Source organism: Podarcis vaucheri (assembly GCF_965113315.1).
Source record: "Podarcis vaucheri genome assembly, chromosome: 5".
NCBI lineage: Eukaryota > Metazoa > Chordata > Lepidosauria > Squamata > Lacertidae > Podarcis > Podarcis vaucheri.
The window spans coordinates 70604751-70848543 of NC_138763.1; the positions used below are offsets into that span (position 1 = coordinate 70604751).

At 42.6% G+C, this 243793-nt stretch overlaps 8 protein-coding genes across 20 annotated transcripts; 4 read left to right on the forward strand and 4 right to left on the reverse strand.

The window, feature by feature from the left end:
• Positions 1–117894: 117894 nt before the first annotated feature.
• On the reverse strand, positions 117895–135602 carry IPMK (inositol polyphosphate multikinase). Its single transcript, XM_082223515.1, has 6 exons — positions 135331–135602; positions 129906–129991; positions 125826–125922; positions 124858–125030; positions 121309–121390; positions 117895–119923 (listed from the first exon to the last, which is right to left on the reverse strand). The coding sequence occupies exons 1-6, from the start codon at positions 135536–135538 to the stop codon at positions 119304–119306; spliced, it is 1266 nt and encodes a 421-aa protein (XP_082079641.1). The 5' UTR covers positions 135539–135602; the 3' UTR covers positions 117895–119303.
• Positions 135603–140902: 5300 nt separating this feature from the next.
• CISD1 (CDGSH iron sulfur domain 1) lies at positions 140903–147924 on the reverse strand. The gene is made up of 3 exons (XM_082223712.1): positions 147776–147924; positions 143060–143265; positions 140903–141313 (listed from the first exon to the last, which is right to left on the reverse strand). The coding sequence occupies exons 1-3, from the start codon at positions 147804–147806 to the stop codon at positions 141224–141226; spliced, it is 327 nt and encodes a 108-aa protein (XP_082079838.1). The 5' UTR covers positions 147807–147924; the 3' UTR covers positions 140903–141223.
• A 2159-nt stretch (positions 147925–150083) lies between these two features.
• UBE2D1 (ubiquitin conjugating enzyme E2 D1) lies at positions 150084–175241 on the forward strand. 3 transcript variants are annotated; one of them, XM_082223709.1, is made up of 7 exons: positions 150084–150369; positions 166776–166839; positions 166931–166962; positions 168951–169028; positions 170049–170154; positions 170485–170578; positions 172419–175241. In XM_082223709.1, the coding sequence occupies exons 1-7, from the start codon at positions 150292–150294 to the stop codon at positions 172462–172464; spliced, it is 498 nt and encodes a 165-aa protein (XP_082079835.1). In that variant the 5' UTR covers positions 150084–150291; the 3' UTR covers positions 172465–175241. The 3 variants fall into 3 exon arrangements, with proteins under 3 accessions (XP_082079835.1, XP_082079837.1, XP_082079836.1); XM_082223710.1 differs by having other exon boundaries at positions 150094–150315; XM_082223711.1 differs by lacking the exon at positions 166776–166839 and having other exon boundaries at positions 150091–150315.
• A 2719-nt stretch (positions 175242–177960) lies between these two features.
• TFAM (transcription factor A, mitochondrial) lies at positions 177961–186952 on the forward strand. The gene is made up of 7 exons (XM_082225004.1): positions 177961–178148; positions 180532–180665; positions 182816–182886; positions 183057–183206; positions 184711–184806; positions 185411–185467; positions 186303–186952. Exons 1-7 carry the CDS (start codon positions 177976–177978, stop codon positions 186555–186557), a joined length of 936 nt encoding a protein of 311 aa, XP_082081130.1. The 5' UTR covers positions 177961–177975; the 3' UTR covers positions 186558–186952.
• Positions 186953–189054: 2102 nt separating this feature from the next.
• On the forward strand, positions 189055–195751 carry DNAJC9 (DnaJ heat shock protein family (Hsp40) member C9). The gene is made up of 5 exons (XM_082223527.1): positions 189055–189342; positions 192299–192439; positions 193509–193763; positions 194427–194513; positions 195237–195751. Exons 1-5 carry the CDS (start codon positions 189163–189165, stop codon positions 195354–195356), a joined length of 783 nt encoding a protein of 260 aa, XP_082079653.1. The 5' UTR covers positions 189055–189162; the 3' UTR covers positions 195357–195751.
• Positions 195752–196293: 542 nt separating this feature from the next.
• FAM149B1 (family with sequence similarity 149 member B1) lies at positions 196294–215833 on the reverse strand. 5 transcript variants are annotated; one of them, XM_082223517.1, is made up of 16 exons: positions 215665–215833; positions 213479–213574; positions 212390–212522; positions 210953–211095; positions 210368–210487; positions 208873–209043; positions 207286–207473; positions 206739–206872; positions 206176–206229; positions 204690–204802; positions 203760–203984; positions 201221–201338; positions 200606–200731; positions 199537–199618; positions 198541–198675; positions 196294–197301 (listed from the first exon to the last, which is right to left on the reverse strand). In XM_082223517.1, exons 1-16 carry the CDS (start codon positions 215712–215714, stop codon positions 197234–197236), a joined length of 1956 nt encoding a protein of 651 aa, XP_082079643.1. In that variant the 5' UTR covers positions 215715–215833; the 3' UTR covers positions 196294–197233. The 5 variants fall into 5 exon arrangements, with proteins under 5 accessions (XP_082079643.1, XP_082079642.1, XP_082079644.1 ...); XM_082223516.1 differs by having other exon boundaries at positions 196294–197304; XM_082223518.1 differs by lacking the exon at positions 206176–206229 and having other exon boundaries at positions 196294–197304.
• Positions 215834–215856: 23 nt separating this feature from the next.
• On the forward strand, positions 215857–227206 carry ECD (ecdysoneless cell cycle regulator). The gene is made up of 14 exons (XM_082223521.1): positions 215857–215939; positions 216938–217146; positions 217975–218092; positions 218420–218507; positions 219548–219726; positions 220462–220654; positions 221653–221781; positions 222068–222193; positions 222872–222957; positions 224104–224210; positions 224357–224540; positions 225894–225961; positions 226271–226488; positions 226701–227206. Exons 2-14 carry the CDS (start codon positions 216948–216950, stop codon positions 226923–226925), a joined length of 1920 nt encoding a protein of 639 aa, XP_082079647.1. The 5' UTR covers positions 215857–215939; positions 216938–216947; the 3' UTR covers positions 226926–227206.
• Positions 227207–227328: 122 nt separating this feature from the next.
• NUDT13 (nudix hydrolase 13) lies at positions 227329–242805 on the reverse strand. Of its 7 annotated transcripts, none has more exons than XR_014220037.1 (11): positions 242094–242179; positions 240526–240628; positions 239538–239677; positions 238120–238227; positions 236870–236976; positions 235038–235163; positions 233913–234024; positions 231794–231948; positions 230809–231033; positions 229057–229106; positions 227329–227714 (listed from the first exon to the last, which is right to left on the reverse strand). XR_014220037.1 is itself a non-coding variant. In XM_082223524.1 (10 exons), the coding sequence occupies exons 1-9, from the start codon at positions 242134–242136 to the stop codon at positions 230839–230841; spliced, it is 1089 nt and encodes a 362-aa protein (XP_082079650.1). In that variant the 5' UTR covers positions 242137–242179; the 3' UTR covers positions 227329–227714; positions 230809–230838. The 7 variants fall into 7 exon arrangements, 5 of the variants coding, with proteins under 5 accessions (XP_082079650.1, XP_082079649.1, XP_082079651.1 ...); XR_014220038.1 differs by having other exon boundaries at positions 229035–229106; XM_082223524.1 differs by lacking the exon at positions 229057–229106.
• Positions 242806–243793: the final 988 nt, after the last annotated feature.

Sequence of the window (243793 nt, forward strand, 5' to 3'; positions counted from 1 at the left end):
CGCTTCAGGTTACAGACTCCGCAAACCCAGAAATAGTACCTCGGGTTAAGAACTTTGCTTCAGGTTGAGAACAGAAATCACGCGGCAGCGGGAGCGGGAGGCCCCATTAGCTAAAGTGGTGCTTCAGGTTAAGAGCAGTTTCAGGTTAAGAACGGACCTTGGAAATGAATTAAGTTCTTAACCAAAGGTACCACTGTAACGACATTTTGCTTTTAAAGAAATCAGAATGAAACGGTTTTTTAAAGAAGGTAAATGGATGCACTTCTCTCAAAGACAAAATCAGTAAACACACCAATCTCAGGCAGTCAGCAGATGGGTAAATCTGTCCGTTTCAGTTTCTCATAATATATTTGTAAGGGGGGAAATGCTGTTACTCATGCTTCTGTTTGCATGGCTCCCAATTGGCGGTCACCCCAACCTCAGTGTGACAACAGAACAGGAGGCAGGTGAGCAAGCGAGAAAATGCCCCAGATGAACTGTAGAGAAACAGCCAGGGCAGACCAGGGCAGCTTCCCCACAACCATCCTTCTCTCACACCAATACCACCATTTCATCCTCAGCAGTTGGAAGCTGAGGAGGAGGAATGCAGCAACAAAGTAGGATGATTGCTGTGGATCTGTCCCTGCCTGTTCCTTTGAGGCTCACCGGGGCGGCAGTCTGGGGAAATTGGGCAAGCAGAATTTCTAAACTGTTTTTTAAAGAGCGAGATGAGCCATTTGCAGGTTCGTCGTTCTGTTTGGTGAAGAATGTTTCTTGTAGTTTTTAGCTGTATTTAGTGCCTAACCCTCACACTATATCTAATGCGACCAGATGCAAAGGAGGAAAGGGCTTTTATATATATCGTGGGAATTTCAGCAAGGGTCAGCAAAGTCACCCACCAATATTCCCTTCCATGTACCACCACTAAAGGGTATTGTCCTTGTTTGCACTTAGGCAGGTCACCTCCTTGTGTAGCCCAGGCTTTGGCAAACTGGTACCCTCCAAATGCATCTTCTGTCAAATCCAGCCACTATGGAGGGCACCAGGTTGGCAACAGCTGCTATAGCCAGTGGGAACAGTGCTGCATCTACATTTTAGCTGTAGGACAGAAGTTCTGCATCCACTTTTCAGAGCTTATTGATTCCCCCGACGCCTCCTCCATGTTTGCCAACACTTACAGCTGGCTGCTCTGCAATAAATGTATGTGGGAAAGCAATATGTAACTAACTTTGTTTGCAGATTAAAAGGCATCTTGTTTCAAGCCTGGATTTTAAAAAGAAAAACAAGCAGAAGGGATAATAACCTAGCCTAAATTATTTATGAATAAGAATTCCCCCTACTTTGCAGTTTTGGAGTTTATTTTGTAGACAAATTACCCATTTCTTTTATCACCCGGCAGGAGGAGGAAAAAACAAAACCGGGCCCTAAATGCCAGATACAGCTAAAAACTACAAGAAACATTTTTCACCAAAGAGAACGCTGAGCCAGCCTGCACATTGCTCGTCTTGCTCTTTAAAACGGTTTGCAAATCCTGCTTTCTGAATGTAAGTTCAAATCATTTTGGTTGTTTTTTTGTCCCGTTCTGTTTTTCCCCTCTAGTACTAAAAAGAAACTAAATATCCAAAGGAAAAACCTTCCTGGATATTATTTCCTTTATTTGTCACAACACAAAGAGATCTTGAGGGGCTCCTGTTGCCTTACTCAATAATTAATATCTCTGCCAGGCATAAGCAGTTGGGTTACAGGTCCCCCTGCTTATGAAAGCGGGAGGTGTTCATCCTTCAGCCTCCCTTGGCCTATAGTCTATTTAAAGCATGTAATGAGCTAACCTGTCAGAAAAGCAGCACAACAGTTTGCACGGGCCGTAGGAATATTCTTCTTATCAACTGAAGGGGAAAGGATTTGGAGAGGAAGATTTCTAACCTCGTCCGGTCCTGATGGATTTCACTGCTTAGTGCTGACAGACATATCAAAATGAGAAAGGGTTTGAATAAGAGAACAATTTTTATTCTTATTTTTATTATATTTAAATACCACCATAAGAATATAAGCAGAGCCTCTTGGACCAGGAGAAAACCCCACCAGGTCCTGCATTCTGTCCTCCTAGTGACCAGCCAGACATCCATAGGAAGCCCACAACCCAAACTTAAGCACAACAGCATTTCCCACACCTGAAGTTCCTAGCAACTGCTGTTCAGAGGAATACTGCCTCTAAAAGTTGAGGAGGGAAGGGGAAAGAGGAAAAATAAAATAAAATAAAATAATTTATTTATATGCCGCCCATCTGACTGGGTTGCCCCAGACACTCTGGGCAGCTTCCCACAAATTAAAACACAGTAACTCATCAGAATTCAAAACTTCCCTATACAGGGCTGCTTCCAGATGTTTTCTAAAGGTTGTATAGTTAATTATTTCCTTAACATTTGGTGGGAGAGCGTTCCACAGGGTGGGCGCCACTACCGAGAAGGCCCTCTGCCTGGTTCCCTGTAGCCTCACCTCGCAATGAGGAAACTGCCAGAAGGCCCTCAGAGCTGGATCTCAGTATCTGGGCTAAACAGTGGAGATAGTCATTGCTGACTAGAAGCCTGTAAAAGCCTTATTCTTCATATGTGTATCTAATCCTCTTTTAACCCCATCTGTTGTTGCCGCAGAGGATCTAGCCGCTTGGGCACCTGGAGTGGCGCACGTGAGCCACCCAGGGGGTCGGGGCAATCGGCACCCATTGGGGGCAATCAACGTGGCAATTGACGCCCAGGGGGCCGATCGACGCAGTGATCAGCGTCCAGGGGGTGTGATTGGTGCGGCAATCAGCAGCAAAGGGGGCAATTGGCGCCCAGGGGGGTGGCATGGCAATCTGCCAGGGGGGATTTTGTCACACACACCCTCCGGGATGACACCTGGGGTGGATCGCCCCTACCACCACCCCTTTCCTACGCCCCTGTGTTATTGGTGTCTGTCAATACAGTTTGTACTAGAGTGAATTACATAGTTTATGCGCTATTTATGCTCAAGGTGACTTATATTGTTACACACACACACACACCTACCTCCTTATTTTATCCTCACAATAACCCTGTTCAGCTGTGTGTGTGTGTGTGTGTGTGTGTGTGTGAGAGAGAGAGAGAGAGAGAGAGAGAGAGAGAGAGAGAACGAACCATTCCTGGAGAAGTTTTGTGAGAAAGGATGAGCATATACGTGGCACTTAAACATTAAGAAGGCAGGCATCTCACCTCAAACATTAGAAAAGGGGAAGACTGATGGCTGCGCCAGGTCTCAGTTCCCTGCTATGTACATCTGTCATACAAACTGCTAAACCAGAAGGATGCATCATGGGTAAAGAACCTGCAGTGACATCTCTTTTTATATTATATCCATCTTCACACTGGGAACTGAGAAATGATAACAGGTGTTCACGGGTGGACAGAGGTGAGGATTCAAAGCTAATGGCAGCCAACCCATTCTGGTTGAGAAATGTATTGTTTACTTACACTGAGGTTATTTTCCTGATTCTTTGCTCCTTCTATATACTGTTTATGAGAAGAAAATTGGTTTATATATAAATACAGAATTGGGTTTTTTAATGGACAGAAGGTTATAGCATCCTGTCCCCTAATCTGGTTTGGGATTTTGATCTGAACCTATTCAAATATTTATATTCTCATGTGTCGTTTTCTGTCATAGCTGCACATATTTCCAAGATAATCCCAGCTTTAGATTGGATCAGTATTTGATTATAATCAAGAAAGATAACCGAAGCATTAATAGTCTACCTCCCAGTGGGAAGGATGAAAGTTCTGGGGTGAAAACAGATTACCACACAGGTGAGTAGTCATCGCAAACAAGATTGCATACAGTGAGTACATACAACATAAGACAGAGCTCCTGCCTTTTTAATACTTGAGTAAAGGAGTACATTTTGACAGGTGTTACTTATGTTGGAGTAAGGATAGGAGTATCCACCAAAAATGTCCACCACTATTCATGGTGCAGGAGCTCTGCCTTCCATTGTATTTGGCAAGTTTGGATTTACAATGAAATGCAAGGGAAGTCCATGTCAGGAATCTGACGGTGGATGAAGAACATATAGCCATTGTTGCTAGTAGTCATCAGTAGCCTTATCCTCCATGAATTTGTCTGATCACGTTTTAAAGCCATCTGTGTTGGTGGCCCTCAACATGTTCTTTGGTAGCATCGATTCCATAGTTTAACTACAAGTTGTGTAAAAAAAAGCCCTGCTTTCATCTGTCTGTCCCAGTAAGAACAAACACGCCTTAGGGACATTTACATCACAGCAGGAGACCCAGTTTGTTAAATTAAACATTAGTTCAGTGTTTCCCAACCTTGGCGTTTCAGCTGTTTTTGGACTACAACTCCCATCATCCCTAGCTAGCAAGACCGGTGGTCAGAGATGCTGGGGATTGTAGTCTGAAAACATCTGGAGAACCAGGGTTGGGAAACACTGCATTAGTTGATAGTTGGTATTTTCAGATTCATATCCCTGAAAAATATTATGTCAGGGAATTTCACTTTTAAAAAGAGCTTCCTTTCCTGTTTCCATTGTGAATGAACATATATGGGGCAAGTCACCAGGAGAGCTGAAGAAAGCAGTTTTCAGACAGGAGGCAAATGTACAAATGATGCTGAATTAAAGTTGGCTGGTACAGGCTACTGTGGGGCTTTTTAGAGGGGAAAAAATGGGAAGGGAAAGGATCATCACTGCTTATAGAATCTCCCTACTCTACCCAAGCCATTTCTTGGGAGAGAGCTGCTTATCTGGAGACAAGGGTTAGACTTTCTGGTGGTGACTATTTTGATTGGCTAAGCAGGGAAGATGGGTGTAATCATCTAGGAAGCTTCTCAGTAAGTGGAAAATATATCTAATGACTGTGGGTGACAGGACAAGGAGTGGACGATAGCTTTGGAGGTTTTTCAGGGGCTCAGAATATTGGGAGAGCTATGTCCCACTTTACCCAACAGAGGAGCCTCCAGTGCTTGCCTGCTTGCAGACTGGGCACAAGACATGATAGAATGCAATATGATGATACAGAATGACTCAATTACAATTTTGGAACTGCCAACAGTTTGTGTATGTTTCATCTAGGGGCAGGACACAGTGCTGTTTACCAAAATAAAATATGAAATAAGGGCAAAGAAATGGGGAGAGCAAGGCAATGGAATCAGGGCTCGAGAAAGTATTATATTGGATACAATTTTCTCTCCAAGAAGCTTAGGACAGGGGTAGGCAACCTAAGGCCCATGGGCCACAAGCGGCCCACAGGGGTCGTTTAACCGGCCCCCGAGCCACCCCCAAACCAAGCCGCCCGCTCAGCGAGTTCCGGCATGCTGTGCCAAACCGGTGCAGCGCGGCGCGGGGACTCGCTTCCGCAGTGCCAGAAATCGCGTCTGTGCATGCTCAGATGCCGGAAATCGCTTCTGAACAGGTGCAGGTGCCAGAAATCACAGCTGTGTACACAATCCAGCCCATGGAGGGATCTCTGCTGGAGTGAACCAGCCCAGGTGAGGTAAACCTTGCCAACCCCTGACATAGGACTATATCCCATTTTATGTGAGGTAGGTTAGGCCAAGAGAAAATACCTTTCTGACACCATGCCATGAATCTCAAAGGTCTAACATGGATTTGAATCCACATCTCAGTGGCCCATGTCCAATGCACCTTCATAAGAGATGGAGCATTGCAGGTTGTTTTAAGGGGCCTTTAAGTGTAGCAAAAGGTACAGAATAGAATACTCCCCATCTATTTACAATTCCACCTTGAGTTTGGGAGAGGAAGCAAAAGCACAGCGTTGCTGAAAATAGGGCTTGGCATGCTTGATTGCGCTGCATGAAAACCAGGCATTACTTGAACCATTTTGGAATTTTTCAGTGTCTCAATTGTCAATCTCAACATACAATTTTCTGAAAGCTGTTTGACTGTGACAGTCAGTCCTGACCCTGCGCTCATGTGTGCGTGCCAAAAGAAAAGATGCCAATAGAAAGAAGCTGTCCTCAATTGAAAGCTGAATCATCTCCAAATGTGAAAATCCAACACGTTCCTCTTTTCCCATTTGATATTTTAATAGTTTGCACAATCCTGCCAGCACCCTTTAGAGCAGATGATGATACCATAATCAATCCTTCAAATGAATGAAAAGTATTCATTGCCCTGAAAAGGGAGCAATATTTCATCCCAGTGGCTCAAGGGGATAGCTAAATTCCACTGCATGACACAGATGCCATCTGTCTCTCAAACCATTTAGGACAGTGTTCTGTAGCTAAAGACAGTGCCTTCCCTCCCTAAAGAGTGCAAGAGTCTATCTACAAATGGGAAAGTGGCTGCCACCAAGTGGGCCAGTGCATATTCTGAGATTTGCTGCACTTTAGATAGGTGCTACCACATAGCCCCTCTTGCAAAGAGTCCTTCTGCCCTCTTTGGAGGGAAGAGCCTTCAGATGGTTTTGATGGCAACAGCTTCACTGGCTTGGTTTGACGTAAGGGTGGATAGATCTGTCAGTTCTGGTTTCTCTCAGTTCCTGTTTATCCCCCAATCTTAAATTCAGTCCTCTACCTTTCTGCATCAGTTTGCAAATTTTATATTAAAGCTCCTTATGAAAATTCATCAGGGTTTTAGTGAGATTCCCCTCCTGCCAATATACACATTCCCCTTCCCTCAAAGTTTCCAAGCCCTATTTTTATACAAATTTAAACCTGGGTTTCAGATATATATTAGTTGAACCCCAAAATATACTCTTTAAAATCTCAAAGGACTCTCCAATGCACGTGTGGTTAGATGTTTGAGACCACAGACTTGCTTAAGCAATGCACCACTCTCTCTCACTCTCTCTCTCCCCACCCCTCTCCTTCAATTGAATAACTCCAAATGCATAACTTAGAGTATCATCGAACCCGTGCATTTAATCAGAGCCCAGTTATTAATATGCAAGATGATAGAGATAGATACCGTATTTTTCGCTCTATAAGACGCATTTTCCCCTCCTAAAAAATAAGTGGAAATGTTTGTGCACCTTATGGGGCGAATGCAGGCTGCGAAGCTTTCGCTGAAGCCAGGAGAGCAAGAGGGATCGGTGCGCACCGATCCCTCTTGCTCTCCTGGCTTTGCTGGAGAGGCACTGCGCAGCTTTCCCTCACTGCTCAGCGAAGTGGGAGGAGAAATGGAAGGGGCTCCACATCTATCCAAATGGATAGATAGATGATAGATGAAAGAAAGATAGATGATAGGTAGATGAAAGGTAGATGATAGAATAATATAGTTCAACTCCTTTTTACAATGCTCACAGCAGATGGTATACATGTTCCAGTTCAACTTCTGCCTCTATGGGGAAAGTATCTGATAGGAGGCTGCCGGGGTCTTATTAAACACCAGCCATCTCTCTTTTCGTAAACTTGCATCTATATGATAAATGAAAAGAAGGAGAAGGCGAGAATGACTTGTAATTAATACTGTGTGCATAATGGGTTGTATAATGGGTTTTATAACTTGTTTACTCAGTGAGTGGGACTGTAATAGGCTTTGACCTTTTGAGTCCTATTAAAGTGGTATCCAAAGAAATGAGACATGGTAGAAACTATGCAGTGAAAGTACCATTAATGTTGGATGCTTTGCTAATTAAGAGCCATTTTCTATCTGACAATTAAGCAGGTACAAGTTTGTGGGGGAGGGAGAAAAGGCCTAAACCTCAATTTATGAACAAATCAACGAAAACATTCATACGTGTTTTTTCTCGTCACCATCTTGTTAAAGTGTATGAAATTTTGGGTGAGGTGTTTACCAGCACACCCTGGAGGAAGGTGCAAGAGACAGAGTAATGGGGGGGGGGAGTTGCATTTATTCAAATGCAACAGTAGAAGCCCCGCCAATTGAAAACCAAATTATGTAAGAATGGGGAGGTGGGTTTGAATTAATATATTATGAGGGAAGCATTTCTCTACTCCTCTGACGTGTAATCCCCCCTCCATGCTAAGTGAGCCTTGGGAATGTGAGCCCAACTTGCACACCCAGACCCCATTGTCCAGTGTTCACAAGGCCCTAAAGGACAGCCCCAAGAAATTACCCAAGCAGAAGGCTGTGGAAGGTGACTCAAGAGTGCCCTGAAACTCCATAATGCCTTAGAGTGCCTGTCAGTTGAGTGCTTATATTCCTTTACCAGCCCTCACTGAATGCCAAACAGGCCAAATAAGTACGTACATCAAGAGCAAATCAAAGAACTCTACAGTGAGGAGCAGGAAGGATGGTCCATGACTCCTCTGGCTTCATCATCACAATGCAAAATGGGAACCCAAACAATTTCCCAGTGATGAGAACTGTCGTGCTGCCCCTGAGCCCAACGCTATGCAGGTAGAATGCTGACCTGTCTTGCAGCCTAATCTACCGGTATATTTAGTTCCCACTGAGATCCATGACTCTTGCTTTCAAATAAGCATGCCCAGGATTACAACTTTTGTTGCCTGTTTAAATGCCACCTAATTCTCTCGTTTAAATGCATCATATAGTTATCAATGAAAGCTGTTTGCTCCAATGAACTGGACATAAATACAGGTTTTTTTTAAAAAAAAAGGAATAAAGATCAAGAAACCTTCATGAACCTTGAAGTGTGCAATACATATATTTTACTACCTGCAACAACTTGTATTCTCATAGTGTGCCAGGGATCATATATTTGGATTAGGACTCTGAAACCCCATTACTTCTCCTATCTCTGTTTTCGCAGACACAAAACTCCCTGTACACAGCAACATTTAATGTATCGGATGACAGATTTGGGGTTTTTTTTATACAAAAGTTAATTTTACCAATGCTTTGTTTTCCTAGGTGTCTTGTAAGATTGTATCGCACATAACAGATTATTTCAGAATGCATAAAACATAGACCGATACGCGCCCTTAAAACCACACATTGCCGTTTCTTCCAAGTTCATCAGATTTCAAGGTGAATAAAAGAATAATCACCATTAGAAAGGGGTTGGCATTTTATTAATGGCTTTTCAAGAAGAACACATTGGTTTCTCCAGTGCAGAACATCAGCAATTAAGTTTCTTAGCTGTTGCACCTTTAACTACTGATTTACGGACTCTTTGTTGAGCTCTTATCTTGCAAAAAGCAGAAGCTATCAGGCCAAAGAGAGTTGAATTGCCCAAGTTACAATGCTTAATATTCTATGTCAGGCAGCTGCTGAGGGCCTATGGGCTTTAGAGGAATTCATTTAGTGTTACTGGCATATTAATTGCAAAAGGAGACAGTTAACATTTTGGAGCTGCTTTGCCATAGGAATCTTCTTTTAAAAAAAAAAAGCAAAACCATTTGTTCTGCACTACATGAAAAAGTGGACTTTAAAAAAAAAAGTATTATAGCTTAATAGTAGCAATGCTTCTGAACACCAGACACTGTCTCCTCCCTGACTGTCCTCAATCAGTTTCTCTGTGATGTTGAATGCAGTGTTAATTTGTACAAACTATTCTGCTAGTTTGTGTTTCATCAGTTTCCCCTGTGCAAACCACATATTCCAAGACATGGGTAGGCAAACTAAGGCCCGGGGACCGGATCCGGCCCAATCGCCTTCTAAATCCAGCCCACAGACAATCCAGGAATCAGCGTGTTTTTACATGAGTAGAGTGTGTCCTTTTATTTCATTTTATGTACACTGTGCTATTTTTACTTGTTGTTAGCCACTATGAGGCCGGCTTTGGCCGGGGAGGGTGGGTTATAAATAAATTATTATTATTATTATTATTATTATTATTATTATTATTATTATTATTATTATTTAAAATGCATCTCTGGGTTATTTGTGGAGCACAGGAATGCATTCATTTCCCCCTCCCCCCCAAAAAAAAATATAGTCCGGCCCCCCACAAGGTCTGAGGGACAGTGGACTGGCCCCTTGCTGAAAAAGTTTGCTGACCCCTGTTCCAAGAGATAGTGATGACCACCAACATTCTACGCACCATAATTTAAGAAGGATGTTGACAAGCTGGAGGGTTTGCAGAGGTGGGTGACCAAGATGATCAAGGGTCTGGAAACCAAGCCTTATGAGGAGCGGTTGAAGGAGCTGAGTATATTTAGCCTGGTAAAGAAGAAATTGAAAAGAGATATGATAGCCATCTCCAAATATCTCAAGAGCCGTCACATGGAAGAGGGAGCACGCTTTTTTTTCCCTGCTCTGGAGGGCAGGACTCAAATCAATGGCTTCAAGTTACAAGAAAGGCGATTCTGTCTAAAGGTCAGGGGGAGCTTTCTGACAGTAAGAGCTATTTGACAGTGAAACGCTCTTCTTTGGGAGGTTGTGGACTATCCTTCTTTGGAGGTTTTTAAAGCAGATGGTTATCTGTCATGGATGCTTTAACTGAGATTCCTGCATTGCAGCAGGTTGAACTAGATGACTTTCGAGGTCCTCTTCCGACTGTACAGTCATACCTCGGGTTACAGACACTTCAGGTTGCATTTTTTCAGGTTATGGACGTGCTGAAACCCGGAAGTACCAGAACGGGTTACTTCACCGGGTTTCAGTACATGCACAGAAGTGCTAAATCGTGCTTTGCGCATGCACAGAAACGCTGAATCGCAACCCGCGCGTGTGCAGACACAACTCTGTGGGTTGCGAACATGCATCCCGCATGGATCACGTTCGCAACCCGAGCGTTCACTGTACAATTCTATGATTCTTTGAATTGCTTTAAAACAGAATTGGACTATGGCTATGTTCTATGTTCACTGCCAGAAGTAGCATGCTTTTGAAAACCAGTTGCCGAGAACAAGAATTGAACTGAGGTGGACTGAGGTGAGAACAGGATTCTGGACCAGGTGGCCTTTTGTCCTGATCGAACAAAGCTCCTCTTAACGTGCAAATATGCAAAATGATTAAGATGAAACTGGCATGGGAGAAAAACAACCCTACAGTGAGCTTCCCTGCTGAATATTGTCATTTCATTTGGCATCTTGGTGTCCTTTGGTTCTTTTCCATAGTGGCTGACCGTTTGCCCTATGAAGAAAAAAAAGATGAGCACTGCTTTTGCTGGTAGCAGATATCACGCTGGAAGATTAACAGGTGAATGAGCCCCTTACATTTATAAATAAGCAAGCTGAGGTTGCGGCTGATGCTATTAGATCCCATGACAGCACTACAGGGATAGAGGTGGGGGCTTTGATATGGGACATACGTATAATGTGTGAAGAATCTGATATCAGAAATGGCAACATTCAAAAAGCAACAGGTGAACATTTATCTCCCTGAACACACTGCTGTGGACCTGGAAGTTGCTATTCACTGTTAAAAGGAATTTTAAAAGGGAGGGTCCAAGGTGAAAAAGCTGAATTAGAACTAACAACAAAGTGTGGTTCTATTTGTTGGGCTGGAAAAGAGACAACAGTTTCCAGTCCCACTTCATTTCTTAATTTATTCAGCAGCAGTAAGATTGCTTATCAATACATTCTGCTGTTCTGGATTCAGTTCAGTTCAATTTATGTCTTGCTTCATACTGCCAGAGTCACAGTGAGTGGCTGCTTGTTTTGAATACTGTTGCAAACCACTACAATCTCTGAGCGGTGTGAGGGGCTCCAGATAGACTTTACCCAGGGTTCATGTCTCCTTTTGGAAATGAAGCATAACAGAGACTGTGGTGTCTTTATGATGTATGATTTATTTACCTGTGTATACAACCTGAACCTAAGGGACGCGGGTGGCGCTGTGGGGTAAACACCCTATTTCTCTAACCTTTGGTTTCACCTATAGAGCAAAAGGAGCCTCACCCCTTCACGGTCTCACACAGCTCCTTTGATCCTCTGCTGCCCTAATGGTGCATTACTCCAGGCTATCAACTCCCACAGGAGGCTAGTGTGACTGAAGTAGCTTTTAACACTTGCTGATTCCAGGATTTAAAAGCATCTAACACACAGCCTGGGACGCGGGTGGCGCTGTGGGTAAAACCTCAGTGCCTAGGACTTGCCTATCGTATGGTCAGCGGTTCGAATCCCCATGGTGGGGTGAGCTCCCGTCTTTTGGTCCCAGCTCCTGCCCACTTAGCAGTTCGAAAGTGCAAGTAGATAAATAGGTACCGCTTTGTAGCGGGAAGGTAAACGGCGTTTCCATGTGCTGCGCTGGTGCCGGCTCGCCAGAGCAGCTTCGTCATGCTGGCCACGTGACCCGGAAGTGTCTTCGGACAGCGCTGGCTCCCGGCCTCTTAAGTGAGATGAGTGCACAACCCTAGAGTCGGACACGACTGGCCCGTACGGGCAGGGGTACCTAACACACAGCCTAATATAAGCACACTTAATACACATGGGTCTGGCTATTTCCCAGTTTTAACACCTCAAGCCTTAATTAAATTCTAACAACCACATACTGGCCCAGGAATTTAGGGTGTCTAGCACCCACATGTTGCTCCATGCTGCTTATAATATACACATGTATGACAGTTTGTCATACATGTGCATGGGGCATAGACCCTGCATTGAATGGGAAAGCCAAATTCAACCATCTCCTTTTTAGTAGGCTCACCTAAGATACTGCATTTACATTTCAACCTTTTCGGTGAGGACAAACGACAATCTTCACAATAAACAAGGCTGCTATGGACTTCCGGAGGCGGCGCGAAGCAAGTAATGGCGGTCCTCTTTGCGCTGCGAAGAGGGGCTCCGCAGGAAAGGGTCGTTCGCTGCGGCAAAGCGACGACCCACTAAGAAAAACCACGAGCAGAGTGAGCTCGTGGCCGTGGGATCCGGCGGGCACCAAGAGCGACCCCCGAAACGAAGAAGGGACCCCGTAAGGGGTTCCGGAAGCGCGGAGGGGAAGCGGTGCTGTGGATTCATCGCTCTTTCTGCGGGAGTGAAGCCGCGCGGCTGTTACTGATGAGCGCCGACCTTTCTTCCTTCTACATTGGATTACAAATCAACTACTCGTGAGTAAGACTTACTCGAAATTGGATTACAAATTTATGAATTCGGCTGAAAGCGGGAGACGAGAAAAAGGAAGTCCGTCTCCCGACGATGCTTAGTGATCAAAGGCAAAGATCTGACAAGCTGGAAGCAGCACAGAGAGGTTTTAAAGTGAGAGACATCATACGTCCAGAGAAGTCGGAAATTGAAGGAGGCAAGTTACTCTTATTTTCTTGTTATTTTCTGTACCTTATTTGGGGACTTTCTCCTCTGCTAGACCTTTAAAAACTTTAAAGACTTTAAAACCCCCAGTCTCCGGACTTGCAGCGGGACAAAAGGCTACTTTGCGGATACATTTACAACCTGAAATGGATATTTAGAGGCATTACTGTTGGATACAATTAAACAACTGTACTTTGCACCTTTTAAGAAACTTGTGGCAACATTGTGAGAGCTCTGCCGGAGGGAAAAGGTCTTTTCCAAGGATTATTGTTAATTTACTTAACTGAAGGAACTTTAATGGCGACTGAAACTTTGTTTCTTCTTTCCTGAACTGTAACATCACTCCCTCTAGTGGAGTTTGGGATTTACAACTTTCTGGGAACCAACTTTGCTTTGTCTCTCTGCGGTTTGGTTGTTTACTCCAAGGCCTGTCTTTCTCATGAAACTTTTGACAGTTTGACCTTGAATCCTAAGACAGGTGTGGAATGAGTGACAGAGTGAAAACAAGAGCTGCGTCGAAGGCAGGGAAAGGTAAACTGACACAAACAACCCTGTTTTCTCAGGGACGTAGATCTTCGGTCCCTGCTGTTTTACAGACTGCACCCTCGCCAACAACTCTAGCTGAAGAAGCTGAACAATTAACAGGCGAGGATATGGCATCTGGAGGATCTAACACTTTGCTAGAGGAAATGCTACAACAATTCGCAATTTTGAATAAAAAAGTGGATGATCAAACTGCAAAAATTGATTTAGCCACATCCTCAATTACCAAACTTTCAGAACAGGTGGCTAAACACTCACAAGATATTGGTAATCTAAACGACGTAACATCTGAAAATCGAAAATTGGCGGAGGCTGCGATTGGGAAAGCAGAGGCTGCAGCCAAAGGAGTGGAGGAACTGAAAGGAGAGGTAAGGCCGCTCCACAAACATATTACGGACCAGCAGGCCTACCTGTCTTTGGTGGAATTGCGAAACAGGGAAAATAATTTGAGATTACGCTCTATCCCAGAGATTGAGAAAGAGGATTTGACTGGTTTCTTAACGGCAGAATTTTCCAAATTCTGGGGTATAAATCAAGATACAGACTTCAAAATAACGACTGCATTTAGATTGGGAAGAGTTGCCGGGAAGGACAGGTCTAGAGACTGTTTGATTATTTTAAGGACTAAACAGGAGAGAGACAAGCTACTTGATTTACACTTCAACAAAGCACTTGTGATCCAGGACAGAAGAGCACAAATTTACAAGGATATTCCTAAACAATTACTGGATCTAAGAGCTAACTATACGGATCTAGCTGGACTTTTGAGAGGTAACGGAATACCTTACAGGTGGGAGTTTCCACAAGGTCTTTCGTTTAAATACAAAGGAAAGAAGATAAAAATCAAAACGAAAGAGGATAGCCAGAAGTTTCTACACGATCACGGAGAAGACTTACAGAAAGGAGCGGCAGCTATTTGGCCACCACCAGAGTTAGGAAAAGAGTTACCACCCTCGGATTCGGACAAAAAAGAAGATACCCAGCAAGAGTAACAACAGATTGACACAAGATGTCTCTGCAGCTGTATAGTTGGAACATTAATGGCGCGAATTCCCCTGAAAAACGCAAAAGGATCTTCCATATTTTAAAGAAAGAGAATTTGGATATAATTTGTTTGCAAGAAACACATGTGACCAGGCTACACAGGAAGGTGTTAACAAATAAAAGATTAGGCCAAGAATTTATCTCATCAGACAGAGTAAAGAAGAGAGGCGTGGTGATTTACGCCAAAGAGAATCTTTCACCAAAATTTTTGTTTAAAGATGAACAAGGAAGAATCCTGGCTATTGAAATTTCGACCCAAGGAGAAAAAGTTTTGATATTGGGAATTTATGCACCAAATGAGGGGAAATCAGAATTTTATAAGAAGCTGCATGAGACATTATTGGACTATCTGGACTATTCTAACATCATTATGATGGGAGATATGAATGGGGTTGTCTCTACTTTGATGGATAAGTCACAGAATCAGAACTTGACTAAAGATGGAAGACTACCAAAAACTTTCTTTGAACTAACTGACAATATGGATTTAATCGATCTATGGAGGACGAGAAACCCCCTAGGTAAAGAAGGAACTTTCTTTTCTGAAGCCCACCTGTCATGGACAAGAATCGACCAAATTTGGACAACTAGAGGGCTGGCACCTAAGACTACAAAAATAGAAATCTGCCCAAAGACTTGCTCCGACCATAACGCTTTGAAAATGGAAATGAGATTTACTACTGCCGATTCCTTCAGATGGAAAATGAATGACAACCTGCTAAGAGATCAAGAGATTGTAAAGAAGGCCCAAAAAGCTTTAAAGGACTATTTTGAAATCAACTTAAATACCTCGGTGGAAAAAAGAACAATCTGGGACGCGAGTAAAGCTGTTATGAGAGGGTTTCTGATACAACAGAATACGATTAAGAAAAAACTCTGGAATGGTAAAAAAGACAAGATATTGGAGAAGATAAGAGACGGTGAGAAAAAATTAAGATTGAATCCAAAATCAAAAGAGACTCTAAGAGAAATTAAATTCCACCAGTCACAATATGCGCAACTGATCAATCAAGAAGTGGAATGGAGAATTAAACAGATGAAACAAAGATCATTTGAGTCGGCAAATAAATGTGGGAAACTGCTAGCCTGGCAGTTGAAAAAGAGACAAAAATTAAATTATGTTACCAATCTAGAAGTTGAAGGAAAGAACATCCAGAAACCCGGAGAAATTAGAAAGTGCTTCCAGAAATATTTCAAAAAACTATACACACAAGGATCCGAGGATGTAGCCGAGATAGAACAATTTTTGAAAGAAAATGGCCTTCCAGAACTATCTCAAGAGAAGAGATCAATCTTGAATTGCAAAATAACACAACAGGAAATTGAGGATGCCATTCAGAATATGCAGTTGGGCAAATCTCCAGGACCGGATGGACTCACCTCCAAGTATTATAGGACGTTAAAAGACTATTTGATACAACCACTAGAGGAGGTTTGCAACCAGATTATGGGGGGAGGGAAGGCACCGGATACGTGGAAAGAAGCATTCATCACACTGATACCTAAAGTGGAAACTGAAAAGACTCAACTTAAGAACTACCGCCCCATCTCACTCCTAAACGTGGATTACAAAATATTTGCGGATGTTTTGGCTAACAGATTTAAAAAAGTATTAAATGAAGTAATCCATAAGGACCAAGCAGGCTTTCTCCCAGGTAGACATTTGTTTGACAACACCAGGAATATTATTGATATTCTGGAACTTTTACAAACAAATATTAACACCAAAGCAGTGTTAATTTTTATTGATGCGGAGAAGGCCTTTGACAATATTTCTTGGAAATTTATGAAGAAAAACTTGGAAGGGATGGGAGTGGGAAGGGGGTTTGAGAATGGAATAGAGGCAATCTATTCTGAACAAAAAGCTAAGTTGATAGTGAACAATGTGGTGACAGAAGAACTTCATATTGAAAAAGGAACACGCCAGGGGTGCCCCCTATCCCCTTTATTGTTTATTTCGGTCCTGGAAGTTTTGCTGAACATGATAAGGGAGGATCGGCAGGTACAAGGAATATGGGTCGGAGCGAAACAATATAAACTGAAAGCATTTGCAGATGATCTGGTTTTAACACTACAGGAGCCAGAACCCAGTACAAAAAGAGTTTTGGATCTGATCCAGAAATTTGGTCGGGTGGCGGGTTTTAAGCTGAACAAGCAAAAAACTAAGGTGTTAGGGAAAAATCTGACGGCTATGGAAACAGAAGGGTTTCAGAAAGAGACAGAACTAAACATTGTTAAAAAAGTGAAATACCTGGGGGTGAACTTGTCTTCTAAGAATTTGAATTTATTTAAAGACAATTATGAGAAATGTTGGCTAGAAGTTAAAAAAGATTTAGAAATTTGGTCAAGACTGAAATTATCCTTGTTAGGCCGAATTGCAGCTATAAAGATGAACGTTTTGCCAAAGATGTTGTTTTTGTTTCAGGCCCTGCAGATTGTGGACAGAGTGGAATGTTTTGGAAAGTGGCAGAAGGATATTTCTAGGTTTGTCTGGCAGGGCAAAAAGCCCCGAATAAAGTTCAAAATATTAACTGATGCAAAAGAGAGAGGGGGGTTTGCCCTGCCGGACTTAAGGTTATATTATGAAGCGGCGGCCTTCTGCTGGATGAAAGATTGGATTTTACTAGAAAACACTGATGTCCTAGATCTGGAAGGCTTTAACAATTCGTTAGGTTGGCATGCGTATTTGTGGTATGACAAGGGTAAATCATATGGAATGTTTAAAAACCATATTGTCAGAAAAGCAATATATATGGTCTGGAAAAAATATAAAGACTTATTGGAGAGTAAAACTCCGAGGTGGATTTCACCAATAGAGGCCAAAGCTCGGAAAACAACCAATATGGAGGCATACTGGCCGAAATATTGGGAAATAATAGAAAATATTGGAGGTAATTGGAGACTGCAGAGCTTTGAAAAACTAAAGGATAAGGTGCAAAATTGGCTGCATTATGCCCAAATTAATGAGGTTTTTAAGTTAGACAAAAAAACAGGTTTCCAGGTGGAAAAATCGAAACTTGAGACAGAATTGCTTGAACCAAAGACCAAGTTATTATCGAGAATGTATAACTTGCTGCTTAAATGGAACACTCAGGATGAGACAGTTAAATCAGCAATGATAAAATGGGCCCAGGACATTGGTTATAATATTATGTCTGAAGACTGGGAAAGGTTATGGACCACCGGTATGAAATTTACTGCATGTAATGCTTTGAAAGAAAACATTATGAAGATGGTATACAGGTGGTACATGACCCCGGTCAAGCTAGCTAAGATTTACCATTTGTCCGATAACAAATGTTGGAAATGCAAGGAAGCTGAGGGGACATTCTTTCACCTCTGGTGGACTTGCCCAAGACTGAAGGCCTTCTGGGAAATGATCTACAATGAGTTAAAAAAGGTGTTTAAGTACACCTTTCCCAAGAAACCAGAGGCCTTCCTTCTGGGCATTGTCGGCCAGAAGGTGCTTAAAAAGGATAGAACCTTTTTTATGTACGCTACAACAGCAGCAAGAATTCTTATCGCCAAGCATTGGAAGACCCAAGATTTGCCCACACTGGAGGACTGGCACTCGCAATTGATGAACTACATGGAACTAGCCGAGATGACTGCAAGGATCCGGGACTTGGGAGAAGAAGCAATGGAGGAGGACTGGAAAAAATTTAAAGACTATTTGCAAAAGTATTATAAGTTATATGAAACATAAGATGTCGTATGATTGGGAACTTAGCTCCAGTAATGAAACTTGAATATTTAAGAAATTTGATAAGATTTATGAAAGAACCAAGATTTAAATGGGTAAAAACGATATTATGGTATATTTTTAGAGTATATGGTGACCAAGAGATTTAAATCTAAATTGCAATTGAAAATATAAAGAAATACACGAAATAAGGGTATAATTTGCTGATAAATTTATTGTTAAGAATGCATTGTGCGGGGGACGGGGGAAGTCCAATGGAAATTTGAAATAAGTCATTGAAGTGGTTGTGTTTCTTTTCTTTTTTATTTCCTTTCTTCTTGTCTTTTCTTTTTATTCTTTGATTGTTCTGTTATTTCTGTAAAAAATGTAATAAAAATTATTATATAAAAATAAAAACAAGGCTGCTATGGAGATGATAAATGCATCCATCTCCCTTGCCATGTAATCAAAGTCATTATCGGCCCAATTACAATGAAACCATTTTAATGGCAATCAAACAAAGGAGATAACGCTGCCCTCCTTCTGACTAAGGTACCTTTCCATGTAAACAGTCATTAAGATGCACCGTAGAGTTTTGCTTCACTTACACAAACATACACACATTTCTGGAGGATGAGAACTTGCTTGGCATTGTGATCACGTAAAATTAGAGAAACAATGCTTTGTGGGGGGGTGTTTGTTTCAGGAGATTTTTGACGTTACTCCACGCTCTCAAGTATTCTCCCACAGCTTTGTTATTCATTCTCTCTCACTTGGATGGTTCCAAACTGAAGATGAAACTGATTTTATAGATATATAGATATATAGCATCTTGAGACTTCTGTCCTTTTTATTTTTATTTGTACCATTAAAAAAACATATGTGCCTTCTTCCACTTGAGCTGTTTCATCAGTCTTCACCATTAGGTGCCTTCTCACTGTCACCTTTGCAAAGAAGATCATTTATTTGCCACAAAGTTGTGCTTATTCTCTGCCCTATTGTTTAGGTCAGTGATAAGGAACCTGCAGTATTCCAGATGTTATTTGACTCCAGCTCCCATCATCCCTGGCCATTGGCCATGCTGTCTGGGGCTGATGGGAGTTGAAGTCCAACAGCATCTGGGGCACCACAGGCTCCCCATTCTTGGCTGAGCTCAAACTGTTCATCAAACTAGATTTAGGTTTCTATCTCTTTTAATCTTTTAATTCATTTTAAATCCAGGAGGGTAAATTGGATCAAGACCACTGCATTCGTGAGGAAAAGAATGCCCTATTTATTTAACTGGGCAAATAAATGCTTGGAGGTTGGGAAAAATCACAGGAAGGAAAGGATTAAAAATCTTATCCCCTCCTAGCATCATGTTCCCAATCCAATGTGCCTTTCTCCTGCAGTGGCGGTGGTGGTGGTTGTTTACAATAAATTAAAAGAGAAGGGAGCTCTGGTCTGGTCGTGGATCAATCATCTAATTTGGCTCTCAATTGACTTTACTATGCAAGGCAGCATAGTATACTGGATAGTGAGTTGGACTCATACCAGGGGAACCACTCAGTTATGAAGTCTGCTTCATAACCTTAGGCCAGCCAACCTCTCTCAGCATAACCTACATCAGAGGAATTGGTGCAAGGATAAAATGGTAGCATATATTATTTATTATCACATTTATATCACACCTTTCCTTCAAGGAAATATCTTGGCATATCAGGTTCTCCCCCTCCATATTTTATAACCATAACAACTGTAGGAATAGATTTAGGAACTAGGAGAGGATCTATTATTTAGCTATTATCCTTCCTTGTTCACCTGAGGCAGTACTATCCCATGCAGCTTGGAAGGCTGATGTAACCTTTTAAAAACAATAATCCAGGATGCTTTAAGCCCAACTGGCTTTTCTCTGGTATTACCCTTTTTCTTCCCCTTCTTCACACACACACACAGTTTTGTGAAGACGTAAGAGTAGTATTTGCTTACATAATCTAGGTCTCGAAGCAGCAGTTACAGTAGCAAAATGAAGGCAGGTTTACAACTGCTATCTAAGTTACAAGAGTACAAAATCTAAGCTCAAAAATGGTGTCTGAGCTATAGAGCTCAGACATACATGTGTGATCAGCTTGGAAGCATGATGAAGAAAGGGACACATGTTGTGTTACAGCTTCCTGCCAAGGCAGACAAAGGGCATGATCTCACAGAGTTCTCTCTAGCCATTTTTACAGGAAAGCTCCATGAGCCTCAGCCCCTTCATGTGCCTAATCCGGCAAAACATGAATTGTTGGTTTGACTGCAGTAATGGCCCACAACAACCCTGTGAGGTAGCTTTGGCTGAGCATGTGACTGGCCCAAAGCCTTTCAGTGAGCTTCAGGATTTGAACCCTGGTCTCCCAGATCCTAGCTCAGCACTTGAAACACCATGCTGGTTGGAAAGGAGAGGGAACCTGCACATATTTCTCTTTCTCTTTCTCTCTTTCTCTAAGAAAGGCTGGATACAAATGTCAAAGTGGTTTTTTTAAATCATTTATATATAACTGGCCCCAAACCTGAGGGTTCATGAGGGTAACATTTCCAAAACAATGTATTCAACAAATCCAGAATAAAAGAAATCCCTGCTCTCATTTCAATCCTTCTCCCTTTTGGACCAGTCCCGCCAAAATGTTTCCACGAGATGCATGACATGTACTCAACACCAAGTAATCACTTTCTATATTAAGTAAAGTAGTAAAGTCACTGGTGCGGTTGGGTAATTTTAGACTTTGCACTTAATGGTCTTACAGGAGGGCTCTGCATCTATGTCCCCTCATGATCATTCTCCTGAATGGGGCTCTGGTATTCTGCCTCAAAATCCAGCCCCGGTGGCATCATTGAGTAAAATTACAGCTTTGACTAAAAACCTAGTTTATTCCAGTTAGACACTTAAATAGTTGCCATAAAATCTATGGAATGAGCCACATGGATGCCTTCCATCTTTCCAGGAACCCCATTACTGTTCCCCTTTCCATGACTGATTTTGAACCTTTATGGCTCTTCTGTTTACAATACCATCTATTTAGTGGTCCCTTGGCTGCAGTGACTACTGTTAAATATTTGCTTAGGCTTCTCTGGTGCTGTGTTAAAAGAATGGTAACCAGAGTGCATTTAAGTCTTTTGTGAGCAGGTTATAAATCACCTTCCCTCTCCAGGAGCAATATTACAAACTTTCTAGGCTTCCAGGATTTCGACCGCCCTCATTTCATTGTTCCTTGGTGCAGCTTTCCAATTCACTGGACAAGTAGCTTTGAATTAACAAACTCAAATTATAATTAAATAACAGAAATTCCACATTCTCTTATTTTAAGATTTCCCCAGAAGTGCTCTGCTTTATGCAATGGAGCAGAGATAGAGAAATTTCTCACATGCAGATAACTCCTGATGGCTCAACAGTGACAAATCTAACATCTTCTGAACTGACATAGATGAGATGCCTTGGAAAATATACACTAAGCACAGACAAATTTTCGTTCAGATTCGTTTCCTCGTCTGGTATAACCAAAATGCTTAACACCTGTTTAGTGCTTTCAAGTGTTAAAAACGCTTCTCACGGATTACAACTAGATCGGGGTGGGCAACCTTTTTTGTGAGGGCTTGAGGGCTACTTTACCATGATGGAAATCTGTCAGGGGCTGCATTCTAGTAGTGGACGGAACCAGACCCACACCCTAAACTGATGTCACTGCACAGTTGAACTGCAATGTTTTAAGAAAAGAAAAAACCCACAGTTGTAGATATCTACATTTTTTATAGTCATATGGAACCAAAAAACAGACTTGACACAGACCTCTATCTGAGGTCCCACCTATCTGCGGAACCACAAAGGCAAGCCTTATAATATTAATAGAAGTAATAATAATATTCATTCATTCATTCTCCGCCCATTATGCATGATGCAAAGTATTTAAAGTAAAGCCAAGGACCACTAGCTTTGTTTGGCCTACTTAGATCTATTTTGATCATTCAGGATCAAGTCACTGTAGTGACAGGATCTCAGTCTTGGAGCTGTCGGTGCTGTAAGTTGGATTGTGTCAAAGACCCGCAGATCTGTCACAGTGACTTTGGTGTTCTCCAGAGATGAGTGACCTGGAAAGGGGGCTAGTAGCCCAGACAAAGAGAAAACATTCACACGTAACAGCCAAGGTCATGGCTACTGAAGGGGTGGAACATATTTACCGCTTCAATGAGCTGAGTAAAATTGAGTAAAGGTTGACTGAGTGAACCGTTTCTAGAGATGTAAATTTGAGCAGACTTGATGCTTTGTTCCTATCAGAACTCCAAAGGTTCAAAATACTTTGTGGTGTTAAGCTGCCACTTGCTAGGGCCAAAGTTTACTTCAGCATTTCCCATCACTGTTCAAAATTCACGTGCACAGAGCAATACAAACCTTGAGTCTGTGCACCAATATTCACACCAACATTAGCCCAGCAATGTGAAAATAACCTTCAATCTCCTCCACAGTAGAAATTGTTTTAAGATTAAGTGCTTCATCGTGATTCAATATTTATTCCTCTCCACAGGGATACCATTTCAGATGGGGGGGGAGAGATGCAAAGAATCTGCAGACTCACTCTTAGACCTATCCAAAGTTACACTGTGAAAAGGCAATGTGTTTTAAAGAGCATTTGCTGTGATTATTATCTACTTATTTATACTTCATGATAGCCATAGCAATGTTATGAGCACAAGGCAGAAAAGCAAAGGGATTTGTGGCTTTGGCATGCCTTCTTAGAACACAGTTCCTTTAATTGTTAATCAGAATGGTCCATTAGTGTGTCGATCCAGTGAGATGACCAGAGATAGAAGTGTTTCAGAGATATAATCAGATCAAGTCTGGCACTTGCCCTCCCCTTAAATGTCATACCTGTTTGTCTAGAGATTAGTGTGTAGTGTTCACCTGAATTACAGTTGCTTTGCAAGAGATGACATTTAATATCTTTTGGGGGTAAGTTTGTGCTTTAAGCAGATGCATCAACACGACCAAATTCCATAGCTGTTTAAGAATGTAAGGATCATCTTGCTGGTCACAACACAGAATGGACCAGCCAACACTCTTGCCACTGGCTATAGCCTCCAGGAGGTTAGCCCTGAGGGAATGTGGTCGTCAACGGAACAAGTTTACCCACTTCTCTCACAGCATTCCTGGAAAAATTGCATCTGGTTTCTTGAGAGTTCTTTTCTGGCATGTCACATGAATGCATGTGCATTTATGCACTTCAGCATGTTGTCCCCTGGGGACTGGGAATTGTAGTTTCCAGCACCAGCTCATCAGCAGAATGTCATTAGGGAATGCACACACACACACACACACCACCCCAAAAAATGCCCAGAAAGAAGAGAAGCTTTCAGATCTGGATGGAGGGCAATCACCACACAACAAGCTTGCAAGAAACTTTGGAAACTCTTGATTTGAATACAGAAGATAAAAAGGTAAAGGGACCCCTGACCATTAGGTCCAGTCGTGGTGGACTCTGGGGTTGCGGCACTCATCTCGCTTTATTGGCCGAGGGAGCCGGCGTACAGCTTCCAGGTCATGTGGCCAGCATGACTAAGCTGCTTCTGGCGAACCAGAGCAGCGCACGGAAACACCGTTTACCTTCCCACCGGAGCGGTACCTATTTATCTACTTGCACTCTGATGTGCTTTCGAACTGCTAGGTTGGCAGGAGCAGGGACCGAGCAACGGGAGCTCACCCCATCATGGGGATTAGAACCGCCCACCTTCTGATCAGCAAGTCCTAGGCTCTGTGGTTTAACCCACAGCGCCACCCACGTCCCTCGTAATACAGAAGATACTCACCAGTAAAAAGGCTGATTGGCTGGAAGCTCCAGGTCTCATAGTGCATGGCAACCAATGATAACTTATTTGAGAGTAATATAAAAACATCAAAGAGCTTTGTAATCCTAGAAAGCTGATGGCTTCACCAGCAATACCAGGTGTTTCAACAAGAGCAAGGGTAATTCGTAGCTCACCAGTAGAGCATCTATTTTGAATGCAGTAGGCCCAAGGTTCAGTCCTCAGAATCCCCAGGTAGAATTGGGAAATAGCCCAGTTTGAAAGCCAGACAGTATAAATAGGACTGAGCTGGATGTAACAATGGCCCCAATCAGTATTAGGCAACTTTCTCAAAGGATTTTTGAGCAGAGGTGTGTACACTCACACACACGTACAAATTGGGCATACCTAGATTTTGTCAGTGGAATTCAGGCACCTGAATAAGTAGAATCTACAACTGCATAGATAAAACCCATGTGCATGTAAGCTTGCTAGGCATGACCCCACTTCTCCTCACAAAGGCAATTAGTTGAATGTGCGAAAGAATCTCTCATTTTACAGCAATCCACAAGAGTTTCAGTGAACCAGGGATTTAACATTAAAGAATAGTTGCTCACATGCTTAGGAAGCAGCTGGCTTTGGCTGCCTAGTTGGGCGAAAAGCAGACCATGCATGCACAGGATCTCGCAAAATCTAATTTTACACCCCAAGCCAGGAAACAACTACCGCAGCCAAGCATTACGAGTAGGACATGTTCATATTTGGAACTATGTAATTATGAACATTAGCACCATTACTATTTCTAGACGTGGAGGTTGTTTTTAGCTATTATAGCTAATAGCCATTGATGGAACTATCCTCCATGAAATTGTCTAATCCATTTTAAAGCCTTCTTAAGCTAGCATCCATCATTTTATGTTGTGGCAATGTGAATTGCATGAGTTAATTATGTGCTTTCCCTTTTGCTGTCTCCACCTTCCATCAATTTCATTTAGGAAACTGATCAAGGATCATCCGCAATTCATTAACAGAGACTAGCTGATCGGTGTTTTAAATGACCAGCATGATCTGACAGTGACGGGTCCTATTCATAGCATACTAGAGGAAAGAGGAAAGTCGATGTAAACATGCATTTTATCTTGAGATCTGCAATCTGTTTGATATACAGACACATATCCCTAAACGGACCTGTTCAATGCCTGCATCTTTTAAGAAATCTTCCACTTAATATCAGAGCTACAATCATGGCAGAGATATTCCTTCTACCTAGCTCTGAATGGGGAACATTTGGCCTTCCAGACTTTTCTATGTTATGGTTCCCCTCATCAGGCGTGCCAACTGTTGGTGCCCGGGGGCGTGGGTGCCATGCATGGCCCTGGCACCAAAATCCGTGGGTGCCTGGCCCCTTCATGGGGAATTTTGTGGGTGCTCGGGCATCCAGGGCCCCAGGGAGTTGGCACCTATTTCCCTGATCATTTGGCCATGCTGGCTGGGACTTATGAGAGTTGAAATCCAACCATATCTGGAGGTTACCCATTCCTGGCTTAGATCGAAACAAGACATGGTTTAGGTCCTCCATGACCACTCACATATTGAATTGTTCAGGTGATTTTAGTCTTAAGCACTTTCTTGGGGAGATGCCCTGGAAATATTTCACTGCTGGTACTTCATAACATGCTAGCATAAGCTCCTTAGTTCTAGAGATACTTTTATTTGTTTTAACAACAGATTCTCACCAAGTAAAAGAAGCTGGAATTCTCAGTCTGTATGTCTCTCAGGAGGACATCAGGAGTTATCTAATACCCTACCATAAATCACTACTTACCATGACAAGCACCCATTCCTGGATATATTACTGTGAGCATATATGTATATGGAATATTGATATTTGTTTACAGAACAATCCATTATGTCAGGATTGGTTCTCTGCATATTTCTGATTTATGGTCATGCAGATCACACTGTGTATTTCAGTGTCACCATAGAAATTAAATATCTGGCCTTAGTGCAATGCAGGGTGAAACAGTCTGCTTTTAAAAAAAATAAAATACTGACATACAGCCCTTTTGCAGTAACAGCGGTCGTTACTGGACAACAAATAAATCTTTCAGTGGATCCCAGCAGTAAATAAACAGCCACCAGATGAATCCATAGAATCAATCATTTTATGAATGTTTGATATCAAACAAAGAATCGAGACTGAGCACTGCTGTAACAAAAAACACAAAAAAGGGAGCTCAACAGCACCTTAAAGATTAACAAATTTATTATGGCACAAGCTTTCAGAGGTTAGAGTCCCACTTCATCAGAAGTAAACAGTGGAGTCAACTCTAAGGAAGGAAACTTTCCTCAAATTGATAATCAGGATGGTGGCATCTCTCCTTCCCACATTACAGTCCTTGAAAATAAGCCAAAGGATAATTAACATAAAAAACAGAGTTAACAGTTAGGAAAATTGATGCATGAGGGTGATTAAGCACACCACCAGATGTAGGGAACCTGTGGTCTTCCAGATGTTGTTGAACTCCATCATCCCTGACCATTGGCCATGTTGGCTGGGGCTAATGGAAGGCAGAGTCCAACAATATCTGAAGGTCCACAGATATCTGAAGATCTCCTACCCCAATACTACCCATTCAACATTATGATAATGTGCCCAGCTATTGCTGTAGAATTGTGCCAAATTAAACTGGGGGCAGAGAGTGAAATTAAATTGATTTTAAAAGAAAATAAACAATCTAGGCATTTGCAAACTTAATTTTTATTCCTAGCCGACTCTTTTAAAAATATGGCAGAAGCTTACCAAGCTTTAGGGCAATGAAATTATGAGCAATAGCAAAGAAAGTGCATAAGACGGAGATGATTTTCAAAAGTAGAATTACAAATCTAGTGCCTGAAGTGGAATACATTAAATAGCACTTCTTTGTATGTGGAATTATTATAGCTAACCAACTCTAGCTAACTTATAAACAGACTGCTCTGCTATTCATTAAAACCTAGATGAAAAGGCATGGACTAATTGATGGTTTCGCGGGTGGCGCTGTGGGGTAAACCACAGAGCCTAGGACTTGCCGATCAGAAGGTCAACGGTTCGAATCCCTGTGATAGGGTGAGCTCCCGTTGCTCGGTCCCTGCTCCTGCCAACCTAGCAGTTCGAAAACACGTCAAAGTGCAAGTAGATAAATAGGTACCGCTCTGGCGGGAAGGTAAACGGCGTTTCCGTGCGTTGCTCTGGTTCGCCAGAAGCGGCTTAGTCATGCTGGCCACATGACCCGGAAGCTGTATGCTGGCTCCCTCAGCCAATAAAGCGAGATGGGGGGGCGGACTATATTTGGGGGGGTGAACGAATTCCTATACCCCACAAATAACCCAGAGATGCATTTTAAATAAAAGCACACATTCTACTCATGTAAAAACATGCTGATTCCCAGACCGTCCACGGGCCGGATTTAGAAGGTGACTGGGCAGGATCCAGCCCCTGGGCCTTTGTTTGCCTACCCATGGGTTAGAATATATATGTGCCACTCAAGACATGCATAAAACTAAGCATTTGAAGGACTCTGTTTTATACTCGATCTCCATCTCTCCTACACCATTACATTATTGTCATCTTCTACTCAGCTGAATTATATGGTGATTAAAATTTACAGGCCTTTTATGCACAAACGACCATGTTTTCAAAGCCATTTGGAACATCTCTTTCTGTCTTTCCGGGGATTTATGACACACTCAGTGGTTTGTCTGAATCTGAGCAATGGAAACTCGGGGACAGAGTAGGGGAGGCAGCTTACGCTACTTGCTGGGGCAGCAGAGAGTTAGAGTTGTTCAGTGGAATCCCTGAATTCTCTCCAGCACAAGAAAGAGTTTCAAAGTTTTACAGCAGAACAGTCTTAAATACTAGCTACAATGAGATAAATGTCACAAAATAACAAAGTAACACAATGCAAACAAGCAATGAGTTCAGTCCTTTATGCAGTTCAGTAAACTTTCCTCTTTCTCGTCCCAGAGGGATATCATAAGCTCGTTCATCAATGCAGAGCTCCTGTTGCCACCAACCATCTCCAACAAGCACACAAACCGGCTTCTCAAGTTTCATCTTCCTGCTGTAAGAGCTCTGCAAGCTCATGTTTCCACTAATGAGTCATCAGATAGCTTAACTCATTGTTCTGGAAAAATATCAGCCTTCTCTGACGCTTTTGCCAGAGTGGAACCTTTTGCCTAATGTAAACTTCCCTCGAACAGCATTTTAAATATAATGCATTCGAAGAGACATTTTATGTACATTAAACTTATAACTTTAACATAGAGGTGGGTAGCTGGTAGGAGAGGAGAATCAGACTTTCTAATAGGCAATCATATAGGTCATCATCAGCACTTCTAATTTAAAGGGTGTTGTTGAAGCGCTGTATGCTTGCAGATAAGTCCTCAAGAAAACAAACGCCAGAGGTTGAGAATGCTACATTTTTCATGGTTCTGGCAGTGCTTAAAAAGTGATTCATTTGCCCACTCTTTCATTTTCATGTGTGACATAATAAAATATTTATTGTGCATAAAACTCTGCTCTTGTAAAGTTCTCAACACTGGGAATTACCCAAAACAAAGCATTTGGCTGTGTGTAAGTCTTGACCCTGCTAAAGTCCACTGACAAGCATGCAGCTGACTCAAAAGGTATTGGAAGAACTTCATCAAAGCTTCAAGAGAACCTTGGCTTCCTAAGGTACGTACAATGGGGCTGCCCTTCCATGGGACACTCAATATTTCATGGAAGACTGTTCCTTCTCTTGTATCTTTTTGCTGCTGCCAGGAGAAAGGTCATAGCTTAGTGGTAGAACCCCTATTTGCATGCAGAAGGTCCCAGGATAACTCCCTAGCATCTCCAGGTAGGGCTGGGAAGAAGCCCAGTTTAAAATCTGTGAAAGCCACTGCCCATCAGAGCAGGCGATATGGACTAATGGTTTGACTTGGTATAGGGCAGCTTCCTATGCTCAGGTTTTGGGAGAGCAAACAGACCTGCAGTGGTCCCACCTGTTCCTCACTGCCCGTCTGCTTGCCTTCTCTCTTTTGGCTCAATCTTCATAGCCTCCACCCCCAGGGGATAGCACAGAAGTTGCCAATCCTAACCGTGCGAACAGTTTCTCTTCTTTAAGCAATTATACAAAGACTCTGTTTGCAGAGGATGCCCCCTCTTTCTGGCATCCCTGCCAAAAGAGAACCTCTTTCTCTCTTTCTCTTTCTCTCTCTCTCTCTCTCTCTCTCTCTCTCTGTGTGTGTGTGTGTGTGTGTTGATATTGTTTGTTTCTGCCATGCAGTTAAAAACCAGGGTTTTCTGAAAAACCTATAAGCTGAGAAAAATGGATGGGGCATGGAAAATAAGTATCAGCCACCCACACTGGGGGAAGGAAGAGGAGAACATTTTGTACTCAGCTACAGACAGATGGCGCTGTGGGTTAAACCACAGAGCCTAGGGCTTGCCGATCAGAAGGTCGGTGGTTCGAATCCCCATGACGGGGTGAGCTCCCGTTGCTTGGTCCCTGCTCCTGCCAACCTAGCAGTTCGAAAGCACGTCAAAGTGCAAGTAGATAAATAGGTACCGCTCCAGTGGGAAGGTAAATGGCATTTCTGTGCACTGCTCTGGTTCGCCAGAAGCAGCTTAGTCATGCTGGCCACATGACCCAGAAGCTGTACGCTGGCTCCCTTGGCCAATAAAGTGAGATGAGCGCCGCAACCCCAGAGTTGGCCACAACTGGACCTAATGGTCAGGGGTCCCTTTACCTTTACCTTACAGACAGATAATCATGCTCTATGCTAGCGGTGCAACAGAAGGTAGGTCAGGATCTACTGATAGATCTAATGGTGAGATTTACAGTTGATCAGAGGGTTTATGCCTCCCTCTTTGTGGGAAAACAGCAAGAACAACATGCGTTTCCCAACCAACTTAGGCAGCTGAAACGAAGAAAGGTAGCCATTGCTCATGTTGTCTGGGACTGATGGAAGTCGTAGTCTACATTTTCCCCCTACCTGGTTAAGATGCACTGCGTATTCCAGACATCCTTGCAATCTGTTTGCCTTCCTACCACACATACATCCTGCCCATCGCAATAGCAGCATTTTTCTATTTTAGAAATAGAAGAGAGTGGACTGTAACTCTCCTCTCACTCACCCAGTTCAAAATGTGGTATCAGTCGGGTAAAAATTATGAATCAGGAGCTGATACCATGAACCGGTGTCATGGTATAACAAGGCTACTGGCTTATCATGAACACAAATCAGAACGCAAACAGAGACAAATAAAAATAAATAAACCAACTCACTGCAGTTGAGCCTTATCTGGTTTTGTGGGGCTACAAAATACTTTGACACCCTACAGAGTTAGCAGTTTGGAGGGGCCCTTCTTCCCTGGCTCAGGTTCAAAGATGCATTAGATTAACATAATGAATTTCATTATTAGCAGCCACTAAGATTGACAGATTATTTGTTGGCTTATTTAACTGCCAAAAAATGATTGCAGTTTGGAAAGCAAGTGATGGCCCCAAGGAGCTCACCCCTTATTATATATACCGTGGGAGGATAACGCAAAACATTGTTTAGTTTGTTCCATTACAATAATTAGGCAACACTATACAAATTAAATTGCTTGTACATTGCATTCCCTCATGTAAAAAGTCTGACAGAAGTTTGTTTGGCCGGGGGTGTGGAGCAGAGAGAGAAAAACAATAGCACACATATATAGGCATAAGAGAGTTATATTGCTTCTTCTTTGACTTTTCAAATCAGAGTGTTCAACTAGCGTAAATTAATTATATGAGGGTTCAGCTTTATGGACACACAGAGATGGAGAGATAGAAAGAATCCTGGTTAACTGTAGTTTGTTTAGGGTGCTGGGAGTTGTAGCTCTGAGTTATAGGCTACAGTTCCCAGGATACTTGGGAGTAGGGAGTGTGCCTTAAATGTATGGTGTGTACTCTTCACAAGTTATGAGCAGCTGGCTGGGATATGGATTTATTTTTATGGAATTAATTCTGGGGAAAGCCTTCTCTGTTTGCATTAAATTCCCCGATTCCTCCATGTACTGAGTCCCCACAACTCTGTCCCTAGTGGAAAAGGATCAGTCCATTTCTACTCATCCTCAGTTTTCCATTTGTTCATTCATGAGTCTCTTCCACACCATTTCCATATTTATCTTTTGACATCTGCACAAAAAACCTATATTTAAACACTACTGAGTGAGAAAAATACATTTAGAAATCATAGTTGGTGAGAAATTACATTAAAGTTTTCTTACACTTTTATTGACATTTTGGGTCTGGGAGCTTTTCTAGCTAAGAATTTCACTGGGCCGAAAGAGCAGTTTTAAAGTGTTTCTATAAATAAACAAGTATAGGTGTGGTTTGCCAATTTGGCACCTACAAATGTCCCATACGATAAACCCATACGACAAATGTCATATTAGGAGGACATTTCCTGCAACTTTTCCCTATCTACCAAAATGATAAACCAAATGTGATTTAAAAAAAAATTAATTGAATAATTCTTTCAGAGGTTTGTTTTTGTTTTTGTTTTGTTTTTGTTTTTTTGCCTTTTCTAAGAGAAAAGATTTTGGCCTCCTGGGTGCTTGGTAAGGAGGTGTCTCCTCTATTCATCTTGCGGGTGCTGCATGTGTCAACCTGTTTCCTTGCACCTTATGAAATCGAATCTGTGCTTATTACTCCAGGGACGGGATGCATCGATCTTGTCATGTTTCACTTCCAAACTAAGTGGATGGGTTTTAAGTTGTTGCTCAGGTTGTGGAAAGAGGTTTTGTCCAACTCGCAGCAATTAAAATTGGTAATTGCTCCAGACCTATCCTTCCCCACTTCATTTCACACTGTGCTGGCTGAAATGACCTACCGGCAAGTGTCCTCCAGTAAACACTAAGGACATCTACAGACCTTTCCAGATGATTAAAAGTGCAGGGTGTGAAACCATCCAGCCACAGCTAAAACACCTTCCATTCCTGTAGATTTCAATGACGGGCTTCACAGGATCCACCTGTTAGTACTAAATCAGCCCTGAGTGCTCACTGGAAGGACAGATCCTGAAGCTGAGACTCCAATACTTTGGCCACCTCATGAGAAGAGAAGACTCCCTAGAAAAGACCCTGATGTTGGGAAAGATGGAGGGCACAAGGAGAAGGGGATGACAGACGACGAGATGGTTGGATAGTGTTCTCGAAGCTACCAGCATGCATTTGACCAAACTGTGGGAAGCAGTGGAAGACAGGAGTGCCTGGCGTGCTCTGGTCCATGGGGTCACGAAGAGTCGGACATGTCTAAACGACTAAACAACAACAACAACAAATCGTACTGCTAGGCCTTCAAAATCTTGTTTACCAGAACATTTTTAATCTTGTTTTCCCCTATGTCAGTAACACTTCAACTAACAAGAAAACTTCAAGGAAGAAAAACATTTTTAAAAAACTCTAAAAATGCAGATGTCAAAAAAAGCAAAGCTTATCTTGAGCCAATTTAAAAGAAGCAGAAGGGACTTTTTGGGTATTAGAGCAACCCTAGAAATATCAGAAATATATCTCTTCACAGTTGCACTTTTGTGAGTCTTAATAAGCCCCTAGACCACTCCAGACCAACCAACCTTTTTACTCACTGCTAATCCTGGAGCGATCCCAGTTCTCCTATATTTGTTCTGCTCCCAACGGCTTCAATTAAAGGCCAATCATTTTTAGAGGCTTCCTTTGACTACGGCACAATCTAATATTTCCCCCACCACCACCAATCCAAGCAATATTTTTATCCTTTGTGCAACACGTTTCAGACTGTGAGGTTACCAGTTAATGGGCAGCCCAATTTTTTCCATGACTCAAGTTTCAGCTGCCAAAGCCCAAGAATTACAATGGGGTAAAAGTGCATTCAAGTTAGGCAGAGAATAACAGATGTGTCCCATTTGCCTTTAAAACTCCATTTACACCGGTTTTACAATTGCTCCCAGCTTTTGGAGAAGCGAATGATCCACTAGGAGCATAGAAACCACGCCTGGTGATTGGTCCATCTAGCTATGCCATCTGTCTATGCTGAGTGGCAGTGGCTCTCCAGTGACTCAGGCAGGGGTCTTCCCCAACCCCACTAGGAGATGTCAGGGATTGAACCTGGAGCCTTTTCCAAGCAAATAAGATGCTCTACTGCTGAGCCATTGCCCTTCCACCTCCACCTTTGTGAGCTATCGCTGAGCCCTCACCCAACCCAGGGCCATAGAATCATAGAGTTGTGTCCCACCTACTACTGCAGGATGTGGAGGGGTATGAAAAGGTGAGGTGTAGATTATTGTGTATGCTTCCTGCCAAGGATTCTGGGATTTGTAGTCCCAGTATCAGGTTGGAAATCAGACTGGGGTATACCAGAAGCTGGGACCCAGGACCAGCTAGTAGCCATAGAATCTGGGCTGGGAAGGACCTCAGAAGTCGCCTAGTCAGGAAACAGGATGAGATGTGACCATTCAGTTTCTGCTTAAAAGCCTCTAGCTGAGGACCCCTCCAAAGGAAAACCCTTTCTGAGACAGTCTGTTCCATTGTTGAACAGCTTAGGACCAAAGGGTAAATCAGAGGCACAGGACAAACCAGAAGGCAAAAACCAAGGAACAAGTCAAGGGGGAGGGGCAGAGAAGGACCATCAATGGTTAGAACACTCATGGTCAGGAAGGCCTTGTAGTTGGAGCAGGGCTCCTTCCTGCCCAGCAAGATCCAGTGACCACTTTGGTTGGTGGAGTCAGTCCAGGGGCAGAACATCACTTCACTTGGGAAAGCAGCTACCCAGCACCTCTTGGTTCACCACATAAGACAGCCACGTATGGACCAACCTGTTTCTGACAGTTTGTTGGCTTCCCGAGGGCAGGGCCAGATTTGGAGAATGGCAACTTGTGCCAGTCCATAGGAGGCGGAAGTGGGAGGAGACACAGGGTTCAGGAGATACCTTATCACGGCCTGCCTGCTCAAATAGCCACTTAAGAGTTGAAGCAAACAATGGTAACCATGTATATGCCATGACTGAAAAAACAGATATACAGGTGCCATGTTTGATTTCTGTTTCTACCCAAGGCTGCAACTATGGGAGAAACAAGATGGGGTGTGAATGCTGCAAAGCCCTCCATCCTAGGTTCATGTTGCATATATATGTAAATAAACCATATATCATAAACACGTGACAGTCTATGCTGTGCCTCATTCCCAAAGGAAACACAAACCCTGTTTAAGCAACTTGAACCACAAGAACATCGCATCATCCAGAGACTGGGGTGGATTACAGCAATACACCATCCACTAATACACCAATGTTTGATCATAGAACTTCCTGATTTACAGCTCATTTGATTATACAGCAATTATTTCCATATCTTCTCAGAGGTAAGTCATACTGAGATCAGCAGGATTTGCTCCTAGGTAAATATTATAGGATTTCAGCTTTAACTTCAATACTGGGGTGAGGAGCCAGTGCTTTTCCAGATGTTACTGGACTTCAGCTCCCACAATCCCTTGCTATTGGCTATGTTGACTGGGGCTGATGGGAGTTGGAGTCAGACAAAATCTTGAGGGCCACACGTTCCCTGCCTCTGTGGTAAACAGTACCAGTTGTCCAGTGGAACTTGACCCTACCATTTTCTTCTGTGTTTGAAGTTACATTTTTCAAAGTTTTTAAGATACATTATGTGTACCTCCAGGCAACATAAAACATAATATATTTACCACTCGTATAAGTTAAGGATGAATGAACAAAAAGTGTATTCCATTACTTGCTACCATTTACTTATCTTGCAATTACACGCTGAATCAACAGTGACAAAGATATTCTGCCAGCACCAGTTCTTAAAAACAAGTTCTAATATAGCTGGAGAGGGTTTCTCACAGAGGAGATTAAAACCATCTACAGACATAACAAGGTAAGTGGATTAATAAAGAAGCTATTTAAAAAGAAGAAAACTTCAGAAGGAAAAACATTAGGTGTACCACAAGCATAGGCCAATAGGCCATGTTTTTTGTGAAATTTCAGTCCTGTACCGGCATAGCCTGCCTGATGATGTGCGGTGATAAGGACGATTTTATGAGAACACTACAGGTGATGTTACATGATGGCATCTATTTCTTATACATGAAAAGAGCTACTTGGGAATAAAAGAGTACACATTACACAGCTGAGGCTGAATCCAGACAAGACAGCAGTGCTGTGGGTGGGTGGTTTCCATACCTAGGAATTAGGTATACATCCTGTTCTAGGAGGGGTTACACTCCCGCTATAAGGGATGCATGTGGCACTGTGATCTAAACCACTGAGCCTCTTGGGCTTGCCGATCAGAAGGTCAGCGGTTCAAATCCCTGTGACAGAGTGAGCTCCCATTGCTCTGTCCCAGCTCCTGCCAACCTAGCAGTTTGAAAGCATGCCAGTGCAAGTAGATAAATAAGTACCTCTGCAGCAGGAAAGTAAACTGTGTTTCCATGCGCTCTGCTTTCTGTCACAGTGTTCCATTGTACCAGAAGTGCTTTAGTCATGCTGGCCACATGACCCGGAAAGCTGTCTGTGGACAAATCCTTTTTCTTCTTTTTTCTTCTTTTTTACCTACACTCCCGCTGAAAGATCAAGTTTGTGATCCGGGAGTACTCCTGGATTCCAGCTTACTATTTTTTGTTGGGAGCCACCCAGAGTGGCTGAGGTAACCCAGTCAGATGTGCAGCATAACAACAAAAACAACAGAAGAAGAAGAAGAAGAAGAAGAAGAAGAAGAAGAAGAAGAAGAAGAAGAAGAAGAAGAAGAAGAAATAATAATAATAATTACTACTACTAGAAAAACTAGGTGAAATCCTGTCCCCTCTCACCAGGACCAGCTCTATCCACAAAACCCTGCAACCCTGCAACCACAAAGCAATTAGTTCAATACTAAAGGCCACACATGAGCACCTATTGGCATGTCTCACATCCAGACCAGTGTGCGTGTTACGAACGGGGGGGGGGGGGTTGTAATGAGATTAAAAGGGCATGGAAAGTTGCTTTTTAAAATGACATCTAGCCCTTAGGTATATGTGGATTTGTTTCAACACACATAGGCAATGCCTACTGAAATCTTAGGAACTATAGATGTAGTTGAATAAGATTTTCCAGCGTTGGATGCTTCAGTGTCATAGCAAAACAGCAAGAAAGAAAAAACACACCCCGCAACCTAGGTAATGGAGATTTGTACAATTTGCATTGTTCATACAGATCACAAAATCCAGTTTTTCTGCAGTGAATGATTTTCATTATTAAAAAAAGTTCACAGGGCAATCAGACAACACAGTGGCACAACTGAGGAGTTCTCAAGACCACTGGTGGCTGGTACCTATTGGGAATGGTAGGGCAAAGTGCAGAGAGGCCAACAGTAGGTGGCACCAGAGCCAGCCAGAGACATGAGAGCCAATGACAGGCAGAGCTAATTCTAGTTTTGCCCCCATCCAACTCCCTACTGAGTTCCATAATAGCTATACTGAGTCTCAGGAAGAAACTGACAGACAGCTGCTACCACCCAGCAGGTGGCAGGGGGCAGTCTGAAGATAGACAGAGGTTGGTGGGACTGTGCCCCATTCTCCCCAGTGGACCAGCTCCACTGCCCAAGACTCACAACCCACCAACCATCACAATATCTGGGCACCTCTCCATCTAGGTCACAGAGATGCCCATCTTAGGGTCATTCTGAATTAAATAAAAGGTGTGAATTTAAAAAACAATGCTGAAAAGCTGTTCTTATAATGGTCAGAAAATGAAAACTTTGTTGTCTTCTCATAAGTGGTATTTATTATCATTTCCAAAGCATTTGGATAATTGTAGACAATACTGCATCTCCATGCTGTGCATGACAGCCATATCTGATCCAGATATATACCGTATTTTTTGCTCTATAAGACTCACTTTTTCCCTCCTAAAAAGTAAGGGGAAATGTGTGTGCGTCTTATGGAGCGAATGCAGGCTGCGCAGCTATCAAAGAAGCCAGAACAGCAAGAGGGATTGCTGCTTTCACTGCGCAGCGATCCCTCTTGCTGTTCTGGCTTCTGAGATTCAGAATATTTTTCTTCTTGTTTTCCTCCTCCAAAAACTAGGTGCGTCTTGTGGTCTGGTGCGTCTTATAGAGCGAAAAATACGGTAACTAAAATGATCATTCTTGGATGCTTATCAAGTATCTCACTGGTGCCCAAAACTTTTAGTAGACTCACGATTATCCTCCAGTCTGTCGCAAACTGAAATTAACTATATATGCATCAACATGTGACATGGTCATTGAATTCATGCACATTGTTGCCCCCGGAATCTTTCACTGTGTCAAGTATTTAATTAATGGTGTGTGGGAGGAATCTTGAATCATCTAATTTTCAGTAAAGGTTGTATCCTTGCAGTCTGTCAGACTAGTTTTGTACAGCCATAGTTGCAAGGAGAAAATGCCCTTTATCACCTCCTCTTCACACTAGTAATTGAAACCTTTAGCTACACAAGTATCATGATACACATGGACTGAAGAACTGAGGTGAAAAAATTATGGCCTCATTTGTATGCTAATGACATTAAAATCAGTGGCCTGAATGAGATATTGTCCCTTAAAACCACTGTTGTTGCCGATGTTGTTCTATTCTTCGATAATTTAAAACACAGGTTTTAAAAATAAATCAGAATGATTAGGATGGTGTTTCAGGGGGAATTTAAGGGCAGAGAATGAAAGGATAGTTTAATGTAAAATGCACTAAGATATCAAGGTATCCAGGGATTTAAGAACATTATAATTATGAGCCAGTTATTAGGAATATTAAAAAGATAGCTACATATCTCTTAAATGATCTTGGCTGAGAGGAATATTTTCAATTAAAATTAGTATAATGCCTACAATGTATCCTCCCCCTTTTCTGTTTAACATCCCATTGAGATCAGTAGGACTTGCTGCTATGTAATGTATAAGATTTTAATCTAAAGCTACAGTAAAAAGCTGGCAAACTGTAGTTTTATGGCTAGGCAAAAAGTGGGGGTTGGCTGTACCAAATCTTTTAGTGGTCTATAAAATTGTGTGAATTGTGTGAGTTCAACTCTTCAGAATAATTTTTGACCTATATTAGAATAGCACGGAGCCACAACCCTGCCCATTCCGGGTTCCAGGGCTGTATTCAGATGTCATTTTCTTCCATCTTAATGTTTCCTTACGTGCTCATTTCATGTGAATTTTCATAAGACAAAAAAACAACAACCCCCTACTTCTTAGAATCTAGTGGAAGTTTAGTACTCATTTCTGCTAATTATTTCCAGGAAAGCATCCATTTGCAACCCCATTAGCTCAGAAAATCATGGGCGTTTTGCAATGGCAAAATTCAGGGTGGGATGCATGCATACAATTCTTTCCCACCATTTAAAATTAGCGTGACATGCTGCCATATTCAAAAAGCCACAGTTCCACAACACAAGGTAATCTCATGCAGTGGTACCTCTGGTTACGTACTTAATTTGTTTCTCTTTCATGTAATTTTATCCAACATATGGGGGAAAGCATGTTACTCCCCAGCCCCAGCTCCACAATGAACTACAGTGGTACCTCAGGTTAAGTACTTAATTCGTTCCAGAGGTCAACTATTCTTAACCTGAAGCACCACTTTAGCTAATGGGGCCTCCTGCTGCCGCTGTGCTGCCACTGCACGATTTCTGTTCTCATCCTGAAGCAAAGTTCTTAACCCGAGGTACTATTTCTGGGTTAGCGGAGTCTGTAACCTGAAGCGTATGTAACCCGAGGTACCACTGTATAGAAGTAAAGATGGGAGATTAGGCAGTGACAGGGAAGGGGGTGCAGGGGGTGCAGCCCACCCCGGGTGTCATCCCTGAAGGGGGTGACATCGCCGCCCCACCCCCCTGGGATGCTTGCCCCACTCCCGTGGGCAGCTAGCCCCACCCCGGGTGCACAGCACGTGCGCTGCCCCGAGCGCCGGAGCAGCTAGCGCAGCCTATGGTATTGGGACAGAAGCGCTAGCATTTTAACAAGTAAAACGAACACAATTACCCCCCACATCTGAATGCAGCCTAAATCTAGAAGGGACACAATCGGAAGCAGTGGGACAGGCCTGAACCATCATGGATTTAATGCTAGGGGGCAGGGCGAAATAAGCTACAGTGGCCTTAGATGTATTACTATGGATAATGGCCATGCATATGAAAGAACAGAAACAACTGACAAGCTACCAGCTAATCAATTAGGATTTTGAAAGCAGTGGCTAATAATTAAACTCAGCCCTGGAATTTCCCCTTTAGATACTATGATGCACCACAGTGCATTCAATACCGATCAATATTTGGAATCTTTGAATTATGGCTGAACTGAAGCAAAATGTGTATAGATTTGAAGACGACACTGTAACATTGTATGATAAACTTAATAAAGAGCAGGCACACATCTGGGCAAAAGTCCATGTTTTCATATTTGCAAATTACATATTGTATTAATGAGATGTTGCGTCAAATAATAATGGATTTGGAGAGGTATTGAATGAGGGAAATAAATAAATGAAAATCAAAAGAAAAGACCGTTGTTTCATGGTAATCTGATGAGAGACATGGGTTAATACAAGAAAGTAAGACTCACTAGAATAGTGGCATAGGATGGTTAGACAAAATCTAACCCCTTAGAAGTACAAGCTACAGAGAAATTTATGTTCCAACTCTAAATGAAGCACAATGTAGAGTTGTGATATTTAACTAGAGATAGAGAGAAATTCTACTCAGTTTGCATGTATAGGTGAACCTACCAAGATCCAGCACAAAGTGTTTTCTGGCGGTTCCCTCACTGCGAGAAGTGAGGCTACAGGGAACCAGGCAGAGGGCCTTCTCGGCAGCGGCACCCTCCCTATGGAACACCCTCCCATCAGATGTCAAGGAGATGAGTAACTATACAACCTTTAGGAGACATCTGAAGGCAGCCCTTCAGGGATAGGGACGTTTTCTTTTAGTTTAATGTTTTATTATGTTTTTATAAATGCTGGAGTGGCTGGGGCAACCCAACCAGGTGGGCGGGATACAAATAATAAAATTATTGTTACTATAATGATTACCTAATTTGCACTCTCTGAAACAATATGCAAACTGAAACACAGACATCCTTCAAAATTTGTAGTTCCCTGAAATAAAGGCTAAAAAGGTTTATAAAAATGGATATAATAGTTGTGATGGGATGATGAGCTGCTTGTGCGTAAAATCGTAGTCCCTCAGAGTTTGTGCAAACCCACAAACCTCTGTCTGTGACAGAGCTCCTCAAACATGTCTGCTCTAATCACTTGCAGATTCCGACAGTGGGGATTTTCGGAAACGTTTCCAGCATAAAAGCTCCTTAACGGAAACACGTCTTCTGGACTCATGCCGTGACAGCTTCCGGCGAGGAATGGGTCTCCCTATGGGAGCTTCAGACACCTCCACACTGTCCTCGCTGGACGTGTCCCTGAGCCCTCCCCTTTGCTCGCTTTCCCTCAGAGATCCCCCTCTTTCTCTGCTGGTTCCTGCTTTAGCTGCTGAGTCTCCCTCAGCATCCAGGAGACCTTCCACCAAAGACTCACCTCTCCCCCTGCTGGTCCCTGCTTCCGCTGCTGAGTCTCTCCCAACCTCCGTGATCCCTTTCCCCACCTGTTCCTCCGATGGCAGTTCCCTGACATCCACCTCCCCTCCAGGGCCCCCTTCACCCCCTCCCGTTCCCTCTCCTCTGGGCGGTGACGAGGTAAAACCCCAAAAAGAATCCCCTTCATCTTCAGACGTCTCGAACATCTCCCTCCATCGGTCGTCGTTTCGGCTCGCTGAGTACTCCTCCTCGGAATCTGTGAGCCCCTCCAACTCCTCTTCTTCGTCGGTGGTGGCAAAGTACTCCCTCCGGAACCTCGCCACAGGCTGAGGTTTACGTGGGAACCTCTGATGAAAAATTTCTATTAAAACCTCGTCATTGATATCCTCTGCCATGACCCAGGTGTTTTCCGACTCCGGCTCCCCTTCCCACATTACCAAATACTCTACTTGATCTCCCTTCCACCTGGAATCGAGGATCTCTGCTACATGGTAGCTGTGTTCCCTTTCCTCCATTGCTGGCCCCCTAGTGACCCTCCCTTCTCTGTCCCCGTTATACGGTGACAGCAACGACCTGTGGAAAACTGGGTGCAGCTTCATGTGGTTCGGTAACCGGAGTCTGAAAGCCACTGGGTTGACCTGTTGCGTGACTTCAAAGGGACCCAATCTTTTGGGTCTTAACTTCTTACAACCCCCTTTGAATGGTAACCCTTGGGTTGACAGCCACACCTGGTCCCCCACCCTAATGGTTTCACCTTCTCTTCTGTTTTTGTCTGCCTGCCTCTTATACTCCTCCTTGGCCCTATCTAAGTTGAGTTGGAGCTGGCGATGGATCGCTTCCATTTCTTCTACGAACTGTTCGGCAGCTGGAACGCTCCAGTTCTCCCCTTCCCCCCCTGGGAAAGCCCGGGGATGGCACCCGTAATTAGCCAAAAAGGGGCTCATCCCTGTGGACACGTTCTCCGCATTGTTGTAGGCAAATTCCGCCAACGCCAGCTTCTCCACCCAATCATTCTCTCTGTCATTGACATAACACCTCAAATATTGCTGGAGTATGCCATTGGCTCTTTCCGCCTGCCCGTTGGTTTCAGGATGCCGGGCAGTCGAAAAATTGACCTCTACATGCAGTAAGCTCATGAGCTTCCTCCAGAACCTGGAAGTAAATTGTTTCCCGCGGTCTGAAACCACCCTCAAGGGGGCGCCATGCAACCTAAACACATTTTCTACAAACAATTTAGCTGTTTCTTCTGCCGTGACAGCATGTGAGCAGGCTATAAAGTGGGCCATTTTGGTTAAAAGGTCTACCACAACCATGATGGCTGTTTTCCCTCTGGATTTTGGCAGATCAGTCATGAAATCTATTGCCACTGCTTCCCATGGTCTTTCAGGTGTGGGTAGCGGTTCTAATAACCCCGCCGGCGCCCGCCTCTCCCCTTTGGCTCGCTGGCATTGGTCACACCCTCTCACATACTCCCGCACATCTTCCCTGACCTTGGGCCACCAAAATTCCCTGGTAACCAGCCACATGGTTTTGTGTTGCCCAAAATGCCCCGCTGTGGGGCTATCGTGCAGCTGCTTGAGTACCTTTCCCCTCAATTCTCCTTCTGGTATATATAACGCTCCCTTGTAATACAACGCCCCGTTTCTCTCCTCAAAACCTCCGGGTTTATCTCCCTCCCTCCTGAGACCCCTGAGCTTGTCCTGGGCATATTCATCATTCACCGTTCCCTCTACCAGTTCTCTTTGCCCCACCAATGCCGCCCCACACACCCAGCGGTCCTCTGGAATAACATGTCTTTCTTCGGGTGCTCCCTCCCCCTCCAAATATTCAGGTTTGCGTGAGAGAGCGTCCGCCCTAACGTTCTCTAGGCCTGGCACGTAACAAATCTCAAAGTTAAATTTGGAGAACTCCTGGGCCCATCTCAACTGCCGTTGGTTGAGCACTCGTGCTGTTCTCCAATACTCTAGGTTCTTGTGGTCAGTGCACACTTGCACCTTATGTTGTGCGCCAATTAGCAGGTGCCTCCACTTCCGGAAAGCCTCATGAATGGCAAGTAATTCTCGGTCATACACCGTGTAATTCCTCTCAGATTTGTTCAGCTTTCGCGAAAAAAAGGCACACGGTCTCCATTCTGACCCCTCCTTCCCTGGCTGCAGAAGAAGCACCGCCCCTATGGCTCTGTCTGATGCGTCTGTTTCGACTCTCAGTTTTTTTTGTAAATCCACATGTAGAAGTTGTTCTTCAGAGGAGAAGGCCCTTTTCAGCTCCTCAAATGCTCGCTCCGCCTCCTCAGTCCAAGCGAATTTCTTCTTACTGCTGAGACAGTCTGTAATAGGCGCTGTCAGGTGAGCAAAGTTTCGGATGAACTTATGATAAAAGTTCCCAAACCCTAGAAACCTCTGCACATCCTTCTTTGTTTTGGGTGTTTTCCATTCCAGCACTGCCTGGACCTTCCCGGGATCCATAGTCAATCCCTTGTCTGACAGGCGGTACCCCAGGAACTCCACCTCCTTGGTATGAAACTGACACTTCTCCAGTTTCACCCACAGCCGGTTGGCTTTTTTTTTTTTTTATAAAATTTTTATTGGGTTTTCACATTTTATATAGACAAAGACAAAAACACAAAAAAACATAAAAACAAACAAACAGAAAAGTAAAACAACAAACATATATAGTTTCCAGAAAAAACTTATTTTCTAACCCTGGTCATTGACTTCCCCCCCACCCCCTCCCTTGCATCCCTATTCCCAAATTTGTATCAGCAAATTGGCATTTCCTTATCCATCTTAATATTAGTCCTTTATATATATATATATATATATAAAAAGCAAAATTAAATTTATTTTAAGTTGGACCTCAGTTCCCTTCCAACGATTTCCCATTTTGTCTTAAATAATAATCTTGTTAGCTAAATCCCATAGTCTTAAGTGTTGTTGAAACTAGATTCTTCCCTCCCTCCCTTCCCCGGTTTGTGTCCCTTCCGAAAACATGTCCAAAATAGCAATTATTAGCCCGGATTCCTTACGTCCGAGGCTCTCAAATCTCTTTCAGTCCCTCTCCGCCGGCCTAGTTGGCAATCCTTTATGTCGGTCTTCACGTCTCGAAAGAGTTCTTTCACAATCAGTCCAAAATCTCTTCCCATATTTGCAAGCAACTGCTGAGGAATTTCCACAAGGCATGAATTTTGAACATAATCAAAGTCAGAGTCTATGTGGAGGCCCCAATTATACTTCTTTATTTTAAATTCCTTGATTTCATAAATTCCCAGGGCCTCCACTTTCATCTTCTGGATCTTTCGTAGATTTGTAGTAGGTTCAGTCCAATAGTCTCCTTGTTTATATTCCACAGATGTCAGCTTCTGGACAATATTTTCCCATTTCAGTTCTTCTCTTTCTTGTTTTGTCTTCTCCTCTTCTTTGGTTATCATTTCCGGCTCAGCTGTGGATTCTTTCTCAGCCAGGTTCTCATTACATTGAACAGAACTACTTATTTCAGGATTCAAGGTCATCAATTGTTCACTCATAGCCGTAGTCTGTTCCTGTAAGATTCCAACCAAATAAAACATCCTTTCGATTTCTCCCAGTATCTTTCCATCCACAGCCATTGTAATTCCACAGATTTCCCCCTAGAGGGACTCTGGTTACTTAGTGTTCTTTTCTCCAACAATCCTCTGTCTTATTATTGATTCTTTGTTTCCAACAATTTTAGTTCAATTGTAACTCCTTTTAATCCAGAGGGGTCTTAAGTAGCAATTTTTCTACTATTAACAGTCCGTTTGACAGCTTTGACAGCTGTCAAACTCTGCTCTTCTTATACCAGCTCCAAAGTAGGACACTCCCGAGCCCGGGAGGGGGGGTTGCTTACAACAGAAATATACCCCTTCCAACACTCCTCTCTCCTGCTCAAAAAAAGATTCCTTTTCCAAATCTTGGAAGTTACTGTCTTTTTAAACTCACCCTTTACAGGGTAGGCACTCCAGCTTAGTTCTTTTATCGTTGCTCTGGATCGTCTGCAAGGGGGGGGTGCGGACTTCCTTTTAACACATCCCCCGATCGTCTCAAATTCAATAGGTGAAATTCTTAGAATCCAAATTCAATTAACTCACGGGTTCTTTTTCTCAGCCGAATTTCAAGGAAGGAAGTCAGCGCTCTCCGGTCATGGCTCGCGGCTTCGCTCAGCAGAGGTAGCGATGGACTCTCGGTGCCACGCCACCCCCCGTATCCCCTCCGCAGCCTTTAAAAAGGCTCTTTGCGAATCAGGGGGGGCGCTTAAGGCACCCACCGAGTCTTCAGTCCGCAGGCTTTCGTGCCTGCGGTTTTAAGGGTCCCCGTGTCGCCGGCACGGCAAAGACCCGTCCCCCGCTGAGCCGATTCCCTCCGGAGCTCGGAGGGAATCCGCCATTCCCAGATCGCGCCAACCCCGGAAGTCCTCCACAGCCGGTTGGCTTGCAGCCTGCTTAACACTTCTCTGATGTCTCTCACATGCTGCTCCTCATTCTCAGAATATACCAACACGTCATCTAGGAAGGCCACGCAATTCTTGTAAAGCAAAGACCCCAGTACGTGGTTCATAAAAGATTGGAAGCACGCCGAGCCTGCTTGTAGGCCGAAAGGCATCACTAAATATTCAAAAGCCCCCAAAGGGGTGAACATGGTGGTTTTCCATTCATCCCCCTTCCTTATGCGTATCAGGTTGTACGCCCCCCTGAGGTCCAGCTTTGTGAAGATCTTTCCCTTCCGCACCCTGTCCAGAATGTCGTCAATCCTGGGCATAGGGAAAGCAGCTGGCTCTAACACTGCGTTTAAAGCCCTGAAGTCACACACAAGTCTCGGCTTGTCCGTGTTTTTCTTATCCACAAAAAACACTGGGCTGCCTCCCACCGCTCTGGATTCCCTGATGAAACCTCGCTTCAGGTTCTTGTCCACAAACTCCCTTAACAACTGCATCTCTCTGTCTGACATGACGTACAGCTTGCCTACAGGGAGCTGTGCCCCAGGGAGTAAATTGATTTGACAGTCAAAGGGTCTGTGCGGGGGTAGTTGGTCGGCTTCCCTTTCGCTGAACACGTCACTGAGATCTGCGTATTGTCGTGGTACCTTCACCTGCTCCGTTACTTCCGTCCCTGCTAGGGTGGCTTGGGCCCCTGCTGAACCCTTCCCTCCCCTGCAGTGTTCTAAGCAATGTGCGGAACCAAAGGAAACCACTCTCTGATGCCAGCCTACCAGCGGATCATGTAACGCCAGCCAGCTCATCTCCAAAATAATAGGAGCCCCTCCCAAGGTGGCCACATTAAACGCTATCAGTTCGGTGTGCCTTGCCACCTTCATTATCATTGGGACGGTCTGCAAGCTGACTTCTCCTCCCAACAGCTCCCTGCCATCGATCGTGGTCACCTGCAGGGGGTTGCTTAGAGGGATTGTCTGTATCTGGTGTTCAGCTGCAAACTCTTTGCTCATAAAATTGCAGGAGCTGCCTGAGTCCAACAGAGCCTTTATCTTTAGAGGGTAGCCGTTTTGCAGCTCTAGTGACACTTCTATCACTAGAGCAGGTTTAGGAGGTTCTGGCGTGGGCACTTTCACTGCTCTTTGGCCTGGCTGCTGTGCCCCGACGGTGGCAGCCAGGCGTTGGCTTTTACTGGCTCCTGTATTTCCTCCACTCCTCCCTCCACAGCTCCCACCATCGCTTGCCATTCCTTCCTCTGGGGGCAGACTCTGGCAAAGTGACCTGGCTGTTGGCAGAGATAGCATTTCCGGGCGCCTTTTCCATCCTTCTTTCCCCCCTCACTGGGCTTTGAAATTGCGCGCGCGCTGTTCCAATTTCCATCGGCTCCGCCGGAGGGAAAGTTGGCTGTGGAATGTCTGGAATGCGGAACTCTTTCCACCGTTCCCCTTTCCCTTCCCGCCTCTCCAAGGCTCTCGCCTCCTGGCGCGCCCCTATGGTCAGCGCAGATTTGGTTAGCTGATCCATAGAAGCCACCCGGGGACTCCTGGAAAGTTCGTCTTTCACAGCCGAAGCAAGACCTTCTTCAAATAGCATTTGAATGGGTTCCGCCGATAAATCCCACTCCAATCTATGAACCAGCATGGTGAACTCAGTCCAATACTCACGGACAGATCGGCTCCCCTGTTTGCAAGCCATTAACTGTCTGCGGACCATGCCCTGCTCAATATCGCTGGAAAACATCAAATCCATCGCACGAAAGAACTTCATTGTGTCCTTTAGGACGTCATTATTCGTTGCCATCAGGGGTCTAACCCAGTCCCTTGCCCCCTTTTCAAGATGCCCAATCACGAAAGCCACTCGTGATTCCTCATCAGGGAATTCATCAAATTGCACATTGAGGGCATATTGCATCTCTGTCCTAAAGGCATGGTAGTCCTTGGGGTCCCCCCCAAACTTCTGCACCAACCCTGGTACCTTTCTGGTGAACTGGGTGGCTTTCCCCTTTTTGTCTGCATCCTGAGCCCTTCTCTCCTCAAGCCTCGCCGTCTGCAGCGCCAGTTGGATTTCCAATGCTCGGTACCTTTCTTCCAAGCTTGGACCTGCTCCAACTCCTGCTCCTCCGGTTCCGGCTGGGTCGCTCATGATGCCTTTTCCTGCACAGACAGCTTACAAAGACTGTCGGAATGCTGTGATGGGATGATGAGCTGCTTGTGCGTAAAATCGTAGTCCCTCAGAGTTTGTGCAAACCCACAAACCTCTGTCTGTGACAGAGCTCCTCAAACATGTCTGCTCTAATCACTTGCAGATTCCGACAGTGGGGATTTTCAGAAACGTTTCCAGCATAAAAGCTCCTTAACGGAAACACGTCTTCTGGACTCACGCCGTGACAGCTTCCGGCGAGGAATGGGTCTCCCTATGGGAGCTTCAGACACCTCCACACTGTCCTCGCTGGACGTGTCCCTGAGCCCTCCCCTTTGCTCGCTTTCCCTCAGAGATCCCCCTCTTTCTCTGCTGGTTCCTGCTTTAGCTGCTGAGTCTCCCTCAGCATCCAGGAGACCTTCCACCAAAGACTCACCTCTCCCCCTGCTGGTCCCTGCTTCCGCTGCTGAGTCTCTCCCAACCTCCATGATCCCTTTCCCCACCTGTTCCTCCGATGGCAGTTCCCTGACAATAGTGAAAATAGAATACAATATAGCATACAATATAAGGGAAATGTCTTTTGCAAAGATCGGTACAACCAACATTGCATACAAAATTGTGTATATTAGGAAAAATTAGCACTAAAATGCTGGTGGGTTTTCATGGGGACTTTAAAAAAAAATTCCCAACTGATGTAGATAAAAACGAGGAGAACTGAACTGAACAGTGGAGTGGGGAAATGAGAGATAGAAAGGAACTTAATTCATTCTGGAGGTCCGTTCTTAACCTGAAACTGTTCTTAACCTGAAGCACCACTTTAGCTAAGGGGGCCTCCTGCTGCCGCTGCGCCACTGGAGTACGATTTCTGTTCTCATCCTGAAGCAAAGTTCTTAACCTGAGGTACTATTTCTGGGTTAGTGGAGTCTGTAACCTGAAGCGTATGTAACCTGAAGAGTATGTTACCCAAGGTACCACTGTATTTACTATTTAAAAAACCTAAACAGAATTTGTAAGGTTAATAAGCACAGAGGATGTTGGAAATATGAAATAGAGGGATATAGATTTTATACATGTCTGCTGAGAATATCCTAGGGTTCTTATGCATTTGGGGATGATTATCAGAGTTATCGTGTTCTTAGTTATGTACTTGGATTATACCCTTTGGGTATTGGAGAAGAGGCACTATTTAAAGGATACTGGTAGTTTTAAAGGTAGGTAATTTTATTTTTATTTTATACTTAATATGCTTATAGCCACTAAAATGTTATTTGGGGAATCAGAAACAATCTCCCTTCCACAGGAGTAATAAAGATTGGTTAAAGCCTGGAAAGAAAGAAATCTGTAAGAGTAACATAGCAGACATGGAACAAGAGGATACACAAGGCCTCTTGTATATCAGGAGTTGGTTAAGTTGCCAGAAGCAGAGAGAGGGAATAAATGGGCAGTATACCGCAGAAATTGGAGTCTCCCAAGGGTTGGTATTGGGACCTCTGCTATTTAAATTGAGGTGGCCAAGCTGACTGCTGTTACTATATTGTTCAGGGACATTAAAACAAAAGGCAGAAATAAAGTTGATGAGAAAAATGTGAGGAATTAGACAAGAGACTAGCTTAGGAAAAAACTAAGGAATTTATATTAGTACCCAGTGTGCTATTAATTACTTGACAGGTGAAGATCAGAATAAAGGATCCAGAGGCTGTGTGGGTCCAAGAAGCTGCCCTGTGTAAAAGTATTGGCAGAGGAAGGTTACACAAGTGTGTTTTGTTAAGTTGGCTGAACTGCACAAGCAGCCAGAAGTATAACCAGAAAAGCTTAGGTGTACAGAAGCAGATTGTCCCCAGTAGCTGGACTGGGTTGGAGGTTTAGGGAGATTAGCCTGAGGTAAAAGCCACTTAGAGGCTGGTGTCAGCAACAGTGACTCTTCATTCTTCAGAAACTGGGAACAATCACCTTTAAGAGCCCAGTATATGTTCATTATGTCCACAGTATTCATTTAATACATTTCATTAACAATCTTAATTTAAAGTTCCTCTTGTCTCTATTGTTGGTGTCCATGTCACATTTAAGCCATACATGGACGTTTTGATAGCATTTTGAGTGAACTGGTAGTAACAGAAAACTAAGGAAGTACAGCAGATATTTGAATCTGTGAGGAAATGCGCTATCCCTAATGCTGTGCATCAGAACATAAAATATGGGCAAGAAAGCTTTTTGCCAAAATAATGCATAAATATTTCACATTTTGTTGGTGTGCACACTTTTCCCCAGCCTATAAGTACTCCCAAGTTTTTCTCCATTGCCACTATTCAACTATCAAATACATAGACTTCAAACAGATTGTCTCTTCCTAGGGAGACTCTTTTTAAGTATTCTCTCTTCTTCCATTCTGTCTGTGGAAGACACATAATGGAGTCACAGAGATCATATAAAGTACATTTTTTTGAGCCAACTCAATAACTTCAAGTCTGGTGTCAAGGCAGGCCATGCTGGGAGAATCAAAGAAAGCTTATTTAATGTATACCTGGAGCACTGAGTAAGATGCTGTATGCATACTGGATGGCAGTTCTGTCTATCTTAGACTCAAAGGAGAGGTGGATTATCTTTGGAAACCATGCAGTTGACCCAGGAGCTGCTGAGTGGCTTAGAAAGGCGGTTTAACTTCTTAAACCTTGTTCTGATTGTCTTGACCTGGAAAGCCATAACATGCTATAGGTCATGCAGAACCAAATAAGCAGGACCATGCAGAAGAATAAAGCTGAGTTTCTTGAACGAAAAATGTTCTTCGTGACTGTTGCCCGGTATCTGAGCAAGTCCTCTGAAAATGCATAACGAAAGTCTCTCTACCAATTAATATGCCAAATATTTCCATCAGTAGGGTGGAAATCCAGAGCAATTTTGCCTTTCAGTTGACTAAAGCAATTGGGTTAATAGTAGTAACAAAGACTAAGAATTAAGCAGCCCATGCTACACTAAGCACATCACTCGGTTTGGTTTGGTTTGGTTTCAATCTTATTTAATAGCTGACCTGAATGGCCTGATTTTCATCAGGACCACAGCACACAAGAAGAGGAAACTTACATTGAGTTGAAAGTCCTACAGAATCAGAACTAGCATGACAGGTGGAACAGTGTAGAATAAACTTCCCTAAAGTACCTTCTTCTGGTGTTCCCTTCATGGGAGACACCACTGCGGCTGTGTATAGTCTGCTGCTACAGAGGTACCCAATGTACTGCCCTCCACATGCTACTGAACTACAACTCCCATCATCCCTAACCATAGCCCAAAAGGTGGGGGCGGGCTGATGGGAGCTGACGTCCAACAGTCTACCGGAGAGTAATTACACTGCTCACATGAATAGCACATGTGCTGTAGCATTGTGCTGTTGAACTCTCTAAATTAAAGAGCAACCATTCTACACCAGCTGTACACCTCAGAGAGGCAGCAGTAAATAGATGTACTTCAGTTGAATTTTTTTTATTTATTAAAAGTCCTCCAGGTTATTGAAGCACAGATTTGTTTTCATCTAGGTGCAAACACGCTCCATTCTATTACAGGAGGAAAATAGGAAACATTAGCTCTAGCCCTGGTTTGCACTCAGCTAGTGATTAGTACACAGCATTGTGTGTGCCGCCGAGTAAATAACTGCTCCCTGCTCCCATCATTGATATGGCTCAACTCACCTGTTTAATGGAAACGGGAGCAGAGCTGTTTCATTAACAAACATGAGAGCTTTTCATCAGCCAGCCAGAAATAGCTGTGCTGTAAAAAAAGGGGGGGTCTTTGATAAGAACTGATGTACAGCTCTTTTAGCAACATATAAGAATGCACTTGCATAGAGCAGCCAGGTAAAAGTATGGATGGCGGAGAAATTATATTTAGAATGCACTTTCTGAAATAATTCATGAACCAAAGGACAGCCGCACTTCAAGATTCACACTTCTCCTAATTTTGCAATGCAGTTGACCTGCCTAGTAATCTCTACCAAAATGTATATGCAAGGGTGAAGTGTACATTAAAATGCACATATTAGTCAAAATAATATACCAAATTGCATATTACATTAATGTAGGGTGATTCCAGATATATCCCCATAGCATTTCCTGACCACCTCCTGGCTTCTCTGGCTATGGAAACCAATGCCAAATTTTTATTGTTGCTTTATTTGTATCGTTATATTTTATTACGTATTCTTGAGTTGTTGCTCAGTGTGCTGCCTTGGTATTTATTTGAAATGAAAGGTAGTATACAAATAGTTTTGAATACAGAAATAAAGGTTAGGGGGCCTGTTGGGGAGCTAGGATCTCTGGATCCATGCTGGAACCTTGAAGAATGCAAAATCTCCCCCTTATATCTCTACTCTTCTAGTGTGATTGCCTCACTGCATGGGACAGAAAAGACCAGGAGGCTCCAGTTTTGAAGCCCACCCTTTCCTGGCAAGATCCTGCATGGCTGTACCTATACCTAGCAACAGACTGTGTTCCCTGGTTTTTGCACACCAATTAAGGTTGAAGCACACACAACTCGTGTCAAACTTGTTGAACGCTAGGCTTGCCCTTAGATCTTTGAATACTGCAGTCTGCATACTAACCCAAGGGTGACATGCAAAAAAGTGATGCCAGTCTGGCACAGAGAGACGTTGCAAGTCATTTTGACACCATGTACAAAGACTGATGCAGAGAAGAGATGGAAAACAAACAAACCAAAAGCAAGCACCTGGAGAGGTAGGTGTGGCACAATCTGTTAAGGAAGTAGCCGCTATTAAGGGCACAAGGCAAGGCACTGTGTGACTCCTACCCAATTTGTGCATTGAGATCCCCCCCCCATTGGTGAGCCAGGATGCAAGATTTAAGGGATTAATTTATTTTCCTATGCCACTGAAAATTTGGTTTAAAATGTATAAATGTCAAGCTCTGTTCTTTATGCTAGCATTAGCCTTCGAAAGTTCACTTCTCTCCTACATTTTTTTTCTTGAGCTATAAACATATATAACCCAAGAGTACTTCTCTGGCTCTTCATTTTTCCCTTCTTCTTTCTCCCCCCCCCCTTTTTTTTTTGCTGGAATATAAATATTTTAAAGTTGTTTTTAATGTTATCCTCTAGACCACTTAAGCAAGAAGCATTTTGCATTATGCTTTAACTAAAGGCTCCATCAGGGCATTGTAGCGTTTGGCTGCTGTGATATCTCACATTTTTCACATAGAGGAATGTGGTGCCTTGTTATCAGCATCTCTGAAATTGAAGCGCAACCAGCTTCGTAGTGGATTTAATGCACACCAATTGCCAAGCAGTGATTTCTGTATTAATGCTTCAGTGTTATATCTATTATCTCCATCAGCTAATGATTCTCTGCTATTTATATATTTATTTCCTCTTTAAGCAGGCTTTCAGCAAAGCTGCAAAGGCCTTGCCTTCCGTCTAGTAATAGCAATAAGAGTCGCTTTCTCCTGCTACTCACATAATGTGTGATATTATGGCTTCATTATCAGTTGTGGGCTGAATATCACACATTTAGCAGTATAATTCCATTGTTCTGCTGCTGTACTTAATTATACTTCAAAATCCTGAGCCCTACCCTTAAAAAAGAAAGGAAGGAAAGGAAACTTTGTATTTCAGCTAAGTTAAATCGGCATGCATATCCCATATTTAAATCGTTGCTTTTCAAAGTCCTCAAAACTTACCAAGATAGGTAAGATCAGTGGGGATTCCTGGATTATTCTCAGCTGAAATTCACATGAAGGGGTATCTCTGAGCGCTGCTGCAGTGCTATACCCAAGATACATGTTGCTGGCATCCATCTGTCTTGAGAGACAATGGAAAAGTGTGTCATGGGGGTGAAATCAATCCACTGGAGAGTTACTGTGGCTGTAGAGACCAATACGGGAGAGACATGTTTTATTGCAGCTGGGGCAGATGAAGGCATCCAGTTTCACTGCTACAAGTGCACCATGACGTTTCTTCAACCTGCACTCCTCCCAATGTTCACAGGAATTGGCCTGTACTTATGGACCAGGAAGCATGACTTGAATGACCACAGATAGGCCTATTACATTCTGGCCTTTCAGATTCCCCTGAATGATATACAAAAGCTGAATTCTACAGCAAATTGCCATAACTGAATGGCATTGTCATCTCTCTACAGCAACGTCTTCCATTTTACGGCTCTGTGGCAGACTGCCAACTGTACCCCAATACATTGTGTCTCTCTGGATTCAATTAAGGGTAAAAGACCAGCTTTTTCCCTCTCGCACAGCTCCATATTTGCACTCTAAACAGTATGCAGAACAGAATGTTCTTACATTTAAATTTCTCTTCATGAAGGTATTTTTGTCACGCTGACAAACCTGTACCCCATGTATATCTGTTTCAGAAGAGAGGAGAGAGGTTTCCCTCCCCCCCCCCCAATAAGCAAAGCCCGAGGGCCAATGAAGTACATCTGTGTCAGCAAAACAGAGACAAAGCTTTTCCCTCTGCACAGCAAGGAGAGATTAAAACATTGGGTAGGGGTATTCTCAACTCCACATATTGGGTGCAGGGCTGAAACTGAGCTCCGGGTGGAATGCATCTGTTCACAGGAGACCAAAAACACACACACGGAAGCTAAAATGTGCTTGTAAATACATTAATTTTGAAACCTGACGAAAGCACATTTTAAAATTGCATTTCTCGCGTGCACACAAATCAGCAGCAGGAGAAAACAGCTCAACAGTTGTTTAAGTGCCACAAGTGAAATCTGCTTTTGTTGAGCTTCTAAGGTACATGTAAACCTGAGTCAGCAGAGGTGTGCTGCCGTTTTTGTGGACATAAGGCACCACTAAAACTTCTGTGTGTGCTTAATAGCCATGTATTATAATAGGACACATTTGGTAGGATGGGATGGGGTGGAAGTGATGTTAGCTGACGTACAACCGAAGATTTCCATGCCGTCAGCTTGCCAGAGACCATCTGCTGCTCAGAAAACATGCTGTTAAGATTTTAGTTCCTGGGGGAAAATGTAAGGGAAAAGAAAACAAAGATGTGGTGCCCTTTAAAGGGACTTCCTCTCCTCCACCTGTTCTGGGTGTTAAATTTCTGATAAATGTGGTGTGAAAGGGGCTCTGCCCCACAAAACTATCCCACCCAAACCAGAAGATGTTTAATACTCTGGTATTGTGTCCTTTCAGGCAAGTCACCCTTCGCTTTGCCTCCACGCTGTCCACAGACACGTCCCTCTCCTTTCTGTGACTGATAGCCTGGTGCCTCAGAGACAGCAAACCACGAGTCAGCTCCTCAGCTGTTTAATCAGCAGTTGAGGAGAGGTAAAATGGCAATGTTGTGGGTTGGCCACACTTCACAAATGATGTATCTAGCACCAGGTGAACTAAGCTTGTAGGGGAGGAACTGTTGGTAAAGTGAGTGCAACTGCCAGAAAACTTGCACTGAACAAGTAGGCAGCTTAAAGGCAAATTACTCGTGATTTACAAGGGCAGCAAATGAAAGTTGGTGGGAAACAGGGAACTTAGCAATGAGGGTCATGGGCACCTGATCGCTTTAAGAAGTTAAAAAAGAAATGTGTGTGTCACATACGCTGAAAACATAGGCAAAATATGTATGGCTTCCATGCCATCACATTGGTTACACAACAGCATCTCTCAAAGTCACCATCTAGCAAATTAAAAGGGCAAGTTAGCTCTCCTATGAGATTAGCAGGATTCCAACGAATTTTCCAATTATGCATGATTAACCCCCCCAAAAAAAAGGCAATTGAAGGATTTTTTTTCATAGGCAGCTTCTTACTTCCCTTGAATGTGAGAGGGTGAGATTTCTACCTGCTGTATCATGCTATATTGATATGCTGATCTTAAAACTGTTTTCTGTTTATGCTTAGAGGAATGAGATTTTGCCACGTAATGAGCAATGGCATTGCTCATTGCTAAATGTACCTAAGAAAATTAGAAAGAAGTGGTGCCATGAACACAAGGGATCTGGGGAAGAGGGCAGGACTGGAAAGATACCCCCCAGAGCATTACTGTGATTGCAAGAATATTCTTGTATACCTGGAAACACGTGTCAAGAATAGGATGGGGACACTCCACAGATGTTCAAGCCAGAATGGAGAATTGAAATGACCATGCTAAGAGGAAGGTTAGGGCACAGCGGGATGAGTATGGTAGTTGTGGTCTCCTAGGTACCTATTTATGAGGGGAAATCCATCTGAGTTGAAGTCCATCATCATGTGGAGAGCACCATGTTGGCTAACTATCCACTACTGCGATTCTCCAGTGTGTTCATCTCCAAAGCAGCATCTGTTCTCCACAAAGCAAGCAATATGCATTCACACGCACACTCTTAAATAGAGCTGCTTATATCCCGGCCTCCTGCAAAACTTAAGATTTCTATTTCCTTCACTGGTTACATTAAAACTTCCTAGCTGTATCTTTCCACTCCTCAACCAAACAGGTGGATATGTTGTAGCTACCAGCTACCATTCATCCATGTTCATTAGGGAAACACACTCCAGCCACTGGGCAAGAGTGGCTGAAAACATGGACCACGAATCCCTATTACCAAGCAATCCAATTATACAAAAGGCAGCTAGGTTTTTGCCTGAGACAACATAATGGTGTCTCTATTACACTGTTGCAGGTATTTTAATGTTGCACCCAACTGGCAGATGGCTCAACAAAGTCTCACTATAGGCATAATTCCAGAGTCTGATGGATGTGGGTGGGAAACACACGTTTCCTAACACTGCTGCAGAAGTGAAGGACATATCTGGTTTAATTTTCTGCTCACAAAAAGCCAAACATTTAAGGGTCCATACAGGGGCGGAGGAAGGGGGGCAGTGGGGGGCGGGCCATCCACTGAGGGGGGTGACAAAATGCCAGACGGTACTCACCGTGGGGCCTGCAGCATGCCCACAGGCTCCGCACTGCCCCAAACAGTCCGTCTGCTGCCTCCCCCTCAGCTGTAGGGCGGTTGAGTGGGAGGAGGCAGGCAGACTCCTCGGAGGCCCCGTGGAACATCCTGCCCCAGCTTGCCCCGCCCTGTGGGTGGCTGCCCCCACCCCTGGGTGCAGGGCACGCGCACCACCCCAGGTGCCCAATTGGCTTGCTCTACCTCTGGCTCCATAGCTGCACAGACTCACAACAAGTATGTTAAGTTAGGGAGTCACTGTTGTGTCTGTCAGGTTGCTATGCTTCAAAATGAACAGGAAAGTGTTCGGGAGGATGATCAGTAGTGGAGCATCTCAGAATATGCCAGGCTGAATCCCTGGCATCTCCAGGGACAGTTGGAAAATATTCCTTGCCCAAAACTATGAACAGCTGTAGACAGTACTGAGATAGATGGACCAATGCTATGAATCAGTACAAGACAGCTTCATGTGTTCCTATGTTGCTAAAAGCAATGGTGTCCTAACATGGAATCATCCTGCAGGCAGATCTCCCTTCCTGCTCAACAGGCTCCCAGATTAGCCTGGGTGGCTGCTGTTGTTCATATGGCAGACTATAAACCAAATTTATGTTGGAGGCTTTCCATGTGGACCATCCTGCAACGGGGATGCACTGTTTGCTGCATAGTGTGATAAAAGAAAGCACATGAAATAATGTGTCAATTTTTCCCCCTCCAAAACCCCTTTCTCTTGTGCGCAGGAGGCAGCTTGAGAAGCAGTGCAAATGGTCCCTTTCTAAATGTAGCCATTCAGTAACATGTAGGACACCATTCAGCTCATTTGCTCAGTTGTTTACAAGTTTCCGCTCACATTTAGCAAGCGCACATCCACCCTTAAACGCATGAGCCGTACACGTTGAGAACAACAGCTTCTCTCATGCTTCACGCTGCTCGTGTTTATAGGTACACTACTCAGCTGCAGTCTTAGTAGCACAATCACTGGAAGCCCAATTACTCATTACTTCCGTCGCATGCTTGAGCTGAGGAAGTGCTAAATGAGAACCCTGCTGTAGAAGAGTAAGCAACTCTCGACAAAGAGCTCTCCCTAAGAAACCCCAATTGACAATTACATGAATTATTATGGGCCAATAATGGACCATTGAGCAGGCAGCAGTAAATTAACGGTGGACACAATCCAGAGGAAAGACTCATTAATTTGTATTGATGGAATTCAAGCACTTCACTAGGGCTGCTTAACCAGACTGTTGCTATTTTGCAGGTGGGTTTCAATCGCATACTAGCAACGCTGCTCCCACACTTGAGCGGCGGCCAATTTGCCACATCCTGATTCCTCTGGGAAAGGAGACTCAGACAGGGTCTCTCCTGGTGATGGGCCATATGGAAACATGGGCTAATTATGGGAGTGGTAGGCTTACATTCACGGAATGTACTCATCTGACGTCCTAAGTTTTTCATGCTTCTTATCAATATACTTTCTGTTGAATTACCATCACTGTATAGATGTAACAATCTAGGTGCAACAGTAGCTTCTTCATCCATGCCAATCCTGCTCCTTGTGTGGAAGCACAGAAAAATAGCATGGAGATCACTTCTCTACCCCCCCCACTATAATATGTGGATTGTGAATACTCAGAATTAGCACACTGGTCACCTGTCATAACACATACTAAGTAGAATAATAGAAGCATAACCACCCCACTCGCCACTCCTCCCTCCCCCTTTTTCTTCTTCTGCTTCCTAATTGTTTAAACCAATTGATAAACCAAGAACTCATACATTGACCACTAATAATGAAACATATGGCATAGATATTTTTCCACATTTGTTATGCTATTTCTGTGAAATAAAATGACATGAGAAAACTTGGTATACTTATCTGTACAACATCATTCTTGTTTATAAAACCCAATAAAATAAAATAAAAAAACACATCAACACACAGCAAAGTCAGCATCAGGAAGGAACCTTAAGCCAGAGCTACACATTACACTCTACACATCTTGTAGAGTTGGAAGGGACCCTGAGAACCATCTAGTCCAAACCAAATGCAGGAATCTCAACTAAATCATGCATGACAGGTGGTACCGATACCTTGATGGCTACTTCTTCTCTGCAAGGTGACATCTGGAGCCAGCAATTTGCAGAGGGGAAATAGTGGGTGGGAAGATTGCTTAACTTTTCCTGGAATCTTTGCTCTGCCTTTGCAACCACCACCTCCAGCCGCCTTTCTCTCCCAGGCAGATTTCCAGTTATAGGTTGTGATCCTGGAGAAGGCATCTGGATTTGGAAGTAAGTTGAGATGGTGAAAGAGGTCAAAAGCTACTTCCCATGCCTCTCTCTTCTCTACTGAAAATTACTCCCTCCCACTGCTAATTCACAGAAAAAATATATTGCTGTTTGGAGTTTTTGTACAAATGTACTGCTTGCCTCTCCATTCTTAAGGAAATCAGCCCTGAGTGCTCACTGGAAGGACAGATTGTGAGGCTGAAGCTCCAATACTTTGTCCATCTCATGAGAAGAGAAGACTCCCTGGAAAAGACCCTGATGTTGGGAAAGATGGAGGGCACAAGGAGAAGGAGACGACAGAGGACGAGATGGTTGGATAGTGTTCTTGAAGCTACCGGCATGAGTTTGACTAAACTGCGGGAGGCAGTGGAAGACAGGAGTGCCTGGCGTGCTCTGGTCCATGGGATCACGAAGAGTCGGACACGACTAAACGACTAAACAACAACAACAACTGCTTGCCTTAGTCAGGGGATCTGCATGTCTTTTTTTAAAAAAACCTTCACTAATTCTTAATTACCTATGCTTTCTTCTCATCTTTCTCTCCAAGAAAGCCTGAAAGCACAACCCTTTATCTACTAAGAAGCATGGAGTTCAATGGGAATTTATTCCCAGGTAAACTTACATAGAATTGCAGCCAGATCTTTCTCCAGAAAGTACAGCACTAATGTTCAACAGTTTCAGGTTGTTAATCTCTCCATGTGAAAGATGGTAATGACAATTTCACACCTGGATTTTCTGGGTTTACTCTTTGGATTTCCAAGGTAGCCCACTGAGCTGGGACTGTGGCTCAGTGCTAAAACATGTGCTTTGCATGCAGAAGGTCCCAGGTTCAAAATCCCTGGCATCTCCTGGTAGGGCTGCAAATATCTCTTATTTGAAACCCTGGGGAGCTGCTGCCAGAGAGTGCATACAGTCCTGAGCTAGAAAGGCCAATGGTCCAAGTTGAAATAAGAGAGTTTCCCATGTACCTATGACTTGCCTGTGATCTGGCACATATTAAAGATGGGGCAACAAACGCCAGAGAAAAGCTGACATTTCAAACAAGTTATGAAACCAGGCTGGTGATTATACATTAAATTAGAAAATTGCATATCTACACAGCAGACGTAACTTCAAAGTTCTGGATGAAAATGGTTTCTTATTAGCATTTAAGGGCGGGGGGAATTATCCCGTATTATCACAGTCAGGGGCTGAAACCAAAGTCTTTTAATAAGCACCTAGTCACTGCAGGTCAGGCTCCTAACAGTGTCCTTAATTGGAATATAGTAAGCCTTACAGATGAAAAGACTAGAGATGGAGAGAGTAACATTTTTGCTCCTTCTGTCACATTAGCCAAAACACTGGAAAATGAAGAAATCTTCCTCTGAATTCCAGTATGGTTTTGTTTAGTTTCCAAACACACAAAGTAAAAGTATCTGAGGCGGGGATAGCCCTGCCTAAAGGTAAATAAAGGCTGGTCAGTCCATTGGGGACTGAATGTGCAAACTGTTAGCATTCATTACCTTTAGAAAAGCTAGCTTTCCCCTAGTATTCTCTAGCAAGGCTGGGACCAAAACATTTTGCCGCCTGAGGGGAAGCAGCAAATGATGCTCCTTCTCCCTACACTGAAAGTGCTTAAGGCCCAAGGATGATACAATTACAGTGCTGTGGGGAGACAATGCCACAAGCACCTCCCCCCCCATTGCATTGCAAAGAACGATTTAACCATTTGCTGCCCTTTCATAGCACTCAAAACCAGCCACCTGAGATAGCCTCTTCAATCTGCCTTAACAGTAGGACTGGCCCAAAGTCTTGGCACATTTCCCCATGTGAGCTTTGCCATTATGATTCTTTGTAAATGCACCTGCTACTCATCCAGTTTGGTGCATTATTGGAGCATTTGGGATCTCTCTCTGACTGCTCTGTACAATGAGGTAAGTGAATATCAGTTCAAAGGTGACCTTCTTTTACATGAGGTGGGATGACCATCAAGTATCATCACTCGATGATTCTTACCAGTTCTTGCAATTCTTACCACCCACATCTTCCCAAGCAGAAATTCTGACCAACCATGAGAAAGGGCCATAGCTCAGCAGTAGAGTTTGCATGCAGAAGGTCCCGGGTTCATTCCGTGGTATCTACAGGTAGGGCTGGGAGATACTCCTGTCTTAAGCCCTGTGAAGCCACTGTCAGTCAATGTAAAAGGTAAAGGGACCCCTGACCATTAGTCCAGTCGTGACCAACACTGGGGCTGCAGCGCTCATCTCATTTTATTGGCCGAGGGAGCCGGCGTACAGCTTCCGGGTCATGTGGCCAGCATGACTAAGCCGCTTCTGGCGAACCAGAGCAGCGCACAGAAACGCCATTTACCTTCCCGCCAGAGCGGTACCTATTTATCTACTTGTACTTTGACATGCTTTCGAACTGCTAGGTGGGCAGGAGCTGGGACCGAGCAACGGGAGCTCACCCCGTCGCGGGGATTCGAACCGCCAACCTTCTGATCGGCAAGCCCTAGGCTCTGTGGTTTAAAACCCACAGCGCCACCTGCGTCCCCGTCAGTCAATGTAAATTGTAGACAATACTGAGCAATATAGACCAATGGTTTGACTCACTATAAGGTAGCTTCCAATGTTCCTGTGTTCCCTCATCCACTCAAGTGCTACTTTCCCTCCCTGCTCACCCCACACTCCAACCCACAAAAGAAAGAAGATATGTGAAAAGCACGGGCTTGGCACGTTACCACATTGTCAGTATGCCTCTCGTGAAGTGTTATTGTTTCTTAATTGGGAGGCTTTGGACTGCATCCAATGAACTACCATTAAATTGTTTCCTGAGAACTTTCGTCATTTGCATGCTTCCTGAGAACATTATTCATAACGCACAGAAAAGTGCCAACCTGATTCTCAATTTTCTTCCCAGATGGCAGCTGCTCTTCTGATGGAGCTGGCGCTGCACATCACTGTGTTTATTTCTGTTGAACTGAAAAGCAGATCTCCTAAGCTCTTGTGATGCTTCAAAATATCATATCCGAATGATTGTCTAGTTATGCAGATTGTGTCCTAAGACTTTTCATTGTCAGATTCTTGGCATTAGCATGTAATAGAAAGGAATCATCTGTTCTGGGGGGGGGGGTGAGCAGATGACAGACTAACTGTAACGTCAATGCATATGGCCTGCTTTCTTCAAAAAAAGAACTACTCATAGCAGTTTCTTAGTCCTGGTAAGAAAATAATCCCATCTTGCATTGAATCGTCACACACAAAAATGACCTACAGATTAAAGAGGGGTCAACTAAAGCAGAGGTAGCCCTTCAAAGATTATGGACTACAAATCCCATCATCCCCAGCCAGCAAGGACAGTCAGGAATTATGGGAGTTGTAGTTCACAACATCTGAAGATCACCACACTGGTTTATTCTTTTAGCTCAGGGATAGCCAAACACATCTCTCTAGAAGCTATTCAAAAAAGAACATAAGAGAGGTCTTCCAATCACCAGTAATAGTCATACAGCGCTGTCTTTAGCATATGCGCCACCGGGGTGCAAAGATCCACCCAGCGCCTCCAAATTTAGTTTAGCCCTCAAATTAACACCACCACACTTAAACTTATAAGTATTGTTTAGGCACCTACTTAGGAGAAACATCAGTCATGTCAAAGGTGCCACTGACCCCGCTGCTGCAGAGCAGCTCAGTACAACACGTAACATAATATTTTGATGTAAGAGTTAATTTTGCATGCACGGCACCGTTGAGAACGACAAGCGCCACCACTGACACGGCGTGTCTTTGGTAAATGAGTGCACAAACTTGAAAGTCGTTTAGTGAAACAGTAGGTATACATTTCGGTAATACCTAGGTATATATATATTCTGTTTTTCTAGCTTGATCAAAATTATTTATTATTTCATAACAGGTAGATAGTTAAGAGCTTAGGCATCTTCAGCGGCAGGCACCAGGCACCCCCCAGAATTCACCGCCCGGGGGCCCTGCACCCCTTGCAGCCCTGGGTGAAAATGGCCCTGTAGTCATACTTAGTCCAGAGGTCTATTTCATTGTTTCTAACAACAGATATTCAATGAGTAGAAGTTCTACTGAGTAGAACCAATGCTGAGCAGGTGCTTCTGAGGCAGAATCGTGTTTACAATAGAAAATGAACGTAATTGTGCACCTTCCTCAAATAGATGACATTTCCCAAACCCTACCCAGTTTCCAGCCTTTGCCTTGTGCCTTCTTTCCCAGTAACAAAAGGTGTTCATTCCATATCTCATTCCTTTTCTATGTTAAGGGAAATCCTTTTGATTTCCAAACAGGCCTTTACATAAAATGGCCGCCTACCATGCAGACTCAGGTATCCCTGACACAAATGTATTCCAACATAAATTTTCGCAACAACACAAAAACTATGCTCTATTTGATTCTCTTTCGAAATTGCAGCATAATCAGCCAAGATTTTTTTTATCAGTTGACAGCCACAGATTTGCATAATAATAGCCTCCCCACATTAATAATTCTGGATCATAATAGAATCATTACCTGAGCCCTCAGATGGGCAGTTCTGAAATGCTCTGTCGCTGTAATCTCACACTGTTAAAGCATTGTAACCACGGTGTAATAGGATTCCCAAGCATTTGCATCCAAATTAGCCTCATAAAAAACCCGCCATTCATCAGGGCATTAACATCTCTGTAGACTTCCATGAAATACCGCTGCCCCTGGTAGCCAACACCAAAGCAATTTTCTAATTTTGTTGCTTCACAATGGAGTTCATTTTCTACCAAAAGTGTCTGCCATCATCTTACCCATAGCTCTGCATAAGGTGATGGGAAAGTAATGATGTCTCTGACTCAAGGGGACTAGCAACTTCAGATGAAGGAAATGTACAAGCTCACTTTGGCCCGAACCCTGCTTGTTGTAATTTCAACTTCAAAATCCAGCACGGCTTCTTTCTGTCATCTGTTTTGCCACACGCCCTACAATAACCAACCAATTTGTTTTAAAAGAACACATCTGTGTGATGTTTGGGTCAAAAGAGTGGATAAAAATAATTTTCAATTTTTAAAGAAGTTTATGTGTGGAATATAACCATATTTCCTAATGCCATGGTTCCAAGTGGATAAAAACACAAGATCCTGAATACTTTATGATGGCATCTGGAACAGCACCAAAAATGGCATATGGGGAATGTCTTAAGGGCTGCACTTTGATGGAGATCACCCAATTAGAGAATTTCACAAGTTGAAAGCACATGTCTGAAAAACTAGGCTGCTTTCCTTTCACAAAATTAAATTTGCTGCAAAATACAGGCTTAATCAAAGGGGACGCGGGTGGCGCTGTGGGTAAAAGCCTCAGCACCTAGGGCTTGCCGATCGTAAGGTCGGCGGTTCGAATCCCCGCGGCGGGGTGCGCTCCCGCTGCTCGGTCCCAGCGCCTGCCAACCTAGCAGTTCGAAAGCACCTCCGGGTGCAAGTAGATAAATAGGTACCGCTTACCAGCGGGAAGGTAAAAGGCGTTCCGTGTGCTGCGCTGGCTCGCCAGATGCAGCTTTGTCACGCTGGCCACGTGACCCGGAAGTGTCTCCGGACAGCGCTGGCCCCCGGCCTATAGATGTGAGATGGGCGCACAAACCCCAGAGTCTGTCAAGACTGGCCCGTTCGGGCAGGGGTACCTTTACCTTTACCTTTACAGGCTTAATCAGAGGCTAACAGACTCTAGACAAAATCCTCAAACTTCTGTGACTATCCATTCATATTCCAAGTGATGGAGGAAAAAGCTAGTACAGCATCAGCTCCAGATTCTGGAACACCCTCAGGCAAGATACCTTCCATCGACCCTCCTCCATCACCAAGACAAGTCCAGGGAGCTTCTGGCAGTGAGCTCCCTGGTGGAATATGGGCACTCAGCTGGTGCCTGGCCATGTCAAGCCTTTATGCCATCCCTGCAGGGATCCACAAGGAAGAGTCTGAGCCCAGCCATTTGGCTAAGATAACTACAAGGCATTGGTACCCACTCTTGCTTTCAAGGGCAGATCAAAGTGGAAAGGGTGGAAACAGGCCTGTAAGGTTCTTCAGTTACATGCTGAAGCATGTTTACTCAGAGCCAAGTCCCACTGAATTCAAGCAAGCAAGTGTGCAGAGGATTTCAGCCTAAGTGTCCTGGCTCCCACTCTTAGTACGCAGACTCTCAGCCCAGGGATTCTTGAAGGCTTCACTCCACAAGCCAGTACATGGTTTAAACACAGATCAAGATACGGGTTCTGCAGTTCAGAAGCAGAGCTCTACGGAACAAAAGTGCAAGCTAAGATGTTGTCTCAACACCTGACATGCCCCCTTCACTCTCCTTCTAAAGAGTAGGGGGGGCACATTTATTTGTACAGTTTTCGTCCCAAGTGATGGGAGTGGGCTAGCACGTGGGCATTCCTGAAAGTGGGCTGGGTCTGCCTGCACCAGCACATCCAACAGAGCTTCCTTGGAGATGGGCCCTCAGTCTGCTAGGTCAGCTCACTGTCCAGTTCAGGTTCACACACTTTCCCAGTTGCCAGGGCTACCTCACTCTGAGGAGGCAGGGCGATGGCCAGTTCACTTGGCTATCCCTCCTCTTTAGGATGTCCACAAGTGGGGCTTTAAGTCTTCCTGCTCCTTACCATCTGCTGAAAGAGCCTTCCAGCACTGCCCTTGCCCCCTTGATGCCACAAGACCCATGACACTAAGCCAAAGGATGCTGCATAAATTACACAAGGAAAGGGACTTGGGGAATAAAAAAAAAGGTTGCCAAAACAGACAATTGTTTGGTCAGTCATTTGTCACCCTCCAAAATCATCAAAAGGCAGAAAGGCATTGCACTGATGTTCTGTCACAATGTGAGCCGTTCATTGATTGAGATCAGGGCCTCCCAAGCTGAGTAAGGCTGAGGAGAAGTGCATGCTGTGGGTTAGAAAGAAGGCAGAGAGAACGCAAACTCCAACTGCAGAGAGTCACTGCAGTAAGGAGGAGGCTAAGATATCCGCAGTAGGATAGATTTATACATCGATTTGAACCAACCAGCCGAAGTTACAGCTACATTTACCTAATATAAAATCACAACCAACACTACAATCAATGCACATCTTTCTTCTGTCTGTATACTCGCGTGCTTTACTTGGGTGGGAAACTGACAAATGTAAAGAATGAGATCTATTTACTACATGTGATTTACTACAACAAAGACAGGCCAGCCAGGTTTGCAATATTTTCTTCTTTTTAAAAAAATAAATATATTCTAGAATCCCTGTGATCCACCAATGTGTCTTGAATTTACAAACGAAGATTATATATTCAGGACCTTTAAACAACTGCACGGCTAATTTGTTTTAAGTATTGCAGATCAAGACTCAATTGTTCCGACATTTGTCTCTCATAGAGGTCAGCTAGATGCATCTGGGAAGCCTATCAGCCATCAGCAGGCACCAGTATGCTCACACCTGTTCTATGATCCCAGAACATGGTCTGAAATGCATATAATGTGGTAAACAATGCTGAAGTTAATGTATGGCCGGTGCTGAGAATGGAAACACACCTGGGATTCCTATGTATGCGGCATGAGTTCCTTGACAGATGGGATATAAAGACAGCAAAATAAATGTTATGTGGGGAGGAATTTCATCCGCAAGCAGTGGTGCTGTTTTTTGTTTAGAGTGCCATTTAAATTTCATCTCCAGGCTTCCCGGCTTGTACAAAAACTAGTCTAGTTAAGGGCTAAGGAACCTGTGGACCTCCAGACATCATGGGACTCTAATTCCCATCTGTCTCAGCCAACATGGCCAATGGTCACAGATGATGGGAGTTGTAGAGGACGCCAGCCTTCCAGTCCTTGAACTAATGAACAGTGAGGGAGCGTTGCTTCTGTTCTCTACCTTACAAGGGATACATGGCGTCCCCATAAGCCCCGGCTTTGTCGTAGTCTCATTGCTGAGCAACAAGGTGCAGAGCACAGTGGAGAGGGAGGCCAGCCAACCTGAAGAGTCTCTGAGGTGTACTTCCCTGGAGGCAGAGTCATCATCCAAAGTCAGGTCCAGTCTTCTGGTTGGGTGAACAGTAATCCATGTGGTCAGATGGTCTAGGGGTCAGGGAATCCAATGATCATGGGGTCAAGGGTTAAGACGAGCAGGAAGCAGCAAGTTAGGGCCAGGAACTACAAGCGTTGTTACCAGCACTTGACTGCTGCTGGAAGCTCTGCTTAAGAAGACTGAAGCCAGGTGATTGTCATCAGCGCCTTCTCCTCTGTGTCCTTGTAGGCTGATCAGATGCACGTGGAGTCACTCCACCTGCTCCTCCTTCAGGCTGCTGTTCAGCAGGGAAAGCTGTCTCCTGACTCATGACAGGTTTTAAGATTTCAGAAGAGCGCCTATTATTTATTTGCTCCAGTATGCCTAGGAACAACTTGAATTCTTCAGTTTTCCACAGAATATTTTCCATTTCATGAGTTCATTTCTACACTAAATGGACATCAACAGCAAAATCAATATTAGGCAAGTTTGACAGTCTCAAGGTTTTTAGCTTTGTTTACCAAATACAAGTAAAGTGAACATGCCAAATTATATCGCTCTCTAGAACATCAGAAAAAAATCCTAGGCAAACTGAACATTTTCTGAAGCAAATTTTCCAATTCAAATAAAACAACCACCCCATATCACTGCTTCCTCCATGACCTTTACTAGAAACATATTTTTCTCTTCTCCTGACCTATTCTTATTTTTTGTTTAAAACAAGCCACTTGTTTAAAACAAGTGGAGAAGTTCTGCAACATTTGAATGTTAAATCTGCTATGTGATTTTTAGCTGGTCTAGTATTCTGTAACAATCCCTGGTTGGAATCTTTTTACGCCTCTAACAAATCAGCACAGCTGCTTGCATTTTTTAAATATAGCATTGTTCCAAAGTTTTTTTGACTGGAACATCTGCATTGATTTCAGAAGAGGCAGGTGAAAATGAGTGGGGATCTTGTTCTTGTTTTTTCCTAAGGTAGGGCAGGGGAAAGTTTTTAAAAATTCAGAGGCAGGGATTTACTATTAAAAGTGGGTAGCAGCACCTCTTTTTTTTAAAAAAAAAACTTCTCTCTTTTTCAGACATTCTCCTTGGCAGCCAGCCGAGACACCACATTTCCCCTCGACGCCGCACTTGGAATGATGCCATGCTATGATAGTTCTTTCAGGTGCATTGTGGGATAAGGGAGATAATGGAGCTTTGTTCCAAAAACACCGGCTGCTGCCTGGACAATGCTCTTGCCCTCACCTTTTACACTTAAGCCCCACACATGCACATGCCTGCAAAAGAATTAAATTTTCATCTGCCCCTCCCAAAGCATCTCATTGAAGAACACCCTCCAATTTTAGCAACCTGTGGATGAGGCTGCAAAAGTAGGAAGGCACAAAAAAGTGCACAAAATGTTTTTAAATCTTTGAATACAGGAATGCAGGCAGAAGCAACATGCCAGAGAATGGTTCCACTGCAGTCTATGACCTTTCATATCGCTCATCTCTTACTAGTCAACAACCTTCCTAATCTGTTTTGGGCTTTTTAACTGAGTATGGGACTGTGTTGCTATTGGTTTTTAAGACATCCCAGGCTTTTGATAAGTTTGCAACCAACTGTTTTCAGAAACATATCTAATGAGATCAGAGAGAATTATTCAGCCTTTATTTATTTTTTATATAGTTGAGCTGTAGCGAAAGGAAGTACATCAAATGTGTCATCTTCAAACTTATTGCTCTTTTCACTTTCTGGAAATAAAAGAAGACATAGATGATTCTTTCCTCAATGGTGGGTGGGTGGGTGGATATGTGTGTGTGTGTGTGTGTGTGTGTGAGAGAGAGAGAGAGAGAGAGAGAGAGAGAGAGAGAGAGAGAGAGAGAGAGAGAGAGACCCCTTAAACTAAAAATAATGTAAGCAGCAACAAAAACAAAAGAAATCACAGTGAAAAAAACAAGGGAATTCTGTTTGAGCAGACCAAGAGGCCATTTTAGTAGAGCGTCCAGCTTCCAACAGTGGACAAATATCAAAAGCAGGGCAGCAGGAAACAACGGAGCATGCCCTTTTTCATTGCCAGTATTATATAGACATTCGAACTAGGTTTATCCAACCCATCTTATATAAGTTTCCTGGGCATTCAGAACAACATAACATCTCCCTATTATTACAGGACAAAGCCCAGAAATCACATATTCAGTCACCAGATTTTGCACTGCCATGATAGATATTCAACGAAAAATGGTCTTTGCTACAATTCCATCCTAAACTGAAGGCCCATATTGTTAGATCCGCACTTCTGAAGCCCACGCCATATAGCTGTGTTAACCGATCTTTTAATTTTTCTTATAGATTTTTACTCAACCATTATCTATGCTTAATTAAGTATTTTATGTTTATGTTTAAACCTACATTTGGTTCTTGCTCCCATTAATTAATAATTATTCACTTAGATTCATACTGTTATGCTATTTATTTAGATGTTTTGCTTATGCTGGTCTATGACTGTAATAAAGACCTTGAACTTGATCACAAGCAGGTCACTGGGAACTACAGACAGGAAAGAAATTCATTTCCGTTCACATTTAAGGGTAAACTTGCCATACTCACACTTCCCCAACCAATGCGAGAACCAACACGCAGATATCCTTTGAAATTCGCACTTCTCTGAAGTTTGCAATGCAGTTCTCCAGCCAAGCAATGGGGAGGGAAACCATATACTAGGTTGGATTTAAATGCACATATTAATGAAGATAAGATAGAAAAATGAATGGGATTAGGGGGAATGGCTTCTCAAAGATTTGCATGTTAGAAAAAAGAAATTACACCAAAATGCTCGTGAATTTTCATGAAAACTAAAACACAAGGCTGACCTGGGAATGTGGAGAACTGAACTGAAGAACTGAGAAGTGAGAAAGTAAAATCAACCTATTCACCCAACCCTACCAGCTACTGGGTTTTACAAAAATATTAATCAGAAGTTAAAATGCATTTGTGCTAAACTTATAATATAAGGTAAAGCTATTTCCTTGGAATAGTGAGGACATAAGCACATAAATAAATGCAGCATGGTGTCTGAACCACACATCCAAAGCTCCCAGGCACCTGACATAGTTCAGCTCTCTGGATCTAGGCCAAAGCAAGGACTCAAATCTGATCTTCCCTTACCCATCCCCAATGTCACTCCAGCATCCATCTTTTTGAACACGTGCTGCAATAAGACCCAGCCTGCTGTACATCAGAAGCACAAAAAACACCTCCCAGTTGGGCTGTGGTGTTTACATGTTGTAAAGACACCTGCCAGCACAGCGTCCCTACGTCAGAAAGTTACCCACGTTCCTGTTTTTGTTTATCATTTCACTTCCAATTGGGCATACTCAAACCCAACCCAAATGGCAGCTCTGATGTCAGGTGTTAAGATGCTTTACTGCCTTTGCATCACCTGCATATTGCATGGCAATGACTCCTGAGCATGAAAGGCCATTGGTTCTTTCTTTATCTCCCCTGCTCCATCCACCTCCTAACGGTGGTGCTGAAGACTGAGCTGCAAAAGAAGCTGAACCGTGGATTCCCCAAAGTAAGTCAGTAGAACCACCAGGCGTCCCACTAGAGGAACCACCTTTGTTGGGGAATTACTGGTAACTGTTTGTCCCAGCGCCTGGCGATCGATCTGAAAGAAATATATTTATATATCAAAAGCCTCAGCAAGGTCTACTATGTTCATATGCTGAGAAGGAGAAAGAGTCTGCAATATTTTACTTCCCAAGCAGGGTCAAGGTCAGCTTCATTAAGTGGGCATTATCATTCGCAGCACACTTTCAGATTCTCCATTAATATCATGAGCTCATAAAGCGCAAGGTGTTTAGTCTTCCGCACAATATCATGCAAAATAACACAAATAGCGTATTACCTGGGTGATGAGCATAAACCTGAAATGGACCCCCGGCCTTTGAATGTTAAAACCAGAATGACAAGCCACCCTGGCAATCGGTGACGAATCGGCTCCTTGCAGTCTGAGAGTGCCACCTAGCGTTCATAAAGGAGTCCCATGGCTTTGACGTGACTTTCAGTTTCAGATCCCTCCGTAGATTCGTCACTCTTCTTTCCAAAGGGGAAATCGCAATGATACCTTACTGTGCACAGACCTCTGCTTGCTAGGGTAGGGTTTCCCAACCTTTTAATGGGACGCAGCTTTTGCTGGAGTAAAATCAGGGACACACATCTCTTTGCTTGAACACACACACAAAAGGATTTCGTTTGTTTGCTTCCAAACTTGTTTCAAGAGAGAAAGAAATAATCGTTCAGATTTGCGGCAATGAGAAGGCCTCCCTCTTGCATTTAGGCAAGCCACCTCACTCTCCGCCCAGTGAATCAGAGCTCGGGGGTGGAGCCATGCTTTCAGGGCAAGCACCATATTTATGTGAACAACCCCTGAACCTTTCAAACGTTTCAACAATTGCATCAGAGAATCCCAGCACATCCTTCTTCCTGCCCCTCTGGAAGTCATTACATAGTGGCAGAGTGCGCTGGGTGGTTCTATGGAGCAGATCAACTCCAAGGTTTGAATAGGAGTAGATAGCACCCAACTTTAGAGGCTTATTTTTTTTCCTTTCTTTCAAGGCAAATTTCAGCTCCTCTCAAGGCACTCTAGCATAGGGATAGGGAAGCGGTGACACTCCAGAGGTCACTGGACTACAACTCCCATCATCCCTGACCACTGGCCATGCTGCTAGGGTCTGATGGGAGTTGAAGTCCAACAGCATCTGGAGAGCCTTGAGCACTTTCAGCCCTCCCCTAAGAGTCATTCTGGTGCAGACCCTGGGAATCACTGCACTGTGGTTTAAGTGGCTCCCTTCTTAGCTTCCTTAAGTGAAAAAAGATGCAGAAGAGACAAGTGTCACAAATAAAATCAAAAATCCATGCTCCTACATCTTGGAGAAATTCACTGAGTTAATTATTTGGCATCTGAATACGTGCTTCCTCTAGTTTATCCATTAACCCTGCTGCCTATCCATTTCATTGCATTGCTTCTCAAATTGCTTCGCCCCCCCCCTTCCATTCCCATCTTTCAAGACCACTGTCAGGAACATCTGCAAAGGTCTCTAATTTTAACACTGCTAGCAAGCAGAGATGAAGTCTCCGACTGCAGAAAGCCGCCTTCGCTGCTTAAAACAGGCCCCGCAGCCCATTCTCAGAGGCAGATTGCTAGCGCAGAACACTGCCGTCTGTTTGATGGCAGCCATCCCTCTTTGGAAACCAGCACTTTTAAATTTTGCAGATCTGAAATGCCAGCAGTCACTGGCCCTGCTATCACGAGCCCTTTGTACAGTACTTATAATTTCTTGCTCTCAGCGGTCAGTCTAATCAGCAAAGCTGGCTGCTCTGCGGCGATCGTGGCTCCCAGATTTCTGCAAAGACACAATGTGCTGAAGAGATTGCCGTTGATCTGGTGCTAGCAATGCAATTAGCAAGAGTTCCATTAGTATGCTTTTATGGCAGGAAAACAGCATAAAAGTGAGGAAGCACCCCTGGCTTTAAGCACACCACTGTTTTTATTGTGACACCAGTAACACTGTGCCATCTGAACTGAGTTATAGGTGCTCCTTAAAAGGGCTTTCCATTAAACGCCTTCATCTCTGGGTGGAGAGGGGGAGGAGGTGGCAGGCAAAAGTGGTTCTTCGAGCAAAATGCCCAGGATCAAAACAGGCCTATCAGACTGCTAAGCAAACACACTCATTTGGATCACCAATGTTAATACAGTAGCCTGAATACACATACACGTACGCAGAAGAGAAAAGGGCACGACTGAGTCACTCTGATTCGCCCCAGTGAAAGTATCAACACGATTGCATTCCTTAAATAAGCCTGGAAGTTTGTAGTTTTGTCAAGATGCTGAGAATGATTTGTTGCTAGAGGTCCAGACCCTTTCGTAGCATTGCATGCTCCACAGTCTCTTAAGAGCCATGACCATAAAGCAGGATAGAAATGGGAAGAAATCTGTACGGCAGGCCTGTAGTTTCCTCCTTAGTCTCATTTCACATGGGGAGTGTGCGTACAAAGCTTGCCCTGGTCATTTCGAGCCAATAGTTTGCAGGTCAGCCACTGCCAGGTGAGTGCAACATCTTGCTGCAGCATGAGAAATCCTCTGCTCTCCTTCCCCCACCCCCACCCCCCACAGCAGTAGACAAAACCCTCCACTCCCAACAGCAAGAACCTGCACGGATCTCATACCACCAAAAAGGAAAGAGCAGCCAAACATCCCAAAAAGAAGTCAGAGGGAGCAAAAGCAGAACCTTCCATGCTAACACAAGCTGAGCTTTTTACTGTGAGCCACACATAGGCAGTCATTGAGTCGGGCCAATTGGAGAATGCAAAAAGACAGCAAGCCTATGATTTACTCAACTTTTAAACCACTCACTTGCTTGTCTCCAAAGTCCATATCATAAGATCTTCGACAGAGGCCCTTCTTCAGATGCCCCTGCCATCAGAACAGGTAGCTAGCAACAGGGGGGACAGCCTTCTCGGTGGTGGCACCCTAAAGGTAGAAATCTCTCCCGGGAGATGCTCACTTAGCACCTACTGTGATGTCACTTTGGCATCTAGAGAAGCTTCTCTTTTCTTCCCAGACTTTGACCTATTTTATCTTTGCTGATCGCTTTTATGCTCACTACCTCTCTGCCGCTCTTTTAACTTGGGTTTCCATGTCTTTGTTTCGTTGAATGCCACACTGAGAAATACTGAAGGACAAGGCACAAAGCCTTCAAAGACATAATAACAACCCTACTGATACAGTGGTACCTCAGGTTACAGACGCTTCAGGCTACAGATGCTTCAGGTTACAGACTCCGCTAACCCAGAAATAGTACCTCGGGTTAAGAACTTTGCTTCAGAATGAGAACAGAAATCGTGCAGCGGCAGCAGGAGGCCCCATTAGCTAAAGTGGTACCTCAGGTTAAGAACAGTTTCAGGTTAAGAACGGACCTCCAGAACGAATTAAGTTCTCAACCTGAGGTACCACTGTACTGGCTGCAATCCATCCTCTTGCATGTATTTCTTAGATTCATTTTCTCGCAGGCCTGTGGCTTCCCTCCACATACATGGACACCAAGTTTTGCCTACTTTAGTAATTTGCTCACATTTCATACCTGCTATTTGCTAAAGGAAAAACAAAGTGATTCCTACATCTCTGGACCACTCAGCACTTTGTGTATCAGCTGCTGCACCAAAAGCATACTGCTAGTGAACTCAAAAAATGGTGCATGGACTTCTATGTGCATATACCCTGAAAAAGGAGCTGAGGACCTTCTGGCTGGCTGAATTTACCACGCAAATTGCACTTTTTGCGTGTGCACACACCAGCCTTACAAACCGTGAATCCTAACACAGTCAGCAGAATATGCTGACTTTCTACGTTAAAGAAGAGAAAGTGCTGGAGTACCCAGAGGAGCAAAAATTGCCTGGGGTCCTAAAAATGTTATTTCAAAGGCATCGCTGCTGGTGCACCCATACAAATACCAATTGATTGCCCTTTAAAGAACATTTTATTATCATAAATCTGAGCATTTTGGGGAGGGGAGATTTTTTAGCAAGAATTTCCATCACTTGTAAGCACTATAGAATGTGACCTCGGGCTCTAAAAAACAGATGGCAAACAAAAATAGCAGCAACTGTTCTATTTGTTATTTAATCTTCTAGTTTTCTTTAGGAGGCTGTTGCAAAGTGGGAGCGTCTGGCGCTGGTAGCAACAGACAGGTAGCAAGAGCACATGGAAACGCCGTTTACCTTCCTGCCGCAGCGAGATGAGTGCCGCACCCCATAGTTTCCTTTGACTGGACTTAACCGCCCAGGGGTCCTTTACTTTACCCTACCTAGACAGGTAGCAGAGCATGGCAGGCCTCAAGGAGATGTTACCCTGCAACTGAACACATGCAGAGCCGGTTCGAGTGAAGAGTTGTTGTAGCAGAACATCTGCATATTAAACCAGCGCTATCATTTCACTGCTGTGTGCTGAGACTCCAACTGCCCAATCTATCCTATTTCCTCATCTCACTTACAGTACAGTAAAATTGCCAGCTGGCTGATTTAAAATTTTTATTCTTTTTTTGTGTTTCAGCTGTGTCTTCTTTTTCGTAAGGGGGGAAAAATCAGCCTTGATGTTAGTCACTTTTACATTCACTTACTTCTAAACGGAAGAACAAAAGGGTTGTGCTTAGTTTTATAGCCTCAGAAAGGTAAGAACCCAGAGTTAAGAGAATGGTAGCAATTGGCTGCAGTGAGCACCTGCTGCCTTTTCCACACTCAACCCAAAACACCAAAGGCGCCTTCTCCTATTACATTTGTGGTGTGCAAATTGACTTTTTTTCCCTGTGCCACTTTGGGGAGTATGAGAAGCTCAGATCTCTTGAGAGAAGTCTATTGCACACAGCTTGTCCCCATCCCAGTTTTTGATGCATGGCTTCCCTCTTATGTAGCCCATCCCACACCGAGACGGCTCATTTTATGCAAAGAGTGTGAAAAGGAGTCACACTGCAGCACTCCATCTGCCATACAACAGGAATGGGGAACCCGTGGCCCTCCAGATGTTGTCAGGGTCCAACCCCCAGCATCCCCTATGACCAGAAATGATGGGAGTTAAGAAATGACCAGAAATGTAGTTCAGCAACAACTGGAAGCATAGCACAGCTGGTACATGTCATGCTTTGCATGCAGAATGTCCCAAGTTAAGGCCCTGATATCTCCAGGTAAAAGGATCTCAATGACATGACGAGAAAGAAGCTTGTTCCCCAGACCCTTAAGAGCCTCTGCCCAGGGTTTCCCAAAATTGGGTTTCCAGCTGTTTTTCACTACACTTCTGATCATCCCTGACCACTGGTCCTGGTAGCTAGAAATGATGGGAGTTGTAGTCCAAAAACAGCTGGAGACCCAAGATTAGGAAACCCTGAAGTCTAATTCAGTACTTGGCTAGGACAAAAGAGACAAGACTAATTTCCCAGACATCTATCCATATACATTAGCCTATGCAAATGTTATGCAAATGTGTGCCACAGCCCTGTGCCCAGCAATGTCCCTGAATCACAGCATTTATTAATATGATGGCACATTACTGGTGTGGCATAGGGAAGTCTAGTGCGGGGATACCCAATATCGTGCTCCCCCAAGATGCTGTTGAACTACAGCTCCAATCAGCCCAAGCCAGCATGGTCAATGGTCAAGGAAGATTGGAGATGTGGTCCCTCAGCATCTGGCTATTCCTGCTCTTGGGGAGCCTTAGAACAGAAAGTCCTTACATGGAACAGCAAACTTCTTGCTCCTTACTGAAAATAGCTCACTTATGAAAGAAACTAATATTGCTACTGTTTGCTCCTTTCATGGACAAATTAAGTATCAGCAAGCAGTAGTTCTCAATGCACATTATCCGTTCCAGCCTGTACAAGATGCAACTTTCTCCTCTGTTCTTCACCAAGCCACTGAATTATTAAATTCATGAGGGCTAAAGCTAAGCCAGAGCTACTGATCGGTGAAATTGGGTGCAACTGGGTGTAAGCATGCAATGTAAAGAGCTACAGCAAATGGCAACATTGCTCAAAACTGGTAGGATTCTGCTGTGAAAACATTACCCATTGACACACGCTCAGATGCATCAAGCTCAAGGGTAGAGCCTATTTTGGGAACATTGTAAAATGTGTGCAAGACATTGAGCAAAGCGATGTATGAGAGGGTTAAAAAAAACCCCATTCAGAGAATCTCTGGCACTCATCTTTCTTTCTTTTTTTAATCACATTCTCAAAATTTCATAGAATCATAGAATTGTAAAGTTAGAAGGGACCCCAAGGGTCTTCTAGTCCCATGTAATTTATTGGGATTATTTTTGTTGGTTCTCAGACAACATTGTTAAATCATGTCTTTTTAAGCCCACCAACATTATGCACTGAAAAATGTGGGCTAAAGAAATGATTAAATATTACATTGTAACACCCTGTAAGCAAATCAACATGAACAGTCAATAAAGACCAGTCAATTCTAATTTCTGTGTCAGATTTGTGGAAGCAAATCAAAATGAATGCTCAGTAAACAGGTCATCTGGAGGAACCCTTCATGACATCAGAGCAAGCAAGCCACTGGTGGACCATGGCAAATTGCCATGACCAGGATATATATTGTAACAACCAGTGCTTTTTTTCTTTAAAAAAGTTTAGGGGTACTCTCATTTTGACTCAAGAAAACCACCATTTTATAGTTCAAATCGGGGAAAATAAAAAAGTACAAAGAACATGCATTACCTCACGGTGATGAAAAATAGTAATTTTCCTACTCATATTGAAATACTGCCCCTCAATGAGGCCAAACTTTCATTAGTAAAACACCACACATCCACATTCCACACTGCTTCACACATTAAATGCTCGCTTCCGTCTGAGACTCAGGAAACACCGTGACAGGAAATGAGGCCGTCATCAGGGATAGCAAGAAAACTGATCATTCACCGTGCTATTCAATGGAACTGATGATTCACCATGCTAAAGAAGAAACTATTTTTTTTAAAAAAAAAAAGTTTCTTCTCCCGTTAAACTCACAAAATGTTTAGGGCAGGGGTCAGCAACCCGCGGCTCCGGAGCCGCATATGGCTCTTTTACACCTTTGCCGCGGCTCCGGGGCGGATACTAGCGAAGGGAGGAGGCGCATTGTGCGCCCCGACACTCCCCACTGTGGCGGGTGCTGTACTGGCTGTAACGTCGCATGGGGGTGGTGCGTGCGTTAGTCACGCACCGTCCCGACGTCACCTTCCTGCCCGCTGTCAGATCGCGGCTCCGGAGATATATTTGTTTTAAATGTTGCAATGGTTTTGCGGCTCCCAGTTTTTTTTTCTTCGGAAACGGGTCCAAGTGGCTCTTTTTGTCTTAAAGGTTGCAGACCCCTGGTTTAGGGGTATGTATACCCTTGCATACCCCCAGAAAGAAGCACTGGTAACAACAAACATTACCCACCAAGAAACAGACGGGGGGGGCTATCATCTACAAGAGAGCAAAGACTTTTTAATAATGGTGATAACAACGACAAGAACAACATGAACAACCTGAAATATCAACCTTAGCCAAAATTCAATGTGGCTTTTTTCAGGGTGAGGGGGTAATAAAAAACAGAAAAGGGATTTTGTTGTTCTGACAAAAGAGATAACGACACACAAGTTAGATCTTCTGTTCTATAAAATAATAGTTTGTTCTGGCTTCTCTCTGTGGGATTCTGTAAGCCTTTTAAATAATGAAAAACTAACAGTAAAAAGGACCTCAAAAATAACATACTTCACAAAGAACTGTCTTAACAATTCCAACTGTCTAGAAATACACCAGCATTCATTTTCAGAGCTGCACCATTATTATTTTTGTTGTTGTTGTTGTTGTTGTATCACACTTAGTATTATTTACTGAGTAATCTTTTGTGTCCTGAGAACCTTTTTTTACAAACTGAAGGACATTCCCTTAAGTTGTTTCATCACAAGACTGGTCAAATTGAACAATGTTTTCAGCTTTGTAGGGGAGAGAGAGAGAGAGAGAGAGTTCTTTTTGTGTGTCTTGGGAGTGGCTGATCTTTTTTGACCAGACAGCTACATTCATCCTTAGTTGCCCCTCCGGGGGCCATGTGACAGTAGCGGGTGGACAAAAGTAAGTTTGGTCATCTACACAGTCATCAACACATACTCAGAGGTCACACATAGACCCCCTTCTCAGCTGGTCTGAGGAGGGGGCTTATTATCCCTTCTTTGTCCCTCAGATAGCTGAGAAAGGCCCATTTGCATTCCGTTCAGGGTGCTGAGGTAGCTGGAGAACTTGAAACCTCTCTGCCTGCTCTGGTGCTATGACCACCTCGATTATCTATTTCTTTTTGCCTCTGCTACCAAAATAGGTGAAGACAGAAAAATATTCTTGGAGGCCATCTCAGGTCCCCAGGTGGGAGGTTTCCCTGCCCTAGTCTAGGTGAAGGGCTCACTCCTGGATAGAATAACTGATCCTTACTATAAAAGGGTACTTACTCCAAGAAGATGCCTTGCAGATGGAAGAAGCTTCAGCTCACACCTTTTGCCATATAAAATACCTTTTGGCTGGCAAAGGCAATATAGCCTAAAAGAGACCACAGCCAGTATTGTACATGCATTTCAAATCAGGTGTAGAGTATTTATTCCACCTACACTCTCAGTCATTTTATCTGTATTGCCATTCCAGAAATGTCAAGTCCTAGAGGAAAAGCACCACAACCTCTTTGTCATTTAATAGTTCTGTAGAACAGTCGTCCCTCTACGAGACAGCAGCCAACATAATAATAACAACGAGTGAATGGCAAGGAGTTTTCTGCTTATTTTATGACATTTCTGGAGCAAACAATGAAGCAAGACCAAGACAAAATATTCATGGGGGAAATCTTATTAAAGTTGTGATGGGATAATTCCCTGCAACTCCTTTCACCATAAAAGCCAATTTAGCTTGAACAGCTAAATCAATGTTAGCCCATTAGCTGCCAAAATGGCAACACATTGGGTCAAGTTACACAGCGCATGGGCTGGGAAGTTGGGAGTCCAGGTGCATCTGGGGACCACAACTCCCATCAGCCCCAGCCAGCATGCCTGATTGTCACAGCTGCTGGGAGTTGTAGTCCAACAATATCTGGGGGTCTGCAGCTTTCCCACTCTTGTATTAGAGTTTCCAGACTCAGAGATTGACCTGGATCATGTGAACTTTGGAGAGCAAGCCTTGATGGCTCTTGCATGCCTCTATACCATGGCATACCCTCCAAGTGGCCCGATTTTCCAGGGACAATCCAGGAATTACAGAAGCCATCCTGGTTTCTGATTTGATCCCGTAATGTCCCAGTTTCCCTTTTTATCCCTCTCTCTCCACGTATTGGAGAGCAATTAAAAGCGGTGGGTGCAAAAATGGAGTCCTGTTTATAATGAAAATAGCAGGGAGAAGAGAATGCTACATGCTATCTGTTTATATACAGTGGTGCCCCGCAAGACGAATGCCTCGCAAGACGAAAAACTCGCTAGACGAAAGAGTTTTCCGTTTTTTGAGTCGTTCCGCAAGACGAATCTCCCTATGGGCTTGCTTCGCAAGGCGAAACGTCTTGCGAGTTCTTGCGAGTTTGTTTCCTTTTTCTTAAAGCCGTTAATAGCTGCTAAGCCGTTAATAGCCGCTAAGCCGCTAAGCTGCTAATAGGGTTGCTTCGCAAGACGAAAAAACCGCAAGACGAAGAGACTCGCGGAACGGATTAATTTTGTCTTGCGAGGCACCACTGTAAATGTAAGAGAGAAAGGAATCTCTGTTCTCTGACACTGTAGTCCTTAATATGTAGTCAAAGTGGCAACCCTGGTGCAAAAAAAGGGAGATGTCAGCATGCTTGTGGGAATCCCAAGGTTCATAGCAGAAGAACAAAAAAAACTAGTTAGGGGAGGAATGTAAGGGAGCATGCCCTGCCCTGCCCCCCAAATAGGGTCAATGAGAACTTTCCATGCTCAAATGGGTGCCGCATGTTGTCTGAGGGCAGGTCCACCCTCATCCAATAGACTTTCAAAGCAAATAACTTCCCCCAAGGGGATGCGGGTGGCACTGTGGGTTAAACCACAGAGCCTAGGACTTGCCGATCAGAAGGTCAGCAGTTCGAATCCCTGCGACGGGGTGAGCTCCCGTTGCTCGGTCCCTGCTCCTGCCAACCTAGCAGTTCAAAAGCACGTCAAAGTGCAAGTAGATAAATAGGTACCGCTCTGGCAGGAAGGTAAACGGCATTTCTGTGCGCTGCTCTGGTTCACCAGAAGCGGCTTAGTCATGCTGGCCACATGACCCGGAAGCTGTACGCCAGCTCCCTCGGCCAATAAAGCGAGATGAGTGCCACAACCCCAGAGTCGTTTGTGACTGGACCTAACAGCCAGGGGTCCCTTTACCTTTACTAACTTCCCCCAAAGAATCCTGGAACCTATAGTCTGTAAGGAGTACTGTGAATTGTAGCTCTGTGAAGGGGGAACTATAGTTCCCAGGATTCTTTGTGGGGAACCAAGTGTTTTAAAGATGCATTGGGTGTGCTTTAAATGTATGGTGTGGTTCTGTCCTTGACTGCCAAGGTAAATAAATAAATAGGAAGCTGAGGTTGGGAGAGGGAATGAAACAGAGCGGACTCCTGAAGAGCAACACTCCATGCTGCAACTTTCTGATTCAGGCTCTACTATTACCATGAAGGGGGACGCGGGTGGCGCTGTGGGTAAAAGCCTCAGCGCCTAGGGCTTGCCAATTGAAAGGTCGGCAGTTCGAATCCTCGCGGCGGGGTGCGCTCCCGTTGCTCGGTCCCAGCGCCTGCCAACCTAGCAGTTCGAAAGCACCCCCGGGTGCAAGTAGATAAATAGGGACCACTTACTGGCGGGAAGGTAAACGGCGTTTCCATGTGCTGCGCTGGCTCGCCAGATGCGGCTTTGTCACGCTGGCCACGTGACCCGAAAGTGTCTCTGGACAGCACTGGCCCCCGGCCTCTTGAGTGAGATGGGCGCACAACCCTAGAGTCGGACACGACTGGCCCGTATGGGCAGGGGTACCTTTACATTTATTACCATGAAAGAAGAGGGATTGTAAAGGGTTGGCACTAGGTGCATAATCCTATCTATATCCAGCACTTGGCTTGTGGATTAGAGTTGATGTTTTCAGGTGGATTTAACACAGTACCGAATTATCCTAACAACCGCAGATGTACTAGTAGCAGGCGCGAGGAAGCCAGGAGCAGCTTCCACCAAGGCCGTGTCAAAGGGGCACAGTGGCAGATGCAGGGGTCCTCAGCGCCAGCAGCGTCTCCTCCACCTTCTGTGAACCAGAGTCACTGGGGACAGCAATTAATCTTTCTGACCTGCAAAAGCAAGTGCTCTTCACTGCGGTAATCCAGCATCTGACAAGGCACCTCTGTCTCAGTGCTGCCGGCTTGCGAAATACAAATAATCATCTGTGTTTGAAGGAAACAAACAAAAGCACAAAGATTATGGAAATCAGATTCAAGTCGCTTGGAATCCAGCCATTCGGTGAAACTGGTCATGCTCCGTTGCACTCTTGCCACCATTACAGGGACTTCATAAAACACACATTAGAGTAGGTGCAGAGGATGACAGCTCTCTCTCTCTGTTTGTATGTGCTGGTTAAGAACAATTTGTGATACTTTAACAATGCATATATCATTGCTATGGAAATAATACCTTGGAACAAATACCTTGGCAATATATTTAGCGCCATGGTTCATCTGGACGGGAGTTAGCAAACCAGATACATTCAGAGGTTAAGATGACACTGCTGTGTCCAAAAAACAATGCCAGCAATCCTTCTCAAACTTGCATTAATTACTTGAAGAGGGGGAGAAAATGATGTCGAAGTTAAAACAAGGGTGATTTTAAACAAAGGCAAGAAAAGGCCTTGAATCTTCAGACAAGCTTTTCCTCCCCTTGCTTTGAGATACATGGCTTCCCTCCCCAACTATGTTATGCAGATTCCTGAAGCAGATGCTTCATGAGAAATTTAAGAAGCAAACTACAAGGCAGCCAAGTCTTCCCTTGGGGAATGCAGCACGTCGCTCTTCTGGGACAAGCTGTGTGAAGCTGACTCCTTTGGCATTTAAAGGTGCCATGAGCAGAGGGAAATGGTGCCTCCATCTGATTCACAGACTCCTTTCTTGTGCCTTTAAGTATAAATCCACAACTGTCTACTCCACTCAGGTTAACCTGGGTGTTAAATTAATACATCCAAAGGTATCTGTACTCACCATATATCACAAGAACAGGGGTTGAATTTTCTGCCTTAAAAAAGAAAAAACCTGAATGCATCTATGCAGGAGGGTCTGTCCATTTCCTCACAGCAGCAGTGCTGGGGGGGAAGTGGGTGTTTGGGAAAGGGTTATAATTCAGCAGCAGAGCACATACTCTGCATGTAAAATATCCCAGATTCAGCTCCTGGCACTTCCAGATAGGGGCCAGTAGTATCCAATTTTCTATGCAGGGGAAATGTTTTATACAGAGAGAGTTCACACTTAAATCAAAGCGATGGAACCAAAAATACCTCAATAAGAACTAAGCCTTGAGAGGTAAGGTTTCTATCTATTCTTTTTTTTAGCATTCTTCATATTTATTTATTTATATATATATATAAAACAACTTCAACAAAACAAATTACCAATCCAAATAATCAGTTACATTATTTTTTTCCCTTTTTATCCCCATTTCCCCATCCCTCCCTTTCCCTCCTTCCCTCCCAAGATTTCCCTCAGCTCCCTTCTCTGATTTGTTTGCACTTGTTATTCTCTGCATGTTAAAAATTGTACATATCATTACCTTATCTGTCATATATTCTATTAATAAATTTGTGTATGTTTATTCAAAACCTGCCAAGGAGTCCAAGCCATTTTGTTGTTTTTTTAGATAATTTGTAAAAAGTTCCCAATCTTCTTTGAAGTCACGATTGTCCTTCTCACGTAATTTGTATGTCAGTTTGGCCAGTTCCACATAACTCATCAGTTTTTCTTGCCACTGTTCTTTCGTTGGGATTTCCTCATTCTTCCATCCTTGTGCTAAGAAGACTCTTGCCGCTGTTGTAGCATATATAAATACGTTCTTTGTTTTTCAAGCACAGACCCCCCCCCAAGTTCACCACTTAGCCCCTTGACTGCAGTGCTTCTCGCATCAACGCAGTCTTTTGCCAGCATTGGCTCTTCTTAAGATATGCCACCAAGAATCTGGACTCCTGTACCCAAGACTAGTGGCAGATTCAAAGCATGCTCCACAATGCACGAGGTTTCCACAATCCTCTCTGGGGAAGGAAGGGGATCTCTTAGAACTAGAGAGCTAGTATCCATTTCCCATATCCCTACAGCTAGCACTTATCAGGTCAATGTTCAAGATGGAAAAATAGCTTCCCTGAACTCTTCCTTCTGTTGTCCCTCATCTGTTCACTAGATAGTTGCTTTCTGGAACATACCACTGTCACCTATAAACTGGGTCTATGTCCCTATACCCACCCTGAATCTAAAAATACACATATTGCTTCTATCAAGAAGTTATTACAATGGAACAATATTGGTTGATAGTTGGCCAATATAATGTTTAGCAAAAGTGGTCCAGCCTCGAGGTGTTTAAGACAATAATTCTGCACAGAATTCTGTATATATAGCGGGAGGTTGGGGGCTGATCACACTTGGATGCCTTCACTTGTAATATTCTGGCTCTGTTCTCTCTTGTTACATTCCAAGATAAGAATTCCTTTCAAATTAAAACTTCCGGCTTCAAAGACCTCAGTGGGGCTTTTAAAAAAAAACCCTCTATCTTTCATATTACCACATAAACTCAGTTATTTTACTGCAGGTAATTATAGCTTCTGTGTCTTACTCTAAAGCCTGTTTGAAAACCTTCTCTTTCTTGGCATATTAGCCTTGTGGAGTCCCTGCCCATTCTTCAGCCTTTGTGTGTATCCCTGTGTGACCACGGGCAATGGCTTTCAACAACTGCTTCATGCTTTCAATATATAGCCCAACAAAAAGAGAGGGGAAGAACCTCTCATTGTGGCCTCTTACATTCTAAATCTACAAGTGTAGCAATGCTAAAAAGGAGTCAACTATCTTTCCTACTGCCCCCATGGAAATGAGGAGGGGGATTTGGAAATTTTCATGGGGGGAAAGACAATGAAACAACACAACCAATGTTGTGTTGGCTTTTACTGTGCCAGCATTAACACAAACAATTGCTATCAGGCACACCACCCATTGTGATATTCACTGATTTCAACATCACCCTGAGTTTTTCCTAGTTTGTATCCTCTTCTTTGCAGAAGCACTGCTTCCTGGCTATATTACGTACTTTTCACCGATACACATGAGTTCGGTCTCTCCTTGTTTTGTCAAGCACTTTTGTATTTTTTTGCCTAGCAGGAATGTTAATCTACTGTTGCTACCTGAAAGTGCAACATTCATCTAAAGCTGAAAATCACAGAAGATAGAAGCAGGACTCAGATCTTGTAAACCCACCTCTGTCCCAGTGGGGAACCTGGGGGCAAGAAACCCGCACTCCAGTCCCCCATCCATAGAATAGGAGTTGGGGGGGACACACTACAGCTCAACCTCGACATTCTCCTCAGTGCTCAAGATGTCTCACTTTGCCTGAAGGTAAGATGTGTGAGCTAAGATGTGTGAGGCAGATGAAGGTGATGGACTATATGGAACTGGCGGAAATGACTGGCAGAATCCGAGACCAGGGAGAAGAGTCAGTGGAAGAAGATTGGAAGAAATTTAAAGACTATCTACAGAAATACTGAAAAATTAATGAATGTTAGAATGATGTCAGAATGAAGTTAAGTGGTTTTAGCAGTAATGTTATAAAGGTGTATGTAAAAATGGATTGTTAACAGGTGAAAATCCAAAGTTATAAAAGGATTAAGACAAAAACAAAGAGGGAAAGGAATTGCTGAATTAACTAACAGAACTGGAATACAAAAAATGGAGGTGTGAGGAGGTCAGGGAAGTAAGGAAATGAAATGTAAGGTATGGAAAGATTGATGTGTTTTTTAAGTGTTTTCTATCTTTTTCTGTATTTTGTATTTTTTTTTTCCTTTTGATTTTTTATATTTTTCCCCTCTTTTTATTTATGTAATCTTTTTTTTGAAACTTTAATAAATATCATTTAAAAAAAAAGATGTGTGAGGCAAATCACTAAAAGCCGTAAATTACAAAACATAGTAGTAGTCATTGTAGTAAAATAATAACAATAAAATACCACAAGAATGACTTGCCTAAATTCACACACACATCAGTTTCAGAGTTAGGGATAAAATAAGATGTGCCATTCCTCAGTCCTCTGTCTACAACGTGGCCTGGCTTCCATTTTGAAAACCCAATGTTTCGTGGAATTCAGTTCCCTTCACCCAATTAGTACTTATTTCCTTTTACAACGCTTCCTTTCACAACCATGCATCTTGCTGCTATTACCTCTCCCTCTCTCTGGTGTCAGCTATCCCGGGCTATGTGCTTCTGGTTTTTAAAATATAATGGCTTCTTTGCACAGTTTCAGTTTCCACCTTCTTCTCCTACCTGCTTTATCTTTGTGGCTATTATTCAAGGCCACAAAACATTAGGGAGACGCTGGCAGTGAATCGGAGTGCCTGAGTGTTCAGCGAAGAAGGAAAATTTGTGAGGAGAGACCACTTAGGTATTGACCTTAGGTGACCTTGAGAGGCAGGATTTAGCAGCTTTATATGTATCTGGGACAGCATTATATCAGAAAATCCCTGCAGGTGTCACTCACTCACTCCAGGGTCCTTACTGGTATATTACCTGCAGCTGTCAGAAAGAGGGTCTTGCATTTATGCTTAGCTTTGCACCATGAGTCCTTTGGCTTTATGGAGTTTGATTTATTCAGGGCAGACTGGCTCTACTGCTCCATCTTTACGAAAGCTTCAGGCTGAGGCCACAAAGGCTTCCAACTGTGATGTTGTCAATTTTGTTCCTCCAACAACAATAATAAGAGCTGGGAGGAGGTGAGATGGTATTTCTAAAATCTTGGATTTCCCCCAGATTTGGTTCAGAAGTTGTTTGGAGAAAAGAAGACAGATGAAGGAAAGTTTTGGGGGTTGTTTTGCTGGGTTGCTTTGTGTGTGTTTTTTAACATCCATCACCTTAACCAAGAATATCACATCCCTAAAGGCACAGAGCCTGCAAAGTTTCTCCTTCTTCAGTACTGACAAAAACTACAGAGATAAGTCCATTTTGTTTCAGGGTCAGATTCTGTATGAAAGTGTCTTTTTTAAAAGGTTGTGGGATTTCAGAAGAGTTCAACACAAAATTCTGCTCTGTGCACAAAGGAGAGTTGCTCTGTATATATTTACAGGCACACATATGCCTAAAATGGTTGGAGGATAAGACTATCACAGCTAAAACTACTCACAATGGCTATATTACCTCCAGTGCCAAGGGTAGATTGGGGAGGTGCAGGTTTCAAATGGGGAAGTACACTTGTGCAATGCTGTAAAGGTAAAGGGACCCCTGACCATTAGGTCCAGTCGTGACCGACTCTGGGGTTGCGGCGCTCATCTCCCTTTACTGGCCAAGGGAGCCGGCGTATAGCTTGCGGGTCATGTGGCCAGCATGACTAAGCCGCTTCTGGTGAACCAGAGCAGTGCACAGAAACACCATTTACCTTCCCGCCAGAGATTACCACCCCGTCGCGGGGATTCAAACTGCCGACCTTCTGATCGGTGAGTCCTAGGCTCTGTGGTTTAACTCACAGTGCCACCCGTGCCCCGCGCAATGCTGTATCACCATATATTTAAAGAATCCTGCAGTTTACCTCTCACAGAACTACAGTTCCCAGCACCCTTTACATACTGCAGTTCCTTGGATTCAGGGAGATGCTTTAAATGTGTTGTGTTGTGTAGCTGAGAGAGCTCATCCTGTCCCATGCACCCTGCACAAAAGTAATATTGTGCAAATTGAAAATGGTCCCCTTAAATCCCCCTGAATCCAAGACTTAGGGAAAGGCTGACTGCATGGTACTCGGTGTGGAAAGAAATGATTTTCAACAGATGCTCAAACACACAGTCTCCCTTTGATGACCTCAGAACCAGTTCATATTAACAGCCGGTCTACGGCACCACAATCTTCTACCCTAAGAGGCAGCATCACACAAGGGTGTTTCCTAGCAGCAAGAGCCTGGGAAATGCTATGGTCTCTCCCTGTATGTTTGCCAGTTCCGTAGGTCAAGCTATGTTCACTTGCAGGGGATAGTGAGGGTGGGAGATCACAAAAGTAAAGAGTTATAAAACCCGTTCTCCTCACTGGTTTTTCTTTGCTGCCTTCTGTGGCTGCATATTGTCAGATGAGAACATGTTGTCAGGGGAAACTATGCACGGCTAAGCACGAAGTGTCCCAGGGCCTGAACTCTATCGCTGGGGGATAGCCTTATATCAGTTTCTGGAAACCACAGAAGAGGAGAGAGAGCTCTTGGCTTGAACCCTGTTTGCAGGTTTTCCATGGGCCACTGTGAGAACAGGATAGTGAACTAAATTGGCCGCTGGCTTGATCCAGCAAGCTCTTTTTATGTTCTTATTTTCTTAAGGTCAGAAGCCTTCCCTGGCCAAATTTCCCCTATGAAATTTCCCCATTAATCCCCCCCCCGAAAATATTTGAATACGCCCTTTTCATTTTCATGGGGGCAATAGGAAAGATAGTTGACCCACGTTTAACATTGTTTAAAAGGTAAAGGGACCCCTGGCCAGTCATGGACGACTCTGGGGTTGTGGCCCTCATCTCGCTTTATTAGCCAAGGCTAAGCCACTTCTGGCAAACCAGAGCAGCGCACAAAAAAGCCGTTTACCTTCCCGCCGGAGTGGTACCTATTTATCTACTTGCACTTTTGTTTACACATTGTTTACACATGTAGATTTAGGTGGTAGGAGGCTACAATTAGAGGTTCTTCCCCTCTCTTTTTGTTAGGCTATGTATTGAAAGCATGGGACAATGACAAATAGATTGAAGGACTTAGTCTTGTTGAACCCCAGCTCAAACTATGCCTTGCTGTTTGTGGTTTTATTAAACTTGTGTCACAACATCCTGCTGCATATATTAACAAGCCGGCTGATTTCCTTACTGAAATTTATCATAGTAGTGGAAATGTTGGACAGATAAGTAAATTTTATATTTATTGTATCTTGTAACAGGATTGAATTATGTTGCTTAGCAGTTCAAATAAGGTTTTTTTTTTTACTCTTTTTGGCCAGGAATTTAAGATAAGGGAACAAAAACAATAAAATAATAATTGCCCATTGTCATTCATTAGGGGCACTGAAATAAATGTAGCCATCTTAATCCAATTTTTAAGAAAGCAAGATTAAAAAGATTTCCAAGGGATTAGTAGAGAGGGGAAATTATAGGATTGTTTCATTTTCTTTGTTGCGTTTCTTTGTGTTTTGTTTAGAGCACATTAAAGGGGGGAGAAAAACAGGGAATAAGGCAGACTTTTCTAAATACATTGCAGCTTGTACAACCAGATTCTGTGAAATCTGGTTCTATGAGTAAGAATCAATGAACAAATGAATGGCAGGACATTATCACTTGCTGGGTTGCTGTTTCAAGGACCACGCTACATGGCTTTGAGATGGGGCTGCTACCACTATGAAGCTATCTGCATGGATTTATTCCTGACTGGAGGAGGCTTTCAATTCGGAGCATCTGCTCTGTACCAGAAACTCTTGTGGGGCTTCAATAAGTCTTTAGCACCGTTGTCATCCACTTTCATGTCAAGTAACACTTTCCACTGGTGTTATTAACTGAAAGTGCTCAACCTCATTCTTTTGGGATAGAGACCCACAGTGCTCTGAGCTGTCATCTTCAGTGATATATTTTGGTAGCCAAAGTCTTAGGAGTACAGCTGATCTTAAGAGTACAGCTGATCCAGTACTCTTAAGGCATTAGAAGCAAACCTCAAAGACAAATGATGCGTTATTGAGAGTGGCCTTGGTAAAATGGCGGCAGAAGGGGAAACTGGAAGGGGATCGATAATTTCCTGTAACCAAATATATACAATGGTACCTCAGGTTACAGATGCTTCAGGTTACAGATGCTTCAGTTTACAGACTCTGCTAACACAGAAATAGTACCTGGGGTTAAGAACTTTGCTTCAGGATGAGAACAGAAATCGCGCGGCGGTGGCAGCAGGAGGCCCCATTAGCTAAAGTGGTGCCTCAGGTTAAGAACAGTTCCAGGTTAAGAACGGACCTCTGGAATGAATTAAGTTCTTAACCCAAGGTACCACTGTATCTCAAGACAATGCACAAAATATGATAAAGTTTTCAAAATATGGATTTATATATCTATATATAAATGGACACCCATGGCAGAGTTTCTTTTATTCTTAAATAACAACAACCCCATCTACTCCTGCTTGATACATTGCTGGAGAAGATTTTGTCAGTGCCACAGGTAGCTTGAGCCTTAATAATCAATTATTTCCTCCCATAGGAGCCAACTCCAGGGGGCTGTGGGTACTTGGGCACCCACAATAATATAATTGTGGGGGCTGGGCCCCCACAAAGTCAATGAGCAAAGCTAGCGAGCAGCATTGCCTCTGAGAGAGAGGCAGCCAGCCAGCCAGCCTCTGTGATGCTGCCTCCGAGAGAGGAGCAGTTCCAGAGGGGGATTGGAAGCAGAGGCAGAAAAGTGTGCCTTGCTGGCTGCAGAGATGAGGAAGAGGAGCCACCAGCATTGCCATGTGGATGTGGAACATCACCCGCACATGCGTGCACATAATGCGTGTGACATCACATGCACTTCATGCAGACGTGTGGCGTCGCACATTCATGTTATTGTGGTGGGCACCCACAATCCTGAGGGCAAGATGGCACCCCTGTTTCCTTCCTTTCATGGTATGCTGAAATCTGCTGTCCAAAGAGGCCATTTCACCTTGCTTAAACAGTAGGGCCGGCCCTATACTTCACTCACATGATCTTGCTCAAGGAGAAGACATGCTGGCTTTAAGGGCAATTTTAGGACTCCGATTCTCCATATGCTTTGTTAAGCCGCAGTTAGCTTGTAACTTCAGATGGGGTTGTGACCTCAGACCTAGATGGATGGATGCTACTTTTCTAGAGGTTAGGTTAAAAGTTCACCATTGTTCCACAGTGTTGCAGAAAGTCCCTATGAATAGTTCACAGGAAGCTGACAATGAAACAATTAAATAACATTGATTCATAGCCTCTATTAAAATTAAATTACCTGATGGCAAAAAAAATAAAAAATCTGCGTGGGCTCAAAGGCAGTTATCTTGTTTTAATAAGTAGGTCAAGGAAAGAAAGTTAAGGTGGAAAAGTTACAACAGGGAACAAGAGAAATGGTTTTAAAAATACATTAAAAGGCTTTAGGACTTCACAGCCACTGCGATATCTTTCTGATTAAAACGTGTTTTTTCATCTTACTCTTCCAGATTTTAGTTTAGTCAATATAATATGTCAAGAGCAATTATGCATCGTGCTAGCACACCACTTCAATGCAAATCTTGATGCAATGGATCACATTCAGCTAAAAGGCACATAAATAGGATAGATCAATTTCCAATTAGAGGAACTTACAAATGGTACAAGGCGGTAAAGGGATGGGGGGCCTGTGTCTTCTCAGAGATATCTCGTATCATGAGTCAATCACTCACTTCAGACCCAGGTCTCGCATTATTTTCTCTTGGGACCGACTCCAGTCCTGACTCCCATTCATACAGAGCTGAACAGAGTAGAAGGCAGTTTGATTGCTGCTCAAGATGGGTCACCAATTTTCAGTTTAGATGAACAGGTTTAGCAGTCTTTCACATTGTTTGGAAGGGTTAAACAGACAGGGCAGTAGAAGAACCACTCCACACCACAGGAAGCAAAACCTCTCGCACAAGATTTTCAACTCTCTTAAAAACAAAAAACAGCAGCAATTGCCTCTTTCTAACATGAGGCTGTGATCCTAAAGCCCAGCTCCCACTGACGGCTGTGGTGGATAATCTGATCTGCTTAAAAAAAGGCTCAAAACCAAGGTTAGGAGTAGATTAAAATTCCTCCCTGACTGCTCAACAGACGAATTTGCCGGTTTTATTTTGCCTGCATGAGAATGGCTAAGTTCTGTCAACCACGAGCCATCAATCCTACTAGAAGAACATGTTCATGTACTAAAATGGGTAAGTGAAGCAGTTGCTAAGGGGGTTGTGCTTGGCTTCATCTTAACATGAATCATTCCGGCACTTGAAGGAAATGTGAGATGTTTTTCTTTGGGAGAAAGCCTTCGATTGCTTGCCGGAGTGAAGAACACTCGCTTTTGAATTAATGAATCTTTTTTTCCCCAGTCACACAGAGAGCGTTCAATGGACTCATTATTTTCTTTTAAAACGGCTCTAATTTTGGGGCGAGTCATAATATGTGCCGTCCTTAGCAAGTGGGGTGGGGGTGAACAACGCTTAGCAAGCCGACTCTTAAGGACTGCTCCAGATGATTATGCAGAGCGAGATATTTCATACTTTACCCAAGGCTTGCTTATATGAGCAGCTCTCCCGAAATAGCCACTTCTTAAATCACCGCAGCCTCTGATTTGTGTATAACGCTCAAGGAATAATGTGAAAGACATGCAAGGTGAAAGGGAGTGGGGGGGAGCCCTCAGTCAGGTCTGCATAATGCAACCTGCATAGCAGCCAAGGAGGAATTCCAAAAGCCCCCCTGACCACTGACATCTGCAAAAACAGGCCAGTTGTCAAGCACGCGGTGGACTCAATTTCATGGCTGACAAGCTGCATTCAGTATGGTCTGTAGACCTGCCCAGGAAAACACAGAAGGCCTTGACTCTTGTTTCATTTCAGGCTACACCAGGGATGGGGGAAACCTTCTCAACTCAAGGGCGATCTTCCTTTGTGAGGAATCTATCAGAGGCCACATGCAAGCAGTGGATGGGGCCCAGGGCCGGCCCACTCAGGAGGCATTGTGATGCCATTGCCTCAGGCGTCAGGCTCTGGGCAGCTGGGAGGAGCTGCTGATCTTGACTCTGAGGAGTGAACTGCACTTGTTGACTGCCTTCTCTGCTGCTTCCTCAGGCCGAGGAGGAGAGGTGGCAGTGGCAGGAGGAGCTAGAGACGAGGAACAGGAGGCAGCAGGCAGGGCTATGGAGAAGGAGAAGACAGGGCAGCATTTTCATTTTTGCCTCAAGCAGCAAAACATCCTGGGCCAGCCCTAACAGGGCCAGAGGCCAAAGTGAGCAGAGCAAGGCCTGTCGCTCTGACCTTTGTAGACTCTGCTACTTGTTACCAGATGAAGAAAAGATCGTATGTTTTCAGACAACACCCCACACAGACAATGCTGCCATTCACTATCCAGGCAAGCAAGAGACATCATTACAGATCCAGGAGATGTTCAGCATAAGAGGAGAATGTGGGTCAGGGCCCATGAAGGGGGTGGCCTGAGGAGGAGGCCTGGGAGGAAAGTCCCATGGGCCAGATGTGGAGAGGCATGGGCTACATCATGCACCATTTTGTGGCTCTCACTGACATGATGCAACTGATGTAACATGACAATACCATGTACATAAACTTGCAGTGACACTGACAACACAGCAACCTAAGTGTGCCACAAGTTACGGAAGAATGGTGAAGTTGCAGAATTATCTTATCAGGGAAGGGGGGGCTCTCCATAATGAATAGCGATTGAACTTAAGAACCAACATGTGGTCATATAGGAAACAGTTTTAGGCCATTGAGGATAAATTATTATTATTATTATTATTATTATTATTATTATTATTATTTATACTCCGCCCATCTGCCTGGGTTTCCCCAACCACTCTGGGTGGCTTCCAACAAAATATTAAAATACAATAGTCTGTTAAACATTAAAAGCTTCCCTAAACAGGGCTGCCTTCAGATGTCTTCTAAAAGTCTGGTAGTTGGTTTTCTCTTTGGCATATGCTGGGAGGGCGTTCCATAGGGCAGATGCCACTACTGAGAAGGCCCTCTGCCTGGTTCCCTGTAACTTGGCTTCTCGCAGCAAGGGAACCCCCAGAAGGCCCTCGGTGCTGAACCGAGTGGGGCTGCACTTGAAAGACCTGCCCTAGCCATTGGCTCCCCATGGCTCCTGCCTCTTCGTCATCAACCTAGGGCTCTGAATTATGTCAGGAGCCTGGAGATACCCAGAAGGCTGCCTCTTTCAGACTTTCCTGGTCAAAACATGTGTGCTGGGGGTGGGCAGCAAGGGGGCAGGGGCAGCAAACATGGCTCCACAGTGCCTCTGTAATCTCATGAAGGGGTGAGCATCCGAATAGGCCACACCATACATTAAAAGTTCTCTTATGTCACTTTAACAGGCATGGTTTCCCCCTGAGAATTCTGGAAATTAACTTGCAACTCTGGCGGATCTCCTAGGAAATCTCAGAACCTGTAACAAACTAGTACAGCTCCCAGGATCCTCTGGGGGAAACCAATATGGTGGGATAAGTGGTAAAGTGGTGCTTTAAATGCACAGTGTGGATGTGACCCAAATAAGGACTAAAAACTTAGATCAGCAGTCACTGCACAGTGAACTTATAAAGGTCATATGGAGTTCTGGGGAGGGGTGGGCTAGGATGGTTTTTCTTCCATCCCAAAAGAAGCGGGTTGCATATCTCAAGGCTATAATGTGTGATGAGAGGAAATTAACATTTGTCTCAGGGGCAATTCCCCAACTTACCCTACCTTCCTTGAAGCTGTCATTTGCTACACTAAGAAACAATAGGCTCAGGAACTCCTGGCCAATAACCTCAACTTGAGCATTTGGAAGGAGGCAGAGATCCCGGAAACCCTCAAATTATGAGCTTGCATTTTTTTTTTCCAGAAGAAGGCTAGCCTCATGCAGAATAAGCTGATTGCCATTTGCCTGATCAAGAGACCACCTGTCATAAGCAATTCCATGCTATCTGGATTTGAGTTCCATTTACCGTATTCACCCTAATCCAGCACATTGGTAACCCCCACAAGCAATTATTCAGCAATGGAGACTGCAACCGTATTCACAGGAATACAGAAAAAATAGATTTGGCTGTTCATACACAAAGCTTCCTCCTAGTTTAATAGAACCTTACCAGCTTAAAATGCAGCCTTTCGAGTCAATGAAATTTGGAAGAAACATGGGAAATGGTGGCAGAATACTGCTGTCTGGCAAGAGAAGGATGTCATGATCAATGGTACTGGCTACCCCTGAGTGGTTGAGGAGAATCAGCAGGGTCACACATGTTCTTGTCACTCTGCCAGAGAAGGTTTTCAATCAGGACAGCTAAGTCTCTCTCCCTCCTGAGTCTAGCCAGAACTTTGATTGAAAGAGATCAAGATATATTCAATTTCATCCAGAAGCTAGATGTTGGTCCACTTGATCATCCTGGCTAGGAAGGAAAAGTTAGGCGAGTCCTATAATTACTCAAGTCATGAGGATCTAGAAAGGGCTACTTCAATAAGGGCCTGATTTTAGCATCTTCAAGCCTGCTAGAGTACAACTCTTTCTTAAATGGAACATTCATTATTCTCAACTGTTTCTGCATTCCGTCCTCCCCAGGATGCATCACTTAGCTTAAACTGCCAGCCATTTAAGAACAGCAGTACTACCACTATGAACCACTGTGTCCCATTGAAAGGGAAACTGTAAACATGTCAAATGTGCTTATGAGATTGAAACAGCTTCATCTCCAAGCCAAAACTAAAGCAGAACAAATATTTGCCCAAATGCAAAGTGAATATTTATGACAAGCTTCCCCACTGAGAAGTAATTAGAATCTTGATTCTATCACAAAGTTCGCATCAGCTTGCCTCAGCACTTCCCGCTTTGTGATGGGAAAGTTGCCTCGCCAAGCCGCGGAACGAACAGGGAAACATTCTCAAGACCGCTTAACAGCAAGACGTGACTACTGCAATGCACTTTATGCGGGGCTGCCCTTGTATCTGGTCTGGAAGATGCAGCTAGTGCACAACACAGCAGCCAGACTGTTCACAGGAGCAAGTTACTGGCAACACCAGTAACCACTCTGTGGAGAACTGCACTGGTTTCCAGTTTGCATACCAAGTCTTCCCTGAAGAGTGATCTGCTTCTCCCCCTAGTGGTCCTTATTACCTTATTCTGTAGGGAGTTCTGTGATTTCAGCAAAAGCTAAGAAGAAACACTACTCCTCTGTAAAGCTTCCAACCTGACTCACCCCCCTTTGCTCCCCAGGTTTGGCATCATTATAGTGAGAATGTAGTTTTTAGGCTGATCCCTCACTACAAAGCTTCATTCTAAATACCCAGAATATGATATTACCACTCCCTAAGCAAATCCCCATGGTTCTGTATTCTCTCTCGCTATGCTACTAGAGCCCCACTGGGGCTGGATCTCATGCAGAGCTTCAATTCAGCAGCTGCCACCTAAGTCTGCTTTCTTCTTGAAAATGGAGCATAGTTAAATTCCAGAATTTGCTCCCACAGGAGGCAGGGACAACCACCAACATGGAAGGCTTTAAAAGAGGATTAAGCAAATTCATAGAGGACAAGGACATCAATGGCTACTAGCCACAATGGCTATTTTCTCCACCATCAGAGGTCCTATGCCTCTGAATACCAGTTGCTAGAGATCACAGAAAATGAAAGACAGAGAGGAGAGCAAAATGGCCTTGTAAAACCTTTAATAGCTTATAACAAATTACATTTGCATAGCAAATTACATTGGGGCAGAGAGAGGATGCGTGCTGTAGGGTTGAAAACAACAAATCCCTGCATTATGCAGAGATGCCTTTTCAATTTCCCACTCTCTAGAAAAGGCATGGCCAAACCTGGCCCTTCAGCTGTTTGGGAACTATAATTCCCATCATCCCTGACCACTGGAACTGTTAGCTAGGGATGGTGGGAATTGTAGTCCCTAAACAGCTGGACGGCCAAGTTTGGCCACGCCTGCTCTAGAAACACCTGAACTACAGAGCAAGAAAACAGCTGACACACTTTAAAACACTATGTGAACCAAAATACAGCTGTCCTTCAAAATTCACACTTCTCCAATGCAGTTCTCCAGTCAAGAAATGTGTATGAGAAAGTCTATACTAGGGTAGGAAATTAAATGCAGACATAACTGAAAGTAACATACACAAAAAGCAAAAAAATGGGGGAATTGCTTTGCAAAAATTATGCATATTAGGAGACATTCCGTGGTTGTTTTAATTCACAAATCAATATAGAAATCTGGAGAATTAAACTTAAGAGTGGGAAAATGTGAAACTTAAACCAAAATTGGCAGATTTGCCCATCCCCACTTGCAAAACATCTCCTTCATTACTCAGAATCCAAACAAAAAATATTTTCGGTCCATTCCATGGTGTTTCAATAGCGTACTAAGCTGAGATCACCTGGGAAATATGGGAATCCTAAATGTCAGCAACAATTTATTTACCACTTCCTTCCCCCACATATGAATTCCTATGGTGTAATAAAGGGCATTTTATTGATTCATTTGATTGACAGCTGTTCCAGTTTAAACTCAATAAAGTGGGAAAGAAATGTGGGTCAAACATGATTTAGATATATTACTCCCCCCCCCTTAGAATACCTCCAGCTATTTTTAGATTTGTTGTACACAGCTGCCAAACTACATGTTTCTGCGGATGATCACTGATAACATCTTGTTTCATTGCATCAGGAAGACCAGATTACCGGTAATTTATCTCTCAGGTAATTATTGCTCACATGTTTGGTGTGGCAGAAGGGAGCTAGATTTGAGGGTTCTTAGTATCACCTAGACAGTGGGTATGATAACTATTAAGAGTAGATTTCATGCAGTTCATGCATAAAAAGTTCCTCCAATCAGCAACCAGAGCTCATGAACACCCAAAGGGTTGAGAAGAGAGCTGGAATATCCCATATGTTTGAGAAAATGGCAATCAATATTGAATGCAGTTTTGCTCCCTGGACCTCAGGTGGCATTTTTTCCAAGGGAAAGTTTTTTGGGAAGTATATTGTCCCCTCTGTCCCAAGCATCTTAGGTCTACAGATGTGTGTTGGTGATGTGGCGAGACAGGAGCAGCACTGAAACATATGATCAAACTTTCCCCCGTAGTGGCACTGTTCTGGGTAGAAGTCCATATGCATATTAACTTGGTCCTAGGCTATCTCTAAAATACTCAGATGTTCATGTTGTTTTCATTATATCTTGATGCCCTGGAATTTGATAGGGGGGGGGACACTGCATGCTTTATTGGTAGCCAAGAGACTGGTCTCACATTGCTGGAAAGATCTAACAGTTCACTGTATTGTTCACCAGTCAGAGAACCTTTATTCCCTTGCGGTATATGAAAGAGCAGCTTTTGCTCAGCTGTGTAAAGAGACTTAATACTCCAATATCTGGAAATCCTGCTCACAGCTGTTTGTGCCATGTGGACTTTTGCTGGATCCTACCTCCGACTCTTCCCGCCCCTTCTCTCCCAGTACCACTTTTTAAATTTACTTACAGATACATTTATATTTATAGGCTTTGACTGCAGGTGTCTGATTTTCCTAATGGTGCTGTGAATTGGCATTCTTTATCCAATATGTTTTCCCTCCTTTTTATTGTTTTATCTTTGTGTTGTTAGTGTGGTGGTGGGGGGGAACCCTAATAAACAATGAATAAAAAGTAAAGGACAAGCACACAAAATCCACTACCCATACAAAAAAAGCAAAAGAAAAACATTTGTGAAAGATAATATGCTTCTTATATATGAGTAGTAAGCATTACCAAAGGTACATGGAACAGAAGAAATAACTGAGACACTACTGACATCTGGTGTTGAAAAAGTCTGCACAGATATAATTAATCAAGATCTTTTTTAAAAATCAAAGAAAAAAACCACTGCATTTGCCAAAGGAGGAAGCTACAATAGTATATTTAAATAGTATAAATATACTGCTGTATTTATGGTAGTATATTAAATATAATATAAAATGGATGGCTTATTCCTACATTCTTCCCATTCTTTGGTTTTATACCACTGTCATGTCTTAAAATGTTTACTAGCAGTCCAATAAAAATAAATGCCCAAGTAAAGCTTTGAATTTGCTCAAACTTAACATTTAAACTGTAAAAAATATGTTTTATTGATTTCCACACAGACTTCAGATCTAATACTTTGGGGCTATTAGAAAAGCTCTCGAGATTCAGATCCAAATCCATTTACAGCAACCAAAAAAAGATTCTCAGGAATGTACTGCCCAGAACAGGACAGAGAACTTCAGCTGAAGTTCAGAATAGAGCAGAATAGACTGGTACTTCTCATGCCTTGGAAGCAAGAGTTGAATATAAGTTATAAGCAGCAAGCAGTTCTTTCCATTCCATAGCTGCATTGTTCTCTGAACTCCACTGCAAATGCCCAACTTAGGCCACCTTCACACCAGCAACAGATTTAGGGTGGTGTGGACGGTTCCGCCACACAAGGTGCTGAGCTGAGGGTGTGCAAAACTGAGAAGATCCATAATTGAGAAGATCCATTCAGGGGTGCCCAATTTTGACCTCGCACAGGGCACAATATTACAAAAGATTATCAAAGTCTGTTTCTGTTCACATCACACCAGAAGTACCCTCATGCCACTTGAAACTCTGGGAATTGTAGCTCTGTGAGGAGAATAATACCCTGCAGCACAGTTCCCAGAATTCTTGGTGGAAAGTCATGGCTATTTAAAATGGTATCATAGTGCTTTAAATGTAGAGTGTGAATGTAGCCTATGTCTTTTTGCCACCGAAAATGGGGGTTGGGTGAGGTACCACGTGAAAGCCTTTGAGGCACACTTCAATCAATTGAGCAGAAGAACCCACAGAATAAATTAGAATCTAAAGGGCATGAGCAGCAAGATACAACAGGAACTGCCGTTCATATTAAGGGGAGAAATCATACCCTACTGATAAGCTAGCACCTTCAAGTTATCTTTCAATGTTTCCCAGCAGAATGTAAACATCTATCTAATGTAGAGATGATAATATGCACAGATATCTGTTAACAAACCATGCCACCCACCAAATTCCTTGAAGCCATAGGCCATGCTGCTTGTTAGATTAGATAGCTGTGAATGTGTGAAGCTGATTGGTTATTGTTGGATATGTTGTCAAAATGCTAGCAGGGTAGCGTTCCTTTTCCCGTGTCACCAGATTGTCTGTGTAGATATACAACATAAGATCATCTACCGTCTCACACCCACCCACACAAATATACTTCCCTCTTTCTCAACATGCTAGCATCTTTTCAGAGTGCTTTCAAACACAGTTGGAGTCTGCTGTTCCACAATGAAATTAAACAGCTACAGACAAGGAGTCAAGCTCCGTAGTCTTCATGTTCATAGCAAGGTATGTGATCAGTGCTATTTTTCTAGAAAAAAAGGTGCAGGAACTCACCATGAACACTTCCCTCATTCTTTCAAATTGGCAATGGTGCCCACCTGAGAGGTGCCAGAACTGAGTCCCAGAGAGTTCTAGGTGGGGAAAAAGCCCTGTATGTGATTTTTTTTTAAAAAAAAAATGCCCAAATATGAGTAACAAAAAGACCAAAACTTCATTGTTGCTAATACAGTTGCCACAGCTTGGACAAAGTGCATTTTGTATTCTATACAGTGGTACCTCAGAATGCGAACGGGATCCGTTCCAGAGCCCCGTTCACATCCCGAATGGAACGCAAGACGTGGCGATGTGTCTGCGCATGCGCAGGTCACGTTTCGCCACTACCACACATGCACATGACATCATTGTGAGCACATGCACATGCGCGAGCGGCGAAACCCGGAAGTAATGCTCTCCGTTACTTCCAGGTTGCCACGGAGCACAACTCGAATGCGCTCAACCCGAAGCTCATTCCACTCAAGGTATGACTGTACATACGTTCATATTTTTGCATGCTTATGTTTCAATAATCACTTCCATTTTATTCTTACTTGGGTTCCTGTGACAGAGTCTGTGAGCAAGCCAACTCATTCATTCTTCTATTCAGAATCTGTGTCCAAAAGATCCAGATCTTCCCATGCTGAAATTTTACTTTTAGGCTTCATATACGCAACCATATTTTTCATGAAATGAGTTCCCCAGCACATAAACATGATTCCGGTGCCCCCCCCTGCTGCCGCCACCACCATTTTGTGCATGTCCTTTTCCATACATTTATCCAATAGCTCAATCCAATATACATTGCATAAAAGCATTTCTGCCCCTTCTCTAGCATATACAGGAGTGTGCAAATGTCACTTGAAATGTTGTAGGGATGGGGAACTTGGTTTATATATGTGCTTTTTAAAAAAACAAAAAAGGATTCAGAGAGCATTGAGAGAAGAGTTCCATGTTTCTTTTCGCAACTGAGGAGGTATGGTTTAATTGCGTGTGCACTCATAAGAGCAAGAATAGGAGTTACGCTCTGCTAGGTACTGCAAATTAATAAAATTGCAATGTTTAAGGGACCACTGATTCTTTCCAAAGGGAGGAGGCTAGGGAAAGAACCAAACGAAATGGAGGGCACACAACTTTTCTCCCATCAGAGAAGCAACTGTGACAGCAGAGACTCCTTTTGGAACAAAATAAGACCCTTTGCAATTTTTTCCGGTGCTATGTGCAAAAAAGTGTCACCGCATGCTTGCAAGGACTGCAATAATAATATTATTATAATAATTTATTATTTATACCCCGCCCATCTGGCTGAGTTTCCCCAGCCACTTTGGGCAGCTCCCAATTGAGTGTTATCAAGGATTGCAGGGGTTGGTGGGACCAAAACATGGCCATTCCCCCATGCAATTTTAGCAGCTTCATCAGGTCTAGTGGGCACAAGTGGTGACACTAGACCAGGCATAGGCAAATTCGGCCCTCCAGATGTTTTGGGACCACAAATCCCATGATCCCTAGCTAGCAGGACCAGTGGTCAGGGTTGACGGGAATTGTAGTCTCAAAACATCTGGAGGGCCGAGTTTGCCTATGCCTGCACTAGACAGTTGCTCCTGTTTGCAAACATGCTCATGATGACTCCTGGTTTGAAGGAACCGGGGGGGGGGGGACATACATTGCTCTCCATCTCTCTCACACACTGTTGCATATAGGCGTCACACAACATCATACTACATAAAGTCTTAGCAGGCCAAAGAAAATATCACACACACATCAACATATCTGATTTGACCGGGACATCCTGGAATTACAGAAGCTATCCCAACTTCTGACTGGATGTACCGTTTTCAGCGCCGAGCTCTCGTGCAAGTCAATTCACTCACACGAGAGCTCGGCCCCAAAAGATGTGTGTGCTGACATGTGAAAGAAAACACCCAAGCCAAAGCCTGGGGGGAGGGGGAGCTGGCAAGGGTGACAACAGTGAAGAGGAGGAGGAACTGGAGGTGCCAGTGCGATGCTCACTGAGGGAACTGCTGCCAGTAATGGAGACAGGGGGCTGGGGCAGGGAAGCACCAGCTGGCTTGCATGGGTCCACGACACTGAAAGACACGCATCCCAGTTTTAATCAGTGGGTTGTTAGAGGGTATGATATCACACACACAAGCCTGGCAACGTGAACAACCAAGGAGGTAGCTATGCAGCTGTCTGCCAACGCAGTTACAGATAGAGATCTAAGAACTGTAAAATCCCTTCAGCAATGCAGCTAACCTGCTATCCTTCAGCACCACAAATATGGATGGGCCTGTGTGGAACAGGACAGGCAGAGGACAAGGAGATAAAAGAGACCTGGAATTCCTTTATGGGTTGCATGGGCAGAGTGGTGGATGGCCCTTTCTTTAAATAATCTATCTGCTGCTTAGCAACTGAGCGAAGTGTTACTTGGCCACTGGGTTTATTTATTTGTTAAGTTACTGGGTCTCATTCAAGCAGATGCAAAGCCACTGGGAAATGGGGAAAGCAAAATGTAACATTTTCCCCCAAGGCTTCTTATTAAATTGAACAACTACAACCACAAGAAGGAAAAGAAAAGGAAAAGGAAACCCGCATGCAATGCAGATTCACAATGTGTTTTTGTATATCACATCTATTACAGAAAGCTTCCAGGAAATTCAAGTAGCCTCTCTCGTGTATGACCCAAGATTCATTCAGTTTGTATGCAAGGCAAATGCAGCTTGGAGGGCTGGTTTTATTAGCAGGTTGGGGGGGGATGGGGATCACAGGAAATGAAAGAGTTAAGAAGCCAGCCTCCTCATAGAAGTCTTCCACTACAGATGCAATGAAAAGAGACCCAAGCAGTTCACCATTCCTGATATAGATGGCCTTTATCTGTAATCTTACACCTGTAATAATGCAATTTGGGCATGGATTGTAGGCAGGTGGGTGGGGAATGTCAGTATACATTATAAATTATTAGCAATAAAAACAGTCTTGTTTTTAAATCAATTCCGTTCTAGAACGACCTCACCTGAAACAGTCCCAAAGCATGCACTAAAAAAAAGTCCACATTTTAGCATTTTCACCCAGGTTTTGCATCAGCAAGAACAGCAATGTATGCGGAGGCATAGCTCGGGAGTTGAACTGCATTTTGTAGAGAAGAGCTTCTCCTCTGGAAGCAGGGTGGGGTGGAAGAGGGAAGGGAATCTAATAACCTATTTCATATTATTCTTTGTTCAAGGCATTACCTCCTTAAAAGCTTATTTCAGCTGCAGGCAAAAGAAAGCAGAGCTGCATTAGGGTGCCGCGTCTTACTTAAAGACCTTAATAGGCTTCACTTTCAGCTGAATCTCTATTCCTGGGGCTAAGTAGAAAACCTTAATACAAAACAATAAGCCAAGCAGTAAATACCTCTGTCAAGATTTTCCCCACGCTGATGAATAGCTCACAGGGAGCCATGATGACCAGCATTTTTATCATGGCCTTCCCTGAGGAGAAATCCTTTCGTGGCTCTTGTTGTCCTGAATATTTGTGTCTGAAAGTAGTGCGGCTACATCTGAGCATGAGGGCCTGACCAAGACAAAGGACAAGATGGTGGCCGTTTGATGTATGGGGGGGAGGGGGGCTTTTCTGGGACATTTTGCCAATCCAAAGAAAGTCTGCCCAGACGCCATTTGAAAGCCCGTTTCCTGGCTGTGTATATGGCAGCCCTTACATACGGGAGTGGCAGCTACATCTTACTTCAAGACTTGTGAGAGGAAAACATCCTCTGCCATACTTCAGGGTGGCAGGTATGAGGCCCAACAGACATTGTAAACTATAGCAGCAGAAAAGTCCCACCCTCCTTTGCCACTGTCCTGATCCAGCTTAGCCCCCATAAAGGATTAAAAATCAAATATATATATTATGTATGTACTTATAAGCATTTCTAAGCTGCTTAATATTTTTGTTTAAAAATCCCTCAGCAGCCTATTAAAAACATAAGACAACGGCATTATAAAAACAAGAACAGATTCAGAAATAGCAAAGTCCAATCTTATGGGCCAGGAAAAGCCCGGGCAAAAAGCTAATGTTCTCACAAGATGTCTGAAGAAACTAATAAATGACACTTCTTTTATGGCAGGGGAAATAGCAGAAAATGTAATATTCTGTAGGGTGAAGTGTAGTTGGGGGGTGGGCAAGATTCCTCATACATAGATTAAAGGCCTAAATCAAAACCAACAATCTTATCATCGACAGTCCAAAGTCCAGGGGGGGGGGGTTATATCAAGGAAATGAAAAACAAATAACTCAAAAACCGGGGGGTGAATTTTCAACTCATCTGATACTTGAATTCTTGCACAGAAAAGCTAACTGCAACCGTGCCACAATCTTGTCTTCTGTTTTCAAGATATAGGAAGCTTCCCAAAATAGACCACCTTCTCATGGAGATTCATGTCTTCGCAACTGCACCAGCCTCCTCAACAAAAATGGCTGTGCTCTGTGGAAAAGCTGCTTCTGACGCAAGCCCCTCTCCTTCTGTGTTGCGACTTCTCTTTCATACCTTAAGCCCCATTGTTACCGAACACGTGTGAGAAGCCCATGCACACCAACTCGGACACTTCATTTTCCACACAGAGAGTGGTCAGTTGCATGTCAAAGAATATTAGTAGCTGTTCAGTCTGTTACCAGGCCAAATTCAAAGTGTTGCTATTGGTATATAAAGCCTTTAAAAGCTTGGGACCAGTTTACTTGAGGGATCATCTTAGCCCATATATGCTCATTCGACCGCTTCTTTCTCGCAAGGAATTCATCCTTCGGTGTGGCAGCACTCAAACGTTGGAACTCCCTGCCCATTGAGATTCAGCAGATGCCTTCCCTCAGGGCCAGCAGCTGCCTCAGGCAGCAGAATCCAAGGGTCACCACCACCAGAGAAGTGAGGAGGAGAAGCAGCAGGTTCCAGGTTCCAGCGAGAGCCCAGCAAAATCTTCCCAAAAACCCGGAAGCTGCAACTGTGCAACCCCAGTAAGCAAGGCTTCAGTGGGGGTGACAACCGGTGGATGACAGCATCTTCCCATTTCTCCTCAGGCATTGAGGCCACTCCTACCTTCATTGCATTGATTTCAATAGCCACTAAAAAGCTTGAACACTCATTTTAATATGCAATTTTATTTTAATGTCTGATTTTATCACAAATTTTAAGGTATATTATATTTTAGGTAAACAGCTTAGAGGTTTTGCTGATGAAGTGATACACAGCGTAATTTTTGTCAAATAAATAAATGTGATGTAGGAATGGGGGGGTGGCCTTTGGGCAGCTGGTTGGAGTGTTTAAGCTGTGCCTTCACCTGTGCTTCACATGTATATTTGCAGATAAAATACAGCCGTACCTTGGATTTCTAACAGCTTAGTTCTCAAACGTTTTGGCTCCTGAACGCAGCAAACCCAGAAGTGAGTGTTCCGGTTTGTGAACTATTTTTGGAAGCCAAACGTCCAGTGGGGCTTCTACGGCTTCCGATTGGCTGCAGGAGCTTCCTGCAGCCAATCAGAAGCTGCACTTTGGTTTCTGAACGTTTCGGAAATTTGAATGGACTTCCGGAAAGGATTCTGTTCGACTTCCAAGGTACAACTGTACAGTAGTACCTTGGGTTACATACGCTTCAGGTTACATACGCTTCAGGTTACAGACTCCACTAACCCAGAAATAGTGCTTCAGGTTAAGAACTTTGCTTCAGGATGAGAACAGAAATCGTGCTCCGGCGGTGCGGCGGCAGCAGGAGGCCCCATTAGCTAAAGTGATGCTTCAGGTTAAGAACAGTTTCAGGTTAACTACGGACCTCCGGAACAAATTAAGTACTTAACCCGAGGTACGACTGTGCTACAAAACACCAAGCAGCCTCCTTCCAAATTAATCAAAGGCCAGATTAGCACAACAACACTGCTGAAACAACTTGCCACTTTAAGACGTGGCATGCGCCTCAGCGCCTAGGGCTTGCCGATCGAAAGGTCGGCGGTTCGAATCCCCGCGGCGGGGTGCGCTCCCGTTGCTCGGTCCCAGCGCCTGCCCACCTAGCAGTTCGAAAGCACCCCCGGGGGCAAGTAGATAAATAGGTACCGCTTACCAGCGGGAAGGTAAACGGCGTTCCGTGTGCGGCTCTGGCTCGCCAGAGCAGCGTTGTCACGCTGGCCACGTGACCCGGAAGTGTCTTCGGACAGCGCTGGCCCCCGGCCAATAGATGTGAGATGGGCGCACAAACCCCAGAGTCTGTCAAGACTGGCCCGTTCGGGCAGGGGTACCTTTACCTTTACCTATGAGCAACATTAGCACAATTCATTGCATCCACTTAAAAACAGTTTGAGAACAGGAATACTTTTATAATGGAAGAAAATGTGTAGTCACATTGGCTTGCCACCCCTTTAAAACACGGGATTTTTCAATCCTGGCGATTTCAGACCTTCTAAGGATTGGAAACCCTTCGTGTAAAGCGGGGAAAGGTTCAGGACAACACTGGAATAGGGATGACATCATGTGGACACTCTTGGATTAATGGGGAGAAAGGCTAGTGCAAATCCAGATTTGCTCCAGCTGTGGACAAGCACTTAAAAGGTACAAGATTCAGCACAAGCATGTTGCTTTGGGACCCCTTTTTAAATGTTGCATTGGCCAGGGCATATTCAATTGCTTGTGTTTCGCTATGTGTTGGAATTAATTAACTTCCTGTTCTTTGTTCATTCGACATGTTATTTTGTTATGTTTAAATTCCACATATAATCTGTTAAAATAATAATCTCCTTTCCTGCCTCTGTCTTTACCCTCCCTTTCAACCTCTGGCCGACCACCTGCCTGCTTCCTAGAACCAGTAGGAAGATGGCCTCAATAAAAGATTACAAAGCTCTTTCAGAATCAAAAGGGCCGTTTATAAGAGGTCATTGATGAGCCCAGGAGAGTAGCAATATGGTAATAAGAATATGAAACTATCAGGGAAGAAATGGAAGAAATGTCAACTTCAGGAGAGCAATCCCACAGCATTAAAAAACCAATGAAGGTTTTGGCCATTAACTTCAACAGAAAGCAAATTACATGTAAGAACATAAGGAGTCCATTCTTTTGCTGTTGAAAAAGCAATAGAGCAAAGGAAGAAGATTTTGATCACCTGGTTAAGAACAGACAGTTCTTTCACTGCCTTCCTCTGCCACTCTGGTCAAGCTGACCTGGACTTCATTGTGCCTCTTAACTGAGCTCTGGGAAACTGTTTGTGCAGAACTCCCCTGAGTGAGTCATGAGTGATAGATTCAGTAGTCCTGTCTTCTGTTCCTTACCTAACAAGGAACCTTTGTGTTTCATTTAAGGCTAGAGGCAGCTGCCGCTGGATTTTCTATTTTCAACAATGTGGAACCAGCCACTATGCGTTTCTTTGTCCCACAGCAAACCTAGGCAGGTTTCAGGTTGCACCTTGAAACTAGATAAGCCTAAGCTTGACATACCTTACAATTAAAAGCACATCAAAAATGTAGTTTTTTTTGGGGGGGGAGCTATGTTTTTAAGGGTGCTAGGAGCCATAGCTCTGTGAGGGGTTGGCTACAGTTCCCATGATTCTTTGAAGGAGCCCACACTGTACTTTTACCAAAATTAGAAAGCTGCCTAGCAGCATGATATTTTGGCACCTACAGAAGAAATTTTGGTTTAATAAGGCTTTCTGGAATATCAATCATATAGCTGCTGAAACTGAGGCTGCTAAAGAGGCCAGATACCATCTTGGCTGTGTGTCCTGGAAGAGTTGCTCCCTGCCTTGCAGGCCTTTTTGACCTGGCTTGGGAGGGTAGGGGGCTGGACAACAGCTACAAAACCTTAAAGTGCTGAACAGGCTTTTGGGTTGAAGTATTGTTTTTCTGGGGAGGTGGGTGTTGTCGTTGATGTCTTGTATCTTTATTTTAGATTTTGTTGTGACTTGCGTGGAAATTGTTGAGTTTGGTTTTGTATTTTTTAAAATGTTTTATTTAATGTTTGACTGTTTTTGTTTTTTTTTTTTTTGTTATGTTGTAGTTATGGAAGACAGGAGTGCCTGGCGTGCTCTGGTCCATGGGGTCACGAAGAGTCGGACACGACTAAACAACTAAACAACAACAACAAAAAGCCGCCTTGAGTATGGTGTAAGCTATGGAAAGGCGGCCTACAAATAAAATTACATATGTAAGTTTTTAAAGATTGCAGGAATGTAGAATTTAGTTTGTAGAAATTGTTTTATGTGTTTTATAATGTATTCATTTAATTTATATCATAAAGCAGTTTCTAAACTTGTTAAATATATCTGTCTAGAAGGGGCTCTGTGGAATTCCATTGCACCAGCTGTCTAACAGACAACACTTATTTCCACAAGTAATGTCTGTTTGTCTATGGTTGTTTTTATGGAAGTATTTCACATCAAGTCTTACCTCTGTTTACTCCAGTGCACTATCAACTGCTAAACAGATGAGTATACAATGGTCAGCCATTGTTTACCAGGCTATTAAATGTAACTTTGAGACTCTGTAAGGGACATGTGCCACTATTTTTGTCCTCACAGGGGCACAATTTCTCTAAACACCAATTAATAATTCACTTGTATGCCAATTATCCCAACTCCTCATTATGCAGGAGCTCAATTATTCTTTGCTTTTGCAGCAACCCTATTAAAACTATATTATTGTAGGTGAGGTCTGAGTCATATTTATAAGGTCAGAGAATGCACAGCAGTAAACTTAACGCAAGACAGTTTTAATGTGCTGCCTTATATTTAGAGGGATGCAGAATAACTCTTGTTCTTAGGAAGCAGCTCAGCCGTTACTCCGGATCATCATACTGGACGAAACTGAAACTCAAGTAGACAACACATTTATGTAGCACAAAAAAACTTTCCAGAATTAACTGCATCATTAATAAAGATACGTATAACATTTCCACTAGCTGTAATAGTCTCTAGGTAGCAAATTTTGAACACAGCACCATCTGGTGGTTGTTTGCCAATCTTACACTGCACACTCCCTTATTTGATAGAAACTTTTAACAGCAACTACAAGGGTATTTTTATGATTGACAAAGAGCGCATGCTGCTCTCTCTGCTAGGATGTACAGGAGCAGGAAGCTTGATCTCAAACAGAAAGTACCACATGGGACAATTACTTCTCCTAGTAGAAATACTGTATCTGTGTCCATGTAATAGCATTGGCACAGGGAGGAATGGTCTAGGTCCAGCGTTTTTCAACCTTTTTTGGGCAAAGGCACACTTGTTTCATGAAAAAAATCACGAGGCACACCACCATTAGAAAATGTTAAAAAATTTCACTCTGTGCCTATATTGAATATATATAAAGTAATTATCTTGAATAGGAATCAAATAAACAAAGAAGCATGGTTTAACATTCAAGCACGGTTTAATATTTTTTTCTTTAATGGCAAACAAAAACGTTGCGGACCGTTCTCTGCTCAGCAGGGATCGATCTGCTGATCCCCACTGAGCCGGCGGATGACAGCTCCGTCTCCGCACTGTGTGTGGAGAGGGAGATGTCAGAGCCCTGCTGCTCTCTTGGGGAATCGGATGAGAGCGGACTGCCTGTCCGCTCTCATCCGATCCCATCCGATCTGATCCCCACCCAGGATGGAGGGAAAATAGGGTGGACACAGTCCAGCGCCTGCCTAGTGGGCGAAAATTTGACTTTTTTTAAAAAAAATAAAATCTTTTGAATTTTTCAATTTTCCCCACGGCACACCAGGCAACATCTCGTGGCACACTAGTGGTTGAAAAACACTGATAGTCAAGGTAGGCCATGCCCCTTGACCTTTTTGAATAGCTTGTGGGCAAGTATGTATTAACAAGGAACTGGAAGACATGTGCTTGCTCCCAGAACTGGGACATGTGCTTGCTCCCGGACTGTGGCAAAGGTGTGGGGGTCGGTGGGAATGCCATCTCCGTGGAACCTAGGTAAAGGTAAAGGGACCCCTGACCATTAGGTCCAGTCTTGGCCGACTCTGGGGTTGCGGCGCTCATCTCGCTTTATTGGCCGAGGGAGCCGGCATACAGCTTCCGGGTCATGTGGCCAGCATGACTAAGCCGCTTCTGGCGAACCAGAGCAGTGCACAGAAACGCCATTTACCTTCTCGCCGGAGCGGTACCTATTTGCACTTTGGCATGCTCTTGAACTGCTAGGTTGGCAGGAGCAGGGACCGAGCAACAGGAGCTCACCCCGTCGCGGGGATTCGAACTGCTGACCTTCTGATCGGCAAGTCCTAGGCTCTGTGGTTTAACCCACAGTGCCACCCGCGTCCCATTTTCTTAATCACCACACAACAGCAGTGTTAGCAAGAACATGGCAACCTGCCTGTTCCATGGCATCATTTACCACACACTGAAAAGATATGTGGTTAATGTGCAGTTCTGCTCACTCTGCTTAATGCAAACAAGTCAGACCCCAAAATGGACACAAGAATGAGAGAGACTGCAAGTAGAGCCCACTTGGTAGGCAGGTTGCATGTACTAGCCCTAAATCAGATGAAAACGCTGTGGGTTTTAGCACCCTCATGGCAGCAGGTGGAATTTATTGCACTGTGACCGTGACTGCAATTTCACAATGGACTACAAATACCATCAAAACAGAACAGGCTGAAGGAGATCACCAATGTCATCTTGATTCTCCGAAAGGGAGGCAAAACCCAAACATCTTTATTGTAGAAGTAAATAATAAATCAGTTCTGAAAACAATGCATGCATGCGGCAATAAGGGTAATAGGGGACTCAAAAGAAAACCTTGCATCTGCTGTATTTCCCACAGTGAGATTATCTGTAAATTCCTTTCTAGCAGATAGAAAAGATTTAAACAAGTATGTAAAGCAGTTTTAGCAGTGTTTTCTCCCAGGTGGCTAGATTATGCCAAACTTCCACCAGAGTATAACAATAAAACAATGAACAGGGTAGTGATACAAATGTCTACTGGAGTTGACACAACGTAATATTATCTTGTGTCGAAAACAACCACCAGAGCAGAAATCTTTTCTGTGTTAACATTTTCCCTTCACCTTTGTAATCTATTTTTTAGAGAAGCACCACCATTCCCACTTCTGAGAAGTCATCCTTGAACTTCATTCTTTCCCCTTTCTTCAAGATTATTTTTTGGGGGATGGGGTGGGGGGGTTGTAAGTACTTTGTAAACTGTTTTTTTCTATTGAGATCCAAAGTTATGGCAATTAAGATACATTAGTGGCACTCCACAGCTCCTGTGTTTCCCACTGGCAAAAAAATTAGAGGTTTAAACATTCATTCCCTCTGAAATAGTACATGCTGTGCTGTCCTGCGGGCTACTGCATCTGAAATGTATAGAAATCAAACTTCCACTAAGAATCAGAAGAGCTGTAGTAAGGGAAACAGCAGGGGACTTTCCAACAATTCTTACATTTCTAACTTATCTGAACAGGTTGCATTTGAGCTGGTGTGTGTGTGTGTGTTTTATTTCCCTTTTGTGTAAATCACCCTGGGATGGATGGATAGATAGATAGATAGATAGATAGATAGATAGATAGATAGATAGATAGATTGTTACTGAAGGTCAATGGGAAAATATCTTAAACTTTCATCAAAAAAATCATTCAGATTTTAAGAGGGTAAAATAGGAACAGGTTTCTTACAATAAATGTGTAGATCTGTTCTGCCTCCATGCTGCCCTGGTGAGAAAAAACACGAGGAAAGCAGCAAAACGTGCTGTTAGAAGCTCACACACATTGCACAGGAATATGCAATTTTCCATTTGCCACACCTTTCAGCTGCCACTCATAACTTAGTAAAAACGTATTCTTAAACTGCTTCTCCCTGTACAATATTCCAGAAATCCAGTCCTCCTTCAGCTCCTTGGCAAGCACTACTACTTTTGCTCTTGTCATCTTCCACCTCAACTACTATGGCCCCCTCTTCCCTGCCTTTCTGTTGTAGCAACTTAACTCTTCCATTCACAGCTAGGGTAGGATTACGATCTGAAGGCAAATGACACAGCCAGCTTGCTAAAGTTAAGTGGGTCTGGTCAGTGCTTGGGAGAAGAAGAGTTTGGATTTGATTTCCTGCTTTATCACTACCCGAAGGAGTCTCAAAGCGGCTAACATTCTCCTTTCCCTTCCTCCCCAACAAACACTCTGTGAGGTGAGTGGGGCTGAGAGACTTCAGAGAAGTGTGACTGGCCCAAGGTCACCCAGCAGCTGCATGTGGAGGAGCGGAGACACGAAGCCGGTTCCCCAGATTACGAGTCCACCACAGAGCCAGTGTGGTGTAGTGGTGTAGTGGTTAAGAGCGGTAGTCACGTAATCTGGGGAACCGGGTTCGCGTCTCCGCTCCTCCACATGCAGCTGCTGGGTGACCTTGGGCCAGTCACACTTCTTTGAAGTCTCTCAGCCCCACTCACCTCACAGAGTGTTTGTTGGGGGGGAGGAAGGGAAAGGAGAATGTTAGCCGCTTTGAGACTCCTGAAGGGGAGTGAAAGGCGGGATATCAAATCCAAACTCTTCTTCTTCTTCTTCTTAACCACTACACCACACTGGCTTCCTGGGAAACCTTTGCCCACTTTTATATAACCTTCAAGTTATATAAAAGAAAGAGATGTATATGTAATAAATGAAAACCAAAACTGCCTCAAAAATCACCTCTCACAATTCTTTCCAGGCATACTGCTTACTTCCTTAAGGGTGACCATTCACTGACAGAAGGAATCTGTCAATAAAACTGAGAAGCAGGTGTTTTTTGGCAATTCCCCCTCCACAGTGCAGTACCCTTCACCCCCGTATATCTGTTCCAAAGAGTTGGGAGTCCTTCCAGAGAAGATTTTAGGGGGTGCTGGGCACTTCAGGGAGGAGGATGAATTCCCTCCTTCCCAGTCTTGCAGACACATTCCTTCCATAATAGGAAATTGCTACTGGATACCACCTTTGGCTCTCTCTTCCTACAAAGGTGAAACCCAAGCACGTCTAGTTGCCTTTGCACATATTCTTCCTGTTACTCTTATTGATGCATTTATTTACAGGCTGCTTTTCAGAACTAATTAAAACACCTCAAAGGAAACATTAGAAGAAAAGACAGTGTTAAAAATCAAACAAAGCACTATGAATACAAATACACACCAGGATTAAAAGCCAGCGAAACACAGCAAGCACGCAGTAGAAACATAATAATGTCAATTGTAAATTCCCTTACATAATGATAATAAAAATTCAAGTGCCCTCAGAGGGGCTCGCCAGACTTCCCTGGAGAAAGAATTCCACAACTATAGTATCACTACAGAAAATCTCCTCCTGTTCCTAGTGCCCATCAGTCAGATCTTTGCTAATGCTGGAACAGAGAACCAATCTACTTCTACATACCTCTGTCTCTAACACACAGTTTTAGACAGTAAGCTCCTCAGGCCAAAAGCTTTTTTTGTTTAACAATACTGCCTAAGTGTGATGTACATTAATAAGTGTGAAGTGCATTAATATTTGTAACTTAGTAACAAAATTATGAGGGGCTTGGTAGTACACACCTTCATCAGTATTATTATTATTATTATTATTATTATTATTATTATTATTATTATTATTTATACCCCACCCATCTGGCTGGGCTTCCCCAGCCACTCTGGGCGGCTTCCAAAAAAATATTAAAATACTGTAATACATCAAACATTAAAAGCTTCCCTAAACAGGGCTGCCTTCAGATGTCTTCTAAAAGTCTGGTATCTTGGAGGAACTAAACAGCTAAGAGAGGAAGAACTCACCTGGCAACAGAAACTACAAAAGTGGGAGAATGTTTTCTCACAATTGAAGCAATACATTGCTTAAGAAGTCAAGGACAATGCATTCAAGGTTAACTTAAAAGACAATTTAATAGTCAGCCTAATATACAGCTATTAGAATCACCTAAATATCACATAAATTACAAAAGAATTGGTATATAGCATAATAGATTTTTTTTTTTACTATAAAACACATACCTCTGCAGTCCAACAACAATCCTCCCAAAATATCAGTTACAGTCAAACACCAAAAAAGGACATTGCACAACACAATTTCAACTTTTTGAGCCAGAGAAAATGAGGCCAGATTACATTCATTCATTCATGTACATTTAAACTGTAAAATCCCCCCTCCCACCCCCACCAGTTAATCCAGCTCCAGGTGCAATTTCACATGCTTCCATATATTTTCCAGTACAGTTCTCAGAATATTAAAGTGCTTATGTGCACTCTGGTATCATTCATATGCAGATGTGCAATATTAATCATATTTGGACTTTTAGTTCAAAATCAGTTCAGCCAGTTCAGATATTTTTTTCCAGTGCCAACATTTATACGTTTCAAAAGCATATTTAGACAATGATTTAGACAATGTGTGTAAATGTTCGTTTGTTCCCAAAACCACTGTTGCTTTCTCTTTCCTGTTGCTGGATTTCACGTAAAGATTAATCTCCAACAAACTCTAAATGTACAGGCGTCACTTCTCTAAATGGCAAACAAAAATTAATTTTCTATACCTACATACAAAACTACTCAGAGTTGCTATCTAGGGAAGATTAGTAGAAATATTCATAGTATGAAAGGTGTGTTTTTTTTAAGTGTGCATTAACTTCAGCTAACAAAACCACAATGAACAATTACAAATGTGCAGTATTTAGCTCCTGGATATATAATGTAATAATATTTCACAGCTGAATGAGTTCATCACTCTAGGCTCCAATTCAATGGTTTACCAGCATGAACAGTACATAGAAAACAGGCAAAACAAAACTGAATGTAAGGCTTTTGGATGGATACGATCTGCAAAAAGCTACACGTTGAGTGAATAAATTATTTACTGCTGCCTTCTTCAGCATCTCCAACCTAAACTCTTATTCAAATTCCTTTCCACACAATATGCTACAGAAGGCTCTCTTCAAAAAGATTCACATATGGCCAGATTCAAGCACCCTAAGGACTGGTTCACAACCACACAAATGAGGTCGCCTCTTTTCAGGAATTGAAATCCAATGCTTCTTTTGAGTACCGGCAAGGCACATGGATGCATATGATTGTGTATTAAGCCCCCGGGGTTTTGTCGTTGTTGAGTAAAGGCAGTATGTCCACAGAAAGCAAAGTTTTGAGGTAGGGCCACTTGAGAAGGGATATGGGGTGGGTGAGCCAAAGCCACAGTTCCCACCCCTTCAGAATGCCCCGTTCCCAAGTCCTGTTACTATAGATGCCTCCTCAACCTTTCTGGCTTATTTGGTAACATGCGAGCCAGACAACATAACAGGGGGGGGGGGGCTTAAGTAATTCATTATGTGATTCACTCATAGGTTTTTAAGCATGGCTCACAATTTACTATTATTGTGGAACTGAGCATAAAGCGTGGCAGTTTTCCGAATGAATTTGTTTTGGATCAAAAGCAGCTAACTATTGAAACCATACTCTCCAACATTAGTGGGACATAATCAATACAGTCATTCAACTCTCCCTTAAAGCATTCCATTACATCACAATAGATGCTACGTGAGGTCATTTAAAAGGTACCAAACCTGAAGCAGAAGGCACTCAACAGGGACGGTTATTGCAAATAGTGTAAACTATATAAAAAAAATTTAAAATAGCTAATATGAACAGGTCGAAAGGAGTGTTTTGTATCAGTTGCAGTCCTTTAAAAGGGCCATAGTATAAAGGAATTTAGAAGGGTTTCGGCTCATGGGCTATAGTGGTTGTGCCCTTTTCTCTCTCTCTAGATTAGTATTTAATACTGAAATATGTTTCCCTCAAAATCCGTGCAGTATTTTGCACCCTTAGTCACATTCCTAAGTGACCCTTATTCAGTTCTGCTATGACAGACTATGGCCATGGTGCAATGCACGCTTATTAAGAAATGCCCCAAAACGCAGAGGGACTTATTTCCAGGTAAGCATGCATAGGACCTACTTGTAACCTGCCAAATTGTTCATTCAATCCACAATTTAAGTGAAAATAGTCTCTTCCTAAAATTTAAGCATCTCATATGGAATGGTATGGAATGTATGGGATACGCAAAAATAGTTCTCCTGTACAATAGAACAAAAATAATTTCAGTTTGAAAATACAGCCTCCATGTGAAAACACAATTATACACAATTTCATAGTTCTGTAAAACTAGTTAGTTAAAATATTTTAACATTTCATAATACCATTATTTTAAATTTCATTTGAATATATGCACCAGGAACCACTAATATCCAAAAATACCAAGAATGAAAATGTTTTGCTATTAAAAAATTATATAATTTAAATTCTTATCAGGTAAGATTGTACATAATTTCCCACAAAATACATTTAAAAGGAGTATTTTCACAAACACATCAGAAGCGATACTAAGTGTCCTTGTGACAAGAGCCAATTTTTCAAAATCAATGTCATTTACAGAGGCTGTAGCTGTGGAGTCATCTTCATTAGTGTTTACATCAGTCATTCTTCCTTCGAAAGAGACACATTTAAATACTCCTTTCGCTACACAAGGGCTCCAATTTCAAGCCCTGTAGGTGCTCTGATATATACACAAAGTTCTCATAATACACAGGTTTTCATATCCACTTGAATTAGAGGTGGGCGTATCTATTTTTTTGCACATAAAATCAACTTGCCTCCTTCATTAGGTGAATAGGGAAGGCTATGCGTGCACCAGGCATTCCTGTGTACATCCAAGTTCCAACATACACAATAAGCTACAGAATCAGGAAATCTATGAAATAAGAACTTTCACAATTACGTACCCAAGCTTATGCTATTAAAGCATCACTCTACAAGGCTTCCTATGAATAAGAAATGGAAATAATGAAATTAGTCCATAAACAATGGTGAGAGTATACTAACATAAAGGAAAGCATACTATCCTATTCTGAGTTTTTATTCTCTTTTCTCTTTCCTCCCGTGAAAGTCACATAAGTTCTGAATTTACCATTTCTGCAGTCTACATTTGAATGGGCTAGTTTTAGCTGTACCCAGTTTTTAATTTAAAGTACTCTTAACTTCCAACTGAATAATTGCAACTATAAAAACTGAAAATTAGATAGGAGTGCTTTCTGTAAGGTGATCCTACAATGTTCTAGTTACATTAAATAGTGTAAGCAGCACAGCAATCAACAATTATAATACTAATATTACAGAGCATACAGATTACTGCCCTACAGATGTGAAATGGTACAGGACAAGAAAGAATAAATACCTGCCTACATTAGACATACCCATGTGTGTATGAGAGTGTATTCTGTGTTGAACAGAAAACAGACACAGATAACATAAGATACTATAGAATAAGCTAATTGTGACAAAGGTAGCTCAATAGGACAGAATAGTGTAACTTTTTCCAGAATATGCTTTAAATTACTTCACAGAACACTGAATTCTTCTAATCACTCTTAAAGATGGTAGTATCACCTTTGACATTGGTTTTTATTAAGGCTCACTTTATAACCTATGTGAAAACTGTTTATCAATGTAGAATTTTTTTGATAGGAAATAAAAAGTCCATGTATATTTACCACATGTTGCTTCCAATTAAAATCAGTATTCTAGTGAACCTTAGAAAGTGAAAACACAAAACTCTGATAAATTCTTATGTCCAATTACCCTACAAAACACCATACAGTGAAGAAGTATTAGCAGAACACTGAAATTAATCCTAAAATTGTAGCTTTCCTTCTAAAAAGTTCAGGGGGAGGGTGATCAAATGCAGGAGAGACTGTCTGTTTGCATAATTCCCTTACAGCATTGCTGTAAGGTGCTTCCAAGTGGGGCCTGCTCAGTGACAGGAGCCTCTGGTTCTTGGTGGTTTTGAAGTCAAGCAAAGTGTTCTTAACGGCACAACTAGAAAATGGACATTTGGTTAAAAAGCATTTTCCAGCAATGTGAATTTTAGGAGGTGGTAGAGGATATTTTTTCCTATGCAAATTAAGTAAACTTAATTTACACAGCATAATTTGTGCTAGATTTTTTTTTCTGATGGCTTATAAAAAGTGATCTAATTTACCTGTGTTTCATAAACAAAGCTAAAAATGTCAAAACTGCCAAGCTTGCCTTATACTGCATTTGCAGCTGGCATCTAGTTATTAATAAACTTACAAAAAGGAAAAAAATTCCATGGGAAAAAATTAAGCACTGAAAGATTTTCCAGAAAATTTTCTGATTTGTACAATTTTACATCTTGTATTACTGGATTTGACTGCAACCATTTCCATGCTAGACAGATTCTGAAACATGCCCATGAGAATTGCTGTGGGGTGTCGTGCAATGTCACCTAGGGAGAAATTCATTGTAGAGCTAAGCCAATCATTGATTAGCACAAGTACTTAAGCTTGCCAGACAAAACATTCACACTCTACCTCCTACTGCTTTGGGGGTCTCCTAACAAAAGCCATTGGAGCTAACGAAAGTCCTTGCACAGGCTTCCACTACCAGGACACATTAGTTGAACAAGGTCCATACTCTCCTTTCTGCCTTTTTTATGTTTATGGAGATGCACATGCTGCCAGAAGGAAGCTCTCTTGTATCAGCCCAACGTTTGCACGATAAGGCCCACTTCAAATGTAACGCTAAGAGAGCAAGCAGACACAAGCCTCAGACTCACAAATTCTCCCCCTCCTGTTCGAGCACAAGAAAGCATTTATAGCTACTGTTTATGGTTTGTTCCAAAATGCAGTTTCCCATTATATTGTAATACAAGTAAACTGTGGCTTATTGAAACTACAACATTAAGCCGCAGTGCAATTCTGGTTCGACTGAACTAACTCAGCTTTAAAAAAAAAAAATTAAAAATCCTGTATTTGGAATTAACAGAAACTGTGGTTTGTTCCAAAATGTGAGTGTAAGCTTTAAACATCCTCTACTTGAGTCTCTGGCTTCCATCTGCTTGTATTTATCAATGTGTAGCATTATGTCTGATAAAGCAGTCCTTATTCTCACCATAGGCAATTTAATCATTTTGAAGACCCTGGCTTATAATGGCCATTTTTCAACATGGACTTATTTCTAGTGCTCATACATTCCTTGGATGAGAGGATTTCAAGAGAATGCAACTTAAGAGACTGGAGAGCTCTTTAAATACTCTCTCCAACTGCAACCTCTTAAAACTATCTTAACCACTGGTTGTGCAATTTTAGAAAATTGCCCACACAATGAATGGCCATAGTACTACCTTATTTTTATAACTGACTTTAGACATTGTAGACTCACTAGTATATATTATTTTGCTGTTTTTCTGCAATGTCCAAAGCAACTCCTAGTTGAATATCTGAATATAAAGCTTATAAACAAAATAGGGCACAAAATCTGACACAAATGTTTCAAAACAGCATTTAACATCTTTACATGGCAGACAACTCCTATTTCATTAGTTCTGAAAAACTTTTCAATAGCACTCATAATAAATTACACTGTTCGAGTATACTTTTAAGTTTAGCCATGAAAAGATGAACATACCTACCCAGTTTTAAGAACGAAGCAGTATGATCACCTCACACTAAAATGCTGGTTCAATTAGAATATAGATTTTTAAGTATTTATCCCTCAGAAATGCTCCAGTTCTAAAGATGTAGTAAACACCTAAGGATAATATTCTAATATTCTCCTAATAACCCGTTATTTAGAGATATGGCTCAGTGTTCTGGCTGCATGGACGGACTCTGATTAAGCTAAAAATATTTAAGGGCATGAGAAAGCTCTACCATTTTATCTGACACAAATCATCCCCCAATTTTAGCTAAGCTTCACAAGTTAAATGCAAGTTCCTACGATTACCAGTTAAATCTCATTAGCTTCTCTCTTACTAAACTGTAAGAAACTACAGAATAATTTTCCTGAGTAAGATTATAAAATACTTGATCATCCTACCAAAAGTACAAAGACAAGTAAAATGTAGAACAATACAAACCAACATATAACAGAATCACAAGTGCAGAAATGTTGTTGCTTTTCATTATAATTGGCCCCCAGTAGAAATCATAGCAAAAAGTTTAAGTATCTAAAATATTTTGAAGGACGGTAATTAAATTCTTCAGACCATGAATATAGCCCTCATCGTGTGTGTTGCTGGGGAACACATGCGCAAAATCTATCATCCTGACTTCAACCTCCATGCTTTCTGGCAGCGTAGTAGGCATGTGGCAGAAAACTTTTTCCAGCTGAGGTATAACATTTCCATTCAGATGTTCTTGTGAAAGGCAAGCACTGCTCTTCCATATGTTGTCTTGTTCCACAGTTTCAACTTGAAGGGAAATTTGACTCTGGTGCCTTTTGTGAAGTGCATACATTTTAGAGAAGCCTTTGCCTACAGAGGTCTCTACCTTGCCATTCTCTGTAGAACTGATGACCCGAATGTTGTTATTATATTCCAATGTACCACCACTTGGCACTTGACCCTTGGACACTCTTCCCTTCTCGACCAGACTGCCATCATTTAACCAGGTAGTTGTCATCGGATACAAGCCATCATAGACAAATAGTAAAGAACTTGCATAAAAGTTAAGCTGCTTCTGCTTCTCAAACCACTGCAGTATTTCTTTGATCTTTTGAATACTGGCAGCTACAGCATCTTTTCTCAGGCAGAATCCATTATGGAAAAACTGAGCCACACCTGCAAGAAAAAAACCAGTAAAATTAATAGCCACTGACTGGAAAGTTCAAACTGCAGTATAGCAATGGTGCCTAGCTTCCAAAAAGCAAAATTGACAACAAATTCTCAGCTATTCATATAACAGAATTCAGGTTTAAGTTGCTATTCAGAGTCAGCTGATAATATGCCCCCAAAAATTCAGACAAGTGTCCCAATTCAGATTTCCCGTCATCAAAATATTAATTGCAATGTTAAAGGTTTCAGAGCAAGTGTGTCCGATTTATTCTGGTGTTCTCTGGTTCAAGACTCACTTCTTACATGCACTTAAGCAAGCCCTCATCTTTCAGTTTTATCCACCCAATGCACTATGGGAATACTATAGCATGATCACATCTTCCACACATTTTACTTGTTCAAATTCAATTGTACACGCTCAGCTCAGGCAGCAGTTGCCTTCTGGATAACAGTTACAGCAGACAAGGAGGGAAGACTAAGACAGAAGGGAGGTGAGAGGCAGACAGAGGAAGAAGAAACCCGCCTCTCTCAGCTGCATGGTGAGCAGGGAAGTGAGGATGAAAAAAATCCCAGCTGCAGAGGGAAGAGAGAGGCCAACCTAGAGACATACAGGCAGAAGCAAAAGGCTGGAACAGCGTTGCAGCTTCTGCCTGCCTCTTTCCCTGTCTGCCTTTCTCCTCCCTTCTGCAGCTGAAGGAACCAGGTTTCTTCCTCCTCCATCTGTTTCTACTGCTTCCCCACTCGTCTTGCTGCCAAGGCAAGATTTCTTCTTCCCCTGGCAGTGGGGTTGCAGGGAGCTCCTCTGTGAGATCCCCGCCCCCCTTCCAGCAGGCAGCTTTTGACTATGCACAATTCTGCATGCGTGTGCTGCTTCTGGAACAGAACCCTTAAGTGAGTTGTGATTGCACTGTACAACTGACCTAGTTTCCAGGATTATTGTGAGAGTTTATGGGAATCGCTTTAAACCCTCAAAGCATACTATCAATGCTCAGAATTTATAACTAAAGAGCTGGGACTGCACTATAAAATATTCATGGGGAGCAATCCTATAGCAGGATCTCAAGTTAGGATGAGCAGGTTAGGATCCAGTGCATCTCCATGTGAGTCAGGAGGTTCCTGGCATAAGCAGGCTGTGCTGTCTTAACTCCCTCATCCGAAACTAAGTCAGAGATACACGTATTTCCCCCATCTGAACTCTCCCACCTTTAACCCCAAAGTCAGAATGATCCCACTTTCTTCCCTTCCCTGGCAATCCTGCATGCTAGAGGGTTTTATAATATTGTCCTCAATTTTCTTAACTATGAGACAAGCTACATGTAGTTTATAAGCACACAGTCTCGTAATAAAGGCCTAATAGTAGTACTACAACCTGGTCTAAATCCAAACATTACCATCTTTTACTGTCTCTTTCGTTAAGCCTCTTCCATAGTGCTGGTTTTGCGTCTCATAGCTGTCAGAATGGGCGCGATAAACCTTAAAACACACAAAATAATAATGTAATTTTGCCATCTGATTTCTGAAAAAATGCCTTTGTCCTAGGACTAGTTCCAATGTACTCTTCAGCATACAAAAGAAGGGTTTTTCCCCCCAAAATGCATTATCCACACATCTCTGAAACTATTTCACGAGCTGGATCTATCTAGCAATCCAAACTCAGCAAGTTCACATTGAAAACATGATAAACTTTGTATATTCAGATATAGCTTTTTCAATGGAATAATACATCAGTGAGATGTTGTGTTATATACCTCTCTATACTTTACAGTCCAATAACAAGAAACCAGTGCAAATAAAGTTATGGGTGTTCAGAATGTCTACTCTGATGCCCCAGAATCAACTGTCCTATGTAGTCTTCGGATATAGGCCAGTGACAGAGGATAGCTTAGTATTCTACAGGGGATCTAAACTCAGACATATAAGTTTATGATCAAGCATCATTGCAAAACAAGTCTGTCTGGAAAACAATAAACATGCTGCATAAAAATAGAAATCAAATGAATATAAAAATATGTGTGCATATAACCACTAACAGCAGCACGTTTAGAAACAACAAAAAAATATTATCTAGAATAAGATCACTAAACCAACATTTAAATTATATGTGTTACATGGGACAGCAAATGAACTGATACTTATTTTTCATTCTCAGTAACTACACAAACAGAAGCAGTTGACAGTGCATCCAACAAGGTCCACCAGAAACCCAGCCAAATGGGCAGGGTATAAATAATAAAATTATTATTATTATTATACAGGCTTCAGACCATGGTGTTCCAATTAAAATCTCAGAGATGCATACAGACATAGGAAATACAGAATATATATATATATTTGCAATCTATGTCTCTATCCAAATCTGCCCATTTTCATTATATTAAAGGAACAGATTTTTTGCTGACATATTTTATTCCAAACCAGAATGTACATAGGACATTTATTCTGCTACACCAGATCTGAAAGTTAAGCACAAATATAGGGCTGTGTCAGGGAGCTGCCATCGGAGCTAGAGGCGGAGGAAAGGCTCCAGAGGGATGCCGGAGAGGGTCCCATTAGGGAGAGGGGCAGCCCATTTGCTGGGGAAGGAAATCAGAGTAACACCAGTGGAGAAGGGGGCAGATGGGGGAATCGGAGAGGAGGCTCCAAGACTCCTCGCCGGAGACCAGCAGAGAGAGTACGGGTCCTCCGCTGCCCACACCCTCCCTGCGCAGAAGGCTTCCGCGCAGGGAGACTAGGCGGAGACTAGGCGTCAAAGAATTTTTGTGCTGGAAGAAGTTCAAGAAACGCCCACTGACGGATTCTGCCAGCGACTGAGACAATCACGATGCTAGAGGCTGTTCAGTCAGAAAGGGTTCAACCAGGTAACCTAGCCAGAAGTGGCGGCAACTTACGCAAGAGCAACCCCTAAACCCATTACAAGCTGCTTTAACAGGGAGTCTGGGAATGGTTGGAATCCAACTGACTGAGGTCAGCAAGATTATGATAAAGGAATAATACACTTCTCCCACCAAATGTTAATGAACATGTGTTTGGCACTATAAGAAAGCAACTGGACAGCAAAATAATACTAAAGAACTTGAACATCACATACAGTACAGAACATTAATAGCTCCCTAAACATCTATGAACACAGACCAAAAATGCCTGTCAAATTCAAGTGCCAAACAACATCATCCACCTTCAGTAATACACTGATAAAATATGAGGTCTCTATGGGGACCAAACAGAAAACATGTTGTTTCTTTTCTTCTACTTGGCTAGGGAAATTACAATTATTATCTATTGCCTGAAGGCTAATTTTTAAGGTTTTGAATGCACTTCAGCGTCAGAATTCAGTTTATACAGTTAAAAGCCAAATCTTTCACATTAAAAGTCAATTAATGCTTCACTAACACAATAACACAATGCTATGCAAGACTGTTGCAGTTTATCACCATGCTGCACCAAAGGCCTGAAGGGATAGCCAAGCTATCAACACAACATGTTAGCTCTCTGGAGGACTGCTGTGAACAGCTTAAATTTCTGAATGCAACCCATATGAAGTTATGAATATGAAGTTAACAAATCTAGCTATTTGCTGGTGTTATTGAGTAGAACAATGAAATGGAACGTAAGTATGGGGTGCAAGAGGCGGAACTACTGAGAATATAATATGATAAAGGAGGAAGGGTAGAGCTATATGAGAAAACCAGGGAGATAAAAAGAAATATATTATCAAAGTCCACATCTTGACAAAGTACAATCTTTTTTATAAAAAAAGAAAAGAAAATCTTGAAGATGCTGTTCAGATTATTGTACTCAAAAGAGAAATCAGTAATAGGTCTTCCTTTGGATCGCCAACCCTACCCACTTCTTTTCTCATTATTATTATTAATGAGAAGTTAATGCAGATTGTCTCAATTCAGTCACCTACATCTCCCTGCAATAAGGGAAGCAGGGAATACGGCATGACAGAAAACATTCAAACCCAAAGCATGCTGACTCCTAACATCTTTCCGTGGGGAAAATATCATCTATATACACAAAGTATCAAATGTGGTGACAGCGATAATAATACAACAAAACAACACCATCACAAACTGGCTTATAAGTATAAAACCAAATTTACTAAAATAGCTAGAATAGAGATAGACTTATAACCATTCAAACAACAAACATACTAAGGTCCCATGCGCATGACCAAGCCTGGAGATACTGTAAACATGGAGTGGATAAATGTACAACTCTATCTTAACAAGTTACATGTAGAGTAAACGTTATACAGACTGGATAAATGAACCGTTCAAAAAGTAGCGTAAGCCCAATCACAGAACGGCAACCCCGTGCCACCACAACGGCAAGGGTAGCACACTGGAGAATATGAAAAAGTTTTTCAAAGCTGTTTTTCGAAGATTGAACTGGATGAGATGTTCTTCAATGGGTCTTGAGTTGGAAACACAAAGCTGTGTACATGGATCAATCATGGGAAGGAAAATCAAAGTCACCACCCTGGTGAGAATAACGCAAGTAGCCAAAAGGAGCTTGGGGTCGCATAACTAGTTAGCCTGCCAGAGTCTCGTTCGTTATCTGGATGTTACCCTTGCCGTTGTGGTGGCACGGGGGTTGCCATTCCATGATTGGACTTATGTTACTCGTTGAACGGTTCATTTATCCAGTCTGTATAACATTTACTGTACATGTAACTTGTTAAGATAAGAGTTGTACATTTATCCACTCCATGTTTACAGTATCTCCAGGCTTTGTCTTGCACATGGCACTTTAGTATGTTTGTTGTTTGAATGGTTATAAGTCTATCTCTATTCTAGCAAATTTGGTTTTATACTTATAAGCCAGTTTGTGGTGGTGTTGTTTTGTTGAAAATATCATCTAAACATAATTTTAGTTGCCCCCATGTTGTCAAGAGCATAAAAATATTTAAAATCCAATGAAGAACTGCATCTTACCCTCATGCCTAGCACCAAGAACCCAATCTCTTCCATTAATGGGTACTTGCTGACTTGTTGCTTAATCTTCTCAGCGGAAGCATATGGATCATAGCTTTTCTGGCCTATTTTTACATCCATTATACATGGCTTTTTAAATCTGTGTGTCACATCTTCCAGTTTCAGGTACAAATCTGTTAACAATTCAGAATAAACCAGATCAATGTCATAATCTAACCAACCCAATCATTAGAGGTCAGTGGAAAGGACACAAGTACAGGAGTGGCTCAAAGATGACGTCCTCCTGGTTGTGGTATATTACAACAAGCATTATATTAACCATCTAATTCCCAACAATGATTCTTTTTAGTCTGTGGTTTTATTTCATTGTGTATACTTTTCTATCCCTTCTCACTATCAGACAGTGTTGTATAAGTTAATATAATAGTATAAATTTTTATAAATTATTTTTATTATGAAATCTGCTGTCCAGGTCAGCTTCAGCCTCCTGTGTAAGAATGTAAGTAATTACAGCAACCATCCTTTCAATGAAGCAAATTGTAACTAACATTCTGAGAAAGTATAAAATGTTAAAAGATAATAATAAGCCCTTTAGCATGCTTTAAATTGCCAACATTTATTCTTGGTGGTGGTCATTTTATTATCTTCCTGCAAGACTACTGTACCCTACTAGTGGTACCCCTGTTGCTGTTAGAAGTAGAAGGTGTATTTTGACATACAAATTCTGCAATAGACCTAAATATGCTAAACTGGATCTTACTGAAGAATCAATTGAGTTTGCAGAAAACAGCCCTTATTTACATGACATTTTTCCATCTACAAAGCATAGCAATATATTGTTTCATGATGTTCCACATGATAGTGATTTATCACGCTGTGCTCGGGTACTTAGTTTCTGGCATTTTCAGAACCATCTCCCAAGCAGTTGCCAAAAACTTAGTGCTTATTGCACTTTCTAACAGCATTACCATTGGGTGCAGTAGGTGATGACCAGGTTCCATAATATTTTGGCAAATATTTTTGGAGTTCTAGAAACACAGAGTCTTCACAGTCAGCAGCATACACCTGAAATAAAAGAAATATGGTTGAACTGCAACAAACCACTCAATTCCCTCTTGTGGCAGACTACATTTGGATATTTAGAACTTATGGGGGGAATTCAACATCATGCTAAGGTATTCTTCAGCACAAACATTTAGCCTTGCCAGATGGAACAATTCATTCTCATACCCCTGCACGCTGTCCCAGCGCTTCTTCCAACCATCAGCACCCAACCACTTTCAGGGGTACACAACCTAAAGACCTTGCCCAGGGCTTCCACTAACAGGACTTGTTAGCTGAATCTTACCCTCTGTATGTTTAAAACCTCACACTCAATGAGAAATATCCATTTAGAAAGGAAACAAAGTGTCTCTCAGAATAAATGCTGTAAATTGTGCCAGAACGTTTGACTACTGTTAAGTCTTTTATAAAAAAAATAAGTACCGTATTTTTCGCCCCATAGGACGCACCGGCCCATAGGACGCATCAAGTTTTTTGGGGGGGAAATAAAGGGGGGGAATTATTTTTTCCCCCCCAGGCACTTGTGGGGCCGGCAGCAGGGAGAAGAGCTCTTCTCCCCGCCGCCCACTTTCAGATCAGGTCCGGGGACAGCGGGGAGACGCACTGCGCCTCCCAGCTGTCCCCAGAGCTTGTGGGGCAGGCAGCGGGGAGAAGCGCTCTTCTCCCCGCCGCCCGCCTTCAGATCAGGTCCGGGGAGAGCGGGAAGACGCACTGCGCCTCCCCACTGTCCCCAGAGCTTGTAGGGCTGGCGGCAGGGTCTCCCCGCCGCCAGCCTCCAAACCACTTCGGGAGACAGCGGGATGGCGGCGTTCTGCCTCCCGCTGTCCCCCGACCTTGTGGGGCTGGCGCTGGGGCTCTCCAGGCTTCAGCGAAAGCCTGCATTCGCCCCATAGGACGCACACACATTTCCCCTTCATTTTTGGAGGGGAAAAAGTGTGTCCTATAGGGCGAAAAATACAGTATTTTGCTATCAAAAAACCCCCACCCCAAATTGAAATTCAGAGTTTGACAGCACTAAAGCACACCAATGTGTGCTTAGGGATCCTATGCAGCATGAGTCAATCAAAACATTCTTAGCTGTACTAGTGGCAGGATGGGGCACAGGGAGACAATCTGGTCTCCCTTTCACCTTCAGTTATGGCAAAATCAAATATGAGGAGGATAATCTTTCAGTGATGAATTAATCAATTGAATTCTCCCACCCCACCCCAAATTCCTAAACTAAATGGCCTTTAAAAGATTATATTGGATTGGTACAACTCTAGAAAGCATCCAGTAAATACAGAAACTCTTAACATAGCCTACCAACTGTGGGTTTACGCTTCCAAGTAGGGGAGGAGGAGGAGGGGAAGGTGAAGTGGAGTGGACTGCAAAACTTGTGTACTGTAACATTAGCAGCTTTATCATTGACTGAATGATTAAAGTGCAATTAAAACAATTAAAGTGCATTGTTTTACTGCCATAAGATACCTGATTTTTGTTAGAGGGATGCAATTATTTATTTTGTTCATGACTTGTCATTCAATTGCAGCAAAGCCACATCATCAATGAAGAACAGAAAGAATATTAAAATATGCAACTCAACAACTAATTCCTAATGTGACACCAATGCAATTTTAAATTTTTTTATTCAATATTAAATTTTGACCCTTAGTTGGCAATAACAACTGCAGAGGCAAAATGCTGAGCAAGTACTTTTCAGAGACAGAAAGACAGTCAGTCCTGTTATTCTAGTTACACTTAAAAAGGAAATGAACAAGACCATTTACAAATTACTGTTGTCCATTATATATACTTATAAAGGAAAAAATGCCTGCAAACTCTTGTCTGCCTGAACTATTGGATTTTCTGTCACCAAGAGAAACCAGGTGACAGGTCACAGGCTGCCTTGCCTGTCTCCTATGTAGGTCAGGAAAAAGCTGAAGCTTGCTAACAGGTTAATTTTAGGACTCTAAATTTTTGTTAACACACTACAAACTCTGGTGAATTTATTCCTTTTCCAAATCCCCCACCCCCTAAAAACCAAGTCAATATAGACATCCAGCTATAGGAATAGTAAAATAATCAAATTACTTATACTGAAGAAGTTATAAGGTCTGATTAGCAGGAAAAAAATACTTTGTTATAGGAGACATTTCCTAAATGAGGATCACACTGTTTTTGGCTTTAATAGTGAATGGAGTCATTTGCAACCAAATGTTTCAGCACAAACTGTTCCAAGAGCTCATATATTAATGAACTATTTACATTTTCTCTCCACGTGCACACTAATGTTACTTTAGGCAACTCTGGTAGAAAGTACATAATCCACTCTGACTCAGCCAAACATATGTTGTAATTTCATTCCCCAAGAATGGTTTCAACATTTATTTGCAATATTAGTTTGTTCTACTGACAACCAAAAGTTAACTTCAAAGATGTGCCACCTATGCCATGAGATCCAGTAACTAGCTACATAACCCCGGGTTCCTGTACAAAGTGATTTCAAGGAAACAGGGTAGCAGGAGCATTCTAGTACCCCCTTAACCAAACTGGCTTTTACTCCAATATCACACCTTATTTGGTGCAATGTACCACTCCCTCTTCAATGCATAAACCAGTCTTCGTTCCTCCAGAGGCTCCATGCCTAAATAGGCCCCTAGATCAGTGTTTCCCAACCTTTTTTGGGCAAAGGCACACTTGTTTCATGAAAAAAATCTCGAGGCACACCACGTTACAGCCCCGTGACATCAGCGCGCAGCGTCACGCCGGGAGGGACGCACGAAGGAGGGGGGGAGGTTGAGCGGAGGCAGCGGCGAGCCCCGTTCCTCCCCATCCGCCCCTTTCCGTGCAAGGAGCGTGAACAGGTGTGAGAAGGGGGTCAAACCTGCGGGCCGGCGCCGGGGAACCTCCAAGCTTTGGGGGTGGGGGGGGAGGAGGCAGCAAAGCGAGGCAGGAAGGAGAGCGCGGCTTGGCTGGGTGAGCTTTGGCAGGGGCAGGGAATGAGAGCCGCGAGGCGGGCGCTGCGGACGGAGGCGCTGCCCGCCGAGCTCGCAGGCAGCCAGACGGCGAGAGCCCCGCGCTGGGCGGCCTCTCCTCGCCGCCACCGCTCCGCATCTCGCTGCCCGCCTCGCCCGCCTCCCTCCGGGGACGGCGCCCCAATCAAAAATTTGACTTTAAAAAAAAAAATCTTTCGCATTTTTTAATTTTCCCCACGGCACACCAGGCAACATCAGTGGTTTTCACCAGTGGTTGAAAAACACTGCCCTAGATAATCAAATAAGCAGTTGCCAATGGGGCCACATCACAGCTAGCATGAAGCTCACTTATGGAATACAGTCATACCTTGGGTTGTGAACACTGCAGATTGCATGTTTTCGGGTTACGGACCGCGCCGAACCTGGAAGTACCGGAACGGGTTACTTCCAGGTTTTGGCGCTCACGAATGCGCAGAAGCACTAAATCACACTTTGCGTATAAGCACCGAATCGCATCACGCGCGTGTGAAGACACAGCACTGCGGGTTGCAAACGTGCCTCCCGCATGGGTTACGTTGCAAACGTGACCCACGTGGGAGGCACATTCGCAACCCGAGGTATGACTGTATAGAAAAACAAGGGGAAAGTTATGGATAGATGCCCAACAACTAGACAGGCACATGATGAAACTACCAGTGTGTCTGCTGTGTACACAAGATGACCTCTGAGACTGTCAATAAAGGGATGCACACCAACATTACTGACAATGGAAGACATCAAACACTAGTCATACTCAAGACCCACTGGTGTCAAAAGCTCCACAGTATGTCATCTTCCTCCCATATCTATAATCAGTCTCTGGCACTGATCAAGACTACCATACTGAGTTTGCCATTTAGAGTATGTGCTAAGTTGGGACAGTAAGGTTATGCACACATGTTCCCAGTGATAATTAAACAGAGGGGTGCTTCAATTCAACCAAAAAAAAAAGCATAACTTCAGTTAGAGGATGAATCAGAAAACAATTACCTTGTTATAGAATTCTAGTTCTCTGGGCCCTCGAGGTGGTGGCTGCAATTGTTTGAGGACTGTGCCATCAGGATGCTGCAGGATGCCTGGGAAACAACAAATACATTTGTTCACATCTTAACTTCAGCATGCTTTTGAGTCCAACTATGGTAACATAATCTAGTATATATACTAAATGTTCAAAAAAACCCAAAAGTTCTTGTTAGGGGGAAAAGTAAGAGTTCGTGTTAGGAAGCAGCTTTCTTTAAATGAAATCAATAAAACAGAGAAAATACACCTTACCTTTAGAGTCTGGTACTTACCCTGAAGACCAGGCAAATCTTTCACACATTGGCCTGGTTTGCATGTAATGCTAAGCCATGATTTGTTTAACAAATCAGTAGTTAGCCATAAATTATCCTACATATTTGTCAAACTATGGTTTGTTTCTCCAAAGTTTGGTCTGTTTCCCATCTGCTATAGCCTCATGCATTTGTACCCTGGTGAGCATCTGGAGTGGAGTAGCCAAGCAAACTATGGCTAAGGAAAGTGCTGAGCTCACATGTAATGCCAAGCCACAGCTAAAACGAAGACAGGCAATAAGCAACAAGCCATGGCTTCAAATCATGGATGACTGGCAATAAGGAAACAATAGATAAGCTGCTGGGAAGGGTTCACACGTACTGCTGAGCCATGGCCTAGCTACACAAGAACCAGGACAAATGCAAAGCAAGAGTTTTGTTATTTTGCAGCTAACTTCTCTGCTATTTTTCAATCACCAAAACACTGTTAGTTCTGAACAGTTTCATCTCACTGAAGTTTCTTCACAGCAGTGGTAACTTAAAATTTAATCCTTAAACATTCATTTGCAACTACTGGAATAAGCCCTTTGGAGCCAAATGAAACTTCAGTATCATGTCGTGTTTTTTTTATTTCTAATGATGTTATTCAAGACATTCAAGACAGGCAATATTAATACAACCACAACGTCACAAATTAAAATTGAGACTCATTCTAGGCTGCAGTATTACCATTAGGTCAACAGACTACAATAAATGTTATCTCCACTAGTTGAAAAATAACCAAGGTTTCTATTTAGTAATGGTTATAGTTATAAAAATCAGCCTTTGGACTTTATTATTAGTAAAAGTAAAAGTAAAACTTTAGCTTCTAGGTAAAATTGAACATGTTATTTTCAGCAATAAATCTTTGTTGTTATCACGGTCACATTATGCAACCCTGAGTGAAGCCACAATCAAAACCACTTTGTCAGATAATCCAAATGTGAGTGTTTACCCCTTCCCAACCTCTATTATAAATTCCCTTTATTAAGAATTTTAAGTAGTCAGAGCACATGTCAGAACAGCTTTTTCTAGTATAGTGAAAAGAGCAACTCTCATAGGAGTCTCTCCACTTTTTGAAATTCTGTGTGTGCTAGCAACTAGGGAAAGGAAATTTAAGGTAAGAACCTGGGACAGTGATAAGAGAAGTAAGATCTTCTCAGTGATGACCCCAATACTTCATAATTATTTGCTCATGAAAGACTACTGCAGCCCAAGTTTGTTTATTTTTCGAAAGCAAAGTTTTACTACAACAAATTTTTAACTGGGAAACTTAAAAGGGTATTTTAATGTGCTCCACTGTTTCAACAGTTTAATAGTGGAATATATAGGCTGTCATGTTTACTTTTTTGTATTTGTGATTCTATGATTTTATGTATGGAAACCATACATAAAGCCCTGCTGGATCTGATCAAAGGACTCCAGTTGAGCATTATGCTTCCCACATTGGCTACCAGATGCCTATGGGAAGCCCATGAGCAGGACATAACTGCAGTAGCACTATCTTCCAACTCTACAATTTTATGATTCTATGATTCAATCCTAGCTGGCATTCAGAAGCATACATACTAGCTCTGATACTGGAGGAAATATAGCCAGCACAACAAAAAGCCATTGGTATTCTTATATCCCAAGAAAACCTATGGAATAAGTAAAGTATAAATATAATATAGACTGATATAGCAGATCTCACCTTATGAATATGTGAAGTGTTTAAAAAGTATATTTCATTCACAGAACTCTAATATACATGACACTCCACAGTAACAATACAAAATCAAGGAGTTTATAATCTAGATTTCAGCAGTGAGGAGGAGTTGGGAGAACAGAAAAATACATGGGATGGAATAAAATGCAGTTACGCTAACATAAGGAGGGCTGTAAGCACTCTGCACTTAAAAAATAAACCCTGAAAATCTGCACCAAGGTAACCCCAGATCTGCATCACACACGCAAAAATATCTTGTGATCTGTGTGAGTTATGCAAATGTAGGAAAGTTGCTTATTTTCTTGTTTTAAATATCATTCAGTCACCACTTTAGGTTCTGAGATTCCAGAAGGCATTAACCATGCATTTTCATACCTATATTTGTAGTCCACAAGGGCTAGAAACACTTTTTAAAAAAAATCTGGAAGCTAAATTCTGCAACCACTACCACGTACATGCCAGAGCCCTGAACTTCAACTTCTTATAATCCATGCAAATTTGTTATTCCTGAAGTTGACTGCAACAGGGATAGCAGCTCTCAATCATGGTTTCCACCACCCCCCTCCCTAAAGAAGAGACACACATTATGACCTTAGAAGGATGTTGGCTTAAGCAGAAGTCAGTGAGGAAGGTTAATCATGAAAACTGCAGCTAAACAATCTATGTTCTCACTTTAAAATACTCTCCTTTCAGGAACAAACCAGTTTTCTTGTGAAATCCTTGCTTTCAGTTGTTCCATTTGAACCTTTGCTTTTGTAACTATCTGCATTTCATGGGTAAACAATGTTATAAAAATGAATAATTACATCTTATAAAAATATAAAGATGCATATGCAAGAATATGATGGGGATGAATATTTACATGTTGAGCTTGAACATGTGTAAGACCCAGTTTCAAATTCCTGCTCAACTTCGAAATTTATTGCACAGCCTTGGGCAAATCACCCTCTATCAGTTTAACCTGAATCATGACATTGTTTTGGTGCTAACACACATTGCTATGAGCTTCCTGGAAGAAAGGATAGGGTGCAAATACAAGAAATGTCGATTTTCACCACTTTTTGAACTCCATATGAGTACTCTACAAGTGTGAATGAGTTAAGAGAAACCATCTAGTGCGGTTACTGAAGAAAAGGGGGCATACATCAATCAGGTGATCTACAACTTGCTAGAGGGCCTTCTCAGCAACAGCACCCAGGTTAGTTATTCAATCATTTCTATATCACATATTTTATGAAAAGTTCTCTAAGTGGATTACAACCCATCTTAAAACATCAAATTCCAAAATCTCAATATTACAACTGAAAATTTAACTACAAAAATACGATAAAGACATTAAAGCAGCATAATTAAGAGGAAAACAAAATATGTTCCTAATTTTAAAAAATGCAAGTAAAAATCAAATACAATAACAATTCCACACAGAAAGTATTTTAGCCAAATTAAAATGAGATAGAAACTGTATCCACACTTCCACCTCCACAGTAACATGTCCCAGACACAACCTTAGCACTCCTCTACATAGGAACCTCACTCTCAAATACAGTGGTACTTCGGGTTAAGTACTTAATTCGTTCCAGAGGTCCGTTCTTAACCTGAAACTGTTCTTAACCTGAAGCACCACTTTAGCTAATGGGGCCTCCTGTTGCCGCTGCGCCGCCGCTGCGCGATTTCTGTTCTTATCCTGAAGCTATTTCTGGGTTAGTGGAGTCTGTAACCTGAAACGTATGTAACCTGAAGCGTATGTAACCCGAGGTACCACTGTATTCCCACTAACTATACTCATAACACAGCTAATCTCCACCCAACTATTTTTTGCCAACCAGAACTCTGGTTTGCAAAACATCCCCAGAAGCATTAAGCACAGGTTACAGCCAGCTCATTCACTCATCTCCATCTCAGTCAATATATTATCAAATAAACAAAAACATAATCCGTTCTCCTTCCTCTCTCCCACCTGGGCAGGATCTTTGGGTGGTATCAAGCAACTTTACAAATACCTGCCAAAGAAGGGGAAGAAGAGGCATGGGAGGAGAAGCAACCAGTATGCTGAAAAACCTAACCATGGTTAAGTGAAGGCACTTTTCCACTTCATCTTAGTGCAGATGTATTTGTCTAATACTGGCTGATCATGTCTGATTTGTTTAATACAAAGACTAGAAGAACCTAGCTAGGAAAGAAAAATAGACCAACCAGAATCTGTCTCTTGTAACGGCATCTTATATATACACATGTAAAGCCCCTCTAGTTGCCATATAAATCACTTTAAAAGGCACAATCTCTTTAAGTTCCTCATTGTATTCATGTCCATTTGCCACAAAACACAATGTGAATACAAGGATAAACACATTTTCTGCAGTGATGAAATTTCTCCCTAATGAATGCCAAACCTTCTGTTTACTCAAAACAGGAGTACATCAGTGTGTTTATTCTTCATGCAGTTTGTTTCCTGCAGAAATCCGAAACAAGATTTCACAATTAAAGTAACTGTTTTGGGGATTTCTGGAGCAGAATCACAGGCATTATTTTTCAAACCTACCAATTCAATTTCCTTTTTTCTTTGGGGTGGGGTGGTGAAGAGAGAATCAGGTCATTTCCCCAGCTTCAAAACTTCCTATTCATAAACATTAAATGTTCATTAATCCATTTCAGAGCATCATTTTCAGCTGTCATATACAGTAACACACCCTGTCCTTCCTACACATATTGCTCAAGATGGCTTACAATTAACATGCCTATTTTTAATTAATACTATTGTTGCATAGAGCCACAGCCAGCAGTCTTTCTCAGCTGGGTTCAGGGGCTGGATTGAGGGAGCCTGGGAAGACCACTCAGCCATAAAATAAAAAGTCCCTAGAAGACCTCAAAGCGGTCTCTCGCCGGATGGGGGGGGGGGACGACGACGACAAAATTAAGCAACCCCACGCATGCAAGGGACGTCTTGCATATTACTCACACGGCTCAGAGAGAGGGCTGTCAGAAAGAGAGACATAAGCAACCCCAGCGTATCACCCACAACATTAAGGACGCACCGATGTCGTAAGTAAAAACAAAACTCGCCCTGGTATTATTATTTAACACTAGAGCACTGGATCCCACACACCAAAAACACGCACGCGCGTGCATACACACACACACACACTTGGAAACGTTGAGGGGAATAACACCCAAGGCAGAAAAAAACCGGACTTTGGTTGCTTTGTATCCAGATCCAAACCCGCTCTAATTCCTGAGCGCGGACCCAAGGGACTTGGCTTGGGGGGTACCTGAGCAGCCCCACTTCCCACTCCCTGCCGAAGGGGTGCCGGGGGGGGGTCCCGGCTTCCTGCCTCCCCTTAGGACCCGCCCCCCCCACGCACCCAGCCCCCCACCCACCCACCCCAGGCCTGCCACTTACCGCCCTTATCCTTGCCGTACATGTGCCCAGCCACCTGGTGAGACAGGGGCACGCAGCCGTTGAGCAGCCGGGCGCTCCTCCCTCCTCCTCCTCCTCCTCCTTCCTCTTCGCCCTCCGCCGACGACGACGACGCCGCGGAGCCCTTGGCGCCCCGAAGAAGCCGCTCGGGCTCCCTGCTCGCCGCACAGCGCGGGGGCTCGGTGGCCATTTCCTCGGAGGCTCCCGCCGCCGCCACGTCCTCCTCCCCGCCTTCAAGGGCCTCCTCCGCCGTTGCCTCCGCTGCCGCCGCCCGCCGTTCGCAGCCCAGGCCAGGCCCGCGGCTCCATGGCGTGCGCCCCCGCCCGCAGTGCTTCCACTCCCTCAGGCGAGCGGAGCGGAGGCTTCCCTCGGCCGCCTCAACCGCTCGGGTCGACTGACTAAGCGGCACTGAGGAGAGAGAGCTAGAGAGAGAGAGAGAGATACTGGGCGTTACTGGGCCTGCGCGGCTCGCAGCGAGCCTGCGCAGTAGCGGCAACTGAAGCCGCTCGTCCCTGGCTTGGGTGGGGGGCGGCTTCTGAATGGTTTCCCCTACGCGGCTATTCGGAACGCGAGGAAGAGGCAGCGCTGCTGTTATCAAGGGCACAGCGCTACCTGACAGCCGCGCCCTTCTGTGCGGTGGTAAACCTTCCCTCTAAGCTCAGGGGTCCGGGGCCGACCCAAGGTGCCCCCTTCTCCGCCAGGGAAGATCTACTACATCAGGAGCAATCGGGGTGCCAACTTGGATAAAATATTGGTACAGTATTGAATAATTGGATATTGAATTGAATTGGTATTCGATTAAATATTGAATAAAATATTGCCACAGGTAAGCTCTGCCCCACATCTGATGCAGTGCACACACCGCACCTGAATGGCAATGCCCATCAACTTTGGGGGTGCCAGGCCCTCTACAATATTTTATTGGGGGCAAAGGGACTTTGACTCTTGGAAGTTGGTTCCTATGGGAACAATGCAGAGATAAAGATCTCAACCGGGATCTACTGATTAGAAGACCTTCCAAGCGCCCTTGTTTTCCAGGCACAGTCCTGGATTTACAAAAGCCACCTCAGTTTCTGATTTGATCCCGGAATGTCCCGCTTTTCCTTAAGACGTCCATATTTTCATCGGAGAAATGTTGGAGGGCATGCATCCCATGAGTGGGCCAGCCCTACTGTTGTCTAGGGAGTGGTGAGAGGGAGAAAGCACTCTGCATGTGCTCTGCGGAAGAGAGGTCCCAGTACATATTATTTTTACGGGACTGAGCTCTAGTAATAAACCACAAGTTCTGCTACAAACTAAACTCTGCCTCCAGTGGACTCCAATTCCGCTCTCATCAGCCCAAGCCTAGCATTGTCAATCGTTAGATATAATGGAAATTGAAGTTCAGCAACATCGAGGATCAAAGGTTCCGCACCCCTGGTCTGACAAAGCTCAGTTTGAGGCAGGACTGGCCCCCTACTCCAAATTTTAAATAAGGCTCAAAGTGAAGGCCATGAGTGAAGTCTCACTTTGAGCAAAGTTGCTCTCCTCACACTGGTAGCCTTTTTTTAGCCTTTAGACTTCTGCTAGACAGCTAGAGGATACATTTCTGGTAAGCACACTTACTAAGCTGTAAATTCCCCATTGGACTTAATTTGAGTAAATATGTTTAGTAACACAGAGCATCCAAGTCACAGTCCTGAATTCACCATTTCCTACTTGACCCATTAAGCACCTTGATATTGCAAGAGAGCAGGGATTCTGCAGGTGGGATGGCAAGATGGAGGAAAGGTTCACACAACAGACCAAAGGACACTCTGGGAGAATAGTTAAGAGTGTTGAACTAGGACTAGGAGTGATTAAAATCCCCACTCAGCTTTGAAACTCACTAGATAACCTTGGGCCAATCACTTCATCTCCATCTAATCTCCTTCACAGAGTTGTTGATCTGATAAAGGGGAGGGGGAACTGTGTGTTTCACTTAGGTCCTTGGAGGAACAGGGACAGAAATATGGCAAGTAAAATCAGTTTGAATGACATGTGAAACTATGCCACAAGTATGCATTTAAGATATGGCAATTGAAGTATGGGTAGTTGCTTCTACCAGCTTTTGCTCCATAAGTGTAATATATCTCCATTTCCTAATAAAGAGTTCAGTTCTCAAGTCTGACACTATAAAATTCAGAGACTTTGTAGCTAGGAAACTGAACAGGACACCCCGAGCAGAAGACAGGAAGAGAAAAGGGCATTATCTCCTCTCAGTTTAAGAAGGAACCACTCCCCCAAAAAAACCTTGTCTGTCAACTGGAACAGATTAAAATCTTCATATTTTCCTAATCAACAATTTCCTGTTTTGTGGGAGGCTTGGCCCAGCAGGATCTTTATAGGGTTAATGTCAATAACTTTGTTGCTCCAGTTGCAATGACTACCGATTAGTTTATTTGCATAAGTCAACATGCTACATATTGTTTAAAACCATAAATGGCTTGGGACCAAAATACATAAAGAACCTGTCCTATCAAGGAGGTGTATTTGACAGGAATACTGCCCTTCCCTTTAACAGCACCCAAGCTGTGGAACTCCCTGCCTGGACTCCACCTTACCATCTTTTCACCACTGAGAGCAATCTTAAAACACAAGAAGCTGGTATAAATTGAACCAACATAAACTAAGTCAGCCATTCAGGACCAGGCTGAACTGCTCTAACCTGGAAGAGGGAAAACGAGCCTTTAAATTAAGTTACACTACTCTTTTCATTGCCTTAATTTACTCCAGGTTCCTAGGTCACATAACCAACATGCATGTGATAAGGATTCAGCCTAGGTTTCACTCCCTTCTGTCCTGCCCCCGCCACACTCGTTTTTCAGATTTTACATGGGCTTAAGATCCAATAGAATGGACGCGGGTGGTGCTGTGGGTTAAACCACAGAGCCTAGGGCTTGCCGATCAGAAGGTTGGCGGTTTGAATCCCCGCGACGGGGTGAGCACCCTGCTCCTGCCAAATTGCAGTTTGAAAGCACGTCAAAGTGCAAGTAGATAAATAGGTACCGCTCCAGCGGGAAGGTAAACAGCGTTTCCGTGCGCTGCTCTGGTTCGCCAGAAGCGGCTTAGTCATGCTGGCCACATGACCCGTAAGCTGTACGCCGGCTTCCTTGGCCAGTAAAGCGAGATGAGCGCCGCAACTCCAGAGTCGGTCACGACTGGACCTAATGGTCAGGGGTCCCTTTACCTTTATCTTTTAAGATCCAATGGGGTCTGCTGAGCCAGGATGGAGGAAATATGCTAGCCTATGTCTGGCTGAGCCAGGTTAAGGGAGTTAAGCTGATCAGCAGGATCCTAACTCCACTCATCCTGGTAGATCTAGCCTTAGAATTGTGCCCCAAGCCTTGTTTAGGCAATTGTTTTGTTAGGTAAACCAATTTTTACTTTTTGCTCTTTTCTTGATTCTCTCTCAACTTTTTTATTTGATTGAATTTGTATAATAACAGTTTCAATATATTTTTAAAATTTTCTGTAAGCGCCCCAGGATGCTACATAACAATAAGACAGGAGACAAATGCTTCTGCATGTAAAATATCTGAAATACAGTAGAAGCTGCAGCATTCCTAACAGACAACAAGGACTATCACAAACATAAGTTGCTACAATGCTGAAACCCTGGCTGCTGCCAAATAGTAATGACTGCCTGCAGCCATTTATTCACAAGGTTTGCAGTACTAGAAGTGATTTAATTATTCAGCTTCATAAATTTAACTCAAGGTTGTTAAAGGAGTCACACACTGGCAAGAAAAGGCTACATGTAATATCTGCCCAATAGCAGTGAACAAATTGTGCTGTAGACTCAGCAGTCTCATACTGACGCACACTATCTGTGGTACTCAGAGTTCTCAGTGTTTAATGCCTTCCTCTTATGCACTCTAATTTTTTTTTTTTAATGCCTTTACATAGAGGGACCCACAACTAAATAAAGGGTTAGAGTCAGGGCAAAACAAGAGCTCAATCCCAGAAAAAATTTTTTTTTACTAAACAGAATACTTTTTGTTAATGGTCTGCTTTATGTTGGGAGTGAAGCTTTCTTGCTGTTGAAACCTAATAGTCACAGGTAGGACTGAGAGCAATAGTTCAGAGTCCAAGGAATCTGGCTGGAGCCCTAGAGCAACTGTTAGGGAAATGTGAAGTGGGTGTTTCCCATTAGGCTGGCTAGCCACCTTCTTAATGCGGATAACTTTAAAAACTGCATACCAAATAATGCCACCTTGTGCAAATAGAATTCTCTCGCCTGGAATGGTCTGCAACTTTTCTAGACTTAAATGTAAAAATCCTGCAAGCGACCTTGTTTTACTAAACCTGCTTTTTGTAATACAGCATTACATCATCGTCATTCTTGTGTAGTACATTTAATTGACCTCTGCCTAGGGGTACAGTTATCAGTTAATTCGTTTTTATTAAATTTCTATATTGCCCTTTATCAGAGGATCACAGGGCGGTTTGCAATATAAGAACACAAAAATGCATACCATAGCAACAACCAAAAACAATTCCCCTGCCCCCCCCCCACATTTCAAAGGCCATAGATTGTTTAATTAGCCAAAGACCTGGCTAAAGAGGAATGTTTTTCATATATAATGAAAATGCCACATTAGCCTCCCTAGGGATAGCATTCCACAAGTGGGGAGCCACTACAGATAAAACCCATTCTCTTGTTGCCACCCTCCAGACATCTTATGTAGGGTCTCAGATGATGATTGTGGGGTCAGTTCATATGGGGAGAGGCCGTTCTTGGGGTATTGCGTCCCTGGGCCATTTAAGGCTTTATAGGTCAAAACCAGCATTTTGAATTGGGCCCAGAAATTGGCAGTCAGTGCAGTCGGGCCAGGATTGGCGTTATATGCTCTCTAAGTGGAGGCTTCTGCAGTGTGGCAGAGGAAATATATTTTGTTGGCAAAGAGGCCAAAAATCAAGTGTGCCGGGGCAGAATGAAAAGCCACTTCATTTCCCCAACACACCCCTGAAAGGGGGCAAAATCTATGCCAGCCCTGGAGCCAGTGTAATTTCCCTTCCTGCTGAAAAACAAACTGGGGGGCACAGGAAAAGCACCTCCTTCACCTTCTGCTGTAAAAGCAAGCAGAAGGGCTTTGAAATGGTAGTTCTTCTGCCATGCAATTTCCCACCACTACCACTGTAGGATTACTCTGCATTATGGATCCAATGTTATACCCACCCTACTGGGAAGTAAGATGCAATTAATCAATGAACTTCTGAGTATATGTGTATAGGATTATGCTTTAAGATGATATAATTTTGCATGGAAAAAAATGCTCTATTATTTATGTCTTACGCAGAAGCATTCATAAGTAATTATACCAACTATCAGCAGGTCAAAAATACTTCCTTAAAATAAATTCAGTCATATTTTTTTTTAATGCTTTCATTACATTTTGAAGCCTTATTCCTAGCGCACCATGTTTGAAGTAGGTGGAGAAATATACCACTTGGTAAAAAAACAACAACTAAAAAGAGTCGTTTCATTGTTATATTGCTTGTGGATATGAACAATAAAGACAGATTACAACAATTTATTTGAAAATAATTTAATGTATTATCTTCCCATACGTAGTTCGGAGTACATTCTAAAGGTCTTTTTTTAAATACACTTAATGAGAATGTACATTTTACAAGACAAAACAAAAGCAAGGTCACAAGTATTCATTCCTAACATACATTGTAGTGTTTAAGCAAGGCAAACACCATGAATTACATCAGTTGCAGCATACTGTATACCACACATCTAAAAATCTTCAGTGAAATGACTTAAGACCTCATTTTTACACCAATTACAAGTGAGCAGAAAACACTGCAATATGGTTGTTTGTGCAGTGTCCAGATCATTCATCATTTATGCATCTTTTCTCTTGATGATCAGAGGTCCCACATTGTCTCCCGTTTCATCATTATGGTTTGTATGAGACCCATCGCATAATGGAAACTAGGGAGGGAAAAAATACCTTAAATTTACTTTTATATATATATAGCAAATAGCAATTCACAAACAACAAGGAAACCTAAGAGTGGCCTGATTTATACCAAGTCATGGTTTGTTTAGCCTAAGTGTTGTTGACTTGAAATCTGAATGCAGCCCAGTGGATAGCTATAATTTATTTTCTGGCAAGAAAATCTGAATGTAATGCTATGATTTGTAGTTGGCTTACGAATCACTGTTTTTGAAGACTATGGTTGGCATTATGTCTCAACCCAATGGCCTTGCTTAACCATGGTTTGTTTGACTATTCCTTCCCAGGTACCTGCCAAACTACAGGGCCACAAGATCAGCACAGGTGGAAAACAAGTTGCACTTTGGAGAACCAAGTCACAGTGTATTTTCCTAACTGTGAAACCAACACATGGTTGGCTAAGCAAACTATGATTAATCAAACCATGGTCGAGAGTTAAATGCTGTTTACAGCCAATGCTGAAGAAATTTGGGTACGCTACCATCTAATAATTTAGTAGGCCATCAGAAGATATCACAGTTCCTGTGCTGATATGACAGAAGACTTGTCCGTACTAAACTTAGACCTAGATTCAACTAATCCACTGCACTAGCAGAAGCCAGCAATGGGGCTGCTACCCTCTCCTCTCCTCCTCCCAAATCTATTCTGGAGAGTCAGGAGAATCCCAAAAACAGCACGGGGGGGGGGGGGGAGCAGGGTCATTCTGCCTGGCTTGCAATAATAGTTGCATTCACAGGCCCGTCAAAAAAGTGCAATTTTCAATTCCTGCCATTATAAATAAAATACATTTGTCTGAGGACTAGTATCAGCATTTGGCCTTGAAAACAAGGACAGGATGAAAGTATTTCAACATATTTGATCAACTGCTTTATTATCCAACCACTGTTACAATTTACACTAGAATAATTCCTTTTTTGCTTCGAACATTGAACAACCTATTCTCCTCTTGCAATATTTCTTTTCCCACTATAACCTACCCCTCTCAGTTGTCTTTTAAAATATGAATGCTTAAACATCAATATTCAGTGGTGTTTACTCTTATGTTACATGCTCTCAGGAGGAAACCTTCCTCCTATGGAAAATTGCTTTGATTCTAGAAATAGCCGATTACTGGACTTTCAGTTATTCCTTCTGATTCTTCGTGATGAACTAAAAGTACCGTATTTTTCGCTCTATAAGATGCACCAGACCATAAGACACACCTGGTTTTTGGAAGAGGAAAACAAGGGGGAAAAAATATTCTGAATCCCAGAAGCCAGGACAGCAAGCGGGATTGTTGCGCAGCGATCCTGCTTGCCGTCCTGGCTTATGGGATAGCCGCGCGCAGCCTCTTCCGGGCAGGGGTAGCCTTCATCCCCCTGCCCAGGAGAGGCTGCACGTGGCTAAAGGCTTCCCCGAGAGCCGTGCTCCCTTTAAAGAGCGTGCGGAGTGTGCCCTGCTTGGGGGCTTTTCCCTGAGGGAGAAGGGCAGCCCTTCTCTCTCCTCGTGGAAAAACCCTGAAGAGCCTCAAGACATGCTCCACGCGGCTCTTTAAAGGGAGCACTGAGCAGAGCCTCCCGCCTGCATTCGCTCCATAAGACGCACACATATTTCCCCTTACTTTCTGGGAAGGGAAAAGTGCCTCTTATAGAGCAAAAAATATGGTAAGTACTTTGGCTGTGGAGGGTTCAGCTAATTTGTAATTTAAAAGTTACAAGATATTTGCCGTTTTCTTCTCTTACCTTCTTTGACCTCCAACATCGGCAGTACACAGCTTTCTCCCCCAAATCTTCCATATCAAATGCATGGACTACCTTTGGGTTATCTTTCTGGATATGGAGATTTACCATCCCATTACAGCATCTGTCCTTGCTGATAAATTTTTTGTAAGCAAGATAGCCAATGGCTGCCGCTCCAGCAGCAAACGTAACGGCTGCAATCCATTCAACTGAAACAGAAATATGGAGAAATGGTTAAAGAGCACTCACTAAGGCCTTTTGTGCAAACTGGTGCTGAGAAGTTACCGTCTGACAGAATTTTCATTTTCTCCTCATACACACTTCATAGCATTTAGTAGGGCTTAATCTGCGTTCCCAAACTGCCAGAATATAAACTGAAAGCACTCTTTCCCATGCATGTCTACTCACTAAACACGGAAAGATTTTGCTTCCAAAGTGTGCACAGGATTAGCGCCTTAGGGTTACATCTAATGTTAGACCTATTCTGAATACAGACATTGAAATTAATGGACATAATTAACATAGGTCCATTGATTTCAGTGGGTCTACCTCCAAGTATATCCTAGTTGGATTCAACCCCTAAAATGCTATTCTATTCCAAGTGGTGAGTTTGATCAAGTTCAAAAATACGATTGTAGTTTTAGTTTTTGTTCTGACACTCATGGAAAGGAACCACTTCATTTCTTTTGTGTAGACCCAGTAGAAGGGGTAAATAAAATTTAGAATATTAGAATACTAGAAATCATGTTTCCCTTCTCAAGGAAATGATTAACCCTCAAGACTTCTTCCCCCTCCCTATGCAACTTAGAGCACAACCATTTCCAAGTAAGTACTATTTTCAAAAGGTCAAAAATGTAGCTAACACATGACTTTAAGGAATGGCAAAATGAGAAACAAGTAAGTTAGATCAAAAGAGTTACATAGAACTACATACTGAGACAAGAGATAACCTGGAAAGGGTTCTCATAGGAAGAGAAGGAATTCGAATATTATCTGGCAGGTAAAAATAAGGTCATCAGTACATGTATTTATTATTAATCTAGTACTCTTGAGGAAAGAGAAGTCAACCTATTCATCAATCACAATCATTGACACAATAGAGGTTACTAGCTTCCAGGCTAACCAGAGGTGATTAACTTTGCAAACAAACAAGCATTTCCCAATTAAAAATTCTAAAACTCCCACTGACCGCATTAGGATTTACGTGTTTGGATTAGCAACCCTGAAGATGCAATCTTGTGCAATAATACTTTATACCTTGTCCACACTATTATTTCAACAGAAGGCATTCTGTTGAATCAGGAGTTCCACTAAAGCAGGAGTAGGAAAAATTTTTAGCCCAGCAGGCCAGATTGTTATCTTCCCCTATCTGTCAATCAGTTGATGTCACAATGAGGTCCATTGACCTTTTTTGCTCAGAGGTGGTCTTCAGAACCCTTTCTCGAAACACTATTTTGTGCAGGGCTTTGAAAGGGGCTTCTGACAATCAGCCAATTATTGGATCTTCAGAAGTTCCTTTCAAAGTGCTGGTCAGCAGTGCAAATAAACACACTTTCAGCTAAACCAGGTTTTTACCTGCCCTGACCTCATGCACAGCATCAGGTACAGAGAAAGTTGCTACAGCTTGGCCAAAACAGTCTCATAGGCCAAATGAGGGTGCCTGGTAGTCCTAATGAGGCCTGACAGCTGGAAGTTCTCCACCCGGCACTAAAGCAAGGGTTGCAGTCAACACAACCAAAATATTTACCCTAGAAGCTTTAGCAGAGCTTCCAGGCAGACCAAAAAATATACCAGAGGGTAGGAAGCTTGAGCTCCACCAACTTGTCCCTATCACCTATATGCAAGTCCATAACACTTTTATCAGGACCAGCTTAAGAACAAAAAACAGCAGTGGGCTGCTTTTGCAGAATCACAGAATTTTTCTCTAGCTCAGTATTAAAGAGGGGAGATGGGAAGAGATAAAGTTGTTAGCGAAGACATGGTAGAAAGTTGTGTTTACAATGTGTGATCGCAGTATGAAGGCAGTGTTTTAAGAAGACTGATTACAGTTAGAACCAAAATGTTTTGAGAACATCCAGTTATTTTTCTGCAGAAAATGTTCCATTCCAGAAGCTCATTAATAATAAAGAATAGATGCCACTAGCCAAACTTGGAAGTTTCGGAGTTTTTAGCTTTGTCTGCTAAAGTAAAATAAGCATGTTGAATTAGGTTATTCTCTAGATCTTGGATATCAGAAAATTTACTAAAACAAATGGGAGATTTTCTCATTTGCAAATTACCCTAATTTACAGAAGAATTTTCCCTATAAAAATTGTCTGGAAAAATCGTATCACACAACCAGAGATATTTTATGCTGAGCAGAGAATAAGACAAAGCTCTGCAAAAGGCTTCCTGGACAACCATCTTGGAAACTGCAACATATTGGAGGGCATGGCAGAAACTCCATCTGCACCAAAAGTATTTTATTTACTCCCTCTTCTTTATCTCTGCCTGCCTAGAGTTTTGTGAAACTGTAAAGTTCTTACCGTCAATATCTAACAAGCCTCATAAAACTGTTGTACCATACTCTCAATTTAACCAACTATAGTGGAGCAACACAGCTACCGCTGAATCTTTTTGTAGATAGGCGAAAGTCCTTGGTGCCGAGTTTTATTTCCAAGTTCAGTAAGACAAACAGCTCACAAACTCCATACCCACACGTCAATACAACAAAAGCTATACAGTATATAACTACACACTCATGAAATCCAACCAGCTCATGTCAGACAGAACACAGGAAAGCATGGACCAACACATCACAAAAAGAAGCTTGCAACTTTCAGATGCCCTGCACTTGTTGAAAGTTAGGGGGTCTAACTACATACCTGCAAGGCTGCACCTGTGTCATAGGCACATATAAACCATAGTAGGGAACAGATCACGCAGACCAAGATAAATATGGCAAGAGTATTCTGATTCCAACTATTTAACTTAACTAACATAAGTGGAGGATGGAGTGTTGCCACCAAGAGCACTGTAGGGCGCAAGGAAAATGGGTAATCAGGAACTATGGTGAATGTACAGAATATCATATACAAAAGGATTGAGCTATATAACATATGTGATGTCAGGATCCCGACAGGCACCTGCCTAAAATGCTGGACAGAGACACCTACAAAAAATTACAACTCTGGGCGTGCATCAGGTGTCCTTAGAGATGTGAATGCCCAGAAACTAAGGCCTGAAATTGAGAGACTTGACATGGAGTAGGGAATAACACAAATACTGAAAACAGCTCTTACAGCAATAGTGCTTTATTTAGTGTGGTTGTACAGCACCTGACTGCTTTATCCTGTTTTTCATCACAAGATGACAGTTCTGCTCTACAGATCCTGGAACTTGAAAGATTGTTACTTATCCAGGGTCAAAGAACACTTAGGCCCCTTTAGATTCTGAACAAGCTTCCTCAAACTCAGCCCTCCATATGTTTTTTGAGACTACAATTCCCATCATCCCTGACCACTGGCCCTGCTAACTAGGGATCATGGGAGTTGTAGGCCAAAAACATCTGGAGGGCAGAGTTTGAGGAATCCTGCTTCAGAATCTTTTCAAAGCTGGGCAATAGTTCTTCAAAATATGAATTAGCAATCCACACCCTTAGTTGATGTTCGTTTGCTAAACCTTACAAGTAAAAACAGGGGAGAATCCCAGCCAATCTCTGATTATGTGCCAAGTGCCCTCTGCTCACTATTGACCAAAAAGGCCAGCCCTCAAATCAAAGTGCGACTTTTAGGCAAACGAAGCCCTGAAGCCTCTCCCCTTAGGAGCAGGAGCCTGAATGCAACCTTTCTCAAACCCACATCTAGTTACATTTCCCCCAGCAGGAGCACTAAACTACCCCACTAATCCCCAAAGGTATTCGTTAAAGACGCTGGTTTCCGCGCAAGAGCTTCAAGGGCGTCCACCACGAGCAATTCAGAGGCCGAGCTTCACCACGCCCCCTTCCCAAAAGAGCCAAATTCCGGCTAGGAACGCGGTGCCTCAGCTTAAAGACCCGAGACAACAATTCCAGCAGCAGAAATGCTTGGCATTTGTAGCGCAGTCACGAGTTCCTTTGTTCTCGGCGCAGAAGCGAGCGGGAGAGGCAGAGGTCAGGCAGGGAAGCCCGACTGTCGGAAGTGCGCGGCGCCCGAGGGCTCCCGCGGAGCAAACAGGTGCGGGGAGAAAGGCGAGCGCTTGGCCAACGCCCGCTATGATGACTCAAGGAGGGAAGGAGGAAGAAGCAGCCTCGGGGCATCGCTGCTGCTCTTGCTGCGCAGCGCAACGCTCCAAGCGGCGACCGGAGCCCTGGAGGGGAAAGAACTGCTGAAGGTCACTGCAAAAAAAAAAAAAGCCCAGGGGAGCTGCAGAGGTCGCAGGTGCAAAACTGCTCGCCCCCTATTACAGTCAGGCTGGGTCCACTCTATTAAAAAAAGACTATGCCCCGCCCGCCTCGTTGCAGGCGCCGCATTCCCGGAGCCTTTCTCTTTCCCCGGCCGTGAAGATGCGCCTGTTTTGAGGGGGAAAGAGAACTGCACGGCACACAGGGCCCCGCTCTAAGGTAACAGGTCTCTCTCTCTCGGTTGGCAACGCGGGTCAAAAGGAGGAAAGAACTGCTCGGGAACCACGGAGAAACCCCACATAACCCGCCCCCCCCTTGCAAGGGCGTCGCTGCAACCCCGCGACCTTGCAGGCTCTTACCCCGCACGGAAGAATTCGACCCGAGCCCCATGACTGCAGCCCCGGACGCACGCCGCGCGGCCACCCTCGGAGGCTCCGGCGAAGGGCGCGCGAGGCGGAGCGAGGGAAGTGACACCCGGCGGCGACGCGCCTGCGCGCCGGGGCTTTTAACATGGCGCCGGCCGGGGGCGGCCTCTCTGCTTCAAGGGGCGGGGCAAGCGCTGCAAAAGCACCCAGCGCGGCTCTAGCGGGAAGGGTGGCCGCGGTGGGTGGAGGGAGGTCAGGGGTGAGTGAGATCGCCGGCGGCTGGAGACTTAGAGACCTCGGGGGTCGTCGGGAGGATTAAAGGAAAAGGGGGGGGGAGGAGGAAGAAGAACAGTCAATGCCACCCTGAGCATAAATGCTGCAAATGCGAGAAGCAGCTGAATAAACGAGCCGGGAAAGATTTGGGGGACAGGTGCCAAAGGGGACAGGGTAGCTCAGCGGAGGGCTAAGAGGGCGCTGCCCCACCAACCGAAGCGCCTGCCTTCCTGCTTGCAAACAGTCCATGGGATGGCGGTGCCTGCCAGCTCCTCCTCCTCCTGCTTAGCCTCGGTGTTGCTCTTGCAGAGTTGGTCCCAGGTCCACCTACACCCTACCAGTCTTGAGGGGCACCTGCTGCCACTGATCCTCGAAACCTTTAAGAAGTTGAGAGGAGAGATGATCCCAACAGGCGTAGGTTGTTCTCCTGAAAGGCAAACTTGTTGGAATTTCCTTTCAGGTGGGGCTCTCCTGGAGATGCCTGAGAACTTCCGCAAGCAAAACAGATGGGCTACCACTTTGAGCTACAGCCCCTTCCCTTAATTTTTCCTCTTTTTCACCTTTTTCATCAAGAAGGTCCTCTGCTGCTGACAGGTTTCCATGCTTTACTTACAACAGGGATGGGGGCCTTTGATGCACCATATGTTTTATTTTATTGATTTAGATTTCTTACCCACAATTTACCATAAGGTATATAAAAGTGTAAAAAAGAGAAGAAAATCAGTTCCAGATCCCTGACTTGCCTGTGCCTTTAAGATGCAACATCAGAAACACTTGCCTGGGAGTAAGCCTTATTGAATTCAGTGCTGCTTCCACATACACATGCATAGAATATTGGGCTGCAACCCTAAAAAATACATAGTTGTTAGTATACCCAGCTTATATGGAAAAGTAGATCTACTATTATGTAACTGGTGAGGATGGGCTGAACAACCCCAACTTTCACACACGTGCAGCAAAAAGAAAAATAAAGAAAATCAGTAGAATAGCCTATGCAGTCTTCCAATACCAGTTGTGTAGCGTGCCGGATAGTGGTATCTACGGTTTCACTGTTGTGGTGAACTAATGGCAATTTGCATATATTCAGAATGAAATCTCATATTTATTATTTTGTCTTCACAGCATGTTCCAAGTAGCCCTGCTACGTCTTTCTTGTAAAAGATTCTGCTTTACAGATACATGGCACACGGAAATTCCATAGCAGACTTCCTCAGCCTTGTGTCTTCCAGATTTTTGGATTACTACTCCCATCATCCCTCACCAACAAGCTATGCTGGCTGGTGCTAATGAGTTATCAAGTCCAAAACGTCTGGATAGTACCAGGATGGGAAAGGCTGCTTAATGGAGATGTTGATTGTCTGTCTGCCATGCAATACTGTTGATTATTAGGCAGCTATTTAAAGGTACAGAAAGTCTAGCAGGAAAAATAAGTAAATATTGCTTTCAGAGATTCAAGGGTGCAATTTCAGAACACCATAGGTGCATTTCCACTCACTGTACTGCTTGCTTCAAGACAACTGAGTTACTTACACAGCGTCAAACAAACTATATTCTAAGCCAACATCAACTTTTAAATAAAAGTATCACACAGCTCTCTTTGTCTCTGAGGCCTCTATCTTTTTAGACCAAAAGAATTGTGCCTTGCTCTTTTCCAGTTGCTGGTTTCTCTCATGAAGCACAACAAAATTCAGGCCCCATCTAATGGCTTCCACCGTGTTTCCCTGCTGACCTACCTCTTCTCGGAATATATGCAATAATTACTTATGGAGCTTCAAATCATATTTTGCGGAGGAGGGATGCCTATGGTGCCATGTAGCAGCAAGTCAGCCCTAATGCTCTTAGCCTTTAATGTCATCCTCGCCCCCATCCCCAACCCAGTATTTTGCCGCGTGGGGGCTGCTCCCGACCAATTCCGGGTCCTGCCGTCATCACCCACCTCCCCGGAGCAGACCCGCGGGGTCGCAGCAGCCGCCGGGGCGCCACTGGAACTACACGCCCCAGAATGCAGCGCGGGGGCGTCAGGAGGCGGTGGGCGGGGCGTGGAAGTCTATTAGTAGAAGCGGAAACAAAAGACCCTTCGATTGGGAGCGGAGAAGCACCTCGGCCTCGGCCTTAACACGCCCCGTGAGAGCCCGGCCCCCTCCTGGAGCAGCCAACGCCGTCGCCGCCTCCTCCTCCTCTCTCTTCCCCCCTCTCGCAGCTTCCCCAGACCGGCCCGCCCGCATCCCCGGCTCCCCATGGCGCTGAAACGGATACAGAAGGTGAGAGCACCCGAGTGGGCCGGGCTGGGCTGCTCGCTGTCCGTTGGGAACTGGGTGAGCTTCGAGCCGCCCGGGCCTCGGGGGGTTAGTAATAGACAGGCGAGGAGCGCGCTTTGGGGCTGAGGGGATGCGCAGGTCTCGCGAGGGGCCGGAGGAGTGATGGCTGAGGGGGGGGATGTGGGCCTATGTGGAGGGGCTTAAGGGCGGGGGGGGGGGCCTCGGTTGAGACCACCCTCCGCCTCCCTTTTTTATATATAGAAGATGGCATGTATATTTTCACGGACACCTTCAGGGAAGCCGTAAGGGCCCCGTCTTGTTTCTGCAATGGTTTAGCAAGCGCTTTGGGGGCTTCGTTAAGCTGACAGTCCCCCCCCCCCAAATAGGCAAGCCTTATATATTCGCGTTTGTACCAATACAATGGTATAGCAGCTTTTTTTTCCTGGACTGTACCACTTTGGATGGGAGGGGTACAGCGTGTGCTTATTTTATTACCCACCCTCCGCACACAACACGCACGCATCACATCAGAACAGGAAGACAAGGGTTATCGTATCTAGTTAGGCCATCCAGGATTGCTCTTTGCATTTGCGTTTATGCTATAGTCATAATCAGCCGCCTTGTGCCACCAGTTAGTGGAAAGGTGAGATATAAATTCAACAAATAATAATAAATCCCCAGGAGAGCATTTGCACATTCAGAGGCTCCTGACCCACCAGCAATCTGAAGTAATGTAGCCCAGGAACAAGAAGTAAGGTCTTAGTGAATTGTCTTATTCCAGTCTGCCAAGTGTGGAAACGGGTGCAAAAGAATGCTTGGGGAAATGCATACTGAGATGTCATTATGTTGCTCCACAGGCATGGGATAGATTTTTGTGTGTGTGGCTGGGATAGTGTGAGAAGTTCATTCTGCAGCTTCTCCCCACACCATGGTCAGCATTTGGGAAATTGGGCCAATGCTGGCAAGGGGAGTTCAGTGTGAGTTCTTCCAGCCATGTTCTGGACTTCTTCCATTACAAAGCAGGAATAAGTATTAATGCAGTAGTTAGTATGCAGCTAGAACAGTATGATATTTAAACCTAACTAGTTCACATTCAAGCCAATTGTCCTGGAAGGTTTGGAGGACTCACACCAGTGAGGAAACTAGATAAGAACTCATTTGTCTCCAAAACAAGAAGCTCCAGATTTCCCCCAACCATAACTAAGTTCAGTGCCACCTAGTGAGTAGACCATATAATGACACAATCCACACATTAATTAAAAATGTGTTAAGTGGGTGGGCTCCTGCTCTACCATTTAGCTTGTAGGTTTGTTGAAACGCTAATCCTTAGTAGCAGTTGGGTGTGTACATGGATACCGTGCTGGCAATACTTTCTGGTTGATGTAATGAGGGCAGAGAGAGACTTGTGGCTTGGGAGAACAGGGTGTAACTTTGTGTATTCCCCTAAATGGATGGGGACAGATGACAGTTCCCATCATCCTGACCATTGGCCATACTGGCTGGGACTGATGAGAGTTGGGAGTCTAACATAATCCGGAGGGCCACAGGTTGCTCCATCTCTGCCCCCAAATATTAGGGGTCTAGAACCTGCCTCACTGAAAGAGCATTCTGTGGTCCATTTGCTTTGAAATGTCCCTGTGTTCTACCCGTGGGCTGATTTCCCATTGCTGCTATTGCCATTTATGGAGGGAGGATTTCTTGTTTCTAACTTGTTTTCCACATGAATGATATGCTTCAGTACTTGCTAATAGTCTAAAAAAAGAAAGGGATATTCAAATGTTGTCCTCGTCAAGTGAATGTTAATAGTGAAAAGCTAGGGAAGGTGAAGGACTGAGAAATTGAAGGTTTGCCAAAAAGGAGGCAAGCTCTATAGATGTTACAGCTATCAGCAATTGGTGTCACTTAACACAGTTTCTTTGTGAATGTAGATAAGGGGGAACTACTTAACACCATTTCTGAAATTATGTTCAACCTGCAAGAAGAATTGACATCTCTGACTCATTGTCTACCCAAGGTGATGTCTCATTGCAACAGACGCAGTCAGTTGACTTTTGGGAGATTCTCTTTGACAGGAGATCTAGGACAGGAAAAAGTACTTTGTCATACATTGCATAGCTAATTTATGGAATTCACTGCCATAAGATGTGCTGATGACCACCAACTTAGATAGCTGTCAAAAGAGATTAGAGACAAACGTATGGCTATCAATGGCACCTAGTTGTGAAGGCTATATGCTGTTTCTAGGATCAGATGTAATAGGCCTCTGGGTAAGAGTTTCTGGGGAACAACAGTGCGAGAGGCCTTTTGCCCTGTTTGTGGGCATCCTACAGGCTTCTAGCTGGCCACTGTGGGAAACAGGATAGGGCTTGGCTTGATCCAGCAGGGCTGTTCTTACAACTCTTCAGCTTTACTTTGTTGTTCTGGGAGCAGCTTACTGCTTAGGGCATTTTACAAATGTGCCAAGGCTGCAATCCTAACTACATTTACGTGGAAGTAAGCCCCACTGAAATCAGGACTCGCTTCAAAGGCACTTTGGGTATAGGAAATATTCCCTTGCAGATGTTCTTAATGCATAGAGCAGGAGTTCCCAAACTGTGGTCTGCAGACGAGCTTCATTCAGGTGGTCTGCAGCATGTCTGTAAAAATACAATTTAAACTTGCACAACAATATCTAGCACAATGCACTACAATTGCTATGATAGGCAGGAAAAAAATTAAGTGGTCCACCAAGACCTTTAACAATTTTCAAGTAGTCCATGGGAGAAAAGTTTTGAACCACTAGCATAGAGTGAAATAGGTATTTTTAAGTCAGTTGCACATTTTAACAAGGGATGAGCAGAACTACCTGGTTCTGCTCAACCACAACTTAAGAGCAAATTTTGGATGCTGGTATGCTTTCTGCAGTTCACCTATATTGAGGGGTGCTGTGTCTACTAGTCTCATTACCTTTCAGACTCTCCCTTAAGAGATTAGCCAAGGTAAATACCAACCAACACTGGATTGAGGGGCATCCATCATGTGTGTCTAGCACAGATGGAGCAGCTCTTATTCCAAGGCATCTGATCAACAAAGGAATAGTATTTTCACCCTATGCTGGATTTGAAATGTTCGTGACGAGGGAGGCAAACACTACCCTTTGCTTCCCTGTATTCTGGAATGAGCCTGGATAGTTTTAGTCAGTATCATAAGATTATTCATGATTGGTCTGTAGTATTCTCTTCTGTTGTATTCTCAGCACTTTTCCTATCTTGGTCAGCTGAACTTTAGGACCTGAGACAGAAGTCTTTGTCATTGTAAAATACTTTCTCTTGTTACACTTCTGATAGATTTGTATTTGACCAATAACTGATGACACTTGATCAGTCAGACTTCAATCCTACTACCCGGTCAGTGACAAGAAGCAAACTATATGTGGCTGGAACTCTCCATTATAATTTCAGTGATAGGCTATGGCTGTCATTTTTTACACAACCTCAGGGTAAGTCTAATTGCGACTTACTTCTGAGTACTATGCATAGGACTGTGCTGCAAGACTATCTTAGCTACCCAAACCTTTAATTAAAAGCAATATTTTTTTACTATAATATAAAGGGTTTTGTAAAATAGTATGCTGCATTTTGATATTTGACATGTTTTATTGTAATGCTGGTTGTAAATAGCCCTGAGGCCTTTTCATAGTGGAAAAGTAGAGTAGGAATCTTACAAGCATGTATTTAAATGGATTTGTATTAAAAGTTGCATCTTTTAAGCTGCTTCGCTGTTGGCCCTATGCCTTTTACGCTATTAAGCTAGATTACAGGGTTTGGTTAATGTATTGGTTCTTAAACTGTGGTCTGGGAAGTGTGAGTAGTTCCTTGTGCTTCTTTAGATGTCCTTGAAAATACCAGAATAGAGTAAGATTTTGGAAGCTTTCTTTGAAATGGCCTCTCTGCTGAAGAGGCAACTCTTTTAAATTAATATATATTTAAAGTTCAATTTCCGTTTTGAATATGCATCACCCACATTCTTTGGTAAGCATCTATTCCTGCTCATCCTCCTGTCCCTCTGTTTTTCTAGTTGTATTCTTCTTTGGGGTGGGTGCCTATCAGTTTTTGCCTACGTTGCTCTCTAAGGCACCGTGTGTGCTAATAGCATAGTCAAAATAATAATGAATACAGTTGTAGCTTAAGAGAAGGTTGCTTTTTGAGTACCTGAAGAGGAAGCTTCAGCAAAACTACCATTGTGTGTCTTGCTTGCCCCCCAATTGCATGCAGAACTTCACTGCATTGTGTGACCAGAAAAATAGTAGTTAAGTTTCACTTTGAAAGCTTTTCAGTTATCTCCCCATGACATAGCTAGAAGGTAAGAAAATGTGATGGTCTGTGAAGAACAAGCATATTCTGAATGGTGTTCTTCAGTACAGTACAATAAAGGAACCACCGGCTAGCTTCTTTAGTGCTGAAATAAACAAGATGGATAATATAAAAATCTTGCACAGTCTGCAGCTTGAATGACAAATGGCGGGGCAAATCATTTCTGTTCACTCTGTTGCTTATAAGACCATGGCAGCTACTGCCGTGTCAGCAATGTTAAATAAATAAGTGTCCTGCTAAAGCAGGGAGGGAGATGACTGGAATAGATAGTGGATGACATCATTAGGACCAAAAATGGGCCCCTTTCTGCCTCTCATCAGCCAGCATCCCCAGTGGTGAGGGAGCTGCTGCAGCACTTCTCCTTTATTCACCATGGTGTAAGGTGAGAAGTCCCATGTTGCAGATCTTCTTTTTCGAGGTCTGGCCCACTTTCAGAAGGACTGACTATGGCATGGGCAGGTTGTTGCAGGGTAAGCTTCTCACCTGTGGACCAGGACCAGACATTTACCTAAGCAGTAGAGGGGAAGGCTCAGTGATTCACTGGCTCCAGGTAACAGAAGAACCTACTTTGAAAACACTGTTGCTAAGCGTCATCTTGACTTCCATTCTTTTCTCACCCCCCAAAGCCCTCCTAAACAGGCAGGGCAAGTGACTGCAAGCCAGACTCCCAAGTGATAAAATACTAATGAGGAATGCAGTAAATCTGGCTGTAAAAGAGCAGTGATTTAGACAAAGGTTGTAAAATGGGGGGGGGGGAGAGAGAGAGAGAGACATTTGGAGAGCTATTGTCGATGCAGCTGCCCTTCAGGGTTACGGAATTTTACACTTTCCGGGACAGAATCTTACAAGGCAACACAAGGATCCCTACTAATTGTAGATGACGTTATGCAGTAAGTCTGACATGCTGCTATCATAAATGGCAAATGCGGCTTGTGTTCAGCCTCCAATGCTTAACTATGGTTATGTTCTAGAGCTGGAAGTAATATAATAATTAGCGCACTTCACCCTCCACCCAGCTGTCAGCTGGTGCTTGAGAAGCTTTGCAAAACAAAATACACTCGGTACCCTCTGCGCCCACATAAACTAATAACAAATTAAAACACACTTTTACAAGGGATGGGAAGGGGAGCTATACCAAAGAGTAATTTGACAGTGAATCCCTAAAAGCATGTGGGGAATGATTTATATCTGAAGGTACGTTCCACGTTAAGGTGCCTGTCAACTTAAAATGAAGTGGTAGGATTTCTGAAAGTGGGATGTGTCTCAGCACAGCCATAAGGATAAGGGTTCAGGAGGGGTTGGAATATCTGCTTGATAACCAACAAAGCAGGCTTATGTTCTCTATCTGCTGCCTTAAAGGCAGCCATCATAAGGAATTTGCGGTAAGTTTAATAGAAATACATTTGTCATTACCAGTGCTTTCTATCTTCCATGAAGCCTTTCCCTATCTGATGAGGGATGCCAATGTGAAAGGTATAGAGCCTCTTCTGCACTGCAGAGGATACCAGAACCATGTTTTAGGGTGCACTGTCAGAAAGGCATTGGCCAAGCTAGTTGGCCTCACCATCAAATTGTACATGCAGAAAGTTCCTTTTTAACAAGAGGCTTAAGAGAAACTGAGCACCGTGGTTATCAAAGTATGGGCCACATTTGCAAGGGCAGCATACGATAAGCAAACATGTAAGTTGTGTGAAGTATATAGCCAAACAAAATGACTTTGAATGATTGCATCAAGTCAGAATAATACTTGGGTTTCTAAATAAAGCACATGGCTTTTAAAAACAAGGTGGTTGGAAAAAATGTATAGATTCATGTTAAGTCTGGATTGAAGCACAGAATCTAATAGTTCCAAATTCCATCTTGTGAAATTACGGGAACCAAGTTAAATAATGACTTACACCAGTGTTGGCTGTAAATATTTTTAAGAAGGGAAGAGATGTAGCAGGGAGATGTAGCCAGTTGAGATGTCACGGACAGTGTATTGGATTTGGACTGAGGAGAGCCAGGTTCAAATCTTTGCTCAGCTGTTCACTAAGCAGCCTTAGGCAAGCCACTGTGTCTTGGTCTAACAAGGTGGTGGTGAGGGTAAAATTAGACAACTATTTATATACTCTCCTGGGTTCCTTGGAGGAACAGTGACATACAATTTTAAAGTATAACTGTGGCTCCTCGAAGGTCTCACTGTTAAAGAGATGTCCATTCACAATTTGTTTTTACGTTCTATGGGGAAACATTTGTAGAATTCTGGTGTAACAGAACTGCCAAATAAACAGCTCCTAGTCATGGAGACTAAACTGAAAAACATAATGCTAAAATACTAAAGGATCTCATAATCAGAGGGTAAGAAAGGACAACTCAAAAAGTTCAAATATCGAGAAGTTTTTCAAGCCATGGTAAAAAAATATATGCTGGAAGTGAACAATTTTGAGTAATATGTAAAACAGCTGAACATGACTAACAAGTGCGGTTTGGCATCTGCTTCATTTAAAAAAAACACAATGCATATTATGGTTATTCACCAAACCTCTGCAGATTAGCAGCTACCCTCTGGCACTTGTCACTGAAAATGTCTATGCAACTCTGCTCAACATGTTCCATCTCAGAGTTATAAAAACAATTAATCTAGGAGGAGTTCTGTATTTTAAAAATAGCTGGGGGCATTATAGAGTACATGGAGCTCAAGTCCCTGCTGAGATTAATATTTCTACTAATGTACACGTCTTAACGTGAAGTGCCTGCTGAGAGGTAAAGCTGCAAAGTTATGCTGAACGTTAATCTTTCATATTGTGTTTTGTGTGAGATTGCATTATAGTAAGTTTTTATGTTTAATGAGTATTGTCAGAATACTTTCAAAAATTGTATTATAGGTTTCTATCTCAGATAGCCCTATATGAGGTCCTTTTCCAGAAATAGGTTTTCTGTCATAAAAGCACAGCTTTAATACTAATTTGATCCACCTAGTGATATATGGTGTATTCAGGAAAGTCATTATTTAGAAGAGTGAGCTAATATGTGAGAGAAGGTGTGCTGATAATTTGAAAGGACCCTGTGCAACTGGCAGCTGGTGACTGACTTGATGAGGAAATGAAGTAGACTTGTCAGCAAATGAATGCATTAGATAGAGCAGGGCATTGTAATCAGCATGATGGCCTACAGAGGTTGGACTCCCAACTCCCATCAGCCTCTGCAAGCATGGCCACGAGTCAGGAATGATGGGACTTGTTGTGACTATAAATTGGAAGCTCCTGCGTGGAACCAATGCAGACCGAAAGCAGCACAGCTTGCGTTTGGCACCAAATTTAAACAATGCCCAATGGAAGTCAAGCTTACAAAGGAACAATCAAGAGCGCACTTTTAAACTCTCAGTTGGTGCTTTCCAGCTGTGGCTTTTACTTTGCCCATGCCAGATGCCATATGACATCCAGATTGGGAGGCCTAGCAAGGCTAATGCCCTCTAACTTAACGTGCTTCTGGCAGTTGTATTCTAGACTGGTTTCTCCTTCCTGTGTAACATAGGTAAAGAGTGTATGAAACCCGGTTCTTGGATTTAGACCAGCTAGCTTAATTGATTTTAGAATGCAGATCTTCATGGAAGCCTACTGCTTGCCCAGTTAAATAAACTATTACTGATGTCGCTATTGCAGAGTCTTGAGGGCCAAAGATGATTTGATGTTAAATACATGAATACATTGAACAAGTATGTGTTTTCCTATGACAACATCCCTAGGGGCCCCAATCACAATCAGAACCGCAAGGATTACTGGTTTAACTACACGCATACTGTGATTTGATTGAAAAATCTCTTGCCTGCCCAAGATCCTGTTAGCCATGGAAGTAATGCTTTCCACTGCCACCAATGGTAGCTTTCCTCCTAAAGTTAATAGCAGCTTAAGAGGCATGTCAGAGGGGAGCATTGAACCCTGTCTCTGCATGCCCCAGTCCTGCTCCCCCCCTGCTTGCGGCTGTTGTTAAAATATAAGCTACACATTAAATACACCAAAATACACTGGAAAAGTGTGTGAAAAGGGTACATCCCATGGATTCCATGCATCATTCTTACACATGGATGAATTGTTCATGCCGATTAATAACAACATTAAGCTTTTCTATAACATCCCTCAAGTAGTCAAAGCACTTTGCTTTGACTAATATTTTCCATAGGTCTGTATCTGGTCAGAGAGGAAGGTGTAGTTTGTTCACGAGTGTCCAGTGGCTGGGAATTTGATGTGTTGAATCTACATTGGAGGTTTGGGGGAGTGGCAAGGAAAATAGTTTAAAAGGAAGGAACTATAACATTATTGAAGCAGAATCTGTCTTAACAATTTGCAGCCCGGCAGTACCATATATGTTCTCAGTCCCATCTCCCTACCTCGGGTACACTGGAAGTATTTTTGTGGTGTAAATTGAAAAAGTGCTGTTGTGTTTTCTCAACTGTACTGAAGTGCCAAGTTGTTCAGTAAACCTTTGGGAACTTTGGAGAGGTTATTAGGGTGCTAATTTTAAACTCTGCAGGCTCTATTTGTGGTTGGCAACTCAGTGAATCATTCACACAGCTCATCTGCAGAACCACTGTCTAGGACTCGGTGGGCAGTACACATCCACATTTCTATTACAAATTCTCTTGTTGAAAATGCTACAGCAGAGAAGATGCTTTGGCCATAAGGAGTTATTTCCTTTCTGCTGGAAAGAAGAAAGGAATTAATTTGCTCATAGCTCAAATTTTACTCAGAAATACTTCTTTAAAAATTTCATTCTAGCTATTCTTATCAGGATTATGGGGGAATATTTGAATCCCTGAAATATTTCTGGAAAGTATATTTGCAAATAATTATTCATGCTGGAAGTCACTTATTATAGTGAAATTCATTTGATTCTTAGGTGTGAAATAGTCCTGATTTTCTTTCTTAGGACCCACCACTGGGTATGTCATTTGTAACACAAAATCCCATCCTTATGACACAAAACCAGCACAAAACTTTGGCATAGGTTTTGAGGTTTGCAGATAACACAGATGATGACATAAGAAGACCCCAGCTGGATACGGCCAAAGGCCCATCTAGTCTATTATCCTTTTCTCATGGTTGCCAGTCAGATGCCTATGGGAAGCCCCTAAGCAGCACCTAAGTGCAGGATCACTCTCCCTGCTTGTGATTCCCAACAACTGGCATTCAGAGGCATTCTGTACAACATGGAGATTGATAGCCTCATCCTCCATGAATTTGTCTAATTCTCTTTTAAAGCCATCCAAGGTGATGTCCATTACTTCAGCTTGTAGGAGCAAAATAGCCATTACTTGTTTTGAGGGCACTGCAGAGAAGGCTCCTTGCTTGTGTCAGACAGACCGACTCCAGTGTCAGATAAGAGGATTCTGAGCAGGACTTATAGCTAACCCAGGCACAAGTAGCAGCACTAACATGGTGACAAAACAAACACCACTGCTGTCATTTTTATCAAAAGTGTGTGCATGGGGAGATAGAAACTGAAGCCCTTGGTGATGAGAATTCAGCTAAAAGTGTTACACCATTTCCTCCAAAGAAAGCATCCAGTTTGGATTCAAATGTGGGTCAAGAAGACAGCTGTAGTATGGACAAGGGAGCAAAGAAGTGATAGGTATAGACCTAGACCAATTTTTTAATACTGTTTTTCATATTGTGAGTGGTTAGAAGCAGGCAAGGACCAGAACACACTCATATTTTTGCAAGAATGATCCTACTCATGATAAGTCATCTAAATCAGCTGCTGTGTCATCCTTTTAAAAAAACAGACTCTCAAGCATTATGAAACTAGACAAACTCATCCTCCGTCTGTGAAAGCATAAGAAGATCCCACCAGTGCTCTCCTATGAAAGTATATAACAAAATTACCTGGTGATTCGTTAAGCAGAGAACATCTTTTCAATGTGGCTTATTTCTTCGATGTGAACCACTCAATGGCTTTGAAGGCATAATTGAAACAGGAGTCATGATAAAGAAAAATAAACAAGTACCACTTTGCAGCGTTAGGCCACAATTTCCCAGTGAATCCCCTGGTGACCATTTTGCAAGAACACCTGAAACCTTGGAAAAACTGAATATCCAGTTTAGAAAACCCATTGGTTAGTTGGCATAAACAGATCGTACGACCAATAGAATGGAATGTAGAGTTTGTCTTGTTAAGTTCCAGGATACTGTATCAGTGCTGATCTCAGTTCATTGGTTTGATTATGAGGTTGAATCCAAAGTTAGTTGTGCTTAGGTGCCAAGGCAGGTTTCAACAAATTAAACAACTTACAGTCACAAAAATAGGGTGGGTTCCAACAATATACATCTGAGGAGTCAAAGGCCAGGGGAAAGAGGTGTGTCTTCAGCATTTGCAGAAAGCTTTATACTGGAGTTGTCAGATGCACCTCAGTGGAGAGGGAGGCATATGATCTAGTCCTAGACAATGCTTCTGAGGGGGCTTGAACTACGAAGAGGCCTTCTTCTGCTAATCTTAACACCAGAGAGTGTCTTAAGGGAAGGACATGGTCTTTCCTCCATTTGGGGCCTAAATTTAGGGCTTTAAACAATAATGTGAGCATCTTGAATTTGGCCCAAAACAAACTGGCAGCCAACACAGCTGTTTTAAAACGGGGCTTATGTGATACCTAAATCTGGCTGCTGCATTTTGGGCCAATTGAAGTTTCTGAATGTTCTTCAAGGACGGCCACATAGAGAGTGCATTACAGTAGTTCAGCCTGGAAGATACCTGAGCATGGAGTACAGCAAGCAAGTCATTCCTCTCCGAAAGGAGCCGTGGCTGGCGATCTGGTTGGAGTTCAAAAAAAGCACTCCTAGCCATCAAGACTACCTGAGCATCCATTGGCAGTGTTGAATTCAGAAGTATTTGCGATGCTGCACTCCAGGGGAGGAGTGCAGGCCTGGCCAGAATAGGCTGTCTCCCCACCTCCCGGACGTGAGAACTTGGGACACACAACACTTCGGTCTTCTCAGGATTCCACTTCAGTTTATTGTCCCATATACAGCTTATCAACCACCTCTCCCGCTTCAGATGGAACACAGAGACAGAGCTGAGCGTCACCTGCATATTGTTGGCACTTCATTCAAAATCTGATGACAACTCCCAGCAACTTTGCCTAGATGTAGCATGGGTGACACAAGACAGCTCTCATCATACAAAACCGTCTTCCGTGGCTACAATCTGGAAAGGTTCCTGGGGCAACTTTGCAGGGTGCTTAATAATAATAATAATAATAAATTTTATTTATACCCCGCCCTCCCCAGCCAAAGCCGGGCTCAGGGCGGCTAACAACAATCAAGGGACAAGGTGGCTCAGATTTTTGGATAGTTTTGAGTGCCACAGTTAGAGCACGTCTAATCAAGGCATCCAGAGCCTTGTCTCTTCCATTTGTACTGGATCAGCTTGGATTATTGCAGCCTGAGGATCTGAGCAAGCTGCTTGAAGAAGTGCAGCTAACCGCCTGCCCCCTTGAGCCTTGCCTGCCTTGGCTTCTTAAAGCTAACCATGGGTCTTAGGGAGTGATGAATGATTCCCTGGAAAAGGGGGAAGTACCATCTGGCCTTAAGGAGGGAACATGACAACCCCCCCCCCCCCGAGGAAAAGACAAATACAGAACATAAAACCTATAAAACGATTAAAAGAGGGTGAACCCTTGCCCTCAACATATCCTAAAGATGCAATCCAAAGAGGGGGGAAAGTGCTTTGGTATCACCCCTTCAGGGCAGCCTGCACCAGCACCAGTGCAAGGTGTGATGGTTTGGTGGTGCCCTGAGCAGCTGCAGGCACTCAGGCAGGTGGTAGAAGGCCTCAACAAGGCCTTATCCTCCCAGAACAATAGCCTCTTGCCTCTTGGAACCAGCTGCTTCTGTAGGGAGCCTGCTGGCAGACTCTGTGCCTCTTCCTAACTCTGCTAGCTGCCTCCTTTCCACTTACATCTCTAAGCTTATGAAACATCACAGGAGCTATTTCCTTGAATAGGCATTTTGATTCTCAAAATCCATTACTTTCCCTCATGACAAATTGTTCATGCCCATCGGCTATTCAAAAATAAATGGTTAATTTCGATGTACAAATCAGTCCTCGGCTGAAAGGCGCTTCTGAGTGTATATTAACTGTTAAGCTCAATGCAGAAAAAAATTATGAGCTTATTCAGGTTTCAATTAGAATTGGCCAGTTGCCTTTGTATATAGTCTTGTTTTCAAGTTCGTGTACCATTATGAATGAGCACTACTTTTCTATAATTCTAAAAAGGAGCAATTTCTCCTAGCAGTGTATTAGTAAAAATTTACATCTTCGCTGTTTAGCATTATATTTTCCCACAATCTGTGTGGTATCCTACTCAGAGGAGGACCATTGAAATCAATGGTTTATGCACAACTAAAGTCTACGAGCCTACTTTAAGTAAAACTTAGTAGGATACCACCTTTTGTCTGTTAGGCTAAAAAATAGTTTTGTTGTTACTTGGGGCAAGCTTTATGTACCTGCGCTTCTGAAAAGGGTCACAACAAAAATGTTTAACAAGCCCTTTTTCCAAATTTACTGTTTGTAATGTTAAATAGAAAATGATACGATCCATCAGTTTTTATTTATCGTCTCTGTACTCACCTTGATGCAAACTAGTTTCCTCTTTGCTATGTCCCAATATGGCAGCAGCTGGGGATTATTTTTTTAATTAACAGAACCCATTTAAATAGCTGTACTGCCAGTAGTTAAAGCCTTTCTTGCCTGAAAGGCAGTGCTAAATTTGGAACCAAAAGTCATGACTAGAGTTTAGAAGATGAGCATAATTTGTAACAAACAGCATCAAGACTGAGTTTCAGGCAGTTCTATAATTACAAAAGATAACAGCGCTGTCATCGCCAGCAACATTAGTGAATAGTTATTTAAACTATTTTAAAGGTTTCCCAACCCCCTAATTCTCCCTTCCTCCCCTTCTAGTCAGCTTCAGTTCAAAAGGCAGTACATTTGCTATCACAAGGCACATTCAGCAATTACAGTGAACGAAAGTTAAGTATTTCTGTTGATTTAAACTAGAGACTATCATTGGAATAAAAGAAAATAAAGTACTCAAGCTTTGGCTATATCATACCCAGTTTGTAAAAGCTTCCCTATTTGGTCACCTGGGAATGATGCTTAATTACCATAGGTGAGCAGGACATGTATAAGCCTGACAAAATTTGCCCTTCTCTCAAACTTATTTAAATTATTTTGAAGAATCCTGTTTTTCCAAATGGCAGCCAGAAAAACATCAGTTTGCCCTTCTCCAAACAATCTTGGGAAAACTATTGGCTCTGTTATCTGAATATAGTAGCCGGCGTGCTACTCTCACCATAGGCGCCGACTCCATGGGGCTTGAGGGGGCTCGAGCCCCCTCAAAATTTTTTTTGGGGGGGCTCAGCCCCCCCAATAATCTCGGGCGCCCTTCAGCAGAGCGCCGCCGTCGTCCCCCGCCTCCTCCCCACCTGCTCCCTCGCCAGCCAGCCAGCCAGCCGTGCGCCCTAGCCGGAGAGCCCCGGCCGTCCCCCGCGAGAACAGGGGAATCCCCGGGGGCGGGGGCTCCTGCCTCTAGCCCCAGGTTTCCCGCATATCAGCTGTTCCGGAGCTGATTGATAGGCAGCAGCACGCTCTCCCCTATACGCTCACGAGGGGGCGGTGCCACTTTATTTGCATATTCATGAGCTTATTTGCATATTCATGAGCTTACTTACATTTCACGAGCTTTCCCGGGCCCCCCCAATATTTTTTATAAGTCCGCGTCCCTGACTCTCACATAATAATTTCCTTGACCTTCAGAAAAGAGCTCTCACCTATCTACTTGCAACTAATTTTATTCAGAGAAACGAGTTGCATGCCAGTCCAGTGAGGTCATTCAAGTATACACTTGTCCGAATAAACCAATGGCAAAATCTTTTGGAAGTGCAGTTCCCTTTTTAATCTAAGTGGCTCAGGTTTCACTGAGAGGGGAGAACAAGTTATATGTGCAAAGCCAGATATTACCAGTTCGAGAGAGGATCCACAAGTGTCAGATTTCCAAGCACCATGAGTCATGAACATTGAAGCCAGCAAGCTCTTAAACAAAGCAGCAGTACTCGAGGCAGAGGAAGACATCTTTACAGTTTCCAGCTTCAGATGAAACCAAACATCCCTAAAATTGTTCACTTCTCTAAAAACTTACTGTACTTGGTTGAAGCCCAGAAACATCTCAATTATTCAGGGGTGGCAAGATTCTTTTTACCTGCTGGTGCTCAATACCTGTGCAAGCAATGCTACAAAAAGCTCCCACTCCTATGAGGTTCTCTGCTCCAAATCCTGCATGTTCCACATTATACCATTAGTTATTCAGCAGAGTCCCATGTGAGTCCTACATATGCCAGTGAGGCCAATGCAAACAGTTCCAGGATACTGACTTACCACTCCCATCCATGCCTTCTATATGCTCTGCTCAAATGAATATTCCCAGAATATGTGAATAATCCCGAACTGTGATTTTTCCCTCAAGCATAGCTGGAAATCTATTTTGTACCAATAAGGATGAACCCCTGGATGGCATGGTGTTATGTTTGCTCACCTTCCTGCTGCTCATCAACCGCTGGTTGGTGAACCACATATCCAAACCAACTATATTTTGCATGCCACCAGTAACTCATTAAACTTACGTTTGCAGTGGGTGAGCAAAATGTCCAGAGCAGTATTCTGGAGAATTGAAGTCAGCTGCAACATCCCTATGAATGGCACCTTCAAAAATGATGTGCAGAGAATTCAGCTAATTGAAAATTGCCCATCTAAGTGATCAGCAAGTAACATTGAGAACTTAAAATCCTAAAGTGATGAGGCTAAATGTACTCAAGAAACTGCCTCTTCCCTATATTCCACTGAGAACACAAAAACCTGATTGGTGCTCTTTTGAATATCTATGAGGGCAGACATTTGCCAATGGCCCTAACTAGGTTAGGGTGAGGAATCTTTCAATCCAAACACTGAATTCCTTGTGGAAGCAAAAGTCAGCAGAGCAGTTAATTTGACTCTTGTAGCAAAAGCTGGAGGTTTCTGCAGATGCACACACATGCAAGCAAGCAAGCAAGCAAACACACACACACACACACACACACACACACACACCAAACTTCTTTATCTAGGCTAGCAAGATGCAGTTAAAGGACATACTCCAACCAGGGAAAAGTACCTGTGGGTGCAATGGAGGGCCAGAGAGAGATGTGGCCTGAGGAGTGGGTGTGTGCTCAGATAGAAGTGCCTGGAGGTTTGCATTTGGCCTCTGGGCCTCAGGTTCCCCATGTTTGTGCTAGACCAGGGCTCATCAGTGTGGTGCCCTCCAGATGTTGCTAGACAACAACTGCCATTATCATTGATCATGGTGCCTGGTGCTGATGGTAGTTAGAAGGGCACCCACATTAGACCTCAACAGACATGGTTAGTGAGGAGAGAGCTGAACCACAGTGTTTCAAGCTTCATTTGGTAAATCGTAATTAAGCAGAAGTTTGAAAGGGGAAATTCATATTGTGGAAAAGAAATGGAGGTTATTGTTTGGGCTTTGGAATGGAATGATACATTACACACAGAGAAGGAACCCCCAGAACAGCACATGAAGGAGAGGAGTGATCATTCTGTCTCGCATTTGGCACCATTTATTGCAAGCCATTCTGGGAATCTTTTTGGCTGAATAGCAGAATAAAAATGCTTTAATAATGATGCATTGTACGTTCCTGTTTGCAAGTCACAGACTAGATCAAGCTACAATATTGTGGTCAACTTGAGTTTCAAGTCCACTTACCAATGTCCTACATCAGATTTTTCCCATTTGAGAACTAAAATATTGTGGAATGCATACTTTCTTGTTGAATAACATGTTAATGGAAATGAAGTGTAAATTATATGCAGTAAAGTATGGTGATCAGCTGCCTAATTTAATTGTAGAGCTTAATGCTGAATTGGTTGTCATTGTATTTGGAAAACTCTTGTCTTCATTGAATTTTTTCTTTCCTTTTTGTTGTAAATTGTGGGAGCACTTGATCAAACCTAAAGAGGATCCACATTTGGATAATTAATCTTGGGTTTGTTTAAGTAACATTGCAAATGTTTTCATGTTTCCTGTAGGAGCTAAGTGATCTGCAACGTGACCCACCTGCACACTGTTCAGCAGGACCTGTTGGAGATGACTGTAAGATCTTTATAGTTGATGGCAAGATACTTTTGCCTATTTTGTTATGCTTAAACACTTAATAAGGTGAATAATATTTTGTGTTTTTCAGTGTTCCATTGGCAAGCAACAATTATGGGACCTGTAAGTATGCAATTTATACATAACTTATCTTCTGATTCCTCTTCTGTAATAAGCTTTAATGGATTTTTGTATTCTAGACAATAGATGTCAATGTTTTCTAGATCGCAGAATCATATGTGAGGAGGAAATAGTCTCTGATTATTTGTGGACCAGAGATGTACTTTATACACAACGAGAGAGACACTATCACACTTTATACACGTTGGCCAACATAGGGAATTAAAAAATAAACTCCAGAGCTGGGCTGGAGATTAAGCCATCCAAGAACTCTGAGCCAATGTACTGTTTGCTTTTAAAGCCCGAGTCATGTGAAATAACAAGTGAGCTAACAAAGATGGGTTCAAGGACCACTCGTGTTTTTATTTGTGATCAATCTACTACTAGGTTTATATCCAGCTGTGGCAGAGTCATCCCTATTTCACATTCCTGTACTATGAAGTCATACATTGTTTTATGTAAATGTACTACTTTCCCAGTCCAGCAGCTGCCTTCAGACAAGTGTTATTTTAGTAAAGCATAAGGCATGCAGAAAGTATGCATAAAAATGAATTTATAAAATCAGACTGATGAAAGGTTATTTTAGTTATGGAATACATATAACCACATATTATAGATTTTATTTCTATTGCTGAGCAAGAAACAGCTCTGTTATTTCTCAACACTGAAAAGCTTTTGATAAAATTGAAAGGTCTTTCCTATTTCAAACTTTTGAAATATCTATGACATGAGTGCAAGTTATATACAGAAATCTGAAAGCAAAAGTCTATATAAATGAGACTGCTTCAAAAATACTCAGTTTTTCACACAGAGCTAGAAATGATTATCCTCTAGCCCCACTCGTATTTGTATTGACAACAGAGCCATTTGCAATCAAAATGCATATAAGACAATTAGGGGGGTAAAAATTAATGAGCAGGGTACAGAATAGAGTTGGTACATAATCACATAGTATCATAACATTGGTTATATTTTAATAGCAAGGCTTATAATTATGGCTTATAGAAATAATTAATTTGCCCTTTCTATATTCCTTTGTAGCAAGAAGTACAGTATATTTCTAATCATTATAACCTTTCTCTTTCAAGTTTCAGCTTTGTTACAGTTCATTTTGATTAAGCTTGCATTTTATTGTATTATCTTCAACAAAAATAGTGTTGATATCATGATAGGTCAAATATGAACAAATAGAGCCATATCTGGATAGGAATTACATAGGCATGTTTTCAAAACCTAATTTGCTAATTAATATATACTTTCTGGTATATGCCTTCATAATAAAATGGGCTGTTATTCCTATTTGCTTTTAAAAACCTCAAGTTAAAAAGATGCATATAGTCAGAAATTTGTGTGTGGTCTAAGGTGTGCAGAGAAGGAAGTGGCCTAAAAAGAACATACTGAGGAGTTGTTTTTTTAAGTGATACACTTGTTTCTCTATGGTTAAAAGTGATATGGCCATTGAGTTCGTCACTCACACACACACACACACACACACACACACACACACACATTCTTCAGTAATTTGAGCTGCATCCCCCTGATCAAAAGGAAGTGGGGAAAGATACTTTAAATCTGCCCCTCAAAGGTGCATCACATTGTGGTATTCTCCAGTTTCTATGTGTTCAATGCTCTGCCTTTTGAACTTCTTTAACTTGTTTTTCTCAGGTAGGGGGGATTTCTGCAGACTATACTTTGAAACCTCTTCTGGGTTACGTTTCTATACACACTAGATCTGAGCCTGCAAACACTTTCTTAAAAAAAAAAATAATAATTAGCAGAATTTGCAAAAAAATCCATGATGACCTAATACTACATTTTAGGTTTTGCATCATGCCCTGCATGGTGTGGGTTCCTGTAGCATAGAATGTGGCGGCCACAGATTATGTCTGTTGATGAAGAGGAGGACTAAGGCTTTGAACTTGGGCAAAGTGTACTAGGGAGACACTGGTGAAGAATGAAAGCATTACCCTGTTAATTTGCTTGCTTTCCAGCCTGATAGTGCATATCAAGGGGGAGTCTTTTTTCTCACAGTACATTTTCCAACAGACTACCCATTCAAACCACCAAAGGTAATCTTTTAAATGTGACATGTGCTTTTCAGAATTAAGTGTAATGTGCAAATATAAATGAAAATTAAATGTAGCATGAGCTTTTTAGAATAGGGCTTGACTTCTGTTTTGATGTATTCGTTGTTTTGAGGCTAAATACATTGGAAGGATCAGTATAGAATAGCATAGATAACTTATTGAAGCAAGAGAGAATTAAAGAGGGCCTAGCCGAGAGCCTTGTGAACCTCTTAAAATGAGTTATTTATTCCAGGAACTCTTTCCACACACAGCTTATTGACAATGGAAGGTAAAAGGTAAAATAACCATGATGTAGGAAATTCTGTGAAGTGTACAAAGCACACACTTGGTTTTTGAGGAATACCGATCTAGCCTATTGTTCTGTTAAAACACATTTCTAACCATGACCGTGATTTTACTATTTTATTTTACTTTGGATGTAAATCACTTTGGGGCTTTTTTAGTTGGAAGTGATGTATAAATTTAATAAACCTATTGGTCTCTGCGCAGAGCTTCTCTGACATTATTGACCTTGGTACGTTTCCAACAAACCCCATTTTCCTCAAACACATTTTTTAAAACTATTGGCCTGTAACACCTTTAATAAGCAAATTGCTTTAATGCATCTTTGCGCTATCCCATTGCTAATCTTAATTTTTGATAGTCTTAACTTTGCTAGAATCGCATATATAAAGTTAAAATAGGAATTACTGCTTAAATCTGCTTAAGTGGTCGTATGTTTTCTGTGGCGCTTGCATTTAGGTGCTGCTAGATGAATTGGATCGTCATGTTCTACATAGCCCATAAGGCACTTTTTATATCATCTTACCCAGGGAACAGCTATAACTAATACTCCTTGTGCATTCGTAACAGATTGTGTAACAGAACGTATCACTACTTGTTATCAAGCCAAGGTATTCGGCTTTTAGAGATGTCAGATGGAGAAGTAGAATAAAGAGTAAGAAAAGGACAGTGTGTGTGATTAGAACTCTGTAAAAATATGTAACCATTCTTCTGTTGCAGATTGCATTCACAACAAAAATATACCATCCAAACATAAATAGTAATGGGAGTATTTGTCTTGATATCCTGAGGTCACAGTGGTCACCTGCTCTGACTGTATCTAAAGGTAACTATTTGGAGAAATACTATGCCCAATTTAACGCCACCATCCTGGTTTCTGATAATGATTTATAGCTGAAAATGCATCTAGTTTAAAGGAAGGCATTATCTAGACAGAGGTGTTTGATCTTCAAAGTTTTCCACAGGATCTTATACCCAGATGCGTTGGCTGTGTGACCGTGTACATCATCTACTAATTTGGAAGACATATCATTCAATAAAGTTTGAAAATCTGCATTACTATAAAGGATAAAAACTTTGCATCTACCTCTTGTCCTTTACTATCACATTCATGTCATAAACACTCTTTAACTGATCTTTTTTCTTTTTAATATAGTTCTTTTGTCCATATGCTCTTTACTTTGTGATCCTAATCCAGATGACCCTTTAGTACCAGATATTGCACAAATCTACAAGTCAGACAAGGAAAAGTAAGTATGGATATATTTTTTAAAAATCTGAATCAGCTGGTTTTTATATTCTTAGCCTCTCACCTCACTTACGATTTGACGACTGTGATAGAGTGATACGCAACAGAGGAGCTGCATTGATTTCAGCGGGTGTACTCTTGAATTGGACTCACGTTGGATATCACCCATAAGGTTTTTTTTAACATAAAAATTGATTTTTTAAAAAGCTTACAAACAATTGTACTACTTCGGAATGTTTACAGCGTTCCATTTTGACATCTTGCATACTTGGGCCACTAAGGACAGAAGTGGAAAATTTTAAATTTGCATTCCTCAGTTTGAAGTAGCAGTTATCGTTTGTAGAATTATTTAACTTGTATACCATGTCAGCCTTGTTCCTTCCTTTTTTCTGATGTATTACTTATCCTAAAGTTCACTGATCTGCCAGCTTGGCTTTAATGTGTGAGCCAATTTCTAGATAACAAACTGCTTTGCAAAGTTCTGGACACCCATCTTTGTGTCCCTACAAATGTTTGGAAGAGAACCTCGTTGAACTTTTCGGGGTGTCATCAAACTGACCTTGTGTTCAGTCATATCATCTTTAGTCTGTGGTTCAGCATACTTCCCTTGCTTTGAGCTAGACTTTAAGCTAATTTAGACTAGCTAAGAGGTTCACTGTCTTTACCTGTGTGGCATCCTAGTTTGTGAGCAGATTGAGATGGTTGTTATTGTAGGTGCTTGTTCGACTGGCTGTAAGTATCATACTCAGCCTAATGAAGGTAACTAGGCTAATTCGTTTACACGTTTGATTCAGGATGATGGCAACAATCCTGCCACGTGTTAGATAATATTTGTTGTAATTCAGTTTGTAAACTTCTGTCTCTTAAATTGTAAGATTGAGAAAGGGGGAAAGATGTTGAGGTGTAGCAATATGAAGGCATTGTAAAGGTTACAGATTGCTACTCCAAAGTCTGTACTTCGGAATTATCCCTTGTTGTAATCTCTGTGCACCCCTGTCTGTATCTTGCATAGGGATGCTGCCCATTATCAGGTTACTGTCCATCAGTTACAATTCATGTCTTGTAGTCAACTAAATCCAACTCAGAGTAGACCCAATGAAATTAATAAATCTAAATTAGTCATACCCATTAAATTCCACTATCAATGGATAACATCCCACATCACCATGTTCAGCCCGTGACTTTATCTGTACACAGCTTTTCAGCTGAGCTAGCAAACTCTCTATTCGGCTTGTATCCTAAGCTCTGACGAACCAGGAAGGATGCAAATGTACACACTGATTGTGTGCAGACAGCCATGATATTATACAATGGAAGCAATAGGTGTGCATCATGGGGTTCTCTTGCCTTGGAAAATCATTAATTATTAGCTGCATTTCCAAATCACCCTTCCTTCCAAAGGCTTCAGAATGATATAATAATAATATTATTATATTATATTAAGACTTCAGAATGAAATAATAATAATATTAAAACACAAAATAGAAAATAATAAATAAGACATAACAGTAACCAACACACTTTGAAATACTGTATCTATAAAATGCAGAACCATTAAAATGCACCAAAGCCATCTGCTACTCTTAGGTTTAACATTAAGACTTTGCATCCTCCATGGACTGTTTTGCTTTCTGCTCAGCACCTGCTCTTTTCCCCAAGTGTGAGCATGTGTGCTTGCTACTTATCACTGCTCAAGTTGCCCAAGTGTGTTTTGAATCTATACTTTGTTTTCTAAGCAAACATATAACCGAATAAGATTGTTAAATAACCCCTTGAATAAATTTGTTGGCAACACTGTGAATCCTAAGCTTGTGTGTTTTCACTTTTATTTTCTTTTACAGATACAACAGACATGCAAGAGAATGGACACAGAAATATGCAATGTAAACTTTGAAGACTTTTTCATATATACCAGAGTACTGTAAATTCTAGGGTTTTTTCAAAATTAGAAGTAAATGGAGCACAGTTTACTGTTTCAGTGTACCATGAAGCCCTTTTTGATTTTCACCCATTATAAGTGTGTTTCTGGAACAAGGAAATAACTACGAAAATTAACCTGAAGACTGTGATGAGAGTATTTATCCTTTTTGTATGCTTTGCAAAAGACATTTATTATGTTTTTTAAAGATACGTGGACATCTCTGTCTCCAGCCTACAAGATCCATAATGCAGTTGTAGAGCAACCAAATTATTTTTGCTGAAAAACTAGGTGTTACATGAGAGATATTCTGTGTGTCTTTGAGATGTCAGTCCTGTAAGTCTGTGTTTGAATTTCATTCTTTGTTAGTTCATTGTATAATTTGTATTTTTTTACTGTATAGACTATATTTTATTTACCATGCAAGTCAACTCGCTTTAGACTTTCTGCACAGTATTGAAAAAAAAATACAACTGCGATTAAATGAGTGAACTATTCCTCCCCAGAGGAATGCTCTATAAACTGATAAACTTCTTAAAACAAACTTTGCACTCTAATTCTCAGTATACTGATTATGGAGAAACACTTGGTTTTGATTCTGTTGCATACTTAATTTTATTGCAATGTGAACTAATTGCACTACTCTGTAGAAAGAAATGTAACTAATTTTGTTCTATTCACAGCTGACTTTTTTATCCCATAAGGGCAGTATAATCTCTGACCTTTTAACAAAATTGACTTGAAGCTTTTCCATATAAATAAAATGTGTTTTTTACTACTTGTCTTGGCTGTTCTTTAACTCTTGCACATCCTTTACATGTGCTTGCTCTGAAAAGATCAAGTTATTGTTAAATGTGTGAATTGCTATTGGGAGGAATTGGCCTGTGTGTTTGAAATTGCTGTGAACTGATATTATGGTAGCTGTTGCATAACTTTACATGCAAATTCATTGTGTTGTGTATATGATCTAAGTTCTTGGATCTTGTACCCACTACAAAAACTTCTCTCTGATCTCCAAATCTTGCTTAAATTGATAACAACTAATGTTGAAATGTCACTGATGCTTCTTCTCTCCCTCACGTGTATAACAATATATTGATGTTATACTTCCACACACTAAGCTGATGCCTCTAAACCATTATATGTATACTTCACCTTGCATGTAAGGAGAAAAACAGCCTTAGGGACTTTACAAATAAGAGTGCTTTAATTTTTAAAAAAGTATGTTGCTTCTGAGGTAGTAAATGCTTATTGAATGCATTTATTTTGTGGCTGTAGCAATTCTAACTAAACACAACTTACTTGACTAGGAGGTTTTGCCACCATTTGACCCCTTTCAGAGAAGGGAATAGAGTCCTAGTGTTTGGCTACACCAAGGAACAATTAAACAAAAAGCTCACAACTGGAATAGGTAGAAATGTGACAAGCATCCCAGTGACTATTCTTTGTATTACTGGACTTAAATAAAATAAAAAAAACCTGTGCAGCATTTTAATCTTGAAACTCTTGGATAGTTCTGACAGCCTAGGAAATAAGTCTCTACTTATCGGAATGGTCCTCTAGGCTTCAGTTGTTTACCTCAATCTGTACAATCGTAAGATGGAAGCTTTCTGAAATAAGCACTGAAAAAAATTCATTGCATTCTGTAAGTGACTTTGCTTGCTGTGAAAAAAGCAATTTCTACAAATAGCCAATAAGTGTTTCAATTTAGTATATGATTGCTTCAATGTACTTGAAAAAGGGGATGCCATAGCTTGAAAAGCAAAACTATTCACCACATTTTGACATGGATACTAAAAAATTACCCCTTGGTAAAATATTCTGATGGAGTGATTTCCCAAACTTTTTTGCCCCTATCTGTCTTAGATGTTTATGATAGGCTTGTCCCGGATTAAATAATTTATAGTCCTTTAATCCCTTACAATAAACTCTTGTGTAATTTGGTAGTTTGATTTGCATGCCTGTTAAGTGAAAGAACATTTAATCTTCTGCTTTGCTAAAATTATATGGAGGCTGGTTTGAAACTGTTTAGATGTTACTATGCTTTGAAGTATGCATCATACAAAAAGGAATTTACTTACCATAATGCAAAGTCTTCAGGCTGAGCAAAAGGTGCAGATCAGCAAGCCTCTTATTCTTGCTTCATAAGAGTTATTTGTGAACAAATGTGTTGAGCCCACACTTGTCTCTCTTTTCAGTGACATTTAAAACTGAAGTTCAGAGACTTATTTTACATACTGTCAGGCCAATCGTAGCGCCTTTAAGAAGACAAGAACTCCATTCTCTTGGCTTTCTTTAAACCACAGCTTCTGAGGGTGTTAAGCATTCCCTCTTAAGTATTTTTGTATTTCCTGGTAAATGTTCTTTTGCTGTTTAAATGATCCATTGTGAAGGTTCCTTCCCCATCCCGCTCCTTGTATTAAACATTTGCTCAGTCCTGGTGCTTCCATTATGGTGGCATAAATGTTGTCTGTGCTTCAGTCCCCTCCACCAAATACCAGTTTATACTGTACAATGCCTTAGCGAGGGCACTAACTGAGCCATCTCATTCTCTGTATATTCCTCACTTGGCACTATTGGCATGACTAAAGCAAAGGATCTCTGTATCACTGAAATTCTTGAAGTGTAATCTTTAGTCATTCTAGTTGTTAAATAAGGCGTACTTTCTAGCTACTTCTGATGTGGTATTTTTTCTGCCTAAAGATGTCAGCTGAGGCTTGAATGAAAATAAAGATTTGATTTGAAATCTGAGTGTGTCGAGTTTTATTCATAACTTCACCCTTTTGAGTGGGAAAAGGAGTGGTAGCACTTTAAACTTGCAAGTGACAGTTGTCTGGTGGAGGGTAGGCGTGGTTTTGCTATCCAAGCTATTAGAGGAGGCTCCGAGTTCTTTTGGAGCCATGTACTAGAGTGCTGGCAAAACAAAACATTACTGAAAGTGCCAGGTTCTTATTATGTAAGATGTGACTCAATAGCTGTGTTGAACTCTCTTGTATTCCCATGGTTCTTTCCTTAAGGGTATAGCTTGTTCTCACAGACGCAAACCAGGACATAGCTGTCAACATTGCCCTTTTAAAAAGGGAAATTCCCTTATTCTGAATAGGATTCTTCGCAAGAAAAGGGAAAAGTTGACAGCTATGAACCAGGAGCGTGTCACCTGAGGCAGTAACAGCTTAATATATTGGATGCAGTTATCTTAAAGTAATGAAGACTTCCTGTTACATGCTTGTGGAATTGGGATTAAAGCCTTTCCTACTATATAAGAACACTACTAGTTTAATGTGAAAGTGCATGTGTAGGCAGCATTAATAATGCTGTTATGCAAATCTATGGTGCAGCCATATTTGGAGTACTGTGCCCAGTTCTGGTCGCCTCAGCTCAAAAAGGATATTGTAGAGTTGGAAAAAATTAGAAAAGGGCAAGCAAAGTGATCAAGGGGTAGAGCGATTCCACTGCAAAGAAAGGTTGCAACATTTGGGACATTTTAGTGTAAAGGAGAGCAAGTGGCGACATGATAGAAGCTTATAAAATTATGCACGGCATGGAGAATTTTTTCTCTCCCTCAGAACACTTGAACTCATGGACATCCAGTGAAGGGAAATGCTGGAAGATTTAGGACAGATTTTTAAAAAAGTAGTTATTCGCACACTGCATAGTCAAACAATGGTACTTGCTCCCTCAGAAGGAGGCAGTGATGGCCACCAACTTGCAGGGCTTTAGAAGCTGGTTAGGCCAATTCAATCAATACCAGTCACGGGAAACCACTGGAGGGGAGAGTGGCCCTTGTGCTCATGTTCTGCTTGCCAGTTTCCCAGAGACGTCTGGCTGGTCACTGTGAGAACAGCTTGCTGGACTAAATTGTCCACTGGCCTGATCCAGCAGGCCCTTCTTACATTCTTATGCAAATAGCTTTGAACCACCATGATCTTTTCTAAAAACCACCTGAGACCTCTGGGTACAGGGTGGAATATAAATTCAATTAATAATGTTGTTGTTTAGTTGTGTCCGACTCTTTGTGACCCCATGGACCAGAGGACGCCAGGCACTCCTGTCTTCCACTGCCTCCCGCAGTTTGGTCAAACTCATGTTAGCAGCTTCAAGAACACTGTCCAACCATCTCGTCCCCTGTCGTCCCCTTCTCCTTGTGCCCTCCATCTTTCCCTACACCAGGGTCTTTTCCAGGGAGTCTTCTCTTCTCATGAGGTGGCCAAAGTATTGGAGTCTCAGCTTCAAAATCTGTCCTTCCAGGGCTGATTTCCTTAAGAATGGATAGGTTTGATCTTCTTGTAGTCCATGGGACTCTCAAGAGTCTCCTCCAGCACCATAATTCAAAAGCATCAATTCTTCGGCGATCAGCCTTCTTTATGGTCCAGCTCTCACTTCCATACATCACTACTGGGAAAACCATAGCTTTAACTATATGGACCTTTGTTGGCACAGTGATGTCTCTGCTTTTTAAGATGCTGTCTAGGTTTGTCACTGCTTTTCTCCCAAGAAGCAGGCGTCTTTTAATTTCGTGACTGCTGTCACCATCTGCAGTGATCATGGAGCCCAAGAAAGTAAAATCTCTCACTGCCTCCATTTCTTCTCCTTCTATTTGCCAGGAGGTGATGGGTCAATTAATAATAATAATTAATAATTTGCAAAAGCAAACTTCCTGGGACATCATCCATTTGTCCGGCTTTGCTTTGTACTGGCTGCTCAGGGTCTCCTACCTTAAGAGAATAGCCAGGCTATTATATTACTGCAGATAAGCAGGATTTCCCTCCTTTTTTGCTCTCCCTGCCGCGAATCCATATTGATCCAATATTGCCTTTATTTCTCCCCTCCTCCTATTAGCAGCGAGGGATAAGAAGCGCTTCGAACCTCTCATCCGACTCCACCAACCAAACCCTCCTCACTTCGCAACTTGGGAAAGGCGCGCAACTAAACCCGCCTTTTCCTCACAGCCGGAGAAGGGCGCGCTGGCTCCGCCCACCGACCGCGCTCCAATCAAAAACTACCTTCCCACCCGGATTTCCCGCCCTCCCCTCCGCTCCTCAAAACATTCCTCCCCGCCGACGGGAAGGACACGCACGCGCAGAAAAGCATCCGAGCCCGCGTCTGCCGCTTCCCCAAGAGAAGCGGCGTAATGAGAGAATTAAAGCACCCGCGGTTCCCCAACTGAGCGGAACAAAGGTTCCAAGACCTGACTAACCAGTTGCGTCGCAGATATCTCTGCTCCCTCACGCCAACATAATGCCTGCCCCCCACTAAATCTTGGCTATGCCCAAGCACACCATACCTATGTGTATATATTTATACCCCTCTCGTCCCCGCATATGGCGGCGCGCCGATAGAGAACCGGAAGTGAGACCTTGTATACGGTCGTTGTGTCGCACCCCCTCCTGCTCGACGTTCGCGAGCGCACGCACTGGCAGGTGCCTGTCATTCTCCCCCCAGTCCCCGCCCCTCCCGCCTCCCGGCTGCGACTGCGCGGAATGCAGATAAGCAGAGCGTCGGGTCGTTTCCTCGGCTGCCCACAATGCCCCGCGCCAGTGGCGCGCGATGATTCTGAGGCTCGAGGGCTGAGCGGAGTCGGCGCTACTATGGCGGCGGCGCTGCTGTCCCGCGTGTGGTCGTCGTCTGTCTCTGGGCCGCGTTATTTCCTCAGGTAACAATTTCCTCAGGCGGCCTCCTCTCCTGGCATCTCCCCCCTCACTTTTCTCGAGGAAAGGAAAAGCCGTTTTCGGTCCTCCCCGGTGCCCGCTGACCAGTGAGGCAAAGGGAGCCCAGAATTGCTCGGTGTCCTTCGCTGCTGCTGCTACTGCTCCTCCTCATGCCGTTGCCAGAACTCGAGGTTCGAGCTCGGGGTGTCTGGAGAGTGAAGTCTCCCTGTGGATGTTTCCAGGGGAAGGAGTTGAAATAGGGAAGCGAAGCTGTTTTCCAGTTTTCTTCAAGGTGGAGTTAGGATACTTAAAAATAAAATATGATATTCAATGAATCATAGAACTGTAGAGATGGAAGGGGTCCAAAGGGTCATCTAGTCCAGCCCCCTGCAATGCTGCTGCCCCGTATAGGGGGGGGGGGACACCGAATCTGCATCCTTGGCGTTATCATCACCCTGGTTTGCTGTTGTGGTTTTATTCGGCAACTCTGTATTACTTTGTATCTGCTACCTGGTTATCTTTTGGGGTGCCTACATGCTCTTGTGCAATAAAAGAATTACTTTTAAAAAGTCTGAACCACCCTTTGTTTCTCTCTGTTGTGTTCTTACCAGGCTTGGTACCTTTCTTGGAAACACTGGTGAAAGTTGGCAGGCAGGGAGATAGTAACTTTGCACTTGACGTGCATATGAATGAAATATTCAAAAATCATTCCATGTTCTCTGACCTGATGCACACAATCGTGGGCATTTCCAGGGGGGGGCAGCTGCTCTCTCCCCCCCAATCAAGTAAATAAAAATAACCAATTGTGTCACAGATAACTCAGTTCTGCTCCCCCCCAACATTATGCATGCCCCCAACATAAATCTTGGCTAATGCCTAGGCACACCATCCATATATTTATCTATTTATATAATCTATATCCCGTGTCTTCAGTATAATTGCATCCTCCTTGGGAAGAACCCACACAACCAGCACATAAATTTGTTTTCAGCCTTTAGTGTCAGAGTCTCAAGAGGCTTGATGACTCTTACCTATTAGAAAATTGACTTGAATTTCTGAGTGCTATGGAGCAGAAATGTATTTCATTTTCCCTGCTCAGAATATGAGCCAGAATTGGCTACTGCCCACCTTGTGGTGATATCTTTTGATTAGAAAGGATTTTTGTTTGAGACTTGGTTCTTGACTGGAGGGGAATCAAAGTGAAACCCATATTTTCCTCAGCATTTCAGCTGGAATTTCTCACCTATTTTTTTCTAGCTTAATTCTCCACCAATATGCTTCAGCTGAGTAAGTTGGTTCTAACTTTTATTAAGAAAAAGAAGCCTTCAACAACACAAAGTAATGCTGTGGTTTTTATTAAGGGAGCATGGTAATAGGGTTTTATATTTAGTTAATACAGTGGTACCTCAAGTTAAGAACTTAATTCGTTCCGGAGGTCCGTTCTTAACCTGAAACTGTTCTTAACCTGAAGCACCACTTTAGCTAATGGGGCCTCCCGCTGCTGCTGCTGCCGCGCCGCTAGAGCACGATTTCTGTTCTCATCCTGAAGCAAAGTTCTTAACCCGAGGTACTATTTCTGGGTTAGCGGAGTCTGTAACCTGAAGCATCTGTAACCCGAGGTACCACTGTACCTTTTTATCTGGTCCAGACTGTACATTTCTCTTGTTCACCTTCAAAGCTGTTGGTCTGCTGAAATTAATGGCATCCAAACAAAAATAAATAATTTTATTTTATAAGATTTATACACTGCTTTAAAAACTCACACCTCAAAGCGGTTTACATCATCATTAGCTAACTCTGTAGTTGCATAGGACTTGTAGGGGGATAATTAAGTGTGTGTGATTGCATCTGATCTCTAAACTGAGCCTGATCCTATGACAATTTGTTACAGAGGATAGAGGTGAAAGCAGAGCTCACATTAGCTGGTCTGCTGTACAAACCAAAATCATAGAGGTAACTTTGTGGCAGGTTTTTCTGTTTGTGTCCACTTGACCCATTTGGGCTTGGTCATACAATTCTTAGGTGAGTCTAGGAAAAGTTCAAGTTCTAAATGTGCCCTTGGAAGTCTGCTAAATGTGGGATTGGGTAGAAGATAGATAGATTGATTGCATTTACATCCCATCTTTTTCTCCCAATGAATTCAAAGTGACATAGTTCTCCTCAACCTTATTTAATCACAACAACCCAAGTGGACATTTGAACCCTGCTCTCCCATGTCCAACACTCTAACCACTATACCACATCAGGCTGTTATTTTTTATATTTGTTAATGTAGCTGCATTATTCATTTCCACTAGATTTCAGGCTATTCTTTTTTCCTTGGAGTAATGTCTGATTATATCTGAAGCTTCTGTTCTATTAATAGGTATCAATTTTGCTTTTTTAAAGGTGCAGTGTGACTTGTTCAGTAGAGAAATGGTTTTCAAAACAAAGTAGTTCAGATAACCGTCCAAAGCAGCCACTGACAGCATACATTCGCTTTTATAAAGAACAGCAACCCTTTTATAAGAAACAAAATCCAGGTAAGGAACTCACTAAGAATGAGACTTCACTGTAATAAAAGTTTTTGTTGTTTTGTAAAATGTGTTAAAAGACTGACTGGCCTTTTATTTTTTTTGCCAGGATTCTCCTAACTTGCTTGAATCGTTGGTTTTCTGTGCGCAGCAAATTACCGTATTTTTCACCCTATAGGGCACACTTTTCCCCCTCCAAAAATGAAAGGGAAATGTGTGTGCGTCCTATGGGGCGAATGCAGGCTTCAGGAAGCTATCCGCAAGCCTTGCAAGCCCGGCGGGAGGTCCCGCGGGCTCACAAGGCTTGCGAGCAGCAGCCTGCAGCCCACAAGCTCGGGGGATAGCGGGGAGGCGCAGTGCCGCCACCCCGCTATTCCCCGATCTGGTCTGGAGGCTGGCGGGGGGGAGCAAGCTTACTTCTCCCCCCCCCCCACCAGCCCCTCAAGCTCGGGGGATAGTGGGGAGGCGGAGCGCCACCACTCCGCTATTCCCCGACCTGATCTGAAGGCTGGCGGGGGGGGGGAGAAGCAACCTTACTTCTCTCCCCCCCCCCCGGCCAGCCCCACAAACTCGGGGGATAGTGGGGAGGCGGAGCGCCGCCACCCTGCTATTCCCGGACCTGATCTGGAGGCTGGCGGGGGGAGAAGCAAGCTTGCTTCTCCCCATCGCCAGCCCCATAAGCTCGGGGGACAGCGGGGCAAGCCGCTGCCCCACGGAGAGGCTGTACCTGAAGGCAGAAGAGGGAGACGGAGCGCTCCATCTCCCTCTTCTAGCTTGGGGATGGCTGCGCAAAGCCTCTGCAGGGCAGCGGAGTGCGCTGCCCCACAGAGGCTAGGGAGGCTTTCCCTGAAGGCAGAAGAGGGAGACGGAGCGCTCTGTCTCCCTCTTCTAGCTTGGGGATGGCTGCGCAAACCTGGGAGGGAAATAAAAAAAAATTCCTTGATTTCCCCCCCCCCCCAAACATTATGTGCATCCTATGGGCTGGTGCGTCCTATAGGGCGAAAAATACGGTAATCCCCAGAGCCTCTTTTTTCATTACATTTATAGCCATTGTGTACACTTGTATTTAGATAATCTGTGAGCCCACATTCTGCAAAAACCGATAGGTTGTACCATATTTAGAATGGAAGGAAAGAGCCAAGTGGATGTGGTATGTTCCTAAATTTGGCTAGGTAATCATAAGTATACCACAAAATCAGTATGCATATCACTTTGCTGAGTAATATACTCAAAAACAATTCTGAAATTTTACTTTACCCTGTGAATCAGCAGAGAAGAGGAGAGAATGAATGCAAGCAAATAAATAACACGCCTCACTTATTTAGGCTTCATTTCACTTTCGAGTAAAACAGCCCAGAAATGGCAGGTTTTGAGGAATTGTTTGAAGGAATAGAGTGGTGTCACTGTGCAGCAGTTCGGGGAATAAGCAATATAATGGACATATATATTTAGGGAACCAGACTTGCACCCAGAAGTATGGAGAACTTGCACGAGTTGATTAGCTGCTGATATTATGAGACTTCGTGTTGCATGTAGACACATTGAGAGTGGAAGTATGGCCTGTTCTAGGTGTGATTCCACTCCTTCTAAAGGACCAGGTTAGTAGTTTAGGGGTGCTGCTGGATATCCAGGTAGCCTTGCTGTGGCTAAGAGTGCTTTTGCCCAGCTTCAGCTGAAGTGAGACTTTTTTGGTCACAGCCCAGTTATTAAGGTATCTACTGGTGGGATTTCATCAGCCCCTGGCTTTGGTAGGTGGCCAAGATGATGTTATTTTGCCAAGATTTTGATAGTATTTGATTGATTAATCCTTTTTGAGACTGTCTTCTAAAGTATTGTTTTCACTATTTTTATTGCTCTGTTTCTGTTGTATTAACATGTATGTTCATAATTGTAAACCACACTTCTGAGAACTCTAAGGCATTATATAAATATTTTTATAAATTCTGTGTTTTGACTTCTGAGTAACAATGGTGTTTAGTGCAATGCACACCAAATTTTAGCTTTGTTTCAAATAGTTTGGCTATACGTCTGTCAAACCCAACTTGTATATCAGTGATGAAGTTAATTTGAGTTTGTTTATTTCTTAAATTTGTTTTTGAAATTTGACACTAAATTTGACAGGATCTTCATCCTTGTAGCTTTTTTTTTTTACTCTGCAGACGTAAGTGTTGTGGACATCACAAAAAAGATCGCACACGCTTGGAGGGAGCTGCCAGCATCTGACAAACAAGTAAGCATGGATTTTGGTGTTCATGTGAACAGAATGTTATTCTATTTTACTAATAAAATTGCTTCCTTGGTTTGAAGAGACCTCCTTAATGCCTAGGGTTCTGTGTTATTTGAAACAGATATATACGCTTTTCACAAGTTTTAGTAAAATTGTGTTTGCTCATATTCTAGCCATATGAAGCAGCCGCCAAGACTGACAGACAGATCTACAAAGAACAAATGATCAAATACAAAGCACAACTAACTCCTGCCCAGGAGGCAGCTTTGAAAGAGGAAAAGAGAAGGAGAGTGGAAAAAAGAAGAGCAGCAAGAAAAAAGAGGGTTAGTACTAAATAATCTTTATAATTTTATTATCCACCCTTCACCAGTAGGTCCCAGGGCAGGTTACATTTTAAAATTCAGAAATAAAAACAGTTAAAACAAATCAGTCACAGGAACAGGTTAGGTCATGAAATAGGATGATCTCATTGTCCAAGTACCTGAAGAACGTTTGCCACCTTTTACTAAGGTTTCAGTACAAAACACATGATGCTTTCACACCAGTTACACATGAAGGTGATGTGTCTTCTGATGCTACTCACAACTTTTTTCCTTTTGTTTACTTACAACTGGTGCCTAATATTTTATGATTGCTGCTTACGAATAGTATAAAAGGAAAAGCTTTAAATTATTCTATTTTTTTATTCCAGAATTTATAAACCAACTCTACATTCAGGAAGTACACAAGTGGTGTACAGAAACAGAGTTTCAAACAATACAAATAATAAAATGGTATTAAAGCATAAAAACTAACATTGGAATAAGAGCTAAGTGTTTGAACTTGCTTCAATTCTAAGAACAGATTATTTTTTTTACTGTACATCTATTAATTTAAACTTTGATTTGATTGTGACTTTGGGGGGATCTGTGTAAAATCATGCAGATTCTATAACATCTATTTTAATTCTGCTGGGTCTGAATTTTGCCCAAAGCTGCTGGAAAAGCAAAATGAAAACAAAAAGCACCTTTGCACCTGTGCTTTTTCTGTCTGGAGCAGGGAAGTGGGTAGAAAAGCAACCAGAGCAGGTGGTACCCACAGCATTCCAAATGTGCTCAAGAGACTCAAAAAGCTTTGGGGGCCCCTGATTTAGGGCTTTAAAGGTTAAAACTACCTGTTTGAATTGGGCATGGAAACACACAGCCACCAGTGCTGTTGGCACAGAATTGGTGCTGTGTGCTCCAATCATAGAATAAGAGCTGGAAAGGGACCCAAGGGCCATCTAGTCCAACCCCCTGCAATTCAGGAATCTCAGCTAAAACATCCCTGACAGATCTCCGTGTCATCATGTCAGCAGCGTGGCTGGCCTTTCCCTTTCCCTACTGTGGTCTTACAGGACTCAACATAAAGCACTGCAACACTTTACACAGAAATGGCAATGGTTTTCTAACTTAAGCCAGTTTTAATAGGAATCTTTGGATTTTAACAATATATTCTTTTTAATGTGACTTGAAGAACTCTGATTTCAATTCTATCTGTCTTGGAAATTGTATGTCTGGTACGGCTGGGATTCAGAAGTGTCTGGTGTTCTCGCATGCATGGGGCTTTTCAGCCTCCCCTTCCTTGTGGTGCCCTCTTATACCCCTCCTTCAAAAAGCTTCCACCTGAAAGGTCAGAGGGTCCTTCAGAGCAGCACTTCATAGGGTACAAGTCTAAGTCTTGGTCTGCTGAATGTCCAAGTCTGCCATTCCCTAAATCCTAGACATAAAGGGGTGTGTGGGTGTTTTCTATGGCTGAACTTAATAACACCTGAGACAACTGCTCACTGATATCCTTTTGTCATTTTAGCAACTAACAATGCTTGGAAAACCTAAAAGACCTCGGAGTGCCTTCAACATTTATATGTCTGAACACTTTCAAGAAGCTAAAGGAATCTCAATTCAGGTAAACCAAGGGAGGTTGTTCATTTTAACAGCTACAAGGATGAAGATTCTGTCTTTCGTATTGAGAATGAAAATTATAACTGAGTTAATGGCTATTTCCCATTATTACCATAATCTGTTGAAGGTCCAGTTGGAGTTTTACGGTATTTTGAGTGCCTCACGGGTTTTCATAGCAGTGTCCCTGACCAAGATTTCCACACAATAGCTGCTGAACAGCTTGTCAAAGATCTGGCATTATCAGGCTACATATACTGAAATTCCAAGCTAGCTTGATAGTTGCAGCTAATGGATATGAAAACTTTAAATGTTGCCTATGAGTAAGGGCCCAATTCATTGGGACAATGGGAGATCCATGGCCAGCTCTCCTGCAGGTATTTAAAAAATAAAACAAGTGCAGCTGTAAGGGGGGGGTTAAATCTTTCTCAATTGACTTAAATTGTTTAATAATATATTTTGATTGGTTTATTCTGAGTAAGACTGACTTTATGTAGCACCCATATTTTGCATATCTTGCATTATAAATATATGGCAGGTGGGTGGGTGTAGGGAGATTTCTGCTACAGAACTTCAGCAAATATCATTGTATGTTTTTGTTTCTCTTGTAGGCAAAGATGAAAAATTTATTTGATGAATGGCAAAAAATGAGCAGTTCCCAAAAGAAGGTATTGTCATAAAAGTGACTTTGAATTCCAATAAATTGACATTTAAATTTAGGAATTTGAATCTGTCATGCTTAAATGTGCAGCCAAGTGTTCTAGTAGTGACAGTCAAGGTGCAGTACAGGTGTGAAATAATTCAATACATGCCATTCACCTATAGTAAGAACTGGCCGTGGAGACCAACCACTTGCATCCAGATAACAGTTCATTTTAAAATTAAAAGCAAAGTTTTCAAACTCCTGGCTCAATAATGTTAGCCAGTACATTGAAGGACGACACCATTGTTTCCTGTTAAGTCTGAATCAAGTCAGTGTGTGTGTGTGTGTGTGTGTGTGTGTGTGTGTGTAGCTGTAGATATGTTTAGAAATCTTAATACTTACGTATGGCTGAATCACTGTTTCAAATTCTGATTCAAATTGTAAAATTTGAAATACAAATCAGAATGTCAGTTACCTGTTTGGCACTTTGTGCCACCAAAAGTTTAAATGCCTCGGGTTGTGTTCCTGAAGGAACTGTATGAGTAATCATGCTTTCAGGGATTGATCCTGGCATCACTTTAAGCCATACGTGAAACTGTGTCTTAAAATGCATGTGCTTGTCATAAGGAAGATTATGCATCATAGCAAAAACAAGGGGTCATAATAACCAGCTTGTGGCGTTTTGCTGCATGAAACAAACATGTGTAAATACTTTTCACATGAAATATTAGTCCTTAGATGTTTCAGAGATGTCTCTAGTAGTGGAAAGTAAATATCCTGACATTTCTGTAGTATATCACCTTTTAACACAAACAACTTTTCAGTATGTTAATTCCATTTCTTTGTGCATTATTTTCCAGACATATCAGCAACTTGCTGAGGATGATAAGATCCGTTATGAAAATGAAATGAAATCATGGGAGGAGCAAATGGCAGAAATTGGACGCGAAGATCTTATACGTTTTAAAAACAGAAGGAAACTATCAAAAAGAAAGAAAACTGAAAAAAAAGTTGCTTCAAAAAAGAGGGCTACAGTATTAAAGAAGCCTTCGGGAAGCAAAGTTGCCTCAGCTGCAGCGAAAAAGAAAGTAAAGGCAAGGCAGTCTGAGGAGTAAGTTGGAAAATACTTGGATTTCATCATTTGTGATTGCAAGTGGAAAGAGACTGAAGTGAAGTCTATTCATTAAAGGAAAGACTCCCAAATCAGAGGTTAGACTTATTTTGGAAATTGTCAAGTAAGTAGAGTAAATCAAGATTGAGAGAATTTAAGCAGTGATTAATCACGAGAGAAGAGGTGCTTTTTCCATAAATGTGTAAATAAGCATTCTCTTATAAATTTTCTTTTTGCAGATCCCGTGATCTGTATAAATTCATAATGTCTAGTTGCTAATTAGAAATAGAAATTTAATGTAGGCTGCAAGTTTATTTTGTGTGTAAATGCATGTAATCACTGGAGAAAGCATGTATATTTGCTGATTTCAGCCTTGTAATTAAAGAACTACTGAACGTACAGATTTTCAATAGTGTTTTTCAATTTTTATACGTACCGACAATGCATACTTTTATTTATATTGCTTAGAAAAAAAATAAAACTAGCAAGTTTCATATAAAACACTTTTTCCTCTCATTTTATTCAAATCTGAACAAGGTCATTTCTGTCTAAGAATGTTTTCAAAATGCATTTTATTGTATCAAATAAACCCTTATTTTAAACATAAACAAGTTTAAAAACCCAACTGGCATATTGATCCAAACACTTGCACCGGCATTCTTGCTGCAGTCTTGCAGGCATATCCAACTCCCAAGAGACACCAATCTACTCCCAGTATAAAAAAAACTAGCAGCAATCTACCCATGTCATTGGAGGGAGGAGCATGCTTGGGGTGGGGTGCATTGCCCAGAGTTGTTGAGCTTTTTTTGGGAGGATTTATTAGCTTTCCCCCCATAGCTTTTTGTACACAATAAGGATCCTGTGATCTACCAGGATCAGCTGGCAGCTGGGGATCTACCGGTAGATCACAATCTACTGGTTGGACATCCCTGTGCTATAGTATCAGGGGGAAAAGGAAGCTGCATTTATCCTGTTATTATCTACTCTGATGGCAGTGATTCTCCTGCAGTTCAGACAGGAGTTTTTTTTCCAGCACTAGCTGGAGACACCAGGAACCATTGGATCAATGGAGATTCATTAATAGAATAAGAGAATTGTAGAGTTTGGGAAAGGACCCAAAGGGGCATCTTGTCCAGCCCCCTGCAATGCAAGAATCTGAGCAAAAGAATGTTTAACAGATGGTCATCCATCGTTTGTTTAAGTACCTACAATTAAGGAGAGCCCACCACCTTCTGAAGTAGTCTATATTCCATTGTCAAAAGTTCTTCCTGATGTTTAGTTAGAATCTTTATTGTGCTTATTGTTATTTGAATCCGTTCATTAGAGGTTCTCTGCCAAAAACATCATAAAAATCAGGTAACGAGGAAATTAGAAGAATGTCAGCAACATATTTAAAAGCAAAAAAATGGAAAAAATATATGGGGGAACTAAACACCTCCGCAAACAAGATACATTTTCAGTACTTACACTCTTCAACCTAACCTCAAGTGGAGGAGCATTTCAGAACTGACAAGTCAGATTTAAATATTAAATCCTGAAGGAAAAAAGCCTGCTTTAAATCACGAAAAATAAATATTTATGGGTGACATCCAGTGAGTCCATAGCCTGTACAGACCCACTGAAATACAGACTTAAATAAATCCAGCCCGTTTGAGTAAAGTGTATCTACTCAGAATATGACTTAGACGGGTATCACCCTCCATTATTGAAATAAAGTATACCAGCAATTTACGCACATTTAACTTGTGTGCGTTCAGCTATACGCACTTGACAAAAAAATTAAAAGGGGGCTGCCGTCTGGGGGGAGAGACTTTGACTGTCCCACCTGCCCTTGAACCCAGTGTGTTTGGACTACACCCGATTTTAGCTTTAGACGTGGTTTCCGGAACGTAATCCCGCTGAAGTTGTGGGCTTAGTGTACTTCTCTAGAAAAAAACACGACAACTCATTGATTTAACCACAATCGCACCGAGTGAGATCTATTGTAATGCCATCTGCCAATAGGTTTACCCGCTGGATTTGGCCGCCGCCCAATGGCTCGCCTGGGCGACCCACGACGCCCGCGCGCCACAGCTGCCTTTGAAGCGGTAGACTCTACAAGTAGAGATAGGAAAAAATGAAGAGTCACACATCTATGAGAAAAAATAATAAATTCCTTGGCTACGTCCCTGTGTGGGAGAATCCCGGCCAAGCATCTCTCTTCATTTCGCTTCCTGCTTGGCAGGGGGTTGGACTCGATGGCCCTTGTGGTCTATTCCAACTCTAGGATTCATTTTCTTACAGGGACTGCAGCCTATGTGTCACTCTTTACCTTTTTGTATATCTAGGGTTAGTCCCTCCACTTTCCTCCTCCTCTCTGCCCCCACCTTCTCTTTAATTCTTGGCCTTTCAAGTTCGCGACATCTCGCGGGACGGCCGTAAAGCAGCGCGGGGAGGCAAGAGTGGGCGTGGCGGGCGGGAAAGCGGACGGGCGGGCGCGGCTGAGAAACAGGAGCCCGCGCAGCAGCAGCAGCAGCAGCGGGTTGTGTCGGCGGCGGTTCCCCTGGCCGAGAGCGGGAGAGAGCGTGCGCAGGCGCGGTGGTGGTCTCTCCGCGCGCTTGGGCTCGGGGATGGGGCTGCTGGAGCTTTGCCGCGGGGCCTTCGGCGCCGCCGACCTGTACCAGGTGCTGGGCGTGAGGCGCGAGGCTTCGGCCGACGAGATCCGCCGAGGCTACCACAAGGTCTCGCTGCGGGTGCACCCGGACCGCGCCGACCCGGACAGCAAGGAGGCGGCCACCCGGCATTTCCAGGTGAGGGGAGGCGCCGGGAAACCTGCCTCGGACTCGCCGGCTGGAGGTTCTGCGAGTTGGTTAGCCGCGGGACCCGGGTTCAAATCCTGCTCTGACTCGCTTGGCACCAAACTCGACTTAAATCATAATACAATACAGTAATAATTTATTATTTATACCCCACCCCTCTGGCTGGGTTTCCCCAGCCACTCTGGGCGGCTCCCAACAGAATATTAAAAACACCATCAAACATTAGAAACTTCCCTAAACTTCAGGTGCCTTCTCAAAGTCAGGTAGTGACTTGGGCCACTTGCACCCTCCGTCTCATTTTGCAAAATTGTGTGCCGCCCTGGGTTCCTAGGGTGGAAATGCGACCAAAGTGGGATCCGCCAAATAACAAGAATATTTATATATATATATATAATAATGATGGTGATGATGATTTTATTATTTGTACCGCACAGATCTGATTGGGTCGCTCCAGCCACTCTAGCATCTTCCAGTACAGTGGTACCTCGGCTTACAGACGCTTCAGGTTACAGACTCCGCTAACCCAGAAATAGTACCTCAGGTTCAGAACTTTGCTTCAGGATGAGAACAGAAATTGCACAGCAGCGGGAGGCCCCATTAGCTGAAGTGGTACCTCAGGTTAAGAACAGTTTCAGGTTAAGAACAGACCTCCAGAACGAATTAAATACGTAACCAGAGATACCACTGTATATAATTTCATCCATAGATCTCAGGCCAGTTCACAGCTTAAGATAAAAAACAAAAAAAGTGTTAAAAAAACCCCCGAGAACAAAGCACATCTCTGTGAGGGTCCTCTTGTTCTAGGCAGGCCTGCAATAGGAGCCCTGCCCTTCCTTAGCCCCAATAGTCCACCTGCCTGTCTCCTTGTTTGCAACCAGTCCAGGGGCTGGTCCTGCCTGTCCACTTCCTCCTCAGCAGGGACGAACGAGAAAGAGTTGCCTCTGCCTGCCCCCACCTACTGTTGGTGTCCCTGCCTTCCACCCTATCAGCCTCAAAGGGCATCTATTAACAGGTCGTTTAATTTACAAGCGTATATCTACATACTTAATAAGTTCCCCTCCCCAACTTGTGTGTCTTTATTCGGGGTGGGTCCCTGTTCTGCTTCCAGTCTTAGGGACCACTCCACCTTGGCGTTTATAGGGGGAGAGTAGAATCTGCCACATCCCGTTGCAGTGCTCCAGTTCAGGCCTGGTGGGAAATGCATGAGCCAAGAGGACCATTTCTCCCATTTTTCCAGCCCATGCCCTGCTCTGTGGCCTAGCACAAGATGGGCAAGGATTGGGCACACTGCTAATTCTGAACCTGAGTATTTTATAGCTATATAACAGGGGTGGGGTGGTTAATGGTTATGCATGGTAGAAAAGGAGGTTTACCCAGTGGTATTCTAGAAAAAGAGGAGCCGGAACTCACCACAAACGCCTCCATTTTTCTAGCAATTGTGCAAATCCTGAGAGGTGCTGGAACACCCTGTGTTTGCCTTTTCTTTGAAAATCTGGATGTATGGCAACTCATGTCGGAAGGTTAGATTTTGGCAAATTCCCTTAAAAACACCTCAAAAACTTACTTATTTTCTTGAGATTTTGCAGAAGAAGCTCAACAACTTTTGTGTCCGGATTTTAACTTTTTGAAATATGGCAGGCTTACTTCAACCTAAATCCCACTTACTACAGTGGTACCTCGGGTTAAGTACTTAATTCGTTCTGGAGGTCCGTTCTTAACCTGAAACTGTTCTTAACCTGAAGCACCACTTTAGCTAATGGGGCCTCCTGCTCTCGCTGCGCCACCATCGCACGATTTCTATTCTCATCCTGAAGCAAAGTTCTTAACCTGAGGTACTATTTCTGGGTTAGTGGAGTCTGTAACCTGAAGCGTATGTAACATGAAGCATATGTAACCTGAGGTACTACTGTATAAGCTGTTAGTACTTGAGAACAGTTTCCTCTTGTGTCCTACCCGTTTTGGTTCTCTCCAATATTTGGTGTTATTTTGGGGTTTTATAATTATACACTTCTGTTTGCCTACGGAGTTCCTCAAGTATGTTGAAACCACTGCAATTTTGGGGTAGTTCCATTTTGTTTGTAAACTTATTGGCACACAACTACTTGGAAATTCCACTGTTAGAGGGAATGCTTGTAGGAGTGCAAATATCCAGAGATGTAGTGATCAGGTGGGATTGCTATGAGGAATTATAAAAGATATAGACTAAGCCATCTGTGTCAGCAATGAAAGCATTGCGTTGACTGGGTTTAAACTATTTTGATATGATTTTTGATCAATCTACACCTCTGCATCTCTGGCCCTTTTGACCCTACTGCCCATTTCTCTCTTCTCACGTCACGTACACAGCGTACACAGCAGTTGCTTCTCCAGGCAGGCATCCTGGGCCATAAAGATTGTGGGCAAGCTTATTTGAAGTAGCTCTCTAATGTATATTAATCTTAGGATGTTAATCTTAGGGCCAGGAAACAGATCTCACATGAAGGCGATACTGATTGCTATCCTCCTGGCCATCCTTCTTATCATATGTATTGCTTGTTTATTACCTCCGGGGTTGCCAGATGCTCTTCTTTGTAGTTCTCAACTTATTTACCCCAGAAATATTTGTGCTTAATTAGTTTTAGTGGTGTAACTTTTTCCCCACGTGGGGTTTGATGAAATGCTCAGAGGAAATATGATTGGTTCTTACGAGCACTGTGTAAAAGATGCTTTTGCTAATAAAATGGCCTGGCGAGGGGTGTGGTGGACGCACTTTCTCCGAGAGCCTTGCTGGTCAAAGCCTCGTGTCTTATTTTAATCAGGGTCCAGTCCTTCCTTTACTTTGCAAACGCAACAAATGCTAGCATAGTAACATAACCTGAATAAGAAAGAAGCCAATTGTGAGGCAAGTGGGATGGCATGGGTTGTGTCTTACTGGAGTAGTGAGGTGGTTGGTCTTGTCTCCTCTTAGATCCTAGGCAAGGTGTATGCAGTACTGAGTGACCAGGAGCTGCGGGCTCTGTATGACCAGCAGGGGATTGTGGATGAGGAGTCAACTGTGCTGACTCAGGAGCGCAACTGGGAAGAATACTGGAGGCTGCTGTTCAAAAAAGTAGGTAGTCTTCTTCAATGTGATGGTGGTCCTTATCTCACAACTGGAATGATAAAATCTGTAAAGAAAGTGCTATTTCTTTTGTCTGTAGGGCAAATGTAACTTCTGTGGGACCTTTGCCCTCATCCCCTTTATTTTATTTTCATCTGCAGGATGGGTTGTGATTTGTGATGCCAGATTTTTCTCTGGCTGCAAAAATCAATTTTTGCAAACCTGAACCTTATGTGATTTTTTTTGTGTGATATCAAAATACGATGTTCTGTTTTCACAGCTCAAGAAGTTCAGTGCCCTTTCATTATTTCTTTGATCCCTGGAGAAATTTGCTTAATGCTGTTGTAGTAAATGGAGTGCAGCTAAAAAAAATAAATGGAGATGGCATTGCAAGGAATGATAGCTCTGAAATGCTTTAGTGCTGAAATACCATCCTTTCAAGTTTGTACACCGTGGGTTGTATCCAACAGTGAAATACTGAAGGGTGGACCTATTCAAATCAATACACTTGAGTTAGTCAAGCCCACTGATTTCCCTGGGTCTAAGTATGACTTATGGATCCTTAATCCCCCACCCCGTTTGCAGGCCAACTTTGACCGGTGGGCAGGACCCTTTGGGTGTCAATGACAAGTGGCTGACATCTGCCAAAGTTCAAAGGAGCTCATAGTAACCAGATGGATGGTTTGAAGATGTTCTTTCAGCGCCAGGCTGATGATTGGTGCTGGAAGCCTGCCTTCAAATGGGCTTCCAGTACCCACTGATCAGCAATTACAGGGAGCTCCCTTGAAGACCAATTGGAGAAAACAGATTGGATTCAAGCTATTTTCTCCAAATGAAGCATGTTTCCTCTGCAGATGAATACAACCTGTGTGTGTCCCAATCAGCTTCATCTTGCTTTGCCTGGCTTTGGATACACTTCCTTCCATTAAAAAGGCCCTGTACAGATGAACTCAAATTACAGAAAAGTAAAATTTTAAAGTAACAATGAATTTGGGATGGGAAAATGTGTGTGTGTAACTTGAGTGTGGGAAAAAGGATTGTTTGAATTCAACTTTCTTTGTTGTTGTTTTAAAATTAGATAACTGTAAAAGATATTGAAGACTTTGAGAAGAAGTACAAAGATTCTGCAGAAGAGCTGGTGGACATTAAAGCAGCATATGAGGATTTTAAAGGCGATATGGACAAAATTATGGAGTCTGTACTGTGTGTTGATTATACAGATGAACCGAGAATAAGAGAGATTATCCAACATGCCATTGATTCTGGAGAACTTCCATCTTACAAAGCCTTTACAAAAGAGTCTAAGCAAAAGATGAATTCAAGAAAAAGGAAGGTAGGTTTGCAAGAGGCAAAAGACTCTGTGACAAAATGTGTAAATCTTACCATCAACTACAGTTACGAATGTTTCACCACCCGTAAACATATTTCCTATTTCACATAATGTACATTTTCAAATGTAACATCCTTTCAGGGGTTGAACCAGTGCTTGAGTTGCAGAGAGAACACAGCCTGTTTTCTTCATCTACTGGTTTCTGGAAGGGGAACCCCCCCCCCAATTCAACCCAGTTCTTTGAGAGGAGAGAAAGCCTGTATTTCTTTATCTTGATGCACTGAGTGAACACACCAAATTCAGAACATCCTTATGGAACAGAATCCAATTGGTTTTTGATCTTTCCTTTATAGTTGCTAGGTATTAAATGAGTATCATCTAGGATTTTATGATATACTCCCATTTATTTACTATTTATGATGTGGTAATCCTTGAATGTAAAACACTAGAATCTACCTACAATGCAGCAAAACATTTGCTGTCCTTTCTTCTCTCTGGGACTCATAAGCAAGTTTTCCTAACATTGTTCAAGCCATCCTGCAAATCTGTTGAAAATGGCCAGGTAGAAATGCTTACAATATAATATTAACAAATAAATTGCTTGCTGCTGCAATAGGTTAAGAAAGAAATTTAGCATTCGCTTCAACAACTGTGTCAATGTTTCAGGCTCGACAAGAAGCTAAAGAGGCAGAAAAATCCAGAGAAGAACTGGGTCTTGGTGAAGGAGAAGACGACCTAAAAGCACTAATTCAAGTAAGAGTGGAGAAAGCTACAAATCATTCTAACAAGTTAGATAGCATTACCTTTTGTTAGGGTAGAGGCAGCCTTTAACTTTAAATGATTAAATCCTCCAGCATTGCAGAGCTAATTTTAATGTTCAGGATAGCGAAAAGCAGTGAGGTCCCCTTGGGATTCTTTTTTACAGAGACTAGTGTTATTTAATTTATTCCAAAATGATCAGGAGTTGCAGGTGAGCAATGAGACCGCCAGATTTACACATGACACTAAATTGTTCATGATAATGGTATCCAAAGGCGACAAAATTGCAAGTGAGATTTAGTGTGTATAATAAGTTGTAAAGTGATGCATGTTGGGACAAAATAATAACAACTGTAATTTCACATACATGCTGATGAGGTTTGAATAGGGCTGTGACTAAGGGCTTGAATATTTAAGGGAATTTGCACATGAAGGAGAGGCAATGTATGATCTGATTTCTTCATCATAGTTAACTGCCAGCCAACAGTTGTTCTTAGAGTTGCATTTTTAAATAGTTCATCTTGAACAATATTATTCATACTTCACAACAATCTGATCTCTTTCAAATATTCTGCAGATACACTATTTTAAAATATTTATATACATTTTCTTATGTATACTACCTTATTAGTAACTTGATTAAATGCCAAATCTCTAGTCAAAACATGAGAAATACTTGTAAGCTCATTTAACCATCTTGTTTTTGTCATTTAACAGAGCAAAAATGAGAGTCGAAAAAAGGGAATGGATGATTTTCTGGCTCAGATGGAAGCAAAGTATGGCACCAAATCCAAAAAAGGAGGAAAGAAAACAGCACCCAAGAAAGGAATGAAATGACTTTATTAATTTTCTGCTTTCATTTCATTTCTTCCGTTAATATTAATCTTGCTTTGAGACAGCCAAGGAAAGCAAGATGCTTTCATCAATTCATTGAAACTCACATTGGGTAGAAGACATTCTGAAGAAGCAAGCGGCAGAACTAAAGCTGCTAGTAAATGCTTCAAGATGCCACAGAGGAGTCAAGGTGGCGTTTCGGACTGCAGCAGTACAGCAAGATTGCTGTGAACAAAAAAGAAACTGGTAAAATGAAAAAACGTCAATCTTAAAAAAAAACTTCCCATCTGAATTAATGTAAAATGGTATTGTATGTTGCAGGAATATGTTTGGGCAAGTACTGTCAGTTTGATTTTATAAAGGCATTTATTAAACTTAATAAAGTATGTTTTTGAAAAGTGTGTGAAAAGTCAGAACTTGCCCATGATGGGCTCTAGCTAAAATGCATCAGTTGAAGAAGGAAGGTAGGAGGCAGACAGGGGGAAATGGTAAACTTAGGTGTTTGTTGGGCTCTGTAGTATGCTATCTAAAACCTTGCTTCACTGTTGCTGGTGTGTGTGGTCTGGGAGTCCATCCAACAGTAGAAGCAAATTAGCAAGCTGGTCCTGCCTTCTAACTGTGCAGGAGGGGCAGCCTGAATGATGGAGAATATCTCCCAGACTTTAAAAAACAAGAGGACAATATTGATGCAGTGAGTGAAAAAACAGTGCTAAGGGTATGAAAGGTCTTGCTAATGATGTGCCACTTATGCCTATAACTATGAACATACATACAAACTTTTCAGGGCCAGAAGCTATAGTGATAGAATTGGAATAATGCTGGGAAGATCCAAGTTAAAATCCCTGCTGTGCCATGAAGCTTGCTTGGGTCAGTTACTCTTGACTGCACCATTCTCAAAGCCAAGATCTACCCATTGGGATTTAATAACAATTCAAATGCATTTTAGAAAATATTTTTTTATTTGTATATAAAAGTTATTCCATATTACAATTTAATAAGAATCTGTTCCCACCGGTTTTTTACAACTTTCACATGGTATCTAGAATATAATGCAAAGCTATCTTTAATTTACATAACTTCATACAATTGTCGTCTGGCACTTACTTTGTCTAGTAAGACCTAGAACTATTTTTTATGTTACATTAAAATTACAGCAGACATTAAATGCAACATTCAATGTAGGCAATGCTTTTTCTAAATATTTCCATCTTAACAAAGTGTTCTCTCCCCAGTGAGAGAACATTAAAACTGAACCTTCCTGCTGTACATTATGTGTGTTCCAAACATCTTGCTTCATTTTAAACAAGGGAAAGTAAGTACTGAAAGTATAGATGGTAGTACACAAAACTGTTGCACCCCCAAATTTTAATCTTGGCCACCTTTCGGACATCATCACCTGCAGCTTTTTCTAAGTATGCAAACAACTGGCACTCAGAACATTTTATACATTTAAGACAAAATACTGGAAGTGTGCCCAAGCACACTTATTTAATTTTACTAAATATATTGCCATCAAGTGCCAATAACTGGCAAGTCAATTGGTGTTACAACATTATCACTCCTAGAGGAATCCAATTCTTTAGGCAGACATTCTTTGTAATAGATTGTATTAACAATAATACTAGAGGTTAGCAGATTTCCTGAACACATGCTTTCAGCACCCAACAGAATACCATAGCTGATTTACAGGAACAAAAATAAGAGAGAACCTTAAGTCTTTGGCATTTGTTTTAAGTCAGTACAAAAATAAGACGTTTTGTAAAGAAAGTTTTAAGTCTTCTTCTGTAAACAGGTTTGATATTGCTACAGTTGAATACTGATTGTAAAAGCTTCTACAGTCATTCCCTCATCTTGGAAATAGATGGTTTATTGCCACAACATTATAGTCCCTGTCTGCTTCTCGATCCACCTCGGCTGTGAGTTCTCACAGAGCCGTGTAACTGAAGACCTACTGAGCAAAAATCAGATAAAAGCTGTGAAAGCAATGGTACTAAAAGCAAACTTCATGCATGCAGTAATGGGCTGTATCCAGCACTGCAGCTTTGCTAGTGCAGGGGACTTCATGTGCAGAACGGAACTTCCTCTTCTGTCACCTCCAGCTCCCCATGCACGCTCAAAATCAGTTCCAGAGGGTTGGGAGGCCCTCCAGAGGAGATTTGGGGGAGGCATGCTGGGGAAGGAGAGGAAACCTAAGTCCCACTGTACAAGTGGCACCCTGCTGGCACATCACTGGATACAACCCAAAATTATGCCCACAAGTGATCATGCCACAATAAACCTGTTGATGATTCGGAACACCACATGCTCTTGTGGTGTGATCCCCTCGTGCCAGTGTACATCATAATGCATATGGGGCCCTCGATGACACGTACGTTTCCCAACAAATTTTGACTGGGATGCATTCTAAGAGGTCCCAGGCATGTGAAAGGACTGTACCATTTGAGTTTGCTCTCAGGCCCACTTTATACAAAGGTATAGTTGCTTTTCAGGAGTTCTCATGTGACTTCCTTTACAACACTGATGAGAGGGAACAGTGACAGTAATTACATCCTTCAGCAGTACAGAGAGCCTGGCACAGGAAATAGCCACATCATCAAAGTCACCAGGAGAACAGCCACCCCCCTGCTCCTGCAATGGAAGTACTAGACCTCAATTGGAAAAGGAAATTAACAATGCTCTGCCCTAAATTTGGTTCATACTGCTGGATTAAAAGACAGAGCAAGACTTCTGTGTCTTTAAAACAGCAAGCACAGCTCTTTCACACGAGGTGTGATGGAAGAAGCTTCATCTTCCCATACAAGTATTTGAAAAGACATGGCAGCCCTATATCAATTTCAGTCTCAGTTCAAAGCTACCGCTATCAAACTAAAAGGCGCTGTCTATTAATATACATTTGGAATGTGGAATTCACATTTGTAGGGCTGAAGAAGTGTGAACTTGGAAGACTTCCGTGGCTGTCATGTATGAGGGCGTGTGCCATGGGTACTCGGTTAGACTGAAAGAATAAACATAGCTGGAACCCCGGTTTGTATACTCGACAGCAGAAACGACAGGAATATAACCTAAATGCACTATTCCAGGTTCAAAATTACACGTTTGACAAAATGGCCAACAACTTCAAAGAGAATGCTAAGTCTTTTATGATTTGCAACCAAATCAAGGGCATCGGTTGCCTCTTACTTCTTACCCAGAGGAGGCTGGTCTTCTTTGTCCTCCTCGTCCTCATTCAGAAAATTACCAAGAGCCTGGTGGTGGAAGGAATTAATATAGGAAGAGCTGGATATCCCTAGACTGACTCCCATCACTCCAACATTTATAGCATCTGTAACGTAATACGAGATTTCAATCTTAAACTGTGGCATATTATTAATACAGTTAGCGTACATGTCAGGGGCTCAGGAACAGAGGCACAGGGGAAAGAGGAGATGGAGAGTGAAGGGGAAGGATCTGAGGGCAGCGTAGGGGAGTATGGCAGTGACCCGAGAGATTCCATGAGCTTCTCCAGCGAATCAGAAGATTCCCAGAAGGAGGCGCCAATGGTCAGGGCAAGGGGGGCCAGCGGGGACTCCCAAAGCAGCAGCTGGAGATCAGGACCAGCTTCCCCACCAGAGCGTAGTGGAGGGGAGGAGTCCCAAGTGTCAGGGCCAGCGTCTCCTCCAGCAGGGAGAGAAGATGAGTCGAGACTAACCACACCTCCAGCGGAGAGTGGGGGAAGCAGTGACAGGAGCAGTGTAACGGTCAGAAGGAAGGTTGCCGGCTGGGCGCGCGCGCCAAGTTCAAATGTACAGGCGCGCGGGACAGCAGAAAGCCCAGATCGGGAACCAGGTCCTAAAGCCCGCCGGAGGCAGGGGGAAGACTCAGGGGACTCAGCGTCAGAAGAGTCTAGGAAGGGCGAGACCCCAGCTGACAGGCGGACCCAGAGGAGGAAAGAGCAGAGGAAGAGGTGGAGCAAGGCTAGGGTCTTAAACTGGTGTCTGGGGGGAGGAGACTCAGACGGAGCTTCAGCGGTCTAGAGTCTAAGACGTAGAGCTGCGCGCTGCGGCTGTGAAAGCAGAACTGAACTTCAATAAAGACTTTTGTATATAACAACGAACCAGCGTTGGTCCTTTGTGAGCTGGGACCTAGGGCAGCTCTGACAGTACCAAAGCCATTTTAAGCAATACACGCTCCACTTTGCACATACCTGTGCCAGCAGATCCTTTACTATTTCGTGGTTGATTAGCATAATCAATAACAGTGCAAGAGCGACGATACTGCGAGTCTGGCTAAAAGTGCACACAAAAAACAGTTAAAGAATCAGAGTTGGAAAGGATCCTGAGGATCAATTAGTCCAACCCCCTACAATGTAGGAATCCTGCCCCCAGCCAGTCCAGGGTGGACTTCAACCACCACCAACCAGACGCACTGACCCATTGCGCCACTAGAGGTACCATGTTTTGGATCAGGCTATTGCAAAATCAAAGTCCTCAAAGCACACAATCCTTCCCCATGTCTGGTTCTACTGTAGCTCTGCTTCTTCCCTACCCCAAAGCCGAGCAGCACTCCAGGGCATTATGGGGAACAGGCTGTACTCTTTCCACATCCCCATCTACTCTTCCTTCTCTGCACTATAAAGTTTCTCGAGATCTCAAGTAACTTAAGCGTGGAGAGAGAGGGTGTAATGTCCTGGTATGTTGCTGCTTCCACATACTGAGAGGCAGAGAGTAATCATTGTGTAAAGCTACTATTATGAATCTGAAAGCCACTTTGAAGGCTCTCATATCTATTCTCAGGGGAAAGTCAGACACACACACACACACACACACACACACACACACTTGTTTCTCTTTTCCTTCTCCCCCATAGTTCTGAAACTAAGCCAAGGTACAGGGAACTGAAGCAATCCCATTTTCTACCTCTGTCGACCTACCCATGTTTCCATTCCTTGCTTCCTCTTGTTTCCCTCTGCCTATTTTACATGGGAAGCCCGTTGTAGGTCTTTGTCACGTTACATGTACGCCGATGGTGTTATATAAATTAATTAATATTTGTGTGGGAGCCACACAACCTGGGACAATTAGAAGGGACCTGTGCAGATCCTCATTCATTTGCTTTAAATATACCATTGAGTGCTGAAGGATTTTGTACCCACGCTTAAAATAACAGGGAAACCTGCAAGCATAGGCTCATGGATTTTGATACTGGCCACAGATAATGGCAAAATGAATATCTATACTCTTTCCACGTTTGAATGTAATTTGAACACACCTTACCCAAAATGCATGTGATGTGTTGGGCCTGGAGAAACTATCAGGTAATAAAAATCTTTCATGCACTGGTTGATGGTTAATTTCATCTGCTATTGCACTGCGAGCCCGGCTAGCATTCCCCCGAGATTTCTGCAAGGTGAAGAGAAAAAAGCCATGGGTTTTAGATACAAATTTACACTAAAAGAATGCAAAAGCTGGCAAATACTGGTATCACACCCTCTGCATTAAGGCAGTAACAGACAGTGGTGCAGTTGATTAATCTGATGAATAACAGAGAGAGATGAACCTTTTCACTCTCCTGGTAAACACACTGCATGAAGCATTCTGCTTCAAGGTTGATAGTCTCAAGAAGTAAAAACAGATCACTCACAACCCAGAAATTAGATATAGTAACTACTTAAGAATTAATATTTGCTTTGAGGGTGGGTGTGGGTTTTAGTTTTAAAATGCACAACAATTATTTTTATAATATTCTCTTGTAAATCATAAACATTCATTCAAACAAAACAAAACAAAAACTGATTCTTACTATCTTACAGTAAGGACCACAAGGCGAGGCTTGAAGAATCCCCTATCATTATAAGACCAGAATTGTTTCAACAGAAGAGGTGGACTTACCATTTGCTTTTGAGATCCCAAATGATCTGCTATATCTACAGTACTAATTGGAGGAAGGAGGTTATTTCTGCTCAGTGGCATTGGGGAAGGTGATGACAGTTGCTCATTTGCAGTGGACCTGGAAAAGACCAATGACAATTACTAAAAACGACATTTGCACTGGAAATTACAAGACTGATGTGAATTCAAGGTAAATAACAAAAAGAAGTGTCCATGCAAGTTGATGAAAAATACTGGGTTTCAGTGTGGGGAGTCGATGAGATTGTGGCTTAAATGGTGAGCTCCATGTGGGAGAAACTCCAGCAGAGATGAGAAATGGAGGAATCGGCATGCATTTTGTAGACATTTCTCTCCATCACCAGTGAGGAATACAAAGTGATTGCAGGTGTTTCAAGCTTCAACACTTTTCCTAGTTTAAGGCTAAAGGAGGAAAATAACTGTCTTCCACAGGTAACCTGGCACCCTTCAAAGCTGATTTATTTAAATTATTTCACTGCAATTAACAGCAACACAACTTGAGGACTGCTTTCAGTCTATGAAATGCCTTCCTTATTGAGTCCTTTCAAAACACTGCTTTTCTTTTACCTCTAAAAATCAATGGCCAACGTGACCTAACTGACGGATTTGCCTCAAGCTTAACATGTATCTGCAATGATAGCTTAATAAGTCTTATCAAAGGCCTAGACTTCAGGAATGGATTGAGGCAAAATACTCGCTTGCCATCCATTATTCAATCACGAGAGAAGGGAGTGATATGTGTGAGCTGAAATACAAGAAACATACCAATGGAACAAGGCAAGCTGTTACTAGCATCTGAAGCAGATATCGCCACACAGTGAAGCTAAGTGTCTAACATAATATGCATCTTGATATATGACTGAAATGGATGAGACAAGTTGTGTTAAACTCAACTCAAGTAAGACAGATGCTTGAGGGCAAAGGGAAGCTTTTTGCAGATTCTGCATCAACCTCTTTAGTTGTCAGCACCTGTCCATTGATTGTGTAGGTGGTGCACACTTTGGGACCAATCCATCTTGTGTCCAAGTTTCAACTGTGGTCACATTTATTTCTTCTAGGTCTATACCTTGGTTACCTTGAGGGATGAATACTGCAGGGCTCTCTACCTGGGGCTGTAGAATGGAAAATACAGAGTAGCTGCAACTGGTCCAAGCTCAAGTAGCCAATCTCTTTCAGCACCGCTATACTGCCTCTCAATTTTATACTGGACTCAAAGGAAATCCTTGTTCTGCCCTTACCTTGGCCCTCTCACTGCTCAGCAAGCACCCCTCCGTGGCAGAGCTTCTGTAATATTTGATCATTATATTTATGAGCCACTCTGTAACAATGTTCTTTGAGCAATGAACAAATAAAACAGCTTCACAAAATCAGAGAACACGACGAAACAAAGACTAAAAGCCAACAGCCAAGGGAGCATGATGCAACTCTAAACTTATCTGCTACCATAAAAGGGGGCGAGGGGAAATATCCCGAAGAGACAAAACTCTAAACTTCCAAGGAAACAACAAGAACAGAAGGACTGCGGAGAGAGAATCAAATATGTGTTTACAAAGAACTAAAACTACTGCACAGATTCTGTTCTTAATGGTATAATCGTGCTAGTCCTCATTCAGCATTAATGGCATAGTGTGGCTATCCACATGCAATGCATGCAGGATAAACTCACTCTGGAGGTGGAAGTGCTGTTCCTGGGCTCCTTTGGGAGGAAGGGTAGGCTATATAAATTTAATAAATAAAGGTCCCTCTGCGGCTTTTGAAAAATGTAACATGCCCCAGAGGAACAGAGCCTCCACAAACCTTTGTGTTTTTAAAGAATACATTTTAAAGGCTTATGTAAAGTAGAGGATCTGCTCAATACAGTTACCCTTCTTGTCCTTATTTTAAAGGGTTTCATAAACAGTCCTGCTCTTGAGCAGTACAATGGTGAAATGCTTTACCTCGAAAATAGCAGATCATAAAATAGCACAGATTTGAAGAACTGGATGGGAAGGGGAATTGTGTTGCCCAGCACTAAAGATATAATGGGCACTATCTTTCCGATGGCTATAATAAGCAGCCACATTTTATGTAGTACAGTGGAACCTTGGTTCCCGAACGGCTTAGTTGTCGAATAAATCGGCTCCTGAACTCCGCAAACCCAGAAGTAAATGTTCTTGTTTTTGAATGTTTTGCAGAAGCTGAATATCCAACAGGAGGCTTCCAATTGAGTGCAGGAAGCTCCTGCAGACAATCGGAAGCCGCGCCTTGGTTTTTGAATGATGTCAGGAGTCGAACGGACTCCAGGAACAGATTAAGTTCAAGAACCAAGGTACCACTGTACTCTATTGCTGGAGAAAGTCTGCATTTTCCTTGCAACAGTCTATCATGACTTGGGTGATAGGGAAATGGTATTCCCTGCAAAAGAGGTATAAGCTGGAGAGGCAGATGCTTTGATTCTCTACATCATCAAATAATAAAAAGGTAAAGGTAAAGGACCCCTGACAGTTAAGACCAGTCACGAATGAAGTAAGTATCAACCTACAGCCGTGTTCCCCTGATGACATCCTCCATGGGTCTCGGTGTCCCTGAGCGAGAATGGCTCGTGTTGATGGGGTGCAGAGTACGTGGCGGAGGGTTGCGCCTTCTAGCAGACTGTGCAGAATAGGACAGAGAAGATGTACTGAGCTCAAGTGGGCGATTTGGCCGAGCTCTGGTTGACAGGATAGAAGTGGAGCCTGGCCTCATAAGCAATCTGTCATCCAAGTCTCTGGCACCAAGTGGGGGAAAGCACAGGAGCAAAATGAAATATTCATAAACTGATTTCGCACCATCCACATCCATTAACGAGGCACAATACCACTACAAAGGCAGCTACCGCACAGCTATTCTGCTCTATAAAGCCCATGTGTATCCCGGTAAGATGGTCTGAAGGCACATGAGGTCAAAGCTAAGCAGGTTCAGTTCATGCCTGGGTGTGTGAACCACAAGTCCACCACCTTTGGCTCCATGACAGAAGAAAGGCACAGTATAAAATGAGTTTTTAAAAATGTGGAAGGACAACAGATTCCATCCTAGCATTACAACCCTTTGCATTTGCATTTCAGTGAAAAGGGGATGCTAGTCAACACCTATTGTGGTGCAGGAGCCACTAGACTGAGTAAATCCACTAGCATATTAAGTATGAATTTTACATCTTCTGCATGTTGAGAGGTGTAATTGATTTCTATGTGGGGGTTTTGATAGTAACCTGAGCTAGCTTGATATTTAGCCTAGCTCAGTTTTAGACAAGCCAAAATGGACTAGAGAAGCATTCAATGGTTCCTCCACAGCTGTGGATGCATAGAGCAGGAGGAAGGTGTTTAAAAGTCAATATAAACTTAGCAAAACTTGAATCCCAACACAACTGCTTCCTTATATCTCTAACTCGCAGTGCAGCTTTCATACAGAACAAACAAAAGATGGCTACTCTTACAATATTTTATCCATCAGAGGCAAGTTCCTTTGCTGTAAGGGGATCCCATGAATAACCATCAAACCATTCAAATTACGCTGTGGACCACCGCTCGTTCCTTGTGAGAGATTTGCCTGCAGGTTACAAGAAATTAAATTTGCCCTCAGCATTAAATGAAAGATACGCATTTGTTAATTTCCAATCTCGGCTCTTACTGAAAAAAGGATTGGAAAAGAGTAAATGTCAATGGACTCAAGAAAAGCAGTGCATACCCTCAATTTGTTCATAACTAACACGTAACAAGGCATGAATGGTCTTATAAGCAGTTCTTATATCTTTTTAAATTACGCACTGTTTATTATATAACATGGCTTCGTAACCAAGGTAATTAAATTATTTAAGCTTAGCATAAATTAATCTGGACAAAATACTTTCAGCAGAGAAAAAATGTTTAGGTCACACGCATAAACAAACATATGACAACACGGTTAGATTTCTACTTTGTGCATATGCTACCTACCCAGTCCTCGTACATCTGCATGACTGCATGATAGATTGATTTCAGTGGCCCTTGTTACCAGCTACATGTGTACAACTGCTGAAATTCTCATTGTTGACAAAGCATGCATTATCTTGAGGTAAATCTTAGGAAACAGGGAGAGGGGGCACTTGCTGTTCTCAGCTGCTGAACTGGTCCCTGCTGCAATTATTGGTAGCCACATCCTGACCCAGTGGCAGAGAAATCAAACTTGAGCATCAGTAAGTCAGCTGGGCTTACAACTGTGTTTCACACCCACCTCTCTTATCAGGTTAGGAGAAAGGGCATGGTCCCTCATTCCGCCCCACCCCCTTCTTTGTGGCAGGCCTCCCACAACCTTGTAAGCATTTTCTCACCTAAAGTATATCTGGTTACAGCAGCTTCTGTACTGAAAAGACACGGTGTCTGTCCTAGCCCGCTGCAGCCTTCCCTCACTTATAACTTCCAGTGCAATATAATACCACTCTAGAGTTAGCTGACCTTTAGGAGTAGGTTTTTGAAAGGTCAAAAGGGGAACTAGGAAAAGTCCTACTTAGTACTGGGGTGCCAAATCTATAATCCTAAAAAAATGTAAGCACAAATCTCGTTGATGTTTGTTACTGAATTTATTCAGGATCAGCCTAAACTTTCTAAGATGGAATATTATTAATGTATGACTAAACTAAATTGCTTAATACACTAGTGAATGAGGTTCTCCCTTCCCCAGACACTGCATCATATGTCCCATTGCCTCCTTAATAACAAAGGAATCCAAGAAACGGTGTGACCCAAAGCTGTCTTAATTTGGAAGTTCTGCTGAAATTAATGTACAATACTTCTGTGGTAATGAATTTTGACTCAAAATAGTTCTGCATCATCTGGGAAAACGCAAAATCATCATCATCATCATCATCATCATCATCATCATCCACCCGCCATATGACACTGACAGGAGAAAGAAAAGAGCTATACCCCCTGCATCATACATACTTCCGGTGTTTTTCTCTTCTTTTTGCTTTTGCGGCCACATCGGTGTTTTGAGTACTATGCATACAATAAGGTATACATGAGGAAGACAGAGGATTATACAGGGAAGTGAAAGGGGGAAAATAAAAAAGGAAAGAAACCGAGTTAAAATGGATCAAACACTAGTTAAACCTTGGGTTCTTATCTTTATTATGGAGAGAATGCAGAGCAAGAACTAGGACACATTTTAAAAAATGAAGGTAATTAACAGAGATGCTTTATACATCCAAGCAGCAAAATAAGAGTGCTCTCTATTGCCCACTAAGCTGGGTAATGATTGAGTCGGTATCGCCCATACCAGTCCTCTAACTCTGTATACCTCTTATTTCCTCAAAGCGCAAAGAAGGAAAATATTTTCAAAATAAGGTAGATAGAATTTTAAGAGTTGTGACAGTATATGATAAAGTGAAAGTTTTGCAAGGACAGATATAGTCAAGCCATTGCAATGTCTAATTTTCAGGCAAGTTAACATGATAAATTTCCTTGCCTAGACACCATCTCAACCTGATGTGTCTTCTTAAACTTACCAGATTTGAAGGGATGGAGGGCATCTTAGTTTGAGGCATTCGAGGTAATAACAGTGGCAAAGGCTCAAACTGCATAAACGGGCTTCCTGAATCTGTCCGGTTTGTTTCAACAGTTATGACATTCTTCTCATCGTCTACCAGAAATAGGACAAACATAAATCACTATGCACTGTTCACTTTGGATTCTTATAAAGCAAAATTTTAAGAAAGGTGGCTTTTATCTCCTTGAAAAGTACATAAATGGGCTTCATACTCTTGATTTTAATCAGAGACATTTAAAAGAGCTAGAATACATGGAGTTCCATGCATGTCAGTGGACCAAAATATCTGGTCATTAGAATCCACACAGGATAAGACTTCCCAATGCAATTTATAGCAAACTGCAAGAGTCTTAAACTATGACTCACTGGACTGAAACTGTTTCTAGGCATAAGGCATATTTCGGGGGGCGGGAATATAGCTTGCTAAGTATTTAACACTACATTTTGAAGTGGGCAGGGAAAACTTTGGAGAATGATATCCACTGCATTTTAGCCTTGAAACTTACCTGAGACTGATCCTTCCCAGTGTCTACAGATTAATTGCTCCATATGGCCCAAGACTTCACTCCAGACATCATCAAATACATAGGAAAGGACAGCATCTCTCATGCAGTAGGATGGCGAGATAGGAGGGAAACCTAATTTCCGTCTGTCAGGTGAAAGACCCATTTTCCAATCATGCAACTCTTCTTCCCTTTGAATGAAACAAGATAATGTTACAGTTCTGTTTTAATTTTATTTAATCAAAGCCAGAAGTGACTTTGTGCCTACCTGACAAATTTAGAGCTGATGGGTGGAATTCAATGTTGAACTCTTCTAATTGTTCTGTCTGAGCAATCCCTGCAGCTTACCAGATGGAATGAGCCCCCCTCCCTGGCCACTGCTCTGGGGGGGCTTTCCCAATGCCCCTAAGAGGTGGGGAGAGGAAACCCTTTTGGGAAAGTTCTTCCACAGGGCTTCTGCTGACAGAGATGGTTAGGTGACTCCTGCCCTTAAGAGTGGTAGTCAACAAAGTTTTACTCAGAGCAGACCCACTGAAATTAATGGTCTTAACTCAGTCATGCTCATTCATTTCAATGGTTTAATTATAAACCAATAATTATTTTTGTACATATCCAAATGTATTAAGCTGCTTTAAATTAAATTATGCACAAGTTGCTTTAAGTTGCCTCATTTTGAAATATTTCACCTTATGTGTTTTCTGTAACTTCTGTAAGCTTTTGTATTACCATGTCATAATGCCATTAAGCTTTGTCCACTAATAAACCAAGTGATTTGTTTCAGTTATAATCCTGAGTCTGTGGCTTTCCCTGGTTAAGATATACTCCCCGCCGCAATGGGTTCCTGCTGAGCAATTCAAAACTTTAATAGAGGGATTCAATGACTAGCCAGGATTTGGCACAGTACTCAGTGGCTATGACTGGATCACAGAATTAACACTCCCTACCTCCATCCCAAGGACAAATGATCAAGACAGCTAGAAGGAAATACTACAGTAAAGATGAATAACTGTTCTAGAAGGCAGCATTCACTAAATGCTGATCATATTCCCGGTCAGTCCAGTGGCTGAAAAACTCTCTGAACTTCTTTTTTTTTGGAACTTTGTAAATGATAAATAGCAAGCAGTACATTTCCACTAGTTATGCTAGTAAAACGGCATTGGATCTACCATGTTAACAGACATTTTACTCAAATGAGACATAAATAAAATGTGCAGCTTGAGTTCAGGTCCTTTGGCTCACAAGTTTCCAGTGTGTCCTCTGCCATTCAGCAACTTGTCCACCTAGTACTATACGCATTGCATGATAATCAGAATTAAGAACAACACCGTGATGCTGGGGAGGAATAAACTGCAATTTTAAACTCAACAGCTATTTAGTGAGAAAAATCACCAAATCTATAGCGTGGCACCGCCGACAAGGATTTACAGAACTATTATGAACACTTCAGTGGAAGAACAACCAAAACAACAAAATCACTGTGTGATTTATTATTTTCTACTGTTAGGAACAAATTACATTTTAGCAATTAATTCCAAGTCACTAGCAGCAAATATCAGTGCAGACTAGGTTAAACAAATATTCAATACCTACACATCTCTGCGATCAAATGCTAAATATTCCTCCATTACACCTTCAGAGACAATCACTCCACCGTCTCCTTCTTCACTCTCCAATAAACACAATTCAGGTGGTTTTGAAATGTTGTCTTCTTTACACATAGGAGTAAGAGAAAGAGGAACCTTTTTGCCCAAAATACTAAATCTGAAAAAAATGGCAGTAAACAAGGAGGATTACTTTTATATCTCAATGGTACAGTTATGGTATTGGTGACATGGGCAGATTTCCCGCTCACCCATGGAGGCTCTTAAGCTCTCCCAACAGCAATGGACAGATATCAAATCCCAACCATAAAATGAAAGCTGGAAAAAATTATTCAGTTTTAATAATGATGATGATGGTGTTAGCCTTTTGAGTTGACTTATTTCATTTTAGACAACAAACCCAAAAAACAGACCTAATTATCCTAAATGCAATTATACCCTCTCTCTTCTTTCCAAGCACTAAGAGTAAAGAAATAATCTCAGAAACAGTTTTCTTAAATATTCCAAAAAGTAGTTGTGGAGAAATTAGCTTATGAGCCCTCTGATATTGTAGAAGCTAGTACAACCAGCAGTAGAATGCTAAGATTGTTTAGAGATTCATTTAATTCCTTTATTATACTTGGTATGTGATCACCTTCTGACATGGGAACTACCACCATCCTCTGGGCCATGGGGTCATGAAGAGTCGGACACGACTAAACGACTAAACAACAATAACCATCCTACCAATGCCATACAAGCTATCCTTACTATAAAGCCCCCCCCCCCTTGAAATGACGACTCCTATAAGATATCATAAATGGCTACTGAAGCTCACCTAAGTTTCAGAAACGGTTTGCCATATGGCATGGAGGGCAGATGTCTAAGGAAACAATAGTAAAGTCTCCATTTGCTCAATTCTTTGAATCCTAGCCAATAACACCAGTGTTTGCTAGGCATGTGGACAATATCTGAAATGCATTAATGTTGCTTGCAATATATTACTGATGCGATAGCTACTTTCAAAAATCATGGTTTGTTCTGAACGGCAAATATATTTCATAAACAAAATAGTTACAAAGAATGGCATGCTATTTTTTTAAAGTCATTTTATGCTTCATCTGAGAGCAGCTCACAGTGCAATCCCATGTATGTATATAAGTGAAAGGTATATAAGGTTAAGTGTATATAAGACTGCAGTCCTAAAGTGCAATCCCATGGTCCTGCAGGGGCGGGGCGAGGGGAAAGCATTCAAAGGGTGATAGGATTTAGCAGGTTTTTGTGTGGGGCATGAGTTCCACCTCCCTGAGGCCTCCTTGATGCAAAATGTGGGGTGGGGAGCTTTAAAAAAAAAAAAGCTCAAAAGGGGAAAGCTCAGCAGAGCTTTGTATTTGGCAGTTAATCCACCACAAACATTCCCCTCACCTTGCCCCAGTAGGTTTGCTCTGCCAATCATTCATTGATAATGGAACGTTTCTGCAGAATTAGAGATCATTGATACTTACTCACTCGGATCTTTCTCTAGTGATGGGGTCATATCTGATGAACCTAAGGTGCTGCAAGTTGAACTCGAGTACCAGCCGTAACCTTCGTCTGTGGGAATCACTACTTGTTTCCCTACAATCCTGATATTAAAGAGAGAATTATTTTAAAAATTACAAATGGCTTTGGAGAAACTGGCAAAGTATGCTTAATCCACAAAATAAGACCTGAAGCGTTCAGCAGGTATACAAAACCTACAACTCAAGGAAGGAATTTACTTGTGAGGGAAGGACAGTGTGAGCAACAACTACTCTGGAAGAGCAACATCAAGATAAAATTATCATCTCCTGAAACATTATGTTAGTAAGTTCCAACAAAAGCACTTCTTACAGTTGAGTCATTCAGCATCAAAGAAGAGATTTGGAAAGAAACAGCGGAATCAACCACTGTGTTGGTCCATAATGATTCACTCAGGAACAAGAGCAGAGAGGGCGGCACATTTAGAACAAAAACTGAGCCTCTACAGCAGTCGTGAAGAAGCTGAAAAGTACAGCTTTGTGCTGTTTTCTAGTACTGTGAAATATATCACTAACACATCATGAAAATACCTGAGATGGGGGAAGCTTGACATCCATTGTTGGCACTCCTCCTCTAGGCCTTCAACATACATGCTTGTTTTCTGTTCATACAAGAGCTCATCAATATATCTAAATATTTGTTGTACTTGCCGCGTGGCAGCTTTATCAAATTCCTGAACAGAAATTAGGGAAGAAATAAAAATGGGAAACAAAATTACATCTTTGGGGCATTATGTGGACTAGCTAGCTTGTTTCACAATTTAGCAGGATACTCAGGACTTTCTTCATAAAGCAAATATAAAATTAACCTTGTAGCACACACTTCCATGAGAAGAGATGGGGGAATTTATAATTCATTTTTCACTATGCCTCCTCCAGGCACCACACCTGAAGGGTTAAGGGGTCCTCGGGGGATACTCAAGGCTTTAAATCCAGGTTAATGAGGAAAGCATATGCTCAGTGGCCAGAGAGTACTGACTGTGTGCTAAGAGTGTTTTTTTGTTTTTGTTTTTAAAGGAAACCTAGGAGGGAGAAACAATGGAATATCTATCTATTTTTTAAAAATAAATACACAAACAAATATATTGGGAGGATATGACTGACAGGCTGACACAATACGTAGGAGCACTCTTTGTTGCAGGGCCCTCTAGGAAAGAATAAATGAGTAACCTGAATGCAGAATTGCTAGTACAACTCAAAATGTAGCTCAAGGCCAAAAAGCAATGGAGCTGCACCAAGTACATTGTTATAGGATGGGAACCCAAGTCTTCTAGAATCTTATCAGGAGGCCTTTAAAATTGAATGTTCTTGTTCCAAGGACTATTTAAAGCAGTAATATATAAGACTTGAGTATGTCCTAAGCCATGAAGGTTTTAATGACTGATTTGCAGGCAACGTTATACATTTTAATCAGCAATACAGTAACAAAACTAACAAAGATGAAGAGCAGAAAAGGGAGGGATTGGGAAGGATCAGATAAGAGAAGAAGTTCTTGAGCCCCAGGTACAATCCAGGTAATAAGATGATTTAAGTATTTGAAACAATGTATCAGACTGCAATTCTAATTTTTGAAGGATCTTGTTTGTTAAATTATCCAAAACAGATAAAGAGGAAGTACACTAATAATTTTTATCAGAAACTCTTCTAAAGTTATTGGACTCTGAAACCTGCAAATATTTTTAAGATAAAGACTGTTCTTAAGGATGCTAAATTCTGTACCAACTTCCAAGAATGAATACACACAACTCTATTAGAACTACAATATTTTTGCAACATTCACTGCAAAAAAATCATGTGCATGAGTGTAACTGAAATATGTCAAAGCTTGTACCGGCCTGCCCACTGACTCATAAGTGTATTTGTTAGGACCAATGTGTGAAATTATGTGAAGGACAGAGATCTAAACTTATCAATAATATTTTTCAAAGGATTATTCTCATTTTAACTAAAGGATTATAATCTACTCACATCATAGCCCCAAGAAAAGACTGAGCTGTCTTCTGTAGAGGTCCCTGTGAAGCTCTGACTAGCTGACCATGAGTTTCCATCGTCTACTGAAGTGACAGATTGGTAGTTTGAATCTTTTGTACTTTCAGACTCACTAAAATGTTCAGGGGGAGTGGAGAGAGAAGAGAGAAAGGGAATCTTAATATAAGAAAAGTCATATGAGTTAAGCTTTCCAAAGTGAATAGGAAGTATACGAGGAACAGTTTAGATTCTAGTGGGGAAGGTATCTTTCAAGTAATGTAATTCTGCGGATACACGTTAAAGGTACCATAAAATAGACACATATATGAAGTTCTGCTAACGATAAAATATGTTTTAGTCCAATTTATTACTATTGGACTGAAGAAGGAAGCTAAAGTTACATCACCAAATGAAGTTTAGTAACAATGAAATCAAATTATACTGTAACTAACAATATTATATAAACATCATGAAATAAAGATTGGTAACAATGAAATCACATTATATTGTTTCTAACAATATTATTTAAACATCAATGTATGTGAACAATACTTAAGAACAGTTGTTGTTGTTTTTTGTTATCCTGGAGCCCCAAGTTGCAATTATACAACTAAAAATGAAACATGCATATCAACTAGAAAAAAAAGACTTGTTTTTAAAAGCAGCTATGATCTAGTGCAAGAAAATAGGTGCCTCTTCTTAAATGGGGTTTCCATGTATTACCATGTCCCCATTCTAGAGCACTGGAAAAAAGAATGACTTTATTTATTTTCAATAAAGTTTGTAATTAAAAAAAGGAGAGAGAAAGACTATTGCCTTTGGTATCTGATGACACCATGATGCAAATTAAAGCAATAGGTTACGCCTTTCCAAAAGGGCATTGCTGGCTTCATAGGATTAACATTTGACCATGGCCAAACAACAGACAGTCAATATTTGACTGGATGTTTAACAAGTGTCCCAGACCTACTAAAAGTGGAGGGGGAAATAGAATGAAAAATGAACAAAAAAGAAAGCAGTCAACAGAAATGTATTTTCCAACCTCTTCTCACAAACCTCCCCCCACAAATATTTACACTATCTGAATACCTTGAAATGTCTTCCTGACTTTCAGTAGATGGATAACTGTCATCCAGTGAGTCTGGCAGGGGATGATGTTCTAAGGAACTTTTTGTAAGTCCTCGGCTAAAAAAAGGGTGGGGGAAGAAAAGTAAAAATGTGATTCAAGTAAAGGTAAAGGGACCCCTGACCATTAGGTCCAGACATGACTGACTCTGACGCTGCGGAGCTCATCTCACTTTATTGGCCGAGGGAGCCGGCGTACAGCTTCTGGGTCATGTGGCCAGCATGACTAAGCTGCTTCTACCTTCAGTGGAAATAAATTACTGCCTCTAACAGTGACTTTAATGTCTTCTTAACAACAAGGCATTAAAAATTGTTGGGAACTGTTTCTTATTAACATAAATATGTTAAGTTTTTAAAATATACATTGAAGCAAAAGGTTTTCGTATGACATTGATTGAAGAACGCAAAAGGTTTTCGTATGGCATTGTTTGGTTCTCTAGCACAAGCTACACTTCTGATTTGAGTGCCACACTTCCATTTTGAGCATTACGCTGACAATTCAATTGTTACACTGAGGTCTAACTGTTTTTGCTATTTATTTTGCATTTTTGTTTCTGTGGCTTTGTTTTTGTGACTGTGTGGAACCCAGTTCAGCTACTGATTAATTTTGTGACTGCAGTACATTGTTTACTGCTTCCATTTTATGGATCAGTGGTCTCGTTAGATAGTAAAATTCATGTTAAATTGCTGTTTTAGGGGTTGTTTTTAAAAGTCTGGAACAGATTAATCCATTTTGCATTACTTTCTATGGGAAAGCACGACTTGGTTTTGGAACGGACTTCCGGAACAGATTTAGTTTGAGAACCAAGGTACCACTTTAAAGCTGAATTACTGTGTCGTGAAATGATGCCTGTCTCCAAAGCGGAAAGTTTGGGCAGCTCTGCCCTAGGTGGTAGCAGTGGCAAGATTTTATTGATGTCACTGTTATCTCAGCCTTGGTTTTCAGGGAGGTGGTAAATCAGCTCCTGTGGGTTAGTATGGCAGATTGTTCCTCCACCAATGAAAAAAAACACACACTCTAAGCCAGGCATAGGCAAACTTAGCCCTCCAGATGTTTTGGGACTACAATTCCCATCATCCCTGACCACTGGTCCTGTTAGCTAGGGATAATGGGAGTTGTAGTCCTGAAACATCTGGAGGGCCGAGTTTGCCTATGTGATAGGAATTTTATGGTCTTAGATATATGGCAATGTTCATAACCGCACATACATAGATCAACACAGGAAGACCAACCTGGAACCATTTTGATTCCTAAACTGACCAAATCCTTTCTCTGCAAGGTTAAACTGGAAAAGCCTCCCCATTGTCTCTTTCCTCACAAATCCTGTCTCAAGGATATGCCTGTTTGAATAAGGTGTGAGCCTGTGACCTGGCCCAGGAAATAAGTATTTTATCACTACAAAAGGATGGCCAGGCTACCAAGGAAATCCAATCAAGTAACCTGCCAGACAGGAGATAAACAAGGACAAGAGAAAAACAACATTTAAATTTCTGTGATGTAGGTGGGATGTATCTGAGGGGTGGTCTTAGGTTACACACCTTCTGTGATGAATGCATAATGTTTCTGGGGGTGGTCTGGATCTAGAGGATGGGAATTTCAAGTCTTTATAAGCCCCTGGACAGCAATTTTGTGGGTCCTCCTCTTTTCCTGCATGTAAGGGGAGCACCCTGTTGTAACAGATCAATAAAGATCAAGCTTACTAGCTGCTTTGCTTCTCAATATTCTCTGGTTGGCCTCTGTTATTCTCTCCTACCAATAGGGAACCTATGTAAGGACTCCATATGGGCTCTTGGATACCCCATAAGGGAAAAGGGCATATTTTTATTTACAACACCTATGCCTGCTCTAAGCCTAGAAAACAGGCTTCAGTGTGAAAGTTAGGCTGGGACCTTTCTCTCCAGCAAGGCGGCTTTCCACGTGGAGGGGCCTGTTTTGGTGGGCGCGAGGGCATCCCGTCAGGGGAGCCCGCTTTCCCCCGAGGCGCTCCGGAAAGATACAGCCCGGACCCGCCCCCTCCCGAGGCCTCCGTCTCCTCCGGGACGCCCCACCAGGCCGCGGCGGCAGGGTCGCTGTCGGGGAGTCGGAAGGGTCCCCCACCCTGACGGAGGGCGCCTCAGGGTCGCGACGCCAGCGAGGAAAGGCCACTCACATCCCCTGGGCGTCGGGGGCCACCGGCTTCCGTGTGTATCGCGAGATCATCCTCCCGCCTCAGCGCTGCATCTCGGTCCCTGTCGGCGCTGCCGGCTGGCCGGCTCGGCCCTCGGCCGCCATGGCGACGCCCCGCCCCGCCTGCCCTTCCGGTCCGCTCTAGGCCAGCGGAAGCCTCCACTCTGTGGTGGTGGTGGGGCGAGCGCGGACGGCGGCGCGCGGTGATGACGTGACAGGGCGCGTGCGGCGGCGGCGTTGTTGTCAGTGGCAGCTCAGGTGAGCGGTGGGTCGCCCGGTGGGGAAGAGAGAGAGTGTGTGTGGGGGGGTGTATTTTCGTGTATACAAACACAAAGGTAGATAGTCTGTTGATTATACATGAGCTGCTATGTGTATGTGTATTGACATAGAAAGGGGCGGTGCTATTTTCTTTTCATATGCTTTGTTGGGGCACTTTGCAAACAGGCAGAAGTAGAGGAAATTCAAAGCGACTTCACTCAGTCACTCAACGGCTAATCGGGCTGGTAAGCTGAATGGAGAGCGGGCTAATGGTTTTTTTGTATGTGTCCAAATGATAACATAGAAGAAAAAAATATCCTCTCCGGCTTTCAAAATTCAGAGGTTTCCTTATGGCAGATTCTTGTCTCTGGGACTCTTCTTGCTGTTTTGGAAGTCAGGGGAAAATTGATTAAAAAGTGCTCCTTATGAAATGTCTGGATATACCTGTCCTTGACCTAGTCAGAAAATTAGGAGCATGCACGTTCTCTCAATAAAAGCTTGACTTGTTAGAAACTGAGATATGAAAGCTAGGAGCTAAATGGCACCTTAAACCTAGGTTATGGGCGGAACAACTGAATGCTTAGGCACACTTTTTTATAATAAGAATACAAAGCTGAAAATGAATGAACTGCTGCTAAAATATTATGTTCTTTTTTCACATGTTCTATTTCTTCCCTGCCTACCCCCCTAATATTCTTAAGCAAGTCTCTTATCCAGTCTTAAGAGAGTAGCTGGAAGTGAGAAAGCAGAAAAAGGTCCTCTTTTCCTTTCATTTTGCAGTTTTTACCTTAAATCCTAGGTGCATTACTACACCCAGAGCTCAGAAACTGTTCACCCTAATGAAATTCCTTGTTGCAAAATGCACCTAGAACAATGGGAGTTTTGAACACTGCTTGAAGGTGCTGCCAGCATTTTCAGTGTGGTGTGTGTTGGAGGAGTTCTTATTGTGCTTGTCTAAATGGTCTTGAAAGATTTTTTTCTAAATGGTGCTTTTTCAGGAAGTACAGAATGGAGAAACTGAACCTTGCAGCAACAGAAGATGCAGTGCAGTACCAGTTGTTCTTAACACATGAACCAGAAGACCCTGCACACTGTCAAAAAATTCTTCAACAATACATTGAAAGAATATTAGCACACCTTGCACCCATGCTGGTTTCCTATATTTGGCAAAGCCAACCATTTAATCTGAAGTACAAACCTGCCAAAGGTAAAGCTATTACATTTGCTATATTCTGTTTTGATGTTTGTGAATCTAGAGCAGGGTCTCCCAATTCTGTAAGAAACAATAGAGCATGCAGGTAGTGATTCTGTAGCATTATACAGGCTGTCTTGAGCTTTTATACTGAATTATCATGATTTATGCTGACCCAATTGGACACTAAACAGTTATTCTGTGCAACATTCTGAGCAGCAGAGTAAATTTTTGTTCTGATCATAATTTTATAATGAATATTGGATTACCTGAAAATTGTCGAATTTTTGCCATACTGGATATTTCTGTATGGTTTTTGAGGCCCTTATTTAAATGTTTCCTATGCTCTTAAAACTATGTTTATTTTTCTATTATTATTCAGAAACGGCAAAGTCTAGTTTCAATTATTCAGAAAAACGCAAATGAACATAAATCTCTTAGCCGAATGATCAGCCTTGTTGTAAGAGAAAACTGAGCTCCTCAAGCCTTCTCTTATGACTTCAGCTGTAAACTGTTTTGTTTTGATTACATTTCTATCTACTTCTAAAATAGAATACAAACTGGTTTTGTTAGAGTAACCATCTATTATTTACATTGTGTTTTGCAAAGAGCAGTTTCGACAGAGCCCTGTCCCAAGGAGTTTACAATTTTAAAATAGACACTTGGGGGAGGGAGAAGATGGAGGCAATGGCAGCATAGGATAAGATCATACTCTGAACGTCAATGAGTATACTTTGGCTGGATTGCTACAAAGTATTGGGAATAGAGGGTAATTTCAAAGGCTGTCTGGAAAATAGTCTGGTGGTAATATACTGTAGTCTCATTTCCCCTTCTCTTTTTTAGAACATATACCTGCTCATATTGGTGGTCTCACAAAATTTGGGGATAATATTGAAGATGAATGGTTTATTGTATACCTTATCAAGGAAATTACAAAAGAGTTTCCAGAATTAGCAGCCAGGTACCTTTTCATTACCAATTTTTACATTCAGAATGTGAACACTTGCTGATTAAGGTGTCACTTGTGGAAGTAGCTTAAGTAAAATTGTGCATTTTTTCTATATGCTAAACCATTAGATTTATATTATACTAGTGTCCAATGGAGGAGGGTATTCAGTAAAGAGTGGGCCATAGTTTGATTACATCCAAGTAATTTATAGATTTTCTTTCATTCTTGCTAAATAAGGACGAGAATGTTTTATGTTTACATAGGAGTAAAGCTGCAGTCCTATACACATGTGCCTGCATAAGCCCCATTGAGTTCTGTCATTATTTTCCATTTCAATAGGGTGGACGATAACGATGGTGAATTCCTTCTGATAGAAGCAGCTGACTTCCTTCCCAAGTTGTTGAATCCTGAAAACAGCTGCAATCGGGTAAGAGAGATTTAAGTGTGCCAGCTACCATACCAGTGCTAAACCTATGCCTGTGTTTATATGGGCTATGCTTATTTAACCTGTTCAAAATGGTTTTATTTTTTCCCTGTGCTGCCTCGGAAGTGGAGGAGGAGGAGGAGGAGTTTGGATTTGATATCCCGCTTTATCACTACCCGAAGGAGTCTCAAAGCGGCTAACATTCTCCTTTCCCTTCCTCCCCCATAACAAACACTCTGTGAGGTGAGTGGGGCTGAGAGACTTCAGAGAAGTGTGACTAGCCCAAGGTCACCCAGCAAGAAACTAAGCTTTATTTCACCCAGGTCAAAGGCCCAGTTCGGTACACACACAGGCTGGCAGCCTCAAATGACGTCCCTCTGGAGGCTTCACCCGGGTCAGGAAATAAACAAACAAACCCGGCTAGCCCCCGACCCCGCATAGCTACGGCACTGCTTCCAGCAACGGAGTATTATTCAGAGGTGAGGCAACCAGGATTGGACATGGAATTTCAAGCCAGGGGGCCCCCATAACTTTGTGTAAATGGCACTCAGTCTCTTCGTAACAAAAACATGGAACCTGCCTTTTTGGTGCACCTCTGGGGGGGGGGAGGTCCACACCTTCACTCCAAAGTCTTATCGCTGGTTCCTACTCCGTTGGCGCCATTGTGAAATCCCAGGTTTTCCGTTACTTATTCCTGGCTTAACACTGACCCTTAACAATCGCCCCCTTTTTTCTTTTCTTTTTACACAGTCTGGAGAGACGCGTTGGAAATTCCTTGCAACCCCCCCCCCTTTTCTCGTTTTAACAACCCTCCCTTCCCCCCCTTTTTTTTTGCCACCCCGCTCTTAATACGCCTAAACCCCACCCTCCAAAAAAGGGGCTCAAAATGCTTTCAATGTTCATCTTACAGAAATACAATGTTGAAGACTTTTAACGTTGTGGGATTTCTGATACTTTTTCCCCTGTAAACTATTATAAATTGTGAATCTGTAACTTGGATGAAGTACTTTCAGACTTAGCAAAGAAATGTATGTTTTTGTCAGGTGTTCTTTCATTGTGGGGAATTATGCATAATTCCATTGCCAAAAACTCCTGAAGAAGAGACCTTATTACCTGCCACCAGTCCTACAATTCCTCAGGCGCTGAAGTTGCTATCTGCCCATTCTGGTGGCTTTGTGGCTGCAAAATCTATTAGAACAGCAGTATACAAACGCATCAATGGGTAAGTGACCTGATCTGAAAAAAAATGTTTCTATTAGAGTGTCTGGAATGCTTCACATACTGCTTAGGTGTCCATGCTATGGAATGTTTTCTATGATAAAGGCATGGGAGTTTTCTCTAGGCTTCCTCAGTGTTGCTGTTTGTTGCATGTTGTGAACAGATTTCTAAACAACATTGTAATGGAAGGACTGTGTAACCATTGACATCCAGGGCTATGCTCACACCTGGCTTATGCAAAAAAAAAGGAGAGGTGGAGAAATACATTGCTAAAATCTGGCAACTCCAGTCTTTCAGTCATTTGTCTATGAGAAAATAGCATTAGCAGATTTTAACACAGAGTAGTGGCTCCCCCCCCCCACCTTCAAGAGCAGACAAATTACAATGATACTGAAGCAAGAGTCTCTTTAAATAGAAAACATTTCAAGTCACATGGGCTGCAGCCCAATACTAACTTGGGAGTAAGCCCCATTAGACTCACCTGGGTAATTGTAGGGTTTGTGGAAGTCTGGGAGAAAACAGATTTTTCTTTGACTCTGTCCAGACTTTGAATATATCCGACACTGTGGATAAGCTTGAGTTTTCCAGTTGGATTTTATAAATATATTTTGCTACCTTAAATCTGACATACAGATGTATGTTTCTAGACCAAAGGAGAGAAATTACCTTCATATAAACAAGGTTTATACGCTCAAACGATGTGTCTTAATCAGCATCTTGTTACAATTTTGTTCCACAGGTATCCTGAGCGAATCCAGGCTTTCCTTCACCGAGCTCACTGTTACCTTCCAGCTGGTATTGCAGCAGTACTGAAGCAATGTCCTGCATTAGTATCTGCAGCAGTCCAAGCTTTTTATCTGCGAGACCCCATTGACTTAAAAGCATGCCGCATGTTCAAAATTTTCCCTCCAGATACACGCATAATGACTTCAGTAAGTGATGATTCTATAAGTCCCATCGTGTGTGCTTTACATAAGGTTTTAAATGGGCTTTCATGCCATCTTTTTGCTTTGTATAAGACGAGCAGAAATGCAAAAATGATTGAAACTGCACCTATTGAAATCTACTTTTGTGAGAAGCATTAATTTTCTGCCATGGTTTAATAGAACAAAGAAAATGTATGAAAATAGAACATGAAAACATGAAATCGGCATGGCCCAGGATCAAAAGAGTCCTGTGTTTTTTTCACATCTGAAGCTTTAGTGATTTTTCTTCTCTGTGTCTACTCAGGTTAAGGCTATGCTTAATGATACTCAGGGCAATGAGTCATTTTGTTAATGTGTGGGAGGGGCTGGAATAGAAAGGGAGGCCCTGAGCAGAAATCTGCATGCGGCTCTTTTGATGCTGGCCATAACATTTTATAGTGATGATGCTGATTAATAATATTTATTAATGAATTTATATAACATTTTGTGACAAAATGGGCTTCTGAGCAGTTTTTGAAGTATAAAAACCAGTTACACAAATATAAAATTATCTGTAATTCAGGTTAAAACCATTCCATTAAAACACAGCAATTAACCTGTGTAAGCAGGTGTGTCTTCAAAAGTCGGCAGAATGCCATTACAGATCGGGTCTCATATTTTAGCAGGGAGTACATTCCATAACAGCAGTACCACCAATGAAAAAGCCTGTCTGTGTTACCATCAGCTGATCATAATCAGACCTCAGCATCTAACTGATATACAGTACTGTGGCTTAAGCTTTACAGGCTCATGTTACTCAAATTCATCTTAGTGCATCTGATGAATAAAGCTGTGGGTTATCAAACATCATGAGTCATTAGACAGGAAGTCCCCAATGTATCAAACAGTATATATTTGGAAAACCTTGTGTGTGTTTTTCCAGTTTCCATAATGCTTGAAATACTAGTCAAGGTACATTCAAATGAAGCAGCTGCAAATTTAATAAAATGTTGTGATCATTTCAGGTTATTTTTACGAAGTGTCTGTATGCACAGTTGGTTAAACAGACGTTCGTACCAGACAGACGAAGTGGATATTCATTGCCTCCTCGTTCACATCCTCAGTACAAAGCATATGAACTAGGCATGAAATTGGTAAGCCTGTACTTGATATTTCCCCACACAAAACTTTTGTTTGGCTTCATTAAGAACTCTCTGGAGACAGTTTTGTGAAGATTTGGTATTGTTTAGTTTGAGAGATTTTCTACCTGTGTTACCAAGAGAGTTGCAAACGTGTTCCTGATTTCAGTGAATGCTTGTCAGTTTCTTATATGAAAAAAACTTTTTTCATTTGTTTTTAATTGTTTGTTTTATTAATGTATCTAACTTTATAAGTCTGTCACTGTAGTAAATCACTCCTTTTACTCTGTATCTCTTACAGGCTCATGGTTTTGAAATTCTGTGTTCCAAGTGCAGATCACCTTCTGATGATTCCAAGGAACACACGTTAAATGTTCCACTGTGGGATACCTTTCTCAACAGTCTCAAGAAAAACAATTATTTTAAGGTGAGAATTTGCAAAAATCACTTTATCATTTAACTTTGTGAATTGCAGGTCACGTGTTGCAGCTATAATGTCACCATACTTGCTTTGGGCCAGGCACGTGCAACTCCCAAGAGACAGAGATCTACTCACAGTAGAAAAAGATCGGCTGTGATCTACCCATTGTCTTTGCCAGGAGTTGTTGAGTTTTTTTTAGAGGAGGGTTGACCAAAGGCGATCACTAAACTTCATACCACGATCTACCTGGGACACCCCCACGATCTACTAGTAGATCGCTATCTACCTGTTGGACATGCCTGCTGGGCCATTGACCAAATTTGCATTAAGCGCTTTGAAGATGAAACAAGATTTGTTCCCACCCAGAGTCACAGACCGAAAGGAATTGTACCTTTTTCTTCACTTATACAAAGTCAACCGAAACAGGATTCTTCAGGGTCTTGGAGGGTGAATATAAGAGCTCAACTAGAAGTTTCAGTTTCTCGTAATTAATCTGTTTCTGGACTTCAGGCTATAGATTAGGAATTTGGCAAGGCGTTTAGAAATCATTTCCCAATCCGGAGAGTTATTGTGCATTATAGAGTTCATGAACCTCCCCACACATACGTTGCATTATAGACATTTCCTTGTATACCTGTATCAGAGCAGAATGTATTGACCTGCTATTATGTTTGAATTTTGTAGGGAGAGCTGGAAGGTTCTGTGCAGTATCTCAATCTGTTGCACAGAGCAGAAAATTATTTCCGACATACTGTAATCAGCTCACAAAGGTAAGAACGCCAAGGTGGCTTATATAAATTTTGCTGTGCTTAGCTTTTCTAGTTTCCTTAATTTCTATGTATTTTCCTTACACTGGCACTTAATGTGTATGTATACGGCTGTGAAATGTATACACTGTATTATTCAGTGCTGTGAAATATTTATTTCTAACATACAGTGGTGCCTCGCAAGACGAAATTAATCCGTTCCGCGAGTCTCTTCGTCTTGCGTTTTTTTCGTCTTGCGAAGCACGGCTATTAGCGGCTTAGCGGCTATTAATGGCTTAGCGGCTATTAACGGCTTAGCGGCTTTAAGAAAAAGGAAACAAACTCGCAAGAACTCGCAAGACGTTTCGTCTTGCGAAGCAAGCCCATAGGGAAATTCGTCTTGCGGAACGACTCAAAAAACAGAAAACTCTTTCGTCTTGCGCGTTTTTCGTCTTGCGAGGCATTTGTCTTGCGAGGTACCACTGTACAGTTCCCACTAGATTATACAATCATGGAATGAGAGAATGGTAGACTTGGAAGGGTCCCTGAGGGTCATCTAGCCCAGCCCCCTGCAATGCAGGAATCTCAACAAGATTATACATGACAGATGGCCATCCATCCTTTGCTTAAAAACCTCCAAGGAAGGAGAGTCCACCACCTTTGAGGAAGTCTGTTTCACTGTCAAATAGCTTTTATTGTGTTTCCCCTTATTTTGACTTGGTGAACATACATCCACAAAAAGAAATTGTGCCATCTGGAATTGTTGACAAATATTTTTTCTAAGAATGTACCAACACTGTGTCAAAAGTTTTCTGTTAGTCGGATTAAGACTGCCTAAACTTGGTTTATAAACGCTGAACCTTAAAATTACGTACTACAAACGTGCTGAAAAAATAAATATAGTAAACTAGTACAGTGGATAATGTCCTGCAGAGAGACTTCAACCCTTTCTAGATTTTTCACTACAGCTGGCTTCCAAACACATGTATACATACGAAAATACTCAAATTTTCACACCCGTACACGGTTTTTCCTACACCTGTGTATGTGAAACATAGCATGTAATAATTGTGAATGTAGTGAGCTATACAACTAGAAAAGTGGTTATAAATTGTGTGTGCTCAGCAAATTTTATTTGCATTTTTAGAATTGTGTTGTCTTCTTTGGTAGTTCAGTTGCCGATAGCCCAGGTGAAGAAATTTTGAACATATTGAAAGCAACTTCCTTTAATCTGGAGGACTTTGGAAAAGAAACCACCAGCCTTCCTCCAGAAGATGGTAAGAAGAGTGAATGAAAGAGCAAAGTCACAACCCGAACATCTTGAAGACTTTTTGCCTATTTACCATGTCTTTCTTTGCTGTGATTGTCAGATGCAACAAGTGGCCACATTTTAAGCAGCATGTATTGTGTCCTTCTCTTTCAGATGACAGTTGGTTGGAGATCTCTCCAGACACACTGGATCAAATTCTTAAGGAGGCAGCAGGCACGAACAAATCCACTTACACCTCAGAAGAGGAGGAACAGAACTATGACTTGTCGCAGATCACTGAAAACATGAAGGCTTTTATATCTAAAGTCTCAACTCATGAAGGAGCAGAAATCCCATGGTATGCTTTTAAGTATCTAATCAAGTTTCTGTGTAGGTGGAGTTGTTTCATTTGTTTAGTAGTTCAACTTTCCAAGCAGACATAGTGAATTCAGAGAGGCTTAATCTTCCCTAAATTTTGCATCATGGAAAAACTTTTAAGCATTTACAAAATTGCCAACCATGTCCTTTAGTTACTTTGTTAAATTGGCTCATCCGGAACTGGTTAACTGTGGCAAAAATAGGAAATGGAAAAACTCCAGAAATGCAAAACCTATTCAGAATTAGAGATGGTATAGAATCTATGGATAATACGGGGCCTGTTGAATTTGGTTGCTCTGTACAAGTTGTTTGGTCTCCTACACACACACACACACACACACACACACACACACACCATTTCTCCATGAGTTTGGCAGCGGCAGCAGCAGCAAACAAAGTTTTCACACACTCAGCAGTTGATCCACCAGGTAAGGCAGATGGATTGTGTGGTGTGGCTGGCTTGTTGGCTGCAATAAGCTGGAGAAATTGGCACCAGCTCCCCTAAGCCCCCAGAGAGAGGGAAAGTACTATGGATGTGATGAGCGCAGACATTTTTCACTCATATATTTGATGGATTGGGTGGGCTTGAACACTCCCAAAAGATGTGGCAGAAAGATACAAACAGCAGGTATTTGGAATTCCCCCAAAAGGCCAGAAATATACAGGGAGAAGACCGCACAATTAGTCTGTCTGGTCAATGTGCATGACTTTAAAATACGCAGGCCCGATAAGTTAATGTTTAGATGAAGGCTGTCTTCAGTCAAAAGTCTTATTTTGAAAGACTTTGAACCATCCTGGTTGGCAAATTCTGCCACCCTTCATAGGCAGACTACGCATGGATACATGTTTTTTTCTTGAATAGTAATGTTACTGTGCTGCAACAAAAACAGGAGTTAGTATAAGCTTTGGACCGTATAACCGATTCTACCACTGTATTTGTAATTATTTCTGTGCTTTTCTGTTAATATACAATGGGCTGGGTCCAACGGTCCCTGAGTAAATCTCTGCTCCCAGAAAAGGGGAGCTGATGTGATTTTTCCAGATTCCTTCTGAAGTCCCACCACCAGTACCCCCCCCCCCATAAAAAAATGGGCGAGTTGGATGACTTCTTAACAGAGTGGGAGGTGGCACAAGGGACTTGAGTGGGGACAATCTGCACAATTTGCTTTGCTGTTCCTGTTTGCAGAAGCATCCACTAGATTAAAGCTCCTTCTGCAAATAGGACTCCTTCCATTCATGGCAGGGCTCTGCTGAATCCAGCCCAATATATTCTTTCTCAAATACCAAACACCAGATATACAAAAAAGTGCAGTTACGAACTTTTTACTTTCAGGTCTTCTGCTGAGGCCTCTGTCACTTTTGATGTGGACTCATTCACAAATGCATTAGATAAAATACTGGGTGAGTTTACTGCTGGTGGTGGAAATTGAGATATAGAAGTATCTTGAAATATAAATCATGTTATCCTTTTGCCTGAATCTCTTTGTTTATTACCTGCCTTTTACCCTAGATCCCCAGGTCAGGATATATAAACTACAATCCAATCGCAAAATAAAATATAATCAGCAAAAAGTAAAACAGCAATAATAAACGCATAAAGCAGATATAACATTCTTCCCAAAGTATTAGCAAGCAGTTTTATTGGTTATTCAAATAGATTCTCATTCTCTCTCTTTCTCCCTGGGGGCATTGATTCTATTATATTTCTAGGAGCAAATTCAGACGAGTTGGACTCTGATGATTTAGAAGAGGAAGAAGAGTTTGAATTCCTAGACAGTGATGAAGAATCTGAGCTAAAAGCTGAAAGTCATGGGGAAACAGTATCACAGATTGAAACACCTGGAAGTCTCAGATCATACATGGATGAAATGGACTCTGAACTGGCATCCACCAATATTGGGAAAAGCTTTACTAGTCAGCCCAAAGTGGTATGTTTAACTTAGATTTCCTATCTGGGAACCATTAGGGAGAAGAAAGAAGTATGCAATCATTATGTTGTTCCAAAAAACCCTACAATTTAACCTTGCATAGTGCTTTTAACATTTGGCTGTCTCTGCCAACAGCTATGCGATTTCATTAAAGATCTCTGCATGCAAGTTAAATAAATAATTGAAATTTCACTGTTTACCTTTTTCTACAGGTTGGGTCTGGTAAAGGATCTTCGTCCCAAGACCCTGACAGTGATTTTGAAGACAACATTGGTGCAGAGGACACTGACTTGGCACCTGTGGATATAGACTTGAACCTTGTGACTAACCTGCTGGAATCATATAATGCTCAGGCTGGACTAGCAGGACCTGCCTCTAATCTCCTACAAAGCATGGGAGTACATTTGCCTGAAAATACGGACAAAAAATCTCTCTAGCGGTTCAGATGGAGAAATCTGGTTACGTGTCATAACAGAAACCCAAGAGCAGTTCTTGGATTTTTATTTTTTGAGTGAGGGGTGAAAGCTTTTCAGAACCCAGGAGACCTAGTATGTAACCTACTTTAAATACATGTGAGCAGCAGTTTCACTTGCTACCCTTGCAGAACCAACTGTTTTTTTAAAAAAGTCATGGGTGTATACAGTATAAGAAATTAAGATGGAGGATTGAAATTATTTTTCTATAAGACTTTTTATATTCAATAAAAGGCACATAAATGAACATTTTTTATGCTGTAATTTTGGTACTAAAAATATTAGAAGGGCGCAGAGTGCTTCTGCAAAGACAGTGCAAAAAATCAAAACACCACCTCTACCCTTTTTTCTTTTTTTGCTTACTAGTTGTAATAACTGGAAATTTGATTATCTTTCAGTGCCGCTTTTATATTTATCTCCAATATTAGATAATTTGGCATTCAGTGATTATTCAGGAAAAAGCTTTCTGCATATATCGGTGTGGTTAAGCAGTTCAGAGAAGGCAACATTAATCTGTTGAGCTGATCGTGGCTGTTAAGGTTTTCTTTGTGTTCTTTGTACAGATATATTTTCTGTTTGTTTGAACAGCACTTGCACTAGGATTGACCTTGCTTGCCAACATTTAGGCTGTCAGTAGCCTATTTTACATAAGGAGTCAATTGTAGGTTGAAGTCCTGATGCAGCTGAGTCAGATCTGACTTCTGTCTCAAGTCCTAAGTATATCCCTTTTGAACTGGCTTTCATCTTCCCCATCTGCAATATGAACAAGTTGATTTAATAAGTTGCCCAATGATGTCATAATCTCTCCAGCTCGTGAAAGTAAACTAATTTCAAATGAAATAACTCACCGTCTGTTAAAAGTGATGATAAAACCAAGCCAGATTACTGCCTTTTCTTCAAGCTCTTTTTTCTCCATACAAAATTAAATAATTGTAGTGGGGAAAATGTTTTTCTTTTCTCCATTATAGTTTGCATTAAGTTTGTTTTTATTGTCTTTCTAACCCCCCTCTGTTAAAACTCAACTTTGACGTAGGTAAACATTCAAAAACAGCTGTAGGCAAAAAAAAAAAGATGGTTCTAGAACAGCCTTTCTCAACCTGTGGGTCCCCAGATGTTGTTGGACTACAACTCCCATCATCCCTGAGCTCTGGCCTTGCTAGCTTGGGGTGATGGGAGTTGTAGTCCAACAACATCTGGGGACCCACAGGTTGAGAAAGGCTGTTCTAGAATGCTCTTTTCGTCTTTCTGTCCTCAAGTAGTTACTGGAAGTATATTTTAATTTTGATACTGCTTTTCCATATCCGTAAGTTATACATGATGAAAGTTTACAGCTGAAGGGACAAACTGCATCCTGAAGTGGGGCGGGGGGTGTCTCAAGTGCAATGTTGCTTCCTGCCTTCACGTGGTTCCATGTCACAACTCATTTGCGTTTGTGGGAACAGTGGAGAACTTAAATCTTCAACTGTTTTGTCCAGGAGTAGGCTCTTGATTCCCAGCAGCCCCAGTCACTATGGACAATGGTCAGGTATGATGGGTATTGCAAGCCATGAACAATGAATGGACGACAAGTTACTCACCCTGATTTAGCAGCTTTCTTAAGCGTAAGGTTGCCACCAACTATTAGCAGCTTCAGTAGTTGCTACTGAAAATGGGTGGGTGAAAGGAGAAATTACTTTTCCCACTAAAGAATGACTAGCTTTCAGTTGTACCATGGAAGCCAAAAGCCTTGGCTCCCAAACAAATAGCTCCTGAATGATTGAAACCCAGAAATGAGTGTTCCGGTTTTTGAACGATTTTTGGAAGCCAGACGTCCTGCAGCCAATCGGAAGCCATGCTTTGGTTTTCGGGTTGTTCCAGGAGTTGAACGGACTCCCAGAACGCATTCTGTTTGAAAACCAAACCACTGCATTTCCTTTTGTAAAATGGAATGTAGGGGTCTGTTTACATGGTTCAAGTTTTACTGTAAATATGATCACCCTGCCTGAAGTATTTTCTTCTGACTTTTCCATTAAGTACCAATAAGTATCTGCTTCTGGCCTTTCTCAAAAGAAGGAATATATCAAAACATTTTACCACAATAGGAGGAAGTACTGACATTCATTGCTAAGCTTCAAATCCACCCTTCTCTTGGAACGGAATACATCCCTAGAGGGGGGAGGTTATGCAAAAACAAAAACAAAAAAATAGGAGTATTACAGCTGCTCATAACAACTCTCAAGATAGCTAAAATACTTGCAGTCATTTGCTAGTCTTTCAACATGCATGGAAAATTAGGGCATGCACTACCTTAAACATGAATATCAATTAAAATAAATGTTAACAGTTCATTTATCAAACATCTATGGTAAAGAATGGACAATTGCTCCCAAACTTAAGTATAGGAGGTCGTGGATGAAAAGTGTAACATTTGTTGAGGCCAAAAGAAGCCATCCACTCGACTTTGGTTCCAAGAGTCTCATAAGGTCTTTTTCAGAGAGCGGCAGGCCCCAATACAGAGTTCTGTTGGGCTGAAACATCTATTGAACTTTCCTGAGGAAAGGGCAGTTGCTGTGCCTTCCACATTTTGACTGATAAGCAGGCTCCTGAACTGAATGTGACCTCTATATAACTGATCTGAGTTTCCATCTAGAACATTTAATTAAATAAGCTGTTGAACCAAATGGGTGCTTCAACCGCATTTATCACTGCAACCTTATTCCAGCTATATTTTTGCAGCATTTTTGAACAAGAAAACAGTCGAGCACTCTGGCTTGGAAGCAGTATATGGGCAATATTCCCAGAAAGAAGAAATCTGGGCTGATGGAATCCTTTTTATTTGCAGGATGAGAGTGTTCTACACAGACAACGCCCAGGACAGGAAAAATTGTGAACTACCATAGGGAAACAATGAAGCAATAATAATAATAATAATAATAATAATAATAATAATAATTCTAGTTTGGTATATTAGTTCCTTAAAAGAAGTAGGAAACAGTTCAAACCTCAGAGAGCTTATAGTAATAGCAGTAAATACTAAGAGCCGCATTCTGAAGGCAAGTCTAACTACTTTCTGCCAGGAAGATGGAATTCAGTTGCAGGCTGTCACAGAGGAAGTGAAATAGAAGATGAGAGCTGAATGCCTTTACTAAAGTGAACTTTACAAATAACTGTAGAGTATTCGTTTTTCAGCTGCCGGCTGACTTCAAACTGTTTAGAAGTTTGTACAATTAAGCAGCATATAAATGTCACTAAATAAAATAAATAAATCACATTTCTGGTGGCGTAAGCTTTTGAGAGGCTTTTGTTTTTAATTGGAACTTTGGCATTGTATCTAGCAAATAACTTTACAAAACATCGGGAGAGTCTTTAGACCAGAGCTTGCCAACATGTCACTGGCCATGGGATCCATGCCCCTCGCTCCTTTTCCCACTGAATTTGGGCCTGAAATACTCATTGTTGCCAACAGCAGAGGCTGTGGGGTGGGTGGGTGGGTAGTGCCCGCAACAATTGCAAATCATAGAATCAAATGTGCTCATGAGCCCGACAAGGCCAGCAACCATTGCTTAGGGTCAACTCTGACTTACCAGTTATACTCTAGAAAAGCACTTGGGAATGATTTCCACCAAGAACTGTGAAACAATGGAAGCTGCAGGGAGGAGCCACTGACCCTTAGCAGCATCCTTCCCCCCCCCCCTTACAAACCCATCCAGGTGATATATATACACCTTCAGGATCTGACGGACAAATTCTTTAGCCTCAGGCAAAAGTGTGAAATGGAACCACCCTCTCTGCCTATAAATGTCCTGCAGAAAATCTTAACATATGGAGTCACTGAAATTAAAAGGCCAACTGGCACTCGGATATTTACCTGGAGCAGTAAATGATTGAATAAGTGTCTCTAAGTAGGCACAGGACCTTGCTTTTTGACCCATTCCTGAATCAGCTGATGGGCTATGGCTTGCTTAGGTGGCACCCAAAATGAGAGGCTGTCATCCTTGTCTTTGGAAGGTTTTGGGTTCCGCCCAAGAGCCTTCACCACTTCCCCATGGCTGAACCACTCGGCAGCTTCTAGCTCCTGTCTGTTGATATTAATCTGCAAATGAAAAGTTTTAAAAATAAAAACAGCAGCATCATAACGAAAGCTTAGAGTAGTGTTGTAGTTAACAGACAGGAAGCCTCAAGTACCAATCTCGCCCCTGTCACACAATCACCTGATGGCTAGACAATGGACTCCTGCCTCTCCCCCCAATCTATGTGAAGTTAATAACAATAACCTATCTTAACAGCAACTCCTGCAGCCTGCCTGGTGCCAAACATATTTCTCTGCTTTCCTTTGGACCACACCAGCGAGACCGAGAGGGGGTCTTCATGCTCACTGCCCAGGCTTGCACCCCAGAAAGGTCACTTCAGTGCTGCTAACATAGCAAGTTGATCTCACCCCCAGAGGCACACTCCATTGTCTCTCGAGCCAGACAGATGCCAACAATGACAAATATGCATGTGTGTGTGTGTTTACACACATATCTATTACAGTCAACTATTTACGACAGTGAAAATAACTTTTGCTTGTCAGGCTGCTTGGATAGACAAACAGGGCTGGGAATACGAATGCACTTTCCTGTTCTCCAGAACTGTTTTCAGTAGTCAAAACCACAGAAGAACCAAGACGGCGAAGGATTTTACGTCACTGATCATATACATTTAGATAAGCCAAATCAATAAAGCTTGGTTTGGTAACCTTGGGTCCCCAGATGTTGTTGGACTACAACTCCCATCATCTCCAGCCAGTTTAGCCATTGGTCAGCGGTGATAGGAAGTGGATCAAATGAAAGATTCCACCACCACCTCCTTACCTTGCTCTGTTGCGGGTTCACCAGGGCATGGCAGCCAATCATTAGTGTGCTGCTTGGGAATGGCCAATGCTGAGATGCAGAATAGCTGACAGACTCCACCTCTAACCCCACCTCTTCAGCCACTTCTCGCCGGAGTGTCTCTTCCAGAGTTTCACCTTGGGGGTAGAAAGAGTCTCTAAGGGCAGCATTGTATCCTGAGAGAAGGCTTACAAGTTTTCTTTTGAGTAGGCATGAGGATATACCTCACGATAAGCATTTCTTGTTTATGCTTAATGGATTTCCAGCCCACCTTTTAGGTTAAATGCCCTATTTTAACACAGTTCAAGCAGGGTTGGTCAAGCATAGTCAGTCAACCAACTTTTTTTATCATGAAGGCTTGACGCTGGTGGTGTCTGAAGAGGTGGCTTGCTACCTGGTGGTACAACTGCCTTTGAAAAACCAGCATTTAATAGTTGCTTACTGTTACGTTTTCTTCCTAAATGAAATGCAAACTCGTCCCTGTTGAGTTAGGATAAAAACCAATGACAAGAACTGTTCCCTGAATTGTTCACATTTTTGAAAAGCCTACCTAACATTGTTAAGTCATAATAATTTATTGCAAGTCTTTAAAAAGTTAATTCACTATTTCACAATAGCAGTTAACTTGTTTTTGACAAATAAACACAATGATTAAACTTGGTGATAATAAAGATAAATGAAAAATGCTTGATGGGACAGCTGACCAATTTATTTATTTTTTACTGGTCAAGTGCCCAACTAAGTTGGAAGAGCTGAGACTTGATCTTAACTATGTACAGTGGTGCCCCGCAAGACGAATGCCTCGCAAGACGGAAAACTCGCTAGACGAAAGAGTTTTCCGTTTTGGAGGTGCTTCGCAAAACGAATTTCCTATGGGCTTGCTTCGCAAGACGACAATGTCTTGCGAGTTCCTGCTGGTTTCCCCCCCCCCTTTTTCTAAGCCGCAAAGCCACTTATCAGCTGATGCGATCAGCAGATAAGCCGCTAAAAGCCGCTAATAGCGCTAAGCCGCTAATCCTTCAATGGGCTTGCTTCGCAAGACGAAAAAACCACTAGACGAAGAGAATCACAGAATGGATTCTTTTCGTCTTGCGAGGCACCACTGTATTCTGACAAATGGAGAATTTACTTGGCTGGTGGATTGTTGGAGAGCCACTGTAAAAAGTGACTCTGGTGTTTTGGATCAAGTGAACCAACAGAACAGGGGACTACCAATGGAGATACACATGTTTCCTTTACAGGCTGGTTTCCTTTCTTCAGCTCCTTTCTTCAGCTAATCTTTATCACCAGCAGCACTAACTGCTAAATGCTAAACACGGGAATCTAAAATGGCAGAATATGGCTTCCTTCTCATATCTACTTGCACCTTTTTCAGACTTCATCTTCAGCAGGAAAAATGCAAGAGTAATGAAGTTCCTTCCAGAAATCCATTTTGCTTTTATGGTATTAATCCACTTTTACCTTTGAGCTGCAGCTCTTACAGTACTGTGCTATTTGGACCAATGGTGTGACACAGTAAAAGACAGCTGTTTTCATGAGTCCTAAAGCAGGACTCAGTCCAAACACCAAGTTAGGCCAAGCAAGGAACCCAATTTGGCCTGCAAAGCTGTTTTCCCCAAACCAAGGCTATGTACCCCACACCTGACATCATACGTGACATTAATTGAGGGGCAGGTAGAGACACGGTTGGATTGCCTGTGCAACCAAGTTTCTCAAGGAGAACTCAATCACATAACCACTCCCTGAAGAAAGCAGGCTTTAAATCACTGCCCATCCAGCACTGATGCTGAAAATATAATTGCAAAAAGCCTAACACAAGTGTTTTTCAATTTGCAAAAGTCTAAGTCCATCAAGGTACTTCAAGAGCTGACTCAATTATTGTTAGTTTCAGCGTAAGTGCAATATAGCCATTAATTGTTGCTTCCCCAGGTTCGTAAGTTACATGCCAGACAACGAGCAAATTCTTGTTAGGTTCCCCGCTACTCATCATATATCATCTCTGAAGTGAGCAAGTTTTCTACCACATGCTATGAGGTAGCAGGCCTCTAATTAGAATACTGTGCATGCAAACTTAACAGTCTGGTGTCACATGTTTCCTTACCTATATCACAAAAGCCAGACAGAGCACTGTACATCCCTTTAGGAAACGATGCTTGCCGTACGAGAAGGCATCGACTCCCATCAGACACCAAAGTAATAACGACTGGAGACATCTTTTTATGTTAAAAAATAAAAAGCCAATGGACAAGAAATTAAGAGAGGGATCAGACCTGCTGATTCCAATATGGAGTATAAACTGCCACCACAGGAGTGGGATGTGTGAAAAATGCAAGCGACCACTACAAAAGCCCCCACACTTACACTTTCCTGGCTGTTATGGGCAGACCCTGGAGCAAAATAATTGGCAGTTCAGAAGACAGGATCCTGCTGTGGACTTTGGCACCATCCCGACTATCAGGGTCCACCTTAGTGCTCTTGCAAGAGATGTGGAATGCATCTCTGTCTCTTTAAAACTTTTTCAAATAGTAGCTATGCAGGTGGGGTGGGGGGCTGGGTATATTTGAAGATGCTAGGATTGGGATCCAATCCATGGTACTGGGGAATTCTGAAGGAGGGGGCCTTGATGGTTCCCCTGTTACACAATGCTTCCCTAGAGAAGCTTGTCTGACACCTTCACTAACATATTTCAGACACCAGGCAAAGACTTCTCTGTTCCCTCAGGCCTTTGAACACCATCTTAATCCTTTAAAAATATTGAGAGTGACATTTTTATGGCTTTTATGATGGTCACAAGGTGCTTTGTCCTTTTGGATTATTTTAGCTGTTTGTGATCAACTTTCTCTGTACAGTTTTGGCTTCCATATTATTTGACAACAAACAACAACAACAATGCATACTATGATTACAATTAATTGATTATTTTGTTTTTGTTTTAATCACGGTAAATGGTTCAATTGTACATCGCCCAGAGAGCCCAGGTAACTGGGTGCCCAGTGAATATAATAAATTCCTGCTCCTCTCTTGGCAACCTTTCAAGGACCATGTGCCACCGGTGAGGGGAACCAAAAGTAGGTGGAGCACTGGATGCAAATTTTACATTTGTACAGTTGGCTAGTTTCTAGATACACCCACACACCCTTCTCTGTCCCCCATCCAGACAAGCAAGAGGCATGATCAGAGTTCAAAGACACATGCCAACTGGACAAAAATATTTGAGGGTGCCCACCTGTGGGTAATAGATTATTTCACTGCTCTGACAAACCCGTTTGCTTCCAGCCAGGTTCTTCACTGTGAGCTGTCCTGTTTTCCCACAATACTGGTTGTTATCATGCCAACGAAGGAGAGCTTGAGCCTATAAACATCAATCAGGTTATGAAGAACGCTGAGAGGATACGAACGGCAACCCATTTGTTAACACACCCATCAAAACTTGGTTTATAAAATAAGAACAAATTGCTCCAGGAAATGCATATTTTCTTTCCATATGGCACAGGTGTGAGGAATCTTTGGCCTGCCAGATGTTGCTGAACCACAACTTCCATTATCCCTAGTCATTGGCCATCTTGGGGGACTGAGAGAAGTTGTAGTTCAACAACATCTGAAGGTTTCAAGGTTCCCCACACATTCTCTAACAGTAGCACAACTTCTAACAGAAAAACCCTCAGGTCAATTAGGCTAGGCAGAGGCTTGCCCAAGAATAACCACTGAGCTTCATGGATGAGAAACAGATCTGAAATTCCCACAACCAAACACAACACTCTAGACAATACACCATGCTAGCCCTGAAACAAAAGGAGCCACCCACCATCTCCTTTGGCCTCCGCATCCACTTGCTCTCAGGAGCGGACTTCTCAAGTATTGCCGGGGGTTTATAAGATCAGAATAAATTACTCCCCAATGGATTGCTTTCCTTAATCACCAATGAGGGCTTTATTGTCTTCAAGAGCCCACTTTGATGCCCCTCAAGTAAGAGCATCACAACTGTGGAGTGTATGCACATCTTTGGTCCTGGACAACCCAATTGCCAGCTCCGGTAAGAGTTGGTTCTCCCGCAGTGTGGTGAATAAACAACAACCGACACTGCCGTGGGCTGGGCACACTTCAACCAAAAGGATAAAACCATTTCTTGAGGACTTTGATGTGGTAAAGGGAAATGTGGGAACCAGCCCCAAACCGCAATAAGTATAAGAAGCGGTTCAGTTTCCTACATCAATGTGTTCTACATAGGAAGCTGCATAACAGGGAATCAGGTCCGTCTAGCTCAGTATCTTGTATACACTGACTGGCAGGAGGTCTCCAGAATTTCAGGTAGGGTTCTCTTCCAGCTCTGCCTGGAGATGCCAGGAAGTGCTCCTAGGATGCTAAGCCAATGTTCAACCACCTAAGGCAGGGGTCAGCAACCTTTTTCAGCCGTGGGCTGATCCACTGTCCCTCAGACCATATGGTGGGCCGGACTATATTTTGAAAAGAAAAAAAAAAGAACGAATTCCTATGCCCCACATATAACCCAGGGATGCATTTTAAATAAAACACATTCTACTCATGTAAAAACACACTGATTCCCAGACCATCCGCAGGCCGGATAGAGAAGGCGATTGGGCCGCATCCGGCCCAAGGACCTTAGGGTGCCTACCCCTGACCTAAGGGATTGTGTGGTGGAGTCTCTAGCAGCAAGGGGCAGCCTGTCTCACTATCACAGAGGGGCAAGGCATGGCAGGCCCCAGGTCCTTTGGCTAAAAATATTTGGCCCACTCTGATCAGGGTCTCTGAATGTCATTGGGTCAGCGGGGCTGTCCTGATAGCAGGCAAACGGGCCTACGGTGATGGAAGGAGGGTTGGAGGAATGAGGCAGAGATGATAAGGCTGGAAGGACATTTGTGAGGAGAATAAAAAGTGGGAGAGAAAAATGAGTTCACGGGGCCAGAATCTGCAGAGGTAAGAACATCTGGATTTTAAAAACAATGATTTGAATTAACAGCCCCATCTTGGTCTTCAGCTTTCTAACACTAGTATAATATCCAACACAAGCAGTCTCTGTGTTTACACGTAAAATCCTACCGTGGAAATCAAACTGGCATCTTCTTCTTCTAACTGGAAGAAAGCTTTCCTCATTTCCCCAAATGATCCATTGAGTTCAGCTTCAAGGGCAGATCTTTCCAAGGATCCTGGAATTCAATAAATCTGTTGGAATTGGATATCTCAGTTACTACCCCTACCCCCCACGCCCTTTGATCTATATCAACAGCACATGATTATGGCACTGTAGCTGATAATAATAATAATAAATTTAGTATTTACACCCCGCCCATCTGGCTGGGTTTCCCCAGCCACTCTGGGCGGCTCCCAGATGAGACTGCTGCTGTCACAAGGCGTCAACGTCATCTCAAAAGCAGTATATTCTTACAAAATGAAGACACATTAGGACAAATCGACTTCAGTGAAAAGCGGGTGTGAAAAATATAGGCCTATATACAAGTTTGAAGGTGACACCATATTATTCAGGATGGTGAAAGGGCAACTTTTCTGCGAAGTGTTCCAGAAGGATGGCTCCAAATTGAGTGAGTGAATGGGCACCAAAATAAGAAATCAAATTCAATACAATTAAGCATAAAGGGATGCACATTGGGGCACATTATTGGGGGCTGAAGAACAGGCTATCTCCCACCTCGGGATTAGAGCTGGATATATGTATTGTTATGGGTTGGGGAGGTCAGTCTGGATGATATCCTTGGATCCCTTCCAGGCCTGTGATCCTGTATCCGATGTGGCTTAGAATCTAGTAGTACAACAGGCTGCTGAACTTCTCAGACAAGTTTCCTTGCCTTCAGTGTTTCTCATACTTGGGTCACCAGCTGTTGCTGGACTACAACTCCCACCATCCCTAGCTAGAAGGACCAATGATGAGAGATGATGGGAGTTGTGCTCTCATCAGCATCTCAACTAAGCAATGGCACTCTCCAAGGAGGGACGTGGATAGGCTTCCTTGCTCCCTGCACTTGGCTAGATGCCACCTCATCCTAGGTTAGAAGAACAATAGCCAGAGTTGTGTCTGGGAGTTTGCTGGCTGGTGCTGGAAGCTGGAAACCTAATCAAGAAGCAAGATCTGTTGGGTTGTTAATGCTGTGAGCCCCTCCATCCTATGTTCTTTCTGTGTGTGTAAACAAAGCCACTTATCCTAAAAATACCACAGTCGCCACTGAACTTCATTCCAAGGACACTGAACCCTGGGTAAGTGCAGGAACCCCTGCAGTCTTTCCCTGCTTGGAGATTCGGGTTGCATGCAACAGTATACAAAAGGTCATTCTAACCTAGGTCCAAAGCAAAATACGGCCTGCACTCATTTGAACATCCAACCAGCATGGAATCCTCTATCTTTTCTTCGCTCTGTTTGAACTTCTCTAGAATCCTCTTAATTTCTGAAAACCAGACAAACAGAGGAAGAGGAAGCTTAGAAAGGCACATCAGCACAACATTGGTTAACATTTCTGTAATCTGGGACAGCTGTAGGGATGGGCGATGTCAGCTTTTCAACATTGCGATGTATCACCAGCCAAACATCGAGATATGACGATATATCGCTATGTTGAAATGGAGGAGATGGAACACACACACACACACACACACACCAAGCTAGGAGAGGGGAAAGACGAGCACCGTTTCCTTGCTCGCTAGCTTCCCCAGCACCACAGTCCCTTCCTCTCAGGGCAGCCTATTCTCCAAGGAGCTGATTTGTCCTCTGGGCTCCAGTGCATTCCTGCCCAATCTGAAGTCTCCTTCACTACCCACCCGATTCTCCACACTCCTTCACCGCACGCCCAATCTCACAGCTCTTTCCTTCACTCACTCACACCCTGATTTCAAGCATCCTTCACCACATGCCTAATTCTCCCTGTGCCTTCCTTCTCTCACACACACCCTGATTTCAAGCATCCTTCATCACTGATGTATCAGTACATCGCCCAGGCTTGGACCGCTGTCCTAAAACAAAAGCCACAGGTATATTTTATAAATCTCTACCACAAAACCTGAAGTCATTTTGAAATTTGTTTCACAGTTGAAAATTTCATAGGAGCATAAGCACAGCCTTGCTAGATCAGGCCTGTGGCACCTCAAGTACAGAGGTTTTCAACCTTTTTGAGTCCATGGCTCCCTTGACCTACTACATTCTTTCCACGGCACGCCTGTGGGGCTCGGAAACCCAGTTATGTCACCCCTTGCCATCATGCTTAAAAGTTTCATCAAGGAACGCCAGGAATTTAAGTTTTATTAGAGTGCTGATACCTTCCTGCTGAAAATTTCTAACCCCTGACTTCTCTCTCTCTCCCCCCTCCCATTTAAACTCAGTGATACAGAAGCCAACCGCAGGAGAAGGAAAACCCAACGACAGGCAGAGACAACAAATTTTAGGTTTATCCCTGTCCTGTCTCATCCTTCTCACTGTTGAGTTCTCCAAGGACAACACTGAGGCTGAGGTGGAAGGAAGCGGACAGGCAGTGCTTCCCGCTGGACTGCTTGTAAGTAATAAGGCTGGCAGGTGGGGGCTGGCTGGGGGCAGACTGAGGTTAGTGAGGCAATGCCTTCTTTGCCCTAACGGACCACCTTCCACTGCTTAATCTACTTGTTCTCCCAGGTTCTCTGGGAGCAGGCACTAAAAGCATCTTTAACACCTTAACAGATAGGACATTTCTCGTGAAAAGGAAGGATTGTTGCAGAATAAACTTGTTACCTGCTGCATTTAACTTTGGCGCCAGGAGCATGTTTCCTTTCTCTTGCAGTAAGGGAGAGTAGTTGTGAAACAGGAAGAAAGTTCCCAAGTTAGAGGCTTTCCTGCAAGCATCATCATTGTCTTTTAGCTCAGACATATACCTGCAGGTAGAAAAGGATCAGAAAGCGCAGCACATGAAGAAGACTAACTGTGCAAGCCTACGCATCTGTTCCTACGGTATTTTCTCCGGGTGAGTTTCCCACTGCAGCCCAACATGTAATTTCCTAACTTACTTCTACACAGAAGTAAGTCCATCTCAGATCAATGGGGGTTATTCCCAGTACAGTGGTACCTCGGGTTAAGTATTTAATTTGTTCTGGAGGTCTGTTCTTAACCTGAAACTGTTCTTAACCTGAAGACCACTTTAGCTAATGGGGCCTCCTGCCGCCGCCGTGCCGCTGGAGCACGATTTCTGTTCTCATCCTGAAGCAAAGTTCTTAACCCGAGGTACTATTTCTGGGTTAGCGGAGTCTGTAACCTGAAGCGTATGTAACCCGAGGTACCACTGTACAGGGAATATGGGTACAGGGCTGTATCCAAAGTATTCTGTGGCAGAACCTGTTGTTGCATTCTCCATCTTTGTGCTCCAGATACTTGTAAAAATACTGATAATACAAGGTCTATTATTGACTGATTGATTGAATTTATATCTTACCTTTCCTCCCAAACAAGCCCATGCCAGCAAACGTATCCATAATTTAGTAACAACAGCAACAAAACCCAACATTCTAAAACCTTCTAAAAACAATTACAGTGAAAACGAAAAACAGTTACAATTAAAAACACGATTCTATCCAGAGATTGCTATGAACCTTAGTCTTCGGCCACCAGATGTCTGTGTAATTAAAACAGTAAGCCGTAAAAACATACTGGAGTAATTCTAGCTTTATCCCATTAACAACAAATTCTAGCATATTGGGCTCAAATTCCCCACAGGTTAAGCATTTACCTCATTTTCTTGACATAGGTTGAATGCAGCCTGGAATACAGAGAAGAAGCTTTTCTATATCCCACTCGATAGACCAAAGTGATTACCATCTTGTGTGCCATAGCTTAAAAACAAGAAAAATACCATATTATTATTAATAAGTCATACCTATGCACATATATACATCTTCAAGGATATATATGCACACACACACACACACACACACGACTTATAATAACCCTGATGGATCCTCATTTATGAATGAGGAAAATCAACACTGTGAACCCATATTGCATTTTTGGGAAAATCAAGTTCTTTCAATATTCAATAAAAATGAATAAAAACCTGATTTACCACAAGCATGCTTACTGCCTTTTTTCTCTCTTGTTCTTGTAAAAACTGTAAGTTAAACCATTAATGCAAACACCCACATTTTCTGTCTGCTCACCTACAGAAGGTATCATTTACAGTCTCCATTTTTTTTGCCAGTAAAACTCTTGCTACTGTAACTATGCATGAATGAATTTCTTATGTTCCAACCTAACTGCACCATCCAAACAGAAGAGGAAAAAACAAACAGGGTGTCATAGAATCCTGTAGTACTCTCAGATCTTTACTGTCTGACAACAGACATTTGAGAAGAAACTGTACTTTGCCCTAAAAGTCACAGACAGATGAGAGTTCAGGAACAGCTGCAGAAGCTCCAGCTCTTCCTACTTACCAGAAAAAAGTCCTTATTTTCTGGTAGCTCTCCCTCCCCATGGAATGTATTTTAAAAAGCACAAAGGTACATTAACTTTCCTTCCATTCTATCCGCCAATAATAGCTGCTGCCTGCATTATAGTTGCAGCTATTCTATCAAGCAGGAGACTAAAATGCAATCCTATGCATGTTTACTCAGTAGAAAGTCCTTGACTCCCACTAAATTTGATGGGATTTATTTATTATTTCTGTTTCTATACCATTTGCCATTCAAAATTGCAAAGTGGATCAGAGATAAAAGTATATAAAAATATTAAAAAATAAAAAATATGCAATAACAATGGAAATACTGTAACTTCAGTTGCAAAATGATTTACTGACATGGTGCAGAGTTAAGAGTATCTGATTTGGGAGAAACCCAGGATGAAATCTCTACTCAGTCATGTGGCTCACTGGATCAGTCACAGCCTCTGAGCTTACTCAGTACTTCTACAGTAGTACTACAGTAAGAACCAAAGTCTTCAGGCATATGCAAAAGTGGAAAAGGAGAAGCACTCAGAAAGTAATTTTTAGTTTTGAAAACAAGATGTGTTCCTTATTACAAATGTCCTATTTCTATCTGTGCAATGTCAAAGAGCATGAAGCTCTGCTCCCCAGAAAGAGTTGTACGTAAGCGGGATTTCTGTCATCAGTGAAGGAATTCAAAGTCCCAGGAAGGCTCTGTGGCGGGTTCTTCCATACCGTAAATGCTAAATCAATCACAGAGAAGTTGAACTTCAGATCTCAAAAGTACAGATTTGCCTTTTTCCTCCAAGCTGCTTTTCAGTCTTAAATCCCTGCAGGGTCAGACAGTAGTCAAGGATGACAAATGAAAGCTTTTCACTTACTGTTATATAAAAGCACACGGCAGTTTCCGTCAGCAGGAAGCATTTAGCACACTCCACACTGATTGGCGCTCGGTTCAGGTTGTCTATTAATCCAAACTACACTACCCATAATCCTTTGGCTCAAAATGGGCCTCTGGGAAGTGTAGTTCAACAGGTACAATGCCTTTAACAGCATAACCAATAGTGGAGGTACCTATGCTGAAAGTGCTCTAAAGTGCTTACCAATGTTAGTAGGATTTGGACAGCCCCTTCCTCATTTTCCTCCAATGTTGGTTTAAATCAGGGGTCAGCAAACATTTTCAGCAGGGGGCCGGTCCACTGTTCCTCAGACCTTGTCGGGGGCCAGACTATATGTTGCCATGATTATGACCCACATTTTTTGCAAAAACCCTTATTGGGACCAACCCCAATGTTGCACAAATGTGATTTGGGGGGGGGTGTTTCCTCATACACACACGCTGCTTCCTTTGCAGTTTACGAGTTGACAGTTATTATTTCTCCTGTAAGGCAGGAGGGGGGCTGAGGTAAGTGCACCATTCCTGTCAGCCCTGGAGAGCGTGTGCACATGCGTGGGTGAAAGGAAAAGCCGTTGGCCACGCTAAGTCAGGCCGGCGCCACTCAAGCAAAAATGTTCTTTTCCTCGTGTGAGGGAAGACGAGGCGGCAGCAGCTATTTACCTTTCCATGGCTCGCACCGTGTAGCTAACAAGCAGCCTCCCCAGCAGAGCGCAGAACTGCTTTGGAGTGCAGCCACCATAAATACTGGCGGGCATCACTCCCGAGACGCCTCTGAGCCCCTGGCAGTTCCATGGTGGAAATCCGAACTGTGGCTCCCTTTCCCTCTTCCCCACCCCAGAAGAAAATATTGCTGCATGCGCGCGACAGACGGAGAAGGGGCTTGTCTCGAGCAGCCGCCTGCCTCACTTTTGACCCCCAAGCCTGGCTGAGTCGCAGAAAAACCAGCCTGCGCATGCACTGTGCTGGCTGCTTGGATTCCTGGACCGTCTGCAGGCCGGATCTAGAAGGCAATTGGGCCTGATCCGGCCCGCGGACCTTAGTTTGCCAACCCATGGTTTGAATTTATGCAATGCTTCACATAGCCAAAAGGAGTCCTTAAAGGCAATTGTACACAAAAAAATAAAGCTAACAATAGAAAATGTGTTAAAGCAATGCAAATGTACTAAAGGTGTTTCTCCCAAAAAATTATCTACCATATAAAACAACACCTTCATCAAGCACAATAATGAACACCAAAAATTATTATAGCAGGAAATTATTGTTAGTAATTACAACACAAAAATAAATGAGCAAGCCGCTTTTTAAAAGCAACGACAACAAAATATTTGTCAACCTGTGGCTTTCCCGGAGGCATCTAGTTGCGGAAAAGGATGATGAACTAGATCTTATCTTCCTCTGCCCTTACGTTAGTAGTGTTTACGCAGAATTGCTATACTATTGTTTTCTATTTTCCCAAATAAGACTGCCACCTCAAATTTCTGGTTTCTGTATTGGGACTGCAGGTGACCTTTCTAGTTGTGACAGTGGAACTCAGAGCCAGGCCCTGGGCAGAACCAGCTATTTATTTATGGATCCAGCTTTTGGTGCAGTTTGGAGCAGAACCCAGAATAAATGCGTAAGATACCACACAAATCTTTTTGTATTCATCTGATGTGAACCATTAAAGGGAGGAGGGAACCAGCC

Coding starts and splice junctions, on each gene's coding strand:
- IPMK (XM_082223515.1), bottom strand. CDS start 135,538: ATGGCCACCGAGCCCCCGCGCTGTGCGGCGAGCAGGGAGCCCGAGCGG. Junction 125,923..129,905: donor AACTAGAATTCTATAACAAG/GTAATTGTTTTC, acceptor CTTTTATTTCAG/GTGTATGCTGCTGACTGTGA. Junction 119,924..121,308: donor GAAAGAGACAGTAAAAGATG/GTAATGTTTGGA, acceptor TTTTTCTTGCAG/GTGTGGCTCAGTTTTTCCAT.
- CISD1 (XM_082223712.1), bottom strand. CDS start 147,806: ATGGGGCTCGGGTCGAATTCTTCCGTGCGGG. Junction 143,266..147,775: donor GTCGAATTCTTCCGTGCGGG/GTAAGAGCCTGC, acceptor TTTCTGTTTCAG/TTGAATGGATTGCAGCCGTT. Junction 141,314..143,059: donor GATGTTGGAGGTCAAAGAAG/GTAAGAGAAGAA, acceptor TTCCCTCCCTAG/TTTCCATTATGCGATGGGTC.
- UBE2D1 (XM_082223709.1), top strand. CDS start 150,292: ATGGCGCTGAAACGGATACAGAAGGTGAGAGCACCCGAGTGGGCCGGG. Junction 166,963..168,950: donor AAGCAACAATTATGGGACCT/GTAAGTATGCAA, acceptor CTTGCTTTCCAG/CCTGATAGTGCATATCAAGG. Junction 170,579..172,418: donor TACAAGTCAGACAAGGAAAA/GTAAGTATGGAT, acceptor TTTCTTTTACAG/ATACAACAGACATGCAAGAG.
- TFAM (XM_082225004.1), top strand. CDS start 177,976: ATGCAGATAAGCAGAGCGTCGGGTCGTTTCCTCGGCTGCCCACAATGC. Junction 183,207..184,710: donor GAGCAGCAAGAAAAAAGAGG/GTTAGTACTAAA, acceptor TTGTCATTTTAG/CAACTAACAATGCTTGGAAA. Junction 185,468..186,302: donor TGAGCAGTTCCCAAAAGAAG/GTATTGTCATAA, acceptor ATTATTTTCCAG/ACATATCAGCAACTTGCTGA.
- DNAJC9 (XM_082223527.1), top strand. CDS start 189,163: ATGGGGCTGCTGGAGCTTTGCCGCGGGGCCTTCGGCGCCGCCGACCTG. Junction 192,440..193,508: donor GGAGGCTGCTGTTCAAAAAA/GTAGGTAGTCTT, acceptor TTTTAAAATTAG/ATAACTGTAAAAGATATTGA. Junction 194,514..195,236: donor ACCTAAAAGCACTAATTCAA/GTAAGAGTGGAG, acceptor GTCATTTAACAG/AGCAAAAATGAGAGTCGAAA.
- FAM149B1 (XM_082223516.1), bottom strand. CDS start 215,714: ATGATCTCGCGATACACACGGAAGCCGGTGGCCCCCGACGCCCAGGGG. Junction 213,575..215,664: donor GCCCCCGACGCCCAGGGGAT/GTGAGTGGCCTT, acceptor CCCTTTTTTTAG/CCGAGGACTTACAAAAAGTT. Junction 206,873..207,285: donor CTGGGAAGGATCAGTCTCAG/GTAAGTTTCAAG, acceptor TATTTCTGGTAG/ACGATGAGAAGAATGTCATA.
- ECD (XM_082223521.1), top strand. CDS start 216,948: ATGGAGAAACTGAACCTTGCAGCAACAGAAGATGCAGTGCAGTACCAG. Junction 221,782..222,067: donor ATGAACTAGGCATGAAATTG/GTAAGCCTGTAC, acceptor TATCTCTTACAG/GCTCATGGTTTTGAAATTCT. Junction 222,194..222,871: donor AGAAAAACAATTATTTTAAG/GTGAGAATTTGC, acceptor TGAATTTTGTAG/GGAGAGCTGGAAGGTTCTGT.
- NUDT13 (XM_082223524.1), bottom strand. CDS start 242,136: ATGCTTCCTGCTGACGGAAACTGCCGTGTGCTTTTATATAACA. Junction 236,977..238,119: donor GTATTTTGCTTTGGACCTAG/GTTAGAATGACC, acceptor ATTGAATTCCAG/GATCCTTGGAAAGATCTGCC. Junction 231,034..231,793: donor TGAACCCGCAACAGAGCAAG/GTAAGGAGGTGG, acceptor TTTCATTTGCAG/ATTAATATCAACAGACAGGA.